Source organism: Lynx rufus, unplaced genomic scaffold, assembly GCF_022079265.1.
Source record: "Lynx rufus isolate CCGP_SWC_20201006 ecotype Redwood Valley unplaced genomic scaffold, mLynRuf1.p SCAF_6, whole genome shotgun sequence".
Classification (NCBI taxonomy): Eukaryota; Metazoa; Chordata; class Mammalia; order Carnivora; family Felidae; genus Lynx; species Lynx rufus.
In genome coordinates, this window is record NW_025814878.1 from 140,302,463 (window position 1) to 140,590,820 (window position 288,358).

Sequence of the window (288,358 nt, forward strand, 5' to 3'; positions counted from 1 at the left end):
AAAAATTAAGGAAAAAAAAACAAGGAGACAGTTTTAATTGCAGCAAGAGAATAACTTGTTATGTACCAGGGTATCACCATAAGACTGTCAGAAGATTTATTGTCAGACACCTTGCAGACCAGAAGGGATTGGGGTGATATAATTAGAGTGCTAAAAGAAAAAAAAAAGCCGTGCAAAATAAGAATAATATACCCAGCAAAGTTGTCCTTCAGAATTGAAGTAGAGATAAAGAGTATTTCAGACAAGCAAGCTGAGGCACTAGAGTAATCTTACAAGAAATGTTAAAGGAAGGTCTTCAAGCTGAAATGAAAAGACACTAATTAGTAACACAAGTAGAGATAAAAGTATAAAGCTCAGTGAGAAAGGTAAATATATAGTTAAATTCATAATATGCTAATGTTGTATTGATGATGGATAAATCACTTACAAATCTAGTATGAAGATAAAAACAAAAATATTAAAAATAATCATAACTACAGTAATTTGTTAGTGGATACACAATGTAAAAAGATGCAAACTTCAACATAAAAAATATAAAATGTGGGGATGGGGAAGCTTTTTTATGTGTTCAAAATTAAGTTATTATCAACTTAAAATGGACGTCAAAAATATAAGATGTTTTATGTAAGTTCATGCGACCTCAAAACAAAAGTCTAAATAGATACACAAAAGATAAAGGAATTAATGCATGCCACTATTGAAAATCATCAAATTACAAAGATTGAGACTAAAAGAAAAAGAGATGAGCAAAGGAACTACAAAACACACACACAGACACATACAAAATGGGGTTCCTGGGTAGCTCAGTTGGCTGAGCATCTGATTCTTGATTTTGGCTCAGGTCATGATCCCAGATTCGTGGGATTGAGTCCTACTCCATGCTCAGCTAGGAGCCTGCTTAAGATTCTCTCTTTCTCTTTTTCTCTCTCCCTCTGCCCCTCCCCACCCTGCTCTTCCACACATGCAGGCTCTCTCTCTCTAAAACAAAACAAAAACAAAAAAACTACAAGACAATTAGAAAAATGACCATAGAAAGTCCCAACCTACCAATAATAACTTCAAATATAAATGGACTAAATTCTTCAATCAAAAAAACACAGAATGGCTGAATGTGTTACAACAAAACAAAACAAAACAAAAAATAAGACACAGTTTCATATTGCCTACAAGGCAATCAGCTCAGCCTTAAGGACACAGATAGACTGAACGTGAATGGATATAAAAAGATGTGCCATGCAAAAGGAAATCCAAAGAAAGCAAGAACAGCCATTCTTGTATCAGACGAAATAAACTTTAAGCCACAGATTGTAACAAAAGACAAAAAAGGTTACTCAATAATGATAAAAGAGTCAATCATAAGAAGATGAGACAATTGTAAGTATTTGTGCACCCCACATAGAAACACCTAAATATATAAAGCAAATATCAACTGATTTGAAAGAAGAAACAGTCAACAATACAATAATAGCAGGGGACTTCAATGCCCTACTTCCAACAGTGAATAGATCATCCAGACAGAAAATCAATAAGGAAACAGTGGATTTTAACAATAGTATACACCAAATTGACCTAACAGTCATATACAGAACATTCCATCTAACAGCAGCAGAATATACATTTTTCTTAAGTGCACATGGGACATTTTCTAGGATAAATCATGTGAGGTCACAAAAAAAAAACTCTTAATAAATTTATGAAGACTGAAATCATAGCAAGTATCTTTTGTAAGCCCAATGATATGAAACTAAAAATCAATTACAAGAAGATAACCACATATCCAATAAGATGTTAATATCCAAAATATATACAAAACCTATACAACTCAATAGTAGAAAAACAAATAACCCAATTTAAAAAATGAGCAAAGGACATACATTGACACTTTTCCAAAGAAGACATACAAATGGTCAACAGACACATGAAAAGGTGCTCAACATTTCTAATCACCAGGGAGATGTAAACCAAAAGCACAATGCGATAGCACCTCACACCTGTTAGAATGAGTATATCAAAAAGACAAGAGATAATAAACACTGGCAATCATAGGGAGAAAAGAGAACTTTTGTGCACTGTTGGTGGGAATGTAAATTGGTTTGGCCACTATGGAAAACGATATAGAAATTCCTTTAAAAATATTAAAAATAGAACTACCATGTAATCCAGCAATCCCACTTCTGGGTATATATTCAAAAGGAATGAAATAATTATCTCAAAGAGATATTTATACTTCCATGTTCATAGCAGCATTTATTCACAATTGCTAAGGTATAGAATTGTCCAAGGTATGGAAGTGTCCATCAATGGATGAAGGATAAAGAAGATACTTTTTCTTCCTGTTCTCTATTTCCCTTACCCCCCAGAAGGAACAAAACTTTACCCTATCCATTTACACTGAGATCATCTCTAATCTCTATTTTTTCAAAATAAGGTTGACTTTCTGGGGGCACCTCGGTGGCTTAGTTGGTTAAATGTCTGACTTCGGCTCAGGTCATGATCTCATGGTTCATGGGTTCAAGCCCCGCATCGGACCCTGTGCTGACAGCTCCGAGCCTGGAGCCTGCTTTGGATTCTGTGTCTCCCTGTCTCTCTGGCCCTCCCCTGCTCACTGTCTGTCTCTGTCTCTCTCAAAAATAAATAAACATTAAGGTTGATTTTCTCATCTCTATTTCTGATGGATTTTGAAGGTGAGTACCAATATCATTAAAATGAAGTAGTGGAGAGAAACTGGATTACAGAACACCTCTGCCCCACTCTATAATTAAATAATTAAAAATGCTTTTTTAAAAAACCCACCAGAAGTTTACTAGCTTACCTAATAAGAAAATAGCTGATAGTCTCAAGCTATCATTGTAGCTTACAATGACCATGTCCCTCACTAGAAAGAGATGTGTTTGTGGCTAAAGTTCTAATCTCTCCATCTTGACTCTATATAATTTCTATCCCAGAGAAGGTGCAGAGAAAGAATCTAGGCAGACAACATACTGAGAATTCATAACCATTCTGCAAATGAAACGCTGTCTGAGGCAGTATGTTTACGACAGCTTTGGGCATGGTTGCATTAAACTGCTATTTTTAGAAGTCCATCAAACCCCTCTAGGACTTTAGCACAGACAAGGGCCTCAAAGGATCTTCCAGGGTATAGTGTTGGCCGGAGGACCAAGTTGAAGGACTTTATAGGTATATCAGGCAGTGATGCAGTTCACTTAAAAAGTAGCTAAGAACATAAAAACTCACTCAAGTCTCCCATCAAGGAATCTTTATACTGATTAAAGGCAACTCAAGGAGAAGCATTACCCATCTCTTAAATGGTAGTTCAAAGACACAGACACAATATTCCAGCTGAGGATAAACAAATATCTATTAAGTGTCACCCACACAATATCAGAGCTATTAACTTTGCTTACATTAAGCATGGGTGTACTGGGGGGGGAGGTTATGTTAATTTTAAAAAATACTATTTGGAAGTAGTAATGATGACTAAAGTGGCACAGCTTGCTATGAAGTGAAAACACCTGATATGAAAGCCAATGAAAGCAATAACAGAAGACAGTGTCCCAGCAGTGTTTTATAGTATCGAAGACTGTCATAAGAATAAAAGTTCAACGAAAGCAGATTTGAATAATAAAATTATAAAATTATAGAATGGGAATTTTTATTATAAATTATAGAATGGAAATTTTCCTTATAAATAAGGAAGCATAATAACATCACAGAGCTAGAATATTATAGTGGTTATTAGCACATGTATGGAATAACACTTCCTGAACTTGAAGCCTAACCCCTCCCTGTACTAACTGTGCAATACTGGGGAAATTACACAACCTCTGGGTGATTTCATTTCTCATCTTTGGAATGAGAGTAAAAAATATTATCTTCTGCATTTGGTCTGATGTGCTAAATAATGTGGCTATTGTTAAATAAATTGCCAAGAACACAGAATAAAATGGCCCCAATTGAAAATTAATTTAGCACAACTAGGAAATGACTTGAGATAATTTCAGCAAGCTTAAAGAAAAAAGGGAAATCGGTAAAATTAAAATAATATGATAGACTTTAAGGGTAAGATATTAGGTTGAATATATACAAATAAGTTCACTCCATTCTAAAAATCATTACAACTATGATGAAGATATTCCTTTAACATGAAGGGATGTGAGAACACAGGAAGTGGCAATAGTAATAATTATTGGAAACTAGAAAACATAATCAATGTGCACTAAATATCCAAGAATATTAAAAAGTGTAGTTCACACTCTAAAATCCTCAAAAGGCTCAGAAACCTAAAGGAATTCATTGTGTCCCACTATCCTAGAGCCAGACACTCACTTTCTAGACAGGAGCACTGGATGAGTGCTCTTTTTCTTTTAAAACCTTTTTTTTTAAATTAATTAATTTTTAGTTTTAACTAGGCTCCATGCCCAATGTGGGGCTTGACTTCATGCCCTTGAGATCACCAATTAAGCCAGCCAGTTAACCCTGAAAGAATCCTTTCTAAGAATGCCAATCAGCCCTACAGAAAAGATCTAAAGATTCTGAACTTGGGTTCAACAAATAGCCTAACAGATTACCATATAGTAAAGCACAGTTTGACAAGCCCCCACTATGTCCTGAAAACGTCTAACTAGCCTTTTAACCACAACCCCCCAACACACACACATACAGACACACACACACACACACACACACACACACACACACACACACACACCTTAATCATGAGCCTCAAATCTGAGAATTTCCAAACTCTCATATATAGCATAGAGACTCAAACAAGAAAACAGAAGAAAAAAGTGATTTGTAGAAAGAAGACAAATATAGAAAGAAAAGAATTTTTAAATCTATCATTTGTATTATTGGAGAGGTAAGAAAAAAGAATTCATTCATGAAACAAGAACAGAATGAAATGAAATAGGAATAAGAGGTAAATAAAGACTCAGAAATTTAAACATGTCAGTAATTATTTTAAAAATACTTTCAATTACAAAAAGCTTGCAGTGTAGGATTGAGAAACTCTTCCCAAAATAGAGCAAAAGGAGAAAAAAGAAGAGAAAAGTAAGAAAACTGGATAGCTAGTCCAGAAGGTCTAATATCTGAATAATAATGATAATTCTCCAGATAGAACAACAGGAAAAAAATAAAGATGAAAAATCATTCAAGAGCTTTTTGCACCAATAGCACATTATTGTGAAATTTCATAATTCCAGGAATCAAGGGACTAGATCCCATAAAGTTTTAAAGACTTCACAAATTAATAATCAAGAATCAGAATAACTGGATCTTATTGCCAATATTGAAAAGCAAGAAAACTCTATCGAAATTATGGAGTAAACCAAGAACTTTTATAAAATAGAAAAATAACAACTAGAAGAGAGAGAATAAAATAAGAAAAAAGGGAAGAAGATATCAAGAGCAGTAATGACAGGCGAGCCTAGAAAGACCATTGTGCAGGTATAGGAGACAACTAGTTGAAATGGAACACTGTGACCTGAAAGATAGGCCCCATGGTGTTCTCTGCTACTGTACAATCTATATAACCTCACCATACAACTGCAGAATGGGATGTGCCAATATACAGGAATAAAACAAAAAGAGGACGATAGGAGGGTCATTAATTAGGGACACTGACATGGAATTATGGTGAAGGATGACAGTAGTCCTGGAGAGCAACCAACCCACATCAAAAGGATAACTGATGTTTCTGGGAAAGATATTTTCAATAAAAATATAAAACATGTTCAGCTGATATGATTAATATTGTGGGAAATCATAGTGAAAGGCTAAGCTGTGAGAGAACATATACAAGCCACACTTAACCTTGGAAGACAAGGGTTTAGTGTCTCCCAAGCCATGGATCTAACAGTCATCACTGCAAGTATAGAAAGGCAATAGGCAAACTTTCTCAAATGATAAAAATCAAGGAAAACAGCAAATAGAAGTCCTTTGCAGACAGTTGGAAAAACGGAGGTGATGACATTCATCCAAGCAATCGCTAAATCAGAAACAGCACAAAAATCAAGAAGGGGGAGGGAACATTAATCCTTCAAACCATAGAATCTGCACTAAACAAGTATAGGAATTATAATTATAGAATATAATGTCATTTCTACACATACAAATAGAAAAGTAATTTAAAAATAATTTGTGGGAAAGTGTTGTCTTATTCTTTATTTCCTTTTATTTCTATTAATTGAAACTGAAGAATGCAGTTAAAAAAAATAACATGGCTTCAATTTCTCAATATTTTTCATGGTCATTTACCTTGAGAATCCATAGAAATAGTATCTTTTGCAGCAAAAGGAAATGGAAAAAATGTTTATTGGGGATTTGGGGATTACAGCCCTTTTATTATAATTCTTTTTTCTTTTGTTTAATGCATGTAATATGACACATCATATTTATCATCTTTTTGTAGAACTTTTTTTTTAAAGCACATGTAGCATCATTTCTTTTTATAAAGTTATTTCTATTTTTCTGTCCACCCATCTATTTGGGAAGCAAAACTCTGTCTGGAGTCATGTGTTAACAAGTGGTTACTACTAGAAATTTGGGGAAATTTATTGTTTTCTTTGTGCTTTTATATATTGGCTAACAAAGGGATCATTGTCCTTAAAATTTAACAAAAGTTCAAATTTTGTTTTAAAATCTCTGCATGCATAATATAGAATAAAAAGTAAACTCTTAAAAATTAAAACAGGGGCGCCTGGGTGGCGCAGTCGGCTAAGCGTCCGACTTCAGCCAGGTCACGATCTCGCGGTCCGGGAGTTCGAGCCCCGCGTCGGGCTCTGGGCTGATGGCTCAGAGCCTGGAGCCTGTTTCCGATTCTGTGTCTCCCTCTCTCTCTCTGCCCCTCCCCCGTTCATGCTCTGTCTCTCTCTGTCCCAAAAATAAATAAACGTTGAAAAAAAAAATTAAAACAGAAAATTCATATACTCCATTCTTGGAAAACTGATACAAGTTAAGTGGACAATACAAAGTTTCAATGAAACGCATTACTTTGGAAAAGAAGTCCTTGTAATGAGATAGGACTTGAGAACAGGTCTACAGCATTGGTTAGAATATTAGCTCTTCTCTGAGCATGCTTCTCTGGGGTATGTAGAGTGTCCACCTCGAGTTATGTTTTGAAATATTCAGAGTTTGATAGAAACTAATTTAATAGATCCCCACTGACATCAGGAGCTGTCAACACAAAACCTATTCGCTAGTGAGGGGAGAATATTTTTGACCTCCTCTCTAGAGAGTGAAGTGTTTCTGGAATGGCAAAAGGGTACCTATTCTTAGAAATGTCCTGTCAATTAGAGAGTCTTCCTCAGACGGTACATAGGATGTGTGAAATTCAACAAAGTTTCTCAGGTCTTTATTCTGAGTAAGTGTGTCCATATGGTGAGGTCATATCTGCTGCATAGATAAGAGACACTGTTCCTCATTCCCATATGTTCTCTCAGGAGGAGAGATAAAGCTGACCAACAAAGCACTGACATCTCTACATATCATTAATTTGAAACAAATTCCACTTGAGTTAATAAGTAATGGGAGAGTTTACACAGAATCACAGATCCCTAAGCAGCATAGGTATTTCTGATAAGGCATTGTTTCCAGTTATCAATGCACTATTTATATAGTTGAGATAGCTTATTTGCCTTCCCCAGAGTCGGTTATATCGGACTGGCCTTTACACTCCTTGTTCCCCCTGTATTATCATGTTTCTTAGGTGGTAATCACTCCATCCTCCCAACATGGAATCAATTCCTCTCTGTTGCTTACCTAAATCCACCATTTTTAAAACTGAGATGCCATTGACAAATAACATTGTATAAATTTCTGATGTACAGTCAGTTGATTTGATACGTACACGTATTGCAATATAATTACCACTGAAGAGTTAGCTAACATCTCTATCATGTCACTTGTCATTTTGTTTTGTTTTGTTTTGTTTTGTTTTGTTTTGTTTTTTGTGGTGAGAACAATTAAGATCTAGTTTCTTAGCAACTTCTATAATAGTATTGTTAATTATAATCACTGCTGTACATTAGATCTCCAGAACTTATTTATCTATTAGCCTCAGCCCCTGGTAACCTCTACTTTCTATTTCTAAGAGTCTGGGCCTTTTAGATTCCACATATAAGTAATATTATATAGTATTTGTCTTTCTCAGTCTAACTTATCTCACTTAGCATAGTGCCCTCAAGGTCCATTCATGTTGCAAATGGCAGTATTTCCTTCTTTCTTATGGCTGAACTATATTCCATTGTGTGTGTATGTATATAGGTGTGTGTGTGTGTGTGTGTGCGCGTGCGCGCGCGCAAAATGGCAGTATTTCCTTCTTTCTTATGGGCACGCGTGTGGGCATTTAGTTTGTTTCCACATCTTGGCTATTATGCATAATGCCATAAGAAACACGGGAGTACAGGGGCGCCTGGGTGGCGCAGTCGGTTAGGCGTCCGACTTCAGCCAGGTCACGATCTCGCGGTCCGTGAGTTCGAGCCCCGCGTTGGGCTCTGGGCTGATGGCTCAGAGCCTGGAGCCTGCTTCCGATTCTGTGTGTGTCTCTCTCTCTGCCCCTCCCCCGTTCATGCTCTGTCTCTCTCTGTCCCAAAAATAAATAAACGTTGAAAAAAAAATTAAAAGAAAAAAGAAACACGGGAGTACAGAGAGCTTAATCAACATTCTGCTTGTATTTCCTTTGGATACATGCTCAGAAGTGGAACGGCTGGATCATTTAGTTCTATTTTTAATTTTTTGAGGAAACTCCATATTCTTTTCCATAGTGACCGTACCAGACGCTAACAGTGCACAAGGGCTCCCTTTCCTCCACATCCTCACCAACCCTGTATCTCTTGTCCTCTTTGATGACAGCCATTCTCATAGGTATGAGGTGATATCTCACTGTGGCTTTGATGTGCATTTCCCTGATGGTTGGTGATGTTGAGAATAATTTTATGTGTCCTAGCTTAGTTATCCAGAGAATTGCAAACTTCTGGTGTCAAAGTCATTTCTGATGTAATGGTACAATGAGAGGCACTGAGCAGATATTAAATACATCCTGGTTGATTGCTTTCAGCCCAAGGTTGCAAAAAGGTACTGGACCAGAAAAGAAGAAAATAAGGTTTATTTTTCTGCTAGATCACCATCAAGGATCAGAGAACTTGAAAGAGTCACTACCTTTCTGGGCTTCAATGTTCTCATTGATAAAAGTAAAGCAAATCTAAATTTCTAAGACGATACACACAAGTCATTTATATGAACCATATGGATGATGGCTTATATATGAAGGGAAGATTCCAGACAGAAGTCCTTTTACTTTATGTTTTGTCTAAATTTAAACGTATGCCTTTCTTTTTGACAGTAAAAAAAAAAAAAAGTAAACATCTTTTACCTACCTAATAACAAAGGAAAACCTACCTCCCCCACCACCCCCAAAGTCAGCTCTTTCTCATCAAGTAGAGCTGGGTGTAAAAAATTTAACATATGTCAAAACACATCTTGGAGACTGTCCAGAGCAGTCTGTAAAATTCTGTGAGGTTCAGGCTCCAGGCAGCAGCTTCTAACTTGGTATGTTCTGGCTATGTGCATCTCATGCATTTTTTAAAGCTCTGCTTTAAATGCAGGTTTATCAATAAAAATGCCACCAGAAAACAGCTTTGAAATTTTAATCTCTTCCTGAAATAAAAGGTTTCCTCAAGGCAGGACTGGAATTGGTTGTGTCTGAACGCCATCCACTTTCATTATACAAGAAATTTTCTTAACAGCTGCTAAATCCTAATTTTGCAAAAGTTAAAAAAAATGCAGCTCTGTATCTCTCATCATCAAAAGCAGCATAATTTAAGCCTTTATTGTGTCAGTCATGAATTGTCTCTCCTGTAAGCTCACAATGTCATAATATTCTGTTAGATTAATGAGGATCCCTACAATTACAGAGTGGGAACCGACACGGCGCACAGCAGGCCTGTCTAATGGCCGAAATTACTGTGAATGCTAATGCATTAGCCAAGAATTACCAGGAGAATTACTCCTGCCACCAATCTAAAGGGCCTACCATGGAAAGACGGTCAGCTTTACCATCCTTCAGGGCCTACTATGGAAAGATGGTCGGTTTTACCATCCTTCAAAGTGATTCTGGGTAGAAGGTGAACTACCACAGGGGATCTGTTCATTCCTTTTTTTACATACTGCATGTAATGCCTCCACTGCCTTGGAGATTAGAAAAGAGATTTTTAAGCTTTTTACATTTATTCATTTATTTTGAGAGAGTGGGAACAGGGGAGGGACAGAGATAGAGGAAGAGAATCCCAAGCAGGCTCCGAGCTGTCAGTGCAGAGCCCGACGTGGGGCTCGAACACACGAATCCTGAGATCATGACCTAAGAGTTGGACGCTTAACCAACTGAGCCACCCAGGCCCCCCAGCAAAGAGATTTTTTTTGTTTCAACGTTTATTCATTTTTGGGACAGAGAGAGACAGAGCATGAACGGGGGAGGGGCAGAGAGAGAGGGAGACACAGAATCGGAAACAGGCTCCAGGCTCCGAGCCATCAGCCCAGAGCCTGACGCGGGGCTCGAACTCACAGACCGCGAGATCATGACCTGGCTGAAGTCGGCCGCTTAACCGACTGCGCCACCCAGGCGCCCCAAAGAGATTTTTTTAAAAAGCTTTCATGCTATAAGGAATGCAGTGCCTTTACTAACTAGTTTGCACAAATAGAATTGAAACATGTGCATCATTCTCGTACATAAACTGTGCACATTTTCCTCAACTCTCAAATCTGGGTTACTGTTTGGCACGTACCATATATATATTAATGGAACACTAGAAGAGGAAACTTTGTTCAGGGCTCTCCCTGCTCCAACTCAATTTCCATTCTGCCTCCAGGTAACGTTATGTTTTAAAAATATGATCTCCCTTACATGTGGAATCTAAAAAAGTCATACTCATAAAAGCAAAAAGTAGAATGGTGGGTTCCAGGGGCTGGGGATGGGGGCAATGCACAGTCCAAGGGTACAACATTTCAGTCCTACAGGATGACAAAGTTCTAGAGGATCTGTTGTAGAGCATGGTGACTATAGTTAATACAGTATGGTAGATTTGAAATTTGCTAAGACAGCAGATTTTAAGTGTTCTCAACGCGCACGCACACACACGCACACACACACACAAGATGGTAACACTATGGGTATGTTAATTAGCATGATTGTGGTAATCCTTTTCTAAGGTGTATGTATATTAAATCCTCAGGTTGTACACCTTAAACGTATACATTGTTTGTCAAGTGTACCTCAATAAAGCTGGAAAGCATAAATAAAAATAAATGTGAATGTTCCACTCTCCTCTTTTACAACCATGGACAAAGTTCACATTCTCCAGCATGGTAACTGAGTTGTCTACAAGTTACCTTTGCAGCCTCGCTTACGCCCAGACCCTGTGCTCACGGTATTGTATGGCATTTCCTTCTCTCTTCTGTGCCTTCACACATGTCATTTTGATATCTGAAAGTCACTTTCCAGCCCGACAAAGCCCCACTCTCATGTCATTGTTTTTGTGACCGTCACTGACTCCACTTTCCTACAAGATGCCCACTTTCATAAAGTACATTACACTGAATTAAGGTGACTTGTGTTTGCTGATTTCTCCTTATAGAACTGCTCTGTCCAAGCAATAGCTTCCAGACACAGGTAACTACTTAAGCTTAAATTAATCCAAGTGAAATAAATTGTAACATTCAGTTGCTCAGTTGCACTAGCCATATTTCAAGTACTCAACAGCCACACATGACTAATGGCCACTGAATTAGACAGTGTAGACAGAAACAAGTCCATCATCATAGAACATTCTATTGGACTCTGACACTTGAGAATGTGAGAGTGAGGACCATTCTGTCTCTTACAGTCTAAACAGAAAAACAGGACAGTCTGTAGTAGATTGAATAGGGGCCCCCAAAAGATATGTCCAAATCATAACTCCCAATACCTGTAAATGTGACCTTCTTCGGAAATAAGGTCTTTGAAAATATAATTAACATGAGGATCTCAAGATGAGATCATCCTGGAGTTAGGGTAGGTCCTTAATCCAATGACTAATGTCCTGAGAAGAGAAAATAGAAGGACAGTTGAGACAGGCAAACACAGAAAAGAAGGTTGTGTGAAGTCAGGGGCAGTGACCGGAGTGATACGTCTACAAGCCAAGGAACATCATGAGTTGGAGATTCCACCAGATGCAGAGAGAGAGCATGGAGATTATCCCTTTGGAGCCTCTAGGAGGATCCATCCTTGTGACTTAATTCTGGCCTTGTGACTTTCTGAACTGTGAGAAAATAAATGTCTTACTTGAAACCACCCAATTTGTGGCAGTTCATTCACACAAAGGTCCAAGAAAACTAATACATCTACCCTCTTCCTAACAAAGGAGTATTTCAAGGACACTGTGGTTGCAACAGAGAGAACGGGGATAGAGAATCACACAGATGGTTAGTTTCTGAGAGGGAACGGGGGGCAGTAAGGCCACCATAGCTTGGCTGTAGCAGGAAGCCACCACCGCACCAGGCTGAAGAGATGAAGGGCACAGAAAACTACTGAGAAGTTTCTGGAACCCTAGGGCCGAGGCCACACCTGTCTCCAGTAGGGGCACCGCAAGCCTGAAGCCAAGGAGGTGATGCACTGACCTTATTAAAATGTGACAAACTTCGGGAAAACTTATGTAGTTACATATTATTTCAGCTGACTTGAAATGAAAGTTTACAAATACATTTGTTCTTTCCTTTGTCCCTCTTTCTTGATTCCCCAGTAATTGAGAGTCAAATATCTTTGTCTTTTCTCTTGATTTCTCCAGGCACTTCCCTAAGTTCAGATCCGACGAACGCATCCCCCCCCCATCTTTGGACATTTCGAGTGTGGCATTCAGAGCCTGTATACTTCTGATTTTATTTTTAAAAAATTACTCTAAAACAACAGCAAAAAAAATTTTCTTTTCCCCTGCATACTCAGTCCCTGACCAGTTCTTCTGTATCCTGGCCGATTTCATGGCTGTGAAACCCGATATGCTTTGACTTTCATTTCATCTTGCTCCCCATATGCTCAGTCCAACTGGTGTCAAATCACCTTACCTTCTCACCACTACTTTCCTTTATATTATCGTTTTAGCCCATGCTTTTCTGGCGGCATCCTTTGCTTCTGTTCTGAAATGCTCTCCTCGTTACTGACCTCCCTTGCAACTTTGAATTCCCCAAAGCTCATATTTCCATATATAATGGCTTCTGTGACTAGATCGGGTCTCACTTAGTTAAATGCGGGTTTAAGGAGAGAATGGTTTTCTTCCAACTTTCTATCAATTTATCTTAATTGTTTAACTTGGAGGAGAATCTGAATGTATAGGTAAATTCTAACTCATGGGATATTCTAAGATCCTCGAATTGTCTCAACAGTAGTAAGTGATGAAGAATATGTGGTCTAGACATGAATGGTGGATTTGAATCCAGTTCTGACTTTGGCCGACTGTAGAATTGGAGACAGCTCACTAAGCTCCCTGTGTCCTAGTATTCTTCACTCCATATATAGATAATTAAAGAGCCTGTCACACAGGTTGCTTAGACTCAATTACACAACACGTTTTACCCTTGAACACAGGACCCTTTGAACTGCACGGGTCCACTTACGTATGGATTTTTTACAGCATAGCACTAGGAATGTATTTTCTCTTCCTTATGATTTTCTTAATAGTATTTTCTTTCCTCCAGCTTACTTTACTGTAAGAGTACATTACGTAATACCTATAACATACAAAATATGTGCTTGTCAACTGTTCATGTTATTGGTAAGGCTTCTGGTCAACAGTAGGCTCTTATCAGTTAAGGTTTTAGGGAGTTACAGGTTATACACAAATTTTTGGCTGACTCACCCCCATGTAGCATAGGCCAACTGTATTTTTAAAATATATACAACATAGTAAGCACTTAATTGATATCCCCTATATGACGATTCTTCTTGTCACTATTGTTACTTTGGGAATTAGGACAAGAACTGATGGGCACCTGTGGGAAGAGTAGTTTGTAGAAATATCAGGGCTACAAGTTGAAAGATTAAAGCCAATGGAAGGAGTGAAGTGTACTCAGAATACTTTGGTTCTGAGATGCAGACCTCAAAGAGGCTGGGACATCTCATCTGGTCATGTGTAAGATGCTGTACCAGGCACTTATTTCTTTGTTTGCTTGTTTTGTACATCATCACATGCAATCCTCACTGCTGTGAGCTAGATTTTCACACCCTCATTTCACACATGAAGAGACTACGGTTCAGAAAACCAAATATTGCACAAGGAAAACATGAGGGCTTTGGATCCGGGCAGATACCAGTCTCGGTCCCGGCTCTGCTATTTACCAGTCACATAGTGTTGTGAAAGTCACATCACCTTTCAAAGCCACACGTTTCGTGTGTCATGTGGAGATAATACCACTGATACCACAGAGTTTTGGAAGGATTCAAGATGCTTGTATAGGCCCTTGAACAGTGCTTCATGCATAATAGGTTCTCAGCAAATGGCAGTTATTTTTACCGTTGTAATATTATAACCATTAATACGTAAGCTAGTTTATCTGGACACCAGATAAACAGGCTAAGGGGAGATCGCCTACTTATAGCCACCATAAAATTCTGAACTTCTCCTTCGTGGGATCTTACTTGTAATCATGTTTCTTCCTTGCCAGAAAACACGCTCCATGAGAGCAGGGACCATATTTATCTTCCTCCATATGCCCACCTGACTGGCTGACTTTCAGAGTGAGTGGTGTTCTGGGCAGAGAGGAACGCTGGCTGCCGAATGAGCCAAGCACTGAGCCATGCTCACACTGAGCATCAGTGTCTTTGGGAATCACCACGCATCGTCCACTAGGAGAAAAATGCAGAGATTTCAGAGAATGAAACTGTGCACATAAATGTCAGGGAAAGTGGAGCTAAGGGATCCATCTGGAAGTGTCAGTGTGTATTCTAAGATAATTTTTAGAATTGTTTACAGTCCTTGATTTCTTCCATCTCTCCTCTCCGTGTGTAGGTCTAGCTCGATAGTTTATCCCTCTCACATCGTGTTTCTGCTCTCAGGGAGTGTCTTCTGTTCCCTTAGGTATAATTAGCAATACCACACAGGAAATATCTGCAACATAACAAATGCCACATCATATGTTTGTGTCTGTAGGGAGCTGACTGAGAGAGAACTAAAATTTAGAACAGACCATATCCAAGCGGGCTCCACTTTTGCTACCTAAATAAAGTCTTTGTGATTTCAACCTAGGATTCAGTAGTTTCCACATATACAGGGAAAAGAAGTGTGCTCCTTATAAGCAGATGAACAAATGCAGCCCTCAGTTTACCTGGGATAGTCTAAGCATTCCTGAGATAGTAACAGTTACACCCATTATTCTATAGTAATTATTAATGGTCCTACTTTTTTAAGTGTATTTATTTTGAGAAAGAGAGAGAGAGAGAGCATGGGAGAGGAAAAAACAGAATCCCGAGCAGGCTCTGTACTGTCAGCACAGAGCCTAACACAGGGCTCAATCCCATGAACCATGAGATCATGACCTGAACTGAAATCAAGAGTCAGACACTTAACAGACTGAATCACCCAGGTTCCCTAATGGTTCCTATTTTTACTCTTAAGCATATCCCACTTAGGATCATAAAGTTCATAGTCTCCCTGCTTATGCGGAAATTTATAATCAGGTTCTTCTGAATCTACCCTAATTTATCATCCATGCCTTGATGTAGAACCCTGTGATTATCCCCTTTGGGACCTCTTCCCCAGCTCAGACCCATCCCGATATCTGCACCCAATCTGACCACATTGGGAATGCCTCATTGGTCTCCTCTGTGACTGTGCACCCTCCTCCTGTCCTTCATTGTCAGTCTCTGTCCCCCATCCTTTACCACGTCCTCCCCATGTCCACTATGCTGATTGTCTTTGACCGTGTATCATGAGGGCAGTTTAGTTGACACATACAGTTTGGTTTTCCATTGATCTCTGTGTCTCCCCAGTCAGTTTGCAAATTTATCAACAACTTAGAATGATTCACACATTTTGGTCCCATTTTATCCTTTTATTTTCTTTTCCTTACAGAGTACCAGGTACTGAACCTTCATAGGCTAAGGAATCAGAAAAATTGGAAAATCATTTGAGATGATTCCGTCTAGCTCCTGCAACGGAAGCATGAGGAAATGCATTCAGAGGTGCTGAGACATTACAGTCTCAGAATTTACCAGGGAAAAAGTTTGGCTAAGAACACTTGTGCCTCCAATATTCAGTCCTATACTTTTCCATGTTACATTTCTCTCCTGTTTAGTATTTTTAACTGACTTTGTTATCTTACCCATGTTTTTTTTTTTTAAGATGAAAGTATGTTTCTCATTTCATTTCTCAGAAAGAGATTCAGTGCATCACTTCCAAGGCAAATGGGACAACCACGCTGGTTTCACAAGTAAACAAACAAACAAAAAATACATTGTGTGAGGTCAGCAGTGCCATCTGCCCCCACATAACCTAAGTACATTCTCAATGGCTTCCCTGCACTTAGATGCTACAAGTTAGAGATGCATTCTTTTGATGTAATTCTTACTCTTCAACTAAAACAGCCATGAGAATGATAGCTAATTAAACCTTACTCTGCATTTGTATGTAGCTATTCTGATTTATTAAATTCTTTACTGAAAGTTTGAAAGGTTGGAGAAAGAAGAAAACAAAGTAATATTAGGGCTCTGTGAGAATAGGCAAAGGAGGATTCTCTAAGGAATCAAAGGGCACCAAATGGGGGGGGGGAACCTGGACATATATATAACAACTCGAGAAATTTATAACTGGGTCCAACTCTGAGGATTATGATCCATGATATTTAAAGAAAAGCTATCCTTTTTTATGCACTGATTTCCAGGGGGGGCGGGAGCATATTTTCTTTTTCTCTTGTTAGAATGGCTTTTCTTATTTTTATAACTCTCTTCCTAAAAAGGAAACATGCATTGAGTGTGAACTATCTTTTAGACCAATTTAGAGTTAGCAAAGGGATGATCCAATAACTAAATGCCTGAAGTTAAGTAAATAAACATTTTACACTTCCATTTCTGGAAAGCCCTGTAAACCAAATGACTTGGGAAAGATTAATAAACTTTGGGAACAGTAGATTTCTGAGATGCCAAATAAACCATGAAAGGCTATACAAAGCCACAAAATCAGGATGTGGGGAAAAATGAGAAGAAAGGGGGTTTAAATAATAGGCAACAGGGGCGCCTGCATGGCTTGGTCGGTTAAGTGTCCAACTTCGGCTCAGGTCACGATCTCATGGTCCATGAGTTCGAGCCCCGCGTCAGGCTCTGTGCTGACAGCTCAGAGCCTGGAGCCTGTTTCAGATTCTGTGTCTCCCTCTCTCTCTGCTCCTGCCCTGTTCATGCTCTGTCTCTCTCTGTCTCAAAAATAAATAAACGTTAAAAAAAAATTAAAAAAATAAATAATAGGCAACATTTGTTTGTGGCCTTCTTTTATGGAATGTTATTGGGGGTTTATATGATTTTTCTCTTTTCTTCATCTGTTCAGTTAGATACTAATCTCTTTTTGGGTACATTTAAGACACTGCTGGTTGCCTACTCAACACCATTTCCTTACTAACAGAATCCAAATTTTGTTCAAATATTTGAGAGTGGGGGAAGGTACTGTGTTCAAGAAACATAAATTCAGCTTTAGGAGATGAATGTATTGAGTCTAACTCAGTCATATGAGTCCTGTTCAGCCTTTGACATTATGGACTAGAAGTGGGCAGATAGCTGGATTTTTACCAATACAACCTGAGGATAGAGCTGATCCTTGAACAGTCTGGGGGTTAGAGGTGTTGGCTCCCTCCATCCCAGCAGTCAAAACTCCTTGTAGAAATTTCGACTCCCCTAAAAACTTAACTACTAATAGCCTACTGTTGAACAGAAACCTTACTAATAACACAATCAATTAACACAAATATCATATGTTATGTATTATATATATGTATTATAAACTGCTCTTGCAATAAAGTAAGCTAGGAAAAAGAGAACGTCATTAAGAAAATCATAAGAAGAGAAAATACGTTTACAGCATGGTACTGTATTTATATTCAAAAAGACCTATGTATGACTGGACCTACACAACACACACCCCAGGTTGTTTAAGGGTCAATCGTGTATGTAATGAAGGTGCTCCAGAGAAGGTTTTCTTCCCCAGTCGAAAGAGAAAAGTACTAGAGGAAGTCCCGCTTTCCTTCCTTCCTGTGAACCTTGACAAGTACTGATGGAACGCTTGGTGCAATGGTGACCACCTTGTCATTGTCAGGTATCAGCCAAGAGAGTAACATTCAGAGTTCTCCCTCAAGAATTTTGAATTGGGATGAAGTAACTGTAGTTCAACCTAGCCAGTCTTTTGGTTTAAAAAAACAAAAGTGAAGCTTGGAACTGGGGGCAATATTAGGCAAATATTGCTTTTCTGCATAAAATCTTCAGAAGTTTCCAGGGCACCTTGGTGGCTCAGTAGGTTAAGCCTCTGACTTGGGTTCAGGTCATGTCTGTGCTGACAGCTCAGAGCCTGGCACCTGCTTCGGATTCTGTGTCTCCTTCTCTCTCTTCCTCCCCCACTCTTGCTCTGTCTCTCTGACTCTCAAAAATAAATTAACGTTAAAAAAATCTTGAGAGGTTTCCTATCTCATCAGGAGTAAAACACAAAATTTCACCATGGCCCGAAAGACCCTATGTGATCTGCTTCCAGTTATCAGTCTAACCTCAGCTCCCATTTGCTTTATCCTTGCTCGTACTGGTTCAATCATACAGAACTCCTTGCAGTCCTGGAGAGCAACCTTCGGTGCCTCTTTATTTGTTATGACAGATACCTGGATGGCTTGCTTCTTCAGTGACTACAGTAGAGAACTTTCCTTTAATGATCATAAATAAACAAATAAATACCTCTTGTTTTCGATTCTCTTATCTTGATATACTTTTCTTTGTAGAAGGCATCATCAATTGACATCATGCATATGTATATATTTCTTTATTGTTTTTCTCCTCCAGAGCTGCCAAAGCCCAGTCTAACCAGTGAAGCCTCCCTTGGCCAAGTGTAAGCAGATCAGTAAAAACCCTCTTCCTTCCCTTTTCTCTTCCTTTATGCTCTCCAGATCTAAGGAGTCAGGGGGAGAGAAATGAGCAATAAAACTACTTAGATTAATGAAACTTGAGTCTCTCCATAATTTTTCTTTTGATTTAATTTGTGACTAACTTCTGGGTCAAAGAATCAGCTATGAAGAAAATCTAAGGAAATTTAATTGATGTTTTGAAATGTTATCCTAAAGCCATGTACTCACTACTTCTCCTGGGCACACATAAGCCCTTTTGAATCATGACTTGGGCTGCTGTTTCTCTTCATGGTCCAATATGGGGACCCAAAATCCCAAATGAGGATAATGCTCTTGAATCATCCTTGTTACAAGGCCACACATTTAGGTCTTTAGTGTTATAAAGATATTTCAAGAACCAATTACTTTAGTTTTTAAAATTTTTTTTAATTTAACGTTTATTCATTTTTGAGAGACAGAGAGAGACACAGCGTGAGTGGAGGAGCGGCATAGAGAGAGGGAGACACAGAATCCGGAACAGGCTCCAGGCTCTGAGCTGTCAGCACAGAGCCCGACACCGGGCTCAAAATCACGATCCGTGAGCTCATGATCTGAGCTGAAGCCGGTCGCTCAACTGACTGAGTCACCAGGCACACCGATCTATCTTTTTTTTTATCTTAAAGTTTAAAAGAATGAGCAGAATTCATACTCATTTCAGGGCATGATATGAAGTTTGCTTTTTAAAATAAACACCCATAATTGGTTTGCATTTTCAGATCTTGCTTATTCTATTAAAATTGAATTATTAAAATAATTTATTACGGTAACAATTTTATTTCAATTGACGAACATTTTTCTTTTAATGATGTCTTAGCATTCTGCCATACCATACATAAAGAGATATGTTAATATTTATACAAAATAGTACTTTTAGGATGAAAGAATGCATAAGGAAAGTGAAGTATATTTATAGATCTCCAAGGAAAGATTGCCATCACGGAAGAAAAAAGTCTGAAACAAGTATTCATAAAAAAAACAACATATCCTGTAGACATTGAATCACTACTTACTTCAACAATAGCCAATGAGACAGGTAACAACTGGGATTGCTGATTTTTCTCCAGTATATCTGGCAGAAAGTTAAGTTGTCTCCTTCTGAAATTACCTCTCTTCACACAACTTTAGCCCCTTGATTCTTCTCCGTGAGGGTTCAGAAACGCTATTTCAGAAAATTCAGTGTATACCCCTGGAGCCACTTTCATTGAAACTTTGCACACTTGAATGCTACTGACTGATCTAATCTTGTAAAGTAGAGCAGATAGATAAACTCCAGAGGGACGTGATAGATGTTGTTCATTACACATAGGTAGGCCTGGGCAAAAATCATTGATTTTGAAATGCCAAGACTTTTTTTTTCCTGGTACCCCAAGGAAGTCTTCCAGAACCAATAGAAAACTTGTAGAAATATAAGTGAAAGAGTCTACCCATTTCTATGAGTAGGCTCAAGGTCAAATTTTCAATCCACCTTTAATAATTAGGCAGGAATTCCTGGCATTCATTTTGATTGCCAAGTTTGTTATTTTATTTTATTATCCTTTTTGCCTTTACATAAATCTCTTTACTTACGTTGTTTTATCATATTATACAAGCATTGTTATAAAGCTACTCACATCTTTTTTTACATATGATTAAGGAAATAAGTACTCTTTTTACCCACGACTTTGCTCTATTTCGGTTGTTCTATATTCAAACAACAAACTTTGTCTAACTGACAACTATTTTAATACAATGGTTTACTTAATGTTTATGATGAATTAAAAAGTTATACTTTGTAATAAAAAATTAAAAAGAATCATCCTGTTTTAAATGACTTATATTCTCTTTTGGGTAAATAAGACCTTTCCATATATTCAACTCAACACACATTTCTTATAGATCACTGGAGTAGGCAATAGGGAGAAATAAACATTTACTAAGCTTGTGATGTATATCAGGTCCTTGGTATGTTTATTTAATTTAGTATTCAGGACAACCCTTGGTGGTAGGTGACATGGTTTTCATTTGAAAAATTAGGAAACAGAATCAGAGAATTTAACGAATTTTCCAAAGTCACTTAGCTCATCTTCTGGTTATAAAAATCTTGGATGGGAACTAAGGTGTACAAACTCCAGAGCTAACGCTCTTTCCCTTAACATTCACTGATAATGACACAAGGTGTCTTTTCATTGGGTGTGATATCATTTTGTATGATTTACAGAAAACCTGTGTTCTCTGACATAGAAAGGGAGCTGACATAGTAGGGACAGCTCTCATGCAAAGAGGTGGGATTTGAGCTGAGATTTACAGGTTGGATAGCATTTGCATGGGCAAAGAAAAGAAAAGTCAAGAGGACTCCAGGTAAGAGGATCTGCACAGGTAGACCCACAGAAAAGGGAATGAGCATCTCACGTTTAATGGTCAGCAAGATGCCCATCTTTGTGGAGGGAAGGATTCCACTTTAGTCTATATAATGGGGACCTATAATCCTAGGATTATTTTAATGCTATGTTAATGCACCATCATTGTAGATGACAGAGATGAATGAAAACCAAAATGATGATAACAATAATCATTGCAATACACTCTGCCAATATTCATAACAATGGCAAAAGATCATACCAATGCGCATAGCTTACAGTGGAGGAAACTAAGGTTCACAAATTAACATCCGAACCAGGATCACACCAAGAGTGAGTTCCTATGCTTACCTGCCAAATAGTTCTGCCTCACTGTGGGTTGACTTTTGTGAGCTCCATCGAAGAGATGGGTGCATGGGACCCCTGGGGGGCTCAGAACCTTAAGCATCTGACTCTTGGTTTCCCTTCAGGTCATGATCTCATGGTTCATGAGTTCGAACCCCATATCAGGCTCTGTGCTGAGAGCACAGAGTCTGCTTGGGATTCTCTCTCTCTCCCTCTTGCTGCCCCTCCCAAGCTTGTTCTCTCTCTATGTCAAAAAGGAAAGAAAGAAAGAAAAAGAAAGAAAGAAAGAAAGAAAGAAAGAAAGAAAGAAAGAAAGAAAGAAAGAAAAGAAAGATGGAGGCAGACAAAAGTGAAATTCTAGTTGTCAAATCACACTAAAGTTTACAGATCTACTAAGTAATACTAATTAAGGGAATTTTAGAGACCTATGGCAATGCCATAATAAAATGTAACCTCTTCTACAAATAAGCAAACAGGCCCAAAGTATTTAATTGTCTATATCATATAGGCCAAACCAAGAACATAATACTAACCTGGGCTTCCAGGGAAACGTAGGGCTTCCAACCTAATATCATTTCTATTGTTTTTATTCTGATTTAAAATACCATTTTGGAAATATTTTTTATGTTTTCAATCTCTCTCTCTCTCCAGTTTTTTCTATTTTTTCAGTCTAAAATTACAGACTACAACACTGTTATAATGATCACCATTATATTCCAACAGAGATGTTGCCTCTCTCCATACAATTAATAATAGCTTTTATGATTATCTGTATTTATTAAATAAATCATGCTAAAATCGAGATGCCTTTTCCCAGAAGAGATAAATTACACAGGTTATAAAATGGAGATACATTTTGCTAGTTTGATGTTTAATATTTTTAATTAAAAATAGTGAAACTGCCTAGCGAATTTGCCTCAAGTGAGAAAACTAAATTACGGTTGGATGATGTGATTAATAACATCTGGGCCAGAGGAGGAACTTGTAAAGGTCACAACACCTTTTCCCTTTGAAGCAGAAACCCAGTTGCAGAAAATCTTCTTAGTCCATTTTCCCCCAAAGCAGGGGTCCAGACAGCTACTTGGGAGAAAGTAATAAAAAAAAAAAAAAGTTAATGTAATGAAAAAAAAAATATATCCCATAAGTAGATGGGTAAAACTAGTATGGGTTGATATCTGACTTTTTATTTTTTATTTTTATTTTTTTGAAAGTATAAAGTATTTTTTTCCTTTTTTTTTTTTGTTTCAAGTTTTTAATTTAAATTCTAGTTAGTTAACATATAGTGTAATATTGGTTTCAGGAATAGAATTTAGTGATTCATCGTTTACATATAATACCCAGTGCTCATCACAACAAACATCTGAATTTTTAAATAGTGTTTAGGGGAAAGGACAACAAAGCAAGAAAGAGGAGAAAGAGTAAGAAAGGACAAAAGAAAAAAAAGAAAATGTTAAGTAATCTGAAAATCACTTTACCCTTGACATATGTATTTTTAGGTGGACTTTATTTCCTTTGCCCTCAGCAAAGTACCTTTTATGTATAGTACCTAGGAATAGTTACTCATAACATCCCACTGAACTCAGTTCATCAGTTTGGTTGACAGATTATGTGGTTGCTTTTCTTATTTTGAGTGAACTCCAGTTAGGCATGAATTAGATAAAGCAAGCACCTGGAATTTCAAAGGGGTTCAGCCACTCCCCCTGGGACACAGGGAGAGGGGACAATGAGGAGGGAAGAAGATGATAAATCTCTAAACCTCGCTGTTCATTTCAGGCAATGTTAACATTGAGGAGGAAGACAGTTACATGGCCAACATTTCTCTCTGGCCATCATTATTTGAGGGGAAGAGCTTTGTTTGGGACCCATAACATTGGCAATAAGAAGTCCTCATACCTCTACTTTAAGAACCAGAAAATGTCATCAAGCTGTGATCATTGTAAGGGTCAGGGGAAGTTTTTGTTACAGATACAGCTATGGGGCCTTCTTGATGCTTTCTGAGGGAAGGGAAGAAAAGTCCATTTGGGGAAGTAGACAGATTTAGGAAGGGATGAGGTAGTGAGAAGAGAAAGAGCTGAGGTAAAAGAGCCAAGTAAACAGCTTAAGACCAAGATGTAAGAGTTGAGTAAATGAAGTAGGGCCCAATCCAGACGGGTTGATATTTCAAGCATTTACTGAATCAGAGTAACTTGAGCCCCAGAGATCTACTGTATTGTGAATGAGTTACCTAGGACAAGATCTCTACCTTTTAGAAAAATAGCTGTGCTCTCAGGTGAGCAGAGCAATAGTCAATGAGGTGAAGGAAAGTTGCCAATAAAGAAGGAAAAAGCCATGAGGAAAAGTTTTTAAATTTGCATGCCTATTTTTTTCTAATCTGGGGAGGAGAGAGAGTGGCTGTGAAGCATGGGCAAAATAAGCCAGCCAGTTGCGAGCCAGCTGGGCAGTCCCATTTCAGGGTAGCCCTGGAGGCACCATTTAACGTTTATTTATTTTTGGGACAGAGAGAGACAGAGCATGAACGGGGGAGGGGCAGAGAGAGAGGGAGACACAGAATCGGAAACAGGCTCCAGGCTCCGAGCCATCAGCCCAGAGCCTGACGCGGGGCTCGAACTCACGGACCGCGAGATCGTGACCTGGCTGAAGTCGGACGCTTAACCGACTGCGCCACCCAGGCGCCCCTGGAGGCACCATTTAATTACAGACTATTACACAAGTAAATGCTAACTAGAGGGGGCTTATCGTTTCATTTTTTTCTCCTGTTAACCAAACCAAATGGTGGGCACAGCTGGAAGGTGACTATCATCCAGAAGAGATCCTTTCACTTAGTCTTTAAATACTACCACAGAAGAGTGCTCAAGTAACAGTTACTAGCCACTGTTCTAGAAAATTCCTAAACAGAAGTAGATAGTGTCTGCTTCTCCCCTCTCCTGAGATATATGCTAGTGGCCCAATTAAACACACCAGAAAGTCAGTTAGTAGAATACTTAGGGGTCTCAGCTTCTGAGAAAGACACCTAAGTTCTAATTTCAGCACTGCCAACTTTTGGCCACCTGATTTCAGTTACAACAGCGTTATGTTCTCAGATTTACTTTCCCCCACTTAGGAAGCGATTCTAGGGTTGTTGTGAATATGAATTAAGTAGAGATAAAACCATTAGCCCAACGCCTAATGTACAATGTGCACTCAAGAAATGACAGCTATTTGTACAAAACTAACTTCAAATATGACGCTTCGTTACATGAGACACTTCAGTGATCGTAAGTTGTACTTGGAAAATACACCAAACCCTAAATACATCCCTTCGTGACGGGCACCCCACGCATGCCACTCCAGCCTCACATCATGCTGCTCCTTCTCAATGAGATGCAACTGTTTTCCTTCCATTTCTTTCTGTTTCGTTGGCATAACAAATTCTTTCCCCATTCTGTGAACCACTGCACCTTCAGTGCTGAGCACAGTGCCTGGCAGAGCATAATGTCTGCCAGACCCACAAGCCCACTGACCCAGGCCACTGGAGAACAATACAGGGTAATAGTTCTGATTGTATGGTCCAAAAGGATGACTACAGTTTCCAAGTGCCTCAGCATTATCATGTAGGTCCAGGGGGGAAAAAAAGGCATTTTACGAAGTTTTGGACAAAGCACATTCCAGACATCCAGTTATTAAAACTTTGGATTCTCTCACTGTTTTGTGTTTAATATTAGCTTATCATTCCAAAACTTCCAGAAGTATTTTTGTTTTTATATATTTTACTGATAGTTTTCCTGTTCAGAAGTGTATATATGTATATGTACTTCTGTGTGTGTGTGTGCACGCACGCGTGTGTGGAGACAGAGGTGGGGGGAGAGAGAAAGAGAGAGAGAGAGAGAGAGAGAGAGAGACTGTATGTATATATAAAACTCTCAAAAGGTCACAAAAATAAATAAGAAAGATGGTGGTTCATACCCCATTTATTTTTTATTCTAAAGGGTATGGAATATCTCCTTTCTCTACTAGTGGGCTCACAGCACACTGTCACTCTTCTGTAAACACTTTTATTTGATCAGCATTATAATCATATGACCCATTCAAAGCTATAATGCATTTTCATATCACTTCATTTCTTTTGCTTTATTTAATGGTCCATGTGGGAGGGGGGTGTTCTTATTTTCATTATTAAATGCCGCATTCACTGTTATGAAGAAAATAATTTTGAACACATTTCCAGAGAGAACTTCTCACTTCCTATTTTTTTCTCTTGCTTAGTCAAACTTAATTGCACACCCAGATGAAAAGTGCCAGTGATTCTCATTCTATTTCATTAACAATGATAACTCAAAGAGGAACCGGAATGCCATTCCTTTAAAACAGAGTAGAACCATTCCCAAAGAGTAGGACAGAGGGTAAAAGAGGGACTCTAACAGTGCCCATGCACAGGCAGTGTCACTGTGGAGCAGAAGTCATGCACGTAGAGATGGCGCATAACAACAAGGATAGAACAGTGGTTAGTTCACAGAAGGGAGTTAAAGAGATTACACCATTTCCAACTATTGTCACAGAATTAATCATTGAAGCCTATCCAAAATGGCTGGCTAAGAACTCAAAGCCTCCATCCATGGGCTTACTTCCAATCCTTGTTAAAACTGAAAAGCAAGAAAATATTGTACTTGGTATCTCCCTACCCCCACATCAGTATGGCAAATTGATCTCTCCTTGAAGCGTTTCTTAAGAATACTTTTTTTCTTCTAAGGAGAAAATGACTTAGTAGCTGAAATGTTAGATGTTACTGCTTCCATCACTATGACACCACTAGAGTACTACCACGGATACTGCTACTGCCTCTACAACTAGTCCTACAGCCACCATGTGGTTTCATGTATACACAGGGCTCAATGCCTGAGGGTCACACACACACACACACACACACACACACACACACACACACACACACACAGTAACTGATCCCCTCTTTGAAGAGGCCACCTTTATGAGGCAGGGAGGAACTGGAAATGCAACATAATGCCTTTCCCCTACCAAATACCTGTGAAAAGGTAAACTCAAATACTTTCAAATTTTCCCTTTGTCTCCCACTCTAAAATGGTGAAAATAAGAGTCAGCCTGAGAATTGTGTTTCTGGACACATATTTGGCTTTACTCAGATAACAAGATTAGTACACATAATAAATAAGAAATTACACTTAAAGTGCAGAGACAAAAAAAAACAGTAAGTGAAGCAAAATATGAAGCAGAGAAATATACCCACACATTATTTGAAAACTTGATTTATGATGGAGGCAAAGTTAGAAAGCAGTAGGCAAAAGCTGACTGTTGCTGAGATCATTGGTCTCACAGATGAAACAATTAAAGTTTGATCCCTACCTCACACCATGCAGAAATGGAAATACAGGTGAAGCTAAAACTTAAATGTGAAAAGCAAAGTCAATAAGTTTTTATCAGAAAATAGAATAACAATACTGTATGTATCTGGCCAGGAAATCTGTTAAGACATAAAAATTAGAAACTAGAAAAAAATATGTTTCAACTGTATTAAAAGTAAAAACGTAGGTGCACTTTAAAACTTAGAAAAGACAAGCTACCATTTGGAAAAGTATATCTTCAACTATTCAATCAATAAAGAATTAGTATTCAGATTATACAATTATCTTCTCCAAACCTACAGTAAATGAACAATCACTCCAAATGGAAAATGGGAAATCATTTAGAATGAGGAATACCTGAGTGAGGAAACTCAAATGGCCAAAGAAACAAAAAACATGCTCAATTCCATCAGTAATCAGGGAAATGCTAATTAAAATACTGAAACGTAACTTCACATCTGTGAAAGCAGCAGAAATTAAAAGTGTGTTGAGAAGTTATAGAGAAATGGAAGTCTCATACTGAGATAGAGGAAGTCTATATTAGCTAAACTTCTTGGGAGAGCAATTTAACAATATTTGGTAAAGTTAAATATGTGGATACACTCTAATCCTATAATTCTACATCTTCATATATAACATCACACCTAAGAAGATGTATAAAAGTATCTACAGCAGCATTTCTTATAATAGGAAACAAAATAGAGATAATTGAAGTATTCAGTGATAATTTTAAAATCTTAGGCACTTCCACACACTGGAATGCTAAATAAAGTTAAAATGATTGAACCAGAACTACACGTATTAATACGAATAATGTCAAAACTATAATGTTGAGTAAAGAAGGCAGACGGCACGAGAATACATACATTGTGTATTCATTTTTATCAATTTTCAAAATTTGCCAACCACTATTGTATATTGTATGTGGATACCTATTTATGTACCTATTTGGAGAAATTCATGAGAATAATTAACACCAAATTCAAGGTGATTATTATCTCTGAGTAGAGAATAAGTACATTTTTACTGGGTACCTAGTGGTCTTCAAATGCTTCTGAAATATTTTGTTTCTTAAAAATATCTGAAGTAATCATGGCAAAGCATTAGGATTTGATAGATCTGAGTAGTTGGTACTCACTGGGTACAGACATGCCACTTTATTATTCTTCATGCTTTTCATACATATGAAATATCTCCTAATATAAAATGGCACAAAGGTTAAAAATATCATAATATAAATTGAATTAATATTCCAATAGAATAGAACGCTTTTTTATGTTATTAAATATTAAAGTATCTAAACTGCACTATGCCTATCCAATTCCTAAATATTTCATAAGGAAATGCATTGTGTAAATTTGAAATACATTAACATAGGATTATTTTGTTTCTAGGAGGAAAATTCAATTAGCTTGATGTAAGAATATCAATGTGCAAATTAATAATGAGTCCACAGCTTCCATTACTGCAGACAGAACCTAATTGCCACAGTGGATTGGCTCAACCAGCAAAACAGCTATAGCCCAAAACTTGAGCTGAAAAATTGGAAACAACTATCAACATAATCATAATAATCCTTACTGGACAAGCACGTTGTGACCCTTATCGTACTGCCAGTCCCTTCACAAGGCAAATTTTAGATTTCCCCCAGAGCTCCACCTTCTTCTTCCATTACGAGGAACTCCCTCGCTCGTCCTCACCTTGGAGCTGGTGGCCAGCCTGGTTGGTGGCATCATCCTACAATGGATAGCTCAGAGTATCCATGTACTTTTAAGTTTTTGAAAACATTCAGATAGGTCTTAAAGATGGATGGTCCCGGCTTTTCATAAAGTAGTTTTTTGTGTATCTCATTAATAATAATATATTGGATTTTAGTCTTCAATTGGATCTTTAAATCATCCTATCTAATTTTTCTGAGCAGCATTATACATATTTTTATTACTCTCATTTTACAAATCAGAAAACTGTGGCTCGGCTATATAACATGACTTGCTGAAGAAATGACAGAGCTTTGATTCAAATGCAATGCTTTTATATCCAATTACTCAGCAATTCTCTTGTACCAGCCCGCTCTGCTTAAGGGAGATAACAAACCATCACATCAATCTGCTTCGGCTTTTAGCAGACTCACGGGCCAAACTCAGACGATCTGATATAATGGGAATCATAGAAATCATCTATTTTACTTACGTCATATTTTTATCATCTTACTTTTTTGCATCTTTACTTTATATCTTTTTATATCTTATTTTTATATCTTTTCATATTGCAAATATTACACAAAGTTAAATAAATCCAGATGTTACATGAACATAACTTGAGAACAAAAGCCTCTGCAATGTTTACCAATCAATAATAATACTCTAAGTAATTCTATGCATGTAACTCCAATGCTTTCCATGAGTCTCAACATACATATATACCATTAATATTACCATCATCTTTACATATGAATAAAATAAATTCCATATTTTCCAACTTGATTTTTTTCCAGTTAATATGATTAGGGCATAGTTTGCTCGTCCATATATTACCTACTTCATTATTTTCAAGGAATGTATTGTTTGTCATTATTTAACCAGTTTTGTCTTGGTAGGTATTGAGATTCTTCTTACTGGTTTCTTTCGAAGGAAGCTTCGAGAAACTTTCTTGTAGATATCTCCTCCTACACTTGTGGAAATGTTTATGTAGAATAAAATCCAAGAGGTAGAAATTCTAAATATAATGGTATAAACATTTTTAATTTTTATAAATATTACTGAACCGTCCTTAAGAAAAGACTATCCAGTCCCCACTAACATTACACTTTTAAAGAAATTTTAGCATGCTCCAAGGCTGGTGAATTTGAGAACAAAAAATATTGCAGTTCATGATACACTATTATAAAATGGGAATAACAATGTTTGCCGAGTCCATTTCTCAGCATTGCTGTAAAGACCAAATAGAACACTCTGCATGCAAACATGTTGTAAAAGCTTTTATTCCAAAACGCAACTTTTAATCAAAATAGAGTAGCTATGTATGGTAAAAAGTACCTGCATATGTGTAAACAATACAAAGGAGTTTTACAATAAAAAGTAAATATCCCTTTCATACCAGATGCCCAGTCTGTATCTGTGAAGGCACAGAAATGTTCTGTTTAAACACAGCAGTCATGTATATGTATATGTATACGTATATGTATATGTATATGTATATGTATATGTATATGTATCTCTCTCTCTGTCTCTCTCTCTCTCCACACACACACACACACACACACACACACACACACACACAAAAATTAGATGCTGTTGTGATGAGTGTGGCAGATGGTGTTCAAAATCCATTTTTAAACTTCCAACATGCAGATGCACAAAAAGCCTATATTCTCTGGAATCCTTACAACTAAAATTCCAGATGTGTTGTACTCCCTGCTAGAATGATGTAGTGGTGTGAGATTTCCAAGGAGAAAATGGGGCAGTGATTAGATTTTTATGCTTTTGGATTCGCTGCTGAAGAGCCCAGTTATGGAGGCCTGTGGTTTTTCCCAGCAACCTTAGTAGAGACCCTGATACTAAGTAACTACTTTATCAAGAGTCAGACGGTGGGCCACCCACCCTGATGCAGCCTGATTCTGGAGCTTAAAATGGGAATGCCTTATCCTGACTGTGGTGGAGACAGAGAAATATGGGTTAACAAGTTAACGGGACTTTCCAAGTACCTATCGTTTCTTTCCAACACATGCATCACACATAACCTAACTCAGAGTGTTATGTTCCTGAATTTCTATGTGACATTTAAGTATTTTTCCACAACTGTAATAGTGTAAGATGATTTAATTTAATCTGTACTGATATAACTTTGTCCACCTTTTCATTTTTTTGTTTACTGAGTCATTGGTTGTCAAGAATGTATTTTTATAAATATGATACAGTTCCTGATGACTTCCTTGAATTATACCTGACATGAATATGAATTTTCTTTTTCTTTTCTTGAAGTGAAACAAGCTGGTCTCACTTATTTATTTACTTATTTATTTATTTGTTTGTTTATATTTACATCCAAGTTAGTTAGCATATAATGCAATAATGACTTCAGGAGTAGATTCCAGTGATTCATCCCCTACATATAACACCCAGTGCTCATCCCAGCAAGTGTCCTCCTTAATTCCCCTTGACCATTTAGCCCATCTCCCCACCCAAAATCCCTCCAGCAACCGCTCAGTTTGTTCTCTGTATTTAAGAGTCTCTTATGTTTTGTCCCCCTCCCTGTTTTTGTATTATTTTTGCTTCCTTTCCCTTATGTTCATCTGTTTTGTATCGTAAATTCCACACATGAGTGAAATCATATGGTATTTTTTTTCTCTGACTTATTTCATTAGCATAATACACTCTAGTTCCATCCATTTTGTTGCAAATGGCAAGATTTCACTCTTTTTGATTGTTGAGTAATATTCCATTGCGTATATATACCACATCTTCTTTATCCATTCATCTATCGATGGACATTTGGGCTCCTTCCATACTTTGGCTATTGTCAATAGTGCTGCTATAAACATGGGGGTGCATGTGTCCCTTCGAAACAGCACACCTGTATCCCGTGGATAAATGCCTAGTAGTGCAATTGCAGGGTCGTAGGGTAGTTCTATTTTTAGTTTTTTTGAGGAAACTCCATACTGTTTTCCAGAGTGGCTGCACCAGTTTGCATTCCCACCAGCAGTGCAAAATGGTTCCTCTTTCTCCAATCCTTGCCAGCATCTGTTGTTGCCTGAGTTGTTAATGTTTAGCTATGCTGACAGGTGTGAGGTGGTACCTCATTGTGGTTTCGATTACCTCTATTCTTCTCCTACACAGTCCATATACTGATCTTACAAATCAACAATTATTTTTTTATTCTAAGATATTTAAGAACTTCTTGTTCTTTCTTCATAACCATAGTTTTTACTAAATCGTATTCATTTATTTATATGCTTTATTATATTTGCAGTTTGCTCCCTTCTCTCTCTCTAAGGTTTGTGTTTAATTTTGTTTTCATTAAAATATAACGTACATACATTACAACTGTTGTTTCCAGTGCTCAGCTCTTCAAGTTTTGACAAACACATAGGCGTATAAGTAAATACCCATCACTTCAATGAAGATATTCGTCACCTGAAAAAAAAGTCTTCCTTGTCTCTTTGCAATGATTCCTGGCTTCACTCCTATTCCCTGAGGACCACTGATAGCTTGACTTCGCCGGAATGTCATATAAATGAAATCATACAATATATGACTCTTGGAGTCTGGCTCCTTTGCACAGCATAATGCACTAGCCATCCATCCATACTTTCGACTGTGTCAGAGATATGTTGCTTTTTATTGCTGAATAACAGTTCATTGTATGGACGTACCCCGGTTTATTTACCCAGTCCAGAGCTGAAGGACACTGGGCTTGTTTCTAGTCTGGCTAGTATGTTAAAGCTCCTAGTAACATTTGAGTATAGGTGTCTGTATAAATATAAATCTTAATTTCTCTTGGGCAAATACATAGGACTGAGTTTGCCGGGGGCATACGGTAAGTGTATGTTTAACTTGAAAAGAAACATCAAACATTTTTCCAAAGTCTTTGTATGATTTTGCATTCCCATCAGAAATCTATGGGAGCTCTGGCTCTCCACAGCTCTGTTAGTTTTGGGTAATGGTAGTTCTGGTTCATTCTGTTCTGTTTGCCATTCTAACAGGTAGGTACTGGCGTCTTGTGGTTTTAACTTGCATTTTCCTAATGACTGATGATGTTGAGCATCTTTTTACATGCTTATTTATCACCCACAGATCTTTTTTTCAGTAAGTAATTACTCAAATCTTTTGTTCATTAAACTATTGGGTTGTTGGTTTTTTTGCGATATTTTTGAGTTTTCAGAGTCCTGCATATATTCTGAATACTAGTCCTTTAATCAACATGTAATTTGTATGTCTGTGATTTCTCTTTTCTGTGACTTATATCTAATTATCTTAGCAGAGTCCTTCAAAAAGCAGACATCCATATATTTGACAAAGTCCCAATTAGCAATTTATTTTCCTTATCGTTTCTGCTTTTGTTGTCACACCTAGGAAATCTGTGCATAGCGCAGATCACGTGGTTTTCTCCTTCATGTTCTCCTAGAGGTTTCGTGGCTTTAGATTTTACATTTAACTCTATAATCCACTGTGAGTTAATCATTCTTATGTGATGAACTCAAAGTGTGAACTGAGGATTATCGAGTTTGTCTAGTGCCATTTCTGATCCCCTCTTCACTGAAGGTGTATTTGTTGTTTTAAAAGCATGTCCTTGGGTGCCTGACTGGCTCAGTCAATTAAATCTCACTCTTGATTTCAGCTCAGGTCATGATCTCATGGTTCATGGGTTCGAGCCCTGTGTTGGACTCTAGACTAACGGTACAGAGCCTGCTTGGGATTCTCTCTCTCTCTGCCCCTCCCACATGCACGCATGCTCTCTCTCATTCTCTCTCAAAATAAATAAATAAACTTAAAAAAAGAAAACATATCCTAATTTTCCTCAGGGGTAAGTCATTGTTTTTGGTGAGTTTGACATCTACTTTCTTTGTTCTAGCTTTTCATTAATATTTGGTGATTTTCATTAATATTTGGTGATCTTCATCTTTGCAATTGAGATTATTCATTAAATTATCTGCTGCCCTGTGTGTATAGCCTGATTTGGTGATGTGGGGGTCTCAGCAGCAGGTGTCCTGGCCAGAAATGGTTCATCTCAGCCCTTGCCATCCTCCTGGGCATAGACAGCATAATGGGTCTCCTTTTTCCACCGCCTACTTCCTCACTCGGCACTTCGACATGGAGACACACGTTCTTCCCACTGCTGATTAGCCTGCCTCATGCTTTTACTACTGCTGGTTTCTCTGGGTCCCTTCTGACATCAGCTTCCACCCTGTGGGCACAGGCAACCCTGATGTTGTTCTTACTTACATGATTGCATCTGTAGATAGAGATGTATCTACACCTCCACGTTTTCTCTCTGTGAGAAGAACGGACACCCAATAGATATTCTTAAAACAAACAAATACAAATGAACTAATCCCAGAGAATTTCATAATGTCCCAAATGCTGGTGCAAACTGATATGTCTCCAAAAAAGTGTGACGAGTACATACTCATGGAAGTAGAAAAAAATCCAACACCAGAAACTCACTCCAACAGACCACTGACAGGTGGTCTGGAAGCCATAAAAATCTCCTTTGTCTCATAGTTCTCTTCAGGTTCGAGTTCTCAAATTCAGTGATAGTATATCCAAAGTGTTTCATGCTAATCACTTTAAACTGCATTCAATTTAGCCTCTACTACAAAGCTGTAATCATCAAGACAGCACGGTATTGGCACAAAAACAGACACATAGACCAATGGAATAGAATAGAGTCTCCAGAATTGAACCCACAAAAGTATGGCCAACTAATCTTTGACAAAGCAGGAAAGAATATCCATTGGAAACAAAGACAGGCTCTTTAACAAATGGTGCTGGGAGAACTGGACAGCAACATGCAGAAGAATGAAACTAGAACACTTTCTTACACCATTCACAAAAATAAACTCAAAATGGATAAAGGACCTGAATGTGAGACAGGAAACCATCAAACCCTAGAGGAGAAAGCAGGAAAAAACCTCTCTGACCTCAGATGCAGCAATTTCTTACTTGACTCATCTCCAAAGGCAAGGGAATTAAAAGCATAAATGAACTACTGGGACCTCGTGAAGATAAAAAGCTTCTGCACTGCAAAGGAAACAACCAACAAAACTAAAAGGCAACCAACGGAATGGGAAAAGATATTTGCAAATGACATATCAGACAAAGGGCTAGTATCCAAAATCTATAAAGAACTCACCAAACTCCACACCCAAAAAACCAAATAATCCAGTGAAGAAATGGGCAGAAAACATGAATAGACACTTCTCTAAAGAAGACATCCAGATGGCCAACAGGCACATGAAAAGATGCTCAATGTCACTCCTCATCAGGGAAATACAAATCAAACCCACACTGAGATATCAGCTCACGCCAGTCAGAGTGGCTGAAATGAACAAATCAGGAGACTATAAATGCTAGAGAGGATGTGGAGAAACAGGAACCCTCTTGCACTGTTGGTGGGAATGTAAACTGGTGCAGCCGCTCTGGAAAACAGTGTGGAGGTTCCTCAGAAAATTAAAAATAGATCTACCCTATGACCTAGCAATAATACTCTTAGGAATTTACCCAAGGGATACAGGAGTGCTGATGCATAGGGGCACTTGTACCCCAATGTTTATAGCAGCACTTTTAACAACAGCCAGATTATGGAAAGAGCCTAAATGTCCATCAACTGACGAATGGATAAAGAAATTGTGGTTTATATACACAATGGAGTACTACGTGGCAATGAGAAAGAATGAAATATGGCCTTTTGTAGCAACGTGGATGGAACTGGAGAGTGTGATGCTAAGTGAAATAAGCCATACAGAGAAAGACAGATACCATATGGTTTCACTCTTATGTGGATCCTGAGAAACTTAACAGAAGACCATAGGGGAGGGGAAGGAAAAAAAAATGTTAGAGAGGGAGGGAGGCAAACCATAAGAGTCTTAAAATCTGAGAACAATCTGAGGGTTAATGGGGGTGGGAGGGAGGGAAGGGTGGGTGATGGGTATTGAGGGCACCTGCTGGGATGAGCACAGGGTGTTGTATGGAAACCAATTTGACAATAAATTTCATATTAAAATAAACAAAGAAACAAACTGCATTCAATTTTTGTAGTACTTCTCAGTGCTTCTTGATATCTAAATAATTAATATCTATTTATCCCAAGTTATGTTAAATTACTACAGAGTTGACCTACTTTATACACTTAATCTCCAGTGATATGATTATAATTAAATGCTTATTGATTATGTAATTTTAAACTCACTGCTAAGTAACATTATTGTACATATTTATTGTCTCCAATTCTTCCTTATGTTTAAATCACTTAATCAAATACTTACTTAGTCGGAAGTCTCACCTAAAAGGGCTTTTTAGAGAGAATCAATGTATTACAAAATAAAATTAAGTGAAACTATGAGTATTTCTTAGATTTGCAATATAACCAAAGTAAAATGCTTATATTCTGAAACCCTAAAAAAATGTTTGAGAAGGAACTTGCTTCCTCACTGTTTATGTGAAAAATCATCACATTTTCTGTAGGGACATGCTATTTAAGAGCTATTTAGGCAATGTTAAACTTGTGGATAAGGTTAATCATGCAAGAAAATGCGATCACTTTCCAAACCCTTATGATGTTTGTATATATTAACATGATTAAACATGAAAGAAATTTTAAAATATAAAGATTTTTATTTCCACATGTAACTAAACATTTAGCTAAAAGAAAATATTTGGATACCTGATTTTTGTAAGTATCATTTAAATGAAGACAGAAAAAAAAATTGTCTGGGTTATCGTTTCATAGTTCTAGACAGAAAATGGAATTTTATCTACAATAGAGCACCCAAAGGAAGAAAGTTTTGAGATCTCGGTCGTAGGCGTAACAGGATTTGCCGACGTTACTAAACTCATGTGTTATGTCCTAAGGAGAGAATAAAACATGTTTGCTGAGGTGGTCAGAAAAGCTTGCAGACCCTATATAGTCAAGTTTCTCACTTGACTTTCAGAAGTTCACTTTTTCAGGCAAATTCCAATCATTTTGAATGAAGAGCTCAAAAGTCATCAAATTGGAATAAAGAGGGGGTCGGAGACACTGTGATGGCAAAGTACCAAGGTAATGATCTCTGTCTTCTGGGTTGAGTGCCTAGAAAACCAGGTATGAAGGCTTCATATTCTGAGTACAAGACAAGAGAATTCCTTCAACCTGCCACCAAGAATAGACCTGAATTCACTTCCCCTGAGCAAAGAGTACAAATGAAGGACCTGGAAAAATACACCTGCAATCCTGAACTGGAGGAAGAAATTGTAGATGCTGTCGTTGGTGATGGAAATATGCCAAACCTCCCAGCTACATTAATTCCGCGTCCACCATGTGAATAAGTGTGGAAAAAAAATCTGTGCCGTGATGTCACGGCAAATTTTAGCTCAGCAAAATACTGAAGGGACTAGTTCCAACGTTTGCCAATTATTTGCGAGAGTGACATTTTTAACACAAATGGCATTGAAAATAGATGAATTACACACTTCAAAAACGTGTCACCCCAGATCTCAAACTCTCCGTTTTGATTTGTTCTGTCCATGCTTCCTAGATCATACAAACAATAGTAGGTACCAACCCTCTTGGTAGTTATCTTCAAACGGTAACTATTATTATTGTTTAATACCAATTGCTATTCTCTCTCCAGCTGTGTCATCCTTAAATAACATTTCTTGCTTAAACCCAAATTTAGGTTTTTATTTTACAAACAAATAATTGCCATGAAAATCTGTCTCAAAAAATCCTTAATTGTTGTAATATTTTAAAGAAGAAAATACTAGAACAAACACAAATGTTACAGGGTTTATATTTGACTTTACGTTTGGATTGCCAGTGGATTCGAATCTGCTTACAGTCATACGGAATTTTTGCCAGATATGGAACACTTACCTATCTGACCCAAATGGGAGAAATCACCAAATTTACAGGATTTTAAGAATTGAGAGAGACTACACAAAAAAGTTAGCCTTTACTTGACCAATGAGGGAATGGAAATCAAGAAGTTACTGAATCACTGAATGACTAAGGTTCCACACGTGGCAAATGGCCATGGCGAAATCAAATGTAAGCTCTACAATACCCAATGGTTATATTTATAAGTAGTTTTAAAATACAAAGGAGATTTTTCTCCCTTTACAATATTGAAGTTAAAAGCTCAGAAGGAAAATTATTATTTATAATTATTCAACTTTAATGTTTTGCAAAGTGTTTGATAAAAGATACCGTCATTAAAAACAATCTTTGTGATAAGAATTAAATTGAACCACATCAAGTGGTTCAGTACTCTTTACCTTGTGACTCCCCTTTTCTGTTTTGGCACCTAGATATCCCCAGTCTTGTGAATATTTGGTTTGTTCCTCTCCAGCTGTTAACGGATGGTAGTGAGTATAAAAACAAAACCTAGACACTAAGTTTACAGGACAATTTAACATAGTCTCATTAAGTGGGAAGTTTGGTTTGCTTATTTTCCTTTTTTGTTTGTTTGTTTGTTTTATATTTGTGTTTGTTTTGTCTGCCTGGTTTCTTATCCAGTGCTTAAGAGAGAAAAAACTATATAACTTTCTCATGAGACTTTATCAGACAGAACTATTTAAAGTGTATTTTCAATGAAAAAAAAAGTATTTTAATTTATTATATTCTCAATGAAATCTATGTAAAAGAATAAAAGAAAAAGAATAAGGATTTCCACACGACGAAAATTATTATTATGAATGACCCAAAGAAAATATTACCTAAAGTAAGTAAGTGTGGTTGAATCTAACTCTTCAGGTAAACAACCCAAAACCTTAGACAAATATTGCTAACATGTATAGAATAATAATTAGGGGCACCTGGGTGGCTCAGTCGGTTAAACGGCCGACTTCGACTCAGGTCATGATCTCATGGTTCGTGAGTTCGAGCCCCACATAGGGCTCTGTGTTGACAGCTCAGAGCTTGGAGCCTGCTTCGGATTCTGTGTCTCCCCCCTCTCTCTGTTCCTCCCCTGTTTTTTTTTTCTCTCTCTCTCTCTCTCAAAAATAAATGAACATTAAATTTTTTTAATTTAAAACAATAATTAAAATTTATTAGGATGTATTAATAGTAGAAAATTAAATCAGAACTATTTTAGAGACTCAGGAGTGATGCTTAAACGAAGCACATGTTTTAGGGAGAAAGAAACAAAAAACTCAGTGTCATCACAGAATCATCAATTATTGAGAGAACATTTTTAAAAATCAAGATTCAGATACACACAGACTCTAACAACACATGGAGTCTGCTGGGAAATAAAAACAGCAGTTGTTTCTAAAGGGCAGCCCGACTGTTGCGGATGGATGGTTTGCCTCTCACGGGAGGGGAAGGGAATATGTCATCCATGTGGCCATTGGGCACTTGTTCTCCGTAGTTTGTGGGGACTCCATTTCTTGAAGGACAGAGAGAAAGAAAGGAAGCACCGAGAGCTGCCCCCCCCCCCGCCAGAAACAACAGGTGACATGACCACACACAGAGGCCACCAGGTGGGGACATTTCAGCAGCAGCTCTGGGCTAGCTGGGAAGTGGGGACAGCCATAGGCTTCCTTGCCAAGGGGGGAGCCCGGCTCCTTCAGGGGCCTGAGCCTGGTGTCCACCTGTCTGCACGAAGTGGCTGGGTGTGGGGAGGTGTGGCAGCGGGGGCTCTGCAGTTCTGGGAACTGTAAGTGCAAGACAACAACCGCGTGACCCTGGCAGCCACCTGGACGTGAGGACACGGCTGCCGTGAAGCACACCGGGGTTTGGCTGACCCTCCTGTTAAGCCAGAAGGAAAGGTCTGGAGAAACCACCATCCCCACATTCCCACGTGCTGGCTCAACAGGGAATGACTATTTTGTTAATCTCAGACTTGAAAAGTAACCCTAGTCGAGAGACACGGCCGCCAAAAAATTTAAGAGGACACCGTTTTCCTTTCCTTTCCAGTGTCCTTTCTTTGTGTCTCCACTACGTTAATTAGGCACAAGTCGGCCCTATTATTATTATTATTACTTTTTATTTTTTTAGAAAAACAGCCTGATTCTTTATTTAAGTTCAGCAGAAGGTGATCCGAAAGTCACATTCATTTCAAAGTTAGGATTAGGAACGTGAGTTTTCTCTGCATTTCTAAGAAATGAGGAAGAACATATCAATTTTTCAAATAAAAGCAAAAAGTAGCTTTGAATTAAAAGAAAGATGGATATTCATTATATAACATTTAACTTCCAATCACTTTCACGAGTAGGCACTGGTAAATAGGCAAGGAGATAAGATTCAGAGCGACAGACCGGAGAAAGAATAATCCTCCTAATTCAGAAGACATCTGGGTTATTCAGACAACAACAGTCGACATTTAGAAAATATGCAAGCTGAAAGTCTTACGAATCTGTCCAGCTTTTAACAGCATGTTCATTTTACCGGAGACACTTTGGACTTTAATTTTAAAGTTTAGGATAAGCTTCTCAAGAGTCAGATTCTCTTTGGAATTACAAAACCTGTGCATCTACGTTGCATTTTTAACAGTAAATAGACAACGACGGGACAGAGATCGCCTGGTGTTTGAACAGCAAGCAAATTCCTAAAGAAAACTGTTGAATGTATATAAATTAAAAGCATGTATTATTTCTCTTTAAAATTATATTTAAGGGGGCGCCTGGGTGGCGCAGTCGGTTAAGCGTCCGACTTCAGCCAGGTCACGATCTCGTGGTCCGTGAGTTCGAGCCCCGCGTCAGGCTCTGGGCGGATGGCTCAGAGCCTGGAGCCTGTTTCCGATTCTGTGTCTCCCTCTCTCTCTGCCCCTCCCCCGTTCATGCTCTGTCTCTCTCTGTCCCAAAAATAAATAAACGTTGAAAAAAAAAATTAAAAAAAAATAAAATTATATTTAAAGCTGGTTTTTTCTCAACAAGAAACTTGGATGTTTTGTTATTTTTGGAATTCTAAAACACTTGAAAATCAATATAGGCCAGAGATCAAATGGCTTCCCATTCTGAGAAATTCTAGAACATGTAATCATACGTCTTGTGCCTATTCACTGAAAAACTGTTCATGAGCCACATATGACCTTGACCATGTTCTCCAAGCCAATGTCAAAGCAGAAAGGGCTCTGAGGTAAAGGGGCCTTTCTAACAGTCTATTTAGGGCCACTTTGAATTTGAGTATTTCATCCAGTGCCAAGAAGTCACAAAGTTTTCAGTTTCTTTCTTCTGTCTTTTCTTTTTCTTTCCCTTTTTTTTCATTTTTTTTAAGGTCCAGTTTATTCTTAACATCCCCATAGCTAGGTTAATTCAGCTGTCCTGAGTGATTAATTGCTGTGCTCAGAAGTAAATATCCTGTGCCACATCAATTTCTTTGCATGTACTGTGTGTGGTCCCTGCATTCATCTACAGATACTTATATATGGGACTGAGTGAAAACATACTCTCTCCTACCCCCACTCTCTTTATCACAAAACAATTCCAAGTGAGGACATATTCCAGGAGCAGTATAGCTACAAAGAGAAGAGATTCACTGTTTTACAAAAGCATCACAATTAATGGCATTTTATACTCCCCAAAAGTATTTTTATCTGGAAACTTTCCATTTGCGTATTGTCAAAATACCTTAATTAGAAGTTGAAAATCGAAGAATGACCAAGTAGTCTTTCTTCTTTTTTGAAATTCTTAGCATTCATCCAGCCAGCCTATTGACATACAGGGACCACACAAAAAGCGCTTTAAGCTAATGGACGGAAATGAACCCATTGCTAAATATCACCACCAACACAAATACTGCTAATGATTTGAATATCTGTACAGGTCGTGGGACTACGGTGAACTGAGAACAGGATTATCTTAGTGATTCTGGGTTCACCCAATGAAGAAAGAAATCAGAGTTGGTGTCTTGACCATAAGTCACTGTTCACTATGGAATAAAATAGGTTAAAGACATACAAAAGTGATCCTCAGTGTATCGAGTTACAGGTGTGAATCTTGCTGTGCAGACTGAAATGCATCTGCTTCTTTGCGCATAAAGGCTTTTGTTGTATAATAAGGGATGTGACCACAACAAGAACTCTGAGAAAGCACCCACTGTTGCTCAAAGAACCATCATTAAAAAAAAATACCAAGTTGAAATTATCTCACAAGTCTACCAAAAAAATCTAATCTTGATTTGAGAAAGAAAGAAAGAAAGAAAGAAAGAAAGAAAGACAGACAGACAGACAGAAAGAAAGAAAGAAAGAAAGAAAGAAAGGAAGGAAGGTAGGTTTGGCATTGGGACACATTAGCTTATATTTGAAATAAAAGATTGGTAAAATATGAAAGTAAATATTTCACAGGCTGTCTCAGCTGTGATCAAAATAGAGCAATGGAGAAATTATCCTGAGCCTGGAAAATTTTAAGGGCATAGAATAATCTTTATTAGCTGTCCACAAAGATTACATTTAGCATTTAAAAACTGAAGCCTCCACTGCATTGGTCTGTAGAGATTTTTCCTCCAACATCCCAGAGACCACACAGGGCAGAGCCACAGTAGTAAATATGCACCAGATGAAAGTTCCGCAGGAGAGGGAGAGGCTTTGGCAATAGCTTTGAGGCAAGGCAGTTATATAATATCAAAGGAACATCCTGAAATACTTTGAGATTGATACAAATGCAGGATCCACCTTCTGATCAGTGAGTCCCCAAGAGCTGAGCTCTCTGGGGTGGGGAGCAGGGATGCATGTATTTGGGGAGGAAGTAAGAAAGAGAGGATTTATTGCAGGACATGAGCAGATGTACTAGGTCAGATCAGGTCATTTTCCTGGGATGCATCTCTTGTGGGAGAGACTTGGAAACCAGAAACCAACAGAAACAGATCTGGACCAGAGCAGAAATATGAGATTACAGTGTGAATAGCAGGGCTATCAGTTTAGGACCCACTTTTCTGTGTGTTTGTTTTACTTTGTTTTTCCTCATTGATGATATAAATTACCCAAGTTAATACCAACCTACTCTGGTAGGAATACCTAGCCATGGAAACCAACCATGGTTATCAAATCCTTATTGAAACATGGATGGCAACCTCTCTTGTCAAAGATTTTCTAAGAATAAACAAGAAAGTGTAACAAAATGCCTATTAGTTGGAAGAGGAGTTTGTGTAAAGCTTGTCCTTCATGAGGAGGCACAGGAAAAGCATATTGGATTGGAGCTTCATGACTCTTAAAAATAGGGCAGCTTTTATAATCCCTCTTCCACAGATGAGAAGTTTAAGGTTCAACCAAAATGAAGGCAGCAGAGAGATTGCTGATCACGTATCCACATGCTCGTCATTCACTTTGCAGATGTTCTTGCCCTGAAAGTGGAACTTCGTGATCTGTGTGTGTGGCTAGCAGACCACGAAAGGGAGTGACAGTGTCATTCTGAGCTGGGGCAGTGAGCCGCCTCCCGTCCCTTCCCTGCTGCAGGGTCCTCAAAGCCCATGTGTTCCAGACGCCGCCCGCCCCCCCCCCCATCTACACAGCTACACAGTGGAGGAGGTTGTCCAACAGACAGGGGACAGCATGAGTATGAGAAATGAATCTTTATTATATTAACCACTGGATTTGAGGGTTCATACTGGTGGTCCCAAACAAAAGTACCCTGACTAATGCAGAAAACAGCACTTGAGGTTGGGTGTTGCTGTGACAAGATAACCACTGGTACAGAGGTTGAACTGGTACAGTGGTGATTTAGGTTAGGGAGACACAAGACATCCAGCGACGGTGCCACATGTGATCACACGGGAGGTGAGCCACAGGCCTATTGCTTTTGCAACTTAGCGAAAAGGCTCGAAAAATGGAAATGTGTTTTGTGAGATGGCCGCTATTGGTAATATTTGGCAAGAGGCTATAGACATGAGTAGAGGAAACAAGTTACCAGAAAGCAGCTAGAAATTTAAAGGAATAGATGATGTTTAGAAATTCAGGGACCAGAAAGATTGAGAAAGAGTACTTATAAACCCCAAGCAAGCAGACAGGCGAGCAAACAAACAAATGGAAATCCAAGGTTGGTGAGGGGGGAGCCATGAGATCAAAAAGAGTCCCATAAAACTTTTATACCTGAGCTCAACTGGATGAAAGAAGTCAGGATCACTGTAAGGGAGTCTCCTTTCCACCAGCCAGCCCCCAGCCAGCCCCTAGCTTACCCTAGGCATTCCTCAGAAGCAGAGCCTAAGCAGAAAGCTTACAAACTAGTAGTTTCTTTGGAAAGAATCTGAGAGAGAATTAGGGATAAGAAATGCATCAGGAAAAGGGAAAACCAGGGAAATGCTGTCTGGAGTTGGCCACTGCTCTAGATAATGGCATTCAATTTGCTTGATATTGTGAGATTTGCAGAATCCATCTCCGACCTGTGCACCCCGGAATAGAAGACCGAAGACTATCCATTGTGTCCCATTCCCCAGAAACCAAGAGTGGACCCATTTCCACTCATTTTTTCGGCAATGCCACTTCTGGTTTGTATGTATGTGAGTACTGAACAGTCCCTGGGGATGTCACATCAGATGTGACATCAGAGAACCCTCGAATGAGAAGGAAAAGATACTGGGCCCCACTCTGTAGAAAGGTACTGACTGCCTGATTATGCTTGGAGGAAAGTGGTCAAAACCTACATGCGCCGGGGTGAGCAGTGGAAATAAAATATGGGGCCCAGGCTTTGGCATGATGCACAAGAGGGATCCAGTAGAAACACAGCTGAGCTGAGAGAAATTGGCATCTAAGCAAAAAGGGAGGAGGGGAGTCAGATTAAGAACCATGTTTCAAAGAGAATTGGCGTCTACTTACTGGTCCATAAAACAGAGAGCATGCAAATAGATCAGAAATGTACTAATTTTGGGTAGTTGGGGGGAGGTGATATATCATTTTCCCAAAGCAATTCCAAGCCTTGATCTAAATGAATAAGTAAATAAAATCCCTTGCATACTTTGAAAATTGAAATGATCCTCAGGCTCCTCATATTCTACATATATATGTGCGAAGCAGACCAGGAACGTTGGGCAACGTGCAAAGGGGTCACATTCCCCAATGTCCATTTCAGATGTTGCCGAAGAAGATAGTGGAGGGGCGCCTGGGTGGCGCAGTCGGTTAAGCGTCCGACTTCAGCCAGGTCACGATCTCGCGGTCCGGGAGTTCGAGCCCCGCGTCAGGCTCAGGGCTGATGGCTCAGAGCCTGGAGCCTGTTTCCGATTCTGTGTCTCCCTCTCTCTCTGCCCCTCCCCCATTCATGCTCTGTCTCTCTCTGTCTTAAAAAAATAAATAAACGTTGGAAAAAAAAATTTAAAAAAAAAAAAAAAAAAAAGATAGTGGAAAAGGAAAAACAGCCAGGAGGGTCCAGCCAGGGTTCCCAGAAAGAAATGGACCAGGGAAGCAACTCTTCTGGGGACAGGAGCAAAAATGCAATCAAGGTACCTCCCGGGTCACAGGGAAGGGGTCTTCACAGTTTCTACACCATGTGATTTCATAATCGTTCTAGAGCATTTACAGCTGTATCTTACGCCTCTTCCTTCCCATTGGGTTTTGTTACTGCATCTATCCCATCCGTGTTTCAACATTTTATATATATATGTGTGTGTGTGTGTGTGTGTGTGTGTGTGTGTGTGTGTGTAAAGGGGTGAAGCACAGATCATTGGCCGTGTTTTCCCCATGGGCCTCAGGAGCAAAACAGGTAGAGTCTGGATGGAGAAGACATGGGACCACCCAGAAACCTTGGACCTGACCTAAGTGCAGTAACTGGATGGGACTTGGGGCCATCTCCCTTGGGGAGGGGTGTGTGTGTGTGTGCTCTGTGTTCAGGAAGAGAGAGTGAATGGATATTGAGTGACCAAAAGACAGACTGGGAGAGGCCCTGAAGGCTTACAAATATCTCTGCTTCTCTAAGTTGAGTTAGAGATAGGAAAGCCACTTGGTCAAGTTGTTAGGAAGGAAAGTAGTCATTTCTGATCTGGGGAAGTTAAGAGACATTGTGTCCTGTCCTCCCTATCTTCCTCTGCCACAGTGAGGTGACACTGGAGACCACATGTTCCACTGGATGTGGCCTGAATCCGCCTTTCTAGAAGAGCTATTCCAGGGAGTGGCGTCACCAGCATCAGCTTCTGACATGATTGAGAGTTTAGGTTTTCTTGTGTGAAACCATGGAGATCTGAGAACTTGTATGTTGCACTGATTACCCTAAGGAGACTCAAACCCCAATTGCTTAATTTGAAATCCCCTAATTTTTCAAGCACAGCAAAGCATTATAATTTGTAATTGAAATTAAGAGTGTTTGACATCTTTCTGTCATCTTGCTGTCCATTCTTCTAGTATCTGTTTCAACCAGACCTTACTGAAAGGTCAGGGGCACCTGGGTGGCTCAGTCAGTTGAGTGTCTGACTTCGGCTCAGGTCATGATCTCTAGGTTCGTGAGCTCCACCCCTAAATGGGGCTCTGTGCTGACAGCTCAGAGCCTGGAGCCTGCTTCGGATTCTGTGTCTCCCTCGCTCTCTGCCCCTCCCCCAGTCACACTTTATCTGTCTCTGCCTTTCAAAAATGAATAAACATAATTTTTTTTAATAAAGGTCAAATTACTACTATGTCTGTGGTCAAACAGGGGAGGCACGGGGAGATCTGTTTGCCTCTTCAGTCTCAGCTCAGGGGTGGCCTCCTCTAAAATTCTAGTGCTGACACCCTTCTTCACTCAGAAGAGCTGACCATTCTGTCTTGGGTTCCCTGTTGACCTATTTAATCTCAAACAAGAGAATCCAACTCTAGCCAGTTCATGCAGAAAAAGAAAATATTTATCTATTAAAACACATCGGGTAGCTTATGGATCGTTTGGGAGGACAGAGAACAAACACAGAGGGCCACAGCCAAACCAATGCCCGAAAAGCATATTGTAGAAGTGGGTTCGGTAGAAATGTCCCTGCCGTTACCTACCCCAAGGCACAGACCTTTCAGTTTCTACCGTCAACACAATCCTGGTGGGCACTCGAACGTGCTACTCTCCCTCTGCTAGGCTAGGACTCAGAGCTACCAGCACCCACACGATGCCTGATTCTTTGTTTCACTCGCTCCCTCTTCAAAATCTAGTCCCCAACATAACTGAGAAGTAAGGCTGAAAACGTGAGTAGATGGTTTCCCCCAGACAGGAGCGTGGAGCCAGTAATTTGGGAAATTTCCCAAACACAAGACAAATGTTCAGGGTCTCGGTGGCCAAAAGAAAGGACCAATTGCCACCGCACCCATGTCTCTACTGCGGCTGTGGACCACCACAGGGAGGTGATAGAACTTACTAAGTATGCGTAGAATGGACGAGATAACAAAGGATGGCCAGGATTGAAGCATTTGGTTATTGCTACTCACACCGCCTCACTTTAAGTGGCACACGAGTGATTGGACTGTAGAGCAGGCCATATGGCTCCCGTCAGTGCAAACGAGTTATTATTTCAGCCCCATCCAGTTCAATAGCAATCAAAGCCGGAGGTACAGAGAACGAGCTCCAACTGGAACACTCAGCCCCGTCCACCACCAAGAGGAGCCCAGGCTTTAATGGGACACCGAAGAAAACGGAGGAGGCTCTCACCATCAAAGCGAGTGGGGAATTAGAACAATTTCCCTGACACTCCAGGCAAAAGTGGGCAGTCTGTCTGGATTATCTAGGTCACTGCTGCAGACTCTTACATTCATTCCGCCCGTGGAGGACTGTCCTGTTAGCTCGTTACCACAGTAACTAACTCAGAAATATGCGCAGGGTAAAAACACCCTGGTTCCTAGCAATCCCCTTTTAACTATGTTTAAAGGTCCATTATTTCTGGTCATTTTGATTCAGCCTGGCTTGAAAAGAACCACCCTTGGAGGTGGGTTGCAAATGCCACACACGCTCAACTTGTTATTACGTATAGAGCAGGATGTGTCAAATCAAAGGATAAAAAATGAGGATCCAATTCTCTTTCAGGCTGACTTTCAGGATTCCCCCATGATTATGATAGGAATGAATCACCTGCAATGATATTTAGGTTAGTAATGCCATTGTAATAAAGTGTGCAATTTAGGTTAGGCTCCATTATGTCGGGAGAATTGCCACATACTCACCTGTTTCTCTGGCTCCTCGGCTTTGCTCCTGTGGCTCGCTCAGGGCACTGTTAATTGACACAATTAAGAGTGAAGACTGATTTACAGGACCCAGAGGAGCTGCTGGCAGAGTGAGGTTTATGTTCTCGGGAGAAGGTTTTATATACTCTGCATCGACTTCCTTCCCGATACCCCAGTTCTTCTATCCATCAGCGCAAACCCCAGGTGGGGGCTCCAACAGTATGAGTCTCATCCACTCACTCTCCCCTCTGCTTGCTTTTTCCTCATTATTTCCTGACACTATAATAAATTGTGATAAAGGATCTCCAAATGCCTAACTATCTTTGAAAATTATTTTCCCATGCTTAGGAGGGGAAACGAATACAACAGAGTAAGTGTGTTCTCTTCATTGTATCAGGGAAACTCATGTTCATGGCCACTAAGTGACTTTAGCTTTGCAGACACTGCCTTTCGGCTCGCCGTTGAAACCCTTATTTACCAAGCAACCACTTGATCTGTCTAGCTTAACATCTTAACTAGGAAAATGAAAAAAGCCGGGAATTAAGTGGTTGTTTTTCACATGCAGAGTCAGAGAACAAAAACAGGGGCCCACATCTGTACTTATTTTGGTTCTGTGAGTCTTACACCTCTTCTTAGGAGATCAGCACCAGCAAATGGCTGTTAGCTGGGATAATTATACAGCACTCCGAGCAGCGAGCATAATAACACTGTGAGTGTCCAAGGGTTTGAACAATTTGGGCTGATTTTGTATAGTGTATAATTTACAGTAAAGATTCGGAATGCCTTTTTTTTCTTTTAAGAACAGCTTTCATCCTTTTGCTCCAGATTATTATACATGGAGACACATATTCACAGTCAGAGCTGATACACATAAATCTAAACATCTGTGAAACGAGGATAATTTTATTGGCATTTACACCACACATTGGTGTCTCGTGCCATTTCTGCGGGTGATTGTCAAAGCCCCGGATGTTAGTGGAAGTTCAACTATGTCTAAAAATGTATCCATTTGGGGGAAAGAGGAGACATTCTGAAAAGTGCTGGAGGGGCGCCTGGGTGGCTCAGTCGGTTAAGCATCTGACTCTTGATTTCAGCTCAGGTCATGATCTCACAGTTCGTTAAACCAAGCTCCACATCGGCCTCTGCACTGAGCATGGAGCCTGCTTGGGATTCTCTCTCTCCCTTCCTCTCTGCCCCTCTCCCCTGCTTATATGAGCACTCTTTCTCTCTCTCAAAACAAATAAATAAACATTTTTTTAAAAGATTGGCTTCTGGGTAAACATATTTTTAATTTTTTTAATGTTTATTTATTTTTGAGAGAGAGAGACAGAGCGTGAGTGGGGAAGAGGCAGAGAAAGAGGGAGACACAGAATCCAAGGCAGGCTCCAGGCTCTGAGCTGTCAGCACAGAGCCCAATGTGGGGCTCAAACCCATGAACCATGAGATCATGACCTGAGTCAAAGTCAGACGCTCTACCAACTGAGCCACCCAGGCGCCTCTGGGTAAATATATTTTTTAAAAATGTAAAAATAATAACTGGATATTTCTGGGATAAATTTTATTTTTTCATAGCTAATTAATTTCTATTACTTTTTGTATTATGTGATGATGCTCAAAGAAATCCAACTCCCTAGAAAGTACAGCATACAGATAAGGAAAAAAAAAGAACATTGTTGTGCCTGAAAGTAGTTCACTGCATCATTGTTTTGAGTTAATTCTAGCAACTGTTCTAATGACCTAGTCCACTTGTCATAAAGAACTAGTCAGCCAACAGGTTAGGCATACATATCATGAGTTTGCTGAATAGTTACTGAAATTTATCTCGTACGCTGAATTTATCATTTGAGTTCAACAATATTAACTTCAAAAGGTGGCTTCTTAGTAATATTGTGTGTCTTCTAAATCAAAAAATAAATGTATGGAAATAAAAAAATATCAACAGCTTTGGAAATTGTAACCAGTATTTAATTTTTTTTTCCAAACCAAGACAAAGATTTAGAAACTTGCATGGAGAATAAGAACACAAGAGGTGAGGTGTATTGCAACATTTAGTGGACATAAAGAAAGTTGACATCACAAGAAAAGGATGAGATGAATACATTCTTAACTATTTTGTTAACTATTTCTGATAATTAAAAAAGCATAGAGATTTATGTAATAAATGCTGGTGTGTCCACAACTGAGCCTGTGAAATGTGACAACTGAAACCCCGGGTAAAACAGTCTCTGACTGAACCTTTATACCTTCCTACCAGTCACTAATATTCATTTACTTTTGAAAAGCATATATATGAAAGTTTTCTAGAGCAGATCTTCAGACTTAGGTAAAATTACCCTTAAGGATATACATAATGTCTCCTCAGAGCATAGGCACTTTAGATGGAAGCAATTCACTATAACTTCCACAAGACTTTTTTCCTACCGTGATCTTCCTGAGAAGGTACCTACTTTTGAGGTGTTAGGTTGTTCTTTTTTATATGTTTATTTACTTATTTTTGAGAAAGAGAGAAGGGGGGGTGGGCAGAGAGAGACAAAAGAGAGGGAGAGAGAATCCCAAGTAGGCTCCATGGTGTCAGCATATAGGCCCATGAGGGGCTTGGATTCACAAACTGTGAGATCATGACCTGAGCCAAAATCAAGAGTTGGATGTTTACCCAACTGAGCCACCCAGGTGCCCTGAGGTGTCAGGCTATTCTCCCTTTCCTATCTCTCCTTTCAAAATCACTCTTTTCTCCTTTTACATAAACCTTTCGGAACAACTAAGATGATCAATGCTGACAATATCAAGAGATAGTAAAGAGACAGACAAATGGTAACTCTCATAAATAGCTGATAAATGCAAAATTGTATAGCCACTGTGGAAAATGGCTTGACCATTTCTTACGACATTAAATGCAAACTTAACATACAACCCGGCAATTCTACTACTATGTATTTATCTTACAGAAATGAAAATCTATGTTCACACAAAAGCGACACAGGACCATTTGTAATAGCTCTGCTTGTAATTGCCCCAAATTAGAAACAACCCAAATGTCCTTGGATATGCACAAATGGATAAACAAATGTGGTATATCCATGCAACTGAAGACTACTCAGCAATGCAAAGGGCTGAATTTATACGGATCTCAAAGGCATTATGCTAAATGACAAAAAAATGTCTCAAAAGGTTCCATAGTATCCGAATGCATTATCATAACATTCTGCAAAAACACATATGTGGCGATAAAGAGCAGACCAGTGTTTGCAAGGGCAAAGGGAGGTGTGGGAAGAGAGCCCGAATACAGGCATCAAGGCGGCACAAAGAAGCTTCTGGGTAGAAGAGGCTGATGCAATTATTCTGTTTCCCTCCTGCTGTGGTTTTTAACTGAATCCATGCCTGTGTTAGAGATTCACAGAGCTATACATGCAGAAAAACAAATGTTTCTGTATTTAAAGCAAAATAAAACAAACGAAACCCTGTGTATCCATTCATAATCTTAACCATGGGACATTGCTCCAAAATATAAGAGTTCCCTGAGTACCAAAGGACAGTTTAAAACATGAAGAAATGACACTGATGACTATAGAACATAACTGATGCAGGGTATATGTGGCTCATACCGCTTTTCACAAGATTTTAAGAGGATCTTATCCTATTGTTGGCTAATTTATGTTCAAAAAAATTTTGGAATAGACCTACATGTGCTTTTTGATATGTAACAGTTCATGCGATTAAGAGCTACAAGGAACTTTCTTACATTCTCCTCTACGTATTTATATGAACAAAGCTTCTCAGCTCTTTATTATAAAGATGAAAGAAATCCATGTAGGAATAGAACTGCTGCTAAACCCTGACTCAGTCAGAACACTGGTTTTTGTTTGCCGATGTCTTGTGATATCTAGCTGGAAAGTTTCTTTATTTCTTTAATCTTGCATATCTATTTTCTTGCTTATTTTCTCAGTCTTTTTGTTTATATAGATTTAAAAGTAAAGAAGATTTTAAAAAAAAGTAAGGAAGATAAAAAAAAGTATAGGAGGGTCAGAAGCTTTGTGTATGTTCATGGAGATTGGCAGGTTTTTTTGGTCTAATGAGTTGGGTTGGTCTGCCCCCAAAATAGATATGTTGGGAGTCCTGACACCCAGCACCTCACAATGTGAGCTTACTTGGAGATACGCTCTTTATAAAGGCAATAAAATTAAAATGGGGTCATTAGGGCAAGCCCTAATCCAATATGACTATTTTCCTCACAAACAGGGCAGATACGGACACAGAGACGTGCGGGGAGAAGACGGCCATCTCTAAGCCGAGGAGGGAGGTCTGGAAGATTCTTCTCTCACAGCCCACAGAAAGAACCAACTCGGCCAACACCTTCAATTCAGACTTCTAGACTCCAGAAATATGAGACACTAAATTTCCGTTGTTTAAGCAACCCAGTTTGTGGGACTTTATTACTGCGGTGTGAGAAAACAGTTCAAGTGGGAAGCCTTGCGTGTCGGTATCTACACTGTTCTGGTCGGTTGGGTTCTACAAAATACCTACAAAACCCTGCTGGGAACTCATGGGCCTGGCTGCAAGCGTTCTGAGAGCTGACTTAGAGAACAATGCTGGATTCTTAACACGGAGTGTGTTCTCCCAGTAAAATTTTAACTAACAACTTAGCCTGGCATTGCCCAGGCCAGAGACTCTGTTACAACTTCAGGATGTGAACCTCCCGCCTGCTGCCAGGAAGGAAGGAAGGCCTTTGGAGCTTCTAACTGTTTCTCATACCGATTTCAACAAATTTCACTACATTTATCCCCAAATTTACCCCAATTACTAGATACCTGATGCTACAAATTCCTGAGGCTTTTGGGGGTGTGGGGGGCAGGGCTCTGTTGTATAAATAAGGTCATTTCTTGGCTTTCCCTTCTGCCTGCTTAGGATCTAGCCTTTCTAGGGGCTGCGAATTCCATTATCACAAGTGTAATGCTTCCTGGCTTCCAAAATGTTAATGCTGTGGTTCTGTTCCCATTTTCCTTCTCCTGGTGGGTCTGTGCCTTCTTTTAAAATCCATCCTTGAATTAGGAGTCTCAAGGTTCATTATTTGTATGACTTCAGCAATATATGATATAAGATACTTGATATCTTTTGGTATATGTTTTGAGTCAGGAGCTATTTTTAGGATGACTACTCAGGCACATGGCCAGAAAAGGCATGTTGTAACTATAACACTTGCTTATGTTGGTCAGAAGACATTAAATCATCTCGGAGTAGGATCTGTTCTTTTTTAAGCACTAGAGTTTAGCAGGGCTTGCACTTGGGTGTGCTTATTTTACTCTAGCCCAGGTTGAATTGTTGCATTGTAATACATCACAGCCACCTGGAGTTATACCGATGTTATGGGATGATTTATGCTTAATCACTAGCACGAGGTGCAAAGTGAGTCTTGAAATGTGACTTCTCTCTCAGGCTCCATCATTTACAGCTGTGTGCTCATGTTCACCAGCATAACTAAAGTCTCAGTTTCTTCTTCCATAAGATATGTAAGCCCAGAGAAAACACTCTATAATTCTGAATCTTTCATGGAAACAATGGCCACATTTCTTCATGTCCAAGGCATGGAATGGGTGGGTCCTATAGTAATTCTATATTTAACTTACTGAAGATCTGAAAAACTGTTGTTGTTTTTTTTTTGCACATTAGCTGCGCTATTTTCCATTTCTACATTCCTACCATTTTACATTCCATACCAGTTAGTATTTGCCTTATATGTTTAGATGCTCTGATATTAGGTGCACTAAGACTTACAATTATTATATCTTCTTGATGAGTTGATCCATTTATCATTATATAATGAAATTTGTTTCTTGGAGACCGTTTTCGGCTTCACGTCTATTTTGTCTGACATAAGTGTATCTACCTCTGTTTCTTTGGGTTATCATTCGCTTGAAATATTTTTTCATCCCTTCACCCCTAGCCTACATATGTCCTTAAAGTCAAATTAAGGCTCTTGTAGGTAGCATACCACTGGATCTTGTTTATTATTATTATTTTTCATTCAACCATTCTATCTTTTGATCACAGAATTTAATACATTTATATTTACAGTAATTATTGATAGGTAAGGATTTGTTATTGTCATTTTGTGGTTTTCTGACTGTTTTATAGATTTCTTTTCCTTGCTCTCCCTCTTGATGTCTTCCTTTGTGATATAATGGCTTATTGTGGTGGTAAGCTTTGTGGGTCTACTACAGATTTTTCTTTTGAGCACCATGATGCTTCCATAAAATATCTTACACTCAAAACATCCTATTTTAAGCTCATAATGTAATTTCAGTAGCATACAGAAGCTTTGTACCTTTACTTCTCCCTCTCCCCTCACTTTTTAGGTTGTTATTATTACAATTTACATCTTATTTATCTTATATAGCCAATAACAAATTATTATACTTATGGTTATTTTTAATATTTTGTTTTAACTTTTAAACCAGAGTTGTAAGTGATTTATGCACCAACATTACAATATCAGAGTATCTGACTTTTACTATGTATTTCCCTTAACAGTGAGTTTTACACATTTATGTGTTTTTATAATATTAAGTAGCAACTTCTTTCAGCTTGAAGAATGTTCTTTACCAAAATCTTGTAAGTCAAGTCTTATGGTGGTGAACTTTCTTAGCTTATGTTTGTTCAAGATCTTTATGTCTACTTATTTCTGAAGCACAGTTTTGGTCAAGTATAGTATTCTTGGTTGACAGGGTTTTTTTGTTTTTGTTTTTGTTTTTGTTTTTGTTTTTGTTTTTTACAATATTTTAAATACTCCATTCTTCTCTCTCCTGGCCTGCAAAGAGAAATCCACTGCAGTGGAGAAATGCACTGATAGTCTTATGGGGGTTCCCTTGCAAGTGACAAGAGATTCCTGCTGTTTTCAAGTGCCTCACTTTGTCTTTGACTTTGACAATTTAGTTATAATGTGTTCTGCTGTACTGAATCCTTTTGCTTCATTATGTCTATTCGTTCCCATGGTTTCTTTTACATAATCAAAAACAAAAAAAACAAAAAAGAGTTCTCTGCTCAAAATCCTGAATTTTCTTACATATTACCCTGAGTGAAAGCCATGGCTCTTACAACAGCATATAGGACCATATGTGATCTGACACAGCTTCTTTGACCTCTCTCCCTACCACTTTCTTTGTCCACTAGGCTCCAGACACACTTGCCTCCTTGACTTTCCCTAAATGCTCCAGCCCACTTCCTGTCTCTAGAGGGCTCTTCTTCAGATATCCACATGATTTGCTGCTGTGGTTCCTTCATGACTTAACATGGGTATCACCTTATCATAAAGAACTTTACTGGCCAGTTTATGTCAAATAGCACTCCCTTCATGCTCTGTTTGCTGCTTTATTCTTCTCCATACTACTTATTATTTTAGAGGATATTTGTTTGTTATCCATCAACCTCCTTTTGACTAACCAGTTCATGAGAGTAATGCATAAGATATATATATATATAGATATATATATAGATATATATATAGATATATATATATGGAATTTTATGGATAATTAATATGGAAATAGAATATTTTGGAAAGAAAATGATAGGTTTAGCTTTGATCATAATGAATTAGACTTGAGGATTGTGTATTTTTTTTTTCCTAGAGCACAGAAGACCAGCTGCATACAGATTAGAAGACATTAACACAGGTCACAGTGAAGCCATAAATGTGGGCATAAAGTACATAATTTGTCATTGATAAAACCATTGGCACAAAGTTAAACAATTATCGATGTTGGCACTGACCCTAAGCAGGATGACTCCTCTTGTGGACATTTTCAATTAACTTGGCCATTGAGAGCATAGAGGTTATAGGACCCATAGTCAAGAGCTCTTGGGGTCATTTAGCTTGAACTTCACACAATGCATATATTGTTAAAGTCTAGTATCAGTGACAACACATAGAAATTCAGAATTTCCCCAAATGCTAAACAAGTGCAGTGTTGTTCCACCTTCCAAATAAGAAAAAAAAAGAAAACAAAAGAAAAGAGATTTTTTTAAAAAGAAGAATTGGATCCCACATTGAGATTTGGATCTGTGCAATTGTAACAGTAGATTGCTGGGTAGATTCCTTCCTGTTGTCCCAGAATTAGTGAATGATGTCGAAAGATGAACACAAGAAGGCATGATTACTACTACACTCTAAAAGGACTCAACACTGGAAGGTCCAGGTGGCTCCCTAGGACTCAAACACACACAGTCAAAAATAATCTGCATCCTCAGCCATTTTTCCTTCAATATCTTTTAGCAAAAGTTATAAAGTGGGAGGAGACTCAAGGATATACATGGAATGGTGGGTCACCAGCATAGAGAAGTGAGTCCCGAGGTCCTTCTCTCTTTTTCTGTGTGGTAGTAGGATAGAAATATGCTTTTGTCATCTTTCACAGCCAAGTAAGAAGGCTTAAAAGGCTGGCATCTCATTTCTGATTGTTCATCCACTTAGGAAGAGACTGTGAGGGGCACCTGGGTGGCTCAGTAGATTATGCGTTGGACTTTGGTTCAGTTCATGATCTCGCAGTTCATGAGTTTGAGCCCTGTGTCAGGCTCTATGCTGACAGCTCAGAGGCTGGAGCCTGCTTCGGATTCTGTGCGTGTGTGTGTGTGTGTGTGTGTGTGTGTGTGTGTGCCCCTCCCCCACTCATGCTCTGTCTCTGTCTCTCAAAAATAAAGAAACATTAAAAAAAAAAAAAAAAGAAGAGACTTTGGATTTGCCCTCTGTCCTCTTGAATAGAGGAAATGCAGAGGGTGAGGATAAATGCTTGAGCAAAGAAAGGAGGACCCAGGAGAATAATAGAATAATCTGCAATCCTACAAGTTTTGAGTAGTCGGGCTGAGAGATTTTCTGTGGCTTAGAAAGACACAGAAGAAAGAAGACAGTCTCACACTGTCGTGAACAGTCCTATATTTAGACAAAACCTGGGCAAATAGGGTTTCCCAGAAGTATGTGACTGTGGAATACCTAGCTAGAAAAGGCAGCTAATGTGGTATCAATTAATATCAAAAGTGAAGAGTTTTCCCAAGAGCTCATGACAGAACCAGCGCATGAGATACCAGGAGATGGTTCACAAGCCCCAGGAAATGCTCAAGCTCTGAATATCTGTGACACAGGCCAAAGACATGACCACAGTCTGAATACCTACAAAAGAGGCCCTAAGATATGCCTAGAGGCTACATGCCTGTGTCATGAGCAACCTAAAAAGACAACAGTGGCATTTGCTAATAAAAAGATACTTGATGCTTTTATCCAATCTTCCCCTTTCAGTCCAACAACAGGAAAGAAAGGGACACAGAAAAGAGAAAGAAGAGAAGTAAAGAACAGTCTACTCATCCATCCACCCCCAGTTGTCAGCTAAAATCTGACTGGCAGCAGTGGAAGGGGAAGGGGGAGTGTTAATTGGATATGAAATTAAGAAGTCAAGTAAATAGGACATTTTTAATTCCTGAAAGAGATTGAAAAGCCATGGGAGTTGGTGGAGATCACTTAGGGTCAATAGTGTAGATCTTTCCAGCCATAGTCAAAAACAGTGAGGGGGGAACATTAAAACATTCTGTTTTTGTATCTGGTTATGCAGGTTTTACAAATATTGCATTATTGTGGATTGTTTTAAATGTTTATTTTTGAGAGAGCAAGAGAGCATAGGGGAGGGGCGGGTGGGGGGGCGGGGACAGAGGATCCGAAGCAGTGCTGACAGCAGACAGCCTGATGCGGGGCTCGAACCCACGAACTGTGAGATCACGACCTGAGCCCAAGTCGGATGTTAACTGACTGAGGCTCAGAACACTGTCGCCCCTCGTGTGGATTTTTAAAAACATTTTTGGGACTCTTCATTCCTTCCTGAGAAACAGTTTCACTTGGTACCATTTTCCTTCAATCTGAAAAACTTTCTTTAAAAGTTCGTGGAGTGCAGATCTTCTAGTAACAAATACCTATAATTTTCTTTTATAGGAAAGTGTCTCTATTTTTGTTTTCATCTAAGGATGATATTCTACTAGCTTCAGGACTCCATTATTTTGAGGATAAATCAGAGATCATTTGAGTCAATGTTTCCCTTTATGCAGTTTTTGTTTTTCTCTGGGTCCTTTCAATATTTTCTATGTTCGTTCTTTAGCGGTAGACTGGGATTGCCTAGGTATATATTTTTTGCATTTATCCAGCTGCAGCTTTGCTGAACTTCTTGAATGTTCAAATTTATGTCTATCAACTTGCTAGTACCTATCCTACCAATACCCTTCCCTGTTGAGCATTACCCAGTATTGAGTTTTAGATATTTATTTTTGGGGGTATCCTTGAAAGTATCTGTCAGAGCACTGGACCAATAGAAACTATCTGGCCATTTCCTACATAAAGACACCTCACTGATATTTTGCATGCTGTCAATATCGTAGCATAATATGCTACCCCAAGAAACAAATATTCAGAACTCAACACCGGACCATGCTGGATAAGGAAGTATATTGGTATTGGACCTAATAAAAATTACTTCAAAGCTCTCTTTTCAAAATAATTATAATAACTATAATAATAACTAACCATTATTAGATACTTTAATCTTTCAGGCAGTATTCTCAATGCTTTAAATGTATCAATTTATTGAACCAATTTAAAAAAAATCACAACTAGATATATCCTATTGTTGACTCAACTTTAGAGATGAGACTACCAAAGTGTGGAGAGCCCAGGCCCGAGACCACTGGACAGCAGACCAGTCAGGAGTGGTACTCAGGTAGTCTAGCTTCACCTAGGGGGTCTGTATCTAACCATCAGCTTACCTTGCCCTGGCATCTTCTTAGCAGCTGATTTAACATCTAACTTAAGTAAAAGGAAGTTCAGTTCACATGGTTTCCAGCACAGTTTGGCAATGTGAAGGATTTCCCCTCTGAAAACATGAGAACTCTCTAATCCGAGACATGAAGAACTGGGGAAATACAGGCTCTGTGCATGTGTATATTTTCTTAAAGGAATGAGATAAAGGCTTGTCAAGAGTTAAAAGGAAAATCAGAGAGGACTTATTTTAGGGATCGCCTCCATCATCATGATCTTACTTTGCACAAACGTTAGTCCACTGATTTACCCCCACCCCAAGCCAAAAGGAGAACTTCTTGAACCTCAAAAGATATTATTTTAAAGGAGCTATTACAGAACAGTGTGTCCCTAGTGTGGAAAGCCAGTGACTGTGATTTTAAAAGTCAAGGTCATTTTGGTGACTGATTTTGAAACCCACGTGGTGGTGAGGGTAAAGGAACACATAAGTAGAACTCTAACAAAGCAGAAACACCATCTCGTGAACTATGTTTTAAAAATAAGAAGTTCAGTCAAGAAGGAAACATAATTATAAGGGCTCTGATTCTGCTTGATATTCAACCATTCCCAACCTGAGACTTAATGGCCAAACAGTTCATAGAGAAAAGGCCTTTATCATTATTAAAAGGATGGAAAACACAAATCATGTACCTACTCCAATTTCTCCAAAGGTGAATAGCCACTGATGAAAGGTGAATATACACCTTAAATAATAATAATAATAATAATAATAGTAATAATAAATGGCAGCCTACTTTGCTCTAGTCTGAAATACTTGGATATTTATATTCATAGATATTTGGGAGAGGGCTTATGTTAGAAGCACAGAGGTAGGAGGTAGCTTCAACATTACTCTATTTGATTTTAGCGATGAGGAAATCTCGACCAAAGTCACACTAAGCATTAATTAATCCACTCAACAAAGATTGGTGAAGCTTCAATTCTGTGACAGACACATAATCATATATGCTAGACTATGAATACATGGAAAAAGTAAAAGATGAATTCATAGAGTAGCACAGAGATGGGCTGAGGATTCAGATCTGTGGGTAATTCAAACCAAGCACTTTCTCCAGAAGGAAAGTGGCTATGCTAGATGAATAGGTGGTATCATCTAAAGAATGACAAAATTTAATTACATTTGGTTATGAGAAAAAGGGAATTTTAAAATCCAAAGCTTTCCATGGAATGCTGTCTAGTAGGGCTTGATGTGTTGTTACCATTTCAGTTAAACTTCAGTATCACCTTTTGAAAGCAATACAGAGAGTTTTTAGTGAATTTTTCTAAGTTTTTCAAATGTCTTCGATTCAGACAGAGCAGTTATCTCCTCCCATAGAACCACGTCTTATTACTTCCATTAATTCTGGAGGCTTGCATTATTCATTTTCAAAAAACTGTTTTAGGTGCTAAATGATGTATTAACAAGCTGGATAATGGCAGATACTCTCCATATTCTACTGCACAGTAAGAACTAGCCTTTTCTGGGGCACCAGGGTGGCTCAGTCAATTGAGCATCTGACTTGGGCTCAGGCCACGATCTCACAGTTCATAGGTTCAAGTCCTACATCTGGCTCTGTGCTGACAGCTCAGAGCCTGAAGCCTGCTTCGGATTCTGTGTCTCCCTCTCTTTCTTCCCTTTTCTCTCTCTCTCTCTTTTTCTCTCTCTCTCTCAAAAATAAATAAACATTAAAAAAATTTTAAAAAGAACTAGCCTTTTCTCATACAGCAAGTGAAAGCACTAATTTGAATTAAATTACCAAATAACAAAAGGCAACAGAGGTTAACTTTGCACCACGTGTTTTCCAACACCATTTGAAACAACACAAATTCAGAGGACAAACTTCAACCTGGAAATGTTCCCAAACACTCCGTTCCCCAAATATTTGCACAAAATTATTAAAATCAAAATAATCATGGACACTGAACTTTTTAAACATTTATTTTTAATTTATTTCTTATTTTTTAAAATGTATTTTATTTTTCATTTGGGGGGGGAGGAGCACCAGGAGAGGGAAAGAGAGAATCTTAAGCAGGCTCCACACTCAGTACAGAACCCAACGTGGGGCTCAAACCCACAACTCTGGGATCACGAACTGAGCAGAAATCGAGTTGGTCACTCAACTGACTGAGCCACCCAGGTGCCCTGCTGAACTTCTTTTGTAATGTAAGAGTATTAATTTATATTTTATTAATGTTTGTTCTATGGAACCTAAGATTTTTGTCATTAGTCAGTTACAGTTTATGGCCATGACCAAGTAAGAGAGCTAACATTTTGCTCCAAGTTGATAGAATGATGATAGTACCACAGAGTGAAGTTTTACTATGGAAAGAAGCTACAGAAAGCCACACTGTCCTCTCTATTCTCTGAGGTCATGAATCTGAGTTTCGTTTCCTTCCATCAGTAACTTAAACCATATTTATTTTACCTCTATCTGTAAAATATAGCGCAACACGCTGTGGAGGATAAATTGATGACTCAAATATAAATATTTCCTTCAAGATATTTAAAGATTAATAGCAGAGATCTAAAATATGTGTAAATTAAAATGCAAGTGTACTTGGGGCTCCATTACTGTGTAAACAGCAACAAATCAATAGTAACAACGATGCTCCGAAGCTGCCAAGAGCTATCACTTCCTGAGTACACAATGGGCTCCCTGGGAGCTGATGACAGTTTTCTATCAAGCCAACTATGGGTCAGGGAGAGGGAGTTGTTACCATTTTTTTTTAAAAGAGAACCTTTGTAGAGGAATAAATTTGAGAGAGAAGATAATGAAACGTACTTGACCGTAATGCATTCAGGTAAGTACGAGTGTGTCTTACCTTCCGTGCCAAGCACAGGTAGGTCTTGAGGATAACCGTGGGCCACCTCTGGCATGTGTTTAAGAGAAGCCACCAGTGGTCTCCATTGGAAACCCAGCATATGATGTAAGGAGAGCACTCTCTTCACTGAAACCTAAACCGAAACCTTCACTTTCAACCTAAACTGCGTCAATGGTCAAGAGTTATTCTTAGGTCTTGGTTCAGAAATTCCTAGGATTCCTTCCTTGGAAGAAAAAGCCCTGATTGGATAGAAAAAGAGTATTCTATCTCTTCAATGTTTTTTTTCTCTACTTGGTGGAATTATTCCTTTTGGTGAGGTAGCAACAGGGGATAGATTCTTGACTGAAAAGAATTCCAGGATACCTCGGAGCAAGTCCAATGTGGTCTGCTCTCAGTAGCTTCCTTGAGTTTGAGAAGGACCATCATCTTCACTTCCGCAAAGAAGGAAAAACAACAACAACACACATCTCTTGGCATTACAGAAAATGACCAGGGTAAAGATATAATCCAAATGTTTCACCAGACTTCTCGGTCTATCATTCTTACTCTAAACATTCCCTTCGGAATCAGGTCTCTGGAAAGCCCTCCGGACCAGATTGGAAACAGAACTAGGAATTCATTAATTACGTTCTCTCTTCTCTGATTCTACAAGCATTCATGAGACAGCATTTCCCTGAGAAGGTGACCTTTCAGTCGACTTTTGAAGAATGTGCAAAAGGCAGCTGGATTTTGTAATGAAGAATTTCTTACAGAAGACAGTCATGTGCAAAGATATGATTAGTTTACAAGATAATCTGATATGTCTTGAACTATAGCAATGTTGTGGGGAGAGAGGGGTGTCAATTAGCATCACCAAGCCATGATTGGTCTTACCTGCTATGTCAGAGGGGGGACTTTCTCCTGGAAGTTACAGACTGATGGAACGATATTAACCAGAAAGGCATGAACCATCTTCCATTTTAGAAAGAATACTTCCAGATAAGCCTGAACAGTACTTGGTGCTCAATGAGTAATTTTTGAATAAATTAATGAACAATGAGAGCTATAATGAATCCAATAAATAGATTTTTTTAAAAAAGACAATTCTAGAGGTAACAAAATGATACACTCTTTAAAATAGAAAAACATCAGGGTGCCTGGGTGGCTCAGTCAGTTGAGTGTCTGACTTCACCTCAGGTCATGATCTCATGGTTCCTGGGTTCAAGCCCCACATTGGGTTCTGTGCTGACAGCTCAGAGCCTGGAGCCTGCCTCGGATTCTGTGTCTCCCTCTCTCTCTGCCCCTCCCCTGCTCTCTCTCTCTCTCTCTCTCTCTGTCTCAAAAATAAACATTAATAAAAAAATTAAAATAGAAAAATGAAGCTCAGCTTGAAAGTATGCCGTGTGATAAGAGAAAAAAGAAAGAAGGAGATATTGGGCTTCTTGTTTAGGGCTATCCAATGGCCCTCATCCACATGGGCAGGGTTCTATTTTGGATATGCAAATGCTGATGCTCTCTATCTATAATTAGCAGTTATTGAAGCTCCAGGGTGGTAGTGAAACTGTGGGACCTATTTAATTTAGCCTAGATAGCCCTCCTACAACTTCTTGGATGCATGTAAACCATTTAAACCATGTCCTCAAAATTTCTAGCGAAATTGGCATATTGTCCCAGCAAAAACAGCTGCTTTGATTCAAATAGTTCATATAAAAAGCAGGAACACAAACTTCGTAATAGCACCAAAAATTTTAAAAAGCCACAACAACCCACAAATGGTAAACAGGATTCTTTGTCTATTTTTAACATTTGTTTTAATATCAAGAGCAACACATTTTTGAAACAAATAATATTCACTTTTTCCTGAGTTGTTTTCAAATGCAAATGTCTAAAAACACTCTGAGGCAAGCCTTTGGAATCTTTCAACTTAATAAACTCCAGCTGCCTTTAAAAAAAAAAGTGATTTAATCTTACACTATTTGCCTGAACCTCTTCTGATTTTAAATGTAACTGAACTGGTCCAGAGTTATATTACAAAAGAAAAACTCTAAGAGGATTTTGGGAAAAGGGAGATGAAATGTTTAAAGTTATTTTTTAGTTCATCTGGAGGACACCCACATAGACCCAAACTGTCACAGCATTGAACTCCCAACAAGTAATCTCACAAGATATTTGCAAACCTGAGAAAGAAATCCCTACTGTAACCCATTTTGAGTTTTAGAAGAGATGAGAAAGGAATAGGTTTAGTTATCTATCAAACTATTTTTTTTGAACATCTTACCTGGAGATATCAAATGTTGTATTCCTATATTCTACGTGGCAAGGCTTTACCTGTTGGAGTATAGAAGATGCTAATATCAAGAAACACTTGGTTAGACAGAAGTCTATGATCCACTGATAGATGACCAGGACCTTCCATCATCTTACCGGAATATTGTTTTAATATTTTGCACTCTTAAATAACTTTAATTTGAAATAACTGTAGAATTACACAAAACTTGCAAAAATAACTTAGTACAAGAAGATCCTGTATAGCCCATAACCTGTTTCACCTAATGTTAGCATCTTATATAACCACAGTACAATTATCAAGAAAAGGAAATTAACATTAATCCAACATTCACTAAATGACAAGTCTTATTCAAATTTCACTAAATTCTCCACTAAATCTTTTTACTGTTCTAGTATCTTATACTGCATTTAGTAATAAATGCCAGTAAAATATACAGACATTTTGTATCCCTTGATATGATGCACCACAAAAGACACAATATCATTTTTGTGGTATTTTTGGACAAAAATGCATACAGTCAAAGCAATCATAAGAAAATATATCTAACCCAAACTGAGGAACATTTGAAAAAATAACCTAGTGCTCTTCAAAAGCCCTAAGGTCATGAAATACTGAGAAGTTGTGCTAAACTAAATGGAGAAAGAGAAGGCTTCCTTAGCATAACAAAACCACTGGAGAGGGACGCAGGGTGGGGGCTCCTTGCAAGATCACACTGAGGTTCATAAGAAGTTGGAAGAATCAGTGATCAGCAAGGGTTCCATCTCTTATAGAACCCAGAGAGCGTGCTGGGGACAGAAGGCTTAGGCCTCCTAAAATGCATTTCCTGTCCAGAGCTGCCGACACAACCATGTCAGTTGAGTGTATATGTGGGTTGAAGGAGACAGAGCCCATGGGTTGCAATTGTGTGTGGAAGAAAATATAATGGCCACGGCTACCACTAATTCTTGTGCTGGAAGTCGTAAGTGGAAAAGGAATGCATGAGCAGTGAGTCTCAGGATCCGATATTCTGTTTGTTCAAAATGATGTAAATTAGATGCACTGGGTCTGGGCAGAATAAAAGTCAAAAACAGAGAGGTTGGGGAAGAAAAGGCAGAATGCACAGGAACCAGAGGTCTGGGTAGGAAGAGTCTAAGATACCAGAGAAAACTGCATTGGCATGTATATAGTTCTATTGAAGATATGTGTGCCCCCCTGTCTCTCGTGTTCCCTAGTAAAGAATCACCCTACAGGCGCCTATGTAGCTCAGTCGGTTCAGCATCCCACTCTTGGTTTCAGCTCAGGTCGGGATCCCAGGGTGCTGGGATCCAGCCTGCATCGGGTTCTGTGCTGAGCATGAAGCCTGCTTGAGATTCTCTCTCTCTCTCTCTCTCTCTCTCTCTCTCTCTCTCTCTCTCTCTCTCTCCCCCCTACTTCCCTTTCTCCCTCATCTGTGCTCTCTAGAATAGAATAGAATAGAATAGAGTAGAATAGAATAGAACAGAATAAAAAATAAGGATCACCCAGGATCCTTCCTAAATCTGCATTTTTCTTGACACCATCTTCAGAACAAACTTTGAGATGGACTGATGTAAAACTAAAGACTTAGGGGTAGATTTGGGGGCAGGTCTTAAAAATCTCAGGTTATTTTAGACACAATTTTGCATGTGGCAGCTTGCCCAGGGTTTGATTTAGAGCATCCCTAGATTTCCAGTGAACCAAAATACAAAGGAAAAGTCATGTGAATAATCCCTTGATTGGAAAAGGAACACGAGGTGCTAGAATAACTCCTGTGTTTTTGTCGGTAACAGTAAACAAGTCACAATGTGACCACAACCATGCACCAATGGCCTCGTCACCTAACTCCCATAAAAGCCTCCAAGTTATGACTACCTGCACTGCAGATGGAAAGACTGAGGCCACAAGAGGTTCAGTTCCCTCCTGAATGATAAAGCTAATACGAGGTCAAGCCAGAATTCGCATCCAGGTCTAGAAGATTCCTAGGCCACGGACTTTTAAATTATGTTAAGCTATTCACTGCAACCTAATATTTTACTGTAAATCTACTTAATTTTTTAAAAACCCACTTAATACTTTTTTAGTAATTCTGGTAAATTGGGAGAAATTGTCTATTTGCCTGGTAGCTGTGAATAAAACAAATGTATTTCAGCAGTCAGTCTGGAAGGAAATTAACCAGTTTTCATTAATATACATTTCCCAGCTTCCTCATCTGAAATGATGATAAAATCTTTTGCTACCCCAATTTTTCTGCTGAACAATGATGTGACTACTTGAGATTGGCTACTAATCTGCTTGAGGTCAGGCTGATAATAGCCAGAGTTGCTGAAGCTCTAGGCATTTTTTTTTTTTTTTTGCCTGGAAGTATTATTGTGTTCCTGAATTCAAATATATCATCTTACTGCATCATGATAAAGTTTTATTTATAGCAAGTTGCCTTAAAATTAACAGTATAATATAACAATAATCTAAATTTGGAAAAGAAAAAGAAAATGGTAGATACAAGGAAAAAGAAAAGCTAGGATAAGAGATTTACAATCATTTCTTACTCTTAAAACAAACCAGTATTTATTTACTTACTCTAATACAGGGCTAGATTCATGATTACCTTTTTATAAGTAATAAGCTTATTTTTTAAGAGTAGTTTTAGGTTCACAGCAAAATTGAGCAGAAGGCATAGATATTTCTCATGTATCTCCTTCCCCCACACATGCACAATGTCCCCAAATGTCAACATCCTGCACCAGAATGGTACATCCATCAGTGAGCCTACATTAATGCATCATTATCACCTAAAGCCCATAGTTTTCTTAGGGCTCACTCTTCACTCTTCATACTTCACATTTCACATTTTTTAATTTACTCTCTCACTTCATGAGTTTGAACAAATGTATAATGGCATGTATCCACCACTGTAGAAAAGTACAGAGTAGTCTCACTGTCCTAAAAGCCCTCTGTGCTATACCGATTCTTCTCTTCCCCCATTTACTCCACTAAGAATCACTAATCTTTTTACCGTCTCCATAGTTTTGCCTTTTCCCGAACATCAACTAGTTAGGGTCATGCAGTGTGTAGCCTTTTCATATCGGCTTCTTTCACTTGGTAAGATGCATTTCACGTTTCTTCCACCTCTTCTCAAGGCTTGATCACTCGTTTCTTTTTAGCACTGAATCCTATATCCCATTGCCTGGATGTACCACAGTTTATTTATCCACTTACCTACTGAAAGGCATGGTGGTTGCCTCCAGGTTTGGGCAATTATAAATAAAGCTGCTTTAAACATCTTTGCACAGGATTTTGTACAGACGTAAATTTTCAATTCATTTGGGCAAATACCAAGGAGGGCTATTCCTAGATCATATTGCTAAGAGTGTGTTTGGTTTTGTAAGAAGTTGCTAAACTGTCTTCCAAAGTGGCTGTACCACCCATGATCATATTTTCAAAGATCCGAAAGCTCTCTATGAAAATTATTTTCCCATTCTTAAGATAATTTAAAAATGCACTATAAGTTTACAGGTGGCTTCATTTAAAACCTGTGAGTTTACAACATACAAACACCCACTCCACTCAAAACCAACCGGATCAGAATCTCTGAAGCGTGACATCTGGGCACTGAAATATATTGTAGAAATTACCTAATTCTACTAGGTGCATGGGTGTGAGAATACTTGACGTTGATTATCCGGGCGACCCCCTAAAATCCCACACCATCACGTGGGTTCAGTGCTGCTGTCGCACTTGTACCTGTATTCATGACAAACCATCTAGTAACATGATGATATTTCACTTTTCATGGGTTGGTAAGTACAGCTGGGTGTTATCAGGCTGCTGTGTTCTATTATCAAAATGACATTTGTACAAGGGCAGCTATTTACTCCTGTGGAATTACTTCTCCGGTTGTGGAAACAACCTTCTTTGTGCTGGTCGTTCACAACTGAAACATACTCTCACAGAAACAACACTGTGGCTTAACAGACAACATGTGGGGGGAAGAATTGGACTTGGAATCAAAAGAACAGCAGGAAGGGCATATATTGTTCATTAATTGTTTCTGGCATCTGAGAAAGGAACAGAGGAAGACTGAATATGAAAACGAAGAAAAGGGGCGCCTGGGTGGCGCAGTCGGTTAAGCGTCCGACTTCAGCCAGGTCACGATCTCGCGGTCCATGAGTTCGAGCCCCGCGTCGGGCTCTGGGCTGATGGCTCAGAGCCTGGAGCCTGTTTCCGATTCTGTGTCTCCCTCTCTCTCTGCCCCTCCCCCATTCATGCTCTGTCTCTCTCTGTCCCAAAAATAAATAAACGTTGAAAAAAAAAGAAAACGAAGAAAATTTGGCAAGGGAAACTAAATGACCTTTGAACGTGTTGCATCGAAAGCATCCCACGGTATATGTAAGTGGTAGCATTGAACCCTTGACCATCACATGGTCTTGCCGACACCTCCCTCTAAAAGATGCTGTTTGCTCGCAGCTGGTACTATCTAATCTGAATATGCTAATGCGTCATAATCTGCTAGCCGTAAGCGCGACAGGGCTACAATGAAGACAGCAGCTGGGATATGAAAGCGGGTTCTGTCCTGAGACACTGGAGTTCTCCGATGACTGCCTTTAACTGGACAACTCCCCGGTGGCCTTGACAAGCCTTCCTTAGGCTTCTTCCCCTCGTCTAGAGCACTCCCAGTCAACTTTCCTTCTGTCCATCCTCTACAAAGGCTCAGACTTCATTCAGAATTCCTGTTTCTTCCCCCATTCTTTCTCATCTGGTGTTTCCCTTAATAGAATTCCCACATGTTCCTCTTGGCCTGCGCTTCTCAGAGGACCCAGGCTAACATATGGATCACCCAAACATTATAAGCTTTGTGGCTGAAAATGAGATTTCTTTAGCAAGCGTCATTTATCACATTGAATTTATGATCATTTTAGTATTGAGTCGTTGATTTTCTTTGTTTATATGTAACATTTTAAAAAACCATCCATGTCACTACCAAGAATAACGAAGACTTCTTTTTCCTTTAAAACTGGTGTGTATGTCATTCGACTCTGCAAAGCTTCCTTAAATAAACACGAACTTGCTACGATTCTCTGTAACTGAGGGGGTGGACGGAGTCATTTCCAGAAGGTCGGTTTCATCACACTGACTCCAAGTCAGTCGTTTTTCACTTCAGCTCCCTGACCTCCAGAGGATAAGCCAGGCTCCATGCTGAATTCCCTCTCCAAACACAGTTCCCACTTGGGCATGCCCACTCCTGCTATGAATCTAAACCGCCGTCAACTGCTAACGTGTGTTTTACTAAATGAATCAACTCCACCCAGCCTTGCTCATTTACCACAACCCAGTTTTTAAACACTGCTCAGATTCCTGCTTCAACCATTTGTGCCCATGTTGGCTGGCTTCTCCAACAATTTAGGAAAAGTCTAGAGGCCAATAAACAAGTAAACTTGGACAGCCACAAACCACACTGCCCCAAGTCTAAACTACTGAGTTTGCTTATTTAGTATACCTCAAGCTGGGGCAAATCCATTGCCAGGCTTAGCTGGAGGCCAATGAACCTCTTGAGAACGCCTGGCATGCACCACTTAACGTCTGTTAAAAAAAAACCAAAAAAACACAGTCTCGCCTATTCAGGGATCCTGCCGTGAACGTAAAGCAATGATTCCTTTATTGCTCCGTAGCGTTATTATCATTTGCTACCATACTTAAAAGTTCTTCACTACCTTTGGGATCTAACCCACTTTTCATTTTCTAGGACAACTGGAGGTAGGGAGATGAAAAGGAGGAAGCATTCAAGATTTTGGGCATTGCCACCCTTGCTGCTTTTAAAGCGAGGTTTCCGACAAATAAGGGAACAGAAGCAGGAATGCAGGCACAGCACGGTCTTCTCCATCACTGGGTAACTGAGCGGTGTGGCATGTGCTATGAGGGGAGGAGGCTCTGTCAACCTTTACATGCTAGAGAATCACCTGGAGAGCAAGAGGGCGAGATCTGGCACAACTGTGCAGTATCACAGGCAGGCAGACTGGCATGGACTTCACCCACATCCCAGACCAATTGAATGAGACTCTCTGGGGGCAATACCCAAGAAGCATCAGTCACTCCGGGGGGCTCCAATTTCCATCATATTGAAGAGCCGTTACTCTAGGCCCAAAACATTAGCTCTCAAACTTTATCATGCACCAGCATCATCTAAATCCTTGCCAATACGAAGATCGCTGGGCTTTACCCCCAGTTTCTGATTATATAGTCTAGGTAGAGAATTTGCATTCCCACAAGTGCCCAGGATATGTTGATACGGCTGCTGGCCCAGGGACTCTGAGACCCAATACTCTAGGAAACTCCAGGCTTTCTAGAAGGGCCACCTAAGCACACTTCTGCTTACATTTTATTGGCAATGACTATGTCACCTGAACATCACCAGCCACCAGAACCAGCATATCGAATATTTTCACTGAGCATAGTACTGCTCCAAACAAAGTCAGTCCCTTAAGATAAGGGGGAAAAAAGAAAAGAAAGAAAGAAAGAATAGCTATCTGGCAGGTCAGTACTTCCTACAGATTTTAATGTCACGTGAATGTTAGCGTCATGAAGATGATATTATTTTTGTGGCACACCAGAGTAAACTACACAGTTTTGGAGCCTGGATGGCAGCCAGCATCTGCTGGGGCAGGGACGCCAGCCACCCAGGCTCTGTCCGTCACTGAGGGGATCTGAGCTCTGTCCACGCAGATGATGAAGTCCTGTCCTGACAGCCAGCAGCGTCTGCTATAGAAATATGCCAAGGTAAACTCCTGGCACCTAATTTGTCTGAAGGCTGCATTCTTCAAAGGGAAGAGAAGATTCATACACAGCACTTTAAGCAAATGTCAATTTACATGGGAGCAGGTAAGATAGAGAGGTAAACTCCTAACAGCCAGAATGCCTCTTCCCTTGGCAGACTTCATTCAGAGGGGCATCAGGGAACTGTCTATACCACCAGGGGGACAGAGGATATCCAGCTTAATCATTCTTCCTCAAATACCACTCCCTTCAGAATTTTTCTTTCCGGTGAAGAGATCTTGCCCAACTCCCGGCTCACACCGTGTCACTTGGGAGTTTTAGAATCATTGCCGGAGATTGGCTGAGTGACTGGGGAGCACGTAACCGCACAAAGTGTGCCAATACCCCCAATTCTGCCCTTGTCTTCGGGACACTGTGTCCATTTGCAATGATTGCAAACCCTTCCCATTTTTGTAATGGTTGAATCTGAAAGGGAAGCAGGCCCCTGAAATGCCTTAGTGCCGAGCAATTTTAAAAGATTTGAAAGCTTTTTCCTTCAAGCCACAAAACGTCCTGAAAGCTTATGATCACTTGACTGTATTCCCTCCCACACGGATCCGACCGAGCCCCTATTCCATCAGCCCCCATACGCCCTGAAAAATATCTGTATTTAATCATTAAGATGTTCCTACTGCTTCAAACAACTCTATCACTCCTATGAAAGCTAAAATTATTTTCACTTGACAGGGTTCGGGCTTGTGATTTCCTTTGCCAAAGGAATAGGGCCCATCAGTAAAAATTGCATGAAAGTAAAGGTTTGCATCCAACATGTCTTATTGTATATAAATAAAATGCAAGAACCTCCAATGTATATTGGTCTCCCCTGTTTAAAAAGAGAGAGAGAGGGGCGCCTGGGTGGCGCAGTCGGTTAAGCGTCCGACTTCAGCCAGGTCACAATCTCGCGGTCCGTGAGTTTGAGCCCCGCGTCGGGCTCTGGGCTGATGGCTCGGAGCCTGGAGCCTGTTTCCCATTCTGTGTCTCCCTCTCTCTCTGGCCCTCCCCCGTTCATGCTCTGTCTCTCTCTCTGTCCCAAAAATAAATAAAAAAACGTTGAAAAAAAATTTTTTTTAAAAGAGAGAGAGAGAGCTATAGCAGTTGTTACAATCTTGATGACATTAGTGCTGTCATTCTCCAGGTGAAGTAGAAGGCTCATTGCTGGAACAGGCACAGAGCCATATACTCAGCCTTGGGTCTGTGACCACCCTGCAACTTCCAAGGCCTACCGTAGGGTGAAATGCTACATCTTTGTTTCTCTGTCTGCTTAAACCTTTGCTCAGAATCGGCTACCTTGTTTCAGACTGCCATCCACTGAGAAGCCTCCTTCAACTGCTCTGGGCTTTTATAGGGTAGTAGGGGCTTTCTAGTAAATGTCATAGTGATCAAGGATTAGCAAATTCTGTATTAGATGGGATTGTTAGATTCTATGACCACACAGAGTTCTTATGTCTACCTTCTCCAAGCATTAATGTTCAGAGTGAAAATTATTTAAAGTATGTTCATATCACCATTCCCTTCCTAACATCATAAAAGTGAAGTTGCAGTGTTTTGTTGTTCACGAATCAGCCTAATTCCTTTCATACACATTGACATATTGGATCTTTTATTTAATCATTGATAAAGAAAACATCACACTGCCTCAATTAGAATTAGTTCGAGTTAATTCCTCAATAGCCACTCAGCAAGTATTTACTGAGTATCAGCTACACGTAGGCTCTGTGCTATTTGTAGGGGATGCATCAGTGAGCAAAACAGTCATAGTTCCACACTCACCAAGCTCACATATATCGAGTAAATTGACTTATAAAGTGCATTTTTAACCATCTATGCTTCTTAACTGGGCTCTTGCCATCATGAGATGAGTTAGTTTTGGATAGTTTTCTCACTGTGGTGGGGAAAAGTAAGCAACTGAAAAGGATCTTCCTTCAGCCTCTGGATTATATGCTTCTCTACTGAGTCTCCTTTACTTTGGTCTCAGTACCTTCCTTCTCTTTTTGTCCTTGGCCCCCAATCCACAAAGGAAGTTAGTAAATCATTTATTTGTGTCTATCTCCCTCCTAGATGAGGAGCTCCATTCTTGAGCACAGAGAAATGACCATTCATGCATGGTTCTTGCCCCTCCCTGACATTCCTCCCCTCCAACACAGCAAATACAGGAGCGGCCATTGCTGCGAGAACTCTTATTGGATGGATGGATGGATGGATGGATGGATGGATGGTGTGCAGACACCCAGCTGTGCCCAGGGAGAGTGTGCAACTGTTACGTTATTGAAGGAATTACCACAATTTAGTCCACGTGGCTTCCTCATAAGTACAGACTTATTTCTTCAGGGTTTGAAGGACTCTGTGAAAGCAGAGTACTCGGGCCCCATGCCACATCACAGGGAAGGGAGATCAACTTTTGCCATGAAGAAAAACTTCAAAGAATCTGGAAGGCATCTCAGAGAATAGCCAGTTCAATCCCATTATTCACAGATAAGAAAAGGAGCCATGAAAGAGGAAATGTTCTACCTGAGGTTATACTGCGGATAAGACACCAAGCAAGGATTAGAACCAAGCAGTCTCTACCTCCAGCCGAGGGCTCTTCTCGGTGCACAGTACGGACCCCTCTTGTAAATAAGATAAAATGAGGCACAACCAAGAATATCTTCAACAACGCAGCATAAACACGAAGGGACAGATGGTTCGCCAGGCCTCCTGGATGCCAGCCAAAGGTCTGGGCAGAAGGATGGGGCACCTTGAATTTATATTTGCTTAAGAGGCTACAAACTGTTTACCCAGAACGTGTGGGAGATGCTGTATCTTTCCGTCTGCCTTGGCTCTGCAGCTGGGGCAGAAACTCCATGCGGCCACGTCCTGTGCAGCAACTCGGTTGAGTGTAGTCCCCACCAACAGAAAATTTAAAAAGACAGAACAAAATAAGAACCCTGACAAAAACCTGAGGTTTTGGAGCAGCAGGATGTTCCCGAACCCCATTATACGATCCTTAATTGAATAACACGGGGGCAGGGCACCTAGAGAAAAGAGTCTTGGTACGGGAGAGCATGACGAAGAATGATTGCATAGGTTAAAGAATGGCATTCCCATAGTTATCTAAATGAATAATAAGGTGGTGTCACTTTTCATTCACTCAATGTGTATGACACACAGATGGAGTAGTCGTTAGGATCGGAGAGGCAGATAAACTCTGCTGGCCCCCAAAGGAACTAATGTGAATTGCAGCATAAGGAAATCACCCCCTTGTGCTTAAAAGCCCGGCCTTCAGAAGTACCAATACTTGGGAGAGTTACATCATGAAAGCACATCATCACAGCATCAGGAGTTCACGACTTAGGGCACATACCTCCGAGGACATGGGGCAGAACAAAACTCCAGTCCCCTCACCGGTGGAACGGGCTTTTTGTTACTCCGGTGGGGGGCACGCCCAGCCCAGCAGGTGCCACATCTTGTGACACACTGTAACACATTCTCCTTCCCCAGAGAGCTTTTTAAATGGTTTCTGTTGTAAGTCAAAGGACGTCTAACTCAAACTGGCTTCTTGCCCCTGCGTTCATCTCTTGAACAAGAAAGACGGCAAGCAAGCTCCCAACCATGATTCCCTATCTTCACCCTGCTCGCTGTGTTAGCTACATCCCCAGGACCATCTAGCTCTTCCATGTAGAAGGAAGGCAGCACCATTCACACCATTCATAGCATTCACAGCGGGAGGCATCACCTTGTCCCCTGTTCTGTTCCTCAACAAAGTCATGGGTTCTTTCTTGTTCTTTCCAGTACATGCCTTTCCCCAAACCAATCACTGTGGCCAGGAGGATGGACGATTCTGATTGGCTGGGACTGACGGTGGTCGGCATCAAGAATTGTAACTGCACAGGGGCAGAGACGGATGTTTGCTGGGACAACCACCGCAGATGTTGTAAAGAAATGGGATGGCCGTGGTGATAGGGCACAGGGGACAGGATAATAAGATCAGAACACGGGTCAGTGCCTGCAGAAGAGGAACATAACTGGATTCCAAGATGGAACTAATTTTTTTTAATGTTTATTTATTTTGAGAGAGAGAGAGAGAATGCAGGGGAGGGGCAGAGAGAGAGGGAGATTGAGAATCTCAAGTGGGCTCCACAGTGACAGCGCAGAGCCTGATGCAGGGCTCAATCCCACCAACTGTGAGATCATGACCTGAGCCAAAATCAAGAGTCAGATGCTCAACCAAGTGAGCCATTCAGGCACTCCTCACATGGCAGTTCTGTAGTGCCAGATCGACCCATCTGTCAGTGGCAGAAGAAAGGTAAATGGTTGCTTTTAGTTGATAGAGTTTCAGAAAGAGAGTCAACAGGACCACGCATTGTTTTTCAATGCACAGATGTAATAACTTAGAGATCTTTCTGCAAAGGTCTCACTCAAAGTTATCAGTAGTGGATGGTGAGTACCAAAACATTCACGTTTCTCCTTACAGCTCTCTTTCCCTATGAACATAACTCAAATTAACCACAGTAGGATTCTACCGGTCGTTTAGCACATTCTGGGTGGGAAAAGGATAAAGAGAAAAAAAATAGAGTTCCTTTCAACCTTATGGACATTACTCTGATTCGTATTTAACTCCTCAGATATGACCGTGGAAGATCATAGTTATGCTTTTCTTTAAAGTTAGAGGTTCATCTGTTTGTGTTGTGTCCAAAATCTTTAGAGTGTAAAGAATGAGCCTAAAAATGACTGCTTCTTTTCTTTCCTTTGTTCCTATGAGGTCATCACGTACGCTCCCTTATGGAGTCTCTCCACACGCGTCTCTTCATGTGCCTTATCATGCCAGCATTTTATGAGGTTAATTCAGTGAAATAAATGCTGCAGACAACCCAGCAGTTCAGAATAGTAATAAGTGCACTGCGTTCATGTGATGTAAAACCTAGGAGTCCATCACTAACTAACCGTGAACTTTGGTCAAGTTGTTCCCTTCTCAAGGCACCAGCAGCATTTTCTTTCTAAGACAAGAATATTAATGCTCTCCCTGTCCAAAAGCAAAACGCTGGACAAGATAATCTCTTGATTTCCCTGTAGGATGAAAATATCTATGATTCTTGGGGGAAAGTCAACAAATGACACTTGCGAATGACATGGTAATAATCCTATGGTATTTCAAAATGTTAGTATTAACATAAATGGGCTACTGGTGTATTCATTGATGGTAAACAAATTACCACCACAGTGCAAGTTAGCAAAGGGCAGCTTTCATTTTGAGATTTTTGTGTCTTGTGTCTCAATCAATCACTCTTCTTCAATTTTGAGATCAGTTTTAGTTGCAACTTTTTTGTGGTATATCAGCATATAAGATGAAAAAGGTAGCTGTTTCCAGATCTGAAACATTACACCAGACTGAGGACTTCTCCTCCACTCCATAAATGCACCGACTATTTAAAATTAACGCATGAAAGGCATTGCTATTAGCTTGATTACTCTTTCTAGGAAACCACGTTTATGTTTAGCTATTCCCTGCATTGTCCTAAAATATGTTTAGTGTGGGACCATTGCTAGACGCTAATTTGTAACACGTGTGTATGCAGATGAACAGTCATCCACGCATGCATATGCCTTATTCATATACACAGGATACCCGGTATGTGGGAGGAATTGAGCTAGGAGCTAGTGAGAGAAAAGGGAGTGAGCAAAGGTCTCCTCTGGCTGCGAAGCTCTGAGCAACTGTCAACGGCAGCACAAAGGAGGATGCAAGTGTTCTGTTTAGAGAAACCTGGAAGGGTTCACAGATTTGGGTGAGTGTCCTCCACGTAATAGCTAAGTAGGTGACGTTTCCCAGGAAAACAGTACAAAGCTGGAAGACAGGAAAACAGAGTGCAGAATATAGGGGAAAACTTAGATTTTAAGAAGCTGGTGGAAGAAGACAGGAAAAAAATAGTGGAAAAAAAATACAAGGATTTTTTATCAGGGATCGGGGCAGAGTGAGTTTCAGGAAGTTGGTCAACTCCACATAGTGTAGAGAACTCCAACAGGATGATGTCATAGACGTGGGCTTAGAGATTAGCGTGCAGGTGGGTGCTGGTGATGTCTGGAGGCAGCTTTTAGAGAGCAGCTATTTTATTTATGTTATTCTGGGCAGCTCTGGGGCCAAGAGGCCACACTTCGGTCATGGAAACATTTTCAAAAGTCATAGTAATCAATACACCACCACTGATTGGTCATGTCTGCCTTTCTGAGTCAAGGGGTCTTGACAGCTTGTTCTAGGGGGTAGCACTACATCTACGATACATGGTCTTTCTTTTAGCCTCTCGAGTCAACTATTTCCTTCTCTAATAAGATACCGAGGGACACTCGCACGGACAAGGACTCCCTGAGATTCCTCTTCATCCTGCAGAGGAAGGAAATGGATTGCACCAATCTTCCTATTTCTTTCTTTCTTCATAGGTTTGTGCTTGGTCGCTTGTATTTTTTTTTTTTTTTCATTCTCAGTTTCACCAACTAAAAATACTAGCCACGATGACAAAGACAGCTTTGTCTCCATTCCTCTCCATCCCCCCGCATCAGCATGGATCACTGGGATCCCACATCTCTCCTTGGGGACTGGGAACCAGGTTCAGGACACTTCTCAAGGTGACAACTTGCACCCAGGACCTGGCCTGAGCATCTTCGATTTCCTCTGCCTCTACCAGCATCCCCTTTCTTTCACCTTCCTCCTGATGTTCAAATTAGAGTCTTCATCTTGGGTCCTAGGCTTTGATTTCTGAAATCATCTTCTCTTAGGAGACCAGCCAAGTCTTCAGACAAATAAGATTTCTTTTTTTTTTTTAATGTTTATTTATTTATTTTGAGAGAGAGAGAGAGAGAGAGAGAGAGAGATCTATGATTTTTTTTTGCTGTTTGAAATCAAGCCATGTGTGCACTTGTTCGTTTGTTTGTTTATAGATTTTTTTTTGACAGAGAGAGAGCATGAGTGGGGGAGGAACAGAAAATCCCAAGCAGGGCTCTAACCCACAAACTGTGAGATCATGACCTGAGCTGAAACCAAGAGTCAGACTCTTAACTGACTGAGCCACCCAGGCTCCCTGAAATCAAGCCATTTATAATTAAAACTGGATCATCTCTTGTTATATTATAATGGGTTTGATTAGAACCAACTCAAGGGGCACCTGGGTGGCTCAGTCAGTTAAGCATCCATCTTCGGCTCAGGTCACGATCTCACAGTTTGGGAGTTCCAGCTCCGTGTCTGAGTCTGTGCTGACAGCTCAGAGCCTGCTTTGGATTCTGTGTCTCCCTCTCTTTCCTTGTCCCTTCCCCACTCATGCTCTGTCTCTCTCTCTCTCTCTCTCCCTCAAAAATTAATAAATACTGGGGCGCCTGGGTGGCGCAGTCGGTTGAGCGTCCGACTTCAGCCAGGTCACGATCTCGCGGTCTGTGAGTTCGAGCCCCGCGTCGGGCTCTGGGCTGATGGCTCGGAGCCTGGAGCATGTTTCCGATTCTGTGTCTCCCTCTCTCTCTCTGCCCCTCCCCCGTTCATGCTCTGTCTCTCTCTGTCCCAAAAAATAAATAAACGTTGAAAAAAAAATTAAAAAAAAAATTAATAAATATTAAAAAATTTTTTAAAAAGAACCAACTTTAGATTCTCAAAGAAGTATGCATCCTGTAATTTGCACTATTTAAACATGAAATATTAACCAATGCTATTTTTCTTGGCATTTCCTTTCCTGTCTTGAGCCTTACCTCAATTTTGATAGTAAAGTTTTTCTGTGCCTATTGTGTCAAGAAAGGCATATGTGACAATGGAAGAGAGGAAAAGAAGAAAAAAAAATTTTTTCTCTGGGTGAATTTCAAAAGCTTCCACTCATAGGGTAATTAAAAATACTCATGGCCTAAATAGACATTTTGGGAGGACAAAAAGAGTCAGATTTTGTTTTTCTTTCTACCATACCCTTCTGAGACTATGAAAGAATTTCTTAAGCTAAGAAGAGAGAAGACACTCAACCTGGAACTGAAGAGAGTGTGAGGTTGGTGGAAACCCGAGGAAGAGGAATGGTGTTTCACTGTTTCCTAGGTGAAGCCTTGGGAAGGCAACACCGTCCCAGATCAGTCTGGGGATATGAGAGAAGGTAAGAGATAACTCTTGCTTCCTGGGTAGAGTCCCAGAAAATTGTAAGAACCCAGAGAGAGCAAATGCTCCCAACTCTGTCTGTGTGGCAGGGTCCTTACCCAATGTGTTGGGATTGCCACAGCCACATGTGGGTAAGGATATCCTGAAAGGGGCATCAAGAGTCACAACTGCATGGACAGTTGACAGAAGGCAAGATACCACAATGAACGACATCTGTATTGGCAGGTAAATGGTGTGCAGGGAAGAGATAGCCCTGCCCACCATGGTTTCATTGAGACCAATCACCGGGCTGCAGAGAGCCTCACCGAGGGCTGGGATGTGTAGTCCCAAGCTAGAAGTCATTGTCCCAGCCATAATTCAGTTGTTATCACTACGCGAGAAGGGGGAAAAGTATGTTTTTGACCATAGGTAGCATTCTCCGCCACAGGCTGCCATGAGGGTCACCAAATTTCTATACAAACTTCTTCCCAGAAGTCAAATGCCACCTACCCCACTCAAGGGCAATGAAAAATTCCACCTGGTTAGTTTATCCCACTCAGCTTTCATGCTCTGTGGGAAACTTTCGGTCCCCTATCAGGTTTGAACATGGCTCCCGGTCTGCAAGAATTGATTCATAAAAACTAGCATTCAGAAAATTAAAGTGTGGGACAAACACAGTAGATTAGTGGTACATTTCTAATCCCAAGGGGCAGGAGTTGAGAAGAATTCCCGATCTGGGAGTGATGACCTCCTTCCGTGTTGGCCTGTATAGTTAGCCTGGGAGAAAGATTCTGAATAACAGTAGTTCCACCCGGTTGTTTAGTAAAAGACACCATTGGTTTTCCACCCTTGTGGGATCCCTGCCTTCACATGCTCTCTGTTATATCACATTTCTCCTTGAAAACTAGCCAGTTATTGCCTGCCTTCATCATTCTTGTAATTCCTAGACATAGCCATCCAGAGACAGAGTCACACAATACAACATGAAGTGCTTCCATCAAAAGCAAGGGTGTTTAGGCACATTGTCCACCTTCGGGTTGCTGGAAGGGGGGATCCTACTAAATATTTGGCCAGAGCATATGAAAGACGACACGCTCTGCCGGCCGCCCTGTGCCTCTGTCCCCTGCAGTCTGGCAGCTCAGCTACGGATGTGTATTTGAGTCTTGCGGTATTAATTCGATTCAAGCTAGTCCTTTCTCTGTTAGTCAGAATGAGTGCCAGCTGCTCTCACAAAGAGACTCCAAATTACATCAAGAGCATAAAGAAGGTAGAAGGTTCTCTCTCTCACAGTGGCCAAAGGAGAAAGTCTAGGGCCAGCCGGGTAGGTCAGTTCCACCCAGTCAGTCAGAGATCTGGTCCTTTCCACCTTGTTTCTCTGCATGTGCAAGAGTGTGTGACTCTCACGCCCGTCTGTCCTCTGGTTCATGGGGGCGGGGGGGGGGGGGGGGAGGTGTGCCCAAGGTATTGGAGAGCAGGCCTGGAAAATGAAAGGCTACATTTAATCCAAATCAGCCTCCAAAGCTTTGCCATGTGGTGGCCCAGAGCTGCGAGAGGAAGGTCCCAGCCTGCACAAGTACGTTCCAGCTAGGTTTCTGTCGTTGTGGAAGAAGAGAAGATGGGGTTTGTGAGTGTAGTTAGCCGTCTACTACTATGAAATAAGGAAAAATTAGGCTCTCGTGGGTCATTTTCAGCTTCTGCCAAAGCGTGTTCATTTCCCTTATAGTTCACAGTCCTATTGGAGATACATTATTTGTAAGTGGTCTGTTAAAAGCTATGACGGCTATAAACACAGCACGATGTTAAGAACAAAGTAATGAATCCAACCTGGCCTTCAGGGATCCGGAAGTCTTCCTGGAAGAATACATAAAAGGAGTCCTAAAGGATGAATAGTTGTTTTTCTGGTTTGGGGAGGGGGGCTGGGGAATCGAAGGTTGGGGGAAAAGAACTCAGTCTGCATGAAAGCCTGAAGACAGACAAGTGGTGGCGTGAGGGCAAAACCACAGAGAATCACGTGAGAAACACACAAGTTTGTTTTAGGGATGAACTGCTTGACTGCAGAGAGCATGGGGACACTCGCGCAACGGGACTAGGCAACTAGATCACAAGGGACCTTACAAGACCTATAATGTCTAGGTGCAGTCCAGACCTGGACCGTACAGTCCAGGTTTAACCTAAGACCGTGAGGAGACACACACACAGGCCAGACAGCCTCCATCCTGGAAGGGAAAACAATTTCTTTCCTGCACCTTTAGCCTCTGATGTCACTCTCCAGATCGCCTACCCCTCCCTTGCCGGTCATTATCCCCACGGGTACATCTTCTTCTCACGTGGCCCAGGGGAGAGGAGATCTGCGTGTGTTCTCATTTACACCTCTGTATTTCTCCCCGCTCAAGGACAGCCCATAGCATCCTCTTCCAGGCAGAGGGAGGAGTAAACCCAGTTGTGCCGGAGCTCCACTCTGACTCATGATGGCTCTATAATATCTCAGCACTATCGCTTCTCGGTAAAGCGTATTCTTTTTGTTGCATCAATTTAAGAACGGGAATCATAATCGAAGCAATACGTATCCTCTGTAAATACCGTTCTCTTAGCTGCAGTCTCACAAAATCTATTTTACTGTGTTTCCCCAGGGCTGTCGAAAACAAAATATGGCCCCAGCTCTTGCCAGGGCCATGAAGGCAGGAGCAAATTGCCCTGCAGAAAACGTGAGCGCCAGGTGAAAAGTGCAGGAATTAAAATAAATACGCAGCTGCACAGCCATTGAGGTGTTTCTGTTTTAAGGCGTTTCAATCTTTGATTTATCTATTTAGAGAAGAGGGTTGCCCTATTAGATGGGCTTATTCTCCCTTATTTTTATTAGGGCACAGTATAGTTTCCATTTTTATCCTTCTTTACACCTGCTGGCAGAGGGAATGTTGGCTGCAACCTTGAATTCTGTTTTGTCCTTCAAGGAGACACAGTTAAGTTCCTGCAGAGGTTTTGTGACAGAGAATAACAGACTTTCTGCAGTGGCCTGAGCACTCTTGGCGACACATAAGTGATGCTGGATCTCACTGTGCCTAACTCACACCAGCCCCGTATGCTTGTCAGCTCCCCACCCCTCTGCAGGCACGCCCCGTGCACCTCCCTGGGCTTGCCCCTGGGGCTTTCTTCCATCAGCTGCTGCATCTTTGGGCCGTATGTCATCAAGACTTTGAGGTTCCCGACTTTATGCCATTCTCACTCAGAGCCTCAGAGCCTAGCCCGGTTCGAGACCCCGAGGGGGAGGTCGGACACGTTGGTCTCCCCAGGCACCCTAAATTCAATACCTTGAGAACAGAACATCCTTCTGTCCATCGCTCCCAGAACACAACCAACCCTGTTCCTCACCTGCCACTGCACTTCATCAGGTCTAACGTATCCAATTTTCTCATTTAAAGATCTCTGAAGTCAGAATTGTCTCTCAGTGGATGGCATCCTAAAACTGCAGTTGCCAGGCAGAAGTCAAGAAAGTTGACCTTTGCCTACAATAACTTCGTTCTAAATGTTTTATATTGTTGAAGAGTCTTAACTGGGACATCTCTGTATATAAAGTAGATATATTCCTCCAAAACTGTCTCTAAACTACACTAGGATAATATACCCTGATTTTTCTGTTCACTTATTTGAAAAAACAGTCATGTTCAATCATATGTCAAAGTCATTCTAAGTATACTTCCAGTGCAAAACCAATTTTAAAATTAAATGTTAACATCCCAGAAAAAGTCACAAGATAAAAATACCGAAACTAAAAATACAATGATCAGCTGATGAACAGGTGGAAGTCGCACATCCTGAGCTTCCACGATTTGACTTTAGGTTTTCACCTGCTGCACATTCACACCTCCAATTTTAGTGAGTATTTTACATTCTTATTTTTCACTATCTGCTAGCATCACCATTTGACTTTCCTTGCACTATTCTGACCCCAAGCAGTCAATCAATCAATCAGTAAACGTCTTCAAAAAAAAAAAAAAAATTCTCAGCAGCTAAACAGGGCATTTCACGAGGTCCAAACAGATCCAAGAAACTCTAACCACTCCTACGCTCGAGACGTATTTTAGGTTCTTTGAGTGATGATTTATAAACACGTCCCAGCCCACACATAGCAGATGCACAATGCATGTCTGTTGACTGCATAATAAAAATTCCACTGACAGATCATGACAGCAATAAATTAATCCTAACAACAAAACGCAGCATATGACTTTGTTATGAGCAGTGCAGGTCTTAAGAACTGTGCGCTTCCATAGAAGGAGAGATGGCTAAGGCTGACCTCATCAGAAGTTACCTGGGCCTGAAGGTGAAGTGCTACAGGGGGCTCACAGTTTCTCCCTGCTCATTTGGATAAGGTACGCCTGCCTCAGGCAGAAGCAACCCTGGGCTATGCGGCTTCCCAAGCAAAACATAGGCTGGATTTTAGCTCCTTTCCATATACTTGTCTAGAACCTCTTGTTCAGTGAACATCCCGAACAACTATACATGGCAGCTCCAGAAAGAGGACTTCTACCTGAAAAGGCACGGAACGCTTTTCCTTGATTACAGTTCGTTTCCCCAAATTCCCCCCGCATTCCTACAGTGGACATAACTGTTATTTACTGAAAAATGTTAGTCTCTCCATGCTTAGGGCCATCTCACTCATGACCCAGTGACATGCTTTAAACGTTACTTCCACTCTGAAGTCATCTTTTGCCCCCTTGTATGTAAGCCAATTTGACAATAAATTATATTTTAAAAAATAAAAATAAATAAATAAAAAATAAAAAGTCATTGAGTCTCTCCACTGAGAATATAAAATCATAGTAAAATTTGTATGAAAGTATACATTTAGCATCTAATAATTCACTCTCTGTATCGGTTTTTGTTGTTGTCCCCTTAAATTTTCCCAGCCACCTGTGAGGTGGCTTGAGCAGGGGTCCATTTTACAGATGAGGAAGTTCAGGACCTGAGAGCTTCTGTGATCTATCTGGGCTCTTGCAAGAGGAAATGCAGCCTTAATGTGAATCCTCAGTTTCTGAATCCCACCTCTTAAAAGTCCATAAAAAGAGATCTTTTCTCTCCTTTGCTTTTAATTCCTCCTTCCTGAAATATTGATCAAATCAACAGTCAATAAAAAAATTTCATTTAATTTTTATTTTTGAGGATTTGCAGCTATCATTTTAGACACTAGGGATACCGCTTTGAGCAAAACCAGTAAAAATCCCCAACCCTCACGCACCTTTCATTCTGATAGGGAAGATACTCACTAAACAAATTCACAAGTAAATGACACAGTAGGTCACATGTTGACAGACGTGATGAAGGGAAAGCAGGGAAGAGGGAAGACCGTGCGGCAGGGGGGTGGGGGCGTGGGGGTAGGAGACATGCTATGCAAATAAGGCGACTGGGAAGTACTATGAAAACTGATCAAGAGTTGAACAGAGATCTGTAAGGGGGGGGCTGTCAGCCGCAGTGAGCCTGCCAGACAGAAAGAACAGAGCTAAATTCCGGATGCAGATTGTTCAAGTGACAGCAAGAGACAGGCGGCAAAAAAGAGAGAGAGGATGGGGCGCCTGGGTGGCTCGGTGGTAGGTCGAGTGTCTGACTTCGGCTCAGGTCTTGATCTCCGGGTTCACGAGAGCGGGGAGGGGCGGGGGGAGGCAGGGGTGAGGAGGAGTACTGAGTGAACGCTCAGCTGTGCTTTTCACTGTACTTTGTGCCCTTCTAATAATGACAACACTTCAACGGTGTCGCAATTTACAAAATAACTTTCTGTACATTATTGTATTGAACCTTTTGATAAATGATAAATCTTAGGGGCGCCTGGGTGGCTCAGTCGGTTAAGCATCCAACTTGGGCTCAGGTCACGATCTCACGGTTCGTGAGTTTGAGCCCCACGTCGGGCTCTGTGCTGACAGCTCGGAGCCTGGAGCCTGCTTCGGATTCTGTGTCTCCCTCTCTCTCTCTGCCCCTCCCCACTCATGCTCTGTCTCTCTCTCTCTCTCTCTCAAAAATAAATAAATGTTAAAAAAATTTTTTTTAAAAAAAGGTTGGAAACCATACAAATGTTTCAAACTAGTCAGAACGCTAAGGTACATCTATATAATAGAGAGCGATACAGCCATAAAAAACATGTAAGAAGATTGACACAGAGTGACTTCAAGTTATCTATGAATATCTATGTCATTTGGTACACTACATTTTCATATTAAGAGGGATAAAGAGAGAAGGATTTGCCAAAAATGAACATCATTACTCATGGGAAGTTGTAGGTGGAAAACAGCGTGCAATGCGTGGGAAAGGGGGCAAGGCTTCTCTGAGAATAACTTTTAAATAGTTATAGTTTGGGGGCACCTGGGTGGCTTGGTTGCTTAAGTGTCCACCTTCTGCTCAGGTCATGATCTCACGGTCCGTGAGTTCGAGCCCCGCGTGGGGCTCTGTGCTGACAGCTCAGAGCCTGGAGCCTGCTTCACATTCTGTGTCTCCCTCTCTCTGTGCCCCTTCCCTGCTCATGCTCTGTCTCTGTCTCAAAAATAAATAAACATTAAAAAAATTTTTTAAAAAATGATAAATCTTAAATAAACAAACAAACAAAAAAAGAGTCAAAAATAAGCCAGTGAAACCCCAGGAGACTGGTCTACAATTACACATATAATTCAGGTATTTCCTGGAGTTTAAGAGAAAACTCAAAGTTTCACAGATACAAAATTGCCAATGTTTCATTAATACCTTGCTCTATATTTTTCCAAAAGTTTGTCATATAATGAAGAACATATGTATTTAAATTTTAATTTCCTTTCCACAGAAAGACTGAGGAGTGTTTTTTAAAGAATGTGATCAAGTACATTCTTAATTTTTTCAAGAAGTTGGAGATGTGGATTTGACACTTTAGAGTTTTAAACTTACTTTTATTCTCTATATGGCTTATTTAGTTTACTTATTTCAATCAAAGTTTATTGGGATGAGTTACTGTATTTTTAAGCTATTATCTAATTTACGTCCAGGGGATTTTGAAACTATTCCCACCATCACTGACCGCAAAAGAACTTTAGTGAGTACTTGATCCGGTGCTTCTCAGTCGTTCCTCGATTACTTGAATCCACGAGTGTTAACCTTGCGATGATCTTTAATATTACAATACTACTTGAGTCATGATTATGTGATCTTGCATATGTAGATTTTTCAGGAACAGGCCTAATGGAAATGTATCTTTACAAGTCTGGAGGACTGAGAAAGCATTGCTATAAAAATTAAATGAGTTGATATACATACACGACTAGGGGTAGTTTGTACTGTAAAAGTGTTTTGCCATTATTATGGTGATCATCTGTGTATTCCTCTCTTCACAAAGATTTCTTTCAGCATAATTTCTGTGTCTCTTTGTCTGTCTTGTTTCTTCCCCACTTGTAGCTAGAAACCTAACAAAGACTTTGTTTACCGGTTCACCCACTGAAGGGCATTTGTGATGTTTCCAGTTTCAGGCAATCTGTTACAGAATGGTTATAAATATTGTGTATACATTTTTGTATCAACATAAATTTTCATGTCTCTTTGATGTAGTATCTTTTCAAATCTTTTGCCCATTGTAAAATTGAGTGTTGTGTTTTCTTACTATTGAATATTGAGCGTTACTTATATATTCTGAATATTACTCCTTTGTCAGAAACGTGATTTGCAAATATTTTCTCCCCATCTCTAGCTGCTTTCTGTGAATTCTTCTAAAAGTGTCTTTCACAAAGGAAAAAATACTTAATTTTAATGAAGTCCAATTTATCAATTTTTTCCATGAATCATTTTTCTTTTTGCTCACTTAGCCCAGATCACAAAGATTTTCTCTTACGTTTTTATCCATAGCATTATTTTAGCATTATTGTATTACCTTTGTACATTCAGATCTATGAATCACTTTTAGGTTTTTTATAAGGTATAAGGTTAATATTTATATATGGCTGTCCAATTCCAACATCATTTATTAAAGTGACTATACTTTCTCTATTTAAAAATTTTTTAAATGTTTATTTATTTTTTGAGAGACAGAGATTGAGCCTGGGAGGGGCAGAAAGAGAGAGAGACACAGAATCTGAAGTAGGCTCCAGGCTCCTAGCTGTCAGCACAGAGCCCAACATGGGGCTCAAACTCATGGACCCCAAGATCATGACCTGAGCCGAAGTCAGACACTCAACTGACTGAGCCACCCAGGCGCCCCTTAACTTTAATGTTCTAAATTTTCCCTTCAGCAGTGTTTTAGCTGCATCCCACAAATTTCAGTATTTTTATTTTAATCCAGTTTGCAAGATTTTATAATTTTCCCTTGAGACTTCTTTCATCCTTGGATTATTCCAAAGTGTATTATTTAATTTTTGTGTGTTTCGACATTTCCCCATCACCTTTCTGTACTGCTTTCTAATTTTAATTCCATTGGAACCTGAGAACATAGTTGGGGTGACCTAAATTTCTTTCACATTGCCTAAGTTTTATTTTATGACCTAAGTTATGATCTATATTGGCATATGATGGGGCGCCTGGGTGGCTCGGTCGGTTGAGCGTCCGACTTCAACTCAGGTCATGATCTCACAATTCGTGAGTTTGAGCCCCGCGTCGGGCTCTGTGCTGACAGCTCGGAGCCTGGAGCCTGCTTGGGATTCTGTGTCTCCTCCTCTCTCTGCCCCTCCCATGCTCATGCTCTGTCTCTCTCTGTCTCTCAATAATAAACACACACACACACACACACACACACACACACACACACGTGTGTGTGTGTGTGTGTGTGTGTGTGTGTGTGTGTGTATAGGCATACGCTTCACATATGCATTCAAAAAATATATATTCTGATAGTTCTGAGTAGTGCTTACAAATGCCAATTAGAGCCAAGATGTTGTCAGTTCTTCTGTATCTTTGCTGATTTTCTGTCTACTGGTTCTGTGTGTTTTAGAGAAAGGACTGCTGAAGTATCAACTGTAACTGTAGACTCCTCTATTTCTTCTTCAGTTTTGTCAGTTTTCCCCTCATGCATTTCGAAGGTCCTTTGGGTGCCTACACATTTAGAATTCTTGCATGTTCTTAGAGAATCAGCCCTTCAGTTAGGGTGCAATATCTCCCTTTATCTCTGGTAGTAGAGAGGTGAGAGAAGAAGCGTCCCGGGAGATGACCTCGCCCCCGTGAAGCCATGGCTTGACCCAACAGAAAGGAAGCCGCACCTTCCCTGGAGTTCGGACTCTCTTGGGGCATCCCGTAACTATCCCTGCCATTTCACACACACACACACACACACACACACACACACACACACACACACACAATAATGGAGGAAAGAACAAAGAAGTGGATTTCTTGACTCTTGAATCTTCTCAGCTCTTAAGCCCCAGCTAGAGAGCTTGTCCTTGAGACTTCTGTCTGCACCAGGGGTAACTTCTGGTTCCCCAACTGCTTGGCCTGTATGTGGGCCAGGGGATACCAGAGGGAGGGAAACTGGGAAACTCACCAGTTGGGCACATCTTCAAATGCTGATGTCCTTCCCAATCTGTCTGCTGCCAGTTGCCCTAGGATTATTTTGCTTGCTTTACACACTCTTCAAATAGCTGTGCCATGCATTTTGTCCACGTTTCATAATTGTACTCAGGCAGGGAAAAAAGTATGCTTATCCATCTCACCTGGAACCAGAGTCCTACACACTATGTATTTATATTTATATTTATATTTATATTTATATTTATATTTATATTTATATTTATATATTTATGTATTTATATATAAATAAATATATAAATATTTATAAATATAAATACATACATATGTATAAATATATATACATATTTATATATTTATATAAATGTAAATATGTATATATATTTATATTTATATTTATATTATATTATAAATATTTATATTTATATTTATATTTATATTTATATTTATATTTATATTTATATATATAAATTTATATATATATATAAATTTATATATATATAAATATATATATAAATTTATATATATTATAAATACATGTATATTTATATAAATACAAATATAAATATATAAAAATATTTATATTTATATAAATATATAAATATGTATATATATTTATACATATGTATGTATTTATATTTATATTTATAAATATTTATATATTTATTTATTTATATATTTAATATATTATATAATATATAAATACATTAGATATATATTAATATTAATATATTATATAATATTAAATGTTATATAATATTAAATATATATTAATGTTAATAAATTATATTATATATAAATATGTTAAATATATATTATATATAATATTTATGTATATTTAAATATATATTTATATATGTATGTATGTATATTTATATTTTTAAATATATATACATACATATACATAAATGTATATAAATATACATACATACATATGTATATATAGCCCCTGGAAGGCAGGCTCCTGTGTTACTCCTTTTTACTCACCTGATATCTAGAATGGCACCAGCAGTGTTCCCTGTTAATAATCATCAAAGAGAAAAACGTAACATCTCACTAATGGCATATGATTTATAGTCTAGAATATTAGGCAACTGCAACTCAAATTAAATCTTCTTTCTAAAATGGATTCCTTTAAAAAGCTCCAAAGCCAGCTTACATGTGCATTTATTTATTCAAAGTGTAAAAATAACTTCTCTTACCTCCTGAAAAGGAGAACGGGCAGACTTCCCACAATCTTGGAAGATTACACAGGAGTCTAAGCATGGGAGGTTGAATCTAGGAACCAACTAACATGATTTGAAATTCATAGGGCAATGGTTTTGTCAGAAAGGAAAAAAAAAATTATACCAGAAAAGAAAGATCTATCACTAGTTAGAACAAAAGACTCATGTTAAACCAGCTTACTGTAAAGTTGAACACATGTTCTTACTAAGTGTTGGAGAACAGCATGTCATTTTAAATATGGCATAACTATTGCCTCACCAATCGGTAAAAATGGAACTTTTCTGATTGCATATAAGAGGCTACATCATGAACAGCTGACCAATCATCTATGATTATTTTTAGTAAGGTATTGCCCAGAAAGAGTTTTTATAGTGGACCAGTTAGAATTAAACTAAAGTTTACTAAATATGATAAGTCATATGGACATATACTTTAAAATACCTAAAACTAAAATCCTGACATACTTCATTAGTTCCTCTTTAGATGGTTCCCATTATCATTGTGCATCTCTGATGACATTTTTATTTATCTGAATATAAGTACTGCTTACAGAATACTTCAGAATACTTTTTTTAATTAAAAAGAAAACTTCTCAATTATTCATTTGTGAGCTAGCTGGAAGTCCCCATTTACACTATGAAAAACTGCTAATAATAATGTGAATTAAACACACTGTCCCTAAAATGATCTGTTCATTTATTCACACAGTCAATAAGTTTTAAAACATGTTTAATGTTTATTTATTTTTGAGAGAGAGAGAGAAATAGACTGAGCATGAGCTGGGGAGGGGCAGAGAGAGAGAGAGAGAGGGAGACACAGAATCTGAAGCAGGCTCCAGGCTCTGAGCTGTCAGCACAGAGCCTGACGTGGGGCTTGAACCCACAAGCTGTGAGATCATGACCTGAGCCAAAGTTGTACCCTTAACCGACTCAGCCACCCGGGTGTCCCCACACAGTCAATAATTTTAAGTACCACACATGTACCAAGAAAAGCATGACATATACTCTCCTTTGGGATAAAAATAAACAAAGCTAAAATATGTTCTTGGACTTCTCTTCACCTTCCTGAAGAGTGAGATACACAGAAGGCAAAACTGTGTCTATCCCTCCTCAAGGAAGATCACCGTGTAAAGGAGGCTAGAACCATATCCTCACCAGCCCATTAAACAAAATTCTGTTCTTCATGTTCACTCAGACTAGATAGGAAAGGAAGGTGTGTGTGTGTGTGTGTGTGTGTGTGTGTGTGTGTGTGTGTCTGTCTGTCTGTCTATGCATGCGTACTCTCTAACCCTTCCATTAAGTAATAGGTGCCACATCAAAGATTCAACTATGTGGGGCGCCTGGGTGGCTCAATCAGTTGAGGGTCCGACCTTGGCTCAGGTCATGATCTTGCAGTTCACGGATTCGAGCCCCACATCAAGCTCTGTGCTGACAGCTCAGAGCCTGGAGCCTGCTTGGGATTCCCTGTCTCCCTCTCTGCCCCTCCCCCACTCACACTCTGTCTGCCTCTGTCTCTCTCTCTCAAAAGTAAATAAACATTAGGAAAAAAAAAAGATTCAACTTTGTTATATAGATATCATTACCAGGCAGTTTCTTGGTTTCTTTCTTTCTGTCTTTTTTTTTTTTTTTTTTTTTTGGTCAAACCAAATGCAAGGAAAATTACATGGGAGGGAAATATAATTAGGGGTGAGGTTTGGTGGTTTGGAGAGCCATTATTTTTTCATGCTTGTTGGGTCAGAGACTTAACTGCAATTTCAATCTTAAGTATAGTGATATAAATTACATAACAGACATTTGGTATGTTAAATGAAATACATAGGGGAAAATATGATAATTGCTCAAACTCCTTAATTATAACTGACAGAATAAAAACACAACAACAACAACAACAACAACAACAACAACAAAATCTCATCTACAGATCAGGAGATAACCCAATTAAAATAACCTAACAAAATTATCTCCAGAAAAAAAAAAAATGTGCTGAATCTAAGTGGATGTGTTGAGTAATGGAAAAGCAGCACTAGAAAAAGGTGGAGTTTAAAGTCCTACTCACTACCTCACTAGCATCTCCTGAATTTTAACTGATACACTGAGGATATTTATATCTCCACCAGCTGTCCTCAGGTGGCTGCAAGGTTTAAATAAGATAATGCAAATAATGTCATTTTCACAGTCGACGTCACATGAATACATTCAGTAACACTAATCGCCAAGACAGGGTCTAGAAAAAGAAAGAAAAGGAGAGGACAGGAAGATATTGGCAAAAACCCAGAATTAAAACATCCCCATTTACAAGAGGGCAGATTGTGAGCCGGCTCATCTCTGACATGTAAGGTGGCGTAGTCCCTTCTATTTAAAAATAAATGTGGGTTCAGATTCTAGGAAATGGGTTGGGAAATGCAAGAAGAAATCCTGACCACAAAATTATTTTTTTCTCCGAAGCGGGGGGGAAAGGAGTAGGCTGGCAGTGGGAAAGACGCATACTTAAGGTTTAGCTGTAGGATTAGCGTTTCTATTTGGTGGCAAATTCAAATAAGTAAATGATAGCACAGATCTCTATAGTTGGCATGGGGGATAGTGATACCCATTTTTCAAGCTATAAACAGGAGGAAAGGCATCTAAAGCATCCCCCCTTAAATTACGAATTTCTGAGTTCAAGCCATCAAACTAAGGCGTGAACGAAATCCGCGCGCACCTCCAGAAAGCGATTCCCATTTCAGAAGTGAATGTCTACACAACACAGTGCCCTAGGGAGCTGCCCTCCCCTTTAATGTCTACAATTCTTCTTTCAGAACCACAAATGACTAGAAACATTGCCAGCTTCTTCCCTGCAAGATTTTTGGAAGCGTTTGCTGGCACACTGTGTCCCAGCTCGGGGTTTGCAAAAGGAAAAGGACACTTTGACAAAGCCAGGTCAGGGAAATGTTATTCCGCCAGCAAGCCAAGGGTCAGACCGCGGTGCAAGCAGCAGTCAGCCCGTCAAGGGCGGAACAGTCGCTGGTTTCATCTCACAAGCAGGGAGAAAATCAATCCCTTAGCAATCTTCAAGTGCAAAAGTTTAAGTCAGGACAAAAAAAAAAAGTAAACTTGTTTTGCCTTTTTTTTTTTTCTTGTTCTGATTGGTCAGCTGTCAGCTTTGCTTATTCTGTTGACCACATAACTTTTTTTTAGATATCAAGAACATTAGACATTTAATGTGTTTTTAATGCCCCTTTTTTCTCTCCCTGGTCTCAAAATATATGAAAAACAGGGTAACTAAATGTATACTTAGACCCCAGGAAACTCACTAGCAATGACTATCCAGATGTTGATTTCAAGGACTCCAAAATTAAAAATCAACCCAAGTGATTTGCATACAAAAACAAAGCCCATAACCGTTTGCGTAAAGATAACTTTGTAGCTAACCACTTGATTTGGTTAAGAATCCAGGCCTTGATGCAGGTTCTTTGGAAAACACACCACTAATTTCAATGTAACACTTCAGGAGAATTACAGGGAAAACAGCTTTGTACTCTGAGACCCGCCTCTGGTTCCCCGAATTTGACTGAACGTTCAACTTGAACTCCACTGAAGAGAGTTGAACCTTTTCCGGTCATGTCATTATTAGCATCGTGGCTTGCACGAGTTTGTTGCCGCTGTTATCTTAATAGGCTCTTAACCTGACTCTGCTGCTCTGCTTGCTATTTAGCAATGCTATATTTTGCTTAGGTTTTATGACCTAAGTTATAAAAACAATGTATTACCATCGTAAATAAAATAGCCTAACCATTCCCAAAAGTCAAACCCCCAATCAATACGGGAGATTGGGGTAGTTCTCCGGCCCCGAGACCTCAACCTCAACCTCAACCTCGACCTCAACACGGTGCCAGGTTCTTCACTGTGAGTTAGAAATCAAGGACGAGTCAGAGGAAAGTCTAGCAGCAGCTTCATTGCAGAGCAACAGCACACACTTTGGGAGGGAGCGCGGGCTCATTCGGAAAGAGGATTTGAGTTGCAGCACGTGGACGTGGGGCTCTGATTCTTCTGGGTGGTTATAATTGGGTTTGGAATAGTCATATCGAGGCCTGGGAGTAGGCGGGGATTTCCAAGACCTATGCATGATATTACGCCTGCGCCACGCTAGCGCTATGCGCATGCGCAGTCTGACTTTTCTCTTGCCTACTCCATTTAGTCAATATCTATTGAGTGTCCGTTAGCGCCCCCAGTGGACGGGCCGTTTTAGGTCACTTGTAAACTAACTGGGTCTTGGTGTGCATGCGTGCCATGGGCTTGAGCAACAGGAAGCTTGTGGCCGTGAGAAGCCGCAGAGCTCATGCAGGGTTTACTCGACTGTCACAAACACCCTGTCAGGTGTCAGGGTTCGTTCCCCGTCTTTTGTTTCTCCTGCAATGACCCAACATGTCCCCTTTCTACCTGTCTTAACAATCAGCAAACCTTAGCTATTATGTATGCTTACCTTAACCGCATTTTAACCCCACTACCAACATAGCACCTCCATCCCTCCTAGGGACTATTCAAAGCTTCCTGCCCTCTCCCTGCCTCCTCAGACCCTGGCCTTTCTGTGTCTCACACCACAGCCATCAAATGCAGGTCAGACCATGTTGCTTTCATGCTCACAACTTTCTGGCTTCTTCCTTGCCTTCAGGTCCCTCCTTATCTAAAACAGCAGCCCCTGTCCCTCCCGATTCTCATGTCCTGTGTAATGTTTTCCTAACAGCGTTCATGGCAGATACTGTATTTTCTTTGCCTCCTTCCTAGAATATGAACTCTACAAGGGCCAGGACCTGTTTACAATTATATTCCCAGGACTGGACTCAATAGCACCTGACAAGAGCACCCATTAAGTATTCACTGAATAAAACCCACTCCCTGAAAGTGACTGCTATTAACACTGCGGTGTATCTCCTTCCAGAAATCTTCTACATACACACAAGCGACTTTTTCAGAAACAAATTTTTTCAGTGGTATTGCTTTCAGAGTTTATGTGTGTGTGTGTTTAGCCACTCTTTTTTACCTAGACTTCCAGGAGCAGAAGTCCAGAAGCCTTCTATCCCTGCCCATGATCCAACCTCTTCCAGCCAGATTCCTTCAGATCTGTTCTGCCTCCTTACTCAACTGTGTCAATATGCCTTGTCTCTTTCCTACCTACCTATTGATATGCTTAGAACTTACCTTTCTTTTAAGGAAAAAATATATATTTTCCAACAAATCACTTCTCCTATCTGCTATTCTATCACTTTTCTTCTTAGAACCACAAGAACTTGAAACAGTGTAATCTACGTTTTCACTCTCCCCTTTCCCACAGCTCAATTGCTCCCTGAGTCCCCCTAAAATCGGCCTTCTGCACATAGGAGTCTTATAAAACTGTTTTCCAAGCTCACCAATTACTTCCTAATTGCTAAACCCAAAAGCTTTCCCATTATAATTTCCTGGGTCTCTGATGAGCACCTGGAAATAATTACTACAACAATCTTCCTCTGTCCTCCCAGCACAGCACAGCAGAACTGCCTTGACCAAATTAGCTGGACCACACCCCACCTCTTTGAAATGAGTACTCAGTTATCTCCAGGTCACTTCACTCTTTTCCTGGAAAAGCAGTGGAATCTAGTTCATCAGTGTATCAAAACTATTTGCCCCATAAGTCCCTGGAATTTGGAAATAGTTCTATTCTGCCATTATACCCAAAGGACAAGTACCAAGTACTTGAATGAAACTATGTGGGCAGCAACTTTCCCATTTCTAATTAAATAGCACTGTGGTGGGGGTGCCTGGGTGGCTCATCTGGTTGAGTGCCTGACTCTTAATTTCCACTAAGGTCGTGATCCCAGGGTGCTGAGTGTAGAGCCTGCTTAGGGTTCTCTTTCTCTCCCTCTGCCCCTGTCTCCTGCTCATAATCTCTTTCTCTCTCTCTAAAATATATATATATATATATATATATATATATATATATATATATCAGTGAAATAATAGATCAGTGAATAGATATAGCTATCTAGATATCTATATAGAGAGATATAGAGATAGATATATATAGGTATAGAGATATATAGAGATATAGAGCTATAGAGATATATATAGGGAGACTGATCTAATTGATGCCTCCCGTTTGAATCTTTAGGGTTCTCGGGAGTTCTCTGCCCCTATCCCACAAACACGGATGTCAGGTAGTAAGTGCTGTCTTATATCGTAGCCACTTGAGTCTGTTTCCTGCTTTGTTCCTGTTGGCCCCTGTTTGCTGTGGGACCAGGTTTGGCGTGTAGTTGAAGGTACAGATGTGTACAGGTATCCACCACCAAAGGATCCAAACTGGGGAAAAACGGGGTGGCTCCAGACTCAGAATCAGTGTAGTAATCTGTAGCACGATGCATGTAGCAGTGGAAGCCACTTACAATGAAAAATCCGGAAGGGGAATAGAACCCGGTCCCACAGCAAACAGGGGCCAACAGGAACAAAGCAGGAAACAGTTTGGATCCCTTCGGTGGTGGATACCTGTACACATCTGTATGTCCAACTACAGGTTTCCTGAGTGCACGGAACCCATCTTATTCGTGGCCGGATCCCCTTTGGAACTCTGCTATGTGGCCATTAGTAGATGCCACCTAGGTAGTTCTAAATGAGCAAATAAAGGAGTAGATGCCCTAAAGTGAATCGTTTCTGTTTGAACCTTGTTCTGTTTTCAGCCTGCTCCTGGGCAGAAGCACCCCGTCCTCTATTTCACTGGGCGCCTGCTGGCTTCCGGCTGATTTTCCTTCCTTTCCTTCCTTGTTTCCCTCCTGTTCTTGTTTCCTATGCTGCCAATGGACAGCATCATCCTGTGAGATCCTCCAACTCCTTCAAATGCTGCTTCTCTGTCAATACGACCGGAAATAATTAGGACGAGTGGCACCTGTTGCTACTGGAGATGTCAGGAAAGGGGCGTTTTCTTGCATTAGCAGTGGAAATGCATCGAGTTACAGCTTTGGAAAACAATCTGACGGCACCAGTGAAAATACATACACTCTCAAACTAGAGGTTCAACTGTGGCAATCCCTGCCATGGAAAGAAAAATGGCAACGTCGGCACAGAAGGCTGTTCATTACAGCATTGCTTATCACGGTTTAGAAAACTGGAAATGCATGCCCGTCAAGGGGCAAATGCTTTAATGAGCAATTGTATGTCCGTCCGCCTCATGGTACAACCACGAAATGAGGCAATAGCAGATTACCTGAAGGGATTCCTTTTTAAAATATTTTTTAAATTTATTTTTAATGTATGTTTATTTCTGAGAGAGAGACAGAGTGCGAGTGGGGGAGGGGCAGAGAGTGGGAGAGACACAGAATCTGAAGCAGGCTTTGATCTCAGCACAGAGTCGGATGCGGGGCTCGAATTCACGAACCATGAGATCACCACCTGAGTCGAAGTCGGACGCTTAACAGAATGAGCCACCCAGGTGCCCCTTGAAGGGATTCTGGAATGAGAGAAACAGGCTCTAGAAAAGATTGCGTTTGATGATGTCACCTCTATGAAATGAAACAATTATCAATTTTTCCACATATATATGCATATTCTTTACAGAATTGCAGAAGTACAGGAAAAAATACAGATAAGCTCTTATGAGATGTGAAGCATGGGTGACCTGTGTACAGATGGGGTTGAGAACAGCGGCATTGATGTGGGTGGAAAAGGAAATAGAAAGTCTTCTCTCTTGCAAAAAAGTCTTCTCTCCTGGGGTGCCTGGGTGGCTCAGTCAGTTAAGCGTCCGACTTTGGCTCAGGTCATGATCTCGTAGTTCATGGGTTCGAGCCCTGCGTAGGGCTCTGTGCTGACGGCTTGGAGCCTGGAGCCTGCTTTAGATTCTGTGTCTCCCTCTCTCTCTGCCCCTCCCCTGCTCACGGTCTGTCTCTCAATAATAAGTAAACGTTAAAAAATTGATTAAAAAAAGTCCTCTCTCTTGCAAAAAAGACTATTTTTTAAAAGTACACAAACTTTTACATTCACCCATTTCTGTGAAAATAATAGCAAGGCACTTAGATGGTTCATACTCTATACCCAACACTGTTTGAGTGCCAAATATACTAAATCATTTCATCTCCCACCAGCAACATGAGGTAACTACTGTTATAAACCCATTTCTAGAGATGATGAAACTGAGGCACAGGGAAATTAAGGACAAGCTATAGTCACACACTATCGGGACAGTTTGAATTTGAATCCCAGCAATCTGGCTCTAGAGACCATATTCTTTTTTTTTAAATGTTTATTTATTTTTGAAGGAGACAGAGAGAGACAGAGGGTGAGAAGTGGAGGGGCACAGAGAGAGGGAGACACAGAATCTGAAGCCCACTCCAAGCTCTGAGCTGTCAGCACAGAGCCTGACATGAGGCTCGAACTCACCAGCTGTGAGATCATGACCTGAGCCAAAGTCAGATGCTTAACCGACGGAGCCACCCAGGTGCCCCTCTAGACACCATATGATGTCTGTTAGGGTATGTGCCATGTATAAAGAAATGAAATAAAAAATAACTCTTAAAGATACACATACAAAATGGTAATTAAAATAATAATATTGTTCTTAATATGTAAGTGATGAATCACTAAATTCTACTCCTGAGACTAGTATTAACTATGTTAACTAACTAGAATTTAAATAAAAACTTGAAAAAAAATATTGGTTTTAAATTGTGCATTTTACTAAAGTAGACTAATCTTTTCCTTTATTTAGAACTGATTGCAATTTTTTAAACTTTAGCTTTAACCATATTTAATATGAGCTAATATTATCTTTTAGCTCATGGCTGATGTTCTTTAGGATGAACCCATTCATCCTGGGCTGTATCCGAGACACCTAAAATGGTCTGGGTTGCCACAGTCATTAAAAAACCTGAGTGTCGGGACACCTGGGTGGCTCAGTCAGTTAAGCGTCCGGCTCTTGGTTCAGGCTCAGGTCATGATCTCAAGGTTTGTGAATTCGAGCCCCACATTAGGCTTTGTGCTGGTGACCCAGAGCCTGCTTGGGATTCTCTCTCTCCCTGTCTCTTTGCCCCTCCCCCGCTCGCACTGTCTTTGTCTCTCTCAAAAAATAAATAAAATTAAAAACAAAACAAAACAAAACCTAAGTTATCGAGGATCTCATTTCGGGGGCTGTTGACAGGAGAACATAACTACTCATGGCAGGTGCTGTTTCCATAGGATCGTCTTCCTCTGAAACGTGGATTACCTGAAAGGTCTCCGGGGGCACCTGGGTGGCTCAGTTGGTTAAGCCTCCCACTCTTGATTTCCGCTCAGGTCATGATCTCACAGTTTGTGAGTCTGAGCCCCACACGGGGCTCTGCTCTGACAGTATGGAGCCTGCTTGGGATTTTCTCTCTCCCTCTCTCTCTCTGCCTCTCCCCACCCCAAAATAAATAAGTAAATAAAAATAAAAGTTCTCTGGGCCAGAAGGAAAGAAACCTCACGTGATTAGTGCAACCGACCCACCATATATTGCTAATTCATGAGGAGGGGCCAAGGTGAAGGAAATATTACTCCCCAAAATGGAAATTAGAAAAAAATCAACATAATTGACCACCTGAAGAAATGAGTCACTACAAGAAGTGAGCTTGGCGCTTGAGACCCCGGTTCAAACTGGACTCCAATTTACTAGGTGGGGCCTGAGTTATTCCCCAGGAGAATCTACATACCAAGGGATGTTTTTCAGGTTCTTGTTCAATCAGGAAACCTTCAGAGATTTGTTTTCTGCTGAACTCACCTACCCAGCACTTCCTTCTTGACCAGAGGAAATTACTGACCTGGCTCATCTTGGGAGTGTCCCTCCCTGACACTTGGATTTCCAAATCCACTTCTGTGAGTCTGTTTGGCCTGCATTTGTTTGTCCAAAGTTGAATCACCTCGGAGTAAGCTGATAAGTGGAGATTCTGAGCTCGTGGAGAGGAGGGAGCCTCAGCCCTGTGTCACCTCCCAGGCCTTGTCCTATATCCAGACTTCCCCCTACAATTTGACATCTGGGAGCTGCAATGCCTCTCAGCGGAGGGCCTCTGACCACAGAACTGTCTGTCTTTAAAGATACATCTTGATCTTGACATGCATCAAAATGCATATTCAGGCTTTAGAAGCCTGATGCCTGAGGTGATTCTAAATGATGGAATGGAAGAAAGACAAATGAAAGATTCTTTCATTCTCAAATAGACTGGGCATGCATTTGAATGGCTAGAGGGGGACTCTGATTGACAGAGAAGCTATATATTGGGACAGAGGTTAAAGGTGGACAGAGAGGTTTCAGAATTGTCAATGTAGTCATTGTCACTAAAGCATTCAGCCAAAAGAGGCCACAAAGGGATGTGGAGAAAGGGAAGGAAGCTAGTGGGTCAAGGACAGACTCTTCTGAAAGGAGAAGAAAGACTTGGTGAGAGGAAGAAAGATGAATAGACAGAAGTAGCATCTGCAGTGAATGCCTCTGCTAAATACGAAAGAGCGGATTAGCAGGGTAACTGGAAGAATGGGTGGGTTGACATTAGCAGAAAATCAATGGTTCTTAATTAATACCACCCCAAAGAGTAAGGATGATGGGGGCAGAGAAATGGATGATTTATACCAAAGAAGGTCAACCTTGGTTAGAATAAATTATACTCTTTATAGATGGTCAGACACACTGCGGCTTTTGTTTTATTCTGTGTTTTGTTCTTAATTTCTACCTATTGAGGTTATGAGTAGAGGAGCATATGAGTACAGAACAGGAGCCATTCACATCAAACCAACAGTCTGCCTTCATAAATAAAGGAAGCTGCCATTACAAAAATATGGAACAATGGATAGGTGACCCTAATGCCCATGAACCAAAGGTCAACTCCCTGAAAGGCTCTTCACATCATAGATGCTTACGATAGCCTGGCCCTGTTCCATCTGCCAGGATTTCATTCTGCACACCAGGTTTTCTCCTACAATGGGAAATAACAAATCTGGAAATCTCACATTAGATATCCACGGAGCAAAAACATACCAAAAATATAAATTGAAAGAAGAGAAAGGTTTATCCACTTTAAGAAGGAAATTATCATAGATGGTTAAAAAATACCCATCACATGTGTAATAGGAGGAACATTAATTAGCTCTTTAGAAAAAAGCAGAGTCACGAGGGATATAAGAAATGGAAAAGGAAAAAGAAACCTGAACACAAAGCCATACATCGAGCTTGCAGTGCAGGCCCTTGGATAGCAGGAGGTAGGATGCTGAGGTCCCATCTGACCCCCACTGGACAGAACAAAGAAAGTGGGGAGAAACAAATGTGACCCTGCCTCCAGAATAGATGGTATTTTCCCCTTCTGAGCATCAAAAAAGGAAAAAGAGATGGTCAATGTTGGACTCCCTGGAAAAGACACTGAAAGGTAGAAAAGACACAATCTCAGTGTGTGTAGCAATGTTTCAGTGTTTGTTAGTTTTGAGGCAGAGTTGAAGACATTTAGAAAGGTTAAAACTTAAAATCACAGAGCTGCTAAACCAACTTAACTGAATTGTCCTAGCTCTTAAAGCTCAGAAACAGTTTAGGTATGAATATGAAAATCATGATTCGATTAACTTAAATGGTAATTGGTGACCAGGGAAATGACATTTATTTGCTGCCTCGTTAATATATTATTTTGCAGCTCGCTCTTTATTAGCAGGGAGCTAATCAGTATTTCCTTGCTGCAGTAAACAATCCAGGTAAGTGTTTTAATACTTCTAGTATTGAGTTAAAAGTTAAAAGTTATAAAGTTAAAAGTTAAAAGAAGGAGAAGGAGAAGGAGGAGGAGGAGGAAGAAGAAGAAGAAGAAGAGGAGGAAGAGGAGGAGGAGGAGGGTGAGGAGGAAGGAGGAGGAGGAGATTTATGTGTAGCAATGGGCTGTGTTGTTGTTGGTTTTTTCAAAATTTTTACGGTTTGGATTTTGTTGATTTTTTTAAATCTCCACTACTCCACTTATTTGCTTCTTGATTAAGTCCCCATTTTGCTTAAGCCCTTGCCACCAATACCACCTGGTGATGGTTTCGAATTTTAGGCTGATTTTCAGGAAGAAGTAACCAAGCAATGAGAACTCTGCCGAGGAATCTCTAGTCTGAGAGTTACACACTAGCACACAACCAAACCACAGAAATTAATATCAGAAATATTTACTGAAACATAACTGTGCCTCTGCCCATTCAGAGCAAACAATTATTCCAGGAAAACCACAGTATAAATCAGAAGATAAAAAGAGCCACCAGAAAAAAATAAATCATCAGTGGCCTATGGAGATCTAGCATTTGTTTTAAGTTGGTTTCCTCAAGAAATAGATGTGAACATAGGATAACAGGCTTAATGAGGCATGTGGTTGGGGAAAAACACCTATAAGGGAGCCAGGTAAGAAGGATTAGGTAGAAGGAAAAGGAAAGTATGGTGCAGTTGAATCAAAGTCCTCACTTAAACCCACAGGCCACATTACACCTGAGACAGTTCTCTAGCGATGGCCCAAATGGAGGGGGAGGGACTTTGAACCCCTGCATTGAGCATTCATTGGATGTAAAGTGTTCCAGGAATGAATATATCAGCTCTCTTGGGACTTAAGACAATTCTGGAGAGGGACTCACAGGTGAAGTTCTGCAAACAATGCTCCCAACGCTGAGGGAAACATGTGTCTCAGTCATACATTCACCGGCAGACAACAACAACCATTTAATTCACCCCTGTGGCTCTTGGACCAACTTGCTTTGAATAAATTCAATGCATCTTGGAATAACTCCTCCATGATTTACATTAGTCTCTTTTCCTGGAAATTGTTACACGAGGGAGTTTAGTAGAATTAATTATTTTCCTAGCACCCAAATTTATAATAGGTGTGTTCATATTTGGGAACCATCATGTTGATTTCTTGGTCTATGGGGTAAGAGCTGCCAGGGGAAGGCCAGGCTGAAGTTCTAAATCTATCCCTTGTTGCCTGCCCCAGTCAAGATAGTAAACACAGAATGTTCCCAACTTGGGTGGACCCTTGAGTCAGAAAGGGTGCCTGAATGAGAAAGAAATCACCTGCTGCGGCTGCTTTCGGGGCCGTGTTAATACACACCCTCTCCCTCCTCTGCCACCCATTCTAGATTCTCCTTGCCTTAACTAACACCTCTGCTGATCTAACGTTGCTTAGCTCATGGGATCGTCCAGACTGTCATCCTGCCAGGGCCTATGCCTCTCATCACTATGTCCTTCTCATTGTGGCTGCTGCCCTTTCCATTTATTTTCAAAACTGGCCAGGGGGATATGCTGAGATGCTCCTACAGATTACCTTGATGCCAAACTTATTCCGTCCTACCCTATCTCTTGTGCGCCCGCAGTCCTATCTCTTTCTGATGGTTGGGGTCAAGCAGCCCTGCCAGGGCAGTAACAAATCATGGTGCTGAAGTCCTGTGAGTAGAAAATGAAAATCCATATTTAGAACACATAACCATTCCAGTCAAGATGAAACACTTCCCCTTCCAAGATGGAAGGGGTCTAGTGTAATGAACTTGACACCAAGTGCTGGTTAGTCTCCTCAACAGATGATGCCATATTAGGGACTCAAAATTACTGAACTGTGGGAACATCCGACAATAGGATTAACTAGAACAGCCTTAATGAGTGGAAATCCATGTTGTTGGGCCCACACATAGCATTTATCTCTATTGCCCTGAAGTACTCTGTTTATGCACTCACATGCCAACACTTGCATAGCCAGTGAGAAAGCCTGGCTAATATCAACTGGCCGAGTCACTTTCTCTACTAGCTTGCATAGTGCCTCTTTCACAGTGCAGGATCTCTGGTGGGTGTTATCATGTATTACAGGGATTTTCACACATGCTGCCTTCTTCCAAAGATACATGCCCATGCCTCTTCCTCAAATTTTCTTATCTCTGGTCTTTCTCTTTCAAGGTTTCTAACCAATTAATGAAACCATTTACCGTTGCCTGTCACTCCATGTACATACTTCCCTCATAGCGCCTCTCTTTCTACAAAAGAAATGACCTGATAAACTCTCTAAACCTTTTCTCTTCACTAGTGTCTTTCCAGGCCATCTCTGAGTAGAGCTTTAGTGCAGAAGCCGTCTATTTTGAGTTTGGATTCACATACCAAGTAAACCCATTTGTGACTCAAGCTTGGTCTTCTTCTCCCCCATCAGCTGGTTGTCAGGGACTCCGCATGTGGCCTAAAGTGCTAGCTGAGGGGGAAGTGTCCATGAACTATGGGGCATGGCGTGGAGGGTGTGTTACCTGCTGTAGCCTACTTATACCCCTTTCGTCTGCTTGTGCCCAGTCTTGAATCAGATGTCTGTGCTAGCAGGTCTTAACACCTCCCATGTTAAGATGGATTGCCGTTGGGCCCATTTAATCTTATGATTCTGTGGGTCTACAGGTCCACATTGTGATTTCCCTAAGTGGGCTTCCTAGAAAGTTCACTTGGTGTCTTGTATGCTTCACAGCACAGATATCTCTAATGCCATGAGGTTTTCTGGGTCCTATTGTCCATCTGTAGGGCTCTCTGTATCTTAGCTTGGGCCTCGCGCAGAACTCTTTCCTACTCAAGGGTCCACCCAAGTTGGAAACATTCTGTGCCACTTGGGAAACTGGTTGGGGAAATAATCTAAAGTGTGAAATATGCTACCTAACTTGAAGAGGCCTATCAAGCATCACCTTTCCTTCCTAGTGTGGACAGGTGCAATATACACCTGATAAATATACCACATCTGGCCAGCTGCAAATGGGCCAACTGTTTGAGTGGTCATAGTCTACTGTGATCTTCCAAGATCTTTCAGATTTTTGTAAAGGCCAGAGTCGTGAATTAAACGTGAATCTGACGGAGGCACCAACCTTCAAATCCCTTAGGTCACTAAGTGTGGCAATAATCTCTGCCAGTGTGTGATGTGGTTTCATATTTACCATCTTGACTTGGGTAGGCAAGAGGGGTAGCTTTAGGACATCAGCCTGGTGTTCCCTGCTCTGGGAGCTCTTAAGCCACAGACCAAGAAATCAGTGTGATAGTTTCCAAATATGAACATGCCTATTATAAATTTGGGTACTGGGAAAATAAGCATGGGGTATACCTGTAAAACCAGTCAGCTTCCTGTGACCTGAACCTGAACTAGCATTCTACTAATTACCTACCCTACTCAAAGTCTGCCATTTCTCAAAATGTTCAGGTATTTCCTTGAGGATATGGCCATAGGTACCTTTGGCGAAGATCTGAAGCAACTGGTACTGTATTTATAAGCCGAGATTCTGTGGGGACACTCCTCCTGGGAAACTGGCCTCTGCTTCAGTCTATGGACTCTGGATTTAAAAACTGGTTACGTTACAGAAGGCAAGGCATTCTTACTGGAATGGTTGCCCTCCATTTCTTGACCACCTTTTTAAAACTTCTTTTGACTGTACGTAAATGTGGAGTAATACTCATGCTGGCTGCCGATCTATTTTGCCCTCAGAAAGACTATGTTCTACTAAACATTTCTGTAGTTTCCTGCAGGTCACTTTTCCATGGCTGTCATTCCAACCTCACTACTCTTTATGATTATTGTACCCACCTCACTGATCATAGTTAAATGCTGCCACCTGGGCTGTCATTTCAGGACCTCATCACCTCCATTGTTACTAGGGGACCCAAGTCTTTAACAATACCTCCTATTATATTGGCCCTGTGGACAGCCACCACTGGACTTCTCAATGCTGTTGATGCTTCTCTCAGAAGCTCATTCCTTATTGCTTTGGAAATGGAGTATACCATGGTGACTTCCATGGAACACATTCAGCCAGTGGGGTTTCTGGACTTACATGGTATGCACATTCTGGAATGCCTTCTACTGAGTGGCTTTTGATCTCTTCTACTGCCTGCCACAGCAGTATTATACTTTCATTTTACTTCCTTAGGCTGTCACTCTCTTGAAACTTTCCAAGGTCATTCTAGCAGCATGTTAGCACTGTCTCCTGGGACTCCTGTCTCAAAGGACCCCAGTCTCAAGGGAGAGTGCTCCCTGTGATCAAGTGCTCTCAGAATATAACCCCATATGCTTTCTCCTGACTCACCCTGGTATGTGCTGGTCCCAGCTTGAAATTCCTTCAGAATATAGAGCACTTAGCAGGTCAGCATTTTCCCGGCAGATAATGTTTGACTTAACCCTACTTAATGGTCTGTTGGCCAAGTGGAACTGTGTGGGAAGGTAGTGAGTGGGGTGGGGAGCACACCTTGTCTTGAAAAGCAGGTCTCTGCACTGTCTTCAAACAAAGAGGAGAAGGCACTGGTCTTGAGTGAGAAGAAATGGCCGATTCTGCAGGCCCATAGGATTCAGAAGGATCTAAAGATTCAGGAGTTTGAGTGCATTGACCCATATATTTCCATCCCGACCGAGTGTCAGGTTGCTGTTTCTTCCATCAGGCTTGGCTTAGCAGACTTCTTGGGATTGAGAATCCCACTTTCTCTAGGACACAGTTCCTTTTACAATTGCATCCTGGGTTTTCCTTCCTCTCTCGATAGAAGATGAGAATCTTATATATTGGCAAGGAAGTCATTTATCTAGCTATTACTTTTTGTTTTATGTTTTTTCTCATAGAAGTCAATTTTGAGTGTCACACACACACACACACACACACACACACACACGAGTATATATCACTTTTTGCTTTAAACTGACTAATCTCCCTCATCTTTGCTTCTCCAATGCATTGATAGCCTCCAGTCAACAGCCATTTGATCTTATAATTTCAACTTTCCTGGAACTTCTCAAATGCCTCGGATATTTTGCATGTCCACACATCCCCTCCGCTGGTAACCCATCCCCGTGCCCCAATTCCTCACGGGTTGAAGTTTTTGTCATAAACCAGTACTTTCCAGCCCTTGTCGGTATTTTGTGGACCTGGGGTAATGGAGCCCTGTTGTCAGAAGGCTGGGAGCTGATCCAGCTCCAAGATCTCTTTTAGGGTCTGTTTCCTAGGACCACTCCTAGCCCTAGATGTCTTACATTGGTTTCTCGAGAAATCAACACTGAAACCTAGATTTGCATCCAGATGGTTTACTGGGATACACTCTCAGAAACACCTGTAACAAAAAGAGGGACTCGGGATTGTCCAGGGAGGGGAGTTGTACAGAGGTGTACTCGTAACAGAGGCCTCAGGTGATCTCACAGGAAGCTCTGAAGCTAAGATGGTCCTACAGAGACGTTCCTACTAGAGGCAAGGGGGCCCAGGATGACAGTCCCATGCTGATCACTTATTGAATGTGTCCTGTCCCGTAAGGACACATTGTAATATTAGGCAAAATATTGTAATATTAGGCAAAACTGTCTCTTTTGGCTGAGGGCAATTCTTCGGGTAGATGTTGGCTATGAACTGTCAATAGGTACCGTTCTTCAGCCACTGGGGAAAGAAATGCCTCATACCTCAAAAGTGGATCTTGGCAACACAGCAGGGGGATCCACTAAACAACAGGAGACATCCAGCAATAAAGAAAACCAAGTAATCCGTGCTGTGCCTCAGACTGATGGCTGTAGCCCAAAATAACTTCCACATACAAATCCTACACGACATCCCTCTTAGTCAATCAATCAGGTAGAGCTACCTTGACCTTCACCTTTTCAAAGCAGACAGTTGCCAATAATTTGCCAGAGCAGGGTATATTTTCTTCTGTAGCAAACTTCTTCCACGATAATTGGAGTCAGAATGGGGTAAATCGCCTCCCAACGATGATCCTGAATATGTCTTTATATACTATAACTGCCTGGTAGATTGCAGTCCTACCTCACATCATCCTTCCTCTGATCTGGGAGACAAAATGAATTCCAGAGGATTCTGGTAGACTTGTCAGACTTTAGCAAAGCCAAATGCTCCACATAATTGAATGTAGACTGGGAAGAATTCTGCCTGAAAATCAGAGCGAAACAGCATAACATATGTCCCGGGTGTCAAATTTAAAAGGGTATTTGTAGAAAGAAGTGTGCCTATCTGGGGGCAATCGGCCATAAAGCTCATGCAAAGGAAATTTTGGAAGAGTTTCAAGGTTAAAAGTCAGTGCTGCAAAGATGACCCAGAGTATTAATGGTGGAATTTCTCTCTTCCTCTTCCATCACCGTTTACTCTTTGCAAATGGACGTAAGCTTCATATGTCTGCTCTGTGAGTTTGAATTTTGGAATTTGGAATGAGTACTCCCATAAGGAAAGAAGAGCCAAGTCTTCAGCTCAGGGTGGAGTCATGCTTATTTGCAATGCAAAGTCACTGATAACTGGAAGCAGAGAAGTGAAAAGTATCCCACTTAGATTGAATACAGATATTTTTCACACATATAAAAGTGTGTTTTATCACGCTATTTCAATTAAAACACATACTAACAAACAAAACAAAACAAAACAAAACAAAAACTTTCAAAACTTCAAGAGAAAGCTGTCAAGCCAAATGATTTTTTCTCATTCACTGCAAGTTACCCTCTCGCACAATGTGAAATGGAAGGCCTCTGTCTTCCCTCTCAGAAGCCTCTGAATCCCCTACTTTACTCGCAGAAGATGATGTCAAGTTTATACAGCACTTGTAAGGTAAACCATGAGGCTACCAACTGGAATTTCCTCACCTTCTTGTAGACTAAACCTCTTTCCCACGGCTATAATAAAGGAGAGTTCCTCCAGCTATATAATGCCAATCTTGCAGCCTGTGGTCCGCATTCCACCCCCTACAAAATCCTCAGACGCTTTGTGCTGGTGATTAAGCCTTTTCTTCCTGTGGTTTTCCCTCTCTCCACCTGCTTCTATATTTTCATCTTACACAGACTCTGTAGCTCACATTCAGGTTCTTTCCCTTCTCACCACTGGGATGGCTCCTGAATTTCAATGCTGTTGAACACTCTTTTCTGAACTTACAGATTTTTTTTTTTTTTTTTGGTCTGTTGACTAACCCCTACCTCCTTGACTTCCATGTTATTATGCACTCTTGATTTTTCCCTTTCTCCTCTGGCCACTCCATCTCTACCCAACCTTTAGTATTGGCATCCCTCCAGATCTGACCCTGGTCCCTTTCTCACCTTACCTTTCAGTGACCCCTTAAGAGAACTCATTGGCTCAGAGAGCTACTATGGCACAAAACATAATAAGATAGCAATGGCATACATCTTGCCAATGCACCTGTGCATCGATAGACTCCAGTCAATTTGGGCTGGACTTGACTTGGTTTGTCTTCAAGCTGAAGGTTAAACCCAGGTCTGCTCATGTCTTTTGTACTCCTTAGACCAGCAGCTCACCAAGGCTGATGAAAGGCTATAGCACAATAAGGCAAGCCCGACTGCATAAGCACATTCCAAGCCGTAGACCATGTCACAATTGTTAACATGCCATCGGCCAAAAGCAAGTCACATGGCAATCCCTAAGCCTGGACACAAGGAATTAAATTTCTTTCATGGTGGCAGAGAGGTGAGGAAGTAGATATTTTGTGAGTAGTGATCAAACCTTCCATATTAGTCACATATTTACCACTGATGACTCTCAATATTTGTATCTTCAGCTCAGAATTTCCTCTTAATTCTTGACCAACACATGCAGTTGTCTACTTGACATCTTTAATTACGTTTTCGGATACTTCAACATCAACATATTCAAAATTCATCATCTTCCCTGTCAGATTTCATCTTTCCTCATGATTCCCTAGCTCAACGAATAGCACTGTCATTTCACCAAGTTGTACAATCCAGGCAACTAGAAGTATCCTTAACATCTTCTTCTCCTTAACTACTCCCAAGGAAATATAATTAATCAACAACTTATATCCACTTTAAGCCCAAAGTATCTTCTTAAAATCTCTAGACCCACATACAACTTCAATCGACCATCATCCCTTGTCTGGACTATAGCAACAGCCTCCTGACTGTAAACTTCACAACTTTGTCCCACCAAACTCAAATCCATTCTCAACAACGTACCCTGATATTTTTTCAAACAGGAATTGTACCCTGTGATCCTGCCCACTGACCACACACACATACATTTAAATCCCTTCAGTGACTTCCACAGCCTTCTCCTGTGCCTCTTCCTTTGTTTCATTTTGTGTTCCGGCCATACTAATCTTTCTTCTGTTTATCAACATTTTCATGTTTCTTCGTTTTTGCACACTTAGAGTCCAGAAATCCTGTTTTCTTCCAGGCTATCTGCAGAAAATTGAAACCTCTGCTTCCTTAGAACTTACAGGTTAAAATCAACATTATAAATATAAGTGCTTATGTCCATGATATTCTGAGAAGCAGTATTGCATAAATTAAATGAAAGAGTAAATCACTAAGAGAATCAAAAGGCAAGCCATAGACCGGAAGAAAAATATTTGCAAAGGACTTAACTGATAAAGGACTGGTAGCCATAATATACAAAGAACTCTTCAAATAATAAGAAAATGAACAATCCAGTTTAAAAATGGGCAAAAAATCTGGACACCTCACCAAAAAAGATATATGATGGAAAATAAGCATATGAAAAGATATTCACCATTATATGACATCAGGGGATTCTAAATTGAAGCAATGAGATACTGCTACATACCCATTAAAATGGCCAAAATCCAAAACGCTGACAGCAGCAAATGTAGACAAAGATGAGGAAAGACAGGACCCCCACCCCTCTGCCCCTTTCATTGCTGTCTGGAATGCCAAATGGCACAGCCACCTTGGAAGACAGTTTGACAATTTTTTATGAAACGTCAACATATGTTTAGCATATAATCCAGCAATTTTGCTACTTGGTATTTATTCAAATGAATTGAAAACTTATGGCCACACAAAAACCTGCACACAACTGTGTATGGCAGCTTTACTCATAATTGCCAAAAGTTGGAAGACTTTAATCAGTGAATGGATAAGCAAACTGTGGTACATTCGTGAAATGGAATATTACTCAGTGATACGAAACAAAAACAAAAACAAAAAACAAACAAAACAAGCCACAGAAAGAAAGGGAGGAAACTTAAAGGCACATTGCTACGTGAAAGAAGGCAATCTGGGGAAGCTTCATCCTGTATGATTGCCAATATATAACATTTTAACAAAGACAAAACAGACAGTAAAACAAAATCAGTGGTCACCAGGGGTTCTTAGAAAGGAGAAGAGGAATAAGCATAGGAGAAGGTAAAGGGGGATTTTAGGCTGGTGAAGTTATTCTGTCTGATACTGTCATGATAGATACACGCCATTACATATATTTGTCAAAACCTACAGAATGTACAATATTGAAAGAACCCTCATATAAATGATGAACTGCAGTGAAAAACAACCTATCAGTATTCGCTCACCAATTACAATAAAGGTACCACCCAGATGTTAATTATAGGGGAAACTGTGGGTTGGGGTGATAGTGAGAAAGTATATAGGAACTCTCCACTTCTGGCTCAATTGTTCCGTAAACCTAAAACTTCTAAAACATTTCCTATGGAAAGAAGGATCCAGAAAACATACTGTAAATAGTCTGTCGTTAACCTAGGAAAAAAACCACAGGGATTCTCTATCACCCAGCACCAAGGTCGTTGGGGTCCAAATGGGCCTCATAAATTAGTAGCGTAGTGAGCCAGAATCGCGAACAATGGATGTGGTTGTAGGCTGGAGAAAACAAAGTGTAATTAAAAAGTTGGTTAGAAATAAGTGTAATCTAATCCTTGTTCTCTCCTCCTGGTGAATAAATTAAAGATAGGACCCTGAGAATTTGGTCATTGATTTACTTTTCAGATGACTGTTCGGTGTCCTAGTCGCAGGCCTTCACCGGTATTTTCTTGCTCCCATTGAATTCTTTCCTAAGACAGTGGACAGATGCACCACAGCTGTTGCTGTATGTCAGGAAGCAGCTTTATAACTCTGTCTCCCAATGAAATAAATACAAACTGTAGGTTATAGAAGTTCCAGTGCTCACGTCGGCGGTATGCGCCGGGAATGTATAATGGCTACCACCTGATATATGCAGAGGGAAAGCAAGTACGAAAAATGTTCCATGCACCTCATGCCTTTCTGAAAAATGATAGCTTTCCCCCAAGACATATGGAAACAACTGCTTTCCTGAATGTGTAATGTCTCAGGGTACAGATGAAGCCAGTCGGCTTGACAGATAGCAGCAAGAAGAGAAATATATGAACATTTCTCTTTGGGCCAAGAAGCAATAATGTGTCTTACTAGAGTTACTGCCTCTATTAAAACTAGATACAGGATATTAATTGTGTTACTACAGGAGATAGAAACAAGGACTGGAGCCGAGCTCCGAGACAGCATGGAAACTGTCACTTCCCAGTTCAGCCTTCCCTAATTAAGTCCCAATGGGGTCTCCCGTTCATTTCGGTAAGGCGCGCTTCTCAGGATAAATGATATTTAAACACACAGAAAAATCCCTGCATCCAAATTGGTCACCAATTCATACTCGTACTAGATGGCAGTGGCCTCCGGTTGTTACACACTCTCCCAGCGTCTACCAGTGAGCAGATGTGAGTTAGTGGGTTCCCTCTGCCTCTTCAGAGCAACCCCAGCTGTATTTTAAGTCCCAAGTCATCAAAGGCCGAGCCAGACCCATCCAAGGGCCAGACACCAGCAATATGGAACAACACAGAAAATTCGGTCTCGGAGGAGACAATCCCGGAGCCGGCATGGCGGCTGCCTGTTTACCATTTTTGTAGTTTTCAATTTCGCTAGTTTGAGGTGGCCAGGGGGAGGGGGGTGGGGGCAGTCTCTTTTCCTTGAAAATCTCCAGCCAAATCTGCTATCCTTCACAAGAGGACTGCAAGAATATTTTTTTTATTTTTTTTTTTAAATTTTTTTTCAACGTTTTTTATTTATTTTTGGGACAGAGAGAGACAGAGAGAGAGGGGGGCAGAGAGAGAGGGAGACACAGAATCGGAAACAGGCTCCAGGCTCCGAGCCATCAGCCCAGAGCCTGACGCGGGGCTCGAACTCACGGACCGCGAGATCGTGACCTGGCTGAAGTCGGACGCTTAACCGACTGCGCCACCCAGGCGCCCCATGGACTGCAAGAATATTGAGAGAGAATATGCATGTGCACCTGGGGCTGGCTCCCCTGTGTGGCTGTGCCCCTTGCCCAGCTCTGTCTACCTGTGACTTGTATGGTTACTTTGCTCTGCTTCCTTCCAGGGTGAGCTCAGTCTTCTTCTTCAACCCCAGTGCTCAAAAAACACCTTTTAGTATTAATGTCTCTTTTCCCGGACTTTCTCTGATCTTTTGTTGTTGTTGTTGTTGTTTTTAAATTCAAGCTAGTTAACATACAATGGAGTCTTGGCTTCAGGAGTAGAAACCAGTGATTCACGTCTTACATATGACCCCCAGTGCTCACCCCCAAAACTGCCCTCCTTAATGCCCATCACCCATTTAGCCCATCCCCCCATCAACCTCCCCTCCAGCAACCCTCAGCTTGTTCTCGTCTTTAAGAGTCTCTTATGGGGGGAGGGGGGCGCCTGGGTGGCTCATTCGGTTACGTGCCCTACTTTGGCTCCGGTCATAATCTCACAGTTCATGAGCTCGAACACCACTTCAAGTCTGTGCTGACAGCTCAGAGCCTGGAGCCTGCTTTGGATTCTGTCTCCCTCTCTCTGTGCCCCTCCCTCCCTCCCTCACACTCTGTCTCTCTCTCTCTCTCTCTCTCTCTCAAAAATAAATAAACATTAAAAAAAAAAGTTTTTAAATTAAAGAGTCTCTTCTGGGTTGAACTTATTAAATTTCCAAAGACAGAAAACCAAACAAAACTGTGTCTCCAACTGAAAGCCACAAAACCTAGTGAAACATATAATGGGCACTTATTTTGTACCTTTTATTTCCCCCAAATCTTAAGTTCCTAAATGCAGACATTACATTTTTCCCCAAATAAAATACATAGATATAGAATTGAAGTTGACTAAGTAGATTATAAAGAAAGGCCGCCAAGTCCAGCACAGGACAACCTACGAGGGTAGGCTTAACTATGATGTATTATTGGGGTCATATGTGACTCGTGCAAGGGTGAATTGCTGATTTTGAGGGAAAAGTCGTATGCCCCATTCACCTGGCCATTTTCGTTCCCCAGAGCCTTGTGTACTTCCCTGCCGTACTATTAATAAAACAAGTGAGTCCTATGAGAACATCTATTTTTCTAAGCGATTATTCCATAGGGTGGTGTCCTAGGTTAATAAAGGCTCATTAACAATTGCTAGCAGAACCCCTCAAGCTTTTCCAAGAATTCATTTTACAATAATGGAAAGAACATCACAATTCCCACCCATATCCAATTTCAAGTGCCCTACAGCAAAGAATAAAAAGTTGGAAACACAAAAAGGTATACGCTATCTTTTCAATGTCAAAAGCACAATCATTCTGGGGGTCACTTTTAGTTACTGAACAACTAGTGTGGATTACAAGTGCACATTATGTTCTTCTTTGTCCTGTGGAACGCACAGCTCCATATCAAATCACATAGATTATGGGGAGAACCCACTGCTTTTGCCCTGGATTTTCTAAATTTCCCACAGAAGTAGCCAGATATGTTTCCCCAAACCTTCTAACACAAGCACGATATGGTTGTTGTGCCACATTTCATTGTTGCTGTTTATTTCATGCAGGTGCCATATTTGTTAGGGTGAATAAAATGCATAGCTGCCTGGCCTGTGTTTGAAACTTTCATTCAGAGAGACGCATGCTGTCTCAGTAATTAAGAGGTACCCCGGTCATTAAGAACTCAGTGATCTTCAAGAATTTTTTATCCCACAGGATCAGGTGAGAAGGTAGAATGGAGAAAAAAATATGTTTTGTTTTTCCATTGGAAATGAAGTAAAAGCCATATGATATTGGGACTGGAATATGGATCTCTGTTTCATTCAGCTTCTGTTTTAACTCCAGAACTTATTGCCTTAGAGAATGTTCTTTCATTTTGTTTAAAAACATGTGTCTTCTAACAATGGTCCGGATATAAATGTTTCTGTTAAATATGCATTATAATTGGCAAAAAAGAAAGTCAGTATCTTTTTCTACCTTAGTTTCATCCATATTAGAATAATAAAATCAGTCTGTATTCCCGTCCACTCCTTGTCATTCGCCTAATGCCCTTCACCCTCATGTGCCCTTTTGCCTTCTTTCCCATTTTATAGAATTTCTTTCTCTCCACCGATCGCTTTCCCCCCATCTCCAACTCCCCTCCAAGATGCAAGGCCGTCATATTGCTTTAAAGAATAAAATTTTCTTTCCCGGAGCATTGCACAACTGGAAGTCAAAGATTTCTTCGCAGCAAGAACAAAGATTTTCGTTTTGTAAAATACTTAGTCCTGAGTGACCCTCTTTCTTCCCGAGTTGAGAATGTCAGCATCTTGCTGACGGCTCAAAGCCAGGGAAGCCAGGCAGTGCAGTAGAAAGAAAACCTCACGATGTGTTCCTGTAGAATGTTTTTACTGAAATAATGGTCTTGGGAGAGGTGAGCCTGACAGCTCAAGAGACAGAGATATTCTGATTAGCCAAAGGGCGAGCAAAGTATGGGTCAGCAGTAGGACGCCACCCTGACGTCTGGCTTGGGGCAAACGGGCCCGGTGAAGCACGGGGTCCGTCTGCGGAGCCCGGGCAGCGAAGCCCCCGATTAGGACCGGCTGTGAGGCCAGCCTCCTGACGGAGAGATGCTTCAACTCAAAGCCGAAGCAGCTCCCCAGCCCGCTGCCACAAAGTGCCATCAGGCCAAAAATCTCTGTGCCCCCACATCCCTAATCAGGCCCCAATCAAAGACACACCCAACAGCACATTACTTCCTTCTCTATCATCTCTTTGGCCCAACATCAATAATGAAACCACAATTCAGGTCTGCCCAGTGCGCTACTTGGATCGAGGGGGAAAAAAAAAATCCAAAACAAGAAAAACCTTCTCATCTTTTTCTACTTCCTAGTTCAAATTTGGTGGCTGAAGGAAACAGTTTTCTCTAATGCAAGGACAAATGACTTTACAAAGATTATTAAGAAACCAAGCCCCGGTGGTTAGCAGTTCACACATGAGACCATAGTGCATGGAAAGTGATTTAATTTTTACAGAAAATGTATTAGAAGCCCTGCCTCTCATATTTCTACCTTCCATGAGATGTCACTGAGAAGTCAAACACAAGATCATCACCCCACTACCGAATGGGTCACACCGCCCGCAAATCCATACCCAGCACCAGCTGCCACTTTTTCCAAACCGCACCAAATGTTGCATCACCGTTGTTTCCTTAGAGTCTAAGGTGTTGCTTTAGCATTCAATAACCAACGAGCATAGCTCATGTGGAAGAAATTCTGAGGCTGTGTCAGAATGGCCAAAAATAACTTCCACATACATGAAAGTGATTGCGAACCACATAAACACATCCCAATAAATCCACCATAAATGTATTCTTAAATTAACTGCCCCCTAGCTAGATGCCCCCGGAAAGGCTCCCGGCCACCCCAACACCAGCCAACATGAGGGCAAATGGGATGGAAGGGGGTTCAGAATGGAATACCATACTTTTTCAAATTGTATAGGAATACGTGACTGCGGTAAGTCCCCAAGGCACTTCTCAAGGCCGTAGAAGGGTCTGAGATGTAAGAGATGGACCTAAAGTTTAAGAGTCTTGATTTTATAGCAGATTTTCTTCTGATTTTGTAATATATTTGGAAGTTCTATACTAAGGTCATTCCAGAAATTTTAATCCAAATGTGACAGATCTGCTGACTTTTCTACTATGCCAAGCAGTCTTGTTGATAAGTACTCATTTCTCTCTCAAAAATTGAAATTTGTGGAGACACTGATGCCTGGGCTCCAAAGAAAATGGATTTTTAGGGCCAATTCTGATCCTATCAGGGGGAACGTAGGAAGCATGCATCTTTACCACGTGGACAAAGCCAGACTGACCTGTAACCATGGCAACTAGATGGATCTTCCGGGGCATCTTGTGGGAAAGCCATGGGAGCGGACCTGAGGAAGTGTTGCCTGCCAATGGAAGTCTGTCAGAGTCTAAACGCCAGAAGTAGGCAGAAGTCCTCGAAGACGGGCTGGCATCCGGGAGGTTTCAGAGGGCCTGGCAATGAGTTGTTGGTATCTGGGCAGCATAACATAGCATGGGACCAGGTGAGTCTACGAGGAGAATGAGAATTGGAAGCACAGAGTTAGAATCGGGAAACAGTGTGGCCTCTGGTCTCCAAAGAGTTTCCTCCCAAGACAAGGAAGGAAGGACCCTGTGAACACAACTGGAATTAAAACATGAACACGGAACTCAGTTTTACTCCAAGTTCAGTCACCGGTTCCCTGTTTGAGCCCCTCATGTCTGCATCTCTGTCTTACGGGCCCACACAGCGTCCATCCAGTTTCCACATCTCCAAGGGACTGGGTTTCTGCTTTTCTTCTGCGAATTCATTCATTCATGAGTACAGATGGATGGATGGATGGATGGATGGATGGATGGATGGATTTATTTATTTATTTATTTATTTATTTATTTATTTATTTATTGTTTTTTTATTTTAGACAGAGGGAGAGTGAGTTCGGGAGAGGAGCAGAAGGAGAAAGAAAGAGAATGTTAAGCAGGCTGCACACTCAGTGGGGAGCTCCATCCGGGACCCGGGGCTCCAGCCCACAATCCTGGGCTCATCACCTGAACCCAGTTCAAGAGTCAGCCACTCAACCGACTGAGCCGCCCAGGCAGCCGGATCTGTCTGGATGCATGTAAATGCTTGTTGTGTCAGGCTCTGTTCTAATTACAGAATCCCTAACACTTGGGATTCCTAATCCAGTGAATGCCCTAGAAATATGAATATGAATAAACTAAATGTCCTGTGAAGAAAATAACACTAATGGCAGAAGGTACATCCCCAGAGCAGGAGTCACTTTGTCTAGGGTGAGATCAGGAAAGACGTCTGTGAAGACGTGTAACATCCACTAAGTCCAGAGGAAGGAGAGGGGCGGCCACACAATGGTCTAGGGGAAGAGTGTGTCAGCAGAGATGACGAGGATAGCACCCTGGCGCTTGGCATGTTCAGGGATAAAAAGAAGATTTAACTACATGGTGAATGATGCACGAAGTGACAGGAGCAGAGTGTAGAGACGGAGGCTTGGCATCAAATTACCTAGAACTTCAGAGACCAAGTTAAGAAACAGGCAATTTATTTTAATTGTCTAGAAAGTCACTGAATGTTTTAAAGCAGGAAAGTGATGGAAACCTATTTATCCTGCAAAGTGATTGCTCTAACTTCTGCTTGAAAAACATCAACATCCCTCCCGCTATTTCCCATGCCTGGGTGTTTCCCCTTGATTTCTGTTACAATCCTTCTAGACAACCTCTTTTATCACCTCCTGATGAGCCCATTCAGCCCCTGGAGTCCAGTTCTCTCTGGCTTGGATTTTTTCCCATTACCAACCAGCTCCCGTTCTGATACTACTGAGAAATTCCTGGGTGGCCAGAGAGCAACTAGATGAAGAAGACCCAAGAGGGTACAGAGCCGGCTGGCACCTGTTGAGAATTTCAGTGAAACTGAATTTGTTTGGAGGGGAAAAGCAATCATTTCTTGTTTAGACTTCCAGATAAATGTGACATATGCAGAGATTATTATCTAATGCTAGAATGTGTATGTGGGGGGGGGTGGCAATTACTGTCATTTATACCTTTTCTATTAAAAATAATCAAAATCTGGGGCGCCTGGGTAGCTCAGTCGGTTAAGCATCTGACTTCGGCTCAGGTCATGATCTCATGGTTCATGGGTTCAAGCCCCGAGTTGGGCTCTGCGCTGACAGCTCAGAGCCTGGAGCCTGCTTCGGATTCTGTGTCTCCCTCTCTCTCTGTTCCTCCCCTGCTTGCATTCTCTCTCTGTCTCTCTCTCAAAGATAAACATTAAAACATTTTTTAAAAACATCAAAATCTAATAAAATCCACAGAACACTGCAACTATAATGCACATAATTTATTTATTTATTAATATAATTTTTTGTCAAATTGGCTTCCATACAACACCCACTGCTCATCCCAAAAAGTGCCCTCCTCAATGCCCATCACCCATTTTCCCCTCTCCCCCACACCCCATCAACCCTCAGTTTGTTCTCTGTATTTAAGAGTCTCTTATGGTTTGCCTCCCCCCCTCTCTGTTTGTAACTATTTTTCCCCTTTCCTTCCCCCATGGTCTTCTGTTAAGTTTACCGAGTTCCACATATGAGTGAAAACATGGTGTCTGTCTCTGAATGACTTATTTCACTTAGCATAATACCCTCCAGTTCCATCCACGTTGCTGCAAATGGCAGGATTTCATTCTTTCTCATTGCCAAGTAGTATTCCATCGTATATATAAACCACATCTTCTTTATCCATTCATCAGTTGGTAGACATTTAGACTCTTTCCATAATTTGGCTGTTGTTGAAAGTGCTGCTCTAAACATAGGGGTACATGGGCCCCTGTGCATCAACACTCCTGTACCCCTTGGGTAAATCCCTAGCAGTGCTATTGCTAGGTCATAGGGTAGTTCTATTTTTAATTTTTTGAGGAACTTCCACACTGTTTTCCAGAGTGGCTGCACCAGTTTACATTCCCACCAATAGTTTAATGCACATGATTTAATATTCTTCAGTTCAAAGGATGTCTCAGAGTCTTGTAATGGCACATAGCTTTAATTATGAGTATCAGCGTCAACTGAAATAAGGCTGGGTTCATGGAATCGCATAGTGGTATAGTTTACTGTCTCAGAGATAGCAATACCACCAACAAAGCAAACAACTCCTAGATATCTGTGTCAATAAACTGAACTTTCCCAGACTTACTCTTCTGGGATTCATAGGATACCAAAAGCTCTGCTGATAACTGCAAGGGGGAGAAAATGAAACTCTTTAACCTGCAAATTTCATACAGAAATAAAATATGTTCTGAAACTTTCAAATACCTAGAATTTGGGGGCTGTGCTGCTGGCACATGATTTAGTCTTAACAAGCTGCAAACTTCATAATGCAAAATAAAATATCACATTGCATATATGTTAAGAAGATGTAAAATCTGTTCAAGGTTGGCATACCCAGCTCCAGCCAACGAAAACCCAAAGCCAGATTAGAGGTGAAGGCTAAAAAGGCAAAAAGCTGTCTCCCTAAGGCTAGAGTGGAGTATTGGATTGAACAATATGTAGAAAGAATTGATGTTTTATACTCTCTGTACAGCAAGTTAATCCTATCAGGAATAAGTATTGATTTACATTTCACATCTAACTTTCTTAGCTTCTGTCAAATTTAATGAATGTTGATGCAGATATTGATTTCTCTAGCAAAAGGAAATTAACAGGACATTGTCCAATTTTGACCTTTACTTAATGAGCCATGTATACATCAAAAGCTTTTTAGAACATGTTGTTGATCAGCCACAGAGCTTCAAAAGCAGTCTTCTTTCTGCCCACCCCCCGCAAAATTTAAGACTTTTAATGATCTCCAAACTCATAATTACTATAGAGACAGGGCTCAACAGAAACTCAAAAGAGGGCACTCCCCTTGCCACAATGTAGGCAGTGAGAAATCTTCAGTGGCTTGCAGAATGTGGAAAATGGGATATGTCTACTTATAATTCAAATACCATCTTTTACAAGGCCCTGAGGGGAGTTTATTTAATAGCAATCCTGAATAAAACCTCTGGCTGTGTACCTTTATGTCTACAAATAAGTCCCAGCACATGTTTGTTTAAATCACTGCTACAGGAAAAAGCTTGATTTTAGTTTTGATGTCCTTTGGGGTAAAAATTTGGTTCTGGATCCTCAAAAAGAAATCACATGCATTGCTGTTGATGTGCTGCTTCTAATTATTTTGTTTCTTTTTTCTGCAACGTGTGCTTTGTCTAGAGGATTGGGAAGCCTGGAAATAATCAAATAAATATCTGGATCCTCTGAGTACATGCCCTTATAATCCAACGTGGGTACAGAACAAAAGAGTTGGGATCAAATGTTCCATTTAATGTCCTATCTTGCTAACATAAATTCCAAGGATTTCCTATATTTTGTAGTATATTGTGTATTTTTATAGCAAATTACTCAAAAGCCATAGCTACTACTAAGTCTTGAATATAGTGTGTTATATAAACACAATGGCATTTGTTATAGCCCAAAGTGCAAATTATTGGTAGAAGACTACAAGGTGGTCCGTAATTTGGGTTGAATTAAATTCGGTTGAATAAATTCTGAAGGTCTTTGCAACTGTGTGCTTGACACTGCTCCTTGTTTAAATTATGGATTTCTCAGACTCAACAGGTCCAAGGGCAAATGGAATCTGGAGGCATTATGAAGCTGGCCAAAGAGAAGAGAAATACAAAGTGGTAGGATAGGGACCGGACCCAAGAGAACTGGTCATACGTAGTGCAAGGTAACACCAAGAATCTTATAAATGGAAGGAGGCCAGTATCTGCTTCGTAGAAATGTTCAGATAAGTTCCTTGACTACTGAATAATTCGTTTCTCCAAATTTATGAAAATAAAAACGATTCAAATTATATATGGTTCTCAGATATATGTCACCTGAAATGCTGTATATCTGTAAATTAAACTGTGCATGATCACATCCTTTCCTTAAATAATTCCATTCACTCACTGCATACATTAGTTTGAATCCCAAGCTACAGTAGAAAGCAGCCTACTGAGCCTTCTATAAATATTTCTGATTATGCTGTAACTCTGATTATACTAAGGAAAATACCAAGGAGACTGTAATTTTATTAGGCTCTGTCAAGTATTTTTTTCCAATTTTTTTAGAACAAATCCAATACTTCTTTTTTAAAATCTGATTTTTGGCAATAAATAAATAAATAAATAAATAAATAAAGTAGATGTCACGGAAAACAGATTGGAGGAAATGGACAGCTTTTGCAAATTCATACGTCAAATAGATTCCTAAAATTTTATAAGAATATTATTTTAAATAAAAAATTTACAATGAAGACTTTGACCCGATTTCAGGGTCAAATCCCATCTCTGTCCTCTCTCTCACATCCAGTACTTACTTTACTTATCTGTGTAACAATAGTTGAGGTCAGTCATTCTTGACCAAGAAATTCCAGTCTGTATACTGAATAATATTATTCCTAAAAAGCAGATTAACAAATATCTTATGCGGGTGAAAGAGATTAAGCAGTAGAAACAAATTATGAAATGAAGTTTTGGAACTTTAGAAGTTTTCCTTTAGAAGTCTTAAAAATAGGTTACAAAGTCATATGGGATGGTAGAATTGTGGTCTCTCCTGAAGCAGGGAATAGGCCATATAACTCCTTGAGATTCTGCCCAGTTCAGTGAGTCTATAATTTTATTTTTTAAATGCAGTAGCAATGTGTGAAGGCTCTTTAAGAGCTATGGGACTGGGAATGATCTTATTTTTATACTAATGATACACTGTAGTCACATGATGTTCTTTCCTCTCAGGATCTTGGAGAGCTTTCTTGACATTTTCTAATTAACTTTCCTTGCATTTCTCAGAAGCACGGATAAGGCACATGTTATTATCCACACGGTAGGCACAGCAAAGTTGAGTGCCTAGGGATAAAAAAAATGAGTGAACCTATACTTATAAAGCTTGAACACTCAAATTAACAAAAGACTTGCTGTGCTTTTAATAAGGCAGAATTTACGGAGAAGGTAGCTGCACAAAATCCTAGGTGTGTGACACGAAAAGAGAAAAAACCATTTTCGGGGAGCACTGTGTAGAATTGTGTACATGGCGCTGGTTCACTACGTGTAGCAAAAGGATCTAAGAGCAACTATGATCTAAGAGCCACTGTAAGCAGCCTTCGGGGGAAAACCCAATCAAAACCAATGGATGGTTCAAGTTATGTATGGTATGAATTCCATTTACCTCAACCAGTAATTTTGCTGTATATAAAGCTGTCATTTCAGAAGTCCCAACAAAAGGCATTAAGGGGAAGTGAAAGCATGAAAAAGACACGAAGGAACATAAGGCTCCATTCTGGTGAGCGGGGTCCATTTTTGTTTGGATATGCCACACATGGTAACTCAACTGATATACTTCATCCTCACAATCACCCTCATGTAGCTGTATGTATTGAAGTTCAAATGGTCAGAGAATTCCTTGAGAGTTATGAGCATTTGTAGACAGAGAAGGTTTTTGTTCAGTTGTTTTTCTGTCTTCAAAATCAAACATGAAAATTTCAAAGTTTGGAGATTGTCAGGAGGAGGGGCATGTACTCAGGGATGTACCATTAGGAAATCTGTGTTTTAGGTCTAGCCTAGCCTCCTCTTTAAAATTTGAGGTAAAAGTGACACACACACACACAAATGTAAGACAACCAGAAAGTCTGCCTTTTCATTTAATTTTTTGTCTACATTTTAAATTTATTTTTTCTTAAAGAAATGAAGAATGAAGCAAACCTGTGATTAAGGAGGAAGTATATAATAACTAGCTGAGAATTATTTGGGCTTAAATCCAGTGAGATCACAAATCATCTATCTAAAGTCTCAAGGGCTTGGGTTTTGTATCTGTATGGTGGTGAGGGAGGAAAGACACAAACACACACAGAAAAACCGAGACAGAATGAAGATAGATAGATGACCATAGATAGATAGATGGAGAGAGAGAGAGAGAGAGAGATTGACAGACAGACATAGCTGTGAAGGAAGGAAGGTCCACTTCAAGTATGGCACAATAGATTCTATAAAACCAACCCTGCTGTGGAGCCTGGGTGGCTCAGTCAGTCAAGCATCCAACTCTTGATTTGGGCTCAGGTCATCATCTCACAGTTCATGAGTTCGAGTCCCACGTTGGGCTGTGTGCTGACAGCATGGAGCCTGCTTGGGATTCTCTCTCTCTCCCTCTCTCTCTCTGCCCCTCCCCTGCTTGTGCTCACTCTCTCTCAAAATAAATAAACTTAAAAAAAAACCTTTCTGGAAATAACAACTATAAATTCTGGAAAAAAAGGAAAGCAACTCATGAAGATATCACATAGTGAACCAAAAGAGACAAAGACTCTCTTTGAGAAGGAACATTTGCAAGAAAAGAACTGTAGTGGGTAGAACTATATCTCTCAAAAGATATGTGCAAGTTCTAACCCCAATGCTTGCAAATGTGACCTTATTTGGAAATAGGGTGTTTGCAGATGTAATCAAGTTAAGATGAGGTCATATGGCATGACTAATTTCCTTAAGAAAGAGGGATATTTGGACATGAAAACACACAGGGAGAATAACATGTTGATGATGGAGACAGAAATTGGAGGAGACAGAAATTGGAGACAGGAATTGTCTACAAGCCAAGGGGCATCAAAGATTTCAGGCAACCATCAGCAGCTAGGAAAAGGCAAAGAGGGATACTCCCCTAAAGCTTGCAGAGAGAGCAAGTCCCCGCTATCACCTAAATTTTGGACCTGCAGCCCAAAGAATAAGTTTATTTTTAAGACACCCTGTTTAAGGTCATTTTGTATGGCAGTACTAGAAAAGTAACATGGGGATGATACTGTCTGAATTTCCCCATTTTACAGCTTTTATCCTGAGAGTAGTCCCCAGGATTCAATGTGGGACAAATATAACTTTCAACAGAAAAACCTCAACATTACTGGACTGATAAATCAGAACAAAATTTGGGGCAACCACATCCCTTGGAAATTGGAATTCCAGGAGGGCAGAGTCAGAGAAGGGAGCCTTGGATTCTATATATGCACTCTCCCAAAATCTCTGGCTGACCTTTGTATGACACATGAAGGATCCAAATGCATGCATTATGCAAACAATCATCCCTGGCAAGACTAAAAGAACTGAACTGCAAGGAAAACAAAACAGAATTTTCAGTTTGAGTCAAGCCCACTTACCAGCCTCCAAAAAACAAACACAGAACTCTTTAGAGGAACATAACTGGCACAGAGTTTTGTGAGATGTCATTCACAATGTCCAGAATACAGTACAAAATGACTCAACATAATAAGAAATAGGAAAACATAAGCTGTTCTATACAGAAAAGACAATGAATAGAGACCAACTCTATTCATAAATGTTGGAATTAGCACATAAGCAGCTATTGTTAGTATGCTCAAGATTCTAAGAGAAAATCTGCTTGTACAGACAGAAAATCTAAGCAGAAAATTAGAAACTATTTAACAATGATCGAATGAAAATTATAGAACTGAGAAATATCCTATTTAAAATAAAGAAATCCCATTGGTCTATGGGTCTGTTTTTGTGCCAATACCATGCTGTCTTGATGATTACAGCTTTGTAATAGAGCTAAAGTCTGGGATTGTGATGCCTCACGCTTTGGTCTTCTTCTTCAATATTACTTTGGCTATTCGGGGTCTTTTGTGGTTCCACACAAATTTTAGGATTGCTTGTTCTAGCTTCGAGAATAATGCTGGTGTGGTGCAATTTTGATTGGGATTGCACTGAATGTGTAGATAGCTTTGGGTAGTATTGACATTAACAATATTTATTCTTCCAATCCATGAGCATGGAATATTTTTCCATTTCTTCATATCTTCTTCAATTTCCTTCATAAGCTTTCTATAGTTTTCAGCATACAGATCTTTTACGTCTTTGGTTAGGTTTATTCCTAGATATTTTATGATTCTTGGTGCAATTGTAAATGGGATCAGTTTCTTTATTTGTCTTTCTGTTGCTTCATTATTAGTATATAAGAATGCAACTGATTTCTGTACATTGATTTTATATCCTGTGACTTTGCTGAATTCATGTATAAGTTCTAGTAGACTTTTGGGGGAGTCTATCGGGTTTTCCATGTATAATAACACACAGACCAATGGAATAGAATAGAGACTCCAGAATTGGACCCACAAAAGTATGGCCAACTAATCTTTGACAAAGCAGGAAAGAATATCCATTGGAAAAAAAGACAGTCTCTTTAACAAATGGTGCTGGGAGAACTGGGCAGCAACATGCAAAAGAATGAAACTAGACCACTGTCTTACACCATTCACAAAAATAAACTCAAAATGGATAAAGGACCTGAATGTGAGACAGGAAACCATCAAAACCCTAGAGGAGAAAGCAGGAAAAGACCTCTCTGACCTCAGTCGCAGCAATTTCTCACTTGACACATCTCCAAAGGCAAGGGAATTAAAAGCAAAAATGAACTATTGGAACCTCGTGAAGATAGAAACCTTCTGCACTGCAAAGGAAACAATCAACAAAACTAAAAGGCAACCAATGGAATGGGAAAAGATATTTGCAAATGACATATCAGACAAAGGGCTAGTATCCAAAATCTATAAAGAACTCACCAAACTACACACCCGAAAAACAAATAATCCTGTGAAGAAATGGGCAGAAAACATGAATAGACACTTCTCTAAAGAAGACATCCAGATGGCCAACAGGCACATGAGAAGATGCTCAACATCCCTCCTTACCAGGGAAATACAAATCAAAACCACATTCAGATACCACCTCACGCCAGTCAGAGTGGCTAAAATGAATAAATCAGGAGACTACAGATGCTGGAGAGGATGTGGAGAAACAGGAACCCTCTTGCACTGTTGGTAGGAATGCAAACTGGTGCAGCTGCTCCGGAAAACAGTGTGGAGGTTCCTCAAAAAATTAAAAATAGATCTACCCTATGACCCAGCAATAGCACTGTTAGGAATTTACCCAAGGGATACAGGAGTGCTGATGCATAGGGGCACTTGTACCCCAATGTTTACAGCAGCCTTTTCAACAATAGCCAAATTATGGAAAGAGCCTAAATGTCCATCAACTGATGAATGGATAAAGAAATTGTGGTTTACATAACCAATGGAATACTATGTGGCAATGAGAAAGAATGAAATATGGCCTTTTGTAGCAACATGGATGGAACTGGAGAGTGTAATGCTAAGTGAAATAAGCCATACAGAGAAAGACAGATACCATATGTTTTCACTCTTATGTGGATCCTGAGAAACTTAACAGAAGACCATGGGGGGAGGGGAAGGAAAAAAAAGTTAGAGAGGGAGGGAGCCAAACCATAAAAGACTCTTAAAAACTGAGAATAAACTGAGGGTTGATGAGGGGTGGGAGGGAGGGGAGGGAGTGTGATGGTTATTGAGGAGGGCACCTTTTGGGATGAGCACTGGGTGCTGTATGGAAACCAATTTGACGATAACTTTCATATTAAAAAAAATAAAGAAATCCCTGGATGTGATTAATAGCAGAAAGAGAGGACATAGGAAAGATCCCATTAAACCATTCAGTAGAAATTAAGGACATAAAGAAAAAAAGGCCAAAATTAGCAGCCCCTCAGAAACTTGTGAGATGATCCAAGATATCTACCAAAGATTTTAATTGTGGTGTCAGAAAAAAGGAGAGAAATAATGCAGGAAAAACTACATTAGAAGAAATAATGGCTGGAAATTTACCGAATTTAATGAAAGACACAATATTACAGATGCAAAGTGACAGAGAGAGAGAGAGAAACCATAAGATACTCTTAACTATGGAGAATAAACTGAGGGTTGATGAGAAGGGGGAGTTGGGCAGGGGGATGGGCTAGATGGGTGATGGGTATTAAGGGGTTGTATTCAGTGTAAGGAATCAATGAATTCTGTTCCTGAAACTAAATTACACTATATGTTAACTAACTGGGACTTATTTATTTATTTATTTATTTATTTATTTACTCATATTTTTATTTTTATTTTTGACTCATTTTTATTATTTCCTAAGGTAAAACTTCCATTTATTTTTTACTTTTGTCTCTGTTACTGCTTTCCTTCTGCTTATTTGAATTCAATTGCTTTTGCTTTGCTAATTTCTAAAGAAATTACCTTAAGTAATTGTTTAAAATCCTTGTTTTCTCAAGTAAGCATTTAATCTTAAAATCTTCCCTCTAATCACTGCTTTAGTTATATTCCACAAATTTGAATATGTTTAACTGTCCTTTAGTTCAAAAATTTTCTATTTGTGTATGTGTGTGTGTGTGTATGTGTGTGTGTGTAGCCTATGGATTGTTTTGACATGTTTATGGTTTTGCTCTTTAGTTTTATTTCTCTAGAGTCAGAAGACATATTTGTATGATTTCAATCTTTTTCAACTTGTTAAATTTAATTTTATTTTCCACAAAATGAGACAACTTGGTAAATATTCCATTGTATTTAAAATGCATTTGACGGGGCGCCTGGGTGGCGCAGTCGGTTAAGCGTCCGACTTCAGCCAGGTCACGATCTCGCGGTCCGTGAGTTCGAGCCCCGCGTCGGGCTCTGGGCTGATGCCTCAGAGCCTGGAGCCTGTTTCCGATTCTGTGTCTCCCTCTCTCTCTGCCCCTCCCCCGTTCATGCTCTGTCTCTCTCTGTCCCCCCAAAAAAATAAATAAATGTTGAAAAAAAAATTAAAAAAAAATAAAATAAAATGCATTGTATTCAGCTATTGCTGGATAGAGTGTTTTATAAATGTCAAATAGGTCAAATTTGTTGACACTGTTTTCAAAGTTTGTATTTTTGCTGATTTTCTACCTACTTATTCCACCAATTACTGAGATAAGTTTGTTGAAATTTCTAACAATACTTGTGTATTTCTCTATTTCTTATTTCAGTTTTGGTAGATTTTGCTCTGTGTATTTTAAGGCACTTTTATTAGAGGCATTTTGAATTATTATAATGTCTTGATATTGACTTCTTTATCATTAAATAATATACTTTATTAACGTTGTTGATTTTCCATCTTACTACATCTACTTTTTCTGATATTTTTAATATAGTGATTCCAGTTTTATTTATTTATTTATTTTTTGTAATTGCATGGTGTCCCAAGCCAATCCTCCATTGATACCATGAACTAAAAAATGTCACCTTATATGACAAAGACTTTATAGATGTAATTAAATTAAGAATCTTGAGAAAGACATTATCCTGGATTATCTGAATCAGTCCTAAATACAATCACATTTGTCCTTATGAGAGAAAGACAGAAGGAGATTTGACACAGAGAGAAGAGGTGAAGGCATTATAACCCAGAGGCAAAGATTACAGAGATACAGCCACAAATCAATAAATGCCATAAGTTACCAGAAGCTGAAAAAGCAGGGAACAAATTCTCCTCTAGGGCCCCTGGAGACATGGTACTAGGGTGACACTGAACTTGGTGCAGGGATAATGACCTCAAACATGTGGCCTCCAGAACTATGAGAGAATAAATTTCTATTGTTTTAAGCCACCAAGTTTATGATAATTTGCTATAGCAGCCACAGGAGGCTAACATACAAGGTCTGTCTTCTTTCATTTTACTCATAACTGATCTATTTTTTTAAAAACTGTATTTAGGTAACATAGAGTAAGGTCTTTCCTTATTATTCATCTATTCCTGCTTTTCATTATGTTATTTAGGACATTTATATTTAATGTAATAACAAATACAGTTGGGTTAAATCTAGTAAATTCTGGTTTCCATTTGTCCCACTAACTCTATATCCTTGTTTCACTCTTCCATTCCTTCTGTTGGACACAGCATTTTTATATTTCTATTTTTTCTCTGCTACTTATTTGTTATTCATTTTTACTATGGATTATTGTCTTTTTTAAACAATGGAAAATTAAAACAAATTATTTTATATTTACCTACATTTTTACTATTTCTAGTTTCACTTCAATTTATTGTGTACACCCAAACTTTTATCTGGATATCATTCTCCTTCTATTGAATAACTTTTCTAAACATTTTTTGTAGGTTCAAGACTGATGACAATAAATCCTCTCAGCTTTAATTTTATTTTAATTATTTTATCCTAATTTATGAAACATATGTTATCTAGATATAGATTTAGAAGTTAATTTTTTTTAATTTTAGTAATGTCATTAAACTGATGTAAAATAGCACTTTGAGGGAAATTTTTAATTTTAAATGTATGATTTTACTTAGAAAAGGGAAAACTGAGGCAAGAATTAGTAAAAGTCATTTCAGGATCGGAAGGGTCTTTACTCATCTGATCTCCCATTTCCAGAGAGGAGACTCTACTCTGTGGAAACTGAAAAGGGGCTCCTAATAAACAATCTGAAACTGAGGTTAAAAGTAGGAAAAATTTGGCAGCAAGGGCCATTTATACCTTTTAGTGACTCTCCAAACAAACTTTAAATTCCATTTCTGGAGTTTTAATACAATCAAAATATCTTATCTGTTTGATTTTTTTTTAACATATTGTCTGGAAAGGTGGGTCCTAGCTTTGTAAGATCTTTCCTACTCAAACATTTTATTAACTTACTGGGGAAAAAAATGATAACACATAGCTTGCTAATAATTTTTTTTAGTTTTCAAAAATTTTAACATTCATGACATGATTTGATCATTACAAACTCTATATAAGAGGTTTAGATGATATTCCTTTTCCTTATGCACAGATAAGGAAACACAGACACAGAGATTACACAGCTAATAAGTGGCACCAATGGGACCCGGATATGCTCGTCACCACAACACTACAACACTGACTCAATTCTTTACCATAGCACTGTAACAGTTTGATGTCAAATTTTGGAACCCAAAGAGAATGATATCTAGTTGAAGAATCCTAGTAGCAGTAGTGTGTGTGTGTGTGTGTGTGTGTGCTGAACAAAAGAAATAATTGCTTAATAGACAGAATTTATACCCCAAGTGAATGTGGATCCACAAGTGTTATCTCAAATATCCTTCTTTCCATCTCATTGGCTCCACCGTGAAACGTATCTCAGATTTTATATTCAAGAATCTTCCATTGTAATCTCATAGATTCAAGTCCCAGGAATTTGAATAAGAGACAAGAGGTTAAACTTGGAAGTGGACCATCCCCCCTCCTCCATTGCTAATATTTTTTTCAAAACTTAAGCCATTTTTGTAGATCAGGCAGTCCCTGAAAGTCCACAAACTCTTAAATATCTCAGTCTTTTACTTTAAATCCATCCTGTTATTAATATATCTGCAGCCTGCTAAACCCAAATATCCCTGAATTAAACCACAGGAGGTCAAGATATGCAGTATTCTGCCAAAGGCATTTTAAGTTTCTTTCCCCCATTTTTCCACAGGGTTTACGACTTTTAAAATAACAACTCCCCTTCTTTTTTTTTCCTTTACCTATAAACAAGAAACTTACAGCAAAACACTTGAACAGAAGACGTTGTATTCAGCAGTGATTGAGTGTGGTTGGACTGGAAATATGGACTTTGCTGTTACAGTGTTTGTGTATTGAGTTCCTGGCAGGAGAATCCTGGCTTTAGAAAAAAAGAATTCCACCTATAGTGTATTTTTTTTTCAGGAATTATCAGTGCCAGGCATGGTTTTAGGTTACATTTTAACAGTGAGGTGGGGAGACATTGCCCCAGATGGTGGATGTAAAATGTGCCATAAATTTTAATGAAGCAAATAAGTCACTAATAACCCTACTGCTAACACTGCTATGTTTGGGGCCAACCTTAATAAAGGAAAATTAAAAAGGCACATGTAGCCCTTAAACAAGGGCCTAAGAAGCCTAATATGATTTACTAATTCAGCTATTCACACTCTGATTGCACAGCCCCTGGTCATCTGCTCAAGTACAGCTGCGTCATGTAAAATAAATAAATAAATAAATAAATAAGTTTATTGACCACCAGATGTCCCAGCCTATAATGTGTGCTGGTAGATTTCAGGTCACTCAAAGTTCAGGCAGATTTCCTAAATATACATATGTTTTTGGTAGCAATGCTACCTTGGAAACCATACGTGTATCTTTTTTTTTTTTTTTTCAGCCAGAGCCCAGAGATAACTGTGTTTCCTTGAAGTCGTGAGTTCTCTCAACCCATGGATTTGTTTTTGTGAAGCAAAGTCTAACAGATAGGCTACTAGTTAAGGATTCTGGAAAAGGGCACATGGGATTTTTCACCTCTCGTTAAAATCCTGGCAAAAGATTCCTGAGGCTAGGTACCATTGAGTCTTTACCAACCCAAACAATTAATTTGGACTTGATAACTGAGCAACATTTTCTAGTTGAGGTAATTGATATTCAAAGAGGTTATGTGACTCAGCCAACAACACAGAGAGCACAGGAAAGAACCAGTTATCAAATGGAGATAATGTAATGATGCACAAATGTAGAATACAGACTTAATAATGTACTAATACATGTGTGGACCATTATATGCACACAAAGTAGCAAAATTTAAGGGATGAGACAGAAATGAAATGAATGATATTTTAAAAGTATCTGGCCAAGTTCGATAGCTTCACTCTTCTTAACAAAATCTCAAGGAAGAATATACAGTTAAGGCAAGGTTCATTATTAACCATGGATACACATCTCTGTTTCAAATAATCTTCTGAATAATATTAATTTTAGGGCACTGATTTCTCGTCAGATCTGATTATATCATTCCTTTCACCTCCTGAAGCAGTTGATGAAGAGCTCATATGAGGCAGACGTGTGTCAGCTCTGTCACCGACTGTTGGCTGCAATTACATGATCTGTATTATTTTTGATGCAGACCTACTCCTCAGGACTCTTTTTAAGCCACTTGCCCATTTCATAAGGATTTAGTTCAGTTGAAACAGGATAATAGCCTTTAAAATCTCAGCTAACCAGAGCATGCAAAGTACAATACATCACGCAATTTTGAAAGCCAACACGTGCATGAGGACACCACTGACCGTCCCTCTGTGGGGTGGACACTTCCTCCTGATACCTCACCTACCTCTGGAACACATGGTGTGCTCGGCAGATGGGTGGAATGGGGGTTCCAGAGAAAATCGATCATATGTTGTAGACATTTCCCTTATTCCACACTATTTCTTGTTTTTAGATAAAAATAAATATACATAGAAGTTCTATTTTTTTCCTCATGCTCAACTTTAAAGATTAGCACCTTGGAACATATAAATTGTTTCAAAGCATCATCCACAGTCCTTAATATAATGTCCCATGTCTGAGGCTCCAATAAAATATTCTCGTTTGTCAACATGTTCCAGTTTCTGTCCCAAGATAATCCAAAGCTGCATGTGATGTTGAATTACATATTCCTGAACTACATTGTACAGATCAGAAATCACATGCCTCCAGGAAAGTATGAGCAATATTATGGCTGACTTATAGAGATTTGGACCATTTATGTAATTTTTGTAGATGGATGGATGTAGACTTTAAGATTTCGGTCAAATATAAGTAAAAGGAAAGTTCAATGCATAAATTGCATATTTTTGTATGGTTTTTTTTTCAATCCAAGTTTGAACTCAAAAAATTACATGACAATTATTGGTTATATACCAGGAGCCTCAACGGCATGTTTGTGTTTTAAGAAGGACAGTTTTAGCTCATATGATTTTTTTTTTATGCAAACTTGTTTATCTATTTAGATTGTTCTTCCTTTACTTTTGGTCCTATACAACAAAAAAGATGTAATTTCATCCACACAAGAAGGAGATCCAAACTGACGCTCTACCCCCATCTATCCATCCACAAGCTTGGAGACTCCAAAAGCCCCCTCCTACCAGTTAACCAGTAAGACTTAATACAAAAGAGAACCACATTCCCTTCGCTTAGTGTCAGACATCAGATTCTTTCAGGGCTATATTGATTACATTAACCCTCTGGGTGGACAGGAAAAGAAAATTTCTATTCTTAGGTAATCATTGTGTCTATTTAGATCTTATTTTAAATTATTTGCCATCTTTTCGCAGCCTCAACTGCCTCTCCAAACCTTTTTTCCCCTCCAACTTTTGAGATAATTTCACCCAAGCACCTGTGTCCCAGGGTCCTTTCATTTCATAACTGTTTAAGAAGGAAATCCTTGGGGCGCCTGGGTGGCTCAGTCGGCTAAGCATCCGGACTTCAGCTCAGGTAGTGATCTCACGGTTCGTGGGTTCGAGCACATGCATTTGTGCTGACAGCTCAGAGCCTGGAGCCTGCTTGGGATTCTGTGTCTCCCTCTCTCTCTGCCCCTCCCCCACTAATGCTGTCTCTCTCTTTCTCTCTGTCTCTCTCAAAACTAAATAAACATTTAACAAATTTTAAAAAGTAAAATAAAATAAAAATGAAATCGTTATTTGTTTCTGTACCACATGCTGGTGAAAACCCAGAACAGACCACGCAGTTTTCTAAACTGTTTTGAAGAGTTACGCTGCATTTTCAACGTAAAAGTAATCTGTCGTGTAAAAGTCACTTCATAGGAATTCTTAACAAAATTAATCTTAAATCCAGGTGATCGAGGGGAGGCAGAAGACACGGTAAAGAGAAAGCTTTCTCACGTGGAGATATGCAACTTTCAAGGCACTGTTTCAGTAACAAATGATCTAGCCTGTCATTTACTTGTCTTGCTCCGGGTCAGGAAAGCGAGGACTGTAATGCTTTTCAAATAAAATGGTACTGAAAATACAACCATCACAGAAGATCTCAGGAGAACTACCATTAGAAGCTTCAGGGCTGGAAGGTTTAAAATGTAGATATTTTTCTGAATTTGGAGCCAGGTGAAGACGGCCCCACAGAACTGGAGGGGAGGTCGCGCTCTGCCTTATTCATGGGGCTTTCCTCACACCTTCCCCCCAGACATGTTTAATTAGCCAGGGCCTGTTGTGTTTATTTGGTAGATTTGGATACAAATGGGGGAGGGGGAGGTCTTTTCATCTCTTTTTATCAGTGGTCCCCCAAAGCCAAGGCAGGTGTCTGTGGGATTAAACATAATTACAAAGGGGGAGAGTGAGAGAAGGGAGACAGATAAAAATTCCCAACAGAGCTGGAATTTGAGAATGGGGGCAGGTGCTCCAAGAGGCCCCATGGATCCAACTAATTTAAGCCCCGATGTTGTGTGAAGGCCCACATATTCACCCTTTCAACGGGGAGGACACTGCAGTCTGTGAACACAAAAGCAACCCGTCGGACCGATGCCAGGATGGCCGGCTTCTACACCATGGCTACCCGGGTAACCAGACCCTGCTGCTCACTGCTGCCTTTGTTGGGTGCCAGCCACAGGGAACAAAGTGCCACTTCTTACCATTGTACAGGCACATGCATAATCACCCTCCTTTCGGCTTACCATCATGAATTAGCAATTACTCTATTATTAGAGGGAAGAGCGGCGGCAGGTGACAAAGCGGGACAACTTCTAGTTTATATTTCTGAACCCCTTCATTTAGTTTTGCAGTTTTGGATCGACCCCTTCGGCGAGTGTATTCCTATTGTGCAGAAAATTCTATGATCCCATAGAAAAGCGGTTTTCTTTCTCAATTTGGAGGGTCTGACCCACGGGTGGACGGGAGGGGGGAAGAAAGCGCTGAAAGAAAGATGGACAAAAAGGTCCTTCTTCCACTCGGAGAACACCTGGACTGCACAAAGGAGACAGAAACCTTGGAGCTCGCCCCCACCCGCTGTGCCAAAGCGGCTTCCCATTGCCGGCTGACTCATCGAAGCCACGACGACTCTGTCTCGACTCCTCATTTGAGATCCATTATTTACTGAAACTTTTCAGATAATGCCACTTTGAACCTAGCTGCACCCACTGTTCTCTAGCATTTGGAGAGTCAGAGGGGAACAGGGAGATTTTAGTTCGGATGACCCTGCGCTTTCTAAACTCAATGAATGGAGAGGAATGTTAATAGTAACTGGTAGATTATTTCCGTGAGTCTTGAAAGAAGGAAGTTTTGTGTAGACCTCAGAAAGAAGAAGAAAGCCCTATTTTTAAAGCTGGGCAAGAATTTTTTTTTCCAGACCTTGGAGGAAAACTTGAATGTCAGCGTTCCAAGTGGTCCTAATAAAGCATAAAGAATAACGTTATCTTGCAACATACCGTGGGGTGCCATTTATTTCATAGTGGTGTATACCACGATGTAACAGGAGTATTTTTCTTACACGAGCAAAATATCTGTTTTGAGATTTTTCTCTCCTGTCAGCTAGGAAAAATGAAATCGAAGGATTGATATTTTCCGTGCATGAAATTATAAAATAATGTTCTTGTCCAAGTATATGTTTCAAATAAGCACCCAGGTGCAGTCTTTTTCTCCTTATACGTCATCCAGTACATTGTAAAGTACCTGGAAACACAGTATATTTGGTTGCTCTAAGGCCATGGGAAAATGCCAGTAATGTTAGGACTTAGAGTCTGACAAGCATATATATACTTAGGACAAAAGGAAGGACTCAATCTGGGCCCATTATTGGCACATTGGCATTTCAGGACATAGCAGGGCACACGAGGAAAATCAGGAAAAATCTTTGAAGGATTAAAAAGCCTTTTTGAGGGGACAGAATAAAGGTAGACCCTTTGAGACAGCTGGTTCTGAGGATTTAGGGTAAATTAAGGGTATGTACTTCTCAAACAACAAACTGAATGGAGAAAAAAAAAATCCACTCCAAGAGAACTATTAGGATGTACTGGTTCTATTCAGGGATATTAATTAGGTATCAGTGGGAAGAGATGGGGACAGAGATTAGATTATCAAGAAGGAAATTGTTTTCCACAAAAATCCCGGGGGGCATTTTGTACCAAGATGCTAAGAAGGACATATGCAATAAAATTAAAATGAGTCAAATGACAGAGCTCATCAACTACTTGGGAGTTTTGCAAGAATCAGAGTAAAAGGCATCTGTTTGGGGGCTGATAAGGCGCTGGAACAATGATGGGTGAGGGCCCTTCTGCCTTTCAGCCATGCCATCGTTGGGAGCTGACCAGACCGCCTGTGATAAAGCTAACAGCAGTAGTGCGGAGAAGGTGGAATCTCAAAGCAGTGGGACAAGGCAGCAGCCAGGACTGAGAAAAGTCAGTCAACCCAAAGCCTAGAGAAACCCCACGGAAAACCAGCCAAGCCACCCTGGAGCCCCCTGTTTACTTCTAACCACTCAGGGTCAAGGATTCCGGAAAATGTCATTCACAGCTTAGCCACGTTGACATGCAAAAATCGGGCGGTCCATTCCCTGTCAGCCTGGCAACATACACACTTCTTTTACAAATAAAGAGAAAAGCAAAATCGATATAACATGACGTCATTCCAAATGCAACCAAAACATATTTACCTTCTCCCTAAAAGGGGGCAAAGGCAGTTTATCCGCATTTGGGTGATGTTCCCTTCTCTCCAAGCTGAGTCACACACCAGTTTTGATATCTTGTAAATTAAATATTGAAACATATATTAATTGTTAACATAGGTCAGACATCACTGCTGCAATTGTTTATGGGGTCATATTTGGTATATATGATGTTCTTCCTCCAATAGCCACTTTTTATTCTCTTGGACCTCAGAAAGCATCATGATTCCCTGCTGGGTGGGATGAACTGAACCTTCACTCCTGGAGTATCTCCCCATTTGTAGTCCTGACTGAACTAGATTGTAGTCTACAATGAACTTTTTTAAAAAAAATTTTAAATGCTTATTTATTTTTGAGAGAGAGAGAGAGAGAGAGAGAGAGAGAGAGACCGTTATTGGGGAAGAGGAAGAGAGAGGGAGACACAGAATTGGAAGCAGGCTCCAGACTCTGAGCTGTCAGCACAGAGCCCGATGCGGGGCTCGAACTCACAAACCGTGAGATCATGACCTGTGCCAAAGTCAGACACTTAACCGACTGAGCCAACCAGGTGCCCCGACAATGAACTTTTTTTAAAAAGTTTATTTTTATCTGTTTTTGAGAGACAGAGAGAGCAGGGGGAGGGGCAGAAAGAAAGGGAGAAAAAGAGATTCCCAAGCAGGCTCCATACAGTCCATTCAGAGCCCAGTGCAGGGCTCAAACCCACAAACCATGAGATCATGACCTGAGCAGAAATCAAGAGTTGGAGGCTCAACTGACTAGTCACCCAGGTGGCCCTATAATGAACATTTATCACAAAACATGGCAGGATAGTAAGAGGTGCACCTCTAACAACTTATCACTTTGCTAACATATTCCTCCTTACCCCCAAATGGCCAGCACTATAACTGAATCTTAAAGATTTAAATTTTTTGGATGGCTATTTATTTTTGGGAGAGAGAAAGACAGAGAGTAGAGGAGGGGCAGAGAGACAGGGAGACATGGAATCCGAAGCAGGCTCCAGGCTCTGTGCTGTCAGCACAGAGCCCGACGCGGGGCTCGAGCTCATGAACTGTGAGATCATGACCTGAGCCGAAGTCAGACGCTTAACTGACTGAGCCACCCAGGCGCCCCTGAATCTTTAAAGATTTAAAGGCTGTTTCATGATTCTAACCGCTCAGATGATGCAGCTGATGGAGGACATGGTGGGATAGATGCATCCCATCAATACAAGTCATTGCAGTACTTTTAGTGTTGCAGGTGGTCTGAATCCATCTGTGTAAAACATCAGTGAATAAGATATTCTAGAAGTCTACAGGCTGTTTCTTTAGAGGCAGTATTTTGAACAGGAAAGGCAAATCTTTATCCACAGTAAGAATCCAGTCTAGTGAGAAGAAACGCTGCTCCTTCCATGATGGAAATCATCCAACATAACCAACCTGCAAACAGATGGCTGGCTCACCCTCTGTGTGCCATATTGGGGGCTCAGGGTTGATCTCTGCTGTAGGCAGTTTGGGAATTCATCAGTGCCTGTAGCCAGAACGGCACTGTTGAAGAGATGTTTATGTTGCTGAGTTCATGCATCATCTCCACGCCTGCTTCCATAGCCGCTCTTTTCACAAGCTCAATGTGTGAGGTTAGGGGTTACTGGGAAAAGAGCATGGCCGACATCTGCAGAATGAGCCATCTTGTCCCGAACATCTGTCTTTCTTCCTTTCTTCCTTTCTTTCTTTCTTTCTTTCTTTCTTTCTTTCTTTCTTTCTTTCCAAGTTAATTATCTTTGAGAGAGAGCTTGAGCAGGGGAAGGGCAGAGAGAGAGGGAGAGAGAAAGAATTCCAAGCAGGCTTTGCACCATTAGCACAGAGCCCAACATGGGGCTCGAACCCACGAACCATGAGATCATAACCTGAGCTGAAATCAAGTCAGATACTTAATCAGCCGAGCCACCCAGGCACCCCTACGTTTCTAGCTGTGAGCAATTACAATATCTTCACTCTCAAGTGCCCATTTGAAGAGATATAGTCCTATAATTCCTTCCTAGACATCCATGTTACCAATTTTCCAATTGTGTTGTTCCTAATTTTTACCATTCAGCCAAATTATTAACTATTGCCCATAAATTAATGTACATCTGCACAACTAGACATCTCCCAGTATAAGTAAAGTAAAAAACCTGGGCAACACTAAAAATTTTGCCATTGGAAGGATTCATCTTCACTATTGGATTTCAGAGCCTCCCTGGGATATGGCTATATTGCTTCAAATACCTACTTTGGATAGATTCAGCATATCGTATAGAATCATATGTGAATCAAGACCGTTTTTTTTTTCCTTCGGTATCTTTTCTTAAGTATCTCATCCCAGATACTGAACCATGAGACCATATATGATTGCTGAGAGACAGAAAGCAAAGTAGCAAATGTAGGTGCCATGGGAATGTGAACCATGCAATTTATAGGTTGGTGTCTTAGTGACTTCTCAGGCCTTTTCACATTCACCACTTCTACTTGATGGTAGAAAACCACTGTGCACATCCAACTCTATAGCTTGGTGGGCCCACACAATACCCAGTTCATTAAAATGGCTAGGTTACAGGGAATCTTAGGGGCCCATGGACAAGTGTTCTTCCTCTTCTTCCAGGTGCTGGTGATAAGCCAGAAGCTGTTTATCAAAAGAAGAATCGTTATCTACTGAAGATGATATGATTTGATTCTAGAACCCAAAGCTAGTAAAGCGATTGGGCTAAAGGGCTTTACAAAAGCCCCATATAGCATATCTATCTGCAACAGACACTTGAAGAGCTACTGAGTCAGATGGGTCATACAGCCCAATGACAGAGCATCTTACACGGCAGGCAGGACCCGTCACAAAGCCTTCCCCTGCTTTTAGCCACACTCGAAACTTGCATCTTTCCAGATTGTTCCAAAAATGAGTATAAGTGGCTTTCAAAACCCAAAGAGGCTCACTAGGTATTTCACCTCTTTCTTGGTAATTAGGAGGGCCAGATGTAGTAACTTTTTCTTAATCTTGAAAAGGATATTAACACATGTCCTTGATACTTCACTAAGCTGCCAGGCCCTCGAATGTTAGTGGAATGTATTTCTCAACCTCTGGCATATCTTTCCTTCCAAAATATCCAAGATATTTGCTACTTCCTGCCCCTGAGTCCTATCAACCTGGAGTCCGTGGAGGGCCTGATACAAAGTCTTCTTGAATGGAAAGGTGATCGATGCTCCAGTGGATGAGGTTATAACAGAGGGCTGGAGTATTGATATAGCCCCGAGATGAAATGTTGAAAGTATATTTCTGGCTTTTGTGCTCTTTCACTAAAATGTAAAAAGTCTGACTAATCAATAACTGGCTACCAGATATCGAGGTGTTTTCCTTTGCTCCAATAAAGAAACTACATTTGGAACAACAGCTAGAGTTGGAGTCACAATGTGATGAAGTTTCAAACAATACCCTAGAATTCTCCCAAGGTCTCTCTGGATTTTGCTCAGGACAAACTGAGGATGTGGTAGGAATCACAATCTCTATTCCTTGTCTTTGATGGTACCTCCACTGCTGCCTTTCTTGGGTTTACTCATCCTAACATGGTGCTTCCATGCTAAATGTGCCCTTGATTTCCCAAACCACTGACCCAGCTGGGAGAGCATGACCATCCACGTACCTCTTGTGATCAGTCTTCTCTGATTCTTAACAGAAAACAGAGGATCCATAGTGTTACCTCCCAGGTTACCACCATCTATTTTGTATGTAACTTGCTTGAATTTGTTTTGTTTGTGTTAGCTTCTTCAGAAAGAAAAATGTCCCTTCTGTGTTATCAAGTCACTTCAGTGCTGTACCTGCAACGTGATGGGTGTTCAACAAATATATGTTAAATTAACTGAGACATTCGTGAAAGGGAAGGATAATGTGTATCTATATTGGAGCAAAGTTAGGGAGTAAGATCAAAATGCACCGATGTTTGCTAACTTACTAGAACACAATGAGACGTGGTCAGCTCCAGACCCAGGGTTGATGGTAAAAAAAAAAAAAAAAAGCCAAGGAGAGACAAAGTTATACTGGCGTCATAGGCTCAAGTCCCTTTCCTAGGGGTGGCACAACCCTGAGAAAACCAATAAAATCTAGTAATAAGGTAAAACAGTATTTTCAGGAATATGTTAAGTTGCATTTGTTTCCTTCTTACACATTCACACAGACACACTAAACAACGTAAAAGGCAGTGCCACATGTACAGACTGATCGTATAATTCAGTATCAAGACACTTGTGAGAGCGACAAGGTGTGCTATGAATAATTATGTTGGAGCAGCCTAGAGAAACACAGGCTGCCCCTGGCAACCAGTGCGCGTCACCGTGGGGTACCAATCACCATGATACACCTAGTATTCTCAAAACTCATCAGGCTGTACCTGCAGAATGGGGCCTCAGGGGTCACAGCCAGAAAATAACCTGTTCCATGTGATCCACACATTGACCCACATCCCTCAAGACGTAGTCGCCTATATTATGTTTGACGATAGCACTCATTTCCTACTTTTCCCTGTCAATTTCATATGTACCTTCCTTTACTTCTTATTAATTTTCCTTTACTCACGATGGTTTCCTTCTGCTCCTGTTCTGATAACCCTCCTCTGATACGGACACAAACAGAATTTACTACTCCACCCTCTGGGTATTCGTTAGAGCTAGGACTGAGACTCTTGGGGCAGAATTTCTTACCTGAAGTATAAATTTGCAGACATAAATTCAGGATCTTTTATTTTCCAAGTCCAAGTCTACGAAGAAGTGGCATATACCCTCCGATTCTCCAAAAGTGAAATACTAAAACTACTAGACCTCCTGTTGCCGTGGGCGAGCTGGATTTCTTAAGGAGAAATACTTTGGGAACTAAAATACACTTTGGAAATAAAGCTTGTGCAGCGTTTCTTTGTGTTGTTGTTGTTTTTTTTTTTTTTGTCTTGTTTTGTTTTGTTTTAATGTCAGCTACTTTCTGGGATTCTACCTTAGAAAAGTCATTCAAAAAGTAACTGCTATTGAAAAGAGCAGTTTTTAACCGATTTGGCAAATACGGAGTTGCTGAATTCCGTAACATGGACCGTTTGCTTAGGGATTGCCCTGTTGTTTCATAACCGGGGCTCAGGATTCCCATCAGACCTGGGGCACAGGAAATAGCAGAATTGCAGGAGGCAAGCAATCACTTAAGGCAATGTGCTGAGGTAAAATCTCCTTCAGGGATTCTCTGCATATCAATCACATTCAGCTGTCATTCTGTTATTTAGCTGGGGCTGCTCACTTAAAATCTTCAAATTGCAAGCTAGGAGTGGCAAGGCAGTGGCAGGACTAAAAGAAAAAAACGCAGAAGTCTGAGCATGCAAAGCCTCAGAAAATGCATCAGTCTGTCTCCTCTGTTACTGAAACTTTTTCTTGCAGAGTATTTAAAAAACCTTATGGTATGTGATCATCAATGTCTGGAAGATGCCTTTTTATTTTACCTTTCTTAGCGTTTATTTTTGAGAGACAGAGAGCGAGCGGGGGAGGGGCAAGAGAGATGGGGAGACACAGACGCTGACTGTCAGCACAGATCCCGACCTGGGACTCAGAACGTATGAACCGTGAGATCGTGACCTGAGCTGAAGTCAGACTCTTAACCAACTGAGTCACCGAGGTGCCCCTTAATGGAAGTCACTATCAAAAATTTAATTAAGCTCCAATGAGCAAAGTTTCTTTTTAAAGAACATTACAGGATTTTTTTCCCCTCCAATCTTTGTGAATGCTGCGTGTGTGTGCGTGTTGTGTGTGTGTGTGCGTGTGTGTGTGTGTGTGTGTGTGTGTGTGTGTGTATTAAATTGCTTCATGTATTATGGTTTAAGGAGTTCCATGAATAGGTAAATATTTAACATCTACCTCCTTTTTGCTTAATCACTCTGCCAACTATGATTACATTTGGTCATTATCTATATAAATATAACATTCCAAAATGGCTTGTGTCTCTCTTAGCATATTAGGTTTTTCTACACCTATCGTAAAGAAACTAGAAGTTTTTGTGAAATGGCAGAGCATTTTAAATGGGTTGGATTCTCTAAGCGATCAGTGGCTCTCTCCCCATTATTTACAGATCTTCACTGGAAACCTGGGCAAACAGTCTCATTAGTATGCTCCACTGTTTGCTACCTAAAAAATATACATGATGCAGAACAGACCCACCCCTGATATCGCAAAATAAGCTCACAATACACATTCTCCTAATAGTGTGTTATTAGCATTTTATTCTACAAAACACAGCCTGTTTTTTAAAGTTGAACCTGTTCCTAGATTCTAGTCTGCTCCACCAATGTAGTCCTGTGCCAAAATTATAATCATTTTGATTTATAGCATATTTATAAATCAAGTTATAATAAGTATATAATCAATCAAGTGCATTATCAATTTCTGTCATTTCTTACACATGCACCCATTCTTCCATGTCTGAAGAAAATTTCTTAGAATCTTCAGCCTAGGGGCACCTGGGTGGCTCAGTCAGTTAAGCGTCCGACTTCGACTCGGGTCATGATCTCACAATTGATGAGTTTGAGCCCCACATCGGGCTCTGTGCTGACAGCTCAGAGCCTGAAGCCTGCTTCTGATTCTGTGTCTCCCTCTCTCTGCCTCTCCCCTGCTCATGTTGTCTCTCTCAGTCTCAAAAATAAAGATAAACATTTTTAAAAAGTTAAAAAAAAAAGAATCTTCAGCCTAACCAACGACAGTGTATAAGGTATCAAAAGGATCTGATTTTCGGAGTATAGCTAATCTATTGTTCTTTATCTTTGTCTCAAAACTTTTCCCACCAAAAGGCTAACGCTGAAAGGCTATATTTAAAAATAATATTAATCAGTGATAATTTTCAAGCTAAGCCAAACAAACCATTAGAATGTTTAGCCATTTCTCTGAAACCAGACTTTGTAAGAAGTTTTTATTACTGAAACTTCAAACGTACACCAAAGGAAATAGAGTATCATAAGGAAATTTCTGGCATGCTAACTATTCGACACTTATGTTGTATCATTCCTGTCCCAGCCTTGGAATAAGCCTTGTCTTCAAGAGGCATGGGTTTCTTGAATCCTTTCACTGTAGAATATGACTTAGAAATCAAGATACCACATTTCATTTACAAACGGGGTTACTTCTAGATTTTCAATTCTGATCCATTGGTTTCCCTGTCCGTTCCTACTCCAGTACCAAATTGTTTTAATTATAGAGGCTTTATAGTGTGTCTTAAATCTGGTAAGTCTAGGTACCCCTCCCACCATAGTTTTTAAAGGTTTCTTTAGGTATTTTTGCTTGTTTGCTCTTCCAAATGAATTTTACAATTGCCTTTTCTGTCTCCAGAAGATAAGAGTGGCATCTTTATTGACATTACATTCAATTAATTTATTAATTTATACAAACAATCATCTCTGTGGTATTGTGTCTTCCCATATTCCATATATTCTTATGGAATATATTCCATTACTCTTATATTTATCTTTTTTTAATTTTTTAAAATTTTTATTATTTTTGAGAGAGAGAGAGAGAGAGAGAGAGAGAGAGAGAGAGAAAGAGACAGAGAAAGCAGGGAAGGGGCAGAGAGAGAGGGAGACACAGAATCGGAAGCAGGCTCCAAGCTCTGAGCTGTCAACACAGAGCCTGATGCGGGGCTGGAACTCATAGACCCTGAGATCATGACCTGAGCTGTAATCGGCCGCCCAACCGAATAATCGACCCAGGTGCCCAACCTATATTTATCCTTATATTGTAATTCATATGGCAAGACTCACAAAATGTCTATAATGTTCTATTTTAATCATAAATTGGAAGCTTTTTCTTAAATTCTTATTTATAGACTCTAACCCAAGATATAATCAGTAAATTTTGCTAACCTTGTCGGCAATTTTACCCTGTGAAGCTCACCTTCATCTTTTAAAAATTTTTTTAAATGTTTATTTATTTTTGAGAGACAGAGGGAGACAATGCGGAGAGGGTCAGAGAGACAGGAGACACAGAATCCAAAGTAGGCTCCAGGCTCTGAGCTGTCAGCACAGAGTCCCATGTGGGGCTTGAACTCAGGAGCTGTGAGATCATGACCTGAGCTGAGTTGCCCGCCCAACCGGCCAAGCCCCCCAGGCACCCCTCACCTTCATCGTTTTAAACATGTATCATATTTCCATTGCTAGAAACAAAGTTAGTCTTTCCATATTTAAAAATACTATGGGGTGCCTGGGTGGCTCAGTCAGTTGAGGGTCTGACTCTTGATTTTGGCTCAGGTCATGATCTTACAGTTAGTGAGTTCAAGCCCTGCATTGGGCTCTGTGCTGGTGGTTTGGAGCTTGCTTGGGATTCTCTCTCCCCCTCTCTCTCTGCCCCTCCCAGTGCTCTCTCTCTCTCTCTCTCTCTCAATAAATAAACTTAAAAAAAATTAATGGGGCAAGGTATTGATATTGTTTATGCTTAAACTATCCTTACTTCCTAGTACTCCAACCATTTTATCTCATATACATTGTGCAGTTATTATAACTTTGACAAGAAAAATGCATTTTGGTAAAAACAACGGCAAGTTTCATCAAAACGAAATCAAAATTTAAACAAAATACATTTTCCTTTTTTAATTAAAATCTAAGAGTGGATGAACTTTCATCTCCACTTTTCCATCGAATTTTTCCATTTTCACCTCCCTTTTTCCAAAGAATTCTTTGAATTAACTATATCAACTGCATGGTTCTTTAATAAAAAGGTTTTCCCAATATATTTTTTGTTGTTGTTTACTTGTCTTGTTTCCACAAAATCAGCATGTCTTTCTCTGTTCCAACGTACTGCACACACTAGTTTATGACAAGTAAAATCAATAAGGTCACTGTCTATTTTTGAAATGCTTAACTTGTGCCTACAGAAGGAATCAAGATGGCTTACGATATGCTTACTATATGCAATTGATAATACTTTCCCGTATGAATTTACCATTAGAGCAATTTCTACCTAGAAATATGGAAATTTCATACAGTTCAGATTAATAAGATAGACAGATGAGTTTATACAATATATAAAAGGGAAATATAAAGTTATATGGAAAAGAAGAGAGGTAATTATTCTAAGAACCAGAGCTAAGTTAATTATTGAAATACAATACCTAATTTAGCTATATGTTTTTGTGAAGCTAAAGCAAATAGTGAAAAAGACAGAAAGAAAGAAGGAAAAAAGGGATGAGCCATCCTAAAAAAAAACCTTCATAGTCAAAATTCTGAAGTGCATATTTTCATATGCCCTTTGCTACACTCATCAGCACAGAAATTGTTCATAAATCAGGATGTTCCACAAAATTATTTATCCTAATTAACTCTATTTTTTATCAGAGGGATAAAAGAGGTAAAAATACTGTTTGTTATTATTGGTGAATATATTTTCAAACCATTTCGGTTCCTTGACCTAAAATTAATTACATATTTTGAAAAATTTAAATCTTTGACAAATTACTGAAGGCCTATATAAACACCAATTCTCCCTTTGTAGAGTAATGATTTTGTGGAAAGACTTATGTCAAAACATTTTCTCATCTTTAATATTAAAAAGCATAATTACTGTTTATAGACATGTTACATTACAATTACACTTCAAATTGCATTTTTGGATCTATTAAAATGAAACAAAATATGATCTGGGTCTAGAACATACATAGCCGTGCGGCCGCCTGGCTTATAGGGAGTTCACAGAATGTAAGTGGATCTATAGCAACCTCTTCTGGGACAGTCCACACTTCTGGTTTCAATGACATTTTCTTCCATATTTCAAAATACCTATGTAACTGAGATTTCTGATTAATTTAGTCTCGTTATTTGCTGTCTTAGGAGCCATTTTATCAAGATAGGACAATGCATTGTTTCCTTCTTAGTATGACCTTGCAGGAATGCTTGGAAGTTTTATGGTAATAATCATTCGCATCCATTACACCTTACATAATAAACTCAGATTATCTTTTCATTTATCCCAAATACATTTGACTTTTAGGTACATATGTACGTATGTTGCAAAACAAGAACATACTGGTAAGAAGGCTGTAGTACCTGTCAAAAAAGATCTTACTGGGGCACCTGGGTGGCTCAGTCAGTTAAACATCTGACTCTTGATTTTGGCTCAGGTCATGATCTCACAGTTCCTGAGTTTGAGCCCCACCTCGGGCTTTCTGCTGTCAGTGAAGAGCCTACTTCACATCCTCTGCTTCCCTCTCCCTCTGCCCCTCCCCTGCTCACATTCTCTCTCCCTCTCTCTCAAAAATAAATAAAAACATTAAAAAAAAAACCAAAACTTAAAAAAAAAAGAACTTTTTTACAGGGACAAATAGCAATACAAACATTAGCCACAACATAAAGCGTTGGGTGTTTAATAAAAACAACAACGGCCTTGCCTCTAGGGGTGAAGAAAAGTTCCCAGAGTAGGAGCTATTTGAGCTGTCTGTCCTTATAGGATTATTAGAAATTTACCAGGTGAAAACAAACCATAGGGAAGGGCATTTGAATTGACAGTCATGAAAAATAAAGAGATGGTAAAATGAAAAAAGTATGAGTTGGCATGAACAACAAGCAATAGGGCGACCTCTCAGATATGAAATTTAAGGCCAGGTGGAAAATGACTCTCAAAATATCATCACTGCTTGTCCTGGAGTTATGCTCTGTCAGCTGAATGAAACTGGAACAGCATTTGCTAGAATTCCCCTCTCTGGTGGTTGCGGGTGAAGGTGACCCAAGAGAAACGCGCAGAGATTTGGAAGGCAGAAGTGAGGACAAGACATCAGTCTCTGAAGCGGGAGTGGGGGTGGGGGCTGCTGCGGAAACCCACACAAAGTTGCTGACTAGCTTGACTATCTGATGGCCTGGGGCAGCATCTATGTCTGCAACTCCAGAAGCCCCACCTGTCTCCTCCTTGTACAAAGCGCATCCTTTGCGCTGGGGGACCGGATGCGGTGAGCACAAGCAGGGTCCAGTTTCTCAGGAATTCCAGTTCGTTCTTTAACTACCCCAGCTTTCCTCCTACCGCTGGCTCCACAGACCGGCCACGTCCATTCCCATGAGAGGCAAAGGCAACAGCTTTCTACCGATTTCTTCACCAGCTCCCAGTGTCATGTAAGATCTAAAATAAGTCTTTTATACCACATGACTCATAGTAATCTTGCTTCCCTGGTCGAGTGCCCAGTGATACACAGCACTTTGTATTACTTAAAATTTACAAGTAAGGTGCCAAAACATCACTTTTCCTTCTGAAGATAAAGACAAATCATGCGTACCAGACTGATTTTGTGTGTGTGTGTGTTGGCAAACCTGTAGGGGAAGCAGCGAAGAAAGATCAGAACTCATTCTACTAGGGAAGCAAAAGGCTTGGCTACACCTAGAAGAATATCTCCATGCAGAGCCCATTCCTCCTTGAAAAGAAAGCCAAGAGAAATGCCTGGGATTCAGATTTGTCCAAAAGATTAGAACTGGAAAGTGCTCTCTGTACTCTGGGGTTAATCCGGAATTGAGGTTTTTGAGGTGAGGGCTAATTCTCTCTTCATGTGTATAAAATTATAAATAGTGCTATTAAATAATGCTGTTAAATGTTCTCTTGGTCCCATTTATTGTGAGATCCCACAATATCTTGCCATATTTGATGCTTCAATCCAAGGGTAACTAGCAGAGTGCTGTGTGAATGTTTAATAAATCCGATAAATGTGTTTATTTAATACAGCAGTTGAGTTTTGAGGATTGCATGCCTTTGATATTCAATCAAAACACCCGTCTTTCTGGTACATAAACTTAGTTAATAGTTAACTTCAAGCTCCACCTTTCTGTTTCTTTGGCTTATTTGGCCAGGAGGAAAGGATGACAGACACTACTTGAAGACATCTGTTTCAGATCTGGAACAATATTTACCCACAGTCCTTTCTCTGTATGCTGGAAAATAAAGAGCTATTTGCAGTAGGAAAAGGCAAAAGATTGGCTAACCATTCCTGATAGGGCCTTATGATCTTGTGTGTGTGCGTGTGTGAGTGTGTGTGTGTGTGTGTGTGTGTGCACGTGTGTGCATGTTGGAGAGGGACAGTGAATGACAATCCCAGGAGGAGGCTGAATTATTTGTCCTTGGGCTGCAAGCTGGAAAGGAAGAAAAAGCTTGTATTGACAGTAAACCTACAGAAACCTAGCTGTAATGATTTCAATCAAATTTGCTGCCCTATTTTGCTAAGAAAGAATCAAGAGCACAATTAAGAAATCAATGATGATTATTGGATGACAAAACACAGTGTCTGGCAGGAAAAAAAGATCTCTGAGAAAAGAAAAACTTAATTTTAAAATGGCCATCACTCCCTCAAAGCTAAATAATTTACAATATAATTTTAAGAACTCTCTTACAAATAACCAGACGATTTTACTCATTCCCAGCAAGATGATAGCTCTGTGATTACATTGCTGTGGAGATAACAACATCTAGCTTCTTTTAAGATAAACATTTCCAAGTGGAACACAAGGAATTTCACATTAAATGATGTGCCCAAGACTTTCTTCGTGAGTGGCCTATATATTGTCCCCCAAATGAACGGGATTCATAATAGATAAGGTATTCCCCCGCTAAAACACTAGACTCATCATGAAGCAAAACGGAGGTAGAAACATCTGTTGGATGCACAAATATATTCCAGCATCAGCACATGGAAGTATTTTTCTTATTGCTATTCTATGCATAACAGTTTAAATTAAAGATAGGTTTGGAAAGGTGCATTAGGGATAAAAGGATGTAACACTAGCTGTTGCTCAAAGTAGTCTCCACGAAAAATGTGAAGTTGGAGCGCTTTGCAAAGGAGATGTATCGTGAAGGAGGAATGGTTTTCCTAGATCACAATAAGCATCAAAACATCTTGAAATCCACACGGTCTTTTACTTAAAAATTTCTTCTCCTGGTTATTTCCCATAAAATTAAGTGTAGCTCCAAAGATTTCCACTGCAATATCATTTAGAGTATCTAAAAATTTTTCACCAAAAAAATCAACTACAGGGGATGTTTAAATAAAGTGTGAAATCTGATATTAAGTTCCAGCCAGATATTAATATTGGTTACTCATAAAATATTTCCAAAGTATTTTATTATAAAAAATATATAATTTATCAAATAAACTGCATTTGTATGTGTGTGTAAGACAGAGTGAGAGCAAAATCTTGCATTATATACCCCCAGGTGGTAGGGTTTTTCATTTTCTCCTTTGTAGTCTTCTTAAATAATTATAATACACATACTGCTTTCATAATTAGACGTAAGTTATTCCTGTTTTCTACAACATTGAGTGACAAGAATAGAGGATGACCCAGGCAGACTTTTAGATTTCGGAGGAATTTCATAACAAGAAGTTACTAAAAGGCCATTTTTTAAATAAATTTTTTTAATTTAATTTTTATGTATTTTTGAGAGACAGAGAGAGAGAGCATGAGCAGGGGAGGGGCAGAGAGAGAAGAAGACACAGAATCTGAAGCAGGCTCCGGGCTCTGAGCTGTCAATACGGAGCCTGGTGTGGGGCTCGAACCCACCAACTGTGAGATCATGACCTGAGCCGAAGTCGGACGCTTAACCGACTGAGCCACCCAGGCGCCCCTAATGTCCACTCTTTTAAGGGAAAGCCTCTCAATGATGCCTTCTCAATTTATTTTCCCCTTCCTCCTCTCTGTAGAATTCTTGAATTTACTGATGCCTGGCTATTTGGTTTCATATTAACTATGCTTCTTACCATACCCTTTGGTGATGTGTCTCTGGGAAGGATATCTAACAGAATCAAGGCTGTGTTAGCCTAGTGACATCTTTGTCGAGGGTGACATGGCCCAACCAGGTGGAAAAAGCAGCTGTTTTAGGGCAGAGGGCTCGAGGGTAGGGGTTGAATGAACATACCTTGAAGAGAAGCGAAGCAAGGATACATCTAACACTTTCAAAGAATGAAGGATAAAGGAAACCTACTTTAAAACAATATCCTCACTTAGTTCAGCCCAATGGGTCATGGTATTCTGGGTGGTACTCTCTTCCATCCACGAGGGGAGTGGGGTTCAAGGAGCAATCAGATTTAAGACAATTGGCATTCAGCCTTGGCAAGGAGCGGGGACAGAAGGCCCTTTGTTGAATCCAGCAGCCAGAGTACCTTGTGCTGAGCAAAATCTGGATTAAGGGCGTGCATGCTTGCTTGTCACAAATGTTTTATTGTGTGTCTGGGCAAATCATTCTCACTTGTTAAGGAACAGCAAGGGTTTTGTTCTCCGTGGGCTTAAAATAAACCAGAAAAATCAGAGGGGCTTAGGGTGGAGGAGGGGCAGGAGGAGGAGGAAGAGTTCATGTTTATGGTTTATTTTTGTTTAGTGTTACCTCTTCAGCTTTTTTTGAAAAGGAAACTTCCTTGGGGTTTTAAGCCTTAAAATTCTTTATTAGCTCTGATTTTAAAATACCTTTGATAAGTTTTTAAAAAGCTAAACTGGAATAAGAAATTCGCCCTTTCAGCATAAACGTCATCGTGGCAAGGTGCATTGCATACCATCAGTGTGTGTTAATCCTGGCAGGCGATGGGAGCTGATGAAGGCCATAGATCCAGTGAAAGAGAGTATTTGAGTGTAGCTTTCCTTAGTCTTTGGCTCCTGCCATTTTCTTGAAAAATATAAAAATCTCACAAACTCCTCTATTAGAAATGCCATGAATGCAACGAGAAGCAAATCAACGTATTGGAAGACTGTTTTTGTGCTTTTTTGGTAAACTTCCTATTTCCCTTCCTCCGTTCTATCACTTTCCCCACATCTACCAACTCTTCCTGGGGCTGCGTGATTCTTATCGAAAACCACGTATTGTTTGAACATGATCAGAAAGTCAAGTTTCCAGGCCCAGTTCCATTCTAACTTAGCTGCCATCTGTATTTCTAACAGTTATTTGTTCTCTCTGGACCTCCTTTTCCTCATCTGTCAAATGTGGATACTATTACCCGCCCTCCTATCTAATAGGGTTATTGAGATTCAAAAATATAACACATTTTAAGATACTCTGTGAATAAAGAATATGTAATAGCAGCGAGTATGCAAGGCCTTCAACTTGGTTATGGAAATGTGGCTAATGTACCAAAAGAGGGGGCATGTGTTGTAAAAAGATGTCAGAAAGTGAGACTCTGTGGCCATAACTATTTTTGGAGAGAGGATTTGCTTTGCTGTGGGACTACCTCCCACTGTTCCGATGAAGAACTGTCTCGTGGACGTCTGGACGGGCAAGAAGAGCACCCAGACCACTGTGAATGTGTTCACTGCTTTCAGGAGAATCACAGAATCTAGTGCCTGATTTAGGCCTAAGAAAACTAAAGCAGCTGTGGAGGAAGACGGAAGTGACTGTATTACATGGAGCGACAGATGGGCAGGTGTTTGCAGTGAACAGATGCAGGCTGGCCATGAAGGAGAGGAAGATGAGGTTGTCTGCTCTTGCTTCCCATGTGACAGAGCTACTGAGAGGGGACAGCGTGTAGGAAGCATATGCTAAGTAATCACAAATTGAACCACATGTTACATTTCTAAGAGCTACTTTAAAAAACAAGGGAACCAATGACTAGAGCAGAGATGCACCCCACCAGTGAAGGCTCGCCTTGACTTGCAAGGCTCCCAGTAGTGACCATCACCGACAATCAATAAAAGTGCCCCAAGAGGGAAGCAGTCAATTTTAACTATCTTTGAGACTCAGAGAAAAGAAAACCATCTATCCTAGTTTCATACATAGTTGTTCCAGGAAATGCAGATGGACATCCTGAAAGCCACCAGAAGGAGGCAGGTGGGAGCAGGAAGATGGAAAACACTAACTCACTCTTTACCTAAAGACCTTTCCTAGAATAGGCATTGCACTGTGCCTTTGTAAATAATGCCAGTTGGACATTTCAGACAGAGAGATGGCGTAAATGTTGGACCCAGTTAGAGCATGGTGAACCAATTCAAAGCAGAGTTCTCTGGAGGAATAAAAGATTGTCAATAGGAGAGCAAAGAAATGATACCCTCTGTTAAGGAATGAATTGTACCCCTCCCTCCCAATCCTGTGTGGAAATTCTAATCTCCAGTACCTGAGAGTACAACCTTACTTGGAAATAGGGTCATTGATGATGTAGTGAGTTAAATGGGGTCATACTAGAGCAGGATGCCTACCCAATATGACCCGTGTCTTCATTAAAAGGAGAGATTTAGACACAGTCAGGGAGAATACCCCCTGAAGATTGGAGATATGCTGCCACAGGCCAATTAATTATCAGAAGTTAGGGGACAAGCCTGAACAGATCCATCCCCAGAAACTTCAGCGGCACGAGCTTCCTGGTCCCCAGGCTTAGACTTGTGGCCTCCAGAACAGGAACACAATAGATTTCTGTTGTTTAAGCCAGTATGTGGCCCTTTGTTACAGCAGCCCTAGAGAACTAATACACACTTTGTTAGAATGGGCTTACCAAAAAAAAAAAAAAAAAAAAAAGTATTTCAATATACATTTTATAAAGTTATATACATAGTATTTTCAAATAGCACAATAGTGGAATCTAATCCCTAGGGAAAAGGCGGGCATATTGAACACATACAAGTACTTTAAACTCAGATGTTCATAGAAATGACAGTTAAAAAGGAAAAACGTTCAGCTCCGCAGTCTTATTACATGCTTATGACATCACGTGCAAATCTTCTGTTCACATGTCCGTCTTCCCCACTAGTCTGAATGTGCCTTACGAGGAACTTGGCCATATTTAGCTTTATAATGCTCGCACCCTTCACAAAACCCAAAACGGGTCTGTGAGATTCAAACTAAAGAGAATAATCATTATCGGTAACCCAACTGACAACCGGGAGGCATTATTTCAGTGAATCTGTGACCCTAAACCAGGCCTGTGTATATATTTCCTTTTTGTTGTTATTGAATTCTAAACATGCATGATGGGTATGGATTTTAATTTACCACTCTCAGGTGCAAAAAAAAAAAAAAAACCATTACTTAAATTTTCCAAGTAAACTTATTTTTGACTCTGAAACCTTGTCTCAATGACGGAAAGAAATTCCACTGCATTCAGATTGTAAGAATGCTCCCTCCCCGGATCACCAACGATGGGGCTGGGCACTGGTCTTGACAGCCCCCTGGTCTTGGCTGTTATGGTTCCCTTTTGTGTTCCTCCTTGTTGATCCCCAGGTTTCCTTAGAAGAGGTCAACTCTGCATCTGGGTCAGTGTTGAACACCAGGTACCTCTGTCAGCCTGGGAGCCCAGGAGCTTGGAATCCATCTGCAGGAATACACCCCCAAACATTGCCTGTTGCAGGGACCTGGGCAGGAGCAGCGTGCCAGTCTTTCTTAAATGTCCCTTTCAGGAAAACCCTTGCCAGCTTCAGCACCCTCCGCCCCCGCTCCAGGGCCAGGCAGCTGCTTCTGTCTCAGTTCCAAGCACTTCCCCGTCCTTGCCCTACATGGACAATCCTGCCGGATGTCTTTCCCAGGCCCTTGCAGAAGCCAAACCAAGCAGAGGCTGCGTCTCACCAACGAGATGCTTATTAATTCACCCTGTTACATACAGTGTGGAGACACACAGCTCTTACCACTAAACAAACCAACATTTCACGAGTGTTAGAGTGGGCTATCAGTTAGTGAGACTCTCATATATACCCTTGATGGATACACTCTCCTCTTCCCTTCCAAAAAAAAATAAAAAGCCAAGCTTTCCTGAGCATAGGAGGGCAGCTAGAAAAAAAACAATGGCCCTGTCTGGAAATGGTTCTGGACCAAGAGATTATTCCCCTTAGTTTGCAACGGGGACTCAGCACACCCTCCTGAAGCCGCCCTCCTTTCTATTCTCCCCCAGCCACGCCTGTGTCTGTATTTCCCCACTGTTGTCTCACACCCGTGTGGAGGAAGGTCGGTGCTCGGGGGACTGGGGACACACATTGGGAACATCTTTCACCACCAGACCAAAAGCTGCTTACCAGATGTGCAGGGCTCTGCCCGCAGCATCCAGGAACACGCCCCACGTAAACTGCAGCCGTCTTGAGTTCACGCTAAGTAGGAAAATCAATTAAAGGAAAACCAAAGCATAACTTGGGGAAACCCCTCCAGTCTCCATTTAACACTCCTACATTTTTCCTTTTACTTTAATCAAACTTTGATGAATCCAGCTGACTTTTCCATACACTCACTGTCCCTGCTCATTTGATCAACCCGGTGCGGGGCGGAGCGGGGCGGGGGGGGGGGGGGGAGCATAAAATCCCTTAGTTGTTTTGTGTCTCAAATGAGTGCGGTACGGCCTCTTGAAACCTGTGAAAGTGCGTGCATGTGTGTACACATACACATGCATTGACACACACACGCACATGCACACAGACTCCTGTTCCAGGAGTGTTGTGCAAAGAATCGGCCCCCATCGACCATTTTATTACTGTTTGCACATTTGGTGCAGAGCGGCAGTGAGGGCCCCGGCGTCTGCAGCAGCTCCGGCAATTAGCTCCGAATGAAACAGTCATAAATAGTAATTAGCCATTCCCTCAGTCGTGTCCCAAAGCCTTTAAAAAAATCCGCAGAGAAATCAATGCATTCTTTTCTAAAGACCTATTACAGCCACACCACCCACTCCACCATCATTTCACAGAAGCTCAGAACAGGGGCGACATTCCTGACGCTCCCCGGACGCCCCTGAGCCGGTTCCTGGTGGGGATCCGGGCAGAAAAAGGAGCAAAGAGGAGGGGCAGAGTCACGTGGCTGAAAGTCAGAACAGCCGTTAAGGCAGGGAGACACGGGTCGGGAGGAGCGGAGAATATTCAACACAAGATCCTAATTAACACAGACTGGCCTCCTTCTGGGGCTCTCCCTCTGCCTCGGCTTGGAGCCCAGAGCTTGGCGGTGGGGGTCGGGGGGGGGGGGGGCTCACTCAGGGGCGGGTCTCCGCCTGGGGCCCGTGGGGTCTCGTCTCTCCGAGGAGCGACACGAGGTCTCCTGCTGATGCGGTCCTAGCCCCCGTCTTAGGAAGGCGTGTCGCCGGCCCCTGACAGGCGGAGCTGCGGCCTGTGGTGACGAGGAAGCCCTGTCATCCCGTGAACACCGTCGTCCATTCTATGATGCGCTGAGCAGCCTGGATGCGATCCTTCCGAGCGCGTCAGTCGGAGGTCGAGAACGGGCCCTGCGAGCGTTTCCGGCTCACTCTCCTGCCCCCCCCCCCCCACGTCTCTTCCGCTCCGTTTCAAACAGATTTTTGCGTCCAGCAAACCCCTGCGCTCGGCCTTGCGGTATCAACCGTCTACCTGGACCACGGTTCGGGCGTTCCCCGCGGCCTGAACAAAGGCTGCCGTGTTCTCTTCCGCGTCTGTGGTGCCCTCGGGGTGCCCCGCATAAGGCCTCTGAAACGCAGGCCTCAGCCCCTCTCCCGGCCTTATTTCCTACCACACGTCGTAAGTTCTCTGGTTAGCCAAACCGCAGGACTCAGTGTTGCCTGAATGTACCTTTTCCGGGTGTGACCCCCACCCCTGACACACACACACACACACACACACACACACACACACACACACACACACGACACACACCCCCCTCGTTAACAGTGCTCTGTCGCTGCATACCTCCAACCTTCTAGCGGCTGCCTGAGGGAATGACAGAAGTTCAAGGCGGACCCTGTGTTCAGACCCTCACTTTGCAACGGATTAGACGTATCGCCCTGAACTGTTCTTTGGTCCCTGTACGCCAGGAATTCTGCCCCCTGGCTGCCCATCTATACCACCGGAAAGATTTAAACAATGAAACCACAAACAGCCGTAACCACCACCACTGCCCCAACACCCAGACCCTGCTGCAGACTCCTGAAATGGGAACCTGCAGGGTTGGGTCCCAGGGCAAGCACTTTTCCAGAAGCACCTCATATGAGTCTCTTCCTACCGGCACTTAAGATCCTGACCATCACTTGAAAACTGCATTTTTGCCCACCTCTGAATCCGTCCGTGACAATAATGGCCCACTTCCCATGGTTATTGTGAATTTTTAATTCTACGACATGGGTAAATAACCTGGAAAATATTAAATATATAATCAATTAACTGTGATTATGATGCTATTATGCGTTTTACGTCCGAGGCATTTTGTCCAGGCCCCCTAAAAGCTATGCTGTAGCACAGTGTGAATTATGGCTGTGCCAGATCTGAACCCCCTGGGAGCGTTTCTGCCTGCCCAAGGCTAGGCCAGCATCTGGCACAGGAGAGCAGCAGCAATGAAGGAACCCATTCTGCCTTCTGGAAGGTTCCCTCCGTTGCTCCAGACATCAACTCACCATTCAAGGTCAGTGTCAGCTTCTCACGTTTCCCTTCAGCAAACTTCTTCCCATCAGAACTCAGAGTTCTTGTGATGTATATCATTCACCTGGTAACTAGTATAACTAACCTGGCCACTCGTTAGAACTATCCTTCCTTCATGATCTTATGTTATTTTAATTCGTTTGGCTATTTTTGGTTTATATCCTGTCTCTCCAAATAGACATTATATTTTTATCTTTTCTGTATCCCTCACAAAGCCTCACGTGGTGTGTAATACATGGGACATATTAAGAAAAATACATAAACCCTCTGATGGGGGAGGGGCATCCCAGTTTACTTTCAGTGCAGATGGAAATGGGATAGAAATGGCAATATTAAAAAAAATAAAACTTGAGCAAGCATTTTAATTTCAAGACAGTAGAGCACATGACTCTTGATCTCGGGGTTGTGAGTTCAAGACCCACATTGGTGTAGAGATTACTTAAAAACTAAACTTAAAATAATAATTAATAATAATAATAATAATAAAATTCTTCATGATTGTACTTCCTTTGTTGGTAAAGACCTGGTGGGCATCAGCAGCCACAAATCAGTAAAATCATACGGCAGGAGCTATGGAGTTTGCAGACAATGGAGACATAGGTTCTGGCCTCAGTGCTGGTGCAACGTAACTTGAGACTTTGAGCAATTCAAGTCACCTTTATGGTTTTCAGATTTGGTAAGAGGCAAGGGTTCTCCGTGGGTCTGTGGAGGTAGCTTTCAGTCCCGACAGTCTGTGTTTGTGACTCTCAGATCCTTAAATACAGGGATGCTACGTTACAGACATTGAGGCCTTCCCGATAGATAATATTATTCCCCTGAGAATGGATGATGGAATTACACAAAAGTGAGAATCCAGGGGGGAAAGGAAAGCAGCGTGAATAATGACAAGGGAACAAAGAGGCTGAAAGAAGCGTGATTTGTGGGGTTCTACCGCCCTCCTCAGAGAGAAGGGAGGCAGTGAGCCCGCAGACGCCAGTGCGGGCAGGGGGAGAGAGGCCTTGCCTGCGATCAGGATACGCGGAGCACACTTTCAGAGGCAACAGGATCCAGCCCAGGTTGAGACAAGGATTTCTGAGATCATCATACACTTCTGAGAGTCTGATGTGCTAATTCGAAAGCTCATCCAATCATCTCGACAATTATTCCTACCAACCCCAAGGAAGCCGTGGCTGTGCCTCAGTCAGAAGTGAAAAAGAACATTATAAAACCTTATTTCTCACCCTCAGATAAGCTGCTCACTCCCCTATCTGGTGACTCTTGTTGGAAGCGCTTTAAATGTTTTCTAAAAGCCCATATTGGCTCCTCACGTTGTACTGGGTCATTAAAGGCCCTCACTAATGGAGGGCTGGGCACAGAGGTATCTTTATGTCCCAGAGTGTCCCCTTCTCCTCCACAGGATAAGGGAGGCCAAGCTCTTTCCTCCACCCTGGCCCCGTGTCTGTCATACCCTCTAAGTGGACCTCCTTCTCGGCCCACCTTTCTTTCCATATGTAAGTCATTTACAAAAACCCATCTCTGAAGTCACTCCTCCGTGAGCCCTTCTCCAACCCTCTGTCACAATCCACTTTAGAGAAACTCAGTGAGGCCATTAACCGCGGAGGATGGAATATAACCATCCCCAGCCCACACTAAAATGAGGGTAAGGGAATAAACCCAAGAGAAGAAAGGGAACAGGACAGAAGATAGTATCATTGGAGAGATGGTGTTGTTAATAAAAAGAAGAGAGAGCTCTGGCAGACAGTTTAGGGGAGAACAGTGATAAAGAGCACATTTTAAAAAGGGTCTGAGGTTGTTCTCTACAGGAAAAAAATAGGAAGAAATTAAATGCAATTATCTACAATAAATGATTAAATAAGATATGAAATAATGAAGAATATATTAAAAAGAATGTGCTATATATTATACTAAAAACAAATGATGATAGTATGTGAAAACATAAGAATAAATCCTAATATATCATAATAGATGGCTTAACACTTGAAAAGTAAATCAAGAAATAACTACATATGTATATTTTTAGAACACGGAATAAATGCTAAAAAATAAATAGCTAACAAAACTAAAAGGCATTGCCTTCAGGGAGGCAAATATTGATGTTGTTGCTTTTGTTACATACCTTTACATGAGATTGTACTAAACTAGCTGCCTGTAACATCTAAGTTAAAAAAAAACACATTTTAAAATATAGGTAAAGCATCAACTCATCACTCCCTTCTGTCCTATAGCCCCTACTACACCTTCATTTGTACCTTCCTTATCGTATTATATGAGGTATTATAACTGTGTACTTTGTCTTACTAAATGACCATAAGCTCCCTAAAGGGAGGTGCCGTGACTTTTATTGTTCTATTCCGTCCGTGCTTCCCTAACAAGGGCTATTGGAAACATAGGTGTATATTTTGGGGAGCCGTCATGTTCAGAGTGTACCTGTTACGGAAGGGTGTCACTATTCTAGACCTCCTGCAATCTGTGGGGTATTCCTACCCAACAAAGAATTATCCTGCTGAGAACACTTTAACAAATAGCCAGTGGTATGGTATTGGGTCTCGTTTCCAGTCAACACGCAACAAGGCCAAGGAGAAAGATTCAGAAGCCAGTAGTTGTCATTTACAACTTATTGTCATTACAACTCAGGCCTATTAGATAAGACAATACATCCATTTTGTTGCATCTCAAAGTAACAAGACAAGAGAGAAGTATGTGTAATAATTTCACTCCCAGCCCCCAAAAGATTCAGAGTCCGTTGTTCTGAGGAACCGTAGCATCTGGATTTGTGCTGAGCTCATCAGAATACGTTAGGGCTGTCAGGTTTAGAAATCACTAAGTTTGGAATCCACAACTAGAGTAGGAAATAGGATGCAAAAGAGAGTTTAGACTCCCTAAAAGAACAGTTCCCACTCTATCCCATTTAATTTAGCTAGAGCTTAGCTGCTATCTGTTATCAGCAACACCCAATCTATTGAGACAATACATTTACTTTCAAATTGCTAAGAAAACATGGGTTTTGCCACCAGCCTACAGACTTCACAGATATTTTGGGACATGGACACTGTCACGTCTTTCTTAATACATGAATAATTATGTCTCTCTTTTAAACAAACTGTTCCTAACAGTTCTATAATGATATCTGTAACTTCCAGCCCTAAATAGTTTGCCCACAGGTAATATTTAAATGCAGCTCAAGATGAACTTCAGCCTCAGATGAGAGGATGTATATGGTATTATTAAATATTATGCTGTCTAGCCACCAAATAGAAACTGCATGGCCAAATAGACATTTGAATAACTGCTCAGTTGCTCTATCAATCAAACTAACGAAAGTTAAAACAGCGACATAATATTTTTTACCTGCCAAAATAGCAAATACCGTTACACTTATAACACCCAGTGTCAATTCCATGAATGAAAATTTATGCAAAAGGATTTTTGCTCTTAACAAACCACCTAAGTATCCCACAACAGGAGGATAATTAAATGAATGGACGAACAATTATTTAGCCACTAAAACCATCGTTTCAAAGACTGTATAAAGACCTGGGAAAATAGCCCTCATAAAATAATTTTATAAGGCAAGGTATAAAAACCTACACACAGTATTAGTCAGAATCATAAAAGGTACATCAACAGTCATATATATAAATATACACGTATTCGAATGGGGCAACAGAGCAGTATTTCTGGATGATGAGATTATAGACGGGTTTTATTTTCCACCTTCTTACAGTTTTTCAAACTTGGCACCGTGAAAATATGTCACATATTTTTAATTAGAAAAGATAAACTTCTAACTGCAGGCTGTTCAGCAATACTCAACCACATAGACAACACTCACCAACTGAGGAAAACCAGTTGCTCAGGGCAATTGCTCAATCCCAGAGAGACTTGAGGCCTGATTCAATTAGGGGGGGAAATCATTACTTTTTTTATTCCCCCCCCGAAGATGTTTTTTTTATATATTGTTAGAGGTGGGGGTAGAGTAAGATATACCACGTAGAATACTAAATCAAGAAGAAATAGATCCATTTTACAAGGGTGTGTTTTGAAATCATTATTATAAGTGAACTTATTCACTGTGCATTAGGCTTTAGCAATAAAACAGCACCCTTCTCTCCATGTGTCTCATGGCTACCCTGCTCTGTCTCCACACTTCTGAACAGTAAAATAAATCAAATTACCCCAACAAAAAGCATAGTATTCTCCAAAGAGAGGCCCTGTGTCCCTCCTTTTATTCTATATTGTGCTTGAATAAAGCACATGAGACCCTCTCATTGAATCGGTCTAAATATAAAGCCTTTGGAAAAACCATGCATCCTCCTCTTTCCAAACTCACTTACAATCCCCATTAATGTTAATAAGAGCTATGTGGCGGGATGAGGAAAAGCCATTCCCATTATGTTTTATTACATTTTTATTTTATGAACTGGTCTCTTGGATGATAAATCAGTGCTACTGCAAAACCGTAATTCTTTAGGGAAAACCTCCCTGAGATTTCCCTTCTTTGTGTTATTCTGATGCTGGCAAAAAGAAAAACCCCCCCAAAAAAAACAAAGCACACGCCGAGTGTTTGGGGCCGGTAGTGACTATTTTGCTGTGGGTGGCACCCCAATGAAATGCCAACCGTGCTGTTCTTAATGAGCAGGAACTACAGTCTTGCTGAAAAGACAGAGAAAAGGTGCCTGAGGTTAAGTATTGCATTTTACAAATACCCACTCAGCAGCTGACAGTTAAGCAACCTGGAATCAAATCATGCTCACCATCAGATAAGTCTCGGGCACCCAAAGCACTCTAGAGCCAGAGTTTGGTCTAAGTGGGGCTGCCATCCTGGCCTCGTTTGTCTGATCTAAGAGGAGGGTACAGGGACTCGTACCCTTACCTTCCCCTTATGACAGATACTGCACTATATCCTTTTCTACATATTTCTATATATTTCACGCCCACCTGAGGTCCCCTCCTCTGCACACGTAGCTCCTGGGATTTAGAAAATTCTTCCTTTTGTTCTTTCCCACCTTGGCCCCATGAACACTTTCCCCCCCATTTGGGTCCACATTATTTTCTTCCCTTTAAAACAAAATAAAACACACACACACACACACACACACACACACACACACACCCCTTTATTTTTTTAGAGCAGTTCTGAGTTCACAGCAAAACTGAGCAGAAAGTACAGAGCTTCTGTGTACCCATTGCCCCTCAACAGGTACGGATTCTCCCACACAACAGCAGTACACTGGTTGGAATCAATGAACCTATGTTGATACAACATTATCACCCAAAGTCCATAGTTTACATTACAGGTCACGCTTGGTGTGAGTTCTGAAACAGGTACAACGACATGTAGCCACAGTAGAGCATCATAAACAATAGTTTCACTGTCCCTCAAATCCTCTGTGCTCTGCTTGCTCAACTCACCCTCTCCATTAACCCCTGGCAACCACTGATCTGTCTCTATAGTTTTGTCTTTTCCGGAATGCCATGTCATTGGAATCATAGTGCCTGGCCTTTTCCAGTTGGCTGCTTCCACTTAGTAACATTCATTTATGTTTCCTTCACATCTTTTCTCTTTAGTGCTGAATAATACTCCATTGTGTGGTTGTTGGGGTTGGGTTTTTTGGATGATTTTATCATGACCTACCTTTTCCAGGTTTGTTGAGCTATAATTGACATATAAAATTTTGTAAGTTTAAAGTGTAAAATGTGATGACTTAATAGGGCACATACATTGTGAAATAATTATCATAATAAAGTTAGTTGATGTATCCATCACTTCACATAATTATGTATGTATGTGTGGTAAAAAAAAAAAAATCAAAGACCTACTCTCTCAGCAACTTTCAAGTCTGTAATACAGAATTGTTAACGATAGTCACCATGCTGCATATTAAATCCCTAGTGGACCACAGTGGATCTATCCATTCCCCGACTGACAGACATCTTGGTTGCTTCCAGGTCTTGGCAATTATGAAGAAACTATCTATAAATATCCATGTGCAGATTTTTGTGTAGACACAAATTTTCAATTCATTTGAGTAAATACCAAGAAGCACAATTGCTGGACTATGTGGTAAGAGCATATTTAGTTTTCTAAGAAACCACCGTATTGTCTTCTAAAGTAGCAGCACCATTTTTTGCATCCTCTCTCTTTGGATGAGAGTTCCTATTGGTCCACATCCTCCCTACCATTTGGTGTTGTCAGTGTTTTGGATTTGGCCATTCTAATAGGTATGTCCTGGTATCTCATTGTTGTGTTCATTTATAATTCCCCAATGACACCTAATGAGGCGTGTGTTCAGATCTCTTGCCCATATTTAATCATTCAGGTCATGTTCTTACTATTGAATTTTAAGTGTTCTTTGTATATTTTTGAAAAGAGTCTTTTATAAGATATTTATTTTGCAAATATTTTCTACCAGTCTGTGCCTTGTCTTCTCCTTCTTTTGAAATAGGAAACCAGTTTTAAATTGTAATGGTGTACAGCTTATCAATTATTTCTTTCATGCATTGTGCCTTTGGTGTTGTATCTAAAGAGTTATCACAATACCAAAAGTCATCTAGATTTTCTCCAATGCTATCTTCCAGGGGCCTGCACTTTAAAGTATATTATCTATTTTGAGTTAATTTTGTGTTAATTGGTGAAGGATGTAAAGTCTGTGTCTAGGTGCCTCTTTTTTTTAATGTGGATGTCCAGCTGTAACGGCACTTTTTGTTGGATAGATTATCTTTGCTCCATTGTGCTATCTTTACTCCTTTGTCAAAGAGCAGTTGGCATATTTAAGTAGGTTTATCTCTTGGCTGTCTATTCTATTCCATTGATTTATTTGTCAATCATTTTACCTCTTAATTGTCTTGATTGATCTTGATTGATCTCACCATTGTCTTGATTGCTGTGTTCTATGATAAGTCTTAAAAGTTGGTTAGTGTCAGTAATCCAACTTTCTTTCTCTCTCCCATATTGTGCTGGCTATTGAGACTTTTGCTTGTTCACATAAATCTTTTGAACCACTTTCTTGATATCCACAGCTAATTTGCTGGAATTTTGATTGTGATTGCATTGACTCTACAGAGCAAGAACTGACTTGATAATATTGAGTCTTCCTATCCATGAATATGGAATATCATTGCATTGATTTAGTTATTTGATTTCATTCATTAGGGTTTTATGATTTCTATCATATAGATGTTGAATGTATTTTGTTAGATTTATACCTAAGTATTTAATTTTGGGGGGGTATTGGGAATGGTATTGTGTTTTAATTCAAATTCCACCTGTTTATGGCTGGTATATAGAAAAACAATTGACTTGTGTATATTAATTGGGTATCCTGCAACCGTGCTGTAATTGCTCATTAGTTCCAGGAGTGTTTTGTTGTGGTGGTTATGGTTGTTGTTGTTGATTCTTTCAGATTATCTACATAGATGATCATCTTACCTACAAAAAAGAACACAGTTTTATTTCTTTTTTCCCCGTGTACAGTAATTACCTTTTCTTGTCTTACTGCATTAGCTAGGACTTACAGTATGATTTGAAAAGGACTGGTGAGCGGAAACATCCTTGCCTTGTTCCTAATCTTACTAGGATTTGCACAGCTGGGATAAAGCACACTTGGTCATAATACATAAATCTTTTATACATTGTTGGATTCTATTTAATATTTTGTTAAGGATTTTTGCATCTATTTCATGAAAAATATCAGTCTGCAGGTTTTTTTTTCTTGTAATATCTGCATCTGATTTTGGTACTAGGGTAATGATGGCCTCATAGAACGAGTTAGCAAGTATTCTCTCTGCTTCTATCTTCTGGAAGAGATTATAGAGAATTGGTATAATTTCCTTTTCAAATGTTGGTAGACTTCACCTGTTAACCCATCTGGGCCTAGTGCTTTCTGTTCTGCAAGTTATGAAGTATTGATTCAATTTCCTTAAGATATAGGCCTATCCTGATTATCTGTTTCTTCTTGTGTGAGTTTTGGCAGATTGTGTCTTTCAAGGAATTGGTCCATTTCATCTGGGTTATCAGGTTTGTGAGCATAAAGCTGTTCATAGTATTGTTTTATTATGCTTTTGTTCTCCATGGGATCCATAATGATGTCCCCTTTTTCACTTCTAATATTAGCAACTTGTGTTTTTCCTTTTTTTTTTGCTTGGTTAGCTTGGCCAGAGGATTCTCAATTTTATTGTTATTTTTAAGAAACAATTTTGGTTTTGTTGATGTTTTTTTCTTTGATTTCCACCATTTGCTTCTATTGGTTTCTGCTCTAATTTCTATTATTTTCTTCCACTTATTTCATACTGAATTTACCCTTTTTCTTTTTTTGTTTTCTTTTCTTTTTTCTTTTTTTTTTTTTTTGAGAGAGAGCGAGAGAGCATGAGAATGAGTGGGAAAGGGCAGAGGTAGAGGAAGAGGGAATCTTAAGCAGGCCCAACCCCCTGAATGGAGTCCCTCAGGGGCTCAATCTCACGGCCATGAGATCATGACCTGAGCCAAAATCAAGAGTCAGGCACTTAACCAAGTGAGCCACCCAGGTGCCCCAGCTGCTCCTCTTTCTCTAGTTCCCTAGGGTGGAAGCTTAGGTAATTGATTTTAGATTTTTCTTTGCTTCTAATCTATGCTATAAATGCTTTATAATCCCCTCTAAGCATTGCTTTTATTGCATTCCAGTAATTTTGATAAGTTGTATTTTCATTTGCATTTAGTTCAAAATATTATTGAATATTTCTTCAAATTTCTTCTTTGACCCATGTGTTATTTAGAAGCGTGTTGGTTTTATGGGATCTTCCAGTTATCTTTCTATTACCTATTTCTAGTTTAATTCCAGTGTGCTCTGAATGCAGAAATTGTCCTATGTCTTTTCTTTTAATGTTGTTAAGGTGTGGTTTATGGCACAGAATATGTTCCATATTGGTGAATGTCCCATGCGAGCTTGAGAAGAATGTGTATTTTACTGGGTTGAGTGAAGTAGTCTATGGATGTCATTATAATCCAATTTATTGGTGATGTTATTGAGTTCAATGATGTCCTTACTGAGTTTCTGCCTGCTGGATCTGTCCATTTCTGAGAGATGGGTATTAAAGCCTCCAACTATAATAGTGAATCATCTATTTCTCCTTGTAATTTTATCAGTTTTTGCCTCACATTATTTTGATGCTCTGGTATTAGGCACATTAAGGATTGTTATGTCTTCTCAGAGAATGAACATCTTTATCATTATGTAATGACCCTCTTTATCCCTGATAAGTTTTCTTGCTGTGTTATCTGCTCGGTCTGGGATTAATATTGCTACTCCTACTTTCTTTTTATTTGTGTAGCATGTAAAATTTTTCCTTATCCATCTATTTTTAATCTATATGTATCTTTTAAAGTGGGTTTCTTGTAAACAACACATAGTTAGATCTTGGTTTTCAGTCCACCCTGACAATCTCTGTCTCTTAATTGGTGCATGTAGTCCTCTGATATTGAAAATGATTATCAATATGCTTGGATTAATATCTAACATATCTGCTATTGCTTTCTATCTGTGGCTCTTATTATTTGCTGTTGTTTTTTCACCCTTTTTCTGCCTTTTATGATTTGAATTGAGTATTTTATATGGTTCCATTTTCCTTCCATTCTTATATATCAATTATACTTGTTATTTACTTTTTATAAGCAGTTGCTATAGAGATTGCAATATGCATTTACAACCAACCCAAATCCACTTTCAAATATCTCTATACCACTTCATGGATATTTCAAGTACCTTATAAAAACAAAATATTGCTGATTCCTCCCTCTCCCATTCCTTTTTATCATTGTGGTTATTTATTTCACTTATACACAAGCATAGGTGCATATATATAATAGAATACATTATTGCTCTGTTATTATTTTGAACAAACTGTTATCTGTTAGATTCGTAAAAATAAGAAAGACAAAAGCTTTTATCTTATTTTCACTTGTTCCTTCTCTGATGCACTTCCTTTATATAGATCTGAATTTCTAACCTACATAATTTTCCTCTCTCTGAAGAACTTTGTTTAATATTCTTACAAGGCAGTCTACTGGAAATAAATTCCTTTAATCTGTATTTGTCTAAAAATGTTTTTATATCCCCTTCAGTTTGGAAAAATAATTTCACAGGGTACAGAATTCTAGATTGGTGTGGTTTTTTTTCTCTCAGCACCATAAATATTTCACTTCTTAATTCTATATGTCTGAGGAAATATCAGAAATAATTCTTACCTTTGTTCTTGTGTAGATAAGTTATTTTCTTTCTTCTGGCTTCTTTAAAGATTTTTTTTGGTCTCTGATTTTCTGAGGTTTGTATTTTATATGGTTACATGCATTTTATATGATGTTCTCTGAGCTATTTGATGTTTTCTGAGCTTTCTGAATCTGGTTTGGTTTCCAACATTAATTTGGGGTAAATTTTCATTCATTATTGTTTTAAATATTGCTTTCATTCACTTCTCACTTTCTTCCTATTTTGATATTTCCAATACATGTATGTTATGCCTTGTCGAGTTGTCTCACAGCTACTGGATGTTGTTGTTGTTTTTTGTTTGTTTGTTTTTTTAGTGTTGTTTCTTTTTTCTACTTGTTTTTCAGTTCTAAAGGTTTTGACTGAGATACCCTCAAGCTTACAAATTCTTTCCCAGCCATATCACGTGTCCTGGTGAGCCCATCTAAAGCATTCTTCATTTCTATTACACTGTTTTTGATCACTAGCATTTATTTTTTTATTCTTTCTTAGAATTTCCATCTGATGGCTTCCTTTATCCATATGTTCTTACATGTTGTCTACTTTTCCTATTAAAGCCTTTAGCATATTAATCACTGCTTTTCATATTCTTGGTCTTATAAGTACAACATTCCTCCCATATCTGACTCTGGTTCTGATGCTTTTTCAGTCTCTTCAAACTGTGCTTTTCCTTTTTAGCATGCCTTGTAATTTTTTATTGAAATGAGGACATGATGTGCTGGGTAGAAGGAACTGTAGCAAATAGGTTTTGAATAATGCACTGGTGATGTGAGGGAGTAAGGGAAGCATCCCACAGTCCTATGATTAATCTCAGTCTTTTGGAGAAGCTGTGCCCCTGGACTATGAACTTCATCACCACTTCTCAGTCTCCCCCTCATAAGGTGAAACGAGGTATTCAGAAGGGCAAGAGTCAGACATTTCCCTTCTCACCGTGGAAGGCTACAGCCTGCTGAGGTTGAGTATTTTCTTACCCTCAGTTTGGTGAAGTCTGAAAATACCTCAGTGGATGAGGCTCTGGTAAAATAGTTTCCCCTGAGGGCAGGTCTTGTTTTAAGAAGAATAAAATGCCCTGGAGTATTTCAAAATGATTATTTTTCCTTCCCCCTTGCCAGAAGGACAAGGGAATTTTTCTCTGGTATTTACTTCGAGAACCATAGAGATTCTAAAGGTAAAACTCACCGAACGGTGGGCTCCCCCCACCCCCATCACTGGGAATCCTTGGAGTTTTTAACTCTCACACTTGTCTGCACTCAGCCCCCAGCAATTTGTCAAGCACAGTTCAGATTCTTCTGCCCCAGCACTGCTTCCCCCGAGGTGTCTGCTGACAAGAGTTGTGAGTCCTGTAACCACCTGTTTGTCTCTCTGATTTGGGGGGCAGTAGGTTGCTTTGTAATCCACTTCTATAGCATATCTGAGAAGGTTTGCTGATTTTTCAGTCTTTTTCAGCCTTTTATTCATTGTCAGTGCAGAATAGTGACTTCTAAGCTCTTTGCATGCTGGATCTGAAACTGAAAGTCCTTTTCTCTTCTCTTTCATATTTTTATTAAACTTCTAAGTACCACATAGTTTATATGGATTATGTGTTTTCTGATATTGATATCTACATTGTTTATATATATATTAACAACTAGATGTTAAGCTTTCTTTGTTGAGGAAATACATCTTATATAGTCTTAATTCCACTTTGCCCACAATGCTGAGTACAGTTCAACAGGTGTCCAATAAATGATCAACAATTGATTGAAGTTTATTAATCATTCCTAATCTCTGAGCACTCCTTTGGTGTAGCCTTGTAACCCTCTACACAATTGTAAGTGTCTGTGGAATATCCTTGATTGTGAAAAATGTACAATAAAAAATATCTACTAGATATTAGTAATGCATCTAAATATGCATTTTATTAATGCAAACAGCATTAAAAACAGTATGTGCATTTGTAAGATCTAAGATTTATTTTGTGCACATGTAGAAAATGCTTTTGAACAAATCGATTATAGGTGGACTCCTTGAAAATTCTTGATAGCACCTAAGTACCTCCCTTCCTTCCCACCGCTCACCAGAGACCAGTGTAGTCCAAATCTTGGCTTTGTCACTTACTAGTGATGGGATCAGTAGGTGTTCAGGGGAAGTAACTGGCAATTAATTTACCTTCTCCGAGGCTCAGACTTTTCATACGTGAAACTGTGATTACACTTCCCTGTGGGGTGCTCATGAAAATTAAATGAGAGGGCACAGAGAGTAGCTAATACAATGCCCGGAAGACAGCAGGTGCTCTGAAAATATTCTGTTCCCACTTCTCTCATACATTCCACTTCAAATTCACTTTCAAGAAAATACGTTGTCTCTCTAAATGGATGTACAGGTTCTCTGTTGCCAGAAAACAGAAGCTCTGTAATTCAATCTAATTCCCCTCTCAGTTTTAACTGCTAATAAACTCTGAGCCAAATCTAAGGTCCCAGGGTTTTAATCCACCAACTCTTATTTCCACAAGATTTGACTTTCTTCTTCACCTTTTATATGGAAGAGGATCAATTTTCAATTAAATAATCTCAATCATCTCAAAACGTTAAATACAAAAATGCACATATCAATGTAGGTACAAGTCATATATAATGGGAAAAGCACTGAGATTTACTCGCAGCTCTAACACTCATAGCTTATATGCTTAGGCATGTAATTCAATATTAATAGGTGTTAGTAAAATTAAATGATTTGTGAGACCATTTTAAATTATAATTTGCAATTATTCTGATCTTTACATAGGGACACATTCAGAAGAGACATTATGCTCTATATAATTTTGTTACTGTGTCAAATTTTGAAGACAGAAACTTAAGGTACATCTCAAGAAAATGTCTACTAGTATTTCTCTCTTGAGCATGCTTTTAAGGAGCTGAAAGTAGGATAGAAAAGACATTTAAATCCCTACAACTAACAGAACTTGATATTTTGGTGAAGAAAAACCATTCTTAAAAGTCCCTCAAGATGATCTGAACTTCCATCTGGTGTACCTACTATCTACGTTTTTGCAGAAACACATGGAAGGAACCTTGGATTAAGGGCCGAACAAGAAAGTACACTAGGTAAGCAGTTGTAGTTAAAAAAAAAAAAAAAAAAGCTCCGTAAGACTAAGGTATTATTTTTATAAGGTCCCTAAATACATTGCCAAGCATTTTTATATACTCACATAACCTAGTATTTTAAAACCTAAACTATTTCAATCTTAAATTGTAATACTTTTTATTTGCTGAAAATAAATAATTGTTTTATAAAAATGATAGTAAAATGAAGCCATCTCAGCATTAACTATGTTTCTAATAGTAGTGATAAATTCACGCCAATTTATCCATTCTATGTTAATGTATATTTTCATGTATTGACATAATTCACTTAGACACTAATTATCCCATCTTATTAATATATATTTGCTTGACTTCATGTTGGGTCCTTTGTCATTTTCCTTTGTTATTGCTGTTGCTAATTATGCAGACAAAAATGAAGTAAACTTATCAGGGTAAAAATGCATTTATTTATTCAATTCCCTATGTCAGCTCTCCAAACTTACTAAGGAAAGCCGCATTTCCAAGTATTGCACCTTAAGCCAAAGATTTTTATTTGTTTATAACCTTTGAAGTGCCTTCTCTGACCCAGTGTAATGCTAAGTATACTCACATGTAGTCCTGTAAACAGACCATCCATCTAATCATCTGGCTCTCGTGACCCTTTCTAGTGTAGTTTTCTGGCTAGAGAGGCAAGGTTATCCATCCATGCCTACAATACACTTTCTTTTACGAGAACCCATTTATTCATGGTGTATTTGCAGGAATTGAAATATGTAAACAACTGAAAGTCCTCATAAATACTTAAGGACAGTGGCTTTGCTAACATGCCACCCTTGACTACATAACTTTATCCCTTTTCAATCATGATACATCATATTTCCTCAAAATGACCTCTAATACCCTGAAAATAGGCTTGGCAGGAATGAAACACAGAAAATACAGACAACACATTATGCTTTACCAGCATAGGCTAATTTCAAATCTCACTTTCTTAGATTAAAAAAAAAATGATAGATTAAAAAAATATTTTAAAAGAATGTTTCTTTTTCTCAGATATGTATTATGCTAATAATATTTCAAGACACGTGAAATGTTCCAAATATAAATGAAATGCTGGCAATGTTAAAATATGTAAATTAAGGGAAAGAAAACCCAGGGTTAATTCATAATCCACCACAAAATAATGTTTGCAAGGGTTCCATATGCTGCTTCTTATGGTAAATGTCTTCCTTTCACATGTGCTAACATCCTGTATTCACTGCAGGATATCAGATGCAGGAAGTGAACTGTATCCATTTTCTTCATCATTTGATGTTTGGAAGTTAGGAAAAGTACATGGAAACACGGGCTTAGACTGCCGGAAACTCAGCGCTACCCTGACCTGGGCATTAAGCGGCTTTATAACCTTAATGAGTCACTTCACTTTTCTGTACGATTATAGTTCACCCAACGTGCTGTGTTTGTAAAATATAAGCATTGCTTGAGGAAAGTAAAGGACGAACTGGATAGTTTCTTCCAGATAAGGAAGAGAAGCTCTAGAGAAAAATTACTTCAGTTACATAATTTTTTGGATTGCCAGAGGCCCTCAGCAGCGAGGGGAGACAACCCTGAAAAGATCCTTCAGCAGAATTCTCAGCACAGATGGCAAACCACAAGAATCCAGCCTGACATGGGCCTTGCATGAGAACTTCAGAGTTGAGTGTTTCCCTCAAGCTGACTTTCCCAAACCCAAATGTGTGACTGAATCGTCTTTGGTTTTGTTTTTTTTTTTTTTTAAACAAAATCAGAGAAGTTTAGAAACTGGAGGTTATCAACAAGTTATAGAAAAGTGGGTTGTGAGAAGGGTGAACAACTTGTCTGAATTTGCTCAGTTTGCTCAGGGACTTTCCTGGTCTTTCTTTCTTTCTTTCTTTCTTTCTTTCTTTCTTTTACTGAAGTCTCTACATTTCAGGAAACCTGACCTCCTGTTGCTTTTGTATTTTACTATGTCACCCAGAGAAGTAAGGACCTAGATCATTTAACTTAGTGTTAATTTATGAACCTCCAGTTCTGTATGTGTGATGATCACATGGCTCCTACCAGGCTCAATAACTCATCTTCTGCCATTAATGACACACCCCCATGTGCACATCACAACAGTGTCTGTGCCTTCCTAGCTGGGCATGAATATACAAAATACCCGGGGGTCTCAATTGAGAAGGAATCTAGCACATTGGCTGGATTTACTGGACCTAATTTTCAGGGTCGGGTAATAATGGAGTTAGAAATAATGGAGTTACACTGGAGAGGTAATATTCATTATTTTAACTTCTGAAGCCTGTTCTGGTCTATTTTGAAATTACAAGACATTATATCTGAGAACAGAACAAAACAGGTGGCCCCGCAGAAGATGAGATGGGGAAATGAAGGTATCGTTGTCAGTTTCTACCACTATGAGTTTAAGTCTTTGTTCAGTGGCTCTCATATCTTGCTTGAGCACAGCAAACTGAAGGGATTGCCAACAACTGTCCTAGGAGAGGGGGAGAGCCAGGAGAGGTCGGTTGAGTGACAGCACCCCAAAATATCCAGGTCATCCGCTCATCCCTGGAAACTATAAATCTTACCTTATGTGGCAAAAGGGTCTTTGCAGATGTGAATAAGTTAAGACTTGTGAGATGGAGAGATTATCCTGGATTATCCAGGAGGGCCTTAAATGCAATAGCAAATGTCTTTATTAGAGAGAGGCAGTGTGAGATTTGACACAGAGGCAGGAGATGTAACTTTGAAAATGGAGAAAGGCACCGAGGCGGGAATGCAGCTCTAGAAAAGTGGAAAAGGCACAGAACGAGCATCTCCCCCTGGAACATCCCAGGGAGCACTTTAATTTGAGCCTAGGGAAACTGATTTCAGATTTTTGTCATCCAGACCCATAGGACAATATATGTGTGTTGTCTTAAGCAAACACATTTGTGGTAATTCGTCACAAAAACAATAGAAAATAAATACAGAACATGCAATTAAAGTAGCTTACACTATGGGGCACCTGGGTGGCTCAGTCAGTGGGGCATCCGACTTTGGCTCAGGTCATGATCTCACAGTTGGTGGGTTCAAGCCCTGCGTCTGGCTCTGTGCTGACAGCTCAGAGCCTGGAGCCTGCTTCGGATTCTGTGTCTCCCTCTCTCTCTCTCTGCCCCTCCCCTGCTCGTGCTCTGTCTCTCTGTCTCTCAAAAATAAACATTAAAAAAAAATGAAAAAAAAAAAGCTTACACTATGACAGTGCTAACAAGAAAGTAAAGGAAAAGGGCCCGGTTTTCAGACTGACTAGTAACATCCCCAAATCTGCTTTCTGACAATGTTAGAATGATACTGAATACAATAGTAAAGTGAATAAATCTACTTCCAGTTGATCTCTCTGGACAATGAAATTAACAACAGAAATGTAACAGCCCTTGCCACAAAAATACTGGCAGTTAGATTTTAGTTGAAAACACCTTCAATGCCCAGACCATGAAAATAAATGAGTCAAAGACATGCATGCTATAGAAAAAAAAAAAAAAAATATATATATATATATATATATAAATATATATATATATATGTCTTGAAATAAGTAATTTTGCAGAAAATAATGAAAGACCAGGAAAATCCATCTGGGTCCTCATAAATTCTGGGTGAATCCTTTGCAAAAACAGATAAGCACTCAGCAGAGCTCTTTTTCACTGAAATGCTCACCACCAACAAAGCACACACACAAAATACGAACAATCACAAAGAAACCAACATCACGGCAATAGAGTTCTCTTCATTAGCAGTGCTATACTATCACGGCTGGAACTCTTGCCCTTTTCCAGGAGGTTCGTAATCTTTTGACAGATCAAAGACAAACATGAGGAAGGATTAAAGTAAACTTGGGCTATATGTGTATTAAGGAAACAAACAGGTTTTGAATAAGAAATTTAGGAAAAGGTCCTCCATATGGCAGGCCAATAATTGATGAAGGACACATTTCATCTAGCGCCTTTACGTACTAATAAAAATACTACAACTCAAATATCTATGGTAATGCAGGATTAAGAAAGAAAGAAAAAAACCTACATCAAGACCTTATCATGAAACTGAAGAATATCAAAAATAAGGAGAAAATCTGGAAAGCTCCCAAGAAAACAGATTACCTTTAAAAAGTGACAGTACACAACTGTCCTTTCAACAGTTGTGCTATAGATTAAAGACAGTGTATTGATCTTCACTGTTGGGTAAGGTAGTGGCCAACCAAGAATTGTATACCCAGAAATACTGGTTTAAAGAATGAAACAAATATAATTTCCAAAAAAGAAAAACAAAAAGGTTACTACCAATAGACTCTCACTAACAGAAATTCTCAAAGATACAGATCAAGAAGATGGCCAGTCAGACCACATAAGAGTAAGAAGCCAAGAGAATCTGAAGTAATGTCCCATAAAAACTAATGACCTAGTGTTACTTTAAAGGCAACAAGAAAAATTTAAAATACATGAAAGTAATAGCATCAAACATGAGGAGAAGTTAATGGATTCATTGTGTAACAAGGTCCTGGTTATTGTTCAGTTTAGACTCTGATAGTTTAAAGTTATGTGTGGAATTTTAGGATAACAATTAAATAAAGACAAAGGGCGTTAAGCTTCCAAACTAGTCATGAAAAGAATGGAACAAGAATAATCAGTCTAAAGAAAGTAAAAGGAGAGAAAAAGAATAATTGCATACTTTGGAAAAAGAAAAAGGTACACATATGATGGAATATAGAGTAAAATCTCATATTGGACTCTAAATAAAGCAGTAATGACATTAGTATGAGCAGACTCGATGCTAAAAGACAAAGACTGACTAGATTTTTTAAACCCAACGATATGCTTTTGTGAGGGATACATCTAAAACTTAAGAAAAAAGGAAGGTGAAAAAAAAAGGACAGAAAAATATATGCCAGACAAATTTCTACCAAAAGATATTAGTGCTTCAATTGATATATTATTACCAGATAAAAAAGATTTTAAAAAGAAAGAAGCATTCCTATACATATTCACTGAATAATAAGATTAATTCACCAGGAAGAGAAAAAAATTATAAATATATTGTTACTCAATAATGTTGCCAAAAGGTATACATATGAAAAATTGACAGAAGTAAAGGATAAAGACAAATCCACGTTCATAATGAATGACAGAATTTAATACACTTGTCAGTAATGGGTAGGATAAGGTGAAAAAAAAAAAAAAACAACAACTCAGTAAGGATATAGAAGATCTGGAAAACACAATCACCAAGCTTGATTCAATGTAATTTATCCCTACTGAGACAGTACTTTTTAAATGAAAAACAACAACAACAACAACAACAACAAAAAAACAGGGCTAGAGGTATATGGGGAAAGATATTTGCTACACATAAAATCAATAAGGAATTAATATCCACATTATTTAAAGAACTTCTCCAAATAAGTTTTGAAAAGAAAGGATGATACAACAGAAAAATACACAAAAGCCTTGAACCGTTCGTTTCCTTACAAAAGTGACGTTGCAAAGGAGTCTGCACAGAAACTCTTCTGGTACCTCCTTTGGGCATTGTTTCTGTTGGCACAGACTCCAAGCCAGGTTCTCTGACCATCCTGGAGATGCCATGAATCTAATGTTCTTCAGTAAATTTCTTTTCTGCTTAAGCTTGCCAAAATAGGCATTTATTCCGTTTGCCTGTTTGAACGCGATCTCTGAATGGCACAGATGCCAATGCGTGGCCTGGACAGCCAAGTCGCCTGGGTACTGACGAGTCTCTGTAAACCTTTTAAGGTGAAGGCTTTACCCAGCCACCTTGAGCTGATACCCACCTTCCATCATCTTATCAAGTCCCAGCAGGTACTTGTTCTGTCATTCTGATCTTTCTTCTCATTGGACTGTCCCCTGGTCCCTCTTCATAACATTGGTGTTCTGGTTTCTCCAGTTATGCCAAGAGACTCAGAGTTGAGTATCTCTACAAGTCACTTTGTAGCAGAATTACCACTGATAAAGGAAAGATTATGTTTTCTAGATCTCACTGACCTTCCTGGTAGCCAGAGAGGCATCAAAATGTAGGAAAAGCCATCACCAAGACCTATCAAACAGGGGCGTTTCCAGATTAGAAAACATGGAACAAACCACATCTTTCTCACTGAATTATATTTCCTGAAGGAGAAAAATCATGAGAACAATCCTTTTTCTCCAGCCTCTTTTTTCCCGTAACTCATTCTGCCGTGTTACAAATTTAACCTCTTGCCCCAAAATCCATGTTCCCCAGGAATACCAGCATTGCCTGTAATGCTAGAATGGCTTGCTAATGAGTTCCATTCTCTACACTATGGTTTTGCCTATTTTGTTCAACCCAGAAAGCCTACAGTCTTGCCTACAAATAAAGCTCACTGACTGTTGATTCTACTGTTCTTTAAAAAGCGTGACATGACGATTTGAACATCATAGTTAATTGAGCAGATGGTAAGCAGGCCCCCATTACAGAGGGAGGTAGACAGAACTAAGTACACATACTCCAGACTTCTCCCTCAGTGACATCTTCCCACCCTCAGAGGTAGGGGGCACATGCGTCTGAAACCACAGAGTGCAGTTCAGCCTCCGCTGCTCATCGTCCAAGTGTGTGAACCCTGTCCCGATTCCTTCAGAGGTACCATAATCGCTGTCACCTGGTTCAAATCACAGGCTATGCATTAACTCTGTATTATATACAAGGCTTATCCATCCTGGGAGCTTCGAAGTTAAGCTAGATGTCATTCCTGTGTAATCCCTATTTTATACTCAGGATGTTCTCTGGTCAACGTAGTCCTGCTGGACAAAAACAGGCTATTAGTACACCTCTGGTCCTGAGTCCAGTGAATGAGCAGCAATCTTGTTTTCTCAGTCCGCTTTCCTTCCAAATATAGATGCTGGCGAGCAGAAGTAAGAAAATGTGACATCACAGATACATGGTGATTTTGACCCAGCCTGAGAGGGACAGCAGGTACTGACAGAAACTTAACCATATTTTGTCAAGTTAGCCCTCAAAACTGCACCCTTTGTCTGAGGCACAAATCTTTCCCAAATTTGAACCTGAACTTCCGCTCAGGTGGGTTTCAGGGGACCATTTGGGATTCCACCTCTAATTAATGTTTGCATATGGTTTTTCTCATCACAGTGGCACTCCCACCAAGAAGACCTCTGCTGCCATAGGGACAGACCTTTGGATTCTGCCCAGCACAGTCACTAGTAAAACCTTCAGCTTACTAAATTTTCCCTGTGTTTTTAGATTCAGAAAATGTTGTGATCAAAAGAATGGAAATATTCTACCACTACCATCTGGTTCCTCTCCCTGTTTTTTATTGTGATTGTTGTTTGCGTTGTTTTGTATTTCTATTGTTACTATTTTCCTCCCCACCGCCCCCCATTTACGTCAAGGTGAAGCTGAACTCTATAGCTCCCTTATATGTATTAACGACATTTTAACCTTTTAGATTTCTACTAGCTAATCTTTATGCCTTTCATTCCTTCTTCAAATAGATCCCCTTCCGAATTCTACTTCTGACCAATCCTCTCAATTCAATATGCCTCAGTCTCTGAAAGTGTCTTTCTGTGCTTTATTGTATCTCCATAAAATGGGTATATTGTGATCTTTTTCCTTTGCATGCCCCTGCTTTGTTTCTTTTGTCACAGTACGACTTTGCTATATTATATTAGCTCAGTGCTAATAGAAAATGAGATATTTTATTGTCGTGATCCTTTTATTAAACTACATAAAAGAGCAGTTCTCCGATTCATTCTTCCAAAGTACAGGATACTCTTAACAAGCCCCATGCCTTTCACTGGGAAACAAGGCTTAAAATTCTGTAGATTTGACCCAGTCCTCCTTGTCTCTAATTGTGCCACGTTCCTTCCACTGCTTTCTCACATAGTTTTCATTGCTGTGTCAGAATCAATCCAAGCTGTCTTGCTATTTGGGGGCTGAAATACAGTTCAGACTTAGGGATGTTCTCTGGGTAGGAATAAGAATATCCTGCAAGGTTGAACACTTTGACTTTCTGTAATTACCATTGTACGGTTTTTCCATACATGTTGGAGTCTTCAAGACCCAAATAAATAGCAGGGTTTTGTTTTGTTTTGTTTTTTCCTGGCCAGGATCTGAACAAATTATGAAGTAAAAGAAGTTGAAGTTGTGGTTGAAAGAATAAACAACTCTATTTCCAAAAATCTAAAACCTCATGGATTGCAAGGCATTTTGCAATTTCAGGAACAATAAAAGCGAGAAGTACGTCAGAGTTGATGTGCCAGCATCTGCGTTCCTGATAAGGGATAGGCTGTAGAGTGTGATCTCTGTCTTTGAGAAGGTGTTCCTACTACCAATGAATTACAGACTCAGACTCCTGTGGCTTCACAGGCAAGGCTGGCTGGGAGCACCTCCCCCAGAGACAGAAAGGTTGGTACAGCCCAGCAAGGCTGTCTCCCCCAGAGACAGAAGGGTTGGTACAGCCCAGGTAAGACTGTCAGAATTAAGAAGCAGAAAACGTCGGTGCCTTACTGGCAATCCACTCCTTAGAGCACAATGCACGAGGAGAAGGGTGGGTTATGCAAACCCATTTTCTCCTTCTCCTCTCAGCAATGTAACTCATCCCCGCCCCTCCTCCCCCAGCCCCAGGCAAAGAATGATTGAAGTGCAGAGAAGCCAGGAATGTTGCAGAAAGGGTTGCTCCTTCCAAATGGAAGAAAAAAAAATCGGGATGCCCTCGTCTTCCCACTACTCTCCTCCCCTGCAAACAAAGAAAAAAAAGAAAGAAAGCAAAAGAAAAAAAGACAAAGAAGTGCTGTAAATTTTAATATAAACAGCCCCCAAAGAATCTCAGCTAGAGGCTTACAAAAACCAAACACGGCTCTAAAAGAAATCTTGAGGTTGCAGTGAGCTAGACTGTTCTTGAGGGGAATCACTCCAGCTCCCCACTGAAATGTGTGAAAGGCACTTAGTTAGTCTTTTCCCAGCCAAAGGGGCAGGAATCACAACCCCTTCCCTGATTATTATGCTCTCGCCACACCACATTCTTGGACTCCGGTTCTTTACATAAACTTTCATTTCCAGACAATCACACGACATTTCTCAATACTATTACATTTGTCTCATAGAGGACTACCACAATTTTACAGGCGGAGTAACAAAATATAAGTTACTATACGAGTCCACAAAAAGAAGCATGAGTGATTCCGTTACAGAAACCACAGGGAGAGCCAAACATTTCATGCAAAATTCCTCCATAGTTTGCATATCTTTCTACATTTCCATTTTCTCTTGAAAAAAAAAAAAAACAACCTCTATTTTATAACCTTTCAACTGACTAAAACTACAGTGTTTGGTACACGTCGTTTGGATTTCACAATAAATAGCATCTCCTATAGGCGACATTAGAAACTCCAGTATATCACAGACACTTTTTAGCATTTTGGGTTTGTTTCCCTGTTTTAGTGTAATCACAGACATACGGCTTCTTGGACACCCTCATCTGTTCCAACTGGTTATAATTTTTATCTTTCTGATGCTCAAATTTTAACAGCTTGTCCACTAACAGGTTGCTTTTTCTGATGGCCTTTTTGCCCTTTTCTACACAACACTAAACATCTCTGAAAATATCTTTGCTTTCTTGCAATAGGATATTTCAGGTCCCTATTTATTTATTTTGCCTCAAGATATGGCATTGTTTTCTCTCCCTGGGATTTCAGTTGCCTTAGTAAATGATCTTAGCGCTCAAAAACTGGGGGTCAAGAGTGGCATGAAAATAATTTCCACTGGGTACTTGCGGTAGACAGAGTAACTCCAAAAAATGATGGGGGGAAATATTTCCTTTAGGTTATGAGTTTATATTGATATTTTCAAACTACCTCTATCTTCAATTTGCTTTTCTATTTAACTTGCTGTAATATAAAAGCTTGATAATCCAATTTTTCTTGTGGTTTTTTTTTTCTCCCTCCTCTTTTTCCCCTTTGTCCACTATTCTTAACATACTGGGTCACACCAAGCCTCCTTCCCATTAAGAAGTATACATCTTCCCATCTTCCTCATTGACTCTCAGCCAATGCATCCTGGAGTTGACTCCACAGTGCAAAGGTCAAGTTGATTCTGTCTGGAAATGACAGCCTACCCCAGATAATTTGAAAGCAAATTACTAACTATTCACTTAATAAAAGCGAGGACGCATGGAGCATAGTACAATACCAGCCCTCAAACTTCTCTCCTTAAAGCTCTCCTGTCTTTCCCTTCCTTTTCTTCTTTTATTACTTTGTCATTGGCATTTTGGTTATTGATGCTAGTGCACTGACAATTCCCCATTTATCTTTTATTTAGGTATCTGCCATTTCCACTACAAATAATTTCAGGTGTTTTTGGACATAACACCAGAAGTTTGCTTTCTCTGTGTGTATAAGGAAAAAGAATTCAGAATGTTATAGAAGTGGAAAATTATAGTGTAAACATATATGATTTTTTACCGGGTTAAAACATTCCAAATCTGGGGTTACTGTACACATGCTGCAGAAATAAAGCAGCATCATTTCAGAAAAGTTAAAACTGCTGAAATAGAACTAATTCACCAGGAAAGGTGTCCACACATTCCGAATCACAGCATCAGATAAAGAAGTGTGATGCTCTCTCTTAAGTAAACACGGATATCTCTGAGAGCTAATGATTTTTGCACCAAGAAACTTGAATATACCCGGAAGAAACACAGCCCCTCAAGGTCAGAATATATTACTGTAAGAGAAGCAATTTGGCACTTACACTTCAAAACAGAGCTACATGAGCCCAAGCATGCCCTCGATGTGGAAATGGGTCCAAGTTATGAGTTGGGGCTGAAAGGAAGTGTTTTGTGTCAAGTATGTTTGCTCGCATGTGCTTATCCACAGTACAAAGTTGATTGGCTCCTGCGATCTCTCTTCTCTGCAACACCTACAGCCCTTCGTTTTGGGGGAGGGAATGCCCTCCTTCATTCAGCAAAACCGCTGCTTCTAACAAGGTGAGTAGGTGGGAAGACTACATATTCTTCAGGAGGTGCTCTAAACCTCTAAGCCTTACTACTTTGAGTAAAAGGTCATGTACTAGGGATTTCAGACTTGGAGAAACCTGTTTGCTGCATATATAGGCATATATCCATCCTGTCTGTATTTCAGACTGGTCTCTCTGCTTAAGCAGGGTTATGTATCAGGCAAAAATTGGGTACAATCTAAATGACCTATGACTGACTGCTTTCTCTCTGTGTTTCGGGTTTGTTCCTCTTTTCCTGAAGAAACCAAGGAAGTTTGAAGATGGGAAAACAGAAGAATATGAACCCTCTTACTTAGTTGAATGCAATTAGGTGAAAAGGTCCTATGATGCTTTTCAAAACTATAGTGCACATATTTGACGATGCTCACTTTCTAGGTCCTGGGGATACACTGCTAAACCAAACAAGTGAACCTCGCTTGCCTTGTGAAAATTACATTCTATAATGGCAGTTAGGGTTCAGGAATTCCTAGTTTTATCGAAGGAGGGGTGGGGCTTTTTCCCATGATTTTTTTTTCCTATTTGCCAGCCTGTTTCAGAAAGGAGACAAGGTAGAAATATTGTCATTTTGCTGTCTTTCATAAGGCACTCGGGTTAGTTTTGTTTTGTTTGGGTGCAGTGCCGTGCTGGATGCATTACAAAGCAGCCCAGGTAGATAGGGCTATATTAGCAGACAGCATCCACTGCACATCCTAGGTATCCACTTATGCTCACTGCCTTACTGAACCCAACCACCGACACCACATTCAGACACACCTCCACATACATGCCCACAATATTTAGGGCAAATAACGGGAATTTAATGTAAATGTGTGGACTTGATGAAATTAGCATACGGTCTCTTGACTAAATTTCTGTATCACCTACAACCTTTTCCCGTAATTTCTAATGTCTATCCATGCTGTCAAATCATAGAAAAGACTTACTGCCAGGCTTTTTATTAATAGAGTATCAGTCCTCATGGTCTCTGGTCTCCCTTGTCTAATGCAAAAATAAATAAATAAACAAAATAAAAAAGAGATCTTATATTTTTGCTCTCAGCATTCCTCTAACTCATCATCATTTCTAAAATTGCTCTGAGACCTGTTTTCTGGGCAGAGAAGCCAGCAGCTCACTGTGAATAACACAGCAACTGTCATTCATCGTATTCTCAGAGGCTAACTACACACGCCCCTTCTTTATCAGAACAGTAGTCCTTTCTACTGGGCCTTCCTTACGGTCCTTGTCCATTTCTGCCCGGATTGTTGTTGACAGCAGTATGTGCCCTGCTTCTGCCCATGCCCGACTTTAACACACCCAAGGTTTGAATTCCCAAGCGGTACAAGCACAAGCCTGTATTTCTTTTCTAATTGCCTTTCATTCGGTAAAGTGTGGAATAGGTAAGACCATCGTCGCTCATAAAGAATATCTAGGACTCCTACTGAGATAAAACATTTCTGATAAGAACATATTTTGCATTGTCTCCACTTAGACCATGAATACCGAATACGCGCTGTGTTACTAAAGTAATTGATTTACAAAATAGCTTTTATGGGGCACACACAAACCCACTCTTTTGCCAAATATGAAAGATTTTCAGACGCAACAGTTTGGTGGAGCAGAGCCTGCTGAGCTGAAAAGCAAATACAGCTATCTGATTAATTGATTCTGACCTCATAAATATTATACTTTGGGGGCTCTAATGGAACTTCCTGAGGGTAAATTGTATGGTTCACCTCATTCATTTATATCTCTGGCTGACAGATGTACATTATAAAATGTCACTGAATATGCTGGCAATAAATGAGGTATAACATTAGCATCTTGATTCTGTGGTGGAATTTTTATGGAACACTTTTGTTAAATGATTCCAACAGTAGTAAAAAATACTGCAATATCATTCACTGTATGTTGTCCTTTCAATTTTAATCAGTCTCCAGCATTCACATTGATCTTCTTTCCTTATAACTAAAATGTCTGCCCTTATAAAACAGGTTTCTCATGCTGTGAGCTACCTCTTCTCCGTAATCAACTATCGCTCACAAGAAGTTTTGGGCATTCGATCCTTGTGCTACTAACAGTCTTCATTTACCCAAGTAAAGAATTTGATGTAAAATTTCAAACAGTGGGAGGCGAGACTCAAGAAATACGTCACGAATTGATAGTGTTGCTTAGAATTTCAAATTTTAGTCTCCTAATTATGAAGAAGTTATTTCATTTAAGGAAACATTTACAAATGCAAAAACTAGACCACTAAGGCCAAGAAAAAAAAAAGCAATTTTACACAATTACATATTTTAACACAATAGTATATCTTGTTACTGTACGAACATCTCCCGGAGAAAAATGTATTTTACATATGCTGTGAGCCCTATACAGCATGCAAATTTCAGTGAACATTAATCTCGCCAGTGAAAGGATGATTATTTTAAAGACAACTTAGCTTCAGGAAAAGGATAAAAAGGGAAGTGGTGTATCTGCCAAATGGAGAAATTTAATAATGTACTTGAGGTGCTGTTATTCTTTTGTTTTGTTCTGTTTTGGGTTCCTGGAACATAGGGAAAAAAAAGAAAATTCATTTTCCAAAAGTTAAATTTAAAAAGACACTCGGTTCTTTTCATGAGTAAAAGATTTGTGGACTTGGATATTATAGACAAAACTTCCCATTGGTAATATGATTATCACCACTCTTATAAAGCCTCAATTTTCTTCATTTTGCTATAATCGTGTATGTATTGATATATCATTATTTTTATAAATCTGTAAAGAAAACACGGTTGACCTTCTTCAAGTTAGAGGCATGAATATAGGAAAGCTTTGAAGCATGAGTATGGTTTAAAGACACCGACGGTCAACCTGATTATTATCAAACCTCAGAATCTAATTCATTCAAATTGGATGGGTTCAGTCTGCCCTTTTATATTAACGGAAGTCCAGCTAAGTTAGTCAGTGCAACTCTCCTAAAAACATACGAGTTGAAATGAATAACAATATCGTTCTAACAATATCGTTCGAGAATTTACATTTTAGGATCCTGGGTTAAAAGTAATGGAAAGGCACGTGGTGTTGGCCACAGTAGAAAGAACCACATTCATTAGAAATACAAATAAAGGTAGCAGTGAAGTTCCCAGACCCTGACAGTGTAAAGGATTGGGAAAAAATTAAAATTTATGCTATGGGTATATTTCCAGACTTCCTCAATTAACTTTCACACATGCTTCAGATCTCCACATCCATCTGGGAATTGTCCTCTGTCTTCTTTTCTCTTGATGTTACTGTTACTTCTTTTTTTCCATTGTGCCCTTCCATTCATGAGTATGATTATTTGATTAAGATCTGCCTTTCCCACTAGACTGTTAGGCTATGGAAGAAGGGGCTAAACATACTTATTGTACTCTCAGAGCGCTGGGCTAATCTAAAAATTTAATTTCATATTACTTTTAAGTAAAACTTCTGACTTTTTCCTGATATTTGTGAATATAAATTATGAGCCCTATAATTATATTGGGTTTTAATTCGCTAGAAATAGTTTGAGTATCTCTGTTCCCTATAAGTGTTGAATTCCAAGTGGGTGGGAAAAATAGCATTAGACGACAGACATTTTTATTTTTTATGGAGTTCCATTACACTAATACGTTCATATTTTTTACAACCCTTTGATTTGTTTGTTAGCATAGAAGCATCATTTTTGTTAATGTTTAAAAAAGAACATTTTATATTTTGACTTCACTCGTTTTAAAGCTTTTAGGTAGAAAGCACAATTGATATATTTGATAAAGATCAGCAAATTGATCATTTGGCAAATTGACTTTTAATAAATTGATTTAAGGCAAATCAACCTGCTTCTCAGTTCTAACAGCGCTCACAAATCCTAGGAAAACAAGTGCATTTGGTTTTATTTCAACTTGTAATCTGTCAGGTTATATACAAACAATAGTTTTTATAATGTAGGAGAGATTCTTGTGAGGCTCCTTTAGATGGATACTGGCTAGGTCACTTGAAAAAGACCTATTAACCTCTCTCAGTGATTCTTTCTTCATCTGAAGAGAAGATACCAATAACTCCCTGGGTCTTACTTGGGAATTTGGGAGGGATTAAGTAATGTATACACAGGGCTTTTGTAAATTGTAGAGTACTATAAAACTATAAGGCAGTCACAAAGCAGCTCAATCTAAAGGGTCATTTCATATGATCCATTTATCTTTGCAAAAATTTTCCACACTCGAGTTACCAGGAAGTTTGAATGGCACATTCACTCTTGAGGGCTTTTGGAGCTAATCCACCAGAGGTCCAAGGTTATAGCAGTTTCATGGGTATTTCCAGGGCATTTGTCAAAAGCCTTTTTTTAAGAAAAGCAAACATAGTATTTCTTTCTTTCTAGAATTCCTCTAGGACTGTACCCACAGAGGGTATGCACTACAGACCAGGACCAGCTGACTTGCAGTCAGGAGGAATCAATTTATCAAGCATTAGGAAAAATGTCTAGAGCCTTCACTAAAGGAGCAGGGCTCAAGGAGGGGGTGGGGGAAGGAGGGTGTTTTTTCTTCTACATTCCTATTTTTTAGTACTCACAAAATGGGATTCACATCTGGGATTCCTCTCCTTCGTAAACTTTCAGACATCTTTCTCAGGCCTCTTAATTTGTAAGTCTAGACATTGGAGCTTAAACAGCAAGATATCAGTTATTTTCTTACCTCAAAATTTGCCAATGAAATAAACGATGTCCCAATCCCTTGACCTCCTATGTAGGTGGATGTCACTGGTGGCCTCATGGTGGCTTCCAATGACTGGAAAATGGTCAATGTAGTCCATTTAGTCCCCATTTCACAGATGAAAACCACTGAAGCTTAGTGAGCCTCAGAGGTTGGTCAGTGGTTGAACAGCTGCTAAAGGGTAGAGCTGGGAGTCAGCCCTAGGGCTAGGTGGTTTAGAAAGCTGAGAGCTAACTCACTGGAAGAGGCACATGGCTGGTAGCCTTCCCACAAATACTTTCCTCTTCAAAACCCATAAATCATTTCTCAAATTTGTTCACATGTAACTTCACTCAACATACTTCCAAATTATTCTCTTCTTTTTAACCGCCACTTATAAAAGGCAAAATTTCCTCTTCCTTTCAATTCAATACAAAGGCACATACAAAGAGATTGACTCTAAAATCAAATGTCAGTGACAAAACTGGCTCATGATTTATGAAAACCAGAATTCCTCCAGCTCCGTGTTTTGACTCCCACCGTGACTTATGAGGACAAATGGAAGGGGAAGCAAGCAAGAAAGAGAGTGGTGTTGCATCTCAATGGCAAGAGAGAGATCTACTGCTTCTCCTCGACCCACCCTCCAGATTTCTTCATTTGCTAAGGCCACCTTGCCTAAATTCGGAGGCTCGACACATAATTTCTAGAGTCCTCTGACAACTTGAGCAACTTCCTGTGTCCTGGGGCCTCTGGTTCCTCATATGTAAAATGAAAGAAATAATATACATCATTTTTAGGATTGCTATAAGGATTAAATGTGATGATGTAATAGTGACTGGCATTTAGAAAGAGCCAAAATGAAAGCTACTACCATTAATATTGCCATTATTATTAACCTAATTATTATAACCAATCGAGAAAGAGAGAAAAAATGGAAGAGGGGGAGAAAACAAGACCAAAAGAAAGGAAGAGAAAGAAATCTGTGTATTTTTACAGATAAATGAGAGACAGAAGATAACAGAGAACATTAGGCACACTAGGTGTTGCCCCTTTGCAATCTCATTTCTGCCATTCTCTTCTTTGATCCCCATGCTGTAGCCATACTGGTCTACCTGCTTCTTCTTAATATGCCTTTCTTTCTAATACTCTAACCTTCTGCACATTCCATTCCTTCTCTTTAGAAATATATAATTGTCCATCTTATCATTCACCAAACCACTACTGACAGACTTATCAAAGTTTATACAGAAGTGTAGTTACCTGTGCGCACATTTTTACTCTACCAGAACCTACCTTCCTTACAGAAAGAGAGTCTTGTTGGCCTTTGTATCCTCTACAACATCTGCAAATGTTTACTGAATTAAATCAAATTTCCACAGTCTTTCTTTATTTCTGTAGGTGGGGAAGCAACCAACTAATACATAGGATTTTCCAAATTTTTCTTAGAGTTAAAAACAAATGCAAACTTTTTGTTTTCTTTTACCTAATATTTATTTGCCAATAGAGTCACTTCAGAATAAGACAGTGAACTTAGTGCTATGATGGAAAACTCAGTTCTCAGCCCTGGATGATTCTAAAATACTGATGGCCAGTACACATCCCCAGAAGAGATAAATCAGAACCTATCTTGGTGTATGTTTGGAGGGTATGGGGGATGGGCACACATGCATAATTTTTTGTGTTCCACAGGTCATTTCAATGTTAAGCCAGAGACAAATCATGAGTTTATGTCTGAAATCTCTTTTTTAAATTTATTTATCCATTTTGAGAGAGAGAGAGAGAGAAAGAGAGAGAGAGAGAGAACCAGTGGGGGAGAGGCAGAGTGACAAAGTCCCAAGCAGACTTTGCCCTGTCAGGGTAGAGCCTGATGTGGGGCTGGAACTTACGAACCGTGAGAGCATGACCTGAGTCAAGGTCAAGAGTCAGATGCTTAACTGAGTCCCTCAGGCACCCCTATGTCTGTGATCATATAGTTTGATGAGAAACAAGGTACCAAGCATTGCCAATCCATGTTTCAGATCATCTGAAAGCCAAGTTCTTTAATTTTACCCCAAAGAATGACATGAAGCCCGTCCCATTAGAGGAGGGCATAGTGGTAGAGCCAAGAGCCAGGACACTGAGGTGATTAATAGCTTGTAGGCTTTGTGGTCAGTGACACATTTCCCCCAGACATAGAGATTATCACCAAAAGCAGAGCAAGCAAGTTGAGGGATAGATCTCCTTTAGCCAAACGATGATTAACACTGTGGTATAAAGAGTTTAGCTTTGAGGTCAGACAGAATAGAATTTGAATTCTAAGCTTTCCAATTATTTACTAGGGGCAAGTTTCTGTGCCTATATAAACCTTGATTTTCTCACATATAAAATGAGAACAGCAATACTAATCTTAAAGAGTGGCTGCAATAATTGAGGAACTGTATATAATTTGGCTGACAAGTCCTAGCATATCAATTTACTAAAACTCTGGCCACGTCCTCTGAGAAGCATCTTCCTTCAAATCCAAACCATAGTAGATGATTCTTAAGACACACATTTACTCAGGGCTACAGTGAAATCACACTGACCTTATTCTATAAAGGCAACAAATCACGACGTGCTATTTGTGAGTTTCATCCTTGAATTCCAGTTCTATCCGTTGCTCAGAAACTCCAATGTTTATAGGTTGCCCTTTAAAAGACACAGAATTACTCATGTCCTTAAAAATCCTGGATTGCATCAGCCAGAAACTTGAAGATTCACTCCTTCCCACCCGCACACCTGTCTTCATGTTCAGTCCTCCTTCCCTTCTACGTGACAGCTCTGGCAGGATGTCTGGAAGGAAACTCGTGACCCCACAGAGTTAACTTACCTCAAGAGTAGTAGACAAACAGGCTTATTTAACCCAGAAGATACCAGGAAATAGTGGCTTGGAAATGGAGACCGGGTTGAGCTCATGCACAGGCAGTCTGGAGAACTATCATTTATAGAAGGGTGTCTAGCATTCAAGCACAGATTAGCTCAGTCTGAAGGCAATGAGCCAGAAGCCAAGTTTCAATGTTAATTATAAGATAACTGGTATGTCTCTGCTGTACATAGTCCAGGAACTTTGGTCAGCCGAAAGAGTGTATACCCATCTTGCTCCCACACAAGCCACCACGAGCAAATTTGTGACTCAGACAAAGGTAATGCAATGTATTCAGCTATACTTTCGATCCCTTCCCACTAATTCCCCTCCACAGAGAAAATCATAAAATTTTATCACCTTTATGTAAGTTTGAATCCTTCATTATCTCCACTCTAGAACAATTATTTGGGTGTGTGTGAGTACGTGGGAATGTACTATTAAGAAAGTAGGGAGGAAATTAGGTTCTTTTTCAAACATTCCTCTCCAATGACTTATTTCTGCTGCCCAATTGAACACATCTAAAATGGAAAATGAGAAAATTAAGAAATATGAGTGAGGCGGAATTGAAGAGAAACCAGAGAACCTGGTGTTACCATCAGGTGTCTTTTTCAAGTTTTGTTATGTCAAAAATGCGCATTCACTCCGGAGCAGGAAGCGAAGAATCACTATGGGAACTTTACTTTGTTAGTTTAACAGCCAAAACCAGTGTCTAGTAACAGGCACCTTCACACTTGACTCAATGCTTTTATTCTCCTTCCTCTTTAAATATCCTGGTACAGAGACTGAGTTTTCTTTGATTTCCTGTTGCTCCTAAATAGTTCCTTGGATGGTAGTGAAGAATGTTGGGGGCATAACCACCTTGAAGGGAGAATGTCCTCTCCTGAACCAAAGGGGGCTGCCACAGGGCTCGGGAAAGGCAGGGGTGGGAAGAGGAGGGCATGCCATTTCCCCCTTTCTACTGTTAACTACCATTAACTATCATTTTTCAAAAACAGACATACCTCTTTTCAGTAATTTCCCTGGGCCTAAGATGAATCATAGTTCATAAATAGAAGACAATTTTCAGCTGCAGGTTGTAATTGTAAGAAGGGATGGGGGAGAGACACTTATTCTTTCCTTTAACAAGTATTTGTTCAGTCCCTGCTACATGCCAAGGACTCTGCTAGATGCTAGTACTAGGAAGATATAGACCAAGAGCTCAGGGCTCCTAACGGAACATAGATGTTTATAAAAGTGATTTCAACATCACATGCTATTTTTCTAGTGGCGTGGTGTTATGTACAATTTTATCAGTGCCACTATAGTGTAGAAGAGAGTGTAAGCCTAGCTACAGGACTGAGAGACTTCCATATAAAAGTTAAATATATCGAGTGCTTGAACTGAGACTAGAAACAGAAGCGGAGTTTGCCAGACAGAACAAGAGGGAGGTATTGGAGGCCAGTGAAGAGCATGGAAATGAGTAGATGAGTAGAGAGATAAACTTGAGGGTTAAAAGGTAAGACTATCAACAGGGACAGGGACCAGGATTTGGATTTTGTCATCTAGACGATGGAGAGTCACAAAAGAATCTGGAGCAGGGAAACAACAAAGGCAGGCTCAAGGTTGGAAATGTTCACCTCTGCTAAAAGCAGGGGAGGATGTGCATTGGAGGAAAGCAAAATGGAGACAGGGAGGTTGCTGCAATGGTCCAGATGGCAGGATGATGGCAGTGCCACTGTAAATTGAGAGGTGGGTAGGAATGTGAAAGAATGCAGGGACAGAGAAAACATTTGAGTATTAGGGCCAAGGATGTTTGATTTGGGCAAACCCAAGAGAATCTCGTTAATATGAGAAAATTCATTCAGTAGTTTCCAGAAACATGCGGCTCAACTATTGATCAGTGCTAACTTGAATTATATAAAATATTCTATATTCGACATAATGGTCCAGGGAGTATTTATATATTTAAATATTCAATTCCAAATGATGAGAGAATCCCAGAGGACATCTGGGTTGAGAGGAATGAAATAAAGGGAGGTATAAAAAAGTAAGGATAGATTGATTCTGCTTTTTATCCCTATAGCGTATGATATCCCTTGTCACAGAAAGTATTTGTGAGTGGGGAGATCAATCAGAAAACCTGAGTCAAGGGAATTACTCTGTACAAATTAGCTTTCTTCTTCCTATACACTTTTTTTTAAGTAGGCTCCACACCCAGCTTGGGGCTTGAACTCACAACCCTGAGATCAAGAGTCAAATGCTCCACCCACTGAGCCAGCCAGATGCCTCATCGTCTTCATATATATTCTTTATAAAGTATGTAATCAAGTGAATGAGTCTCCCTTTCAACAAGTAAATTGTCAGGGTGCCAGGGTGGCTCAGTCGGTTAAGCTTCTGACTCTTGATTTTAGCTCAAGTCATGATCTCACAGTTCGTGAGTTCAAGGCCCTCATTGGCCTCTGCACTGATGGTGAGGAGCCTGCTTGGGATTATTCTCTCTCCCCCTCTATCTCTGTGCCCCTTCCCCACTGCCCCTTTCCCCACAAATAAACATTTTAAAAAAGGAAAGAAATTGTCAACAATTTGTCAGCAAACTGTCAAACATTGTAAATTATGATTTTTCACAATGTAACCAACATGTATTTATGGAGTCCCTACCTTGTGCCAAAAATCTTCTAGGTCTTGGGCGCACCTCGGAGGCTCAGTCAGTTGAGCATCCGACTTTGGCTCAGGTCATGATTTCATGGTTCATGAGTTCGAGCCCTGCGTCGGGCTCTGTGCTGACAGCTTAGAGCCTGGAGCCGGCTTCGGATTCTGTCCCTCCCTCTTTCTCTCCCAACCCACTCACATTCTGTCTCTGTTTCTCTCAAAAATAAATGAACATTAAAAAAAATTAAAAAAAAATCTTCTAGGCTTTGTGGAAAGAAAGGTAAGTACATTATTGTGATTAGTATTAAAAACATAAAAGTGAAGTTACTGGAATTCAAAGTATAGTACTTGATAGATCCAGAAGAGAGCTTGTATCAGATGGAGAATTCCCCAGGTGCTGACATGCTTGTTAAAATTTTCTACCTTAGGACTTTGCTTCATCAAACCAAGATGCTTTGCTCATAATCTACGCATAGGACACGTTTCTATTTGCAAGGTGTTCATCATTTTTCCTGGAACCTAAAATAGTCTCCATTTTTATATCCGCATTCCTCCTACCAGTGGTGGCTAATTTCATGTGTCAACTTGGAGGGTGTTTGGGATGAGATTTACATGTAAATTGGTAAACTTTGAGTAAGGCAGATTGCTGTTACTAATGTAGGTAACAATTCCTTCATCCAATCAGTTGAAGGTCTAAACAGAACCAACGACTGAATTTCTGAGCCAGAAGGAATTTTATAGAAGACTTCTTTCAGACTTTACTGAGCCATGGGGTGTCCTGGGTCTCCAGGCTGCTGGCTTTCCAACTGGAAGTGCACCACTGGATCTCTTGGGTCTGAGCCTGCTGGCCTGCACCGCAGACTTTGGACTTGCTAGGCTCCATAACTGCACGAGCCAACTCCTTACAATAAATCTTTTGCAATACATAGATACCTTCCATTTGTTCCATTTCTCTGGAGAAACCTAACATATTACTTCAAATTCATTATTCTTCCTAAAACCTCCCTTTTCCTTTTTTTTTTTTTAACACATGGGTAGCAAGATCTGTTTCATCACAAGAAAGGTAAAGAACATGTAATAAAAGTTGAATGTGAACGCAAGCACACACACAGACATTTATACATGACAAGAAACCTGAACATCTGATCAATTTAATTTGTAATCAGATCACTGATACCATATGAGCAGTGAGGTCATTCCTACTCGCAAGTGCAAAATAAGGTGTTTTTCAGCTCGCTTCCATTTTTCTCCTTCATCATGTTGCTGTTTCTGCCTTCACGCTCTTGCCAGCCAGTTCTCCCACCCACAGGGCTCTTTATCATGCCCTCCTGTGCCACAACCTCCAGTGACCATGACCTTCCCTCTCTACAGCCAACAAGTCACCAAGCCCCATTGTCTTGCCACCTCCTCTGTGTCCCTTTTCTTCACAGCACTGGAGAGCCCTGAACCCCAGGCTCCATCTGTCCCTAGAGATGGCCCTATTTTTGATACAGCTGAAGACCCCTCAGGCCTGGGTTTGGTTTGACTGAGTAGTGTGTGCGAAGGAAGAGAAAGAGCAGACATGGTCTATGCACGGTGGACTTGAATTCTGTATCATGAGTGAGAGGGGAAGGGGTATTATCACACGCGGTGTTCAGACATGGAAACATGGGAACACTTACATAATTGCATTAGAGGCTATCCACATGGAAGACGAACCTGGGAAATATTACTGTACAATAAAACCAGCTTTGGTCAGGACCATGGATATTCTTTCAAAGGTGGCTATAATTATGGCCGGGAAAAGAGCACTTCAGATCCTGAGGGACATTCTCGGTTAACACAGAAAAACTCTACAAAAGGCCCCCTGTGTCTTTTCATGACACAGAAACAGTGGCATGGCGGTCCCATGCCTTTGCTTTGAGCACCACCATAAATCAATGTCAACTTCAGAAAAACAAAACCAAAGGAGCATCTTGCCTTCGTGTCCCCAGCCTGTTTTCTCAACAGTGCCACCTGCACTGCCTCCTTCACTGGAGCTGACCCCTGGGACCCAAGCCGCACAGAAAAAAAAAAACAAAAAAAAAAAACTACATGATGTGGAGAAAATGGAGGAAGAGAGACACAATTAAATCCCTGACGGTAAAGCTGGCAAGACTGTTTGTACTGTGGAATGCAAAACACCACTTTCCTCAGACCTCTGGAACCCTGCTCGTGTTCCAGGCTGAGAGGTAGGAGGGCGGGCTGAGGGGAGCCCCAGGCCCTTTGCCCCAATCCACTCTTTCTGCTTTTCTTTTTTCTTAATTTTTTGAACTTTTAAAAAATTGCTTCAAGTTTATTTTGTGACAGGGGGGCAGCGAGGGCAGAGAGAGGGAGAGAGAGAATCCAAGCAGCCTCTGTGCTGTCACCACAAAGCCCGATATGGGCCTCAAACTCCCAAACCACAAGATCATGACCTGAGCCAAAAAAAAAAAACAAGAGTCAGATGCTTAACCGACTGAGCCACCCAAGCACCCCACTCTTTCTGTTTTTAAATACGGGGATCTCATATCCTTTGTATCTGAGGGAAGGATTCCACCTTTTTTTTTTTTTTTTTTCATTGAAATCCCATTATAACAAGTACCACACTAAGAGTCAGGACGGCTGGTTTCTAGGACTGTTACAGAGAGTCTATCACTGCACCTCCATTTTGCACTTGTCAATGGAGGTAACATCAGGTCGCTTGCCCTCTGTGAAGATCAAATGAGCCATGTTCCCTTGAGATCTTTCCAAAACTGGAAAATATTGTGCCAATATAAGTGCGGTATTTGCAGCATTAAGCTGACCATAGGTCACCTGCTTAACAGAAGCTGCCCCAAGGCAAGGTGAAGGCTAACCCTTCCCCCATCACCTCCATGACATCGGAGATGCTGTAGAGGCCCCCATGGCCAGGACGCTGTTCTTTTCCTTTGTTCGGTAATTTTAAAAAGGTTGTTTTGTTGGGGTGCCTGGCAGGCTCAGTCAGTGAGCATCTGCCTCTTGGTTTGGGCTCAGGTCACCATCTCATGGTGTGTGAGTTCAAGACCCGTGTCAGGCTGGCTCTGCACTGACAGCCTGGAGCCTGCTTAGGATTCTCTCTCTCCCTCTCTCTCTCTGCCCCTCTCCTGCTTGTGCTCTCTCTCTCAAAATAAATAAATAAACTTTTAAAAAGTTTTAAAAAAAGTTTAAAAAAAGGTATTTTATTTTAAAAATAAAATACAGTAAAATACAATAAAATAAAATTGTTGGGGCTCCTGGGTGGCTCAGTTGGTTAAGCATCCAACTTCGGCTCTGGTCACGATCTCACGGTTTGTGGGTTCAAGCCCCGCGTCAGGCTCTGTGCTGACAGCTCAGAGCCTGGAGCCTGCTTCGGATTCTGTGTCTCCCTCTCTCTCTGTCCCACCGCCACTTGAGCTCTGTCTCTCTCTGTCTCTCAAAATTGAATACAAATGTTATAAAAAACTGTTTTGTTGCTGCTGTTCCTAGGTGTGTGTTTTAGAACTTATCAATTTTTATATGAAGTTTACATGGAAAGTCATTACCTAAGAAAAGAATTAAACAGACTGAACCAGTTGAAGGAGGAGAAGAGGCCCAGAGCCTCGAGCTGGCCCTGCCCCAGGTACCGCTGGCACTTCTGAGGACTGCTGGGGCATGGCTTTCACAGGTGAACAACTCCCTTGGCCCCTGTCGGCCATGTTGGCACCACCTTGTCACCTAAAGAATTTTATTCAGAGCTTTTCCATTCTGTTCAAGAGTCAATGCGGGGGGCTTAGAAATTTGTAGTGATGTGTTCCTTTTCATTAATTTTTAATTCTGATATTTAATTGTCTTCTAACTAATTAATTCAATAAAGTCTGCCCTTCTGAACAGCTTGAGCTGTGATTTGAGGAATTACCTTTTCTCCTTTGCAAAGTAGTATTGAGGTGCCTGACTCCCACAGATAAAAAACAATAAACAAACAAACAAACAAACAAAGATGGTCCGGTAACTCGAGGTAAGCCGATCAGAATTTCTCTGGAATCTCCAAATTTTGAGCTGAGTGGCACAGGGTAGGGGGTAAAGCGCATTCATCCAGGTGATGGAAGCCAACTAAGTCTCTTGAGTCTCAGCTTCTTGAGGCCAGAAACCTTGAGCCAAATTGGCTCCTGTTGTATCTGACTTATTTCCAAGGCTGTTTCCCCAGCGTTCTTATCCATCCTCTAAGTTACTTTATCCTTTTGCATAAATCCTTTTTTAAAAATCCACACTGATTTTTTTTGTGCTTGTGAAACAAAGCAACAAAAACAAAATAAAACTCTAGCTGAATCTATGTCCTCAATGACCCTGCAGTTACAAGAGACTACATTTAAGTCCAGGGTAAAGATCTGATTGTGTACTTGCAGGATTCTGCCATGTGCCTGTTAGTAGGCAGATGTACAGGGTACTTATGTATGTTTCCTAATTTAGTTACCACACAGTATGACAAACAGACATGATGTTCTCCATTTTACAGATGAACAAAGACAGGGTTAGACAAGTATATCACTCTTCTAACCTTATATAGCTGGCAGCCTAGTGATTCAGACAGATATACCTAGTCTCTCAACCCTGAGTCTTTCAACTTCCATACTCCATTACAAGTTAAATTATTTGGCTAAAGAAATGCTTTCCTTAGGGCACCTAGGTGGCTCAGTTGGTTGAGCATCCGATTCTTGATTTTGGCTCAGGTCATGATCCCAGGGTTGTGGGAGTCCTGAGCATGGGGACTGCTTGGGATTGTCTCTCTCTCCCTCTGCCCCTTCTCCACTTGTGCACACACCCATACTTTCGAAAGAAAGAAAGAAAGAAAGAAAGAAAGAAAGAAAGAAAGAAAGAAAGAGGGAGGGAGGGAGGGAGGGAAGGAAGGAAGGAAGGAAGGAAGGAAGGAAGGAGAGAAAGAAAGAAAGAAAGAAAGAAAGAAAGAAAGAAAGAAAGAAAGAAAGAAAGAAAGAAAGAAAAATGCTTTACTTAGTGTCTTGATTTGGGGTTGTGGTGGTATCCATTCTAGTTATCAGAATAATAAAATAGTAAATAGAGGATTCATTTATTTGCATTTCTATGTTGAAAAGGACATAGGACTGTGAACATGTATTTCAAGGGTTAGTGTTGTTGACAGGGAAGTTACAACATCTAGGAGATGTCACATTTTACATTACCTCCTATAGAGATTCTTAGCCCAAATTTGCTTCAGCTAAATATTTATTGATTCAGCATTGTTCACCTCTCCTGGAGGTCAGGAAGCACCTTGGCGTTTTATTAGTGATTCTGCTGATATGGATGAGATCACGTTTGGTCCCAGCTTTCAGACAGGACTATTTCATCGATTTCTCCGAGGTTTGTTCAGATATCTGGCATTTCAGATCCAATTTAATTTTAATTTGATCTTTTCGTCAGTTGCTATTATTTAGGAAATACAACCCTACAGACAGAAAGAAGTAGTCAAAAATGTTAAGGAACGTATCTTCCCTCTGACCTATGACAGCTGCAGTGACACGTATCAAAATCTGATCTGATCTGATTTTCTCTAACCTACTGTCTTACCTCACAGACAAACCATGCCATGTCTCATTCATCTTCCAAACAACAACAAAAATCCCCATTTTGTGAAAAATACATCTGCCTGTAACACAGTTTTAAATTAAATCTATCAGAATTACCTCCATACACACAGAACATAGAATATTTGCGTGTATGTGTATGTATATATACATACATGTGTATGTGTATGTATACTATGTGTATATACGATACATATACACACACAAACACATTCATGTAGCTTCAGGGATCTCAATTCATTTAAAATATTCCTATGCTCTGTGAGTAAGAAAATATTTCTTTCTTCACCCAGTAATCTGTTCCTTTTCCCCAATCCATACTTATTTAAAGTTCACCTACTATATGCCCAGGACTGCATTCGTTCCCGGGTAATGAGTAAGGGACACACTGCACCCTGACCTCCAGAGTTTGTCGTGGGCCAATGGGAGAATAAGCAAGGCATAAACAAACGAGGGAACAGGATCTACAAACAGTCGATGTGCCACGAAGGAACAGAGCGAGAGACAGCCCTGTGGAAGAGAGGCTGCTTCAGCCAGGTGCCTCATTGTGCATTGTTTGTTTCCTGATGTATCTGTTCTGCAGACTGCTCCCTACTATATCAAGAAGACGATATTTAGGCAGAAAACTGCACTGACATGAAGGAGCAAAGGGTGCAAAAAGGAACACTCCAGGAGAGACAAAAAAAGAGCTTGGCATTTTCAAAAATCCCATTAGTGCAGTCAGAACAGTGAACAAATGAAGACAGCAGCGTGACATGAGTCGGGCAGGGGCCATCACCCAGGGTCATGGTCAGGTGTTTAGACTGTACACTATGTGCAAGGCAGACTCATTTGGAAAGTGAGAAGGTACAAGTCACGTTTTCATGTTTATTCTAGCGGCTGGGTGCAGAATGGGTCGGGAAAGGTCTCAGGCTATTGCAGTAGTGCTGACAATCTGTGTCGCCTTGGATAAGGTGCGGTGACAGAGATGGGGAAAACGTGGAAGGAGTGGGAGAGGGGGGACGGCAAGCAGAGAAGGAGAGGGGTTGCTCTGGTTTCTTATAAATAGAGTACTTTTGTGGAAATTTATGTGAACATTTCATGTGTGTGTGTCCGATAAAAGAATAAAGAAGGGCAAACATACCCCAAATTCTCCCACCTCCAATCGGATACCTTTCTCCAGGCTCAATCACATAAAAATGTTTGCGAGCACGCAAGATATTAGACGCATCTTTTTCCAGCTTGAGTCAGTCATTGCGGAACTCTATCCAAATTACCTTGTATAAGTTTCAGTCATTTTTACTTGGGAACGTGATAATTGCCTGAGATGGCTGCATTGCCATTGATCTATCCCTCTCCGTAGATGGGTTTTATCCCCACTGCCACTCTTTGCCACTATAAACAATGCTGTTTTAAACATCTTTCTCCCTCTCTCTCTGCCCCTCCCCCGTTCATGCTCTGTCTCTCTCTGTCCCAAAAATAAATAAACGTTGAAAAAAAAAATTTAAAAAAAAAAAAAAAGAAGGGGCGCCTGGGTGGCGCAGTCGGTTAAGCGTCCGACTTCAGCCAGGTCACGATCTCGCGGTCCGGGAGTTCTAGCCCCGCGTCAGGCTCTGGGCTGATGGCTCAGAGCCTGGAGCCTGTTTCCGATTCTGTGTCTCCCTCTCTCTCTGCCCCTCCCCCGTTCATGCTCTGTCTCTCTCTGTCCCAAAAATAAATAAACGTTGAAAAAAACATTTTTTAAACATCTTTACTCTGCATTGGTGTTTTTACCTCAATGTTAGAGATTCTCAGGAGTGGAAGTGATGGCTCCATATCTCTTCCCAGAAAAGCTATTAAAACTCTCATTTCTATCAGCAATATCTGAGAATAAAATCCTCTTTGCATATCTTCCTACCATCACTATTATGTGTTATTCTTCCTGGCCATCTACACCTTCTTCACATGCAGAAAACCTTCAGACAACAGACTCTATATACCACATACCTGCGAGCCAGACTCTCAATGAGAATCTAGTGACATAAAGAGCAGATAATGTAAAGAGCCCATTCTGGCAAGGATGGGAAGAGCTCTGTCCAAATCTGAGATGGAGCGACGGGAATAAAATCCAGTGAGGGTACAGCATGAGTTTGGACAGGTTGAGTTTAAGATGCCTTGTCACTTCCTAGCAGAGATTACCAGCCAGACATATGTGTAGGGCTCAGAGGAAAGTGTGGGTTAGATGTGAGAAAGCCAGCATGTGGATGACACCTAAGGCCACAGCGGTAGATGGAGCCATTAAAAGAGAGGACACAGAGAAAAGAGAAGAGGCAGGTCTCCAGCCTGAACCCCCAGGAAGTCCAAATTGAGAAGTCACTCTGGAGCGGAGTCTGAGAAGCAAACTTGGGATGAACCACCAGGGAGGCCAGAAGTCAAGCAGGCCACTTTGAAATTAGGAAGGATACCTGCTTCAAAGTCTTGTAACAGATACCATCAAATAAAGACAGAGAGCTGTTCACTGCCCGCGGTGAAGGGAAGGTCTTGGAGACGTTACCAAGAGCAGTTTCTGGTGAGTGTCAGAGCAGAAAACAGATTGAGGTGTATGGAGCAGGGACCAGGGAAGGCAGAAAGGGAACCACGGGAGGAAGGACACACTGAAGCCACGTTCCCTCACCTCTTCCTCCTGCATCTCCAAAGCCCAGATGGAGGATGTGCCCAGGGGAGCCGAGAGGAGGGCTCAGGATAGAGGGACTCTTATCCTGCCCTGTCCGGGTTTCCAGAAGGTCCCTGTGACAGGTGACCTGTTCCATCTACATGGGCATGATTGATGGTGTGACACAGAGAGGGCGCAGTGGCCTCCTGGACCCTTTCAACCCCACCATGTTGGACAAAATGAGTTCAGGGCCTGCAAACCTGCTAGGGGGTCAGTGAAGAGTGGGAAAGGGAACAGAGAATAGTGTAAGGTCAAGCTTCTAGACCAGGATTTGTATAAAAGGGAAGGTGGAAAGTTTAGGTGGGGTGTAGCCTCAGTGACCGCCGAAAAGAAGCAGGTCATAAGAAAAGGTCAGCTGGACCCTGGCTTAGCCTAAATGGGTTGTATAGTCAGTGCTGCTCTAGGAGGCATAGGCATTCCCCAAAATCACCACACTAGGCAAATGGAGCAATAAAAACTTCAAGGCTTCCTGGAAAGATGAGGCTTGGACAAAACACTCAAAAATTTTGATGAGTGACACATAAAAATAAGTACTGGGACTTAATAAAAATGGAAGCACAACTTATACATGGTAAGTGGTTAAAAAATCCTACACGGTTAATAAATACTCCAGAAATATGGCAGTATACCTTGAATTAGTTAGACCTGGGATTTGCAGGTGGAACCGGACACCAGAAGAGTTGCAGCTTGGGAGTTCCAGAGACAGTGGGAGGGCAGGAAGTTACAACACTGGATGGGGAAGGGAGGGGTCCGGCCACATGGGTATAGTGAGGCAGCAGGAGATGACGGAGGTGCGTGCCGGTGTGCGTTTTGTGTGCCCACAAGGGCTCGGCTCCGCCAGGGGCAGTTGTGAGCATTCCCCTTGTGTTTACCACTCGAGAAAATGAGCAAAGCAAATGAAGGCAGGATTTATGCTCAATTATTCCCTAATATATCAATCGTGTTTTCAAAACAATCATTAGAGCAGAATTGACTGTAGCATGAATTCGTTGACTGCAGACGGTAGCAGATGTCAGCAAAACAATCAGAGACGAGAATGGCTTAGCCCATATATTAGCAGTTGTCAGGCAGGCACATTTGAGAACCAGCACTGGAGTCTGGGGACCTTTTGCCTCCAAGGCCACGCAGACTTTTGGTTTGTTTGTTTTCTGGAGGATAAGACTTATTTCCGTATTGTTCAATTTTTCTACAACGACCCTGTGATTGGGAAAAATAATACTTTTTCTAGAATAAAATCATTTTTTTCTAGAAAAAGAATTATTTTTCCTAGTTTTATTGACATATAACTGACATATAACATCGAGTAAGTTTAAGTGTATGGCATAATGATTGATATGTGTATATATTGCAAAATACCATAATAAGGTTAATATATCTGTCAGCTCATACAGTTATAATTAGTGTGTGTGCACGTGTGTTGAGAACTTTTAATGCGTATTCTCTTAGCAACTTTCAAGTTATACAATACAACATTGTTAACTATGTTGCCAGGCTATAACATTAAATCTCCAGAACCTACACATTTTATAATTGGAATCTACAACCCTTAACCACCTTGACCCATTTCCCTCCTATCCCACCCTTCCCCCAGCAACCACCAATCTACCCTCTGTTTCTATGAGCTTAGTTTTTTTAGATTCCACAGAGAATATATAGTATTTGTGTCACAAGCCTTACAGATGTGTTAAGCCCTTCATACAACTGTTTGCCATCCTAGAGAGGAGCAGGGCAAGGGGATGAATTAGAAGTCTGAGCAATTATGTGAAGGGACCAAAGAAAACCCAAAGTGACTATAGTAGAATGTATCAGACTGTTTTCACTTTGGGTCCAATTTTGATCCCACCACCCCTGTCAGAGGGGCCTGGGGTGGGGGCATCAATGTGACTAGAATGGCTACAGAGAAATAGAATCATCAATAGGGGTAATCAAGTGAAGATGTATGCAGACAACCATTTTGTTAATCTTGCTATGAGAAGGAGTTGAGAGAGGAGCAGATGACAGAAATGATATCTAAGTTCCACTGTAGTTTTTTTTTTTTTTTTTGGTAGTTATTTATAGTTTCTTAAGGGAAGGTTGTTTTGTTTTCTTTTTTGTATTCAGCAACTTCACTGCAAGCAAGGAGATGATCTCCAAGTGGCCATAGATTTGAAGACAGACTCCAACCCCGTTTCCTGGTCCTGACAGACACGGGGTGTGACAAAAGCAAGTGGCCACTCCATGGAGAGACCCAGAGGACAGCAAGGAGAAAGAGAATATTTCAAGATGTAAATGGCCATACAGGGGGCTGTGCTGATCCCTGATGCTTGAGACAGGGCAAGGAGAGGATGGCCAAGGAGGAGTGGGCAGAGAAGCGCATCAGATTCTACCATGCCGAACTGTAGAAGGGAGAGCATGCAGGCGCTAGTCAATAGTCTGAAAGCTCGGCACTTCTGGAGGAGATTTTGGTGAACATGATCCGTGACCTCATGATGGGTACTGTGATGGGTACCTTAGTACCGCAGACCTAAATGCTTTCCTCAGTGGTATAGGAGCAGGGGAATATGGCAGCTTCCATTACGAACAGGGGAAAAACTAATGCTTATTGAACACTTCTGTGCTTCAGGTCATGTTCTAGATCTGTTATATATTTCTCAGATCCCCTGAAGGTGGGATTATCTCCAATTTACCAAAGGAGACAATTAAAACAGAAAATTTAAATAATTTGTCCTGATGCACATAACCAATAAACAGAAGAGCCGATATTCAATTTTGACTCTAATGCCAAAGTCCATGTTGTTGTTGTTTGTTTGTTGTTTTTGTTTTATTTTTGTTTTTTGTTTAATTAGGCTTTATATCTAGCACAGAGCTCAACGTGGTCCCTGAACTCATGACCCTGAGATCAAGACCTGGACCAAGATCAAGAAAAGTTGGATGCTTAACCAACTGAGCCAATCAGGAGCCCCAGTCTATGTTATTTCTCTAACACCCATTATGCCATTTTCTTCTCTTATATCACCTAACCTCTATTAGCAATGACCTTGTTAAATATACAGATTGTTGCAAATTCATGAAGAAAAAAATTAGATGAAATATATACATATGTATATATGTATGTATATACGTATACACATACACACACACACACTGTGATACCGTATTTATCACTGTATTTTATATATAGAAAGCAGCTCATTAGTGTTTTTTTTCTTTTTGGTGAATGAACAACTGACTAATATGAAAAAATAATGTTATTAATTCATCCAATCATCATAGATTAGAAGATCCTTATTAGGAAGACCATGACCCATTTGGGGGAACATGGCATGCTGGGAAGTTTTATAATCACTTGAATATAAGCTTTCAGTGTCTGAAACAGTAGCAATAATATTGCTGACTCTTAAATGTCGGTCATTGAGCTGATGAATTAATGAACTAATAATAAATAAACAGGCTCAAGTCCAGTCATCCCAAATTTGTAGTTATTAGGTGTTGGGAAAATTAGACTTTTAGGCTCGCTGAACCTTTTTACTTTCTTAAATTTGTAAAATAAAGGTAATGAATGGCCTACATACAGCTCAAATGCATCCTTAAAAAGCAGGTAAAGAAAGGAAGAATAGACACTAGCATTTATTGAATTGATACTAGCCTCTTTGGTAGACCATTTCCCCTTATTACTGTGTTAATGAGGCATGACTGAAAGACCTTCTCAAAGTTATTTTTTTAAGGTTTTTAAGTTTTTATTTATTTATTTTTGAGAGAGAGAGAGAGAGAGAGAGAGAGAGAGAGAGAACACGCAGGGGAGGGGCAGAGAGAGAGGGACACAGAGAATTCTAAGCAGGCTCCATGTTGCCAGCACAGAGCCAGACGTGGGGCTCGAACTCACAAACCGTGAGACATCCTGAGCCAAAACCGAGTCGGACGCTTAACTGACTGAGCCACCCAGGCACTCCTTGACTTTCTCAAAGTTTTGATAAGCAATCACTTATTCAGTAACCTGTACATGAGCTTCCATTGCGTTGTTACTTTCCCGGATGACATGAGAGGGCATTCTAGGAACTTGAATGACATATTTAGTATGAATCAGATGAAATATCATTAAAAAAAACAGTCTCGGAACATTTTATAGGAGTAATACGGAAGTCATATTATAGAAGAAGATAACTGGAAGGCCACATGACTGCTTTAGGAAAGCTGAGAAGAAATTACTCATGACGGAATCATGAAATGACAGCCACGAGTAGCTGACCCTAGTAAATCTTAATGGTTCATGAGTAAGTGGAGAGCCAGTGCCCTCCCACAGCTATTCAAGCTGTAGAAGCCTGGGTCGAATGAGCAGAAGTCTGAATCAGAGTGGCACTATGGCATTGAATACAGTAATTTTTCCAAGGTCGTGCAGAAAGTCAAAGATAAAACAGGAAATGTCATTCAGCCTTCCTTTGCTACAATCTAATTTTATCCCCTTCAATATACATTACCGAGTTCACATTCTCCTGGGATGTTTGGGGTTATTTCTATTCTGCCTTCCTGTTTTTAGCATTCCGTTTCACTAGAATTCTATAAGCAGTGCACAAAAGTAGGACAAACCGTGCCAAAACAAGAATTAGCTCTTGTTCCAATGAGTGTAGCACCTGAAGGCACGAATAATGCAGGGAAAGAGAATGGAATCGGTATGTAGTAGCAAATAGCATAAATATAATTATTTTTAGACTGAACACTGGGAACATGATTTCTCAGGAGACAAAGTTAGTGATTAGCAAATACTAACTGGAGATTTGTGTTGTGTATCTACAGGGTTGTGCTCCCATGTGTAGGGCGAACCCTCTGATACGGAGAATGATGGCTGTAGCAGCAGAGAGTAGATTTCCTGTTCTCTCTACCCTTTCCTCTAATCTGGAACATTCAACCTGGCTCTTGTTCCTACCACTGATATTGCCAGCCTGACATTTAAGGTCTTCGCCTCCATGGTTATGTATTTGCTGATAAGGGACTCCTTAATATTAAGAACTTTCAAGATTCAGTGGCATCATCATTACTGGTATAAATGCCAGTAAGAATGAGGATAGCCATTCAGTATTTGCATCATGCATTAGTTTCAAGATCTTTTTCACCTTCTTTTTTTTCATGTGAGCTTCACAAAAAAACACTGTGAGTTAGATAAGATATAGAACATATCTTGCTCCCAAAGACATTGAGATTTTCCTCTGGTTACTGAGTTCTGAGTTGCAAAGTTGGAGCTGAACTCTAGCAGCCCTCACTGATGCCCTCTCCCCTCTCAAACCCACCACCCACTGGGATTGTTCAGACGGCTCACCTTCTTGGGCACCTGCTCAGTGCCCATCTGAATTTATGAACCCTCCATGCTACAAAACTATTATCTTCTGTATGCCTTTCTAGCATATTTATTTATTCTATATGGTTGTAACTGTATAGTATACATTCATTGTATTCTAATTTTTAAATTCAATATAGAGGATACATTTTCCACATTCTACATGGTAGCCATAGTTATCTTTTTAATAACTCCCAAGTATTGAAACTAGCATATTTTCTTTCATATTTCTCTATTGTTAGACATTATTACTATTTCTATTCATTACAGCTTTATAAAGAATTTTCAATAGCTTTGGTGAAGAGATTCATCAAAACTCTTTTTTTATTATTTCCTTAGAAGAGGCATCTAGAAGTTGGATTTTAATAAACATATGTAATTTTATAACTTTTGTATCTATTGCTAAATATCTTTCCAAAAGTATTGAACCAATTTACATCACAAATAGCAATATATGAAAATGGCAAATGTATTGTTCATTGTGCGTGCCTTTCTTTCTTCCACAGCACAGCAGACAAAAATAAACTTAATTCATCAAATGTTTGTTCAGAACCAACTACTAGCCAAGTCTTTTGCTAGACTGTAGAAATGCAAAGGCAAATAAGAAAGGCACGCAGCCTACTCTCCAGGAGCTCTGGATAATTTTGCCTCAGATAACTCCAGAGACTCAGGAGGCAGAAATAATGTGCAACCAGAACACATATTTGTTTAGTGAACAAATTATTTTAATAGGATTTGAGTGGTGATGTATCTTCCAGCCTTGTGTGACTCCATCCTGCATATATCAATCCTACTCTGTTGTCAACACTCCCATGAACGGGCCATGAGCATCTGTTCATATTCCACATCAAACCCGAACAAAACCAGATTTATCAGCTCTTCTTCATATATTTCCCAGATGAGTCCAGTGATTCGGAGCCCAGGCAATATTTCTTCTCAAATTTTCAGGTAAGAGATGTCATGGCTCTTTTATGGCTCTTCCTTAGCACCAAAAAAATGTGTCTGTAAGGAAGAGACACTAGAGGAAAATCAGAAAATTTTGCTTTAGTCCTACATCTGCCTCTAAGTATGTGACTTATGGCAAGATATCTAATTAGTGTATGTCTCATGGATAGAGAGGATAAAGACAGCTTCCCTGCCTACTCCATGACTATCCTGGCTTAACTATTTCCCATCCCAAGCTTTCTGCTGGAAGCAGACCCATCTTCTCAGACTCCTTTAACATCCATCATAATCCAGGCTTATCTCCAATTACAGAGCCCCAGTTCTTTAGTCAAGGTCTAGCTCACCTAGCACCACCTCCAAGAAGTCTTCTCTAATTCCGGGCAACAGTGATGTTCTTCCCTTTCACACCACCTCCTGCACGTGGTCATGTTAAATCCGATGTTTTACTGTGAACCTCTTTAAATCTTTCCGAAATCATTTCCTGGATTTTTACTCTATCTTCCTTGTAATGGTCTACACAGTCTACGCAAAGATCTAAGCAAATAATATATATATATATATATATATATATATATATATATATATATATATTTGCTTTTGAACATTTGCTACTATACCAGAGACACAGTAGGGAGTCCAATGTTTGTTTAAATGTGATGAAAGCAACCAAAGGAGTCCAAACTTCCAGGAACTCGATGCTGGAGAAAAAAGAACTGCAGAGAAAAGAGGTAAACCTCTGCTTACAGTGTCCCATCTTAGCATGTTGAGATTCTTAAGGAGTACATACATGAGGGAAGCATGGGGAATCCAGCAGAAAGTACAGCAGGGAAACAAAGAGCAAAGCAGCACATTGGCAGCCCTGGAGATGGAGGTTGGAATTCTGGGGGAGCCAAGGTGAAGGGTAAACACAAAGGGCTCGAAATTGAAGCATTCCCAAAGAGCAACAACATAGAATTAAGGGTTATGCCTTAGGAAGAAGGGCAGACCAGAGAAAACAGCCATGACAAATCCTGAACGTCCACGTTGGTGGATTAAGGGGATTTTATACCAGGACTAGCTTACTGGAAGAGATGATGAAAACAAATATTAGAATTCCTCTGGAGAAGGATAACATTATCACAGAACTACCAGTATTTTCTTTTCTCAATGTCCAATCATTGAAAATTCAAGAATTACATTAAGCTAAACTTTAAATTACAATAAATACATTCTTTAAATTATATCATTTGATGAATTTATAAATGAAGATTCCCATATAAACATCATGACAATTCTGAAATAGACATTTCCATTTCCTCAAAAGTTCCTTCATGATGCTTTGGCGAAAATTCCACCCACCCTCCAATTCCAGGCAACCAAATACTTTCTGCCATTACAGATTAATTTCACGTGTTCTAGAATTGTGTACAGACTTACACTGTGTGTGTATGCGAATATATAAATATATAATATATAATAATAAAGTACGTACTGCTTTGTGCCCTATCTTTGTTATGTTCCTTTTTATTGTGAAATAGTATCCATTATCTGAGTATCCCACAATTTGGTTTTCCATTCAATTGTAGTTGGATGCTTTGGTTTACAGATTGCAGATATTATAAGTAAAGCTGTAATAAACATTCATATACAAGCCTTTTTTGTGGGTACATATATCTAGATAGATAGATAGATAGATAGATACACACATATATATTTCTCTTGGGTAAATGCTTGGGGGTGGAGCTGCTATTGCCTGGTGAGAATATGCTTAAGTATATAAGAAAGTAGTAAAATGTTTTCCAGAGTAGTTTGTATTCCCAAATAGCAACAGATGATAGATCCAGATGTTCCACATCCTTGTCAAAAGTTGGTATTTCAATTTTTTTTGTTTTTTTTTTTTGTATTTTATCTCAGTCATTGTAATGAGTTTATGCTGCTATTCATTGTGGTCATACTTTGCATCTCCATAATGACTAATGATACTGAGCATTTTACCATGGACTAATTGGCCATTCACAACTCTGCTTTTTTGAAGAACTGCCTTTGCCATTTTTTATTGGATTATTTGGCTATTTTGATTGTGTTGTGAGAGTTTCTTGTCAGATAGATGTATTGGGAATGTGTTCTCCCAATCTGTTGCTTTTCATTTTCTTAGTGTGTCATTCAAAAAAGCAGGACTTTATAACATTAATGAAGTGTAATTTATCAATATATTTTCTTGTTTGGTTAGTACTCATGGTTTCTGTCTAAGAAATCATTGCCTATAACAAAGCCACACATTTTCTCCTTTGTTTTCCTCAAAAAGATTTCTTTTAACTTTTATTTAGGGTTTATAATCCATTTCAACTTAATTTTTGTGTATGGTGTGAGTTAAGGATTAAGGTTTGTTTTTTTTTCATATGAATATCCAGTAGTTCTAGCACCATTGTTGAAACCTATTGTTTTCCTATTTAATTGCCTCTGTTTCTTTTATTTATTTTTTTAAGTTTATTTATCTATTTTGAGAGAGAGAGAGAGAGAGAGAGAGAGAGAGAGCGAGCACAAGCAGGGGAAGAGCAGAGAGAGAATCCCAAGCAGGCTCTGTGCTGCCAGCGCAGAGTCCAATGAGGGGCTCAAACTCAAAGAACCATGAGATCATGACCTGAGCCAAAATAGAGTTAGACACTTAACCGACTGAGCCACCCAGGTGCCCCTAATTACCTCTGTTTCTGTGTTGAATTTCAGCTTACCATGTATGTGTGCATCAATTTCTAGACTTACTATTCTATTCCACTGATCCATTTCTCTATCATTAAGCGAATACTACATTGTCTTAATTGATAGTCTTTACTGTAAGTCTTGAAAACACATAGAGTATGTCCATCACCCTTTTTTTTTTTCCTTTTTCAAAACTGTTTGGCTATTCTAGGTCCTTTATATTTCCACATAAATTTTAGAATCAGTATTTTAATTTCTATTTTAAAAAGTCTACTAAAATTTTTATTGGAATTGTACATAACCGATCAATTAATTTGAGAAGAACTGATACCTTAGTGATATTGAATCTTCCAATCAAACACCATGATATATATCCTTTATTTATTTAGGATCTTTAATTTTTCTCAGCATTGTTTTATATAGTCCAGTGATGAGCTCTTAAACATGTGCTTAAACATATCCCTAGAGATTCCATCTATTCTAGGTGGTATTGTCAATAGAAATATTTTATATTTCAATTGCCAGTTTTTCATTGTTAATGTATAAATATATAATTTATTTTTTTAGTATTTTTTAAATTTTTGCTATTTAGTGTAGAAGTTCCTTATGTATTTTGTAAATTAACTCTTTATCAGATATATGGTTGGCAAATATTTTCTCTCATTCCATAGGTTGCCTCTTGACTCTGTTGACTATTTCCTTTGCTGTGTAGAAGCTCTGTAGTTTGACACAGTCTTTCTTTCCTTTTTTTTTCTTTCTTTCTTTTTTCTCTTTACACAGTCTTTCTCGTCTCCTTTTGCTTTTGTTGTCTGTACTTTTGGTGTCATTTTCATGAAGACTTTGCCAAGACCAATGTCAAGAAACTTTTCCTCTAAGTTTTCTTCTAGGTGATTTACAGTTTCAGGTCTTACATTTAAGTCTTTAATCCATTTAACTTCATTTTTATGTATAAGATAGGGTCCCATTTCATTCTTTGCATATGGATATCCAGTTTTCCCAAAACCATTTGTTAAAGAGACACTCGTTTCCCCATTGTGTATGCTCGGAGCCCTTATCAAAGATCAGTTTATACCTCTTTAATTGGCAAAATGGTCTCTCAGATGCATACTCATATTCCTGGTATCTCACTGATCTAATGCAGGATGATGGGAGAGAACTCCTAGGGTTAACACACTTATATATGAAGAAATATGCTTCCTCCTCAAGATCTGAGTGTTTCTGTGAGTTTTAATCTTCCTTATTCATTTTGATCCACACTCCACAGTATTTGGTGTTTGCTTTGTGTTTTCATTCAAGATTTTCACCATTTCCTATTCCCACGGAGAATATTTTCTTCAATGTTTATCATCATTTTGTTGGGTTGGTGGGTTTTGTGGGGATGTATGGGATTAATTAGCCTTTATTCCAGTATACTTAACCAAATGTCTCTCCTTAAATAAGGGGTAAATCACTTGACCACAAAATTCCAAATGACTGAACAGCCAGCACTATCCATCATGAACTACTTTTTATTTGACTCACCAAGTCAAAAGGTTGGGTGGAACTTAGGCTAAAGAAAATGGCTTAATTCAAGGTCACACCTATTTTCGAGGGAAGCCCATGACTTCCCTCAGCTCAAAAATATATAATTTATTTTTATCATTGTTCTTGTATACTGAGGCCTTGCAAATTCATGTACCAGTTCAATACTATCTTCTGTATTTCATAGAATTTGATACACAAATCATACATTTATTTTTCTTAAATTATTGCAATGCCTTCCAGAACAATACTGAATGGAAGTGAGGACAGCTGACACCTTTGCTTTATACCCACTCTTGGGATAAAGTGTTTAATTTTTTTATATTAAATATTAATAACAGGTTTTTTCAAAAGTGTATTTTATCAAGTTAAGTTCCCTACTGTATAGATATAATGTAGGTATGGAAACAGATGATAGATGATACAGATACAGATACGGATTCAAAAACATACATGTTGAGGGGCGCCTGGGTGGCTCAGTCAGTTGGGCGGCTGACTACAGCTCAGGTCATGATCTCACAGTCTGTAAGTTCGAGCCCCACGTCGGGCTCTGTCCTGAGCGCTCAGAGCCTGGAGCCTGCTTCCGATTCTGTGTCTCCCTGTCTCTCTGCCCCTTCCCTGCTGGCTCTCTGTCTCTCTGCCTCTCTCTCAAAAATAATAAACGTTAAAAATTTTTTTAAAAAACATACATGTTGAGTACAAAAGACAGAAGTCATACAGGAAAAAATGTTTAACTGAAGAGGTAAAAGGGAGCAGTATATGAAGAAATACTAGCTGTTTTTTCTAAACCATTGAAGATATTAAGTCACAACATCAGATCTCAAGTAGGAAAAATACAAGAGGAACAGTGTCTAGCCATATCATGCTCAGACTGATAAAAAATAAAAAGAAAGAAAGAAATTAACGCACCACAAGTGATAAAGGACATATTTCCTTCAAAGGGCTACTTATCAGGCACAGAGTAGCCTCTTCACATGAAACCAAGGAAGCCCAAACACAGTAGCATGGTATTGTTAAAGTGCTGTAATGAAACATTATCAAAAGAGAATTCCTTATCAGCAAATGCGTGTCCTTTAAAAGAGAGGAAATGGAAAAGGCAAAACAAAGTCTGCAGAATAAAACAGAATAAAATCATCGTGTTGTTGGGTAAGTAAAAATATGTTAAAGAGGACTGCAGGCACTAACCATTAATGGAAAGACTTACGAATCGGGCTACATGAAAACGAAGACTTCTGTTCATCATAGGATACCATTAATGAGTAAAAATGCAAGACATGAAAGAGGAGAAAGTATTTCTAACACATTTACTCAACATTTTCATCCCCAGTATGTAAAGTTCTCAGATCAACAATAAAAAAAAAACCAGCCATCTTTCGTACATAGGCAAAGGATCTGAATAGGCACGTCACTAAAGAGAATACAGGATTGTCCAACAAATGAAGAAAATATCATCCCCATCATTAGTCACTGAGAAAATGCAAATTAAAACTGCAGTATGATACCACTACCTACACCCATCAGAACCCTTGAATGGATACATAAATGACGGCCTACTTATGCAGCAAAATATTATGCGGCAACTAAAATGAGCAATGTACTGCTATATACAACAATCTGGATAACTCTTACAGACATAATGTAGAGTAAAAGAAGCCAAACAAAAAAGAATGTAAATGATTGCATTTATCTAAACTGAAAAATAGGCAAAACCAACCCACAATAAGGTAAGTCTGATTAGTGGTGATATATGGGAGAGGAAAGGATGACTTCTGGGATCTGGTCTCGTTCCATATCCTTATCTAGATGTTTATTATGTGGGTGTACACATATGCAAAATTTAATCAAGCTGTACATTTAAAATCTGCTCCTATCTTTCGAATTATATTTTAATAAAAATGGCAACAAAAATTGAGATTAAACCATATAAAATATCCTATTTTAATATATTGTGATCCAATACAGGCATTCAACAGGGAAAGATTAAAAGAAGATAAAAAGAACTCGGTAAACATACATTTATTTTCTCTCCAAAGATAAAATGAAGGAAATACATCACAATAACAGAAGCGAATGTGATGAGAGTGCTTTGAAAAATATTTTAAATTATTTGGGAATACCATCTATTATCACAGTTATCACAATGCAAATGGTATTTCTGTTAGAAAGATAATTCATCCTCCCAAGCACCAACTATCTAAATGTTCTGAAACTAATATTGATATATTGAGTGCTTAGTGTATTTCAGACTCTACAATAAGCATTTTCAATGCATTACCACAATTTATAGCCTCAGCAACCCATGAAGTAGGTACAGGTACTATTATTTGTGCCACTGGACACACGAGGAAACTGAAGTTTAAATAGGCTTAGTAACTTGAGCAAAGTTAAGCACTAGTATGTGGCAGAACTAGGTGGTCAGGGCAGTGCTTGTCATGAGTCTACTGAAAGCACTCAACCAACAGTTGCTGAAAACATGACAAAGGTTTCTAACCCTCTTCATCTATGCTCTGTGTTTGTAACAAATCATCTTCTCAGGAGGGACCCTTAAAATGTAATGCAAAGTTAGACGTGAAATTGGGGATGATTACCAGATAGTTCATTATTAATACAGTACGTGTTAAGCATATTGATCTGCACAACTGTTTTGATCTCACTATCTGTTGACTGATTCATTCAGCAAGTATTTATTGAGCATCTATCAGGTACCAGAGGAGGAATATGATGGTAACAAAATTCCTCCTCTCATGTAGCTAACAGTCTGGGGGAGAAGATAAAGGGAGGGAGGGAGGGAGTTAACAGAGTGATAAATGCTATCAGTAATAGTAAAGTAAAGGGGTAAAGACCACAAGTCTACTTTAATGAGAGTGCCTAAAGAAAAGTTCTCCCAACTGCAAACCTACACAACATAACAGTCAGCCAAGCAAAGACCTAGAGGAAGGGCATCCCATGAAGAGGGAGCAGCAAATGCCAAGGGTCCCAGGTACACTGGGTAGTAGGTCTGAAGAGCTCTGAGAAGGCCATGTGCCTAATGCATAGTGAGCAAAGGTGCTCTTCAGTATCCAGATTTTCTAAATGTTTGTTTTGGGTTATATGTAGACTATCGTCTGTGCTCATCATGACTTGAAAGTCAGGTTTGCTAGCATTACTCGGGATACTCAGTGTCTGTACATTATGAGCAATGAAGCTCTGGCTCTAAACTAGCATACTTTGCTGAGCAAAACACAAGCCCTGAAATTTACTAGACTCACCAGCTCAGAGTTAGTTTAGTGAGCAACTATATGAGCATCTCTCTTGAGGTAGAACTCCTCCTACGCAGTTCATGAAAGTCATACCTCTAACCACATACTATTCCTAAGACTGTTTTTCAAAATTCAACGTGGCCCTTGGTATCTTGTTAAAATACAAATGAATTCTGGTTCAGAAACTCTGGATGGGGTCTGAGATTCTGCAGATAATGCCTGTGCTGCTAGACCTTGGGCTATACCTTGAGTCCCAAGACCTGAGAATACTTCTAACAAATTAAAATGTGTTTTCCAGTTAAGTATCTATAGATTTTTGGGGGCCTATCAGAATGACATTCTGAGCGAATGGCACAGATGGTCTGCTGCTTAACCTGGCTCGGGTTGTGATAATTACGTTAAATAACATATGTGAGAACACTATACACATAGTAAGTGTACCATTAGTAGTATTTTTATACAGTGAAAAGTTAACTGCCTCAAATGAAATCTGAATTACCAACGATGAAACTATTAAAATCATGTCGTAGTAAAATACATTCTTAAACACACTGGACTTCTCATGTCTTTGTACACAAAGTGGGATCAGTTAATATACAGTGTGCTTTCTTTGTGTTCAGTATCATGTAAAACGCTGAGAGAAGAGAACCAGGTTTACAGTATGGTCTTTGACCTCAACTATCCCCAATACAGTTGAAAGAGAGAGGGGGAAAAAAAATAAGGGAGAATATAATTAGCTGCTAATTCAGGTGATAGCACATTAATTATTATACCGGATCAGAGGCAAGTGAGATCAGTGAGGTCTCGTGTTGGCTCCTGTTCCACACCCCACTATGGGCGGGGCCTGAGGAGGAGGGAGACCAATCCAAGCCACCAACTACGGTGATTTCTCAATTCCCAGGCCAGTTCCCAGAGTACAAGGGGGACGTGCTGCCATCTTTCTCCACTGTGTTTTGTCTTGCCTGTGGCAACATCTGGGGAATCCATGAGGCAACATTGATATGCTACTACATAATTTATTGATCATATAGACCTGCCCCAAGGCAGTGGAAAGCTACAGGGTTTTATTTTTCCAATTCTCTCTTTCTCTCTCTCTCTCTTTCACACACACACACACACACACACACACACACACACACACACACACGTTTATTTATTTATTTATTTATTTATTTATTTATTTATTTATTTATTTAAAAGGCTCTACATTGTTTTGTTACCTTCCTGAATCCACCCACGCTTCCACTTGGGGCTGATCCTGGGACACTTTCACATTCCAGGTCATATTTTCATAAAAAAGGAGATTTGATAGCATTAGTCAACCTAGCTTGGCATCTTAACAGCCCTTCTTTGACGATAATACCAATACTAACTGGTTTCCTTCTAAGTGAGCAAAATGTAATACTGTTAAAATTATGCAAAAGAAAAGCCTGATATTTACTTTTCATTTGTTGATTGGTTTAAACTGGCCTTTCTTATGTACTTTCGTTTTTATGGGGTAAAAATTCCCCTGGATTTTTAGAAGGAAGTCTATCTATTTTTAGAATATGACTTGAACTTGAACATAATCATATATTTTATCAACAATGTTACTGCTCACCATTTTACTTTCCAACACCTGTAATAGTCAAGAAAGGCTTCAGGAAAGAGGCAGAACTTTGACTAAGCCTTAAAAAATAAGTAAGATGGGGGCGCCTGGGTGGCGCAGTCGGTTAAGCGTCCGACTTCAGCCAGGTCACGATCTCGCGGTCTGTGAGTTCGAGCCCCGCATCAGGCTCTGGGCTGATGGCTCGGAGCCTGGAGCCTGTTTCCGATTCTGTGTCTCCCTCTCTCTCTGCCCCTCCCCCGTTCATGCTCTGTCTCTCTCTGTCCCAAAAATAAATAAACGTTGAAAAAAAAAATTTAAAAAAAAAATAAGTAAGATGGATAAAGAATATTACTCAGCCATAAAAAAGAATGAAATCTTGCCATTTGCAAAGACCTGGATGGACCTAGAGAGTATTACGCTAACCAAAATAAGTCAGCCAGAGAAAGACATATACCATATGATTTCACTCATATGTGGAATTTAAGAAACAAAACAGATGAGCATATAGGAAGGGAAAAAAGAAAAGGGGAGGCAAACCATAAGACATTCTTAACCACAGAGAACAAACTGAGGGTTGCTGGAGGGAGGTGAGTGGGAGATGAGTTAAAATAGGTGATGGGGATTAAGAAGGGTACTTGTGATGAGCATTGGGTGCTGTATGTAAGTGATGAGTCACTGAAGTCTACTCCTGAAACTAATATTACACTATATATTAACTAACTAGAATTTAAATAAACATTTGAAACAAACCAAAAAACAAAATTAAATAATATTTCATGAACCTGGACCACTTTCTTACACCATACACAAAAATAAACTCAAAATGGATGAAAGACCTACATGTGAGACAGGAAGCCATCAAAATCCTTGAGGAGAAAACAGGCAAAAACCTTTGATCTTGGCCACAGCAACTTCTTACTCAACACATCTCCGGAGGCAAGGGAAACAAAAGCAAACATGAACTACTGGGACTTCACCAAAATAAAAAAGCTTCTGTACAGCGAAGAAACAATCAGCAAAACTAAAAGGCAACCGATGGAATGGGAGAAGATATTTGCAAATGACATATCACAGATCAGATAAAGGTTAGTATCCAAAATCTATAAAGAACTTATCAAACTCAACACCCAAAAAACAAATAATCCAGTGAAGAAATGGACAAAAGACATGAATAGACACTTCTCCAAGGAAGACATCCAGATGGCCAACCAGCACATGAAAAAATGCTCAGCATCACTCATCATCAGGGAAATACAAGTCAAAACCACAATGAAATACCACCTTACACCTGTCAGATGGCTAACATTAACAACTCAGGCAACAACAGATGTTGGTGAGGATGAGGAGAAAGTGGATGTCTTTTGCCTGCTGGTAGGAATGCACTCTGGAAAACAGTATGGAGGTTCATCAAAAAACTAAAAATAGAACTACCCTATGACCCAACAATTGCACTGCTAGGCATTTATCCATGGGACACAGGTGTGCTGTTTGGAAGGGACACATGCACCCCCATGTTTATAGCAGCATTAGCAACAATAGCCAAAGTATGGAAAGAGCTATATCATAAAGATAAAGAAGAAGTGGTGTGTGTGTATATGTACATATATATATACATATATATACATATGTACATATACACACACACCACTTCTTCTTTATCTTTATGATATAGCTCTATATATATATATACACACACACAGTGGAGTATTACTTGGCAATCAAAAAGAATGAAATCTTGCCATTTGCAACTACATGGATGGAACTGGAGGGTATTATGCTAAGTGAAATTAGTCAGAGAAAGACAAAAATCATATGACTTCACTCATATGAGGACTTTAAGAGACAAATCAGATGAACATAAGGGAAGGGAAACAAAAATAATATAAAAACAGGGAGGGGGACAAAACAGACTCATAAATATGGAGAACAAACTGAGGGTTGCTGGAGGGGTTGTGGGAGGGGGGATGGGCTAAATGGGTAAGGGGCATTGAGGAATCTACTCCTGAAATCATTGTTTCACTATATGCTAACTAATTTGGGTGTAAATTTTAAAAAATAAAAAATTAAATTAAAAAAAAAAGATTTCAGAGGACCCAACTAGGGAAGGAACATGTGACAAGTTCTAGGTAAGTGGAAAAGCAGGTGTTTCCAGGTAGTAAAGGATATCTAATTAAAGCAAATAGTATACATTGGGATGGAATAGAGAGCAGGCTTAATAGAATACATGAAGCCACATAGGGGACAATGCTAATTGCCAGGCAACAGTTTAGACTGAGTCAGGAAAAAAATGCATATATCCTGAGTGTTTGATTTCAGGGAGCGAAATGACATAAATAATGTTTATGGAAAATGAAACCTGAATTTATGGAAATTTAAATTTATTCGGATAATTTAGGCATAACATAACTTGGATCCACAGTAGAGTTTAAAATTAGATAAAGGGGGGCACCTGGGTGGCTCAGTTGGTTAGGCATCTGACTTCGGCTCAGGCTATGATCTCACAGTTTGTGGGTTTGAGCACCCTGTGGGGCTCTGTTGTGGCAGCTCAGGGCCTGGCGCCTCCTTCAGATTCTTTCTCCCTCTCTCCTCCCTCCCCTACTCACACTCTGTCTGTCTGTCTCTCAAAAATAAATAAACATTAGAAAAAAGTATTAAATTAGATAAAGGGACGATAAAGAGGAAAGTAATGAAATACTGTAGACAGCTGCTACATGGATGACAGATACCACTCGAGATTATCCAGCAACTTCATGGGTATTTCTAGATACCAATGAATCTAGAGTGGGATAAGTTAAACTTATGAGTTGCTCAAATCTTCATGGACAACCATTGGGTTTGTTCATGCCTCACCCAACTGATGGTTGGGACTGAAATGTCACAACCATCTCAATTCTAAAGAATTCAAGACAAATGTATAGCTTGGGAAACAGAATATCCAGATTGCTAGTCTTTGGAGCATCAGCTTTAGAACTTGACCTTAATGGATTCTCAGCACCTTTTGACTATACCTCCTTGCATTGTTGGAAGACCCCCTTGCTAGAATCTTGATTTTCTGTGCCCTATGTTTAAATATATTAATGCTTTAACAAAAGTCTTAGAAGTGATTTTTTTCAATTCACCATTTACCTGCCAAAAGCAAATGGTGAATCTAAATTCTGGACACTTCCTACCTTAAACTTTGCACATAACAATACCAAACCACTTATAATTCACTACATACTCTTCCAGATTCTTTCTCCTCCATACATAACATCCTGTTCATCCATTTACCTAAAATGTCCTTCCCCACTGACGTTCTTGATGTGTTTAGCTCCCACTGAACAACTCATCTTTCCTAAGATAAAAGATACTCCCGTTTTTAATCTCTCTATTCTCTACTTCTCTAACTGCCATTGATCATTTCATCTTTTGGAGTTCATCTTAGCCTTGATATCCTCTGACCTTCCCTACTGCATTCTGGATTGCAATTAGATGTTGCTCTCTCACACCCATGACTACATGCTTTATATATACATAATCTCCATGAAAGCGTGTAACCACAACGAATCACAGTGACCTCTTTGTGAGTCTTTTCCACTGTGAATTCCTTCAGGGAAAAGATTCTTGGTATTCTCAAAGCATATTAGAGTACCTAGAAAAGAGTACTCAGTGAAGGTTTACTGATAGAATGTCTGGATGAGTGTTTTGTGTTCACTGTATTACTAAAATCATTTCCATTGTAAATATGAATAGGAGTCTCATCTGGCCTCTTGAGTCAAAATTTGGAACTCTACTCTCACAGTGAAGTTTCTTTAATTCCTATCACATTCTGATATACAAAGTGTGAAGTTCTAGAAGAAGCTCCATTTTTCAGGGATTTGGGAAACAACTATGTAGAATAGAGTGATCAAAGCATGGATTTTTTCTCCAGAAAAAACTTTCCATTAATCTATGAACAGGCATCAGCCTCCAAGAATAATTTAAGAAAAACTAGCAACAATGGGGCCCCTGGATGGCTTAGTCGGTTAAGCGTCTGACTTTAGCTCAGATCATGATCTCATGGTTTGTGAGTTCGAGCCCTACATCAGGATCTGCACTGACAGCACAGAGCCTGGAGCCTGCTTGGGATTCTGTGTCTGTATCTCTCTCTCTGCTCCTCCCCTGCTCTCTCTCTAAAATTAAAACAAAAACAAAAACAAAAAAAACTAAAAACAAACAAAAAAAGAATAACTAGCAACTCTAGATAGATACCTAAAATAGCAACATACATCTCTGAAGCTACCAGAGACGTAGTACAATGCAGTGTTTAAGATCCAGACTCCTTTAAATTCTAAGATTCTGCCCCCAAATTAGATTATCTTAATTATTATTCTCATTCTGGCAATCACTAGCTGAATGCAACCACCAATAAGTAACTTTTCTATGTCTCAGTTCTCTCCTCTCTAAAATGGAAGTAACAACTAAACCTAGCTGCTGGGATTGTTATGATTCAACGTGTAGGTACCTATCCAAAGCATTCAGAAGACCACCTAAGAGTAATCATTCAGTCAATATTTTGGGGAGAGATAATGGTGGTGATACCAGCATACTATTCTTAATGTGGAAAAAGTATATTAAAAAACCAGCAATTTAATTTTGCAAAGCAGTATATGCCTGGAGATCCAGAGTCAAAAAGGAATGAAGTTAAATTCACTCACTTACAATTATCCTAAGATCCTTGAGACTATACTTTGACAGATTACTAATGATTACTACTATTGATTACCTTATAGATGAGTGTGAAACAAGACAGAAGCAAACATTTTATGTAGCCTAAAAGGAATATATATACTTTAATGTATCCAAAGGCTATAAAAACTATTGATTATCTTGTTATAGACAAGTGTGAAACAGGAGAGAAGCAAACATCTTATTTTGCCTAAAAGGAAGATATTTTAATGTATCCAAAGGCTATAAAATACATCAAAAACATGTAAAAGCAATTCTAAATGCTATGAATCATTTTCGCATTTTGAAGCCAAGAGAACAGCAGTATCATGAACAATGAGCTCTCATGGTGGATGAAGAATTACAGTAAGTTGTGAATGGGAAATTTGAAACAACTGTGAAACAGGATATAGGACAACAATAGGAGTAGAGGTAATGAGCGAAACATAAACAAGAACGTGTCTCAAAGACTTGCCTTTCGAACCTTTCTCTGCATCCCCAAAAGGCCTGTTCTCCACCTGGCCTTGGTATGCCGAAAACTGCTTACAATTCAGTCCAGCATCTCCCAGATATGTCATATGCTCACATTCCTGTCCACTCCACTTACAGCATGTGCAGCCCGGGGTCACACTGACTATGCTGAAGTCCTCTCTCAAATGTCGCTCGCTCTGAGGTCAAGGACCTTGTCTTTACTAATGTTGCATCCTCGCCTACTATAAAGATTAAGAACCTGTGTGTTTGCACTTAGAGTTTTCTCACTCAGAACTACACTTCACGCCACTTTTTAATTCATTTTGATTGATTTGGTTTAGTGGCGCTGAGCTATTGTCAGGTATTTATTGGAAATGTACGTTAATCTCTGTGCTATAACTCATGATCTCTTCCTTTGAGGCTCTTAAAATAATTGAAAAGATAGAATGTGTGCAGAAGAACGTTTTAGATGTTCACATAAAATTTCTAATCATATGATGGTCATTTAGTAAGTCATTGATTCATCCAATAAAATTTTACAAAATACTAACCAGGCACTGTGAGATCTGAGAACACACAAATGACAAGAAGGATGCCTGTCTTCATAGAACTTATGTTTCAGTGAGAGAGAACAAATGATGAAATGAGAAATTTGAAGAAAACATGAGAAGTGTCACAATAGGGAAACACAGTGTGCTAAGAGGACACATAGAAGGTACAACGAACCAAAGCCACAGGCTGAGGGGCAGATCCTTTTTGCTGCATGTAACAGAGACCTCAGAGAAAAGTGAAGTAAACAAGAGAGAAATGTATTTCGCTCTCATGTGAATGAAGGTGGTCAGTTGCACGGCAATGGTCTGTGCATCCATTGGAGAGTCAGGCTTCCTGATCTTGCTACAATACTGTACTTAGTGCATGACCTCAAGAACCAAGATGGCTGTTTAGAGTTTAGCAATCATATGCACATTCTAGCCAATGGGAAGGATGCAGGGAATAGAATGTGCTTTCTAGAATCACACAGTTATATTGCATCGGGCAGTGATATGATCCCACCTAGCTCCAATGGAGCTCCAGTTCCTTTAGCTATTTATTTATTTATTTATTTATTTATTTATTTATAACAGTATATATGATATAATAATATGATATGATATCATAATTGTGATATTATTATAATTGTGATATAAAGATATATATATATACGAACAGAGGCCTGGACAGCAGATTGCAGCTTGTGATTAGCTAAATAAAAGAGGGAAAGTAGACAAATCTCCCATGCAGAAGAATTCCAAATCATTTATGGAGACACTCTGCCCTTAAGGAGGCGGAGCTTGGGGCGCCTGGGTGGCGCAGTCGGTTAAGCGTCCGACTTCAGCCAGGTCACGATCTCGCGGTCCGGGAGTTCGAGCCCCGCGTCGGGCTCTGGGCTGATGGCTCAGAGCCTGGAGCCTGTTTCCCATTCTGTGTCTCCCTCTCTCTCTGGCCCTCCCCCGTTCATGCTCTGTCTCTCTCTCTGTCCCAAAAATAAATAAACGTTGAAAAAAAAAAATTTAAAAAAAAAAAAAAAAAAAAAAAAAAAAAAAAGGAGGCGGAGCTTAATTCCCCACTCCTGCAGTGTGGCTGTGTAAGTAACTTCCTTCCAAAGAGCAAAGTGTGGAAAAGGGGAAAAAAAGAGTAACTTTACACTGGAGAAATTCAGCATACATAACCTCGGCCAGGTGCTCAAGGTTAGTATCATTATTAAGTCGTGCAGATAGTATGTACCTTTGATGTGATGTCGTGAGAATGGCACTTCGTCTCCACGTTCTTCCTCTAAAAACTCCCAACCATCACGACTCTAACCATGAAAAAAACAATATTCCAATTGAAGGACATTCTGCAAAAGCCTGACCAATACTCTTCAAAACTGTCAAGGTTATCAAAACATGGAAAAACTGAGAAAAAAGTTTACTAAGGACACATGACGATCAAATGTAATGTGGTATATTGGACAGGTTCCTGATGCAGAAAAAGGACATCAGATAAAAAGGAAGGAGATCTGAATACAGTATGGACTTTATCTAACAGTAATGTATCAATATAGTTTCTTTAACTGTGACAAATGTGCCATGGTTGTAAGATATTAATAGGGGAAACGGAGTACAGAGTGTATGAGAACTCTGCACTATCTTTGCAATTTTATGTAAATTTAAAATATTTTTAGTGAAAAGTTTATTTTAAAATTTAACTAACAGCCTTAAATAAACTATTACTTAAAAATAATTTAAATACTTAGACCACTAAAAGTGAAATAACTTTGAGTTTTATGGATATCCATGACTCCTGTTAAAAACCCAAAAGGGTTCATGATGGCTTCATAAGTACTTATTTATTGTTTTATTAAATTCTATGAAGAAGCTACTGAATTTATAAATAAAGTTAACAATGACAGCAGTGATATAACCTCGAAGATAATTAGAGAAATTTGGCCAAGTTATCCAAAGGTTTCGGATTAGCTTCACGAACAGTTATGTGTGAAGCTTACCACATGGTGTGCAATGGTTTCTATTATCACTGGTTGAGGTGTGAGTGCTCATATAATCATAACGTTATATTTTATTACAGTCCATAATGGAAACATATTTTTTTTATAATTGAACCTTGTGTATGTGTGAGAATCTTGTACAGCAGAGGAACTAAATATTTCAAGAACATAAAGTTCAGCATAAGATTTTACAAGAGACCACACATTTAAAATATTGAAAGGGAAGCATGCTAACTGGGAAAATGAGTTGCCAACCAGTTTTCTCTCCTGCTGATCTCATAGGAGATACAGCAAGCTGAGAAAATCCAGTTGTACCCTTGCCAGAGAATCTCACATGTCAAAGAAAAGATGCTCTGTAGGATTTGGTTTCCGTGAAAGAGATCAAAATACACTTCCCTTAAAGTGTGCATGTATGTATGCAATGTAACGGGGCAAACATTAAAGTGAAAGCATAAACTCAGAACACTTCCATCTCCAGATTGTGTGTGTGTGTGTGTGTGTGTGTGTGTGTGTGTGTGTGATAGGGATATTAGACCCTAAAAATAAAATGCTCCCATACAAAAATGTGAAATCAAGACTTTAGCACCTCTGCTCTAACAAGATTTATTATATCTACTATTAATTGTATGCCAGACAAATATCCAAACTTTCACACAAATCTGAATATAAGACCATTTTAAATATGAGTATTCCTATAATGTACCTTCTGCCTTCCCTACTGGGGATATAAATTTTAAGATTCAAAATTCTTCAAAGGAATATACATACTTATGTAATTTTTTGTGTAAAGTTAAATTTGAATTCAGTTAGGACCTGACAGATTAGCAATGATAGAAAGGGTGCAGGTGCACAGGAAACCTCTACACAGACTATTAAGGGTGAACCTTGGGTCGGATGTCATCGTACAGGGGGAACCAAGGTAGAAGTACACCAAGCACAGACCCTTAGGAAAATCCATCTTTAAGTGACAGGAGGAAAAAAAATCACAGAAAAGCAGAAAGAGCAATAACTTTGAGAGCGGAACGAAGAATCAAAATGGAAACCTCAGTGCACCAGCCACCATTCCTAGAGAAGGAACATCAACCCTTTGATTCGATTTGCTCTTCTGTGAGCAAGGGAAATGAATTCTTACTTCATCAGCTCAAAGATAATATTAATGTAGTGCAAGTAAAGGGCTTAGCTCAGTTCATTGTACAAAGTGAACACTCACTAGGTGTTAGTTTCCTTCCTCATGAACACTTATTTCCTTAAAAAGGAAAGTGAGTCATGGAAACCAATATAGAATTTTTTTAAGTCACTGAATAATAGTAGAAGTCAGGAAAACAACATTGATCCTTTAAGAGAGGCATGGTATTTCCATGGTGCACTTAACGCCAGAGCGACTCTCTCATAGCCGACAAATTCTGACTGTATCCCCATTTTCTCAAGGCTAGCTTTGACCTCACCGAATGAAAGTCATGTTTAATGAGGATGGTGTGCTTGTAAACAGAGAGAAGATTATACCTCAAATTCAGAATTTTTTTCAGAGCAGCGTCTTTGTTGCCAGTTATTTCTGGGCGTTCTGTTGGTCCCATTAGAAAATATTCATCCAAAGCTAAAACCAAGTTGACAAAATTTAGAAAATCCAAATATATTAAAAGAATCAAACTAAAGGAACTGGAAAAGAAGTTAAGTAACACAATATGTCTCTGTAAAAGATGTAAAATTTTAGCTGCCCTTGGATTTGTTAAATGCCTGTTTTCCTTTTAAAATACTTTTGGGAATAGGCAAAACCCAAAAGGTGTTTTACTAAGCACTTTTTCTGTTCATGTAGAAAGGTCCCAGAGGAAATTTAATCTCCATGTTTCTGATACTTTCACACTTAACATCAAAGAATAGTTTTGTAAGAGTTATTTGATATATTAAGAGGCTTTTTGAGCTTTTTTCCAAGGCTTTCAAATTGTTTTTCTTGGACAAACTGTAGTCACATATAACCAAGGGGAAACTAATTCATACACCACTAAGTTCAAATTCAGTTCAAAATTCTGATGCCAAATTATTAAAAAAAAAGAATTTTCCTGGCTAAAAATAATAACAATAATAATAATAATAATAATAACACTTCCTCCATTATAACATTTCAGCTACACATCCCTACTTTATAGCAGATACATATGAAACTGTCTTCATTACTGCACTATTTTCATATAAATCATTACAGAAGAAGGTAACTCCTTGTATAATGGAAATGAGAAGGTTGCATGTTCTGGTATATTGTTCTCACGAACTGAACATGCATTAATGACTTCACAGAATTTTGCAGAGTCCAGAATGGAAGACAATGGGAGCTGTATCAGTCCCAGCTGGTTAAATCTCTGAAAACTGCTAAAGCTGTCTCTACCAAGAGCAAAGTGATTTAATCTCCATTAAAAAAAAAACAAACAAACACTTTAGCCTTGGACTTTCTAATCTTTAGCCCCAAAACATCCAGACACCATAATCTGCTATCTAGACTACAGAAATAACCTATAATTTTTATTCCCTCTGTTCAGTCTATTTTTCATAGAGCAACCAGTTCTCGTATCTACCCAAACCTTCAGTCCATTCTTTATAGAGAAGACAGCACTATTTCCTTAAAATCAAAACCCAGTTATACCTCTGATCTGCTTAAAGACCATCGGTGACCGTTATAAACTGAATTTTGTGTCCTCCCCAAAATTCATATGTGGAAGCCTCATCTCCAAAGTAATGGTATCTGGAGGTGGGGTTTGGGGGAAGTTGATGAGGTCATAAACGTGGAGTCATCATGAATGAAGCTAGAGTCTTTTTAAAAAACACCCAGGGAGATTTCCTCAGCCCTTCTACCATGTGAGGACACTGGCGTCTGTGAACCAACTAAAGTTGGTTTAGTTGGTTTAGTCTGTGAACTAAATCTGCAGACGCCTTGATCTTGGACTGCCCAGCCCTCCACCCAGTCTGTGGCATTATGTTATAGCAGCCTGGATAGACTAGGACAGTGACCATTTTCTAAGAAAAATGAAACACTGAGTTCCTTAATGTAGCCTACCACTCTATTACAAATCCTGAGCCTTGCTGACCTTTTTTGGGACCACCCATGGGGAAAGCTACTTCCAGAATCAGTGCCTTTGCAATGTTTTCCCCTTGGCCTGGACTATGTCCACCCACCCTTAAAGTCGAATAACCTCTACTCATTATTTGTGTTTTCATACCAACCCATGCTGTGGAGAAGCCCTCTCTCACCACAATACATTCTGCTTTAAACTCACTGAACACCTTCTCATAATACTTTTTAAAAATTGTAAATAAACTTTGGAGCCTTTTAAATGTTTCAGTGATTGAACTCTACTTAGCTCTTGAGCTCTGCTTTGATTTACTGCAGAAAACTTAGCCTAATAATATCCAGAGAAACCAAAGTCAGCTCTCTGTCTCTTTACATCAATCCTCAGGCCTGTTTCCCCTCTTTCATCTTCTCGTATGCCTGTGACCTAACTCTAGGAGGCCTATCTCCTATTCGGGTATGGACGGTGGAGGAGGTCTCCTTCACCTTCTTGGTGAAGTGGTTCATTTCATTGGCTCTTTCTGTAGCAACTGCTAGTCCCCTTGTACCTGCCACAGTTCCACACGTTCTGCGCGGACTATTCTGGAGCTCCCTCTTGGCATCTGTTTCTCGATAATACAGAAAATTGTGAAGGCTGCCAGTGTTACCTGAGTATGTGTGTGTATGTGTGTGGACGAGGGTGTCTCAACATCTGTCCAATAACACCATGCAGCTGTTTCCACTCTCTCATGTTGCCACAGAGTGGAAGAAGCTTTTCTTTCAGGATTCCACCCTTCTCAGCCTTTATCCCGAGAGTGAAGGTCAGTTTTGCTATGGGATATAAATATTACATATCAACTGGTTTATATGCAGTATTATCGTTACCCCCAAACCCTTGAGCTGTACCCAAAGATAAGTAGGATATGAGGACTCATGGCAAGCATCCAACCGCATCTAGGTATTAGCAATATTGCTCCTAATAATTGCATATTACCTCAAAGTTTGTCCCAATACATTTTAATTGTGTTGATGTTTATTTCCTTCATTAGTTTACAGCCTCATTCCCAGTATCTGACAAAAATTCTAGATTATAGTAAATACTTGATAATTGTTAAGTTAATATAGCAACACAATAAATAATATAGACTTGATTGCTGATGTATATGTAATTATGTTAGTATTTAAGATAATTCAGTTGACAAGACTTAAAAAACACAGTAGATATGAGGCCATTGTATATAGTTTTTGCCTGATCAGTATGGTAAATTTAACCTTAATCCTAGTTCTTTACTCCCTGTAGTTGTATTATAAATTCAGATCCTTGTCATGGCCTCTTGGCGAATAGAACACACATCCTTGTCCTTTGATTTGGGGCTTGGATATGCAAGTTGCATTGACCAGATGGTGTTAAAGTAATGACGCAAATGGACTTTTAACTGCATTTGAATTCTAGATTCCAGTAATGGAGAATATCTCTTATTGGATCAACTCCTCCATAGACCATAGATAACTATAAACACTAGACAAAATACAAAACAAAAACCCACCACCTTGAAAATGCTGGAGAGCAACCAAAAGTAGGAAAAAAACTTAAAGGAAATCTATATGTAAAAGAAGCCAAAGGACTTGAGCGACTCTCTCCTTTTTATGGTCTTTTTTGTTTTGTTTTTGTTTTGTTTTGTTTCGTTTATTTTCCATGAGGACAGGACACAGTTAGAGCCTGCAAGGTAGTTAAATTTCAGATAGAAAAGCCGCAACCTTATGGGTTTGAAGGATCAGGGGACAGAGTTCAGGCAGACATAGTAGGTGGAGAGTAAAGGAATAAATCCAAAAAGGAAAGAGCTCAGATGTGAAGCCCTAATGGTACATTTGAACTGCCAAACTCTGCTGACCCTTGCATTATGCATGAGCAGGAAATACTTCAAGCAGCCAAATGAAGGATAAAAGAGTTGAAGAGAGATTTTTAGCTTACACTTATGCCAGATATGACAGTATTTGAAGTTTTAGTCCAACCAATAAGAGCATTAAAAACATCCAAAATTCCTACAATGTATCATTCAAAAAGCCCAGGTTTCAATCCAAAATTACTAAGCCTTAAAAGAATACGAAAATGTGACTCATAATCAAGATATGTGTCAATTAAAAGAGACTGACCCTAAGACAACACAGGTGGGAAAAGATATTTAAAGATTTTATAGAAGCTATTCTAACGCTATTCAAAAATGTAAAGAAAAATATGTTCTTAATGAATACACTAATAGGAAATCTCAGAAGAGAAACATAAACTGTAAAAATTTTAGAACTGAAAAACATCACAACTAAAATAATCTCTGGATGGCTTAACAGCAGATTGTAGATGACAAAGAAAAGAATATAAAGACAGACTATTAGAAGTTACCCAGCAGGGAGAACAAAGATAAAGCCCTGATTGTACATTGTAGAATGCCTTTAAAAAGTACCCCATATATCAAAAAGTTTCACAAGCTAGCTATTGGAGTCCCAGAAGAACATAAGAAAGGGAACAGGACAAACAAATATTTATCTCTCTTTTTCTCAGCTTCCTCTTTTTCCATAACTTTATCTTCTAGTTCACCTATTCTCTCCTCTGCCTCTTCCATCCGAGCCGTGGTGGTTTGCATTTTGTTTTCCATTTCCTTTAAAGCGTTTTTCAGCTCCTCGTGACTGTTCCTTAGTCCCCTGATGTCTGTAGCAAGAGATTCTCTGCTGTCCTGTATGCTGTTTTCCAGCCCAGCGATTAATTTTATGACTATTATTCTAAATTCACTTTCTGTTATATTATTTAAATCCTTTTTGATCAGCTCATTAGCTGTTGTTATTTCCTGGAGATTCTTCTGAGGGGAATTCTTCCGCTTGGTCATTTTGGATAGTCCCTGGTGTGGTGAGGGCCTGCAGGGCACTTCCCCAGGACAAACAAATATTTAAAGAAATAATGGCTGGAATTTAGCTCATGCGTGAGATAGATCCATAAACTCCACTGGCCTCTGCGTCACTTCTCACTGTCTCTAATCTTAATAATAAGGATTTCCTGCTGGAGAAGCTGGCCCCTTCTTCACACACCTCAGTGTCCATCTTTCCCAGGAGTCAGAGAAGTTGAAAAGGATCCAGGGGGATGTCGAGTAATTTCAGGCCCAGCTGCTACTCCATGCCAACAAGATAAGCCTTCCAAACAACTACAATACACATATGGTACAAAAGTGCCCATTGATGGTGTCTCGATATTTCAGGGGCTAACCACATATGGCGATTTGCCTCTATTCTCCAAATTTTGCACAAAAATGCCTCCTGACACTCACTGTAACTGGAAAGGTATGGGGAAGATAAACATGGCTCCGACTAGCTAAGTTGACACATTACAAAACCAATGCGGCCCACTCCTCGTCACTGGCATCCACACATGTATCTTAAACTCTACTTAACTTCCAAATATAGTCTTGTTTCTGCCTAGCATTTTACAGTTGTGTTGCCTACTATAAAAAAAAAATTGTGCTAACACTAACTCCAAAAGAGAATGTGAAGTTTCTTTTTGTCTTTTGATATTTGTTCTTCTTCTTTTTGATTCACACTCTGTGACTAAGATACTGGGATAAAATCGAACGGGATATCTACTATTAACACATCATATGTCTGATGGTAAGAAAATGAGAGGAAAATTGGGGTGCCCGGGTGGCTCAGTCGGTTGAGTGTCCGACTTGGGCTCAGGTCATGATCTCACAGGTTGTGGGTTTGAGCCCCAGGTTGGGCTCTGGGCTGACAGCTCAGAGCCTGGAGCCTGCTTTGGATTCTTTGTCTCCCTCTCTCTCTGCCCCTCCCCCACTCATGCTGTCTCTCTCTGCCTCTCAAAAATAAAGAAACGTAATAAAAAATAAATTTAAAAAAATGAGAGGAAAAGAAAGCAAAAATATTTGGTTAATATATAATAAAACTTTCATATCAAAATAATGAAGAAATATTTATAATTATTATAGTTCTCATTTCTTCACGTGGTCATGTAGGTGGTATTTATAAATATATTCTTCCAAAAATCATTCTATATTCTCTTTATGTTCAGAAAGTATTACAGTTGGTTGTAGCACCTTGCCTGGTGGATGGCCCACGATTTGTTCATTCATAAATCACCTGGGCCTTTAGCAGTCCTGACAGAAGTGAGTTTCTGTGGTTTTGGATTTCAGTTTCTAACTGAATTGAGTTGCTATAATATCACAGGACACGTGAGTACTAAGAGGCATCCCACAGAATATACAGACATATTCCTCTTTACCCCCTTTACTAAATAGTGATCCCCCAAATTGATTTCTACCTAGAACCACAGAATATAACCTTACTTGGAAATACAGTATGTGTAGATGTAATCAAGTTAAGATGAGGTCATACTGAACTAGGATGGACCCTAAATCCAATATGAATGTTGCTCTTATAAGAAGAGGGAGATTTGGACACAGATCACACAGCAGAAGGCCATATGACAATGGAGGCAGAGATTGAAGTGACACAGCTATAAACCAAGGAATGCCAAGAACTGCAAGCAATCACCATAAAGAATTACTAGAAAGAGATAAGGAAAGATTAATCCTCCTTTAGAGCCTTCAGAGAAAGCTTAGTCCTGCTGACAACTTGATTTCAGACGTCTAGACTCCAGTATTATGAGAAAATAAAGTTCTATGGTTTTAAGCCACCTAGTTTGTGGTACTTTATTAGGGTGACCCAAGAGAACTAATATAAGGCCATTGTGTACTAACAACCAATTTCCCTTTGATAGTCAAGAACTATTCCGGATAGTAAGTCACATTTTGTCTGTTGGTTCACTGGCATGAGGAGCCCAAAGTGAACAGGGGGTAGTCTCAACTTCCACGTTAATGGAATCATTGTTGTTTCCCCTAGTAGAAATATTTTTCCCTTTGAAACTAACTAAGACCTCTAGAGCAGCAGAGTCTAAAGTCATGGGCTGTACTTATGGAAAGGTTTCTGATTTAGAGCATATACCATATCCTACAGGACCACCCCTGCCTAGAAAACTGTTTCCACCTAGCTGGTTCTATAACTGAGACTTCAAAGGACCACCCCACTGTTTTGTCAAGCTAGCTGATTCAAGATGAAGAGGACCATGGTCAAAGTAGTGAATTCCTTAGATATGGTCTCATTCTCTTATGTCATTTGCTTCAAAGTGAGTTCCTTGGTCAGATGCAGTGCTGTATGGAATACAATAATGGTGGGTAAGAAATTTCATAATTTCACAAATTATATCTCGGCAGAAGCCAGGGAAGGAAAATTCATGTCTAGAGAAAGTGACTATTCCAGTGAAAACAAAACACTGTCCGTTCTATGATGGACACAGTGCAATGTAACTAAGCTCCCAGTACGTGAATGACTGACTACCTTGGAAAACGATGCCTGTCAGCTGGAAACAATCCTCTCATCATCATCTTTACTAACAGATATATAGAGATAATCACTCAAAAGATCAAGAGCTGCATACCACATGCAATATGCTGATTTGATCCAACAATGAAACCACATTGAAGTCACCACCTGAATTGTTTACCCCAATCCACCATTATTTCCTAAGCTCAATCTTTTTTCTTTTTCCAAAGTCCAAAAAGGTGAGTTGAATGGGGATGTGATGGGGATCGCTACTAGTATCTCCTGATGGTAGCAAAACCTTGGCAATCCCTGCAGGAATGCACTTTTGAGTTTAGTCTTTTCAAAAGTAGAAGCAGTTCTAGTTGCTTCCACTTGGCCTTTCCCACCAAAAACAGCCCACATTCCACACGTCAGGGAACCAATGTGGGGATTCTGCCAGTTGCTGAGTAGGACTATCTCAATTATGCATTCTGGAACTGGAGAAGTGACCACAGAATAGATCAGGGAGTCACTGGACCCACTCTGAGACAGAACTGAGCCAAAACTCCAATGATCACTTGACCTCCATAAGTCACTACTGTGACTGGTGTAAACACAGTGATTTCCAGTAATTACTGAAAAGTTGGATTATTTTCCCTATACCCTAGGAAGTAGCCACAGGTCCCTTTGTGGATGGTTAGGAGTAAGACAAACAGTACAATTTTCCAGCAGTGTAGTGAGGTCCTTCCTCAATGGGGCTCGGCCTCTCTTTCATTCAAGTAGTTCTGAGGGGTGAACTGGCTCAAACAATTATTAGAACTAATAAGTGAATTTGTCAAAGTTGCAGGGTATAAGGATGACATGCAAAAAATCCATTGTGTTAAAATATATTAGACAAAACACTTTACGGTGATTCTCATTTCCTTGAGATCCACTCACACACCTATCCCTCCCACCCAGATTTTGTTGATACAAATTGGAAAAACCATGCAATTATTTTGGTATGTATGCCTCTTATATATATTTTTTTATCTCACTTTCTAGGCCCTGTTGGGTCTTCAGTCTACTGATGTGTCTACAAGCAAGGAGGAAAAAAATGAAGGTAGGTACTGAGGAGAATCACCAGTACCTTGTGAGACAACTACAATGGGGAGGTCATTACAAGTTATTTAGGCAAGGATTGGTTCATTGATAAACTAATTAGGTCAATTTTGTGAGATATATAGTTATCTGTAGGAATAGTCTTTAGGTTTGGTTTTCAGAAATTTCGGCCCTGTGATTATAGAGGAACAAGGTTTCTTTTACGGCAGTCACAGATGCTTTCAAGTCTTTTATAGGGATCTTGAACTGAAAATTATAAGCACCCAGCTCACAATTCCTCTGTAAGTTTTCCAGCACACTTAGAAATCAACCAACTTAGATTATCATACTCTTCTTTTCACACACACACAAATATTCTATAACAGTAAATGCCTAATCCAAACGTCTTAATTTTTTTTAATATAATTTACTGTCAAATTGGCTAACATACAGCGTGTACAGTATGCTCTTGGTTCAAAATTTGTCTTCAACACACACTTGATTATAGTATGTATGGGTAATAATAATTTATATAACTACATTGCCATTGAACACCATGGGCTAGCATTGCCCCTTTCATCTATTGATAAATAGTCATTAATGTCTAAATTTGATTTTAAGAAATCTCAGATAACCCAGAAACAATTTATTGAGCACATGCTTCAGATTCTTCTTCCGTGGAACCACTGTTGTTCATGATGTATCAGTCAGGGTACAATTAGAGAAAGAAATCAATAGAACATTCTGACCCTATGCAACTGTGGGAGCTAGTCAAACAATCTCTATAATGCTTTTGTCTTCAGGCTTAAGTCTACAAGGCAGATAATCAAGAAGGGAAGATGAATGTAAAATGGAGAACAAGGACAAGTTGGAACCCACAAGGAATAAAATCTGCGGTAGTTATTTATTGCTCCATATAAAATTACCCAAAAGCTAATGGCTTAGGGGTGCCTGGGTGGCTCAGTCAATTAAGCATCTGACTCTTAATTTTGGCTCAGGTCATGATCTCATGGTTTGTGGGTTCGAGCCCTCCGTTGGGCTCTGCATTGACAGCATGGAGCCTGCTTAGGATTCTTTCTCTCCCCCTCTCTCTATCTCCCCCCTCCCTGCTTGCACTCTCCCTCTCTCTCAAAATAAACTTAAAAGAAAGGATAATGTCTTCAACCTAAATTGATAATGGTGTATTATCTCACACAGTTTCTGTGGGTCAGAAGTTCAGAGGCAGCTTAGCTAGGTCTCTCATGAAGTTTTGGTCAGGTACGGACTAGGGCTTCTGCATCTGAAGGCCTGATTGGGGCTGTACCTACCTCCAAGATGGCTCACACAAAGGGATGGCTGGCTTGCACACTGTAGGAAAAAGAACTTATTTTCTCACCACATGATTGTTTCCCTAGGTCTGCTTGATTTTTCTCATAATATATCTACTGGCTTTGCCTAGAATGAGTGACCCAAGACATAAAGTGAGGGGAACGTCAAAATGCCTTTTATAACTTAGTCTTTGAAACCATGTACCATCATGTCTGCCATATTCTATTTGTTAGAAGCAAAAATCTAAGTCTTGTCCACAATGACAGGGCATGGAATTAGGCTCCCACTTTTGAAAAGTGTCAATAAGTTTGTGGTAATATTTTAAATCATAACGTAATTCTAGTCTTATATATTTACTCAAATGAAAGAAAGCATATGCCCACAAAAAGAATGATCATAGCAGTTCCATTCAAAATTGTAAAAATTGGAAAGAGTTCACACATCCATCAGCAGGAGAATGGAGAAACACCCTTGTATATTCACACAATGTAACACTACTCAGCAATAAAAAGAAACTTTGTGCAAATACATAAGAGCGTTCAAAAATATTATGCTAAGTAAAATAAGCCTTACCCTTTTGATTTTTTATGAATCACATATATGAAGTTCTGAAACAGGCTAAGCTGTACTACATGAACAAAATCAGAGCAGTGGTTGCTTTTGAGGACTGGAAAAGGAGGACATAACGTGGGGTGCCATGAGGGAATTTTCTGTGGTCATTACCATGCTCTGTAACTTGATAAGAGTATGTTACACCAGTGTCTACATCTATCTAAACCCATAGAAAAGTATGCTCAGTATTTTTGTATTTCACTGCACGTAAGTTGTACTTAAAATGTAAACAAATACTAAATTCTTGATAATGATATGCATTCTTCTATGTTTAGATGTGAGAAAATCTGTTGTCTGTAACTTTGACATACACAAAAACAGGATGAATTATGGATGAAGAAAGAGACAGAGAGACATAGAGTTGGATATATCTGTGGTAAAGCAAATAGAGCAAAATATTAAGAGTAGAGTCTAGGTGGTACTGAATGGGTCATCACTGTCCAATTGCTTTACCTTTTCCATATGTTTGAAGTGTTGACAGTAAAATGTTGGGGAAGTTTATTTGAATCATTTGACTTGACCACTTGTGATTCTTCCATCGCTATGATAAGAATACTCCCTGGTTTGCCCACTGGTCTAAGGAAGGTAAGGGCTACATGGAAAAGACCTGACCCCAACATAAGCTAGGGAACCCAGCAAGCTAAGCCAGGGCTGAATCAGTCTGTCCTCACTTGCACCACAGACAGAAGAGTAGAGTGAATGATCGTTTTCAGTCTCTGATTTAGGGATAGTTTGTTACATCACATTATTGTGGCAAGAGCTAACCAAATGGCTGAAGTGCTTATTTTCCCACATAACCACTCCGTAGAGAAGTGCTTGTATAAAAAATGCTTCATTATATGTTGTAAAGGGGAAATGAACAGCTATAAACCATGCCTTACAGGGCCTTAACAAGAGGAGACAGACAAGTGCATGGGCAAATGAGTAGCAGGTATGAAGCTAATGATAAAACACAGTGAACATATTCCTAGTGATAGAATGGTTAAAGCACTTGCTTTACCGCAGAGGAAAGTCAGCATGTGATAGGACTTGACTGAATTTAAAAGCAACCCATAATCATTTTGGGGACGGTTTAGCTAAGAACACAAGGATAGCCTCCCAAAGTGCCTTCATTATGGTTTTGTGATTATGCGACTACCATTGCTGCCCAACCCAGAGACAGATTGCCTAGGGAGTGCAATATTAAATTATATTCAACTACACAGCTGCCGTGGCCACAGTGAGTCCAAATTGGAGGAGAATCTCTGAGGATGTTTAGAGAGAAGAAGAAAGGAAAGATTTTGATTTTGATTTATGTCTAGCAACTCACTCAATTACATTTAATTAGCCCTTCAAACTAATTTTGAGCAACTTTTCAATCATTTCATGTGCTGCCTCTTCTTTCTATATCTTTCCTTTCTCCTAAAATAGAACCTTGGAAATAGATGATGGGCTGCAAAGTTGCAAAGCATGATTCTCTCTCACTGTCCATTGAAACCAATACTCTTTTAAAGGGTCTGTGAGCGGTCATGACCCCAGCCTATAGGCATCACCTCCAAGGCACGTCCATCCAAATGGGCTCAGGCTGGACAGTCTGGAGTCAAAAAGGCTCCTTCTCCTCTAGGGCAACCATTCATCACCACCCACAGTCTCTGAGCCAACTAATTGAAAATAAATAGGAGCATTTTTACTGCTCCAATAAAGGCTGACCTTTGTACCTCAGACTTTTTGTCAGTTTGGGGAAAAATAAATGAGATTTAAAAAAACATCTCTATGTTTTATGGTTCACGTTCCCCATGATGAATTTGATTGAAGGCCTCCTGAGAAGAGAAGGTCACCTAGTGCATCAGTCCTTTGACCAGATACAGTATTAACATAAACTGTAAGACCTAGACGGGGTTGGATCCTAGGCAAAATTATTAAGCTGAATGTCATTTTCAGTTCATGCCATTGAACTTAACCTCTCATCCTCCTTGCTCCAAGTGTCCTTGTACACTTGTGTGACCACAGGTGGCTCCTTTTCACCAGATGTCAGGTAAGCCCCCCATTTCTAAGACCCCTCCTATGCCAGTGCACCCAGGAGGTCCCCCTTTGTTACTGAACCTTGCACTACACAGTTTACTGTTTCTCTTAGTATCTACTGCTATGTATAACTTATAGTTAAACTACATGTATTTATCTCTTCTCTACATAAATGCATACATGTGGTGTAGAGAAAAGAAGAGCTCAGAAATCAGAAAGACCTGAATTTGGTCTTAACAGTCAGTAGCTGTGCGATTTTGAACAAATGTCTTCACGTTTTTCAACCATGTCTATAAAAGGAAATCATATCTACTTTCTAGGCTTTTGCAAATATCTAGAGAGATACTAAATAAAGCCCCCAATGAAAAGGAGAGTACATACACATCTTAGTGACTGTGTATTATAGCCCAAATGTAAACTGCAGTCTATCTGATAATTAAAAGCTACACAAGGTCACATTCTAGGCATTTTGAGAGTACAATCTCTCTCCTGGCTTTCTATACACTCTTGATTGCTTTACCTGTAGTTCTAAATTCTCCCTCTCCTAAAATAATTCAGTTTATAACTTGTACATCCCAGAAAAGCTTCATTTTTAAATTACACACCATATGCATAGGGATAAAGCTTGCAGCAAACTGGAATGAATAGTAGACTTGAATACTTAGGGAGGCAGTGATTGTTTATCCAGAAATACAGACAGTTTCAATTAAGTTTTAGATTAAAGTCCTTGAGCCAATCCCTGTAATGCTCTGCTGTCTTGCTCATGACTTCATCCACATTCAGCTTTTCATGTATTTCTAAGAGAAAGCTGTTAAAATATTGGTTATTTATTCCCTAATATTTGCCTCAGGGTCTCAGCCTCTATCTCAAAGTTTTAGTTGGGTATTTTCTTTAATAATGAAAATTTCTTCCAAAAAGAGAAAGAAAAATGCTTAAAAAAACTGCACTAACTTTTTGAAAATTCTGTCACAGACACCACACATATGCACATACCATATTATATTATATTATATTATATTATATTATATTATTATTGCATTCTATTATGCAGATGCATACTAAAGGGGCATTCTGAGTCTGAGTTCTGGCTCAACTTTTTCAAATTACCAGAATAGGAGTTCTAATTTTTTTTAATGTTTATTTATTTTTTTTAATTTTTTTAACGTTTATTTATTTTTGAGAGACAGAGCACGAGCAGGGAAGGGGTAGAGAGAGATAGAGACACAGAATCTGAAGCAGGCTCCAGGATCTGAGCTGTCAGCACAGAGCCAGATGCGGGGTTCACACTCAACTGTGAGATCATGACCTGAGCCGAAGTCGGATGCTTAGCCAACTGAGACACCCTGGTGCCTCCAGATTAGGTCTTCTAATAAATAGATGGGTTCAGTTGCTAGAGAAACAATTCTAAACAAAGCAGCACTATACTTAAAAAACCACTTTCAAGTCACAAATAATAGGAGGCCAAACATTTCAATACTGAAAATGAAGTCTGGGGGCGCCTTGGGTGGCTCAGTCGGTTAAAGCGCCTGACTTCGGCTCAGGTCATGATCTCACAGCTCATGAGTTCGAGCCCCACATCGGGCTCTGTGCTGACGGCTCAGAGCCTGGAGCCTGCTTTGGATTCTGTGTCTCCCTCTCTCTCTGTCCCTAACCCACTCACATTCTGTCTCTGTCTCTCTCAAAAATAAATAAACATTAAAAAAAATTTTTTAATGAAGTTTGACAGGGGATGCCTTATTAGCATTCCTTAAACAATTAGAATAAACATTTAGATTATGATAAAGAATAAATGGTCATATTTGAAGGTATTTGCAGAGCCTCTCAATGTTACATTATCCTAGCTATTACATGCATTAAAGTTTGCTCAAAAGTATTTCTTCAGGGGCACCTGAGTGGCTCAGTCAGTTAAGCATCCAACTTCAGCTCAGGTCACGGTTTGCGGTTCGTGAGTTTGACCCCTGTGTCAGGCTCTGTGCCATATACTGTTTCTCCCTTTTCTCTCCCCCTCCCAACACCCCCACTTTCTCTCTCTCAAAAATAAACATTAAAAAAATTTTTTAAAGTATTTCTTCAAGTTCTAATTAAATTGTCAGTGAAATAAATGATAGGAGGCCCTTCATCAGCCCTGTTGATTTTATAAGCATGAAAATTAAAACCACTAACGTTTTTGCCTCATACTTACTAGGGTCATGAAAAATTGACTATCATAGAGTAAAATCTAATTAAAGATAATGAGACAAAATATTTGAACAAATCACATTTTAGGCTTACATCATAATAGATTGGTGGAATTGAATTTGTAAATTGAAATTTCTTTTTTTTTAACATTTATTTATTTTTGAGAGACAGAGCACAAGAAGGAGCAGAGAGGGAGACACAGAATCTGAAGCAAGCTCCAGGCTCTGAGCTGTCAGCACAGAGCCCTATGCGGTGCTCGAACCCACCAACGGTGAGACTTTGACCTGAGCTGAAGTCGGATGCTCAACCGACTGAGCCATCCAGGCACCCCAAATTGAAATTTCTTTTTACTAAAATATATCAACTGCCCAGTATTATCTGGAAAAGCCAATGATAAGTCAACGGGATGATTTCCTTCTGCCACATGCACATTGTCTTCTCCCCTTGCTAATTCTATTGTAGCAAAATATGAATCATGCATAAATCCTACACTGCCTAGTTCTTAACAGAAGCTAAATCTGACTTATCCATCCATGCAACTTTAATATCATTGGAACCAAAATTGAGAGGAAAACATCATAAAAATAAATATTTTGTATTCTCTTTTCTCTCTGGGTGCAGATCCTTTGCCAAAATGCTTTACTCAAAAATTGGAAATGAAACTATCATTCTATCCTCAGGAACATTATAATGTATCTCCTTTTAGAGGCTCATATGCATGCTTGTAATATGTTTAGGAAGTCACCTTTTTTTAAAAAAATTCAATTTACTCTGGCACATTTTGGAAATATTTATCTCCGTGATATGGTACTGGTATGAAATCTAATAAATTAAAGCACTATTTTATATATTCTAAAGATATTTTACTGTTTTTGTTTGGCAAGGAATATCAAGGAATAGAGTTACATCACTGTCATAACCCTACAGAAACGACTCCTAACTTGACAACTTCCAGAGAAGTCATTCCACACAAATGTCTTCCCTTTTCACATAATGAAAATAACAAGTAAAGTAATCAACTAGGCGTCGATTCTTGGACATGTCAGGAGAATTAGATATGAATGAATTTTCTAGCTATCTGAGCATAATTTGAAATCTAATAAATCCAATGTCTATTTTTGGTAAAGCATTGGGTTAAATACACAAAAAGGAAAAAGATAAATAAGATACAGACCCTGCCCTTAGAATTCAGAGATGCACAAACAAATATTCCAAGTAGAAAGTGGACAGAATTTATCCCTGAAGTTTTGCCAAACAATAGGAGATAAAGTAGCTGCATAGTAATTGCAATGTTGGGGAATAGAAAGGATGAGTCTCTGAAGGTTTGTTTTCTTTTTTATTGCTGGTGGTGTTTTGTTTTTATAGGGATCTTTGAAAATGCATTATGAAGTATTCTAGAAACAGATGATTCAGTGGAATCATTATGAATGTCGATGGCTGTAATGTTCATTAAAAGAGTTATAATCTTAAGGACCACAGGCAGTTACAGAAATGACTGCCCCTGCACTGAACAGTCCCCTGATTATGTAACTTCTGAATATCACATTGACTTTGCCTATCTCTTGTCTCTCATCCTGTTGGAAGTCCATTTCTCCCATTTCCTTGTAATGTACCATTTTAATAGGCAAAAGTTTAACAAATTTAATTATATATCTCACTATAATGAAGTGTCACTTGTAACTTAAGAAAGAGAATCAGTTGAGACAGTTTTGGGGTTTTTGGTTTGTTTCTCAATCTGGATCCCCCTGCCTACTCCACATATTTCTGATTTAGAAGGTCCAAAGTAAGACAAAAGTCTTGTTTGTTTAAAACTTACTGGGTAATTCAGATTTGATCCACATTTGAGAGTACCGCTCTATGGGGTGTTTGTGTGTGTGTGTGTGTGTGTGTGTGTGTGTGTGTGTGTGTGTGTGTTTTAAGGCAACTGCTTTAAAACAATTAGACAAGATTTAATCCCCCCAAAAAGGTAAGATGGCCTTTTTTGAGAACTTTTTAATTGTTGTCCATCTATTTCTAAATTATTGCACCTTAACCAGAAATGTAGCAAGGGTTCTTTCTCTTTATAAGTCTTTGTTCATAGAATAGCAACCCCATCATGTGGTATATTGCTGAAACTGCTCCTCCAGGCATATTAGGTTTAAGTGTATTTTCCTACCCAAAAGCAAATTTTTAAACATTCATTACTTTATTTACTCATTTAATATTTGTTGAGAAGATATATGGTGGTCATAATACAAGGTGGCCAACAAAAAAATTCAAAATCAATACTGTAATCTATTCACACCTGTGTTAAAATCTACACGTCAAAAATAAAGATGGTTGACCCCAAGATATTGATTAATACATTCCCATTCAATGCCCCATCAGATTATTTTAATTAAAATACCTGATTTGTGGTAGTTTGAACTCCCTAAAAAGTTTGTTTAATCAGAACTAGGACAAGGCTAGTTGACTGCTGTACCTGGATGGCATATTACCCCAATAATGGGGCCCTTTTCCATTCCTCTCTCAGAGTACATTTGGTCAGGAAATGCCTACAAAACCCAACAGAGCTACACCTTCCAAAAGGCATTTACTGACACTAAAACCCAAACCAACACCGGGTTTGATTTCTTCTTAATTCTTCCTCCAGCACCTCCAAGCATTTAAAAATAATATTTTTTACAAGGGCACCTGGGTGGCTCAGACTGTTAAGCGTCCAACTTCAGCTCAGATCATGATCTCATGGCTCATGAGTTCGAGTCCTACATCAGGGTCTGTGCTGACAGCTCGCTCTCTCTCTCACTCTCTCTCTCAAAAATAAATACATAAGTAAACATTAAAAAAAATAATAATAATAATATTTTTAGATATGTGACTTTACTATTACCAAATGCCAGAAAAATGAACTGGGTGTGATTCTGATGTATGGATCATAGAGCAAAAGGATTACTCTACAAATTAGGCATCTGCACTCTTTATAAATGAAATATTATCAGGGTCTTTCATGCACAATGAATATTGAATCTAATGCTGCTTATTAATGAGAACCAAAGCTCATAGACAAGACCATGGTGCTGAGAAAGGATTTTTGCACATTTCTGTTATGTGTACTCTTTGGTTTTCCTGGCTAAAACAAGATCTTTACATAAAAATTGATATTCTGAAATACACATTTACTTTAAAAAATGTTAAAAGGGTTCAAAATTTAAATTAAAAAAGGATAACCTTAAAATCCACTTCTGTTGGTAACCACACTACAAACTCCCATAACACTGCTGAACTGACAGTGGCGTGCATTCTTATTAGCCATTACTTTCATTGTTTAAAGCAAGAATTTCTGTTAAAGGGGGGAAGGGGGGGTGCAAATTGCATTTTACTGTCATGAAAACTCTGAATATTGAGATAAACATCAAGTCATTCTTATCTCCAGTATATACGAGGTTAGACTTTATGAATTTATCAGATACAGGAATAAATGTTTGAGGACTAGAGATTTACTAACGTGTTTACGAGGTAGCTGGCACTGAAACACAAGAATTCTTCCAAAAGACTTACATACTCTAAGAGTAAAAGTGAAAAGCATATGAATTTGCCTGCCCTGTCCAATCCAGTAACCACTAGCCACAGATAGATATTGAGTACTTGAAATGCGGCTACTGTAACTAAGAAATTGAATTTTAAATTCCATTTAATTTCAATTTCTATCAGTTGTAATAGCCACATGTGATCAGTTCCTGCCATATTGGACAGTGCAGGTCTAGAGTCATGTACTGTAGTTAGGGGCCATTTTATCTTTAATGTTCCCTAATCTCAGCCTTCTCTTTGTGACATTCATATTTTTGGAGAATATATTTGGTGGGTCATTTTTACAGCTCCTTTCCTCACCTGCAAATTCTTTTCTGGAACTTCTGTTTGGACCAAGTTTGTAGGATGTTTTTATTCCCGTGAATCCTGACAACTTAATACCAATCAAGTGGGCAACCAGCCCATAAAGGAGGTTGCAAGAGATACAAGGGACATCTCTGAAGACAGAGAACTGCCAAAGTCAGGGAAGAACAGAGAGCAAGAGTATGGACTTCAAGTGTATCCCCTGAGGTCCTGCAAGGCGGTGGAGTAGCTGTTGATGTAGAAGACAGGCAGAGAGGAGCCATGAGATCTCATAAAGCCTCATTATATGGATAGGAAGCATTGAGTGCTCTGGTGGAAGGAAACAAAGCAAGGAAATCATACAGTACTTAATCTCAACAGTTTATGACCTTAACAATGAAGCTATAATTACTACAGCCCTAGGGGTGCCAGGGTGTCTCAGTCAGTTAAGCATCTGACTCTTGATTTGGGCTCAGGTCACGATACCGGGTTTATGAGTTCAAGCCACGCGTCAGCACAGAGTCTGCTTGGGATTCTCTCTCTCCCTCTCTTTCTACCTGTACCTGCTTGCAGGCTCTCTCTCTCTCTCTCTCTCTCTCTCTTTATCTCTTTCTCTCTAAATATATAAATGAACTGAAAAAAAGGTACTACAGATCTGCTATATGCTTGGCTTATATAAGGAGATAAAACAGATACATAGAATTCATCATGAAAATGGTATCATTAATCATTTTAATAGTATAGAAAGGACAACAGGAATTTCTTTGAACAGTGAGGAAGTAGAAGGAAAAAATGAGGATTTTTTGTAGGGTAACAATAGGTGTAATCTGAACCAAACAAAGTGTATTGTATATGTTGCTATACATGATTCTATCTACTATCATAAAGGGTTGGACTATGTTAAAAATAAATGTCATTTGCACCACTCTGTTAATATACCAAAACCCACTCAATTATCTATTTTCCAAGAGTGAATTCTATGCCATATAAGTAATACCTTACTAAAATTGCAGTAAAATAATACATAAAAATAAAAAATAATAAATCTGCAGGAAAAAAAGAGGGCCTTTTTCTCAAGGGAGGACGGTTTGGGGAGTGCAGGTTGAGCTAGAGATTTGGGAGAGGTGACTCGCTCTGTTCACTCAGTCGAGAAGAAATGTAAAAGTTAGCTGGAAGAATCATCATGAAGATGACTTTGGGAAAGAGGTGGGAAGGATGGGAGAGATGAGGCCCTCCGTGCGCAGGTGCAAGGGAGCGATGTAAGAGCCCTCAAGGACAGAGCATCCCTAAAGGACTTTGGGACACGACAAGGACACTAAGCAGGGATTTTTAGGTCACTTATCATGGTGTTTCTAGGCACCTGTCTCTTTTCCAGTCTTAAATGTTTTAGTGAATGTGACATTGCTCACTAATTCTTTTTCATCAATATGGATTCTTCAAGGGGTAATTACAAGGGTTAATTTAAGGCAAAAACATACCATGTGGAAAAGCTGAAGCTGAGGCCCAGGAGATGCTGAAGTGTAAATCTCTGGGAATTAACAGAAAAGAAATCCAAGGAGAATTACGACTTTCAAAAACTGTGGAATTGGAGAGGTTCAAGATGGGATTTCCAATTAACTGTCCCTGATGGCCACAGTCATACAAACAGGGGCAGAGACAGGGACACACATCCCCGGGAAATTGTTAAGATTTGAGGATCAGCAAATACATCCAAGTGTCTCCCCTTTACGCCCCATGTTTCCGGCAGCATGGGGCAAGCACACTAAATCCCTGCAGCCCAACTCAGCCCTGTTCCATCGTTGCCTTGAAGAGGTGTCTCTTCCATTCAGAAAACACTTCTCAAGCCCTTCCAGGGAGCAACATTTTTCTCTAAGAAAAAATGTAGTCCATGCTGAGAAAACATATTATCTCTCATGTAATTAAATGATACAATGCTCAGTTTCAGTAGTTTATCCTTTTAATAATTAAGCTTTAAGCATCAGAGCTGTTTGTTATATGACAGGCTAACAAGAATATTCTGTGTATATGTATAAAATATACATAGCTCAATTTAGATGGCCATGCATATTTAATTATAAAATATTTAGAAATGTTTTATTTCTTAGGGCGCCTGGGTGGCACAATCGGTTAAGCATCAGACTTCAGCTCAGGTCATGATCTCACCGTTCGTGGGTTTGAGCCCCGCATTGGGCTCTGTGCTGACAGCTCGGAGCCTGGAGCCCGTTTCAGATTCCGTGTCTCCCTCTCTCTCTGTCTCTTTGCCCCTCCCCTGCTCATGATGTATCTCTCTCTCTCTCCCCCTCTCTCCCTCTCTCTCAAACATAAACATTAAAAAAACTTAAAAAATTATTTCTGTGTCTTCTATGTAAAACAATAAGTAATATATTATGTTTATAAATAGTGTCATAACACTATTTACATATACATTTATAAATGCTTGTCATAACACTATATACATGGTATATGAATACTATATTAATACTATGTAAATTAATATACTATGCAAGTGAGAGAGAGATTTCAAATATGGTGTGTATGTGTATACAACAAAAAGAACTTCATTAGATTATTTTTTTAAACGTAGAGAAGCCAATAAGAATTTTAATGAAATGTGACAAAGTAGATGGGAAAAAATCAAGGATTCCTAACCATCTGATTCACAAGAAGCAAAAGGTATTTCTGTATACAATTCCAAATGCTTTGGTGAGAGAATGAATTACGTTAGGGAAGATCTCTCTGCACGCCCTAATTCAGGATGATTGGGGGGGTTCAGGGTAGGTTAGACACTAGGGGGACTAGAATTGCTTGCATACTAAAGATGCATAACTACGTTTCCAAGGGGTCCTCCTGTGCCATGACTGAGGTCAAGTTCAACTTCCTGTGGCACTGATTCCATTTTCAACTTCCTGTATGAGGTGGTCCTCACCTTTGTTCTTGCATTACTGACAGAGGAATCCACTCTTGCCTTATTTGCAAAAATAAAGGTGTAACCAGTAAAGAAATCCTAAGGCCACACCCAATAGAAATTGACTTTATTTTCTTATTCCTCTCTTGAAACTTCTAAATGAATTTTGTTGTCTCAGAAATACACCTGAGATGAGAACTCTCAGAAAAGAATAGATCACACATCAAAGACTGTCCTGTCCAACAGGCATCCCTAAGCCCATGTGATTATTAAGCCTTCCAATGCAGACAGTCCTAAGAGATGTATGTGTCAAATATACACCAGATTTCAGGCTTAGTATTTTTATACTGATTTCATGTTGAGATGTAATGGTGCTAAATAGACTGTATTACTAAAACGAATCCCCTACATTTCTTTATATGTTTTTAATGTGACTACTGGAAAATTTAAAATTAAATATGTGGCTCTATTTTTATCTCTGTAGAACAGCACTGGAATAGTTAACTTATAAAGTAAGAATTAAAATAGTATAACATGAAAAAACATTTATCTTCATAGCTAATCAAACTAATGAAAACTTACCTATTAGGTTTCAAGTCAGCAAGGTATTTTAAGATGTTAATGCATATTATCAGCAAGGACATGATAAGATAAGCATGCTAACATATATTGCTGATGAGGTTATAAGTTAATTTTATTAATTATATAAATGTATATTAAATAAATATATATAAGTTATTATATGAATAAATTTATAAACGATAAAATCTTTCTTAAGAAAAACTGGAACTGCATTTAAAAGCTTTTAAAATATTGGCTCCTTTTGGGGGTGCCTGGGTGGCGCAGTTGGTTAACCATCTGACTTTAGCTCTCAGGTCATGATCTCACAGTTCATGAGTTCGAGCCCCACACCGGGCTCTGTGCTGGCAACGTGCAGCCTGCTTAGGATTCTCTCCCTCTGCCTCTGCCCCTCCCCTGACTGTGCTCTGTCTCTCTCTCTCTCTCTCAAAATAAACAAACTTAAAAAAATTGTTTTTTAAATATTGGCTCCTTTTAACCAATTAACTTTACTTCTAGGAGGTGCTTATAAGGAAATGATCAGATTGACATAGTTGCAGTACTATTTATTTTAGAGCCATATTATAATACTTTGTATAATAAAACTAAGGAAATATTTAAATGAAATAGAGTTCATTCACATGATGGAATAGTGTCCATATTCTGGTCACAGCACATTTGTAATATTAATTTAATAATAGGTGTTCATGCATTGAAATACAAAAAATATATTCATATTTGGCTATACTCATCTGGCTAATATTCACTTTTTTTCTTGAATATACTTTTTGTTATTGATAGAGATTTTGTAAACATTAGCCTGAATTACACGAAGTAAAAATAAAGAAAAAGCAAATGAAGTGGGTACAGTATTTGCTAGCTGCTTTCATCGCATCCTCTGTAGTTTCTCTTTCAAATATCCTCATCTTAGAAATATCTTCAATAGGGGCACCTCGGTGGTTCAGTTGGTTGGGCATCCAGCTCTTGATTTAGGCTCAGGTCTTGATCTCACAGTTGGTTAGATGAAGCCCCACGTCAGGCTTTGCATTAACAGCACAGAACCTGCTTGGGATTCTCTCTCTGCCTCTCTTTCTGTTCCACCCCTGCTTGCAGGACCTCTCTCTCTTAAGATAAATAAATAAGCATAAAAAATAGTTAAAAAAAAGAAATGGCTTAACTAGGTACATAGATAATTTAAACTCACTGCCTTTTTCCTCACATTTTTCCTAACAAACCAAGTGATTACTGAAGAACACTTTAGCCACAGATAAGCTCTCAAATATTTCCTTGAACATTAATCTTAATTTTGAAATAAATGCTTTTTGCCTCTTATCTAGGTGTTAACATGTTCCATTTTTTCCTAATTCATATAAAAAGAATCACCTCACTATGGGGCGCCTGGGTGGCGCAGTCGGTTAAGCGTCCGACTTCAGCCAGGTCACAATCTTGCGGTCCGTGAGTTCGAGCCCCGCGTCGGGCTCTGGGCTGATGGCTCAGAGCCTGGAGCCTGTTTCCGATTCTGTGTCTCCCTCTCTCTCTGCCCCTCCCCCGTTCATGCTCTGTCTCTCTCTGTCCCAAAAATAAATAAACGTTGAAAAAAAAATTTTTTTTAAAAAAAGAATCACCTCACTAAATTTATGCATTTATCTCCAACTCTCGTTTTAATCTGTATTCCAGTAACATTCAATTAAAATATTTTAAAATTTCTCACTGCCCCCCCAAGCTTGCTGCCCCCCCCCAAATACTTGCTTTAGGTAAGTATTTAAATACAGAAATAGTGATTTACTTGACTAAATATAAAAACTCAGGTCAATAAGTATTGACATGAGAAACACATCAGTATTTTTCTGACTGGTGTCTGATGTTGACCATGAATAAACTTACATTTCTACTTCCTGTTCTTTAGTGGATCATTATTTAAGAGTGGAAAGAAATGTTCATAATCATCTGGGTCATCCCTTACACTTGCCAACCTTAGTTAGTTTCCGCAGAGTGTATCATGGCTGTACAAGCCAAGCCCAAACTTAGAATTAACTTACGAGGGCATCGGACTTGTGAGCTCACAGTTGTTTCCTCCAAGCATCATTTCAAAACCACTAAGATTCCACTTTTCTACATGGAATGACCAAAACGAAGGGTATGTGCTTATTCTCAGGATCCTCAAAGAACTTAGAATGAATAAAAATTGAAAATTTGCCAAATGAATGTGTATCTATCTGAAGACTTTTTTAACTTTTGTGACAACAAACACTCGCCTACCACTTGGTGCACAATTTTACTTATAAATGACATTACTCTTGAGCAGTACACATTTTGGGCTTTGGTACCATCTGGCATTGCAGGGCCAAACACAGCTCCAGCCGTGCAAGGTGACATGTCAAGCAGTAAGACAGCAGAGAATGGTCTTAATCATATTGACGTCCTTGACAATTGACACAGTGGTTATAAAATATAGGCATTCACAAATGCTGTTAATTACTCTCTTATGCATAACAATAATCTTATATCTAGTCAACAAAAGTGTGGTATTAAGGAAAATATTCTTAAGTCTTCAAGCTGGTGGAATGAATGTTTCCCCCAATAAATAATCGCTATATTTCTTAATTAATTGAGGCATACTTTACTTGAAATAAAATCCACTCATGTTAAGCACATAGTTCAATGAAATTTGACAATGTGTATACTCATGATATAAATTTCCTTCAAAGCACAGATTGCACTTCACCCCAATTATTTTGTTGGGTTGTGATTTAATTCCATTCAATTCATTTCCTCTTCAACCCATGGTTGATTTGGAAGAGTGTTTTTTGCATTCCCAATATGTTGTGGTTTTCCAGATGGCTTTCTGTTTTACATTTCTACTTTCAATCTCTTGTGGACAGAGTATATGCTCCGTATGATTTAAGTTCTTATAAATTTACTACTTTTTTTTGCCCCAAACAGAGTCTAGTTATCTTAATGTCCCAGGCCACTTGAAAAGAACATGTTTTCTTCTCTTTTTGTACTGTTGCATAAAATGTCCATCAGGTCATGTGGGTAGTGTTGTTTAAATTTGCCATACCCTTACTGATTTTTCTGTTGACTCAGAACCTCTGAGTTATTGAGAAGGAGCATTTCAATCTCCATACACAATTGTAGTTTCATCTATTTTTTTCTTTCAGCTCTCTCAGTGCTGAATTCACACATTTACAAGCTGGGCTATGGGGCTTATTTATTTAGGATTGTTATGTTTTTTTAATAAATTGTTCCTTTGTATCATTTTTATACTTTACTCTTTATCCTCGAAAAGATTTTTGTACTGGAGTGTAATTTGTTTACCAAACATTATAATGATTAATATTTGGAGATTATATAATTTTTTATCCTCTTGCTTTCAGCCTATTGTGTTATTATGTTTAAAGTGTATTTCTCGTAGGCAGCATACAGTTGAGTTTGGGTGGTTTCCTTTTTTATCCGTTCTGACAATTTCTGCTTTTTTAGGGGAGGGTTTAGTTCATTTACACTCACGGTAAGTGTTGATACAGTTGTATCTTGGTGTAGTGTGTTAGTATTTAAAAATTTATTTCATCTGTTCTTTGTTTTTCCCCCCTACCCTCTTCTCAGGCATCCATTTGGCTGAATTGAGTATTTTTAATCTACTCTTTTGATACATTGATGTGCTTCTTTGTTTATTTTTATTTTCGCTGCTTGTGCTGGAGTTTACAGGAGCATCCATAAGTTATCATGGTGTATCTTTAAATATTCTGCCTCACTTGTTGGAATGAGCACTGGGTATTATATGTAAGCAATGAATCACAGGAATCTACCACCAAAACCAAAAGCACATTGTATACACTATATGTTAGCCAACATGACAATTATATTAAAAAAAAAATACTGGGGCGCCTGGGTGGCGCAGTCGGTTAAGCGTCCGACTTCAGCCAGGTCACGATCTCGTGGTCCGTGAGTTCGAGCCCCGCGTCAGGCTCTGGGCTGATGGCTCAGAGCCTGGAGCCTGTTTCCGATTCTGTGTCTCCCTCTCTCTCTGCCCCTCCCCCGTTCATACTCTGTCTCTCTCTGTCCCAAAAATAAATAAACGTTGAAAAATAAAAAAAAAATACTGACTTCAAAAAAATAAAATAAAATAAAAATAAAAAATAAATAAATAAATATTCTGCCTCTCCATGGATAATGTAAAAATAATACACTTGAACTCACCCTGTTCCAGACTTCACGCTCTCGCTGTGATATGTATACGCTACAAGCTCCGGACAGTATCTTATTATCTTTATTTTAGTCAATATTTTTTACTTTTACTTTTTAATTATCCTATATGAGACCTGACTTCATTTTAATTTTTGTGTGTAGTTCTTTGGGTTTGAATACATGTATGTATTTGTGTAACCACCACAGAATACAGAATAATCAGAACACAGAAACGTTCCAAACTCCCCCCAAAAACCACTGCGCTACCATGTTGTAAATGTATCCTGTGATGGTTAATTTCATGTGTCAACTGGACCAGGTGCCCAGATGTTTGGTCAAACATTATCCTAGGTGTTTCTGTGAGAGTGTCTTCAATGAGTTTAACACGTACATCAATAGACCATGTAAACCAACTCGCCCTCCCTAACGTGAGTGGGACTCATCCTATCAGTTGAAGACCTGTGAAGAACACAAAGGCTGACATTTGTCTTAGTCTGACAGAAATTTCTTCTGTCTAGTGGCTTTTAAACTGGAATGCCGGCCTTTTCCTATCTTTGGACTCAAACTGACACCTCATTGCTTCTAGGGTCTTGGGCTTGCTTCAGTCTTCAGGCTACCCCACCAGATCTCCTGGGTCTCCAGCTTGTCAACATATCCTACAGGTCTTGGGACCTCCCAGCCTCCATAATCATATGAGCCAAGTCATATGACTGGCAATAGGATATCGCTTCTGTTTCTCTGGAGAACCCTAAAGCATACACCCAACCTCTCATCCCTGTAAACCCCTGATCTGTTCTCTATCTCTATAGTTTTATCTTTCTGAGAATGTCATACACAGTACATGAAACAATAGCACATATCATCTTTTGAGATTGCCTTATTTTGTGTAAAATAATGCATGTGAAATTTAAGCAAATTGTTGCATACATCAGTAGTTTGTACCTTTATATTGTTCATATTTTTTTTATTTTATGGACACAAAACGGTTTGTTTACTCATTCCCCAGTGGGGAAGAGCATTTGAGCACTTTCCATTTTTAAGCCATCATGCATACAAATGCTATGCACATTTGTGTGTAAGTTTTTGTGTGAGTATAAGTTTTTAGTTCTCTAAGGCAGAGACCCAGAAGGGGGAGTGATGGGTTTAACCTTGTAAGAAACCGTCCAGTGATAGGCTAGTGACTGTACCATTCACTGTTTCTACCAGTAAGGTACAAGAGTTACAGGTGTTCTTATACTTGCCAGCATCTCGTAGTACCAGCATTTTCTAGTTTAAACATTCTAACACACACAGAGTAGTGTTTCATCATGGTTTCAGCTTGGATTTCCCAAATGGCTACTGATATTGAACATCTTTTCATATGTCAGTTGGCCATCTTTGTATCCTCTTTAGTGGAGTGTCTATTCATATTTTCTGCTTATTTTTCAACTTTTTATCGGTCATGCTTTGGATGCCACATCTAAGCACTCTGCCTAGCCTCAGGTCCTAAGAGTATTCATAAAAATCATTTTTTAAATAAAAAATATATAATAACAAAAGAAATAAAAAAGGAGAGGAAAAAGTTCTTTTATGTTTACGTATGTCGACCTACTTCATTCTTTTATGTGGGTTTGGGTTTCTATATATCATCTTCCTTCAGCCAGAAGAATCTTCCCTAATATTTCTTTGTAATGCATACATCTACTGGTGACAGATTCTCTGGGCTTTTGTTTTTCTGAAAAGTTTTTATTTAACTTCACTCTGCAGGGCTATTTTCACTGAAATAGAAAATTACAGATCGGCCTTTTTTCCCCCCCTTTTTCAGAGCTCTAATGATACCATGCTCCTATTTTATGGCTTGCATTTTTAAATAAAAGTTTACAATCTTTCTTACCTATTTCCCTCGTAAGTTACGGAGTTTATTCTCTCTGACTGCTTTTAAGAATTTCTCCTTATTTCAGCAATTTAATTATTATATGCCCTTGGTTTTCTTTGTGTTTATACTGCTTAGGTTTGTTGAGCTCCTCAGGTGAGTGGCTTGATAATGTATATCAAATTTAGAGTGATTTTAAGCCATTGTTTAAAAATTATTTTGACCCTCTTCTCCTTCTGCAATGCCAATTATATGTTATTTTGGCTTCTTTCCCATTTTTCCATACATTACTGAGCTCTATTTTTTTTACCCTTTTATTCTCCCCGCTCACCATTTTGCATGTTTTCCATTACAGTGTCTTCAAATTCACTGATCTTTTTTTCTTTTTAGTATCCAATCTTCCCTTAAGACCATCCGGTGAATTATTCATTTTAAATACTGCATTTTTATTTCTAGAAATTCCAACTGGGTATTCTAAGATTTTCAATTCCTCCATTATATCTATGTTTGACCATATATATATACACACACACACATATATATACATATATACATATATACACACATACACACACATTATATCTATGTTTGACCATACATATATATATATATATATATATATATATATATATATATATACATACACACACACACACACACACACACACACACACATGCACGCACTTAATTAGAATAGCTATTTTAATGCCAAGCCATCTGTGTTATGTCCAGGTCCGTTTCTATTGGCTGGTTTCTCTTCTGGTTAATGGACACCTTTTCAGGTTTCTTTGCATGTCTGAATTTTCCTTGGACACTGGAAATCGTGAACATTGTATTGTTTGGACTTTGTTTTCTTCTTTAAAAAAAAATGTACTTTGTCTTGGTTATCCATTTTTAAGCCTTATTTTCATGATTTGTTTTGGCAGTCAGATTTTTAACATTGGTTAGAATAAGGTAAGGGTAACTTTACTCCAGGGGTAGATTGGCCCCGTGACCAAGGTGTGATCCTCCGTTGTCTCGACTGAATGCTCCAAGTGTTCAGTGAGGTCTCTGTATTATGGCCAGTTAAAACTCAAGCATCTTGCAGCCCTACCTAAGCCCTACGAATGTTTCAACTTATACCTTTTGAGGTTGCTTGGATGACTTTGTGGAATTTCAGCCTACAGATGCACAGCTTGGTATTCTGGAACATTTTGTCTTCATAGCCCCCCTCCTCTTCACTACTCTGCCCTCCTCAACCTTCTCCAATGGTACTGCCTGGTGTCCAGTATCGAACAATAGCTGGTTCATATATATTGCTACATTCTCTAGACGTATTATTATTATTATTTCAGATGTTTTTCTAGATGTTTAAGAAGATGAGTCAGAGTGATACCAGTTACTCCAACCTGGCTGGAAGTGGCCACTACAGGTAACTATTGTTTTGTGCACGAAAAATGTTAAGTGTTTGGGATGTCCAGGAAAGGATAATACATCTGTTTTTAAGGTAAAATATATGAATAACTCCATAACCACAGCAAAGAATTCAGTTTCTTTAAAAACCTAAACATGGAAAATCCTAGCTAATATATCTATTGAGATTCAAGAAAATAATATAGCAGTTTTGAGGTTTTTTTTAAGAGTTTGCTCTTGAAATATGATACTCCATGTGGTATCACAGAAAATGGAGCCTTCATTAAGTAGTATCAAATTCCAGGAACAAAATTCATTTCACCCTGAAGGCACACAATTTATAATTCATCTTGCAAAGTGATTATTGGGCTTTTGGGGTAACTGTCTAAAAGCATTTTACATAGTCAACATTTGCAGAAAAGCCCACACAACATAGCAATCCACCCATGCTCCAGCAAAAACAGGAATCTGAGTGATTGTAGACAAATGGCATAGTTATTATTTTAAGCAACAAATGGACACCATATCTATTTGTCTATGAAATCCTTGGGTGTCCCTCTTGCTCTGCTATATGTTCTGTCTAGGAAAATAAACCACATCAATGGCCACATTCCATTCTCATTGGAATTAAGATTGGAGAGAGGAAATAAGGAATGTGCAGACGTTTAGACTTTTAAAATGAATGTTACTTGTTACCACAAATATAAAGGTATTTACTTTTGTAAAATTCTTTCATCTTTTAAAGATATGTTGTACAACCTAATTGCATCTAAAAATAAAATGTATGTTCACATAAACCTACCAGACTCTATTTGACAATCTAGTTAAAAATCACTAACTTCTTTTTTAAGATGTTTGCTTCAGAGTGTTTGCAAAGATTTTTCATTTCACCTTTTCTTAATGGTAAATTATTAATGTTCTTATAAAAATGGTTAATGCTTCCTGGGCTCATAATATAACTTTTTGTATGGTTATCCTTTCCTCATATTTCAAAAATACATTAAAATTTAATTTTACATTTTCCATGTAATTGTTCAAGCTGACAAGCTGTTAAACACAGTTTTTATTTATTTGTGCTATAGAACGTAATCTGTCTTTCCATTGTGAATATGAACAAAAATAAATAAATGAAATGATTTTCTTATTCCCCCTAAGAAAATAAAATTTCCTATGAAACAGTATTTAAGTAAAATAAGCACTTTGCTTCTCTCAAATAAACCAACTGAATAAGAATAAATATTTTATCCCCAATAAAATCTACAATAAACTTAGTACAATTTTCCATTGTCTAAATACTAAAAATGGATTAGTCATAGCTTGGAACTTGGCTAAGCATAGCACAGTTAAAAGCCAGCACCTGGGACTGTCCCAGCCCATCGGAGAGGCAGATCTGGAGACACTCTGAAGGGAAGTCCACACTGGCAAAAAGGAGTGTGTTCACCGGACACTATAGAGTGCAATGAGCATCAGAAATTTCACGTCAAGTCATTTGGTTCCCAGTGCAGTGGGCATGTACTTGTACAGGTATCACAGCTAAGGGATACAAGAGCAGATTAAGCAAATGCCAGTACACACGCCGTCAGCACTGACTTTATTTTGGAAATTGACTTACTGGCATTACTAGGAGAAGCAACGGAGATGGAGTTCAAAGGATGAAACCCAGTTATGTGACCCAGAGCACAGAGCAAGCCTGAAGCCCATGCTGGAACTGCGGCAGCTGTGAAAGGTGACTTTATGTTACATCCTACAGTGGAGGCCAACGCGGTTGTTGAAATCGTCGCCATGTAAAATTGGAATTAACCATGCAGACTGGGACAAGTCAAGGCTGTGTGGCCCTGCTATCATGAGAGTAGTAAGTAGTACCAGGATGATTGCAGCCAGTGTCTATGTTACTTATCACTATGTATAGCCTAGGTCTGAAATATATAATGTCTTTCATTTAGATCCATAGTCAACTGCACACATAAGTGACTGTAAAACATGAAGGCCTGTCACCCGTTTATGATGTTCCTTCATAGGTTTGCATGCTCTAGAGGTTTCACCTGCAAAGTGAAGTGGTTGCCATCAGTTAACAGTGGCCGCTAGCTCCACTGCATAGACAAATCATGGGATCAAACGTTACGTCATATAAAAACAGGAATAACAGCATATACGAGGCACCTGTTGTGAGTCACATACAATGCCATGGAATTTATATTTCAATATTATTTTCATTCTTGGAGTCATTTTTCAGCGACCAGAGGTCGCTAACATAGAGCTAGCAAATGGGAACTAAGAAAGTGAAACACCTGTCAATGGTAAAAATAAATAAGTAAATAAATAAAAATAAAAACACACACACATCAGAATTAGACCCACGATTTGAATCTAACCTTATGATTAAAATCTGAAGTTGATACTCTTTTTTTTTTTTTTTTAATGTTTGTTTATTTTTGAGACACACACACACACACACACACACACACACACACAGAGTGCGAGTCGGGGTGGGTGGCAGAGAGAGGGAGACACAGAATCCAAGGCAGGCTCCAGGCTCTGAGCTATCAGCACAGAGCCCAACATGGGGCTCAAACTCACAAGCAGTGAGATCATGACCGGAGCCAAAGTCAAACACCCAACTGACTGAGCCATCCAGGCACTCCACGAAGTTGATACTCTTACCCTCTATACTCTTCAGTCCTTTAACATGAATGAACGAGTCATATCTATCACATATTAATGTCTACTAAATGTCTTGTACCTTATATGACCTAAAGGATTAGAGCCAGAAAAAATAAACTGTGCCTTGAATGTAACTATCAAAATAATAAATATTACCTGATCAATAATTTAAAACACTTAAAATATTATGAGCCATGAATGGTTCAACCCAGAAATAGCAGGACTATTTCTTTCCATTCTCATGTTGTTAAGTAGAACTGAGAGCCAGCTACCTCAAATTTTAGATTAGTTGTCACTAAATTCAAAAGTGATGACACTGTATTGAAAAGCCAATCAAGGTAGCATCCAAGTCAGCACAAACAGAAGCCAGCCAGTACATCCAGAAGTAGATAGAAATAACTCTTTATTCCATTCTTAGGAAGGGACCCACCACAACATTAAACTCTATCCCTAAAATACATGACTGTTCCTTCCTGTGGTAGCCGGAGTGGAATTTCTCCACCATCAATCCCTTTCTTTATTGATTTGGAAACATCAGTCCTCAGAAAAACATTTAGGGAAAAAATCTGGGAGGTCAATGGTGGTATATTTCATTCTGAGATGTGTCCTCTCCCAAGATGAAGTGCTCTGCTGGGGGTATAAGCAGACGAGCTGGAGGTGCAGAGCAAGCTAAGAATGAAAACATCACAAGTTCTTTGTTGCATGCATGTCAGAACCCCAACAGTGGAATGTATCAATCCAACTTAAAATTTAGAGAACATCACCAGTAGAAGCCTTCTTGAAACTAAGGATTAGATAACACTATTCAACTTTATCTATTACACAGCTTTGACCAACACAAGGTGGAACAAAGCATAACTGCACCCTCTGTTTACTGGATAAACATTAAGTCTAGAAAGCTATTTTTTTTTAATTTTTTAATGCTTATTTTTGAGAGAGAAAGAGAGACAGAGGGCAAGGTGAGGAAGGACAAAAAGAGAGGGAGACACAGAATCCAAAGCAGGCTCCAGGCTCTGAGCTGTCAGCACAGAGCCGGACACGGGGCTCAAACTCATAAACCATGAGATCATGACCGAGCCGAAGTCTGACGCTTAACCGACTGACCACCCAGGTGCCCCCCACAAAGCTATTTTTCAATGCACATTTAAGTAGAGTGAAAAAACAAAAGTGTAATAACATGTAGCTGATGAAAGAATGAAGAGCAAAAACAAATGGAACTGTGAAAAAATAAAATAAAGTATAACATTGCAAGTTTTCTCTTTAAAAAAAAACTATTTTCCATTCTCAGTAAAATGCAAAGAAAAGATAATGATAATGATTGATAGTGTGGTATTGTGATTTATAATAAGAAATATATATTTGGTCAGGTCTCATTTCTGGCACACAGTTCCTAAAAGCCTTGGACTTCCCTAAGTGAAGAAAGCAGCAAGGTGTTTTTTGTTATCTTAATGAGGTGACTCTAGGAAGCCCCTAAGGATGGGGGCTAGTTGCCAGGGTAGCGAACCAACTATATGATTAGAGGGTCAGCACTATCAGTCCCATCCTCCACCTCACTGAAGGGACAAGGGGCTAGAGATTGAGTCCATATGCCAATGGCCAGTGATGTGATCCAGCATATCTCTGTAACAAAGCCCCATTAAAACCTAAAACAATGGTGTTCCAAGAGCTTCCAGGTTGGTGAACACACAAATATTAGAGAGAGTAGCATGCTCAGAGAACATGGAAACTCCATGCCCTTTCCCCACATCTGGCCTTATGCATCTCTTGCCCTATGCCCTATCCATTTGCCTGTTCTTGAGTTCTATCCTTTTATAATAAAATGATAATATAGTAAGTAAAATGTTTCTCTGAGTTCTGTGAGTCACTCTGGCAAATAACTGAACCCAAAGAGGAGGCCATTAAAACTTCCAGTCCATAAAATGCCCTCAGAAGCATAGAGGATAACATGAACTTTCCACTGGCATCTGAAGTGGTGGAAGGAGGGCTGTCTCATAGAACTGAGCCCTTACCCTGTGAGATCTCATGCTATTTGTTGGTAGCCTCAAAACTGAGTTGAATGATGGAACATCCAACTGGTGTTGGAACATTGCTTGCTGGTGAGAACCACACTCCCAAGACACACACACACAGACACACACACACACACACACACACACACACACACTGCAATTTTAGATAGAGAAATAAAGAGTTGATAAGAAGGCACACACATATATATATTTACATAGACATGCAGGAGTAGGAGAACAAGAACTGATGAATTGGAGGGAATAAATAATGTTCCACAGATCCTTGTATTACTACCTCAGCAACTTAAATGAAAGTAGGAACTTTCTTCCAATTATAAGTTTTGGTTCATTTTTTTCATTAAAAATGAAGTTATGGAAACATGCTTAGACATTTGTGGAAATAAATTATTAAAAATACCTCCCCCAAAGCGAACAAATGTTTTCAATGTCTAAAAATAAAACAAGAAAGGGAACAAACAAAAATTTAAATGTCAGATGTGGCTCCAGTAAAAACAGTCCTGAGTACAAGAAAATATTTTAAGAGATATGGACCAGTGGCTATTCCTTATAAGATCATGCTCAGGGGCTTATCCCGTCCAACACAAATTCTGAAATGGTAAATTTAATTACTTCTAAGACCAAGAAAAGACATTCATATAAAACAAATAAATTATGGAGGAGTATTTGGAGAAAGCTCCTAAGAGATCCCAAAATGCAGTTGTACAGCAAGATCTGAAATGGGTAGATAGTGTCATTCCAGGTCAGACTGAAGAGCTGCAGAGTGTATAAGAGACATTGGAACAAAGAGAAGCATATTGAAAACAGATGTCAAAGCACAATGTTTTCAGCAAAAGAATAGCCAGTCTTTGGAATAAGTGAATAGGGCAAGAAAAAAAAAAAAGCTTCATATGCTAGATCATCCAGAAAGCCAAACTGATGTTACAGTGAAATTTTCTTCATAGACATTCCTCATCTATCCAGACATTACATTAACTTCTTGTGTTTGTGAACATGATCAAGGGCTGATCTAGTTCATACTTTATCTCAAGTGAAAAAAGAGCCTATCGCTACCGAAAGTTTTCAACTGCACACGTGGCAGAATGGAGAATAACAGAATATTGTAGGTCCACTAAGTGCCTTAATTTTGAATAATCATTTTTGTATTTACTTTCTAATCCTGTAAGTCTGATAGCAGCTCTCACTTTCAAAGAAGAGAATTCAAAATTAATAGAGCTAAGGATGGACATCAGGTTTTCTGTTTTCTGAAGAGAGTTATCTTCCGCTTAATGTTTTTTGATTGCCCCCTTAAAATGAAGAGTAACATCCTCTATAGACATTTAAAGATCAAGTATAAGTATCAGATTCTGAGGATCAAATCATCCAAACATCCACACATAGGAGGAGATCGATCAAGGGCTCTCTATGGAGATGGCTTTTTTTAAGGTATATGATAAAGACTTTAAGGGTCAGGCTCTCAAGCAGCATTTGGGATAAGAGTTGTGATGACTTCATATATCTTGAATTTGTAATGCATAAACTCCTCAGAATGGTAAGATCTAATTGAAAGAATGAAACGAAACAGGCTTTATTCTGGGGAACTGAGTTCTAGTTGCTATTTTTTGTTACAGGTTTCCCACTATCAAAAATTGAGCCTTCCCATGAAAGTGGAGAAGCAATTACCAGTAATTTATATGAGAAAAAATGTTGAGTGTTCTCAGACCCCCCAAAACAACCTCTCTTACACTTTTCTCATACCTTGGGACACAAATTGCTAATGGATGCACAGATAAACCAAGATAAAGTCCAGGCATTCACAGAAGTTCAAAGCTATGATGGCTTGATGTTGAGATGCTGGGTGTGGTTGTGGGGGAGGGGCTCCGAGGCACACATACTGCCTCCACACACTACAAAACAGACACGGACTGCAATTTTTGTCCTTTTACCTAAAAGCAAATATCCTCTTTAGATTCCTTTTGGTTATCAAAAATGAGGACTAACGTAGGACTTTTGTAAAAGAAAAGTGGCGTAACTTGAACTTTCAAAAAGCAGGAGATACCTGTATTTGTTTTAGCACTGCTCTTGCCTTTTTTAAATAAATGGACACGCCCTTGGACTTGATGCACAGGGAATAGACCAGTGATGGGAGACTGGAAAGACACGTCGGAGCTTCAGAATCACAGCGGCAATGCTGTTAGCAGGAACCTCCACACCTGGTATCCCAGCCTCAGTTTGCCTGTGAAGAAGCAATACAGTACTTTTCCCCCCAGAGAAGTGACATTAGGGTTAAAATAGTAAACTTTTAAAGGGCCTAGCATGGTGCTTGACTGTGGTTGCCAAATGAACAATGAATTTTTTTTTAATTTTTTTTAACGTTTATTTATGTTTGAGACAGAGAGAGACAGAGCATGAATGGGGGAAGGTCAGAGAGAGAGGGAGACACAGAATCTGAAACAGGCTCCAGGCTCTGAGCTGTGAGCACAGAGCCCGACGCGGGGCTCGAACTCATGGACCGTGAGATCGTGACCTGAGCCGAAGTCGGACACTTAACCGACTGAGCCACCCAGGCGCCCCCAATGAATATTTTTTAATGTTTGTCCCATACAATATTTGTTTATCTTAAGTTCAAATTTAACTAGATTACCTGTGTTTTCATTTGCTAAATCTGGCCACTCTCTCTCTGGCACAAAGAGATGCTTAAGAACACTGCTCTGTTCCTATCCTATAACAGCCTTTCAATCTCGGGCCTGGGAAGTCCTACTCTGCAGAGCATCTGAAGACAGCAACATCAAAAGAACCACTGGCCTGCATGGCTGGGAATAAGCACAAGACATCAGGAGAGCCAGTCACTGATGAATAGTGATAGATTCTGCCTCAAAAATTATACAGACCTGGGGGCACCTAGATGGCTCAGTCCGTTAGACCTCCTACTCAGTCTCAGCTCAGGTCTTGATCTCAGGGTCATGAGTTCAAGCCTTGCATGGGCTGGGCACTAGGTGTGAAGGCTACTTAAAAAACATATACCATATAATATATGGATCTGAAGTTCTGATGAAAGCAGAGATCCCGTCTCAAACCCCTGTTACCAAAAGTAAAATATAAGGAAATGTTCTGGTAGAGCAAAATGATAAAACAAATAATCTAGAAATAAAAAGAAATATTTCAATTTTAATTCATTACACTGATATTGTGGAACACATATTTGCCCCAAAACAACTTCAAGACCTAAGTAGCCAAAATGTTAGAGTTTAAGACACAGTCCCAGGGCACCTGGATGGCTCAGTCTGTTAAGTGTTTGACTCTTGATTTTGGCTCAGGTCGTGACTTCATGGCTGGTGAAATTGAGCCCTATGTCAGGCTCTGCGTTGACAACACAGAGCCTGTTTGAGATTTTCTCTCTCCTTCTCTCTGCCCCTCCCCCTGCTTGCATTCTCTCTCTCTCTCTCTCTCTCTCTCTCGCTCTTGCTCTCGCTCTCTCTCTCAAAAATAAATAAGCAAAAACTTTTAAAAAAGACAATCACATGCACATGAAATTTTAATGGTCCTTATTCCTAAAGTAAATACTCAGTTTTGAGATTAAAGAAGCAAGTAACTTTTCCCTTTTTTCTTTACTAAGGTGATCAAAACAGCTGGAAAGTCAGGTTTCCTATTTTTTCAGCCTAGAAAATTATGCTAAATCCCAAGAAAGCAAAGCCTCCACGATGAATAAATGCTTAATGATTTCTCTTAGACAATTAACCCAAAATTTCAGATCATGAAACTCTTTCAACCAACACCTAATAACAAAGATTTATTGCTTACATGTCACATGCCAGACTGTTCTCAGCTTTAAGCTGTTGAGAACACCTTCTTCACAAGAGTAATTATCAGTAGTAAGTCAGATACTTTATGTAAAGCACACAGCACAGACTTGACCTTCAATAAACATTGGCTTTCTCATCACTTGCTCTACCTTAAGCCCAACCCAGGTACTGGGTATAAAATGATACATAAGACATAGTCTCTTCTCTATATATTTACATATGCTATGTTATTTGTGATAATGCTTTCTGGCTGACAAGCCATGAGAAATCATCATTAAATTTAATCTGATGGAAGAGAGAGAAAACTTTTCAACCATAGAGAAAGTTTTGGTCCAATTTCCTTGAGAATTGTGTAGGAGCATAATAATTTCCTGAGTTATCAAACTAAAAATGGAAAGGAAAAATATTCTTTAGAATTGAAAAACAATGCTTCAAAAAAGAATACAATCCAATGGGAGGATACACTTGCAAAGGTAGCAAAACAGTCATTTCATCTGACCTGTCAACTCCTCCTTCTGCCCTAGCCTGAAACCCTAACCTCATTCTCATACCTTCTCCCAGAGGCCACACCACTACTCCAAAAATAAGACCCTACAAAAAGTCTTCAGCTTTTGAGTCAGGCAGATGAAAAGAAGATGATTTTGGCCTGTGTCATCATTAACCATGCCTCGAATGAATTTCACGTAAGACCTACTGTATTAAAAAGCACTCTGAAGATATCACTAAAGACTTTGTCTTTTAAGAGCCCAGACATTAGTTAATATAATTGAGAACGGTTCTTCCCTGGAGAAAGTACCAAAAAGCAAAATAGGGCCAACGTAAAAGGAAAAGAAAGAGCATATATGAACCAGATTTCTATCACAGTTAATGCAAGAGGACTTCTGATATGAACAGACTGCTAAAATAACACATTGTTTTGCCTGGAATCACCGTCTGTATATTTTCTTTGACTAATCTGTTTTAATGAAATCCTTACCCCCACAATAATAGCAAGACATAACAACTTCTTGGAAATCCTCCCTCTATTGTGTCAAGAGATTCCAGAAAAGCTGAAGTAAAAATCCATAGATGTAAGCAGAAAGAAAGTCCCGTCCCAATGTGCCCTAGGTTATCAGTCTGTTTCCCATAAACCAGCTCCTGAATTATGCCACATTGCTTTAAAAAATAATAATATACATCTACAGGCTATGTCTGCAAACTAAACTGATGAGCCCATTATGATGGCCAAGTCCAGTAAAAATAAGTCAAACCAAGAGAGAAAATTTGCCTGTTGTGAAGGTAGAACCAGATGTTTATACAGATCCAGTCCAATCACATGGCATGATTTAGAAGTCAGCTTATATGAAACAGATGGCCAAAGTCCTGTTCTTGTGTGCTCTGGGTTTTTTGCTTATATTCCTAGATCTGACTAATTATATTTTATTTTATTTTTTGTTTTGGGATTCTCACTGTTATAGTTTAACTGACGATCATTTTAAAAGTGAAACCAGTTGTGTTTATGAATACAGCTTTTGTAAAAGAAGACAAAGATGCTTAGTTTGTAGAAACAGACACGCTTTAGATTTCTACCAGGAACCTGAGTGACTACAGGGAAAGTCAAATGTTTGGAAATACATGAGGCAGATGAGGGGAGTCCTATGGCAACGCCTTCTCTCTGCCCTCGCAAATAGTAAATATTCACCTGGGAGGGAGGAGGCTGGAAGGGAGACCCGGAAGTCATCCTTGACTTCCTGTGTATTTTCCAACTGCCTGAACTGTCCTACCCTCAGTCCTTTCCTGACCCACAGCCAGGGTCCTACTTTAAAACGCAACTCAAGGGTTATCTTCTGCTTGACTTACCAGGCACTCTTTCCAATATCTTCCATTTATTCTGTCTAACAAGAAAAGACCTTTCATTTTTTATTTTTAATTCCCAGCCAAGAATTTCCTAGTCTGCAAAACACTTTCTGGTATACAACACAGAGTTAATCATTGCTTCTTCCAGGCACTGCTGTCCCGAATACTTACCTCTATGATAGCACCAACCACATGGCAGTCTAGACTCTAGGCTCTAAGGTCTAGAGTTGGTTTTGTTCTCTGTATGTCTACCTTTCCTAGAACACTGACTGATGCTTGAGGGCAGAGACTGTTTCTTGTTGCAACTAGGTGTCTGCAACCCCTTATGCAGAGCTTGCATTTAAAGAAAAGAACTGAAGAATTGGGCTCCTGGCAAAGGCAGGCTAATTTTTTTTGGAGGAAAAGTCCATCAGAAAGCTAGAAAAAGAAAACAAAAAAAAATTTTTTTATGTTAGAATGCACTGGAATACTGTTGGAAAACAAACAGCCAGCTCCAAATGGAGTCATCTGCCTCCAAGACAGCAAACCAAGACTACACTGCAGTTTCAACCTCTCCCAGAAATGTGACTTTATACAGCCAATCGGAGATTTCCTGACCAGTACTAGTGTGGTCTTCTGCATGAGACCCCTGCCCTGCCCGTCTCCCAAAAAGAGATGACCCCATCTGAATCAATCCCCTCTTTTCTTTTACTAATAAGAACTTCCTTGTCCCACACTCCCCTCTGCTTATAAAAATCTTCCATACAGCTCCTCAGAGAGCCTGTTTACTAGAAGGATGCTGCCTGACTCATGACTCACTAACATCATCAATTAGATCTTCAAATTTACCCAGTTGAATTTTTGTTCTTTACCACCACTAAGACAATAAGAATTTCCAGGGCTTAGGATCAAGACAAGCAGGAAGTCCAGAAAGGCGAGCCCAGTATTTGGAAGACCATTTGCCTCTGGCAAGGATGGCTGTTTACCAAAGTGTCTGAGGGTTTGGGAATCTGTGAGAGTTGTCATCATTTACAGAGATTGGGGACAGACATTTGAATGCATGGCCTCCCAGTGATAGGAAGGCCAGGTAAACCTTCCCAGTATGGGATTAGAAGGCAGCAGGATTAGATGCCAGGAGTAAGAGTAGACTAAAAATACGCAGCTCTCACAACGTGTGAGGCCCACTAATAAATCACCTCATTCTGTCTGAGTTACGGTGATTGATCAACAGCAGCACTGCCATCTGAAGCAAAAGTAAATCATCTGTGGAGGAGGATAGCCTCCAATCTATGCATTTCCATATGCAATGCTTAGCCTTCAATCAAAAATAACCAGGCATATGAGAATATAAGAATTTATAGGAAAATTAAGAGAACAGACAATAGGTTTAGACTCTTAGAAGATAAATAAAATAGAGTTACCAGACAAAAACTTTAAAATAATGACAAATAACAGGCTTCAGGAATTATGAGAAGGTGCATGATGGAAGATGATCGGAAACTATTTTAAAGATTTTTAGCATATGGAAAGACCGTGGGGGCATTTTCTAGGAGTGATTTTGATCTTGGTGGTAATTATATAAATACATGCATAGACAAAAATTCAACGTTTTTTTTTTAATTTTAGAAAATGTTTATTTACTTTTGAGACAGAGAGAGAGCACAAGTAGAGGAGGGGCAGAGAAAGCGGGGGACAGAGGATCCAAAGGAGGCTCCGTGCTGACAGCAGAAAGCCCCATATATGGCTTGAACTCACAAACCATGAGATCATGACCCGAGCCAAAGTCGGACGCTTAACCAACTGAGCCATCCAGGCAATGCAATGGGCTTTTTTGTTAACATATATCTATTTTACAATATCCTTTGTAGGTGCAGACTCTACTTAAGTACATAAATAGTGCACCAAACACATATACAAGAATGTTCAGAGTGACATTATTCTTATATCCAAATAATGGAAATATCCACTGTGAAATGGTTGAATACATTCTGGCTTACTCAGACAATGCAATAATACAGCAATAAAAACCCATGACATTCTGTTTTATACAACTTTCATAAATCTCCAAAGATAACAGTGAGTGAGAATCCAGACACACAAAAAATGCATCAAGGATGATTCTATGCATATAAAGTCCAAAACAGGTTAGAAATCAGAAGTTGCCTTTGGGAGGAGACAGTGATTAGAAATATGTACTAAGAGGTTTGGGGATGCTGAAAATTTTCTGTTTCCTGAGTTGGGTCAGGGTGGGTCCATGAGCGTATTCATTTTACAAGAATTCAGAGTCCCATTTTATGATTTATGTCCATCTATACATGTAAGTTTTACTGCATTAAAAACTTATATAAAAATTATAAATAGAGGCACTCCACAAATGTTGTTGAAGAATTAATGTATGAATGAACAGATCAATGAATCTTGTTTTGAGGATTTACAGCCACCAGAGAGAAAAGGTAATGGGAGCAGGTACTAAGAAATGAATAACCTAACAACTTCACCTGGATTTATTGGGATTTATGTCACTGTTAAAATGAGGGGGACTATTGGGCACTCAAGATAAATGGCTTTCAGGATATTACCTAATATTTGACTTAGCAATAATTCTTTCTGTTATTCTGACCTAAATTACTCTTGCAGTTAACATTCTATTTGTCTTTGGTCATATTTTACTTCTCTATTTCTAAAAACTGTTCTCAAGATAGGCCAGACTGAATAAATACATCTTTCCCTAGGAAGAGCACTGGGAAGGCTGATTGCTGAAAGACAGAAAAACGTTCTGTTTTGCAGTATATCTGTACCCGTACCTTCTGAATGTGTCCTTTTGAGATTAACACATACGATTCAATTAACTCTCTTAGCAAACTCTGGTACCAATTAGTACATGATAGTGGCAATTTCCCAGGTGTGTTTCTGAACTCACTGGAAAGCCAAAGGGCACTTTGCCAAAGAGATATGCTTATAAACAATACAATAGCAGCATCTGGTTCCATAATTCTTGGGTGACACTTGATTTGGTTTTCTACCACCCTAGTGTAAATATTTGCCAATTTCTGGTGTTCTTCAGCTTTTTTAGTAGCCACATCTATTATCTGACATCTCACGCAAATATAAACATTCCAGATTGTCTTAGAGAGTGTATGGTAGGGTTCTGTGTTCCCTGGGTTCATAAAAATATGGCTACGGGATGACTTCCATGGGTTGCCCTGCACCACTCTTGAGTCACAGTCTGTAGCACCACATTCCAGGGACCCAGCCAGAAGCTATGGAACCAGGTATGGTTCCCAGGCCAGAACCAGAAGTGAAAAGCAGAAAATCCACTGCCTTTTAGGAGGCAAAGGCCGGGCAGTGAGTGGACTTCCCAACACCTTCTGCCGAGATCCAAGGCCAAGCAGCCCAACAGCAGCCCCATTGCACATCCTGAGGCACCACTGTTCCACCTGGCAGATGTGAGGCATCCAGAATTATTATCTCAGGACACCACGGCTGTCTGCTTCCCTGAAGAATAGCCTCAGGTCATTCGATACATATCACTTTATTTGATGTATCAACCTGAGTGTTTTAAGAAAAAATTAAGTGGAAAATTCCAGGACATGCAGCTGTGAGCACCTGCCGCGTCTGCCAAATACATTTTGGAAGTGAACCTTCTTGACCTCTTGATGCCTAAGGGCCTGACAAAGTCCAGCAGGCTAAGGAAGTGGCCAAGGCTGTGTTCGGCTTAGGACTGTCAGGTCTAAGGACAGCCTTGGTGTCCTCCTCATGGGACTTCCGCCACATACACTAGTCCTTTGTGACCAACCAGAGGAAGAAAACCTTCCTTTCTGAAGGTACACTTCTGATTTTGGTGACAGATGACATTCTTGGTCAAGGGCAAGGAGAGTATAAAGTCACTGAAGCATCTGTAACACCAGTGGGGACTTTGAGGGACACCAACCAAATACCCGTCTACAGTATGGCTCACTCATTCTATCTCAAAAAGGAGACCCTTGCAAGGGTCATACTGTTGGGAGACAATAAAATATATATATGTAATAGGTTCTTTACAGTATTTTGGAAACAAATGCCAACTGAAACAAATTGTGGTGGATTAATCCTGGTTAATGTAGCCCTTCGTGTGACCTGCCACCCTCAGAATTTTTGTCCTATCAACATACCACTACTATTATTATTTATTTAATATTTTTTCTTTTAATTGACTCAGTGTGTTCACCTTGAAAGCATCAGACTCATCTTAGGTGTTAACGTTTGCAGAATCATGAGCTAGCTATATATGCTAGTTCCACTGTTTATAATATATTTAAAATAAATACACAATTTTTAAAAATTTTAAATCATTTATCCATCCTTCTCCCACTGAAAATTTGCTTATTTAGCACTGGTGTAAAATGTATGACACTTTGGAAAAAGCCCTGTTGTATACACCTGGCCTCGGCTCTGTTGATCTCTCCAATCTTCCCTATGAGAATTTGAGACAAGGTATAGGGGAAAGAATTCGATTTAAAATCAGATGTGGGTTTTCATCCTGGCTTGGCCACCAAGTGGCTGTAATTTACACTGTTGACTTACTTGCATCTGTTTTATCATCTGTCAAGTGTGAATAAGAAGACTTTCTTTTCAGGAATATGAAACTTAGTTGAGATTGTTTTGAGAACACTGACTACAGTGACTGTCACATAATAGGAGCTCAATAAATGCAAATCTTCATTCCTTTTCCTTCTTCAGCAGAGACCAAACCCTAGATTTCCTGCTGTTTGCAATTCACTTTGAGCTTTCTTCAGTTCACAACCCTGAGGCATCAGGGGATAGTATGCAAATTAACAACACACACATCTAAGATTATATTGTTTTTGTTACTTGTTGACTTGTACACATCACACTATTTTAAAATTAATTGTTCAGGGGCGCCTGGGTGGCTCAGTCGGTTAAGTGTCCGACTTCGGCTCAGGTCATGATCTCACGATCCGTGAGTTCGAGCCCCGCGTTGGGCTCTGTGCTGACAGCTCAGAGCCTGGAGCCCATTTCAGATTCTATGTCTCCCTCTCTCTCTGCCCCTCCCCTGTTCATGCTCTGTCTCTCTCTGTCTCAAAAATAAATAAACATTAAAAAAAATAAAATTAAATGAAATGAAACTAAATTAAATTAAATTAAATTAAATTAATTGTTCATACTCTTGTGTCCTACTAGACTATAACCAGCTTCAGTTCAATTCTACAATCCAATCATGTCCAGAATCTGTCACTTCTTTCCATCCACACTGTGGCTCCCTAGTCCAAACCATCATCATTTCTAATCAAGACCATTGGAACCATCTCCTCCTGGCCTTTCACTATGCGCCCTTGCTCTGCTCAGTCCATCCTTCTATTGTGCAGGCAAGATACCTTCTGTTGAAGACACACATTGTATCTCTCCCACTTAAACCCCTACAGTTGGGGCACCTGGGTGACTCAGTTGGTTGAGTGTCTGACTCTTGGTTCCAGCTCAGGTCATGATCTCACAGTTCGAGGAATTGAGCCCCCACATCAGGCTCTGCACTGGCTTGGGATTCTTGCTCTCCCTCTCTCTCTGCTTCTCCCGTTCCCACACACAGCTCGCTCTCGCTCTCTCTCGCAAAATAAATAAACATTAAAAAAAAATACCTACAGTTACTTAGCATTCCTGTTGGAAAAACATCACAAAATCTTAAACTCGATCCCAAAGCCTTGTAATAGCCTGGCCCCTACCTACACATCTGGCCGCAAACAGATTATTTCTACATTTCAATTCTAGATTCCCATTCTAGATTTCAAATATAAGGGTCTTTTCTGCATTTCACAAATTACAGTATTCTTTGTCACTTTGAGACCCTTGAACTTGCTGTATTTTTCTGTCTGGAATGTTTTTCCCCAGAACACCTGAATGTTGTACAGTACCAAGGTAAAATCCAATTCCCTAGGGTGTCTCAAACATCTTAGGCTTCTCTATTGTTAGTTTCAAAGTATCTTGTGCTTAGACACTCTTGTACAATGAGGACAGCGACCTCTTCTTTGCATTATCATGTCTTCAGCAACTAAAGCAGCTCTGACAGGTGTATACATTTAATGAATACATGAGCACCCATGAATGAACCCATTGGTGGACTCCAAGGTAGAACATGAATCCTTTATTGTTTTATACAAAACTTAGGTAGAAATGCACATATATTTAATGATTCAATTATACTCTAGATAGAATACAATCCTGAAAAGCCCTTTTACAGTCCCCAAATGTTGTCATGCTTTCCTCTCTCCAAGATAAATCTACTAATACCAATTGTATGCATATTTCTGAACCAAATGTTCACACAGGAGGCAAAGGACCCTCAGATGAGCAGAGAGCTCCCACCCCATCCATGTGAGCCTGCTGACCTCCCCACCTGGGTCCTAACTGGAGCATTCCTCCCTAATGTGTGAAGCTAGTGATATCTGAAATGGATGAATCTGCCTGTCTGCTACTCAGAGGGGGCTGAGGTGTCCATTCCAAACCCACTGATAAGGAAATTCTCTGATGATAACAGCAGGTCTGACATTGATGAAGCCGCCCCATCTGGTGTGTTTAGGGGAGCAATAATGAAGAAGGGGTGGCAAAATGTGCTTTCCTGGCTCCTGGCCACCACCATATTGTGTTAAGTTTTCTCTCTTCCATTGCTCTGCCATCCCCATCTCAGTGTGACGTGAAAGAGCTGTTCTAGAAATGTTTGGCTGCGTCCAAAAGCTTTCTTTTCCTCTTTTTGACTAAGTCAGGCTATTTCATTTGATAGGGGGAAAAATGCCTTTCCTCTAGATGTACTCAGAAAGTTCTTTTACAGAGGGAAGAGTTTCATATGCAGCTTGTGTCGTATTAACATTCCCTTAGAGGCCAATGTGGTGTCTAATGCAGTTGCTAGACACATTTTAAAAGTCAGCAACATTCTTAAATTACAGCCGATGCCTGTTCAGTGATCAGCAGATGATCTTCTGTTTCCATTTGGGTACACCGGATGTGTGGTGGCACACTTAGGCACCCAAGTTGGTCTGATGGACTTAATGTACTTCCAGGTGTCTTATTTTCCTATTAAAATGACTTGCAGATTCCACAAAAGAACATACCCATTGTGTCGTTCATATAATTGCTTCTGGATAGCCATAAAACAGTCATAGACTGGTCTAGCTATCTATCCACAACTCCTACAGCCTGATAGTAAATAAGGAATAAACACTTTACACTGATGTGACCATCTGTGTATCTCCTGGTGAAGAAAAAAAAAAAACCCTAGACATATCTTTTTACTCATATGCAAGACTTTGCCTGGTATTAATACATACATAGAAATTTTCTCCTAAATGTGACTGGCAATGTACAGAGCAATTAACTTGCTTTGCATGTAACAGGCACTAAAGTAAACTTGCTAATTTTAGAATCAAAGGGTCTAACTAAGAACTGAGAAATAAACATCCTTGCCACAAACATAAACTAGTTAGTGAGAGATTCTGCAATAGAAACCAGTTGTCCTAACTGCTAATCATTTCTTTGTCCACACAACAGCCTGCATCATTTGTTTACTGAATGAGCTAGTGAATTAATTAATTTTTGTCTTTAGCTTCATCAGCAGCTCCGGAAATAATAAAAGCCAACCAAAATCTCTAAAAAAAATGTTAAGACTTCTCTATACTGGTAGCGCTTTTCAGTATAATGATCTATATTCTGCGATTACTTTTGTAGTTCTGATCTAAATCTATAAACAGTATTTTTAGTTTCAGCATTATAAAGGTTTGCTTTTCTTATCTTTACAGATAGGCAGATATAGTAATATGTATTTATATCATGTAAACTTTCAATGAGCTACATGATTATTATCTATTTGAGAATTACTCACCCACAGTTAATTTTTAGTTCCAGATTGATAACCACCTGTCACCAAACACTCCTCAGCTGCTACTCTTTAAATGACGGATATGTGCAGATAAGTCGTTTTAACATAGTCGTAAGCAAAATATATTTGTGCCCTACAAGTGATACGTCTTTTATTAATATTGTAACTCTTCCCATAAAAGAGATAAGATATACTCCAAAAGCATACGATAATTAACTTTCCCCTGCCTTTACACTGCCTCTTATTTTCAACAAGGACAATAAGAAATTATGTAACATATCCCATTGGAATATGGTTCTGCTTACAGAGATATATATGACATCTGTTATTGACAACACAGATATGAGAGTGTTTTTCACTCTCTATGTACATTCAAATACTGACTTTCTATTTCAACTACTTTTGACAAATCCAAAAAGCTCAGCTGCAGTGTGTGTCCCCAAATAGATGTACTATTTATGACAGCACAGAGGATCTTGGAAGTAGGATCACATGGCACAGTGGTCAAGTACCTTAGTGGTATGCCAACACCTGGATTATATTCTCAGTTTTCAACCTAACAAGTCTGTTACATTAAGCAATGCTAAGAAATTGCCTCAAATGTAGCAACTGCAAAATGTAGGCAATGTCACCTAAGTGAAAAGATTTTTGCTTCAATGAGACTGATGTGCTTAGGCTATCTAGAACATGGTACTCCACAATTTAAGCTATTATTTTTGGAATAAGTTCATAGATAAATCAACTGCACTTCCTCACAATGGAAGCATTCCATCTGAAATCTCCCCAGCAGATAGTAATCCAGATTCTGGTAAAATACTCCCAATATTAGCAGACTTGCTAAAATTTTCTCTTCTATTACTTGAGCACATTAAGTAGAGAAAGTCCACTCTTGTATGGGGTTAACTTCTTCTCACAATCACCTCACCTTTACCTTAGCCCTAAACTACCAGAAAACCTGCATAAATCCAACAAGCAGCCCTTTAAATATTCTAAGTACAGGGGTGCCTGGGTGGCTCAGTTGGTTAAGTGTCTGACTTCATCTCAGGTCATGATCTCACCATTTGTGAGTTCGAGCCCCGCGTCAGGCTCTGTGCTGACAGCTTGGAGCCTGGAGCCTGCTTCGGATTCTGTGTCTCCCTCTCTCTCTGCTCCTTCCCCTGCTCATCCTCTGTCTCAAAAAAAAATAAACATTAAAAAATGTTTTAAATAATAAAAAAGTAAATATTGTAAGCATTTACCCTCCACCCTCCCTAAAATTATCCTTCATGCTAATGCTCCCTTCTATGGACATATAGAGTTAATCAAATTGTTAGCGAGGCTAATCATAACCAACTTTTCAAGTTAAACCGAATGGCATTCGTAAATTTTCCGTTTACGCGCAAAGTATTCGTTTCCATTGAGTAGACAGTATTGGGAACGTGGATTAGCAATAACAGCATTGTGGCCATTATATTTTTCACCTTTTGTTCTGAATGCTACTGTTTTCCCCCCAAAACAAAAGGAGAAATTGTTAATAGGTCACTTGTACCTTTTTATTATTTGTGCAAACCACCTTTGCGTGGACTTGCTTGAAGTCACACAACTGTAAAGACGTGCTGCCTAGATACTTAGCCTGTCTGAATTTTCAAACAATTACAGCTTGTATGTTTTCTGCTTTGCCTCTTTTTAATAATCATGAGCAAGGCTCTTTTCGAGTCTTTTTTTTTTTTAATCTGGTAAGAGGTTTTACATAACAATTTATTTAACCAAACGCACATTTTCTTCACAATGTGTTTTCCCCTCTATATATTGATGGAAATAACACCCACTTTTGGAGATAAGATATTATAAATTGTAAATACAAAATTTCATATAAATATTTTATCTTCATTTTTATAGTATTCTAATTTTCTCCTAATTTTATGTTTGTTGCTCTTACCAACATTGAACAGTGTACCTATTAAATAGTTAATTTTTCTTCTTTTCCTACTATTTCCACTTTACATTTTTCTTAAGCTATAAATCTTTGAGAATTCTTATGGGAAACCCTGTTAGATACTTGTCTTTATGGTCTATCTTCTCAAAGACATTCAATCGTCTGAGCTTTTATGCAGCATGTCCCTAAAGACAATCCTTTAGATCTGTGCTGTTTAATACATTTTTCTCTAAAACACCATAATCTCTGGTTTTCTTTGTTTATCCAGATTTAAAATCTACAATCTTTGTAGTGCACAGATTCTCAGGTCCATTTTTTATTGTGCTGATTTAAGTAGCTCATGGTTACCAATGCCAACCGTGATTTTTCTTTTCTTGAAGAAAATAATAAGCATCTCTTATAAAAACATTAGAGCTATTTCTATTATGCTTAAGTTCTTTTTGTTCCATTTGCTAATAAGAGACTGCTTCAGCTCTTTTTTTTCTGATATAGTGCCTGTAACTGACAATTTACAACCAACCATGATGCACAAAATGTTGCATTGCTGCGATTTTCCAAGTATTTTTAAGAATATATGAAATACTCATCTTTCGTTTTGAAGTGGTATACAGTAAGCTTCTATTATCTGCACTAATAGGAACATAATTGAGGGTAATATTAAATACCAGATAAATCCCAGCTTAAGAGTATCTGGAATTCTAAAAAATGTATAATAAGACATAGTCAATCATATATTGCTAATATGTTACTGGATCAAAATTTGAAACTACACACTTTCCTTATCTTGCTCTTAAATTTCTCTCTCTCTTGGGGCACCTGGGTGGCTCAATTGGTTGAGCCTCTGACTTCGGCTCAGGTCACGATCTCACGGTTGATGAGTTCGAGCCCCGTGTCAGGCTCTGTGCTGACAGCTCAGAGCCTGGAGCCTGCTTTGGATTCTGTGTCTCCCTCTCTCTCTGACCCACCCCCATTCATGCTCTGTCTGTCTCTGTCTCAAAAATAAATAAACATTAAAAAAATTAAAAAAAAAAACTCTCTCTCTTAATGCTGGAATTAGACCACCTATCGCTCAGTTCGATAAATTAAAAAACAAAAACAACTAAAAAGACACAACTTTTTCCACAATTTAGAGATTTCAGTTTTGGAATGAAAGAGATGAATATCTCAGCCAAAGAAATAAAAAGTCAAATATTAGGTAATTATTCCAATGCATAGCAAGAGATTGGTTACACTTTGCTGGTTCTGTTATATACAAATAATCTTCGTAATCTTCATTATCATTGAGCACCCAGTCTGTATTAGACATCTTGTAATACTCATGGTAACTCTCTAAGTGTATAGTATAATGCTAAGTTTACAATGAGAAAACTAAGGTTCCGAGAGTGTAAGTAAATTGCCCAAGTACACACAGAGAGTACTGATACTCAATAAGCTGCTGAATGAAGGATTTAAACTAAACTGGAGTTAGTCCAAGCTCAGGGATTAGTGCTATGGATTTCCACGATAAGCTATCGTCCCCTCCATCACTGGAAATTTAGTCTTACACATCTAATTAAGCCGGGCTCATCTCTTTTCTCTGATGGGGCATTTTCTTGTCTTTTCTCTGATACTGGCAGCACAAAACAACGTGTACTGCTCTGTGCCATTCTCTGAAACACCTCTGAGAGATCCTTTAGGGTTTTCACTTGAATGCAAATGATGTTTAAAGATTTACTCTTTTTAGTCTAAGAATGAGAGCAGGCATTTTATGCTCTCTGAAGAAGTCAGATTTATCACATATGCCAGTGTCCTGGGACCTGCTGTCTTGGCTATCAGGAGGCACACCAATTGGCTCCTGCAATCAGTCATGCATTGTGTATGCTCAGCAACCTTCTTACTGTTAGGTCTGCCCATATTTCCCACAGTCTGAAATTTATTCACGTCAGCCTGTACCCTAGCAGCAGATAGTTTGTCTCTTTGATATGTTATTGGCTTCTAGAAGCCTGACAGTTCTCCCTGTGTAGTTTTAATACATACTGATGAGTTTCCTGAACTATTATGTACTCTCAAAAATCCTTACAGTACCCTAAAGGCATTCCACCTTATTCACTAGTTCCCAATATGGGGTCTCTGAGCCACTAGAGATTCATCAAGGTATCAAAAGAATTTGGAGTGCTTTTTTCAAAATTTAAAAGACTTAAGAGAAATTGTACTTTTAGAAAAGATAAAGCTATAGAGGCTCCACACAGCACTGGATTTCTTTGTACTAAGATTATGTTAACTCACTCTGACAATCTGGCTAATTAATGCTTATTGAAATCTCTAGTTAACAATTGTGAATAGCAGTGACTTTTAAATATTAAAAAGGAATCAATTGTTACTTCATATAAGTAGTTTTTACTGACAAAATCCTAAATCGTAGAGTCTACAAGGAAAAATTAATTCAATGGTTCCTTAAAGATGACAAGGTTGAGAACTACTGGTTTCATAGTAATGGTAACTATTATATCAGCACGTGATAATAATATAATCATTTACATGATATGTATACTGTAAATCTCTAATGTGTTAAGTATCTTAATGCACTATTTTTGAAAAACTTGTAACATGACAAATGGATAACACCGCCCCCTTTTTTAAATAGGCAAAATAAGTAAAAACAAACAAAATCCCTGACTTATCCACATTTTCAAAGCTAGCACGCTCTTGTTATTTACTGCCTCAAGAGACCTCCGCTCTAAGAAAAGCAACCATATACTTAAGTGTCGACAGTCAAACTGGATGAATTCACTTTAAGAAATTACCCACTTCAAGAATTTACCCAATTAATTTAAATACAATATGTTCTGATAATTTAATAATATGAGCCATGCAGTTACCATTTTCCATTCTGTGCCACGTAAATATTTAGTATAAATGAAGTCAGTACTTTCTGTCCACGTTCAGACACAGTTTCTGCATTTTTTCATTATAGTGAAGAGATGAGCAATATGAAAAACATATTTTTCCCTGAGTAGCAATGTGGAAACAGAGCCATCGCCCAGGTGATTCAGAAAGTACCTGAGTCTAAAGGTTGCTAGAAAGTAACAATCCTTGAAAGATTACCAGAATCTTACCTTTCCCCCAAAACAGAGTATATGATCCAGTACTCTCATGTTTATGTATTTGCTTATTAGTGAGTACTCAGCAAATGAAGCATGCTGTTTCTAACTGCTTTCCCTTTAGTCTATATTTATCTGTACTCCCTGGGGTGTTTGTGTATGTACCTTCTTCCCCCTATATCTCATTCTCCAGTAGCTTGCCAAGGGTTATGGAATTTTATGGGTACTGTTTTAATCTCGCTCCCCAAACACATTATGATCTATTAAATAATATCTAGGGACCATGTCAGTTTCCCACTGACATGTGAAAATTTCAGAGGATCTCTTTTTTTTTTACATATAATTATTCTTCTATCAGTTTAGCACTGAAGTCTTATGTTAAGTTTTTCTCAAGTTTGCAATCGTCTCCCGAATAATCAACTAATCAGCCTGACAAACAATGCATAATCTGAAAGTAAATTCAAAAGTGCTAATATTTACATAAAAGAATCCCTCTGTCATAGATGGACTTCACATCGAGAGTCTAATAATGGATTTGTCATGCAAATAATTACTTCTTAATTTATGTGTTTCATAATTAGGTTTGCTTTCCCATATTGAATTTTATGAAATCTGGATCCAGTTTGAATAAAATGGGTTAAATCGACCACCAAGGTGATAGGAGAATATTTTATAAACTTCACTGTAAAATAAAGGCCCTAGGTGATTTTATTAACTTTCAAAGTCCTCCCCCAGGTCAAAGATATCTCGCTGAAAGTCTGGGCTGGTATTGGCTCTGCCTCAACATTCTGCAGCCAAATTTTCAGTGATTTTATCAGCATAATTTAAAAGCATATAGCATAAAAGATGAGATGGGACTTCTGAAAAGGAAAGAGTGAAAACTAATCATTCTATACACCCCAAAAAATGCTTTGTGAATAAAAAATAGTTCTTCAGAACTGGACAAATGTAGGGAATGAATAAGAGCCTTATAATTAAGCATAGCTATTCCCCCCAAAAACACTGACACAGAAGGGTCGCATGAAGAAGGCAGAGTCTTGCACCCCTCAGTGGGTCTCAGGGAAAAGCTTCTAGCAGTATGGCAGCATCGCGAAGCTTTGGTACAACCAGTGTATCAATTCAGCATGTAGTTGCCAGAAAACTGGTTTTTCCACTTAAAGAAATGATTCTGACAGCGGAGGAGACAATGAGTAGCACCCTCAGAAGCAGGTAGACAGTATCGACAAGAGTGACAACTATTAACTATGACACATTACTGTAACTTACAGTATGGAGAGATCTATAATGCTTCGGTAAATTTAGCCATAGCATTTCAACTGAACAATAACATCAGTGATATGTGCAATCCAATTCTTTGATCTTTTAGGTAGTTAATATATATCTTAGCAGTAAAGTGCATTGGAAGTAACTAGAAGTCTGTTGACCTCGGACAAGACCTGGTCCTGCCCCCCACTAGGTATGTCACTGTTACCAATGGGCTCCCACTTTCTTATTTTTTAATTTATTAAATTATGGAATAAGATTTAACTAGGTCATCTCTGTGGTCTTTTCTTTTTTTTTTTTTTTTTTAACGTTTATTTATTTTTGGGACAGAGAGAGACAGAGCATGAACGGGGGAGGGGCAGAGAGAGAGGGAGACACAGAATCGGAAACAGGCTCCAGGCTCTGAGCCATCAGCCCAGAGCCCGACGCGGGGCTCGAACTCACGGACCGCAAGATCGTGACCTGGCTGAAGTCGGACGCTTAACCGACTGCGCCACCCAGGCGCCCCTCTGTGGTCTTTTCATTCTATGATTCTGTCATCTCTATAACAAATATATATCTATATCTATAAATTATATCTATAAATTTTATATCTATAAATTTATATATATCTATAGATATAAATTTATATCTATAAATTAATCAATGAAATCATCTAATATTTAATACAATTATTTGCAGTTAAGCAAAGTTAAAAAAAGATTTTCTCTTGATGAATGGATACAGAAGATGTGGTAGATATATATATGTGTGTGTTTGTGTGTGTGTATATATACACACACACACACACACACACACACACACACAATGGAATACTACTCAGCGATGAAATAAATGAAATCTTGCCATTTGAAACAACATGGATGGAACTAGAGTGTATTATGCTAAGTATAATAAGTTACTCAGAGAAAGATAAATTTCATACGACTTCATTCATATGTGAACTTTAAGAAACAACAGATGGGGGCGCCTGGGTGGCGCAGTCGGTTAAGCGTCCGACTTCAGCCAGGTCACGATCTCGCGGTCCGTGAGTTCGAGCCCCGCGTCGGGCTCTGGGCTGATGGCTCAGAGCCTGGAGCCTGTTTCCAATTCTGTGTCTCCCTCTCTGTCTGCCCCTCCCCCGTTCATGCTCTGTCTCTCTCTGTCCCAAAAATAAAAATAAACGTTGAAAAAAAAATTAAAAAAAAAAAAAAGAAACACAACAGATGAACATAAGGGAAGGAAAGGAAAAGTAAAATAAAAACAAAGAGGGAGGCAAACCATAAGAGACTCTTAAATACAGAGAACAAACTGAGGGTTCCTGGAGGGGAAGGGGGCATGGGGAAGGGGGTGATGGGTATTAGGGAAGGCACTTGTTATGATAAGCACCGGGTATCATAGGTAAGAGCTGAATCACTGGATTCTACGCCTGAAGCCAAGACTACACTGTATGTCAACTAACTTGAATTTAAATCAAAAAAATTTTAAAAAATGTTGGAAAAAAAAAGATTTTCTCTTTATAGAGGAAAAGCTTCCTCTATAGGAATCCAAAAGATTCCTTTGGAGGCTTGGAGGGCCTATGGTATCACAGTCCTTAAATGGGATGAATTTGGGAGATCTCTCTGCTCATGTGTAAGGTATCATATCACATCCCTCCTGGTTGGCAATAATGTAATCAGTGATATTTAATCAGCACTTTAAGGTCTCACTAGCCCATTAGTAGAAATCAGAACACAGACACTAATAATCCACATTTATTTATTCTTTGCCCTACTGGTTCATGTGTGAAACTCTTAGACTTACAAATCTTCAACCCAAGAAAACATTTCTCCCTGGCCCCTGGGATTTTTCTATCCAAATTCACATCTTTCTAAGTTTCAGCCTGGTGATTTTTGTTTTATTCCCTTTCACAGTTCTGCTTAACTCCTTCAATTCCTAGTTTTTATACATCTTGGCATGTTCTACCTCACCTCCTGTCCCTAGTCCGCACCACTTTAGGAATGGCACCGAATATGTGCCTTGACAGCCACTCCAGCACGTCAGTGTCGTAATCACTCTCTCTGCTGTTTGCCAGGTTGCCTCCATTTATCAGCTCTTTACATTTTGAATGCCAAACCTGAAATGCAGCAGCAAAAGTTGAGCTGTATTCTCACGAGATGAAATAGAGGAAAACTGGTAACTCCAGGAAGTGAAACTTGGATCAAACCATCATTGCTTGAAACAAATGCCCTACAATTGAGTAGGAACAATGATTTATCTTTATCACTGGCACGTAAAACACGAAAGAAAACCAGCTAAGGGGCGCCTAGGTGACTCAGTCGGTTAAGTGCCTGACTTCAGCTCAGGACATGATCTCATGGTTCGTGAGTTTGAGCCCCATGTCGGACTCTGCACTGACATCGTGGAGCCTGGAGTCCACTTCAAGTTCTGGGTCTCCCTCTCTCTCTGCCCCTCCCCTGCCCCTGCTCATTTGCTCCCTCCCTCTCTCTCTCTCTCTCAAAAATAAATAAACATTAATAAAACGTTAAAAAGAAAATCAGCTAAAAAAAACCTGAGATTGACAGGGATCTTTCAACCGATCATTGAACACCTCCAAGAATATTGTAAAACAGAGGCTCCTAGCTAATTATGAAAATATTTGCAGGCACATTTACAGGGTCACCATTCCCTCCCTTTTGATATAAGAAGACATGCACCTGAGTCAGTCCTAAAAGAGAGCTGTCACAGGGTTAGCTCATTCATCACTTTCATGCCTGCCAGTCATTTTTTGATTAGCTTTTCTCTGTTGGTAAGATTCTACATTTTGAGTTGTGCCTCCTCAAATTAGAATTTAAAATTCAAATCTTGTGTCTTGCTTTTTTCTTGGGGGAGGTGGGGAAACCCCCCCCATCAAAATCCTCCACAAAAGACTTTGACTCTGAAATGAGTGGTATGCAGAAACAGATTTGATGTAGACATTTAATTTTACTCTATAGATGGCAAAGAGATAGATAACACCTTTGGAGAAAGCTGTAGTCGCGAGGTTGGATCTCTGATGTGTGGCAGAAACAGTTGCAATAAAGGTGAACTCCTGCCATTTGGGTTTTCTACTGGTGCCAGTAGCAATGGTGGCTGCTTTTCTTCAGATGTGGGACATTTTTCCTAGACCTTTAACCACAAATCAATTTCCTCAGCTCCCCTCCCCATCACTAATGAATTTGGGAGCTACTGAATATACTCCAGTAAGAAACGGCTCTGCTTACATTAGCCTGAGAAGTTCCTGCTGTTTGCCACTAAGAATACTAATCAACCAAAATCATTTGCAGTAGCTAAAAAATAATGAAAACTGTTTAAGTGGAGGAAGAAATGAAGTGTCTGAGCCATTAACAGCAGTTCTCCTATGTTCATAAAACTACCAGAAAAAGAAATTACAAGACTTCTCTAGATAGCACAGTTTCACACTACTTACTACCACAAATCCACAAGTATTCAAGATGAATTTTAAGCACAGAGTAAAATAAATAGCAAAAAAAAAAAAAGCAAATAATTGAGAATTAAAAACATGAATCCTTTAACAAGGAATTAAAGTTTTGTGATGTTGCTGTTAACTCTAACTCATATGTGTGTATATGTATGTGTGTGTGTATATATATATATATATATATATATACATATATATATATATATACACATATACATATATATATGAAGTTAAGATTGTCAATACAGCTAAAGAAATGATCTGCAAATCCATACCTTTGACAACACATTTTTGCATTTTAAAAATTCCTTTTTATGTTCCATTTACTTACCTTAAATCATGCTTTCCAATTAAGTAAACTTTTTAGTATTCTTTACCTTTAATGTCACATAGACAGTTTCACTGACTGTTAATGCAGCCATTCCATTTTAGTATACTACTTGGTTATTACCTCTCTCAAAATATGGTTGACAACAGGAAAAAAATATACATCAGAAAAGATATGAACTTTAAAGAGTGCAGTGGAACTATTAGCTATCCAGAGCTATACATTTTACACTTATTATGCCCTAAGATTATTTTTAGTTAAGCAATAAGACAATAAGGATAAATTGTAGTTAGTTCATGGTCAATAAGCTTTCAAATCTAAGCTGCAACTGTCTCGGATACTTTAAAACTTCTCAGTGAGTGATAGACAAATCTAAGAGTGTGTGAAGGCTGAGGCAGATAGAACTTGCAATATGAAATGCCAGCATTAAAACTGGATAAACAGCCCCAGGAACCTGAGTACAGTTCCCCATGAGTTTGTTGCTCAATACGAGGCTGCATCGGCAAAGAGTAAACCCCATGTTTACAGCCACATGAAGGGTTGATGAGTTGTGAGCTGGACAGTTACCAGAGCCACACAGATCCAAGATATATATGAGTCCGAACAAGCCAGAGTGGAGTCTTCTTTAATACACAGAATACACAATGGAATCAACCAAGAAGCCATGCCTCAGTAATAGGGCTCAACTAGCCCTAGAGTAAAGCTTATTCCAAATCTATCCTACCGGAGATGAAAAACATTCTTGAAAATGATCAAACTGATTCACAAGTAACTTAAGTAACTTCTAAAATAAAAGCCAATGATTTCTAATAGAATACATCGCCTTAGTGTGCTAGTGCTGTGATAACAAAGTACTAGAATGTGGGTGACTTAAACAACTAGAATACATTGTCTTACTTTTCTGGAGTCTGGAAGTCCTAGATCAAGGTGTTGTAAGGCTTGGTTCCAACCAAAGGCTCTGAGGGAGGGATCTGTTCCCTGGACTCTTGCCTAAACTTGTAGATGGTCATCTTCATGCTCACATGATATTCTGTATGTGTGCCTGGATCCGAATCTCCTCCTTTAATAAGAACAAGAGTCATACTGAATTAGGGATCTATTCTACTTCAGCAGGACCTCACCTTAAATTACATAATTACACCTGTAATGACCCTATTCCCAAAGAGGTTCACATTCTGAAGTGCTGGAGGTTAAGACCTCAACATATGAATTTGGGGGAGGAAGGCCCAGAATTCAATCCATAACATACCTCAAACCCTAGCAATCAAATAAGTAAAATAAATAATTTCAGCATCAAAAGAAACAAACAAACAAAAATTCCCAGATGAAAAAAAGCAGGAAAATTGGACCCATAAGCAGAAGATACATAAGTCAAAGAAACAGATGCAGAAAATGACACATAAAAGAATTGTAGAAAAGCTATTGTAAATGTGCTCCTGGTTTAATATAAAACATCATCTTGAAGAGAAAAGAAATGGAAATTATGTGTACCAAATAGAACCTCTACAATTGAAAAAACAAATAGATTAAACGAAAATTTCACTGGATGAGGTTAATAGCAGATTAGACATGACAGAAGATCAAAATATATAAATACAGCAATAGAAACTATCAAAAATGAACCATAGAGAGACAAACCACACAGTCTAATATATGCATATTGGTGTCCCAGGAGGAAAAGAGAGGTAAAAAGAAAACAGTATTTGAATATGTAATGGCTTAAAAAATTAGAAATATGATAAAAACTATGAATCAGCAGATCTAAAGGTCCACAGATCATAATAAAATCACGCTGAAACATGTCATGACAAACTTTCTAAAAACTAGTGACAAAAAGTAAAGCTTGAAAGACTGTCCAGCGGACGTGAAGGGGAGTGACATTTGTGCAGAAGACCAAAAATAAGAACAACTACAGACTTTATACCTGCAAACACACAAACCGGAAAGCACTGGGGTGGCATGTTAAAGTACTAAAAGTAGGGGTGGGAACATCTGATAACGTGGAATTTGATAGTCAACAAAAACATCTTTCAAAAATGCAGGGAAAATAGAGGTTTTACAGAAAAATAAAAGTTTAAGAGCTGAGAGAATTTGCTGCCAGAAAACCTGGGTTAGAGACATTGAAGAAACTTCTGGAGGCAGAGGAAGTATGGCATCAGACAGTAGCTTGGAATTACATGAGGAAATAAAGAGCTCCAGAAATGGTAAAAATAAAAATAAATATAAAATACTTTTTCCTTATTTTAATTTCTCTAAAATATAACCAAGGGTCTAAAAGCATAATGACAACTATTAAGGGCATTGCATATACATAAAAGTAAAATGTATGACAAAAATAAGACAAAGGATGGGGGCAGAACCACAATATTGTAAGGTCCTTATATTATATGAGAAGTGGTGTTATGTTATTTGTAGGCAGACTATGATAAGTTGGAGATATAAATGCTAGAGACACCACTAAAAGTAGAAACACAGAGGCATAGCTAATAAGCCAACACTGGTGATAAGGCAGAATACAAAAAAAATAAAATAAAATAGCTAAAATAAGAGGAAAACAGAAAAATGGAACAAAGAACAGATGGGTAATCATGAAACAAACAGCAAAGCAATACACATAATAGCAACCATATTGACAATAAAATTAAATATAAATATTTAAAACTCCAATACAAAGGCAGAGTAGGTTAGATTGATTTTTTAAAGGTTGTCTGCAACAACATGTTTTAAATATAAAGACACATATACTAAAAGTAAAATTGTGAGAAAAGCTGTAATGTGCAAACAATAAATATAACAAAGGTGAAGTAACAATATATTAGGCAAAGAATACTTTAGAACTAGGGCTTTTAGGGGCACCTGGGTGGCTCAGTTGGTTGAGCGTCCAACTTCAGCTCAGCTCATGATCTCACGGTTTGTGAGTTCGAGCCCCATGTCGGGCTCTGTGCTGACAGCTCAGAGCCTGGAGCCTGCTTCAGATTCTGTGTCTCTCTCTCTGTCTGCCCCTCCACTGCTCATGCTGGCTCTTTCTCTCTCTCTCTCTCTCTCTCTCTCTCTCTCTCTCTCTCTCTCTCAAAAATAAACATAAAATTTAAAAAAAAGAACTAGAGCTTTTAACAGGGTTAACTTGTTAGAAGACATAACAATCTTAATGGTGCAAGTTGTATTTAACAGTCGAGCTTCAAAGTAATGAAACAAAAACTGATAGAAATGACTAAAGAAATAAACAAATCCACAATTATAATTGAAGATTTCAACACTTCTAAGTAATAGTAGAAAAAGCAGGCAGAAAATCGGTAAGAAAATAGAGACCCAAATAATATCAAACACATTTGTCAACAGACATTTGTGAAATCATGCCCATAATAATAGCAATTATATATTTTTTCAAGTATACATAGAATATTTACTAAAAATTTCTAAAGTTAAAAGTGAAATGAATTATACATTGAACCCCAGAAATTAGAAAGGAACAATAACACGAAATAACTAGAGGAGAAAAATATATTATATATAATTATTTTATATAAAATAATATAGTAATATATAATTGATATAAAATAAAAAAATTATATAAGATTTAGGAACCAATTGGTTTGATAAAGAGCACCTCTTCAAAATGCCCTCAATTTAAAGGGATTAGCATAAGCAAGAGAAAATAAAGTCAAATAAGGAAAGAATAAACAAAAAGAATGAGTTAATAACTTAATGATACTATATATAGACAACCCTACAGACTCCGCTAAAACACTACTAGAACTGATCGATGATTTCAGTAAAGTCACAGGATACAAAATCAATGTACAGAAATCTGTTGCACCAATAAGGAAGCAGTAGAAAGAGAATTGAAGAAAACAATCTCATTCATAATTGCAACGAAAATAATAAGATACCTAGGAATAAATTTAATCAAGGAGGTAAAAGACCTCTACTCTGAAAACTATAAAACAGATGAAAGAAATTGAAGATGACACCAAAAACTGGAAAGACATTCCATGCTCAAGGATTGGAAGAACGTTGTCTGTCTATACTACCCAAAACAATCTAAACACTTAATGCAATCCCTACCAAAATGCCAACTGCATTTTTCACAGAACTAGAACAAACAATCCTAAAATTTGTATGGAACCACAAAAGACCCTGAATAGCTAAAGCAACCTTGAAAAAGAAAAGCAAAGCTGGAGGCATCACAATTCTGGACTTCAAGTTATGTTATAAAGTTGTAGTAAACAAAATAGTATGGTACTGACACAAAAGTAGACACACAGATCAAAATCAATCAGTCTTCAACAAAGCAGGAAAGAATATCCAAAGGGAAAAAGACAGTCTCTTCAACAAATGGTGTGGGAAAAATTGGATAGTTACATGCAAAAGAATAAAACTGACTACTTTTTTTCACCATATACAAAAATAAATTCAAAATGGATTAAAAACCTAAATGTGAGACATGAAACCATAAAAATCCTAGAAGAGAACACAGGCAGTAATTTCTTTTTAGCCATAGCAACATTTTTCTAGATATGTCTCCTAAGGCAAAGGAAAGAAAAGCAACAATAAACTATTGGGACTACATCAAAATAAAAAGCCCTGCACAGCGAAGGAAACAATCAACAAAAATAAAAGGGAACCTACAGAATGGGTGAAGATATTTGCAAATGACATATCTGATAAAGTGTTAGTATCCAAAATAAATAAATAACATATAAAACTTGACACTCAAAAAAACAAAAACCCAATTAAAAAATGGGCAGAAAACATTAAGCGACATCTCTCTACAGATGGCCAACAGAAACATGAGAAGATTCTCATCATCACTTATGATGAAAGAACTAAAAGCACTAAGTATTTACCCAAAGAATACAAAAACACTAATTCAAAGGGATACATGCACCCCTATGTCAACAGCAGCATTATTTAAAATGGCCAAATTAAGGAAGCAGCCCAAGGGTCCATCAATACATGAGTGGATAAAGAAGATGTGGAGATACATATATACACATACATACACACACAATGGAATATCAGTCAGCCATAAAAAAGAATGCAATCTTGCCATTTTCAATGACATAGATGGAGCTAGAGAGCACAATGCTCAGTGAAATAGGACAGTCAGAGAAAGACAAATATTATATGATTTTACTCATATATGAAATTTACGAAACAAAACAAATGAGTAAAGGGGAAAAAAGAGAGAGACAAACCAAGAAACAGACCCTTAGCTCTAGAGAGCAAACTGATGGTTACCAGAAGGGAAGTGGATGGGGGAATGGAGGAAACAGATGATGGGGATTAAGGAGAGCACCTGTTGTGATGAGCACTGGGTTATGTATGGAAGTATTGAATTACTCTATTGTATACCTAATACTAATATAGCACTGTGTTAACTAACTGGAATTAAAATAAAAACTTTTAAAAAATAAATTATATGAAAAAAGAATATTTCCTCAATTTTACATACTCCTCTTTGAAAATGTGGATGAATTGGATATATGTAAGAAAGACATAAATAACCAAAATTTACTTTAAAACAACCATAAAAAGGAAGTGTGCTAAATAATGTTATCAAAGAATAGCACCAGACCTACATAATTTCAAAGCTGATAATTTTCAGACTTTCAGATACCATGTATTTCCAGTGTTATTTAAACTACTCAGTAGTAGAGGGGGGAAATATTTTCATGGAAAAATAAGCATGGAAATGTAGACAAGGAAATTCTGGAAATGAAGAAGGAAGAACAAGGCTTGGAAAGCATGAAAATACTTCCATAAAACTATATTTATTTAGTGTTACACTAGCAGGGCAACAGGTAAGGACATCAGCAAAACAAAAGAGAGAACCCAAACTCAAAGATATAGGAAATCCAGTATACAATAAACATGGCATTTCAAAATCAGTGGGAAAAATAGATTATTTAAATGCATGATTTGGGTAGGATCCTAGTCATTTAGAAGAAAAACGAAGCTAGATTTGTACGTTTATGCCTTATACAAAGTCAATCCCAAACTCTAGTGGAAAATTTATGGTGAAAAATATCATGAACAAAGTTCAAAAAATGAATGACTTTCTTGGAGAAGGTTTTCCAATTTCTTTCAATTCCAATGCTCTGTACATGAAAAATATCCAGTAAACTGATGGACTGTCATAGGATATGCACAGATAGAGACATTAACACATAATTGTACAGAAAGCTATGGCAATTCATCATAATTTAAATTGTGACCTAGCAATACCAATTCTGAAATTTATCTTCAGAGATAACCTTACCAGTGGCAAAAATATTTAATTACAGCATTTAAATAGGAAAAAGATGAGAAACAATTAAATTTCATAGAGAATTATATCAATATAATATATACACTGGAATACTAAAGCAAATAAACTTCACTGTAGAAAATTTGTGTGTGTGTGTGTGTGTGTGTGTGTGTATACACACCATAGACATACCATATACCTATACATGAACACACACGTCATATCATACCATAATTTTGTATTATTTTTATAATACAAGGAAGTATAAAGTCAAATGATTCAAATTAGTGTTCTCTTATTCTGGAATATAGATTACTAACAAGGGGGAATTCATCCAAATTCTGTTTACTCACACTAATGCAAAATATACACTTTAGATTTTTAGAGAGGTTGGGTCTCATATCTTGAAAGACAAATTTGTTTGAAGGTCAAATTCCTTCAACTTTTGTAAGCACATATAATATATTCTGTAAGCATATATTTCATGACTATTTTATCCACTGAAGATCATTAGCCATGAAATTAAATTCCATGTATTTTCTCTAGGAAGTTAAGCATGTAGAAAAGCTTCCATATTTCTTATATGTCATTAAATGATTCAAATCCAGCAGATAGCATTTCCCTTTTTAAGAAAAATTAGAGTATGTGGAATGCTCATTGCTATATTTAAAAATCTAGAGATGTTTGTTTATCATGTTTTTGACAAGCCACAAAATGAAATTCCTCAGGGCTCTCTCAACAGCAAAAACTGGGAAGATTGAAAATAAAACTGACCACAGAGGTCTATGCTAATCTCTATCCCAGAAGGATCATGTATCGAAATACATGAGTTCCCAAAAATCTGTGTTTATTTCAATTCAGCTGTATATATTAAATTAGAATAAAATTGTCCCACTTTGCTGAGAACCAACTGAAAGTGAACTGAAGCCTGAATAATAACTACTCTTTTTTAAAAAAATATTAAGAATTAATTCTATACAATTTGTGTCAATGATAAAAATAAACTTTAGGGAACCTTCCATTAATGATATAGGAGAGGTGAAATTTTGAGGATCAGAAACTCTAATCCACAAACTTTGGCCAAATCAATATAAGTGGGACACAGATTTCTTTAAATGACACAGGTAACTATTTAAAATCCCTTCTACTAAACTATTTTTTATTTCAACATTGATGGTCCAAGATGACAACTCATAAAAGAAAATGGAAGCCAATATCATCATGCTTAAATGTTCTTTCATAATTACATTTTGCCCACATTTTCTTTTGATAATATCAAAGAGTAGTTCAAGAATCTTACTTTTTAAAATGTAAATACTAAATATTTTTCTGAGGTTTTTAAAAA